This window comes from Lepidochelys kempii, chromosome 26 (assembly GCF_965140265.1).
Source record: "Lepidochelys kempii isolate rLepKem1 chromosome 26, rLepKem1.hap2, whole genome shotgun sequence".
Taxonomy (NCBI): Eukaryota; Metazoa; Chordata; order Testudines; family Cheloniidae; genus Lepidochelys; species Lepidochelys kempii.
The window spans coordinates 16,207,674-16,494,431 of record NC_133281.1 but is presented as its reverse complement, the minus strand read 5'-3'; the positions used below and the strand labels follow the sequence as shown (position 1 = coordinate 16,494,431).

The following is a 286,758-nucleotide window of genomic DNA, read 5'->3' as shown; positions in this document are numbered from 1 at the left end:
GGGCTAAAACATTGTCGCGGGTGGTTCTGGGTACATATCGTCAGGCCCCCGTTCCCTCCCTCCCTCCCTCTGTGAAAGCAAGGGCAGACAATCGTTTTGCGCCTTTTTTCTTGAGTTACCTGTGCAGACACCATACCACGGCAAGCATGGAGCCCGCTCAGCTAACCGTCACCATATGTCTCCTGGGTGCTGGCAGACGTGGTACTGCATTGCTACACAGCAGCAAATTGCCTTTTGGCAGCAGACAGTGCAGTATGACTGGTAGCTGTCATCGATGTAGTCCTGGGTGCTCTTTTAATCTGGCGCCTGGGGAAACATGGGAGTGACTCAGCCAGGTCATTTCCCTTGTTTTGTCTTGTGGCGATTCAGACCTACCAGCAGTGCGCTCTCTTTTAACCTCCAGCCAGCAGAAGATAATGGCTAGTCATCATACTGCACCATCTTCTGCCGAGCACCCAGGAAATGATGACGGCTAGCAGTCGTACTGCACAGTCTGCTGCCAGCAAGATGCATAAAGATAGATGAAGTGGCTCAAAACAAGAAATAGACCAGATTTGTTTTGTATTCATTTTCTCCTCCTTCCCTCTGTGAAATCAACGGCCTGCTAAACCCAGTTTTGAGTTCTATCCTTGAGGGGGCCACTCAGTTTCTCGCAAAGCCACCCCCTTTGTTGATTTTAATTCCCTGTAAACCAACCCTGTAAGCCATGTCGTCAGTCGCCCCTCCCTCCGTCAGGGCAACGGCAGAAATCATTCCTTGCCTTTTTTCTGTGCAGATGCCATACCACAGCAAGCATGGAGATCACTTTGGCAATTAGGAGCACATTAAACACCACGCGCATTATCCAGCAGTATATGCAGCACCAGAATCTGGCAAAGCTACCGGGCGAGTAGGCGACGTCAGCGCGGTGACATGAGTGATGAGGGCATGGACACAGACTTCTCTCAAAGCATGGGCCCTGGCAATGTGGGCATCATGGTGCTAATGGGGCAGGTTCATGCGGTGGAACGCTGATTCTGGGCTCGGGAAACAAGCACAGACTGGTGGGACCATATAGTGTTGCAGGTCTGGGACGATTCCCTGCGGTTGCAAAACTTTCGCATGCGTAAGGGCACTTTCATGGAACTTTGTGACTTGCTTTCCCCTGCCCTGAGGCGCAAGAATACCAAGATGAGAGCAGCCCTCACAGTTGAGAAGCGAGTGGCAATAGCCCTATGGAAGCTTGCAACACCAGACAGCTGCTGGTCAGTCGGGAATCAATTTAGAGTGGGCAAATCTACTGTGGGGGCTGCTGTGATGCAAGTAGCCAACACAATCAAAGATCTGCTGATATCAAGGGTAGTGACCCTGGGAAACGTGCAGGTCATAGTGGATGGCTTTGCTGCAATGGGATTCCCTAACTGTAGTGGGGCCATAGACGGAACCCATATCCCTATCTTGGCACCAGAGCACCAAGCGGGCGAGTACATTAACCGCAAGGGGTACTTTTCAATAGTGCTGCAAGCACTGGTGGATCACAACGGACGTTTCACCAACATCAACGTGGGATGGCCAGGAAAGGTACATGACACTCGCATCTTCAGGAACTCTGGTCTGTTTCAGAAGCTGCAAGAAGGGACTTTATTCCCAGACCTGACAATAATCGTTGGGGATGTTGAAATGCCTATATGTATCCTTGAGGACCCAGCCTACCCCTTAATGCCATGGCTCATGAAGCCGTACACAGGCAGCCTGGACAGTAGCCAGGAGCTGTTCAACTATAGGCTGAGCAAGTGCAGAAGGGTGGTAGAATGTGCATTTGGACATTTAAAAGCACGCGGGCGCAGTTTACTGACTGAGTTAGACCTCAGCAAAATCAATATTTCCACTGTTATTACTGCTTGCTTTGCACTCCACAATATCTGTGACAGTAAAGTGGAGACATTTGTGGCGGGGTGGAAGGTTGAGGCAAATCGGCTGGCTGCTGGTTTCGCATAGCCAGACACCAGGGCAGTTAGAAGAGCACAGAAGGGCGCTGTGCGCAGCAGAGAAGCTCTGAAAACCTGTTTCATGACTGGCTAGACTACAGTGTGAAAGCTCTGTTTGTTTCTCCTTGATGAAACCCACTGCCCCTTGGTTCACTCTGCTTCCCTGTAAGCTAACCACCCTCCCCTCTTCCCTTCGATCACCACTTACAGAGGCAATAAAGTCAGTGTTGCTTCACATTGATGTATTCTTTATTCATTCATCACACAAATAGGGGGATAACTACCAAGGTAGCCCAGGAGGGGTGGTGGAGACGGGAAGGACAAGGCCATACAGCACTTTAAAAGTTTAAAACTTATTGAATACCTGTCTTCACGAACAAGGTCAGCTCCCAGACTACTGCACTGGGCAGCACAGCATGGGGAGGAGGTGACAAGCCCTCAGTGGAGAAAGAAGTGGTTCGGGACTATTTAGAAAAGCTGGATGTGCACAAGTCAATGGGCCCAGGGTTGTGAGTTCAGAACCTGAGGGGGCCATTTAGAGATCTGGGGCAAAAATTGGGGGACTGGTCCTGCATTGAGCAGGGGGTTGGACTAGATGACCTCCTGAGTTCCTTTCCAACCCTGATATTCTAGTTGATCTCTATAGCATATATTTTAGAAAGACATTAAGTGATAGAGAATTCACACCCCAGGTTAGTTACCCTATTAAAAGTCTGCACTTCATTTCTAGTTTGAAACTATTTTACCTTCAGTCTTTAGGCAACGGATCTTGTTCGGTCTTTGTCGGTTAATGAAAGAGCACTCTGGTAGCAGCACTCTTCCCCATCTAAGTACCTACAGACTGATCAAGTTGCCTCAACCTTTTCTTGAATCAAATCGTTTGAGCTCCTCTAGTCTCTCACTGGCAGGTTTTCCAGAGTTTGAATCATTCTTTAAGCTCTTTGCAATCCATCATCCATCCTTTTAAAGCTGACCAGAACTGGTCACAGTATTCCATTAGGACACTGCAGTGTCCTATTCAATATTCTCTGGATTATGCACCCACAGACATTTCTTACATGCAAGTGGTTATCCACCACAACCTAAATCTTTTCTGAATCTCAGCTTTCCAACCCAGTTCCCCATCCTGTAAGTGTGACCTAAACCCCTGGTATTGAGATGTACAGCTTTACATTTAGCTGTATTAAAACATGCTGCTCAAGTGTGTATAGCTTACCAGGCAATCTCTAACGCTGACCTGTCATTATTTAGCACTCCACCAAGTTTTAGGTCACCACAATTTTTACCAGGATTTTCTCCCTCCCCCACAATCATTGATAAAGACATGGAACAGTATAGGAACCCCTTTCAATGAAGCCCCCCACTCAAATTTACAGTTTGAGGCCTGAATAAGTATTCTGTGCAGCTCAAAAGCTTGTCTCTCTCACCAAGAGAAGTCAGCCCAATAAAAAACATTGGCACTTCGTCCCAAATATCCTTGGCCCGACACGGCTACACCACCACTGCAATTTTGACATGAGTTAATGTACTACATTAGTAATGAATACTATAGAAAATCAAAGTGGCAAACTGACAGAATATGGTGTAACACTCAGGTCAACCAAATGGCAATAGGAGTTTGGCTATCTGGCTGTTTGGGCCTCCAAAAGGAGGCCAGTACTACAGATTGATTTAAGAATCAAAGGGAAAATGCCTTTGATGGCAAGGGCTGTTATAAAAGCTGGAAAGTTCTTCAAACTGCTTCTTTCTTGCTAGGCTACCAGCCTAGTTTGAGTTTAGGCAGCTGATCTTTATCAGTTATTTATACTAGGCATGTAGAGGTGGTGTGGTACTAGGTGTCAGATGACTAGTGCTGGTAGTCCCACTGTTACCATTTCACCCTTCTCCAAATAGCTATTTAGAGGTTGACTAATGGGGGAGGGAGGAGAGAGGAGGTAAGCCAATGCCAATTCAGGCTGTTCTGGGGAAGGACATAAGCCAGTGCAAGGTGTTTGCATTCATCCCTGCAGCCTCTCAGAGGCAAGACAGAAGGGAATGATGCATCTACATGTACTGTCTCCCCTACACTTTCCTTCATAAAGAAAAAGTAGACACAGACATGAGTATCTTGGACTCCATCCAGCTTTTCTGCCATACATCCACAACACCCCACTGTTGCCCAGGGCTGCTACTCTGCTGTTCCCTTTCACTAGCTCATTCCTTCTACTAGGAGTGCAGCATCCTTCACAGGCAGCTAGGAGAGCACTCATCTCCAACTGATTAGGCTCTTACACACTGAAGAGCCTGAATGCCAACAGAAACAGCTGCTAACAAGAAGCTGCCTCTAGTGCCGTCCCAGGCTCTCCAGACAGATGTGCCATACAGCAACAAGAACCACTGTCAGCAAGTGTTAGCTGCAAAAGCCTGGCACAAGTTCTGTGCCAAAAGAAAGTGGAAGCTGGGAAGACCAGCTTTCTGTTGCAGACATATTACTTGTACCTTTTCAAATCAGCTACAATACCAAGAGATTGTTATCTACTTCTCTTTGCAATAGGAGACATGCACTGAAAAGGGAAGAGAATTTCTCCTCCTTCCTCTACACCTATTTTTTACTATGGAAAAATCTTTACCACTTGACTCCCAATCCTCAATTTCCATTTTATAATATGGAGATACCACAAGGCTGACACAAGTAGAACCACTGACTACTTGCATTTTGTTAACTTAAAGTAATGTGATCCTATTGTGTACCTATGAATGTATCCATAAAGATCTTTATTGGCCTAAATAAGGCCAAGTAGTTTAGGAAGACTACCCAAGAGCTAAACAGCAATGTTGTTATGCAAGATCTTTATGCAAAGTTGCCATAGTTGGCAACAGCTATTCATTTCAAATTAGTTACTTAGGCACCGTAAAGTGTTACTCTAGAAAGCAAGGTTACTTTTAGTGTTAATGCCACAGACACCTTCAATACTGATATACAGCTACTGATGAATGACTAGCAGCATGGCATTACAACATACAACATACCAAGAACACCATGCTGTGTATCAAGGGATCGCAACATTGGATATGTAACATTGCAGTTCCACTGCTGGCATTAAATTTCAGCATTTACTTGGGTAATATTTGTTTTATGGAACATTATGCCATTGTCGCTTGGCATTATTGAGGAGTTTGATGATCACAAGACTAACTGAACACATTGATGGAGACTATGCAACAGATCATTTTCATTAGATTTCTTTAGCCATTCCAGGGAAGAGCCTCTCCAATTTTGTTTCATTTAGTGTTTCATACTCTGCTCTGAATGTAAATGCATTGGTGGATTAGTACTGACAGGAGGCTTCCAGGGAGCCTCAATCAGGGGTGGACAAACCACAGCTGGCTAACCCCATGCAGCTCTTTCAGTGTTAAAATGCAGCTCACCAAGCCCACCCCACCTGCACAGTCTCTACCAGACTGCAGGGGGGAGCTTGGAGCTTCTGCATAGTGGTGGGACTAGAGGTTAGTCTAAGACAATTGGTACCTGCCGAGAGTGGTGAGTACAATTTAAAGGTTCAGACTCTCCCAACTCCCTGCTCAGCTTGAGTCACACAACCCCAGGCATGCCCCTCCTACCCTCAGCAACCCCTCCCTCCCTGCAGCTCCCAGGTGTTTGCTACTGCCTCTCCCATAGCTGCAGCTCCAGAGATGTGGCCTGACCATACCATGTGACTGAAAAGAGCCAGCAAACCCTAGCAAAAAATAAGGGAGGCACATGCTGCCCCCAACACCCTGGCAGGCATGCCCCAGCTCTTCAATTTCTGAAGATTGCCATATGTGGATCAAGTTTGGCCACCCCTGGCCTGGATGCTGCAAAGAGCAGTAGTGGTAAATTCAGCATGTTGCAGTGGTTGTAGATTAACTACTCAGTGGTTATGTCTACACTACCACAGTAAATCGACCTACACTACGCAACTCCAGCTAGCTGGAGTTGATGTACCTTAGGTCAAGTTACTGTGGGGTCTACATGGGAGAAAAATCTCCTTGGGGTAGAGTACAGTGGTTGATTGGTGAGCGATCTACAGCTGATTTGGCAGGTCTTTACTAGACCTGCTAAGTCAACTGCTAGTGGATCAAGTTCAGAGCATTGATCCTGGCTGTGGTGTAAACCTGCCTAGTGTCTCATTGTGCTGTGTTTCCAAAAGACAGAATAGCGCTTTTGCTAATAGGCATCTAAGCACACAGGACCTTACCCTGCACCAAATGAACTCAATGGGAGCTTTACTTTCATCAGTGGTTGTTTCTAGCCACATTTTACCCTTAAAAACCCTGCTTAAGGCCACTACAGAATGAATGGCTAAGAGTATTACAGTGGATGCTTGCCAAGTGAACTCCCATGCTGCTGGGACAGGTCATCTACACTAAGCTAGAGAGGCTTCCAAAACAGTCTTAATCTAGGGGTTTCCCTAAAGGAATCCCTGTAGGACAGTTTTAGAAACCTAGCTACTGATACCACGTAACAGTTGTAGTAGCCAATCTACTCTTCTTCTTCAGAGAAGAGGATTCCTTGCCACTCTTAGGAAAATACATGATTGCTACACAAGTGCCCTAAGAAGATTTCCTTTTAAAAAGAAAACTCATGTGGTTCAGCTGGTTTTATTTCATAAACTTAACTCTGCAGTCCAGCTAGACTTGAAGGTAGGGGAAATGAAACCCAATAGAAATGCAGCAGTAAGTCAGGAACACAAGGATTACAGGAGGGCTAAATCACACCATGGTATGTTAGCCCAGCTACAGAAGGAATGGTTGGTTTAGACAGAAAGGAATTTTATGACAGCTGCCCACAGTTAGAAATGGTGACCTTCTTCTTTGTTTTGCCCTCTCTTGATCCAAGGCCAGACATTGCCTCCACCACCTTCATCCCATCTTTGACACGGCCAAAGACAACATGCTTCCCATCCAACCTACGATAAAAACACACGTTTTATGGGATCATGTTGCTGAGAAGCAGTCTTACTTGTTTGTGGCCTACTGTATTAAACCACTAATTTCAGGAAGCTTGTATAATCAGCTACCTTGTTAGTACTCAGTTTTTACTATAGCAGTTACCAGCCTCCCATCATGCTCAATGGAAAAGTGAGCCACCAGACAGGAAATATTCCCCTTGTAGCTGACAAATTGAGGGTATCTGGGGGATCACACACTTGTTCCTGGGTACTGTTAGAGCAACCGTAGTTTAGTGCTCAATGAAGCCTCACTACATAGCGGCCTTGAGACGAGAATTGTTTGAGGTTTCATTAGGTTCACTGATAATGATCACAGGAACAGTTTAGGGACAGTATGTTCTATAGACAGGCCACACTACATTAGAATTATTAGCCAATGCATTAGAAGGGCTATGGGAAAGGTAACACCTTTTAGGGTTATATTGAGTAAATTCAGAGATGAGTGAAGAGTACAGATTCCAACAGTACTTACCATTCAGTCTTAGCAGTGCAGATGAAGAACTGAGATCCATTTGTATTGGGGCCAGCATTTGCCATAGACAAGATGCCAGGACCTGAGTGGGTCAGGATGAAGTTCTCATCAGCAAACTTCTCACCATAAATGGATTTGCCACCTGTTCCATTATGGCATGTAAAGTCACCACCCTGCAAAAAAAAGCACTGCAAGTGAAACACAGCGATGCCCACCCTTCTAATCAGTTAGGCAGATTTCTAATCTATAGAAGACTGCTGCTAAAGCTACCAGATAAAAATCAAAGCCACCCCTTTATTCAATCAGGCACAAAACCTTCTGGCCTGTTTACTGTAAGTCTTGGGCCCCTAAGCAAGGCAGTTCTATAAAATTGCAGAAACACTTCTGTTTCAAAGAAAAAAGTGTAGGAGCTACAAAAAGCTACTGAATGAGGCCATAACCAAGTAGTAAGAAAGTCAGTGATGCATACCTGGCACATGAATCCAGGAATGATTCTGTGAAAGCAGGACCCCTTGTAACCAAATCCTTTCTCCCCAGTGGTCAGGGCACGGAAGTTCTCTGCCAATTTAAGACAGTCATTACCAGATGGTATTTATAGGAACACCCATTGTCAAACATCTGGGTAAAAATTTCAAACTTATTGTCAATAAAAAGTAAACTGAAGACTGCATTGCAGTCATCATGAACTTGAGTGGTTTTTACAAACCTGCAGTCTTTGGAACCTTGTCTGCAAACAGCTGTAGAAGAGAAGAGAATCAGTTAAGTAATTTTGCTTAAAGACTGTTGGTTGCCAACTACTAAAACAGGAGAAATAAATCAGCATACTGTATCAGGAGTTCAGTTACTACATCAACTATTTCTGGGAGAATCTTGCAGTATCTGTAGTTTGTTGACTACAAGTTGTACTATGGTTAGATTCCATCACTTGAATCCCATGACAGAAGTCTACATGGCATTGACATTTTCTTTAAATGCAATCCAGGATTCTGTAAGCTATGCTTTACTTCTCTCAGTTCTATTTAGCAGCATGCTAACTGCTTACACAATGAAATCCAACAGAGATCATGTTCCATGGCTTTTGCCACCAGCTCCTCCTTATGTGAGCAGAATCTTGCAGCTGGAACAAGGATTAGATTCCATTATTAAATTCATTCACAAGATTCAGCATCACCTTTTATGAAGCTGACAGTTTTATGAGACAGCATATACTTGGTCCAACTGCAAGATTAGAAGGGTTATTAAGCCAGGCTCATTTCCTGGTACAGTACTGTGCTGGAGAAGCAGCAGTGGGTTTCCACTATTTTTTGTCAGACTGGAATGTGTCAGCAGGACTCAGACAAAATGGAGTCCCTGGGCAAAGACTGCACTGTCCTGTTGACTACCGTTTATTCACTTATACACCTGTTCATAGGGGAGGCCTTTATGTTCCAAAAGGAAAGTTATTTGGGTGGTTAATGAGACCAATTAGAAAGTCTTGCTCAACCTTATTCTCAGCCACACTCAACCACTGGGACAAGCATACTAAGGAGTCAAGAATCGGATTTATGTAACCATGTCTTTTGGTTACTATTAATTTCAAGTTTGGCAATCAAACTCCAATGATTAATGGAGTACAATTGTCAGAGCACTTACTTACAAGTCTGAACTCTGGTTTGCTTAAAATCTGCAGAGCGCTTTGTTGCCCTGATGAAAGGTACTGCTACAGAAAATTGGTGGTCTTCACAGTAGTCCACAAAAACCATTACCTCCCCCCCACACACAGTTAGACATTTGCTCTCTGCTCAATACCACATAAGTCATTCCTTACATGTTAAAAAAGGTCTGCATCAATAAAGCTTATTATCCTTTTCATACCTCACCTCTAGAAAAGTCACAGTATGTGACGTTTCTTACCCAAAATGAGGAGCAGTTATACAAGCACGTAGTTTAGCTAGTATGGAGACCTTGGGTGCAAAGTACTGTAACCGCCATTCCATGATTTCTGATTTAACTATTAACAATAAAGTGAATGGATACTGCATGTAAGAGCTTGGGGATTAGAGTAGGTCTTCACCTTCAAAAGTACCGAAGGCAAAATAAGGGACTGGAGAATCCCACTCCAGCATTAAGCACATCTCTTTGGCCGCTAAAAGGGGCTTTAGAGATACGATATGCAAGACCTGGAGAGGGGCTTTTTGTCTGGAGAGCAGCATGCCGCTATGGCGATGGGGCTTCAATTACAGCGTGGGGATAATTAGCGACCATGAGCCCTTTATCAGGGGCACGGTCGGCGGATGAGCAGCTTCGAGTCCCAGCAACCGGGCATATTCTGAAACCGCCTGGAAAACCGCAGCCCTTTCTTTTTACGGCACAAGAAAGCATTTAAGTCTGAAGATTAACCGTTTCGATAGCAAACCAGAAAACGGGCAGGCTGACCAGCGCAGCGATGCGGATTCCGGAGAAAGGCGAGCACCGCCCCCACCGCAACGGCCTCACTGCAGAGGGGCCAGCAGCGGAGGAGGGGCCGCCGCCGCCACGATCCCGCCCGATCCGGCGCGGGGTGGGGCCGGCACAGCATGCCGCCTGCAAGGCGGCCTCCCTGCGGAGGAGGGGAGCGCTCCCGGCTTCCCCCCACTGCCCGGGGACAGCGGGTTACGCACCGGGCGGCCTCAGCCACGTGGAGCCCACCGCGGCCACGAGGCGCGCGCGCGCTCCCTCCCGCTCGAGCGCCCGCGCGCGCCGCCGGCCGGCTCCCTTCACCGCGCGCGAGCCCCTCCCGCCCAAAATGGCCTCGTGCTCTTGCCAGGAAATGGCGCCGCCGGGCCACTCGCGGGACCTCCCCACCCCAGATACCTCGAAGGTGACGCGCCCCAGCGGCTCATCGTTGGCGGCGATATCGAAGAACACGATGGGGTTGACGGCCATAGCGCGTCGAGTGAGAGGGGGGCTCGGGCGGCGGCAGTAGCTCCTCCTCAACAGCGAGTGCGGCGCAGCGGAAAGAGAACCCTCGCCACCCCGAGTTTATATAGTCGCCACTCCGCCCGCCCGCCCGCCGGCTGCTGCCAATCGCCGCCCGTGGCGCCAGCGAGTGAGGGCTCTCTCAGCCAATCGCTGTCATGAGGCGGGGCCGCGACAGCCCGCGCGCTCTGGTAAGGCGGTGCCCGCTGAGAAGCAGGAGGGAGATGGTGGGCATGCGCACTGCGGCGCTGCACAGGGTGGGGCTGCGAGGAGATGGGGGTTGGGGGATGGGAGGGAAGATGGAATTGGGGTGGAATGGGATTTTTTTGGGAGGTAGAATGCGAATGTGGGGGGACTGGGGTTTGGGGGAAGGGGCTGGGGTGAGTGTGGGGGACTGGGGTTTGGGGGAAGGGGCTGGGGTGAAAATAGGAGGGCGGATTTGGAAAAGGGGCTGGGGTGGGAATGGGGGGCCGGGATTTGGGTGGTGAGGTTAGGGATATGGGACTAGGGGTTAGGCTGTGGGGTTGGAAATGAGGGATTGGACTGGGATTGGGAGGACAAGGGGTGGGCTGGGATTGGGGACAGGAATGGTGGGGGGGGGGGAAGCTGGGACTGTGCGGATACAAATTGTATGTAACCTCCTGAGTGGCATGGTCTCTACATCTAATAAGGTATTCATGAGACTTCCTGACATTCACGTAGCACCTCCCCACCCAGGAACTGTAACCCCCCTCAAGGCCATTACCACCCTTGTACAGATGGGACCTTGTACAGATACCACCAGTGATGAGATGCCAAAACCTTAACAACCACTTCACCTTCTCACCCCACGAGGGGGTCGTGGCCCACCCCCACCCACCGGGGACTCCTGCCCCATCCAACCCCCAGTGTTCCTTGATGCCCCCCCCGACCCCTGCTCCATCCACCCCCCTTCCCTGTCCCCTGACTGCCCCCAGTATTGGGCAGGAGGGTCTTGTGGGCCACCATAGTGGGTGCCCACCCCACTCCTAAGAGCCAGAGGGACGTGCCGGGGGGGCGAGGTGGGGAGTCCCGGCAGTGCTTACCTGGGGCAGCTCCCAGGAAGCATCTGGCAGGTCCCTCTGGCTCCTAGGGGCGGGGGAGCGATGGGACTAGACAGACATTTGGAAGGAAGGGGCACAGAGGTGGGAAGAAGACCAGGGGAATGGCCCTATTGATTTATTTATTCATATTTTGGGTGTGGTGAAAGATTTTGCTCTGTTTCTGTGAGGCATTTTTGGCCTCAGCCGCGTGTGCAAATCATGCTGGAGCAGCTGTTTGAAATGTGCATAGCCCACACATGCAAGTGTTTGTGCAAAATGGTTAGTTGCGTGAACAAATCCTGAGCTGTTCCCCTAATTCAGCAGATGGGCCTTTAGTTATCTTTACGAGTACCTGGTAGGATCATGACACCAGACCCATCATACAAGTGTGCCCTGACCAACTGAGAACGGATGAGATTTTTATTTGATATGTTTGTTTTTCATTAACACTCACTTAACTCCAACACCTGAGCGACAGTTTGGAGACAGGTTCTTTGCTAAAACAGAATATTACCCCCATTTTACAGATGGGGAAACTGAGGCACAGGGAGAGCAGGGACTTGCCCAAGGTCACTGAGCAGTCCAGTGACACAACTGGGAATTGGATCCAGATTGAGTCCCAGTCCAGAGTCCTATCCACTGGGCTATACTGCCTAGCATTACTACATTGTGGATCCTTCCATGAGTCAATAACTTCCTTTGGACCCTGACCTAAAGGACCCACTATGGGTAGCCTGCCTTTAGCAATCTGGAAAATTCTGTTTGTTGCTTTCCTCCGAAATACCATTATCTCAGGGCATTCCCGCCAGGGGTCTATTCCTCCACTGCGTGACAGGCCTGACATACCTAAGGCAAAAAAACCAAGCAATAAAATAAATAATAATAATAAAGCCTTTCAGGCCTTCTTTATAGAACCTGAGGAAGTGAAAAGGGCTTTTTTTTCTGTGAAGATGGTAATGCCAACCATAAAACAATTAGGAGATAGTGTCTGACATTCAGAGCACCCCTCAGCTAGTTTTGTGAACATTGAGCACCTCTACACATCTGGCCCACGGTCCATGCTCTGGCTCACTCAGTAGCACAGGCTTCCTATGAACCATGCAAGTGTCCATGGGACTGCCCTTCCTTCCTTCATCACATTCAAGTACTTCACCCCCCAGGTCATTTTTAACCCGCAGAGTTGTCCAGGCCAAGTGTCTCTATGTGTCCCTCACCAAGCAGGCAGCTCTTCATGGAGGCCTTGCATGGAAATGTCTCCTGGCACTGGCACTACCAGTGGGCAGGGAGCAGCGATCAAGGCGGAAAACCCCCAGTGAGAGTGAAATAGGAATTTACTGAGGAAAAGAAAATCTAAAGGGGAGAGAGAGTGTGGAGCAAAGGCCATGGGAGCCAAGTCAAGAGACTGTGGGTGCTGTTGTTCAGCTGTGACCCCTTCGCCTCCCCCAAGTTTGGTGAAAAAGAAACATGTAGAACCTGCTTGCCCAGTCCTGTCTGTGCCCTAAGCTGCTCTCCCGGCTGAGGTCCCATCGCAGCCACCCTGAGATGTGCTGGGCTCCCATTGCTTGGAGTAAAGCACTAGCCTGGCAGCTGTCAGTAGGCCACCGTGGACTGGAGCACAGGGAGCCCTTGGCTGAATGCCGAAAGTGGCACTTTCTGTCTCCAGTCCCCCCACTTCCATAATGGCGTTGCAAGTTCCAGTGGTGGGGCCTGTGCCAATAGGGTGGTGCCCTGCCTTCCGGGGTCACTGGCTGCAGCAAGTGCATTTGTTGCAGTTTGGTGGCTGGCTGCTGGGTTGGCTCTCCGTGAACCTGAGCTCCTGAGGTCCAGCTTTGCCTGCTAGGAGTTAGTGCTGGCTCGCTACTGGGCCCACAGGGAGCAGAAGGGACCCGTGACTAGAACTTTTCTCCTAGAGTTCAGATGGTGGAGGCCTGGAGTTTTTTGGAGCAGAGTGACAATGGTTCTAGCCCAAGTCCCTCTGCCTGGGGGTGGCCTCTATAATAAATGTGCGTGGCCAGCAGTTTAGCCCTAATGAGCAACGCTGCAATAATATACCATTGGCGGCCGGCTTGCCCAAGGGTCCAGCGCCCACCAAGAACCACAGAGAATCCTACCGCCACTTAGAGACCAACTGGGTTCTGGACCTCTTGGGAATTCTGGCCCGGAATGCGCTGAGCCCTTGTGAGTGCCCCACAGTAACACACCAAGGAAGGAAGTCGGTGGTGGTGTAGGGGTGACTGAAGACAGACGTGGGTCCAGTCTGTCTCCACAGTGGGCGGAAGAATGATCTGGCCTGGAAACTGAGTTCGACTTCCAACTTGCAAGGGACAACCCATGAATAACAACAGCAGGTGAAAACGAGGCAAAGATTTCAAACACAGGTGTCTAATGACAGCACCCTTGACCCATGGGCTGAGGACCTTCAGCACCACTCTAACCCCATGTACAGCACTTCTATGGACTCCATTTCCAGAGCATCTGAGAGCCTCCATTGCACAGAGGGGAAACTGAGGCACGAGGCGTGACATAATTTACCTGAGCAGTCTACACCTGGAATTGAATCCTGTCTGCCAAGGCCCAGGCTAGTGTGTTATACAGCTGGAGGTGCATAAAGCATAGGCCTGGTCTGAGGCCACAAGCCAGTCCAACAGCACTACGACTGGGTTTGCAAAGGAAGGGGACAGTAGCAGCCCGACCTCCTCATGTTTCTGTTGCCAAGTGAGCCCAGAGAAGAAATCAGCAGCTCCTTAAATGCTGGTGGCCAGATTCTGCCCATATGAGCCCACGGCAACCCCACTTAAATTGCATGACTATAACTGAGGGCAACTGGGAGTCTGGTGGCCAAAGTCATTGTTGAGCAGACCCTCCTGATACACCTAAGCAGCTGGGACTAGCTGGGCCAAATACAGAGGTGACGAGCCCAGTAATCTACACCTCCTTCCCACAAGGTGCTAGAGTCATGCTCCCTTAGTTTTACACTCTTTCCGCCTTACCCACGTCATCTGAATTTGGTCCCCTGGGGGTCTCATTCTGGTCTTGTACCTGTAGAATTCAGCAGTAACTCCACTGAAGTCGGGTAAAATCCATGTAAGGTTGGAATCAGGCCCTTTGTGTCTAAGGCAGTCTTAAACTGATATAACTAACACACTGAGGGGCTGAAAGTGAACTCAGCTTGAAGTATCAGGCTGAGAACCCATGGGATAAGGCATGAAGTATGCGGATGGGGGCTTGGAGGTAGGAATAAAGGAGATTTCTGAATGGAGTGGGTCATGGAGTGGGCCATGGCCTCTTGAATACGTCCCTGTGACCCAGGATGTTGGAACACCACTGGCGTGTTTAGATGCACTGAAATCTCTGTCTCTCCAGCTCTGGGGTGGGGTGAACCAATAGGCACAGTTGTATCTTCCAGAACAAACCTGGGGTTTTTCCTTAAGCTCTTGAGGTTTGGGTTTTTTTTTTCACCTCTGGAATCTGAGTCAGACCTTGCATTTGGGGAAGGAGCAGGGGGAAGAGAAACCTGCCCACTCACTGTTGTGTCTAATTTAAGCAGCAAGCTGGTTGGGGAAAAGGACCTGCGGTTGCTGATTTATCTTTGAAGCTCCATGCTTGACAGTTTAATCACAGTGTATTATTAGCAATAATTAATCATCCCCATCCAGAGAGGAGTGCAGGGGATGATTTTCCTGCAAACACCTGTATTAATAAGGACACAGGGAGCGGGCACTCAGCAGACATGCTGTGGAAAGGGAACCCTCCTGCCCCAATACAACACAGAGATGCCCAGAGGTTTCTGGACGTTCCCCTAAGGATTTCTGCATCTTGATGAAAAATTAACACTGAGATGTCACATTCCCTCCCAGAATGCTTTACTCCTCTGAGCAGCTTCACAGAGTGACTCAGTGATGGCCTGATTTTGGGAGCTGCCGGCCCCCTCCGCTCTCACTGGTTGCAATAAATGTGTGCTCAGACCTGGAGCTCTGGGCTCTGAAGCCTAGGCAGGGGGTGGGCTTCAGAGCCAGAGCTCCAGTCAGAGCTGCAACGTCCAAGCGCTGTCTATGCTGCTATTTTTAGAGCACTGTTCTGAGCCCCACTAGCCCAAGTCTGTCAACCCCAGCTGGGAGGCTCGCTCATACCCCCAGGGCATTGGACAGCTGCAATACACCCCACTGGAGTGGAAAGACGGTGCAAACTGCTAGGCAACTTCACTCAGGAGGAATCATACGAGGGTGTCTTTTGGGAAAAACACACCTTCTTTCCAAGAAATGGGCTGCTTTGTGCTAGACCTGACCATGGGTTACAGACCTGCAGGATATAAAGCTACTGCATATGATTCAGAACTGTTAGGAGATGAATTTGGAGACAATTTGGTGTCTAGATCCACCCGATTACAGCTCAGATTCACACTTTAGCTCTCTTGCACAGGCCTGCAGTGTCACGGCTGGTGGGCTCAGAAGGCAGTTCATTTGCGGGTGAGCTGACAGCACAGAGCAAACCTATTGCTAGAGCTGGCAGAGAGCAGTGCATTTTGTTTGGGCGAGGGAAACTGAGCTCCCCCAAGCACGCCTGTTAGCAAGCCGCGAAAGGACAGGAATGCTTCTCGTTCCAAAGGCTTGCCAAGGTCTGGAGATGGGAGGGGGAAGCAGTGGGAGTCATGCCCTCAATAAAACAACCTCCAAAGATCCTCTCAACCCCCTTGGTATTAATTGACCTAAATCATTTAATGCCTTCTCCAAGCTTTGCCCACACAAGAGCCTGTGGCCTCCGTCTCCTTTACACATATTAATTTAATTACATGGTAACTGCCACCTAATTGGCATCCTTGGTGGCTATAAGACCCAGCCTGCAATGTGCCATCGCTGGGCCAGGTGGCATGTCTGCATGCCTTGGGGCGTGCGGTGGCTGTGAGCTGTGTGGCAGGGGTCCGTGCATGCACTTTGGCTGCTGCCCTACGATCCTGCTGTTACTGCTTCCCTCCTACCGAAACCGGAGCTATATGAAGACAGAACGAACTGCTGGGGCCTAAGGTTACATTACCTGCAGTCAGATTGGATGCCATAGCATTGACTCATTGGGAGAATCTGGGGGGTGAGCACTCAGAGAGCTGTACATGGGCAGGGAGCATCTCTGGATCACTGTAGCTAATGAGTAGCAGCAGTGGGCGTGGAATGCGCTAAAGGCCTTTCCCATCCTCGCTGAGGCTGAGGCTGCTGGACAGCAGCGTCCTGGATGCGGCATCACCAGAAAACTGGAGGCAGGATCACAGCGGGAACCACCTCCTCATGGCTCATGGGGTCCATCCTGCCCCAAGAGACAGGCACGGCTCCGTGGGTGCCATTTAATCTGTGCCCCCTCTCCTCATCCCATCCCAGTTGGACACCTAGTGACATCCCGCCCACTTGGGAGACAGCAGAAGGAGTGGGTCAGAGATCCCAGGGAGGTCAGCCTGTAGCAGCTGGTACCTACACTGGCTCTCCCCTGGTGCAGGGCAGCCCACAACACATGGCCTCAATATCAGAGGGGGAGCCTAGGGAGGGCCCATAGACTCCAGCAGTTTGCATAGGGGGCACTAGGAGCAGAGTCTGGCCCCATCTCTAGGTGGGACGTACACAGTGCTGGGGAAGGTGGGTTATGGGTGGGGGAGCTTAAGGAAGGAGCTCGGCTGTGTGTTTCCAGGTGAGTGCGTGTCTGGTGTTTGCATTTAATCTGATCTAGAAGCCAGGCTTTGGCCCGAGCTGCCCTTTATGCCACTGCATGAGGCTGTTGCACCAGCCCCTCTCAGGAGGCAGATTGAATCATAGAATCATAGAAAATTAGGGTTGGAAGAGACCTCAGGAGGTCATCTAGTCCAACCCCTGCTCAAAGCAGGACCAACTCCAACTAAATCATCTCAGCCAGGGCTTTTACAACCGGGCCTTAAAAACCTCTAAGGATGGAGATTCCACCACCTCCCTAAGGTATTCCAGTGCTTCATCACCCTCCTAGTGAAACAGTTTTTTCTAATATCCAACCTAAACCTCCCCCACTGCAACTTGAGACCATTGCTCCTTGTTCTGTCCTCTCCACCACTGAGAACAGCCTCGCTCCATCCTCTTTGGAACCCTCCTTCAGGTAGTTGAAGGCTGCTATCAAATCTCACTCTTCTCTTCTGCAGACTAAATAAGCCCAGTTTACCTAAGGCAGGCGCCACAGTGAGAAGCCAGCTGATCTGATCCCATGGACTGGGGAGACCATCCATGCCTCATTACAATCAGACCGTTGGGGCAGCCCAGTCAGAGGCTGGTGTTAGAGCCTGTGGCTGGAAGCTGGGGCTCCTGGCTTCTCTTCCATAACTCTGGAAAATCTGTCCCAGTTCAGCCCTGGGATAACGAGGGACAACCTAGGAGCATTAGCACCACCCCACCTCACCTGGTCAGAGAAGGGCTACGAATGGCATAAGTGCATGAGGAAAAGCTGGATCTGAGCTGTTCAGCTGTGTCAGAGGCCCTGTACTGCTAACACCTAATGGGAGATTCTCCTTGTGCTTTTGGAGCAGAAGGGAGCAGGCTGGCTTCTGCTGCTACCACGACCTTCTCAGTGGCTGGTGCAAGGCTCAATGAGAAACACACAGGCCTAGATGGTCATACTGGATTTGTCACCACCACCTTATAATATTAATCCTTTGCCCTCCCCTAGTCCCTTCCGCATCAGGATCTCAAAACTCTTTACAAACACCACTGCATTTGTTATCCCTGCCTCAAAGAGCTCACATTTTAAGCAGCCTGGCTACACCTCCGGGACAAAAGGAAGCAGTGTAGCCCCATTTTACAGGCTGGGAAACTGAGTCACAGGGAGGGTCTTTTCAGGAAGCCTGAAGCAGAGCTGGGATCAGGGCCGTGGTGTCTTTGCTGAGCCTATTTCAGTGCCCTCGAGGGATATTCCCTTAGCCCCAGGGCCAATGACCACTGGGAAGGCAGAAAGCCATCTTGGAGAACAAGGCGCCGGGACAAGGGGGCATGAGTGGGGTGGAGGCATGAGTGGGGTGGAGCTTTGGGAAACGATACAGTCCACAGCAAGCAGGGGAATCACCAGTAAATTCCCATCGCTGTGGTCTCCGGCGGGCTCGGTGCCATGGGACAGAGTTCATGGAGAGCTAGCCCTGCTCTCACATACTGGCCAGGAGCAGAGTTATGCCCCCTCTGTTTATTTAGATTTAAAATGCTACAGGCTCTGGGCGCCCTGACAAAGGTAGGTTTCAGAGTAGCAGCCGTGTTAGTCTGTATTCGCAAAAAGAAAAGGAGTACCAGTGGCACCTTAGAGACTAACCAATTTATTTGAGCATAAGCTTTCGTGAGCTACAAACGTAGTTATACAATCAGTACAGTTCAACTAACTCCGATCTCAGCAGATTTCAAATCATCGATGTCACAGGACCCTGACCCCCTTCACCACCTCAGCAGTGTGCCCCCGCCCTCCCGAAAGACCCTTGCCAGCAGGCATCTTTTGGAGTGAAAGTTGCCAAATTCGAGCTATTTTGGAGTGTGGGGGGAGCAAGTTCCAGGCTCCAAGAGAGTCTTTCTAATGAGGGGCGGTCCAACTCTCTGACCACCACTGCAGCAAGATCCTCCCTGGAAAGAGCACTTCCTCCCACTCTGGTGACACAAAGAAGCTGTGGAAAGGGAGGGAGGGAGAAGCAGATTTTTAAAGATATTGTTTTAAGTGTTGTCATTCACCATGAGCTCTATCAGTGCCCCTCAATCCTGACCCACAGCTACTCCTGCTATTACAAGCACAGGCTTCCTCTCACAGATGCTCCCTGTTCCAGACCCACAGCCCCTCCCCTGGGTATTTCCATTCTATGTTCCACCCTCCTCCTGACAACCACACCCCAGTTCCACGTCTGGGCACCCTCTGAATCCATAGTTCTGGCAACAGGCCTCCCCATGGCTTATGAACTGCAGGCCCACTGTACATGGTAGGTGGAGCATAATGGGTGTGTGGAGGGACTGTGGCTGTTTTGGGGATATGCCCGAGGTGGCCCCTCTCAGGCCAGTGGTGGGCTGGGACTGGTCACTGGTGGAAGTGGGTTACCTCAGGCTGGGTGTCCTTCCGAGGGCTATTCCTGGCTCTGCCATAGAGACAGGATCACAGCAAGGCCCTGAAAGCAAATAGTCTGATTATTCATTAGCCTGAAGGAAGGACTCAGTTTTCTGCCCTACCAGGAACTATAAGCTAAGCAGGACTGGGGAAGGCTGTTAGTGAGTGACAAGGGGCAGGAGCACTTCTCTTGGTGTTCAGGAGAGAGTGTGGATGGCAGGGGGCACTGAGATATTGGTGGGGCATTCAGCTGAGAGGATTCTGATGTAATGAATCCAAAAGAAAAGGAGGACTTGTGGCACCTTAGAGACTAACCAATTTATTAGAGCATAAGCTTTCGTGAGCTACAGCTCACTTCATCAGATGCATGAATGCATCAGCTCACGAAAGCTTATGCTCTAATAAATTGGTTAGTCTCTAAGGTGCCACAAGTGCTCCTTTTCTTTTTGCGAATACAGACTAACACGGCTGTTACTCTGAATCCAAAAGGGATTTTCTAATGAGGATGCTGGGGTTCCTCTGGCTTTCCAGCTCTCAGCGGGACTACAGCCTTGCTACATCACACTGTCCACTGCCACCCTGTCTCCTGTAACATGAAATGTCTCCACACTAGTAAAACTAACCCAGATCTTTGCTCAGAGAGTGATTTAAAGAAGTGCTGCAACTGCATCTAACATCTAGACATTTGCACACAGACTGACTCTCTGGTAGTGCCTCCCCCAAACTCTTCCCTCCTGCAACCTTCACTCCTCACTCTAGGTTCCACGCAGGTTACTCCAATCCACACAGAGGATTTACGCCGGTTTAATTTTAAATCAGTTTAAAAAACAATGCAATTAAATCAGTGCAAACCCCTGCGTGGGCACTCTTTCTCTGCTTCAACTTGGTTTGTATTAGCTTCATTTGCCCCTGTAAGAGATCTGCTGATCCATGCAAGGTTTAAACAGATACTAGAGCCTCCACCCTCAAAGCTCTGCTAGTTGAGCTAAACTGGCTTCAGATCACCCCTTTCATTAAATTGGCACAGGTTTGTGAGTGGATCCAGCCTGAGCCACATGACATCACCCACCTGACTTCCACTCCTCCCTGTGGCACCTTAGAGACTAACAAATTTATTTGAGCATAAGCTTTTGTGGGCTACAGCCCACTTCATCGGATGCATAGAATGGAACATATAGTAAGAAGATAAATATATATGCATACAGAGAAGGAGGAAGTTGCCATACAAACTGTAAGAGGCCAATTAAGATGAGCTATTATCAGTAGGAGAAAAAAATTTTTTGTAGTGATGACCCAATCAAGATGGCTCATTTAGACAATTGACAAGAAGGTGTGAGGATACTTAACATGGGGAAATAGATTCAATATATGTAATGACCCAGCCACTCCCAGTCTCTATTCAAACCCAAGTTAATGGTATCTAGTTTGCCTATTAATTCAAGCTCGGCAGTTTCTCGTTGGAGTCTGTTTTTGAAGCTTTTCTGTTGCAAAATTGCCACCTGTAAGACTGTTACTGAGTGACCAGAGAGGTTGAAATGTTCTCCTACCGGTTTTTGAATGTTATGATTCCTGATGTCAGATTTGTGTCCATTTATTCTTTTGCGTAAAGACTGTCCGGTTTGGCCAATGTACATGGCAGAGGGGCATGGCTGGCACATGATGGCATATATCACATTGGTAGATGTGCAGGTGAATGAGCCCCTGATGGCGTGGCTAATGAGATTAGGTCCTATGATGGTGTCACTTGAATAAATATGTGGACAGAGTTGGCATCAGGCTTTGTTGCAAGGATAGGTTCCTGGTTTAGTGTTTTTGTTGTGTGGTGTGGGGTTGCTGGAGAGGATTTGCTTCGGGTTGGGGGGCTGTCTGTAAGTGAGGACTGGTCTGTCTCCCAAGGTCTGTGAGAGTGAGGGATCATTTTTCAGGATAGGTTGTAGATCTTTGATGATGCGCTGGAGAGGTTTTAGTTGGGGGCTGAAGGTGAGAGCTAGTGGCATTCTCTTATTTTCTTTGTTGGGCCTGTCCTATAGTAGGTGTCTTCTGGGTACTCTTCTGGCTCTGTCAATCTGTTTTTTCACTTCAGCAGGTGGGTACTGTAGTTTTAAGAATGCTTGATAGAGATCTTGTAGATGTTTGTCTCTGTCTGAGGGGTTGGAGCAAATGCAATTGTATCTTAGAGCTTGGCTGTAGACAATGGATCGTGAGGTGTGTCCTGGTTTGGAAGCTGGAGGCATGTAGGTAAGTCTAATGGTCAGTAGGTTTCTGATATAGGGTGGTGTTTATGTGACCATCGCTTATTAGCACAGTAGTGTCCAGGAAATGGACCGCTTGTGTGGATTGGTCTAGGCTGTGGTTGATGGTGGGATGGAAATTGTTGAAATCACGGTGGAATTCCTCAAGGGCTTCTTTTCCATGGGTCCAGATGATGAAGCTGTCATCAATGTAGTGCGAGTAGGGGCATTAGGGGACGAGAGCTAAGGAAGCGTTGTTCTAAGTCAGCCATAAAAATGTTGGCACAGTGTGGGGCCATGTGGGTACCCATAGCAGTGCCACTGACTTAAAGGTATACATTGTCCCCAAAGGTGAAATAGTTGTGTATGTTCCATTCTATGCATCCGATGAAGTGAGCTGTAGCCCACGAAAGCTCATGCTCAAATAACTTTTGTTCGTCTCTAAGGTGCCACAATTACTCCTGTTCTTTTTGCAGATACATACTAACATGGCTGCTACTCTGAAACTCCTCCCTGGGTAAATGCTACACGGGGTGGAAACCTAGATCTGAGTGAGATAACCCAGGCTGGAGGGAGAGTCGGGTTTCAGGGCAGCCCTGTCCAGTGTCATGACCCTCATGTGACACTCACACACTTGGTAGGTGTGTCACACAGGTGTGTCATAACAGAGCATTTCCCTTCCCCAGCACCCGGAAGCCCTGGGGAAAGTGCACTGAGCTCCAAAGCTTCTAACCAGTCCAACTTCAGCCCCGCTCAGTTCCCCTCTCCTAGAAGTTTTCTGGAGGGGGGACTATGTGAGATAAGTTTGATGGGTCTCTCCTCCACATTTTGCACTAATGGGGCAGGCTCAGTGGAGAGGCTGAGAACCACAAGGAACATGGGGTGAAATGCCCCTGTGGCCCCTGCCCAAATCAGGGCTGGGGCCAGCTGGCAAGGCCATGCCTGGGGAAGCTGACCCTGCGCGGGCCCTGTGCATATGCCGAAGGCTTTGCACACTAGGGCTGCACAAGTGCTAAATCCACAGTTGACTGTTACCTGCAAATTTTCCTATGAAACACTTGACATCAGTGTAACACAGAGAACAGCTTAGAGTCTGGTGTTGGCCCGGAGGGCAGCACGCGCTGCCCCTGTGACTTATGCTTTTGGTTTGCTCAGTGTAGCTGGTACATTTCTTCCCCCACTCCACAGCCTAGACCGGACCAGGAATGGGTTGAAAAAATCTCTACTCCATCTGCTCCCCTCTTGCAGGTGTGTGAGGGAACAACCAGGTGAGTGAGGTGGACTGTTCTATTCTCCCTGCGGCAGAGGGAAGGGGCGGGGAAGCATAATGGGATTTTCCAAACCACCTGGACCCATTCCAAGGGCTGCAGCCTAGTAACTGTAGGGATCAATGCGGAGGGGGAAGCTGCCAGCAATGAGCCACGCCCTGGCAATCACTAAGCAGGGTTCCGGGGGTGGGGGGGAGAATAGACTAGAATGGGTTAAATCCCAGAGTCCCTGTGTGATGGTGGGCAAATCACTTAGCAGCCCTGTGCCTCAGTTTCCACATCAATACAAGGGGGTACAGGTCCTGCCATGGAGGGGTGTGTGAGGATAAATACATTGAAGACCGAAAGGCTGAGCTACTGCAGCACTGGACACCCAATAGACACCCGCAGGTGTTGGCAGTGAGGATTTTGCCTTGGCCGCCTGTACCGAGTGTGGCGCAGACTGCAGGGGTTTTGCCTCAGTTTCCCACAAAGATAGTCATCAAAGCAGGAGAGCGTACTTGGATTTGTCATGCCAAAGCACAAGCAGTAACTTGAAAAACAAATTGGGAAAGTATGTCTAGAGCCAGGCTTCCTCTCCCCAGCAGGTTGGGTAAGCGGCTCATCACCCTGCCCTGGGGAGAAAGGGCTCTGCAAAGTGCACAGATCTCTGCAAGCTTGAGCAGAAAGGAAGAAACAGGGCAAGGCTTGAAGATGCTGCTTTGCGGGAGATGGCGGAGCACCCTGCAAAAGGCACCTGCCCAGGGTTTGTGAAGGGATGGGCTGGTTCCCCAGCTCCTGCAGGAGAAAGTGCAGAGGATCTGTGGTGGGTTGTTAGAGGCATGGCTAGTGGGTAGGAGGACTCTGCAGCATGGCAGGGAAGATGCAGAGAGCTATGGATTCCAACTGTGAAGTGGTCAGAGTGCACTCAACTAGCCCTTCTAGCACATTGCACCTCAATGAAGCTTCACGTGCCCCCTCTGCATAGACACAGAGGCTTGTCCAGGGCCAGGGGTGGGAGTGCTGGAGGCCAGGCCTGTGCTCGGACCACTACACTCTACTGCCAGATATTTTGTCCCCTTACAATGTTATTTATATGGCTGGGGGAGGGGAACCCTGGGGGGCCTGGCAGAGAAGGGGGTGGGGAATACCTGGTAAGGAGGGGGACCTTTGGAGGTGGATCCCCAACAGGGGGGTCCAGCAGGGAGGGGGAGCCCTGGGAAGGGGAGTCTCCTATGGGTGTCTGGTTGTGGGGGAGACCTGGGAGGGCCTCCCCCTTGAGGCAGCCTCTCCCCGGACTAGGGGCGGGGCTGAGCTCGGCTCGGCCCAGTCTCGCTAACGCGCCGCAGCTGCCGGATAAAGCCCCAGCGGCGACCAATCGTCCCCGCAGCCTGTGGCCGGAGGAGGCGCCCCGCCCGCCGGGGGGGTCTGGGGAGGGAGGGGCGGGGAAAGCCCGGCGGAGGGAGGGGCGGGGGCGGGTTACTGGGTGGAAGGGGCAGGGAAGCCCGGCGGGGGGGTCTGGGGAGGGAGGGGCGGGGGCGGGTTACTGGGTGGAAGGGGCAGGGAAGCCCGGCGGGGGGGTCTGGGGAGGGAGGGGCGGGGGCGGGTTACTGGGTGGAAGGGGCAGGGAAGCCCGGCGGGGGGGTCTGGGGAGGGAGGGGCGGGGGCGGGTTACTGGGTGGAAGGGGCAGGGAAGCCCGGCGGGGGGGTCTGGGGAGGGAGGGGCGGGGGCGGGTTACTGGGTGGAAGGGGCAGGGAAGCCCGGCGGGGGGGTCTGGAGGGGCGGGGGCGGGTTACTGGGTGGAAGGGGCAGGGAAGCCCGGCGGGGGGGTCTGGGGAGGGAGGGGCGGGGGCGGGTTACTGGGTGGAAGGGGCAGGGAAGCCCGCCGGGGAGGGGCTGGGTAGAAGCGGGCACGAGGGAAGCACAGGGAGGGGGAGAGTCTAGCCGGGGGGTGGGGCTCCCTGCCAGTGGGGTGCGTGCCCGCCCCCAGGGAGCTGCTCCTGGGTGTAACAGCCTGAGCCCCGCCCCGCCCTGTAGCACCCCCATCGCGCTGGGGGCAGGGGGGTCTGTACGGGAGCTACCGAGGGCCTTCGCGGCTGCTCTCTGCAGGATACACCCCAAGCGCCTTCGCCAGCCGCTCCCTGGCGATGGCTGGACCTGCACGCGCATTTTACGCTGGGTGGCAGCAGCCCGGCCCGCAGGGGGGCGGGACCCCTGAAATCCTGCAGGGCGAGGGGCTGGCTGGAGGCCTCACTCAGGAGAGGGGAACACTTGCTGCTCCTACTAGCTGGCAGAACTGGCAGGATCTGGCACCCTGTGGCCCATGTGACAGCGCCCCCCAACGCTGACCCACAGCCCCCCGCTATCCCAGTCCTTCCCCCCACCAGCTCTGTACCCCCCAACGCTGACCCACAGCCCCCCGCTATCCCAGTCCTTCCCCCCACCAGCTCTGTACCCCCCAACGCTGACCCACAGCCCCCCGCTATCCCAGTCCTTCTCCCCACCAGCTCTGTGCCCCTCAACGCTGACCCACAGCCCCCCGCTATCCCAGTCCTTCCCCGCACCAGCTCTGTGCCCCCCAACGCTGACCCACAGCCCCCCGCTATCCCAGTCCTTCCCCCCACCAGCTCTGTACCCCCCAACGCTGACCCACAGCCCCCCGCTATCCCAGTCCTTCCCCCCACCAGCTCTGTGCCCCCCAACGCTGACCCACAGCCCCCCGCTATCCCAGTCCTCCCCACCAGCTCTGTGCCCCTCAACGCTGACCCACAGCCCCCCGCTATCCCAGTCCTTCCCCGCACCAGCTCTGTGCCCCCAACGCTGACCCACAGCCCCCCGCTATCCCAGTCCTTCCCCGCACCAGCTCTGTGCCCCCAACGCTGACCCACAGCCCCCCGCTATCCCAGTCCTTCCCCCCACCAGCTCTGTACCCCCCAACGCTGACCCACAGCCCCCCGCTATCCCAGTCCTTCCCCGCACCAGCTCTGTACCCCCCAACGCTGACCCACAGCCCCCCGCTATACCAGTCCTTCCCCCCACCAGCTCTGTGCCCCCAACGCTGACCCACAGCCCCCCGCTATCCCAGTCCTTCCCCCCACCAGCTCTGTGCCCCCAACGCTGACCCACAGCCCCCCGCTATCCCAGTCCTTCCCCGCACCAGCTCTGTGCCCCCCAACGCTGACCCACAGCCCCCCGCTATCCCAGTCCTTCCCCGCACCAGCTCTGTGCCCCCCAACGCTGACCCACAGCCCCCCGCTATCCCAGTCCTTCCCCCCACCAGCTCTGTACCCCGCAACGCTGACCCACAGCCCCCCGCTATACCAGTCCTTCCCCGCACCAGCTCTGTGCCCCCAACGCTGACCCACAGCCCCCCGCTATCCCAGTCCTTCCCCCCACCAGCTCTGTGCCCCCCAACGCTGACCCACAGCCCCCCGCTATCCCAGTCCTTCTCCCCACCAGCTCTGTGCCCCCAACGCTGACCCACAGCCCCCCGCTATCCCAGTCCTTCCCCCCACCAGCTCTGTGCCCCCAACGCTGACCCACAACCCCCCCCGCTATCCCAGTCCTTCCCCGCACCAGCTCTGTGCCCCCCAACGCTGACCCACAGCCCCCCGCTATCCCAGTCCTTCCCCCCACCAGCTCTGTACCCCCCAACGCTGACCCACAGCCCCCCGCTATCCCAGTCCTTCCCCGCACCAGCTCTGTGCCCCCCAACGCTGACCCACAGCCCCCCGCTATCCCAGTCCTTCTCCCCACCAGCTCTGTGCCCCCCAACGCTGACCCACAGCCCCCCGCTATCCCAGTCCTTCCCCCCACCAGCTCTGTGCCCCCAACGCTGACCCACAACCCCCCCCGCTATACCAGTCCTTCCCCCCACCAGCTCTGTGCCCCCAACGCTGACCCACAGCCCCCCGCTATCCCAGTCCTTCCCCCCACCAGCTCTGTGCCCCTCAACGCTGACCCACAGCCCCCCGCTATCCCAGTCCTTCTCCCCACCAGCTCTGCCCCCCAACGCTGACCCACAGCCCCCCGCTATCCCAGTCCTTCCCCCCACCAGCTCTGTGCCCCCAACGCTGACCCACAGCCCCCCGCTATACCAGTCCTTCTCCCCACCAGCTCTGCCCCCCAACGCTGACCCACAGCCCCCCGCTATCCCAGTCCTTCCCCCCACCAGCTCTGTGCCCCCAACGCTGACCCACAGCCCCCCGCTATCCCAGTCCTTCCCCCCACCAGCTCTGTGCCCCTCGTGCCTGACCCCCATCCACCCACCAGCTCTGTGCCCTTCATGCTTAGTGCACGGTCCCCTGCTATCCCAGTCCTGCCCCTCACTCCTGACCCATAGTCCCCTCCTATACCAGTTCTACCCACCAGCTCTGTGCCCCTCATGCCTGACTCAGCCCCCCCATACCAGTTCTACCCCCCACCATCTCTGTGCCCCTCACCCCTGACCCACAGCCCCCTGGTAAACCTGTCCTGCCGCCCACCAGCTCTGTGTCCCTCACTCCTGATCCACAGGCCCCTGCTCCTAAGTCTAAGTGGAAGTCAAATCCTAGTGAGGTAAATGGAAAGGAGCATAAACACTGCCAAATTAAATGTAAAAATGTAATCAGAAAAGCAAAAAAGGAGTTTGAAGAACAGCTAGCCCAAAACTCAAAAGGTAATAACAAAATGTTTTTTAAGTACATCAGAAGCAGGAAGCCTGCTAACCAACCAATGGTGGCCCTGGACGATCGAGATACAAAAGGAGCACTTAAAGATGATAAAGTCATTGAGGAGAAACTAAATGAATTCTTTGCTTCAGTCTTCACGTCTGAGGATCTTAGGGAGATTCCCAAACCTGAGCCATCTTTTGAAGGTGACAAATCTGAGGAAGTGTCACAGATTGAAGTGTCACTAGAGGAGGTTTTGGCACTAACAGTAACAAGTCACCGGGACCAGATGGTATCACCCAAGAGTTCTGAAAGAACTCAGATGTGAAATTGCAGAACTATTAACTATGGTTTGTAACCTGTCCTTTAAATCAGCTACTGTACCCAGTGACTGGAAGATAGCTAATGTAACACCAATATTTAAGAAGGGCTCTAGAGGTGATCCCGGCAATTACAGACCGGTAAGTCTAATGTCAGTACTGGGCAAATTAGTTGAAACAATAGTAAAGAATAAAATTGTCAGACACATAGAAGAACATAAATTGTTGCGCAAAAGTCAACATGGTTTCTGTAAAGGGAAATCATGTCTTACTAATCTATTAGAGTTCTTTGAAGGGATCGACAAACGTGGACAAGGGGGATCCAGTGGACAGAGTGTACTTAGATTTCCAGAAAGCCTTTGACAAGTTCCCTCACCAAAGGCTCTTATGTAAATTAAGTTGTCATGGGAGAAGAGGGAAGATCCTTTCATGGATTGAGAACTGGTTAAAAGACCGGGAACAAAGGGTAGAAATAAATGGTAAATTTTCAGAATGGAGAGGGGTAACTAGTGGTGTTCCCCAAGGGTCAGTCCTAGGACCAATCCTATTCAACTTCTTTATAAATGATCTGGAGAAAGAGGTAAACAATGAGGTGGCAAAGTTTGCAGATGATACTAAACTGCTCAAGATAGTTAAGACCAAAGCAGACTGTGAAGAACTTCAAAAAGATCTCACAAACTAAGTGACTGGGTAACAAACTGGCAAATGCAATTTAATGTGGATAAATGTAAAGTAATGCACATTGGAAAAAATAACCCCAACCATACATACAATACGATGGGGGCTAATGTAGCTACAAGTAATGAGGAGAAAGATCTTGGAGTCATTGTGAATAGTTCTCTGAAGATGTCCATGCAGTGTGCAGTGGCAGTCAAAAAAGCAAACAGGATGTTAGGAATCATTAAAAAAGGGATAGAGAATAAGACTGAGAATATCTTATTGCCCTTATATAAATCCATGGTACGCCCACATCTTGAATACTGCCGACAGATGTGGCCTCCTCATCTCAAAAAAGATATACTGGCATTAGAAAAGGTTCAGAGAAGGGCAACTAAAAGATTAGGGGTTTGGAACAGGTCCCATATGAGGAGAGATTAAAGAGGCTAGAACTTTTCAGCTTGGAAAAGAGGAGACTAAGGCGGGATATGATAGAGGTCTATAAAATCATGAGTGGTGTGGAGAAAGTGAATAAGGAAAAGTTATTTACTTGTTCCCATAATATAAGAACTAGGGGCCACCAAATGAAATTAATGGGCAGCAGGTTTAAAACAAATAAAAGGAAGTTCTTCACTCAGCGCACAGTCAACCTGTGGAACTCCTTGCCTGAGGAGGTTGTGAAGGTTAGGACTATAACAGGGTTTAAAAGAGAACTGGATAAATTCATGGAGGTTAAGTCCATTAACAGCTATTAGCAAGGATGGGTAAGGAATGGTGTCCCTAGCCTCTGTTTGTCAGAGGGTGGAGATGGATGGCAGGAGAGAGATCAGTTGATCATTACCTGTTAGGTTCACTCCCTCTGGGGCACCTGGCATTGGCCACTGTCGGTAGACAGGATACTGGGCTGGATGGACCTTTGGTCTGACCCAGTATGGCCATTCTTATGTTCTCTTTGATGAATTTAGTGAGCCGCAGAGCGGGAACGGATGTTTATCTGAAGAACAAGCATCTCCAGTTACAACAGTAAATCCTTACCCTTCTTCTTGAGGGTTTAAATCAGTCTCTAGCTGGGGTTAAGAGAACACTCCAGTGTGGGGTGTATTATCCGTCATTTGCTAGTGCATAGGTTCTCCCACCTTCCTCTCAAGCAGCTGCTGGGAGTGGGAGCTGGGATACTGGGCTAGCTGGCCCAGCCTGGCAATCCCTCTGCTTGTATGTCTCCCCAGCTGCCCCAGCATGTCAGACTGGGAGTGTGCTCCTTCCCTGCTCCCTCTTCTCTTTGTAAAAGCTGGAACCATGTTTGCTTTGCTTCAGCCCTTGGACCCCTCCCAGCACTGTTCGTCAGCAGGACAATTTGCTAATCCCTTTAATCCCCCCAGCGTTGTGTTGCACTGGCCCAGGGTAAACTGTGGGGATATCGACCACGCTGGAGCAGAGGCTCCTCCGAAATGCCTGAGCTCAAAGGGATTGCTTTTCTCGCTGAGGATGGTGTCTCTCAAGAGCGCTATTTGCAGCCATTTCAGTCCCGGTACCCTCCCCCCCGCCTTTCTTGCTGGTAGATTTAGGATTCCGAGCTCTTATTCCCAGTAAACCCTTTGGCAGCATTAACTCTTGAGGCCCCACGGGTGCCCTCACCTCTGACCTGCAGGCTATCTTCTTTTGCCCACCTTGGATCTCGAGCTCCTGGGGCAGCTGCATTGGCTGCCTCTTGCTCCACATGTCCTGCTTTCTTTGATGAGGGTGGTTGTGTTGCTCCCAAACTGCTGCCTTTCAGCTTTCCCTAGCCTTCTACCCCACTGTCGGATTTTCATACGCCCTCTTGCACTTACTGGGTTCCTTCATTCCAACCCACTGTCTTACCGTCCTGGTACGGCTGCTGGCAGAGACCACATCCCTTGCTCTGCTGAAATCAGGGGCTTCGTGCTTTCTTTTCCTTCTGTCAGATCCTCTTCTGGAAAGACGCAGAGTGGGATAGCTCCCCCATTAACTGGTCTCTTTGCTCTTTGGATTCTAAGTAACTTTTGGTGTCGCTTAGATGAGACTTATTTGGTATCCAGCAAATACCAGGGCAGTTAAAACCCCCCACAAACAGTTCTGGGTTGGTTTGAGGGTGGAAGATTTAGAGGTCTTATGAGCAGAAGGGACCATTATGATAATTTAAACTAGTTCCTGCAAGATACAGACCCAAGAACCTCACCCAAGGATTCCTGCATCCAGTCCATGCCTCTGAATTTGAGCATATCTTTTAGAAAGACACACCTTGTTAAGACTACAAGCGATGGGGAATCCACCACATCCCTAGGAAACTGGTCCAGTGGTTAATTACTCCCCACTGTTAAAAACTGGCATCTTAATTATAGTCTAAAAGCTTCAGCTTCCAGCCCCTGGCTCTCTTTCTGCCTTGGAGAGCTCTCTGCGCTCCAAAATCTCCCCAGGTAGGTCCCAGCCTGTCAGTACCAAGTCACCTTCCCCTGATTTTCCATTCCCACTCCCCCCCCAGTTGGGGAGCTGACCTGTCACTTCGTTACCTTTCATTTCTTCTAGCCCAGGGGGAGTCACTAGGCGGCCCACAGGCCAAAGCTAGACTGCCAGATGCTTCTGAACAGACCCCAAAATCTTTTTATTTACTTATCGTTATTATTTTTGTATTATTTTCTCTGGAGTCTGGACCTTGGCATGCCTGACTAACCTAATTGCCTTCTATGACAAGATAACTGGCTCTGTGGATGAGGGGAAAGCAGTGGGCATGTTATTCCTTGACTTTAGCAAAGCTTTTGATATGGACTCCCACAGTATTCTTGCCAGGAAGTTAAAGAAGTATGGGCTGGATGAATGGACTATAAGGTGGATAGAAAGCTGGCTAGATCATCGGGCTCAACAGGTAGTGATCAATGGCTCCATGTCTAGTTGGCAGCCAGTATCAAGTGGAGTGTCCCAAGGGTCAGTCCTAGGGCCGGTTTTGTTCAATATCTTCATTAATGATCTGGAGGATGGCGTGGATTGCACCCTCAGCAAATTTGCAAATGACACTAAACTGGGAGGAGAGGTAGATACGCTGGAGGGTAGGGATAGGATACGGAGGGACCTAGACAAATTAGAGGATTGGGCCAAAAGAAATCTGATGAGGTTCAACAAGGACAAGTGCAGAGGCCTGCGCTTAGGACGGAAGAATCCCATGCATCGCTACAGACTAGGGACTGATTGGCTAGGCAGCAGTTCTGCAGAAAAGGACCTAGGGGTTACGGTGGACAAGAAGCTGGATATGAATCAACAGTGTGCCCTTGTTGCCAAGAAGGCTAATGGCATTTTGGGCTGTATAAGTAGGAGTATTGCCAGCAGATCAAGGGACGTGATCATTCCCCTCTATTCGGCATTGGTGAGGCCTCATCTGGAGTACTGTGTCCAGTTTTGGGCCCCACACTACAAGAAGGATGTGGAAAAATTGGAAAGAGTCCAGCAGAAGGCAACAAAAATGATTAGGGAGCTGGAGCACATGATTTATGAGGAGAGGCTGAGGGAACTGGGATTGTTTAGTCTGCGGAAGAGAAGAATGAGGGGGGATTTGATAGCTGCTTTCAACTACCTAAAAGGGAGTTCCAAAGAGGATGGATCTAGACTGTTCTCAGTGGTAGCAGATGACAGAACAAGGAGTACTGGTCTCAAGTTGCCGTGGGGGAGGTTTAGGTTGGATATTAAGAAAAACTTTTTCACTGGAATAGGTTACCTAGGGAGGTGGTGGAATCTCCTTTCTTAGAGGTTTTTAAGGTCAGGCTTGACAAAGCCCTGGCTGGGATGATTTGGTCCTGCTCTGAGCAGGGGGTTGGACTAGATGACCTCCTGAGGTCCCTTCCAACCCTGATATTCTATGATTCTAATACCTGGACCAAGAAATTAGGATATTGGCAAAAAATATTCAAGGAATTTCCCCGGTAAACCCTTCAGGGTCAGGTTGTCCTTCATTGGCATTGCAGATACCACTGCTGTGTAACACCCCAGCCACCATCTCCTCCTCATCCAGTTCTCCTGGCTGGACTGGCCCCACTGCACTGACTTCCCATCCCACCAGATTTTGGTTTGACCAATCAATCAGGATCACTGCAACTTGGGATGCCGTTCCACTTAGCATCTCCCGTGGCTGCTTCAGCAGTAAATTAGCTCACATTTCTGGCATCTGCTAGCAGGGCTATGTGTAAACTGGACTCTGCATCTTCTTAGCAGGATGAGAGGAGAGATTTGGAACCTGCCCCCCTCTACACCTATTTCTTTCTCTCTCTGGTGTTCCATGTTAAAGCCACTTCCTGATCAGAGATGTCTGGAGCCCTCTCATCCGTTGACCTGCTCCCACCCTGATCTCGTAACACACGCTCACCATTTCAGACCAACAGCACCTAGGTGATTCAGTGAGCCCCACCAAAAAGAAATGCTTTAATATATAGCGATAATGAAACAGGATACACAAAACTAAACAGTCATCAGCACTCAGACACAGGACTCCATCCTAAGAAATCCGGCCAGGGATAATGGTTTGGTTTTCCCCAGTCAGGCCGCCTCTGGGACCCCCTCTCCGCTACACTGAATTCAGCCTTGGTTGGAGAGAGGTGCTGACTGGGGGTGGAGAGGTGGAGTGGCAGGTTCCAAAACCACAGCGTTTTGGACTGACTTCGCTTTGATTTCCAGGGCTGGCTGGGCGTGTTCCCATCCTCAGCAGCCAGACCCTGCTTGGGTGGGACAGACATTTCAAACATGAGGGAAGGGGTCCCGCTCTGGCTGAAGCAGCAGGTCTCTGGTGGCAGGGGTGGTCCCACATGGAATGGTCTATATTACAAACTAGGGCGCATATGCACATTTATACAGAGGACTCTTGCCCCGGGGCTGGGGGACCCCAGAACTAGACACCAGAGCGACACACGTGCCTTTAAATATATTGGGTTTCTTTCCTTTAGTGTTTTTGAACTATGTACATCGTTGTGCTTGTAGATGACCCATCACCAGATGGAGTCAGTCTGTCAGGGTGTGTTTGGGGAACTGGTTGGTCTTTCCAATGGAGCCAGTTCCTTTGCTGCTTCTGCTGCAGTCCCGGGGGAAGGAATGGAAGAGGCTTTTCAGACTCCCCCTTTCTTCCACTGCAATTCATCATTGGCCCAACCCCACAGAGCAGGGAGCGGAGGTGGATCTCCAGGCATGCTCCTGTGAAGTACTGACACATCCAGGATGCTGGCTCCCAGAGATGGTAGGGAGCCAGAGCACATGAGCACTGGGGGGGCCTGAAGCCAACTGGGTGCTGTGCCCATCTAGGAGCTGGGATGGGTGGAGACAGCTTCTGGAGGTCTTCAAGGGCAATGCTGTGTCTGCTTCGCCAGGCCCTGGGACTGAGCCTCATACTGGGCTCCATGGTTCGCTGCCTTTCTTCAGCATGTGTCCCCAGTGGCCTTAGGTTGTGCGGCAATGTACACACAGGTGCCAGTCTTCATCCTGAACCTCCATGTGCCCAGGCAGAGCTGAGCATCCTAGAGCCAGCAGAGGAAGCCCCATTCCAAGAATTTGCTCCGCCTTGTTCTTCTCCAGCTGTGGTTTGTAGGACACCTCCAGGGCTGATCAGTGGGGCCAGCACACCCGGCATGTTGGTGACCTGGCACATTAGCATAGCCCGAGTGCGTCTATGTCACGGAGGCTCCAGGAACCGTCTGAGAGGGACATCTCCACTGCGTGGGAAGGATTTCCAGAGCCAGCTGCTCCAGGGTCCCTTTTGTGGGGCAGGTTCTGAGAGTTCAGACAAAGGAGTCCTTGCCCGGTGCAGAGGAGAGGCGCGTGTCTAGAAAGCTGTGGGATGGGTGAGTGTGGAGGTGCCTCAGGGTGGAGGCAAGGATGGGGGTGTGGAGGGCCTCTGGGCCTGGTGGCTGCATTTCACCGGGTACGGCTTCAGTTGTTCTCAAACAGGGAGAGCAGGTCGTCATTGCTGTTGTTGGGGAGATCTGGTGGGCCCAGGTAGGAGAGCAGCTCGTCAGGGTTCGTCAGCTCGGGAAGAAGCTGAGGGTAACAAACGGAATGAAATTACTAGGGCACCCTGTGCCCAGGGAGTGCCATGTAGGTGGCCTACGGCCAGCAACAACCTGCCCAGCCCCCTGGAGAAAAGCCGGAGCTGAGGGCGCTGCTCTGGACAAGGGGAGAAAGTAAATGGCACAGCCACAAAAGAACCCACGAACCCTGACTTCAGCCCCTGCCCCAACCCCCCAGGGCACGGCCTTCTCCCTGCTGCGAGCAGCACCCAGGAGCCCTGACTCCAGCTCTGGCTCTAGAACAGATCACTGATTGCAGGTGACCTATCCTCTCCATAAAGCCAAGCTCCGGGCTATCCCCTCTCCACTCTTGCATTCCCACATGGAGAGACCAGCTTCTGATCAGGCACAGCACTAGGCTCCACAATTTGGGAGCTGCCCCCCAGCCCCAGCCATGATCTCCTCCCCAGGCTATGAAACACTACCCATCTCGGTCCCATCTCACCCAGCCAGGCATGTCAGACAACAGCTGGTGCGAGGGCCTGAGGATGCCCAGAGAGCTGAGGTGAGCCAGTGTTGCCCAGTTTGCTCCAGGCGTGGCCGTTCAATGTGTTTTTTTGTCCTGGTTTTGAAAACCCAGCAGGAGTAACTGCTAGCTGAACACCCATGGAGCAGAGGGGGATAAGCTGCAGCCTCCAAGTCCCTGCCCCACACAGGCCATGTGGAAGGGTTACTTTTTTATCTGTCAGCCCCCAAAATAGCCAGCAGCTGCAAACTCTCCTGCAGGGAGATCTGTAGCCAGAGGGTGGGGGCATCATATTCCCCCAGTGCTGGGACCTTCCCCACTAACACCACGATCCCCATGTCCAGTCACAGCCCCCTGGGAAGACAATGTCAGCTCCCAGCAAAGAGGGAGAAGGGGCAACTCGATCCTCAGCTAGACCCAGCAGCTGATGTGCTTGGCAGTTCCTCCCCGGCAAGGGGCAAGGGAGACTCCCAAGCCCCGGGGGCTCCTAGTTCAGAGTGAGGATGTTTCACACCCACCGTGCACCAGTATGAACAGCGGCACGTGGTGCTGCAGGGCTGGGGAGAACCAAGTCCCTGCTGGGGCACGGATCTCTGGAGTGATGACGCGTCTGGGGCAGGCAGAAGCCAAGAGCCAAGCCCCACAGTGTTGCTGAGAGTGCGCAAATGAGACACCTTCTGTGGCGGGGGAAGGCAACAGGAAGTTCCAGCCGAGGCAGATGGTTCCGGGTTCAGCTGGCTGGGCAAAGTGGGATTAGCCCTGGCTGGAGGCCTGAGACAGCACAGCGCCCATGGGGTGGGAGCCTCACCAATGCCTGGGGGTCTCTGAGCAGACATAGGAGGGGGATGCACAAAGGAAACAGCATGAGGACAGCACTGGCTAAAGGCATGCCTCCTCTTCCCCCACGCCTCTAATGCAGGGCAACAGCTGAGCGGAGCTCAAACCCCTGACCTACTGCCCAGAAGAGTCCGACAGGGAATGTCCCAGAAGAACGGGATGGGGGGATGGAATGAGGATCAAGCCTCATTCCCAACCCAAGACCATCTGCACTCCAGGCAAGAGAGTGGTGGGGATTACGCCTACTCAGCCTGAGGCCATAAGCCCTGCAGCCAGGAAGCCTCCGGGGAAGCTGGTGGGAGCCAGACCACGTGGGGAACGAACCATACCCTCCGCAGGGGCTGTGTGGTGAAGGCCCGTGACTGCACTCCCGGAGGGCGCGACTCGGAGTCTCACACCTCCAGCTCGCCCTGCTGCAAGGTGGGGGCTGATCCATCGAGCTAGGGCAGTCCAAGGGAGTCGGCCATGAAGCTGGCTGCATCCTCGCCTCACGTACTGCTGGCACTGAAACTGACTTGCCTTAGGTGGTGCGAGGGAACTTTGAAGAGCACCTGTCCCTGCAGCCCTCCTGCCCTGGGGCAAAGGCCCTGAGCATGTGGGGATTTCCCCTCTGACAGCAGGGGGTACCGAGCTGGGCTTCTTGGCATACAAGTTTCTCAGACCCCATCCGCAGAGTGCGTGGGAGCTGGGAGCCAGTGGGCTCAGCCAGCAACGGGCCCAGGCACTGTTGGCTAATCACAGATCTGAGCCTCAGTTCGGAAGGTCCCTGCAACTAGTGCAGACCGATCCCTCAGGGCTTCCCCTGCCCTGCTTAGAGAAAAAGACTCAGTGTGTGGGGGTGTGTGTGTGTGGGGGGGGAATGCAGCCCCCCAAACAACCCCCTGGAGCTGGACAGGGCACGGTCAGGAAGGGTCAGTTTACTTACATCGAGGGAAGGCTCCGGCCCTTCCCCAGCTCCCGGCATGACTGGCTGCCCCACCATCCCAGGCCCAGGGTTAAAGGCAAGATCCCCTGCATGCGCCGGACCCCCGGATCCCGCCTGCCCAATGGGCTGCCGGGACTGCGGGGGGGGAGGGTTCCGGTGATGGAGCTGCTGTCCCGACTGGCTGCTGAGGTTGGGGTTATGAAGCCCCTGCTGTACAGGGTTGTGGGATGGGTCTATCCTGCCAGATGGAGGCATCTGAGAGAGAGGAAGAAAATCCAGTGATGAGAAACCATTCTCTGAGCTGTGGAGTGGCCAGGCCTGAAGCAGGACCCCAGGGTCACACCCAGGGCCATACAAACACCCAGCATACACACATGCCCCCTTAACACTCCCACAAACATGCCACTGACACGCACCCTGCCCCACACTCCCCTCACAACCACCCGTTGCCCTTTTGGAGCCTGGTATTTTACAGCTGATGTGAGCAGACAGAATGGTGCCCCTGCATTCCCACCTTCCTGAAGAGCCTGCCACACTGCCCCCTGTGGGGTACGGGCCTCGGTGACGCGAGGTGCAGTGCTGCATGCTCCCCACCGGGAGGTGCTCTCTCACTCACGAACTTCTGGGGATTGGGCCTTGGTTCTGGCTCTCCTGCACCAGATGGCAAATAACCATGCCTGGTTCAGAAATAACCTGCCACTGATCAAAGGACAGAATGCTATTGGCCAAGGCAACATGCCGCCAAGCAGCCCCGGGCATACCCAGCGAACCAGCCGTGAGTTGTCACAAACACTAGTGAGGAAGCACAGCATCCTGCCAGCTGCACTGCTCAAGGGCCTTGGAGGACCAGCTGCCACAGACAGAAGTGGGGTCACCTAAGCCACAGGGAGAGCACCCCTCTCCCACACACACAACCCTTACCCCCTCCAGGGAAGCCCATCTGACCTGTCCGGTGATGGAGGGAGCTGGTGGCTTTTCGGGGGTCAGGAGGCTGCTGGGAATGTCCGACTGGTAGGAGATGGGGGGAGGCCCCGGCGTGAATTCGTTTAACGTCGGGGTGCCGGGGTTTGTGGGAGGGAACGAGTCCGGGAAACTGCCAGGGCCAGAGAAGCTGGAACCTGCAAAAGAAACCCCGGTGAGAGCAGAACCAGGTGTGTCAGAGCGGGGCAGGGTACGCTGGGAGGACACCCATGGGCAGTTCCTTGAGAATCCTGTCACATGTGTGAGTGGGCACACTCAGCTCCAGGCACCTCCCTGCACTTCATCAGCAGCAGGGTCCTCTGGGCCACCCTGCCCTGCCCGCTTCCCCAAGGAAGCCAGTGGAGACCCTTCTTTGTCCCCTCCCTCTGGTCAGAGGCCCCCGTTCCTGATGCCTAGTCCACTCCTTCATCAAAGGCCCCATTCCCTGCCCCCCCACCTGACGGCCCTATTCCCTGTCCCTTTGCCCGCTCCCACCTGAGACCCCCTTCTCTTCCCCCCGGCTCAGAGGCCCAGCCCCCCTCCCGCCCCGGTCACGCACTCTGGCTGCTGTAGTCACTGGCACTGCCGCTGGTGGGCGGGGGCTGCAGGGGCGTGAACGGTGAGGAGCCGGGGCCCAGGGCGGCGATCATCTCCATGACATTGGGCATCACCATGTGAGTGGGGCTCATGGTCCGGCAGCGCTTCAGCACAGGGCCGTCCTGCTCCTCCTTGACGTGGATGTCGGGCTTGATGGGCACTGGCTTCCAGCTGCACGTGGGGTCGATGGTGATCTCCTCATAGTCGGAGCTGGGTGGGCAGAGAGGGGCAGGTCAGGGTGGGCAGAGCTCTCACATCTGTTGGCACCGCCAGGGCCCCTAACATCAGTCAGCCTGGGGCAACCGGGCTATTGCCGCAGCAGTCCTGGGCTTGGCAGCTTTTCAAGAGGGGTGCGTGAGGGAGGAGCATGGGGGGGTGCATCCTGGCAAAGCCTTCCAGGGACCCGTCGCCTGTGCTGGGAGCTGCACTAGCCCCTGATCTGGAGCCGCCCTCTCTCTTCCTGGGGGCGGGCTGGACCTGTTCCCTGAAGTCCCTGGGTTTAGCTGGGCAGAGGAGTCAGCAGAGCAGGGCTGGCATGGCAAGGGCTGTGGGGAGATGGGGTGTTGGAGCAGGGCTGGCAGGAGGCCCTGTACAAGGGGTGGCTGCAGGCAGGGCCCAGCCCTACCAGCCTCTAGTGCAGGGCTGTCCTGTTAGTCGTGGGGAGGGGCTGGCTCAAGAGCTGCAGAGACTGCAGCCCCCTGTCAAGGTGCAACCTTCCCCCCAGTCCTGCCTCAGGCTGTGCTGGAGGGACCCCTCTGGGGGTGGAAGGGGAGGGGTGTCCAGCCCTCTCTGCTGAGGCTGCTAAGATGGGACTTTTAGCTGGACACACCCAGCCGCGGCCGGGACCCTGCACTGGGCCCTGGGGACAGGCACAGCCCGGCACTCAGCTCAGTCTTGTTCTGGGATCCCCTGGGGAAAATAGATTGTTGCCCCCTCCCACTAAGCAGGGGTCTCTAGAGAGCACTGCAAGGTGCTCTGTCCCCCAGGGCACAGCTCTCCCATCCCCTGAGCTCCCACCCATAGCTGTCCATTCCCCAGGAGCCCCCACTGACCCCACCCAAGTCATGTGCTGCCCTGACGTCCCCCCAACTGCACACGGGGATTCTGCCTTCAGCACCTCCGCCATCTGCCCTCTCCTGGGGGTGGGGTGGGAAGGGAGCAGAGGGCAGGTCAGGGCTCTCCAGGGCAAATCCCCTAATCAGCCTGGCTTTTTGGGAGCAGGTTATGCCCCCAGAGAGACACTAACTTCACCAACTCTCTCTCTCTCTCTGGCACACATCTGCCCTCTGACGGCAAAAAGGAAACACAACAGTGCAGCACAGTGCGGGAACTCAAGCAGGGCACTTACTTCTGAATGTAGATCAGGATCCCCAGCATGTACTGATCCACCTCTAGTCCTTCCAGGAGGGCCGTTTTACTGAGGACAAGACAAGGGACGGGTCTGAGAAGGGGACCCAGTCACACCGTTCAGCTCCTCGTAGGAGCTGGGGACTCAAATCCAAAACAGCATCCGCGGCCAGAGGAACCCAGTGCTGCTCCCCTCCCCACACAAACCCTCTGGACCCTGAGAGTGGGTCATAAAGCACAGCACAAAGGTGGGTCGGTATCTTTATCCCCGTTATACAAAGGGGGAAACTGAAGCACAGAGAGGGCAAGTCCCAGGTCACCCAGCAGCAGAGCTGCATGTAAAACCCAGGTCTCCAGCTTCTCAGCCCCCTGCTGAGCACTAGACTCTGCTATGGCGCCGTGACAGCAGTTCAGCTGGTGTGTGAGGGGGTGGAGAGTGGGTGGGGGGGTCAGTCTGGGCTGCCCACTCCACAGAGCACGATCACTCACTTGCAAACAGGACACCGCCACGTTCCCCTCTCGCAGTTCAGTTGCAGGTAGGACTCCAAGTCAAAGCACTGAGCAGGGAGAGAAAGTGAGACAAGCAGTCACCCTTGGGGTGGAGGGGAGAAGGCAGCAAAGTGATGCCTCCTGGTGGCAGGGAGAGAGACAGCCCAGGCACTGGGCCAGCAGCCTGGCCTTACAATGTCCCCAGTGAGGAGTCTCCCACCCCTTCCCTGGGAAGACCCTTCTGCCACCTGAGAGGTCTCACTGCCATTCTGTCCCTTTGCCACTGGTCAGAGCCCTTTATTTCTGGTCCTCCCTGCATGTGCCTGAGCCCAGACACCTGGCAGGGAGCTCAGCCAGTGTGGGGGGAGTCTCACCTGTATGTGCCTGCAGTCATGGCCCCGGGCAGGGAGCTGGATTCTCCGGAAGGTGATGGGACACTTCAGCGACACCTTGATAGCTGTCTGCTCCACGCCGTCCTCCCCATTGGGACCCGGAGTCCCTGGGATTGTCCCACTGCTGAAGTTTCGCTTTACTAGGTATTGAGAGTGAAAGGCCATTGAGAATAGCACCATCACTTCCTGGGGAGCTGGGCTCAGGCAGAGGGAAGCTCCAGGCCTGGGGAGCCAGCCTGCCAGGAAGCTGCACAGCCCCTTACTCCAACCCCTTAGGGAGACCTGCTTCACATGGCAGGGCTGGGAGGGGAGACCAGAAGGAGGCTTGTTAGAGTGGGGAGGCTTGTGCAGCTAACAGGCAGCGCTGGGACCAGGCCTCGCCACCCTTATGGGTCAGCTGGTGGCAACTCGCACTGGGGGGGGAGTGCTGGTCACCACTAGGGTGCCCCCTGGTGCTCAAAGGCATGCATGTCACCCCTGGCACAGTGAATTGGGATGTCAAGGGTTAGATGCCCAGATGTGTATGAACTGCACTAGCCCATTGCGATGAGCCCCTGAGCCAGCAGGAGGGGAGAGCCCTTAGGAACAGACCAGCTGGGCTTGGATGGGGGAGCACTGACTGGTGCCCTAATTACTAACCCCTTGCCCTCCTCTTTGCCTTTCACCTGAGGCTCTCCAAGCTCCTTAGTCACTAATTGACTGTGTGGAAGCTCAGTATCATTATCTCCATTTAACAGGTGGGGAAACTGAGGCACAGATGAGGGCAGGGGCATACCCAAGGTGAGAACCCAGGAGTCTTGACTCCCAGTCCCTTTCTCTAAATATAAGCCCACAAGGCATGGCCAGAAAGACAGAGCCCAGGGCTACTTGGAGTTCCTCCTTCCAGCTCCCACCCATAGCAGCTCCACCAGGAGCACTGCCCACAGGGCTGAGGCCTCCAAACTCATGGCACATTGAAGGAGCCACCTTGCAGCCCAGCGGGGGCACTCACTTTTGGTGATGCAGTGCTCGGCTGGCAGCAGGCGCTTCTTTATTAACCCTTGCAGCACTGACCGAACGGAGGGCCGGTGCACCAGCTGCAGGACAAAGAGGTGAGACTGCAAAGAGGGGAGAGAGATTAGCTGGGCGGCGTGTGCACAAATCAGACCAGTGTTGCCATGCCTCTCCCCCAGAGCCCCCAGGCTTCCATATCCACATCCATCTATTGCACCAGTAGATCCCCAGGGCTCTGCACAAGAATCCCAGCCAACGGGCTCTGCTGAACTGTCTCGTTGAGCCTTCTAGTGTGTCTGGAGTCCCTGGCCCTTTTAAATGGCCACCTGCACTCCTAATGACATGGCTACAAACTGTATCCAGTATACATGGTCAGGGCCACCTTGCATCTCATCCCCAAAGGCTGAGCAGAGCTTTCCCAGCTACCCAGAAGCTGAACGCAAAGCCCCTTCCAGGGGGACATTATGGGTGGCAGTGGTAGGGCCATCTAGAATTAAGGTTGCTCGACACTTCCCATTCTAAGACCCCGTTTTTAGCTGTTTATAACTTTGCCAAATGTTAACTGCTCAGGCTGAACTTTTCCACACTGAGAGTCTGCTTCAGGCTGCATTTTCTGGGCAAGTTTCCGTGAAAAGGGCTCAACTGTTTCCAAGACCAAGACTAGAGAATAACACCTTGTTTTGCCCACGGTCAAAAAACTTTTCCAAGCATTTTGCTGAGAAGCTCTAGCACCCCCACACTTTGGGGCAGGGGTTAGAACGTGACAAGGGGTTGCCCTCTGGTGTAAGCAAAGTGCACAGGCAACCTACATTGAGGAATTTCCTAGCTTTTGAGTACTTGACTTTGCAACCTTAACATTCTTTTCTCACGGGGTGTGGGGTTTTTTGGCATTGGGGTTTTTTTGTTTTGTGTTTTTTACTGTAATATGCCATTGGAACATCTGACCAAGGGCTGGGATGAATTCTCTGTCACTGGCAAGGTTTCAATCACGATTGGATGTTCTGCTAAAAGATCTGCTCTAGTTCAAACAGGAATTAATTCAGGGCAGTCCTCTGGCTTGTGTTATGTAATAGGTCAGCCTAAACGATCCGAGTAGTCCCTTTTGGTTCAATAAGCTGTGAACTTAGGTTCTCTCTCATAATCTGCTCCAGGGAGCACAGAAACCCAATTCTGGTTCTTCCCCTCCCTCCCAAAGTCCAGGCTGTGACTTCAGGAATATCTGCTCCAGAGGTCAATCCACCTACCCCATGATGCACTGTATCGTGCTTTCACCTCTCCAACGGATGGGGCTGCCATGCTGCTGGTCTAGCTAACTTGGTTAGTAAGGGTTTGATTTTCTGTTGGGGGGTGTGCATGGTGGGAGTCAGGAACCATCCCAACAATTAATAAGCTTTTGTCTTTCTCTGGTGCCTTTAAATGGTGGATCTCAACATGCTTTAACTAAGCAAGCCTGGAAGGTAAGTTTAGTGTGCACATTGCTTAGGCCACACTCCTTCCCAAAGCTAGGAACAGAACTAAGGAGTGAGTTCCCACCCCCTCTCTACCCCTTACTCCACCCTCCCTGCTAAAACCCGGGCTCCAGCTTAGGGATCTCACTGCTCTGCTCTAACCAGTAGACCACACTGTCTCCAATAGGCGAGGGGTGGGTGCCTCTCTGGGATGCTGCTGGATGGAGCATGCAGATGCTGTGATATACAGGTGCCTTTGGGAGGCCATGCCCACATCTCCTGGCCTGGCAGAGATCGTGTGTGGTGTCTGGTCTCTGACTGGCCGGGGACAGGAAATGGGTTTTTATTCCCACGAAAAATCTTGGATTTTCGTCAAAAAACGGAAGACTAAAATATTTCCATTTGGTAGTGCTGCTGTGGTGCCTCATAGGAGTTGTAGTGCAGGTACCTCATGCTCTCATTCTCTATGGGCTGGACTACATCTCCCATGATGCACCAGTTTCTCCCCCTGATGAAGGCAGGTGATGGTCTCATGGGAGTCCCTGGATGTGGTGCATCATGGGAAAGTGAGTGTGGCTGGGGAGCCTGGCCCTTAGAGTAGAATGTGGATAAGAGGAAAATGAACTACAACTCCCATGAGTTGTGTGGCAGCAGCATTGCTGAATGGAAATATTCAGCATTTGTTTCTCTGATAAAAAATCAAAAGTAGAACCAGGCAATAGACCAGAGCAGATCTTTTAGCTAAACATCCAACCTTAATTTAAAAAATGTCAGTGATGGAGAATCCACCATGAGCGTTGGGAAATTGTTCCATTGATTAATTACTCTCACTGGTAAAAAGTTACACCTTATTTCCAGACTGAATTAGTCTAGCTTCAACTTCCAGCCGCTGGATCACGTTAGACCTTCCTCTGCTGGACGGAGGAGCCCAGTATTAAATATTTGTTCCCCACGTAGGTACTGACAGACTGGGATGAAGTCACCCGTTAGCCTTTTTTTGTTGTTGAGCTAAACTGATTGAGCTCCGTGAGTCTTTCACTCTCAGGCAGGTTTTCTAATCCTTGAATCATTCTCGTGGTTCTTCTCTGCCCCTCTAATTTATCAACACCCCTCCTGCATTGTGGGCACCAGAACTGGACACAGGATTCCAGCAGTGGTCGCACCAGTGCCAAATGAGCAGGACTGTGCCCACGGTGTGATGTAACTTTACAGCGAGCATGTGTGCACACATATACATACACACACGCTTGTGTGCGTCTGGCAGTGTCTGTGAGTTTGTCAGTTTGTGCATGTACTGGGATCTGGGCAGGCAGGGGAGTGCAGGTCACTTACACAACAGCAGGCGGTGACGGTTATCTGGATGGTGTTCCTCCCAGGCTGGCACACCTGCTTCAGGTAGAGGGGCTTGTGGGAAGTCTTGTTGTCACCCCGCTCGATGGTCAGGGGCGTAGCATTTACGCTGACCTGGACTGAGGCCGGCCAGTTAGTGTTCATCTGTCGGTCCTCATGGTGGTAGCATTTGAACTGGAGCTCCAGGTCAGGCCTTGGGCAGGAGGAAAGCTGGCTGAGTGACCCTGGAGAGTTCTTTGGACAGCCGAGGGGGGTGTAGAGGGAGATAGGCTAGGAGCCCGTGGAACAGGGATTCAGGGTAGTTCCAGGGCCAGGGGCAGGGCATCGGCCAGGTTCTCTCCATTGGTAGAGAGAAGGCAGACGGGGCTGTGACTCAGCGGCGGGGATCCCAGCTATGAAGGGGCCAGAGGGCAGTGCCTTGGGGTGGAGGGACCAGAGGGTGACGGCTGGACTGGAGGGTGGGCAAAGGGGCAGACCCAGCTGTGGGGAGGCTTGGAATCTCTGCCCCTCTGGGGAGGCCAAAGCTGCTCCACAGCCAGGAGGGCCGGGTGTGAGAGTGGCCAGGCCAGTGCAACGAGGACCCCAGCAGAACTGGGGGGACTGCCAGCGCTAGCGGTGAGGGGAGCTGTGAGTGGAGCCCCGCGGGGGAGGCCTCACCTCAGCATCAGTGTCTTGTAGACAGAATCGCGGAGCTGGAAAACGTGGTTGCTGACAGCCAGGTTGTGCTGGAGGCGGAAGGGCTCCAGGACCACCCCGTCCCGCACGGGGAAGGTCAGGCGCAGCTCCTCGCACGGGTTGCCTGTGGTGGGGGAAGGAGGGCTCAGGCTGGGGATGGGCCAGCGGTGCAGGGCCATAGGCACCGGCAGGCACTGCACCTGCAGCACCACGGGCACCAGCCGCAGAGGGCGCCAGGCCATGGGGCTGGCCTGGACCCCCCTGCCCCTTCTTCCTCTCCCAAACATGGTTGGGGGCAGTGTCCTGTCCTCCCGTCTTTGGGTGGCATCCCAGACACCCCTCCCCCGACCCGATTCCACCTCCCCAACTGCCATGGAACCCCCAGCCCCCCAAATTCCATCCCGGCTCAGAGAGACAGACCCCTGTGCTGTTCCCCCTTGCCCTGTGGACGGGGGGCTGCTGTGCCCACATTTCGCGAGGCCGCATGGAGCTGCTGGGTTTCCTCCTGCCCTGAATTCATCCCCCCACGCTTCCTGTAGCCCGGGTGGACCAGCCCATGGATGATGGGCCCGGGTGGACCAGCTGGTGGGGAAGGCACTCCTCTGCTTCAGACTCCCGGGCCGGATCCCAAAGACCTGCAGGTGAGACTCACCTGAAGGTGACGGGTGCAGGGAGCTGACGCTGGGCTTGATGTCCGTCAGGAAGGGCGACTTGACATCCTGCCCCGGGGACATGTATGGTGGGATGGTGCTTCCGGGCGTCATGGGGGGCGTGGGGTTCCCGGGCAGCGGGGAGCTGGGGTAGCCAGGCACAGACCGGCCAGGCTGCAGGGAGACATACACATCGTGGCTGTCCCCAGCCTTTGGGGGAACCCGACCTTTAGCACAGGGGGTGCATCCCCTTCGGGACTAAGAGGGAAACAGGAGATATGGGGCAAGCGGGAGGGGAGTAGGGGCCTGCTCCTCTGGGCAAAGATGCCAAGGAAAGGGGGAGGCTGGGAGACCCCTGGAGCGCAGGGAGAGCTACCAGTGCCTCTGGAAGTTACTTGGCATGCCCATGAGCAGCCCACTAGATGTGCCAGGGGGCTCGGGGTTGGAAAAAACATGCCCCCTGGGACAGCAAATCCTCCTCACTCGGGGCAGTATTGGGTGGTAGCACCTGGGGGGCAGAGCGCGCGTAGTTCCAGGGGGACAGGACTGGTGTGCTACTGGCGGGCAGAGCGGGTGTACCAGGAGAAGCAGAGCGGACACAGTACTGGGAGGGCAATGCTGGGGGACAGAGGGGATGCAGGACTGGGAGGTACCAAATTAGGGTGGTAGTACCCAGAGGGCAAAGCGGGCATAGTACTGGGAAGCAGTACTGGGGTTGGGGGTGCAGAGCAGGGGCAGTACCAGGGGAGGCAGAGCGAACAGAGTATTGGGCGCAAAGCAGGCCTGGCTGCCCCTCAGTTCCCAGAGCAGGGAGATGCCAGGGCTGGCCCTCGGTGCAGTGACTCACCCCGTTCATGGAGGCCTGGCTGTAGCTGGTGAAGCTGGCATTCTGCCCATTGAACTGGTCAGTCGGCTGGAAAGAAGATGACCCCAAGGCACAGCGTCAGAGGAGCATCCCAGTCCTCAGACTTCAGCCCACCCCAGACCCGCTAGACTGTCCATCATGGACTGGCCCCCTCACCCCATCCCGGGGGGGGCCTCGTCTCAGGGTGTAGGCAGCAAGATGGGTCGGGGTACAGGCAGGATGCAGGGGAGGATGGTCTTCGGGCTAAAGCTTGAGCCTGGGAACCAGGACTCCTGGGTTCTTTTCCCAGTTCTGCCTTGCTGGGTGACCTCAGAAAAGCCCATTGGGCCCTCTCTACAATGGGGTTCAGCTGCGGGAGACAGAGGGTTAACTCCTCAGGAGCTCCTGGAAGAGGGGGCACTGGAGCAATTGGGGGGAGGGGGGGAGTGTTAATAAAGGTTAAAGGTGTGTGGAGGAGGGTCCAAAGCAACTCCCCCCAAGCAAAGACAATGTGCTTCCCCCAGTGGAGGCTGCCTGTACCCCACCTCGTACAATGCTCCCCAACACCATCCCCCTATACAGTCTCTGCAGCGTCACCCTGACAGTTAGGTACCTTGTAGTATGGTCCGGCGGAGACAGAGGCGGAGAGGTACTGGCCCATTCCTTGCTGCATGGGCATCCTGTGGCCAGGGTATGAGGGGGACGGTGCAGATGGCTGGGGCACGCTAGGAGCATACTGGGCAGCTTGGGTGGGGTACTGGGCCCCCTGGATGTACTGCTGCCCGGGGTAACCCTGAGAGGGAGAGACAAGATGGCATCACAGCCCTGAAACTAGGAAGAGCGGAACCCCCCATGCAGCCACCTCTGGGGTGGAGGCCAGCACAGAGTTGATGCATCACTTGCTGTCCAGCAATGCTGAGCAAGACTCCAGAAAAGCCACGCCCAGTTATCTCCGTTCGCCTGGCTGAGTGCCCCAGGTCAGGCTTGAAGCGGAGAGCTAGGAGCCTTGCTGAAAACACTGCCTCCCCCAGCAGCATTGTGTGCCTCCTCCCTGGGTGCCAGAGTTTGTGGGGCCCACAGTAGCTCCCCCTCCTTTAGCCCTGGGCAACTCTCAGCTTATCACTTTTGGCAGGCTCAGGGTTAAAGCTGGGCAACAGGTCTCTCCTGAGGGGACAGATGAGGTTCCAGAGCTGCAGGGCTCCCAGCCTCCCCAGGCAGGAGCCAGGCCCAGGACCCCCTCCTTGGGCAGCGGCAAGCTGGGTCCCAGCATGTGGGGTTGCTCTGGGCTGTTTAATTGCAATGGGACCCAAATCCCCTGCCCGCTGATCATGCCGGCCTCATCCCTGCTTCTTACTCACGTCACTGGAATACGCCCTCTTGACCCCCTGCCGGGGGATCTGCTGGCTCTGTGGGGGCCCAGGGTACCCATGCTGGGGCAGCCTCTGTCCTCCATACAAGGGGGTCATGCCAGGGGCCCTGGCGGGGTTCATGCTCATGGGAGACATTCCTGAAGGGCCCATCACGCCCCCCATGCTGGCAGGGTTCATCCCAGCTGGCACAGCGGGTCCGCGGGGGCCCGAGTGAGGCAGGAACTGGCTGTTAAATGGTTGCCCGGCCCCCATCTGGAGAAATAAGTAGAGAGATCAGAGCCACTTGGAAAGGAAACAAAGCACACAGGGTACTGCACCAATTCCTGGTTCACACCCCAGCACTCAGCACTGCTGAGGTGTCCAGCACCAAACCCCATCACTGATGCCCCCACACCCAGCACCCATCACTGAAACACCTCATGCACCCATCACAGACCGCACCACACCCAACCCCATGCACCCATCAATGAACCCCCCACCCCAACCCCATCACTGACACCCCACATACACACATCACTGACCCCCTATGTATACCCATCACTGACTCCCTCCACACTCAGCACCTACCACTGAACTCCCATACCCCCAACCCATAACTGAACCCCCCACACCGCCAATGCCATCACTGGCCCCACCACGCACCCACCACTGACCCCCCCCCACACACCCCATCACTGACCCCCGACGCATCTCATCACAGAACACCCCCACCCCAACCCCATCACTGATGCCCCCGACATATAACCCCACCACTGACCCCCTACATCCACCTAGAACCCATTACTGATCCCCCCACCCAACAACCATCACCGACCCCCCCATGCACCCATCACTGAACCCCCCATGCACACCCATCACTGACCCCCCACATCACTTGTAACTGACCCCCCCACGCACCCATCACTGACCCCCCCACTCCAACCCCATCTCTAACCCCCCATGCACCCATCACTGACCCTCTCCACAGCCTGCACCCATCACTGAACCCCCCCATCACTTGTAACTGACCCCCCCACGCACCCATCACTGACCCCCCCCACTCCAACCCCATCTCTAACCCCCCATGCACCCATCACTGACCCTCTCCACAGCCTGCACCCATCACTGAACCCCCCCATCACTTGTAACTGACCCCCCCACGCACCCATCACTGACCCCCCCCACTCCAACCCCATCTCTAACCCCCCATGCACCCATCACTGACCCCTCCACACCCAACCCCATCACTGAATCAATCACCCCCACCCAACACCCATCACTGAACCCCCACACACAACCCCATCACTGACTCACCATGTACACGCGTCATTGACCCCCCACACACTCAACCGCACACTGACCTCCCACATACACCCATCACTGACCCTCTCCACAGCCCGCACCCACCACTGAACCCCCCCATGCACCCATCATTGAACCCCCCCCATGCACTAGTCATTGACCCTCCAAACAACCCGATCACTGAACCCCCACATAGACTCAGCATCCATCACTGACTCCCCACCCCACGAACATCACCTACCCCACCCCACACATACCTACCACTGCCAGAACACCTATCTCCCCTCCCGCGCATCTATTCGTGCTGGGGCTCCTGCCAACCCCAACACCCTGGAGCACCCAGCACAACCTAGCCGGGCCTCCAGAACGCCAACCCTATCCCGTCGATGCTGAGGCACCTGTGCACCATCCCCAACCCGTACCCACCACCAGGGCTGCCGGGCCCCAGAGTTACGCCGACACCCCATCTAATACTGCAGCCCAGTGCCTCCGGCCTGCCAGCAGCTGCCTGGCTGAGGGAGCACACTCTTACCGCTCCGTACTGGCTCAGCTCCTGACTCTGCTTCTCCTGCAAGGCGGCCACCGTGGCTGTGGCCGTGGCTGTGGCCGTGGCAGCTGCTGCGGCCACAGCGGCTGCAGCAGCCGCCTGGGTGAAGTCGGCCGGGGGCCGGCCCGTGTGTGAAGGGAGGCCCATGCCGCCGGGGCCATTGGGGCTGCCTGCGTAACTAGAGAAAGGGGAGGAAGTCACAGAGCCATTCCTGCAAAGGGCTGTAGGACTCCCCCCTTGAAGGCCATAATGGCGCCCCACCATCTCCCTGAAGGAGCCTCCACCCCATCCCAAGGCTGGGCTCCCCAGTGCCATCAACAATGATGGGAGCATGGGGACGGCTCCTTATCTGGCCAGCACAGCAGTGTGTGTGGGCATGGGGTGTTTGAGGGCTTATTAGAGAGAACAGCTCAATTCTCCCATCACACCCAGGGCTGCCCATGACCCTGAGAAGCCATCACGCCCAGGAGAGCGCTCCCACCACACAGAGACTGGGCATGAGGCCAGCCGAGCCACGCCAAGGCCCCCTCCTTACCTGGTGGTGAAGCCCGGCCCCCCAGGGTATGTGCTACGGCCGTACATCCCCTGCTGCACGTAGCCCTTGCTGGCAGCCCCCTCCGGGAAAGGCTGCTGTCCCATAAACTGAGGCGAGTTCATTCCAGAGCCACTGCCAGCCATGCCGGGCATCATGGGGTTTCCAGAGGTGTTTCCCCCAGGGCCCATGGAGTTTCCAAAAACCTGCACAGGACAGATCCCGAGAGAGGTGGTGTAAGGGGGTGAGAGAGGCAGCATGAGATGCCAGACCACCCACCCCCGGGAACCCCTCATCACACCCCCTTTGCCAAGGGGCTGCAGCCCAAGCACCAGCATGACTGGAAGTGGGGGAAGGAAAGAGGGGGCTGGAGGGGCGAGGGGGCCTGGTGGAGGAACACATGTAGGCACAGAGTTGGCAAAGGGCAGTGTTTGTGGGGAGCTGATGGAGTGGGGGTGGTGTGTGGGGGGAGATGAGTTGACAGAGGCAGAACATGGGGGGCTGGGGCTGAAGGGAGCTGGGATGGGACATATGTGGGAGGCTGTCATAGCAGGGACAATGGTGGGGAAAAGGGATTGGCAGAGGGGCAGGAGGGGGGTACAGGTCCCAGGACAGATCTCAGGGACGCTTTCCCCTTTGCAATGTTTTAGGGGCTCCCAAAAGCACCCCAGCTCTGGGCAGCGCCCTAGACCTTGCCCTTGCCACTGCCACACCCAGGGGCCTCCAGCTGTGTCCCCGTGACTCAGGGAGGTTGCCCCAGGTACCTGGCTCTGGGACGTGTTGTTGCTGACGCCCCAAACGGTGGTTACCACGGAGAGAGATCCTGCAGGCTGATTGGTGCTCTGTTGCCAAGGAACTGACTCGTATGCAAATGAACCATCACTAGAAAGGAAAACAAGGCCATTAAAAAGCCCTTTGGGGGGTTGGTGGGGATGGTGGAGCAACTGGACAGACACACATGGCCAGGGCTGGAGGCATCTATGGCTGGGGAGGGGCTCTGGCAGATCTGAGGGAGGGTGGGAGAGGAGTTATTTAAGGTACGCACCAATGTGGACACAAGAAGCAATGGATATAAACTGGCCAGAAACAAGTTTAGGCTTGAAATTAGGTGAAGGTTTCTGTGAAGTTCTGGAACAGCCTTCAAAGGGGAGCAGTAAGGGCAAAAAAATGAACTAGCTTCAAGACTGAGCTTGATAAATTTATGCAGGGGGTGGTGTGATGGGACTGCCTACAATAGCATGGAGCTGATCTGTGACTGCTAGCAGCAAATATCCCCAACGGCTGGTGATGGGACACTAGATGGGGAGGGCTCGGAGTTACTACAGAGAATTCTTTCCCAAGTGTCTGGCTGGTGGGTCTTTCCCACATGCTCAGGGTCGAACCGATCGCCAGAGTTGGGATCAGGAAGGAATTTTCCACTGGGTCAGATTGGCAGAGACCTTGGAGGGGTTTTGCCTTCCTCTGCAGCGTGGGGCCCGGGTCACTTGCAGGTTTAAACTAGTGTAAATAGTGGAGTCTCTGTAACTTGGGGCCTTTAAATCACGATTTGGGGACTTCAGTCACTCAGCCAGAGGTGAGGGGTCTGTTACAGGAGGGGATGGGCGAGGTTCTGTGGCCTACAACGTGCAGGAGGGCAGACTAGATGATAATGATGGTCTAAGAGTCTACCTATGAGCGTTGGAAAGAGCTGGGGTGGTATCTGTGGCCAAGCAGGAGGTGCTAAGTTGGGGGGATCCATGATGGGGGAGGAGGCGCTGGGTCTATGTTGGGGAGCAGGGACAGGGCAGGAGGCAACGCAAGGTAGTTATCAGCGAGGTTTGTGTAGAGATGATACAAGACACATCACCCCGTCCTCTGGTGCCACATTGTTTGTAACACTAGAGCTGTGCGTGGAGAGCTCTATTGCTCCCCCCCATCCCGGCCAGCAGGAGAGGTGAGGGAGGACCCTAGTTCCCCATACATCTCCCTGAAAAGCCCACCCCAAAATCCTAAGGTGTGCCAGGGACAGACAGACGGACTGACGGGCAGATGAAAAGAAACACTCACCCATGCGGCGTGGGTGGGAGGGATGGTTTCATTGGGTTCATGGAGTTCATTGGCTGCAGGCAGGCGAGCAGGGCACGTGCTGGGTCTTCAGGAACAGTGAAGGAGCTGGGTGGCTGTGGCTGGGCTGGGAAGGGATAGACAGAGTGCCAAGGCATTAACACTACAAGGAGGCAGCAGCCACACAGAGTGTTAGCTCTCCAGGCAGGCTCTCCTGCCACGGGGCACTGCAGGGGGAGCTCCAGCTACTCCAGCCCCGGCATCTCCCAGCAGGGGGCGCTATGGGAAGCGGGGCAGCAGCACCAGCTGTGGGGAGCGTGGCAGAAGTGCTGTGGGGTGAGACCTTTTCCAGCAGGGGGCACCGTAGGGAATGGGGCAGCAGTTCCAGCTGCGGCTGCACTGGGAATGGTTTTCCCTGTGAAAATTATTCCCGTTCCACATCAGAACACAAGGGAGACCTTTCAACAGAGAGCGAGAGACCATCCCCTTCCCTTCCCCAGCAGGCCAGGATTAGAGCATTGGTGGTGGTTATGGGGGTGGGGGGGACTCACATTCAAATCCCACCTCCAAACTCAGCAGGGGAAGGAAGGGAATAGCAATGCCTGAACCACCCAGCAACAGATGTCATCGCTCTAACCACTAACCATTTGGGTGCTTGGCTCTCCTGGGGGCTCTCTCTGTCTCCTTCCTCCCCCCACGCTCCAAGAAAGGCCATCCTAAACCTGAGGATCCTCCCGTGCCAGCCCCCCAATCCCCAGGGCAAGTGTCGGTGACACTGATCCATTCCCACCAACACAAAAACATTTAATTGAAAAACGGCCGCCCAGCTGGCATCCCTGCACAGGCTGAGGGGTGCCTAGAGCAGGCAGTGGGTTCAGAAAGCAGCAGTTGCTTGGAACCAAGGGCACGACTTAGCAAACCATATCTCCCTCCGCACCCCCCTGCACAGACAACCCTCCACATAAAAACACTCCCCATCCCACACATGTACCCTGCCCACAAATAAATGCCCTCTGCGCATGTGGCCTACTCAGATGCAATCCCGCAGACACCCCCATGGACACAGAAAATATACCCACTGCCACACAATCTGCCCGCTGCCACAACCACTGTCCCTCCACGACTGCTCACACAGCCCCCAACCCCTCCACGCCCCACACTCCCTGACACACAGTGATGCCCCTCTGCCCAGAAGCTGAGGTGCCAGGGCTTTGCCTGTCTTGGCCTGAATAACCCTTGTCCCAAGGTACTAATGCTCTGCCACCTCCTTGGGGGTCCATGGGGTGGCCCCACGCTGCCCCTAGGAGACCCACAGGTCAGTGCTGGACACTGGGCCATGGTAGCAGAGGCTGTGATTCAGACAAGGCTGCAGAGAGAGCAGGGCACATCTAGGCACAGAGCCGATGCACTCGCCCACCTTCTCTGCCCCCTGAGGCCCCCTCCCACTGGCCATGTCTCTCCACCCCACTGCACCCCTTCTCCACATCAATGAAGGCTCCCACGCAGCCCATTGGCATCTCATGAGCATGATCAGGCAAGGACAGTGTCTTTATCCCTGGGTGGCAGAGGGGCGTGGGGAGGGAGCCGTCACCCAGGGAGGCCGGAGCTCAGCTGGGAATGGCACCCTGGAGTCCTGAGTCCCAGGCTGCACCCGCCCTCCTCCCAGCCCATCCCTGGCACCCCACGGCCTCCCCCGCTTCCCAAGGCCAGGCGGGGGCGGATCCTGGCGCCTCACACGGTGTTTGTGTCCAGCCCTTTGATCGGGTCAGATAAGGTGAATCCTTCAACTCACTTCAATCCCCTTAGGCCAACCCTCTGGTCTCACCCACCCCCTCGCACTGGGCCCCCGGGACTCCTCTCTTGCCCCCCAATGAAGCGCCCCCCGCTCTCTTGAGGGGAAGTGGTCACATTGGCTCAGCAGCGCCAACTACGTCAGCTTCACAGCACGGCCAGCAGGAACTTGGCGTCCTGCCCAGATCTGGCAAAACAAGGTCCTGGCATGCGCGGGCTGAAGGGCTGGCCTAGTTCCACTGGGTTAACTCTCCCCAGCCCACGGTTTGTGGCTGATGGCATGAGGCAACCAGAGCAAACCACAGCACCTGCCACCTGGCTTGGGGGCCACTATGCCCCGGGCACGGCAGGGAGGGGGAAAGGGTCTCTTCAGGAAATGCCCTCTCCCAGCGGGGGGGGCGCTGTGGGGAGCAGGGCAGTAGCACTGACTGTGGGGGGAGCTCCCGGCTACCTCAGCCCCGGCCTCTCCCACCAGGGGGCGCTGTGGGGAGCAGGTCAGGGCACTGGCTGTGGGGGGAGCTCCCAGCTACTCAAGCCCCAGCCTCTCCCAGCAGGGGGCGCTGTGGGGAGTGGGGCAGGAGTACTGGCAGAGGGGCGCCCTGACCCATCCCATGCCCAGCATCCCTGAAGGCGACAACGTGCCATCCCATGCACAGTGAGGAAGGAAAGCATCTCTGGCTTGAACAGCCCCGACCAGCTCCTGGATCCTGTTTGCAAACATGCGGCGGAGCCAAGGCATCCTAGTGGGAAGCCGGCAGTGCAGGAATCTGGCCCGGCCCTCTGGAGCAGAGGGGTACGAAGGCGGGCCAAAGGCTGCCCTCCCCCTTTGTGCCTGATGCTGGGGGCGGGAAGGGAAGCAGGCCTGGGGCTGGGACAATAACTGAACCCCCCCCCCGCTTCCGCCTGGCAGCCTCCACCTCTCAGCCATGAAGCACCAGAGCAGGGGAAACAGTAAACCCTGGCTCCCTGCCACCCCCCGCTCCCCTTGTGTGCTGGAGACAGGACTGTGGCTGGAGCACCCCACGCCCCAGTCAGGGGGCTCCCAATCCTGCTGTCTGCCTGCTGCCCCCCGCACCCGCTAGGGACAGGGGCATCCATTCCCCGTTTGGCTGGGCCCGTCTGGAGCGAGGGGGAAGGGGGCTGATGGCTGGGCCCTGAATGGAGGGCTGCTTGGCTGATGCTCCCCATGGGGGAGGGGAGCGCATGAGCTCAGCAGCAGGAACAGGGGCAGGATGCAAAGGGAAGGGAGCCTGGTGCATGGCGGGGAGGAGCTGCACATCCCCCCATGAGCTGCAGGGCTTGGGGGAGGCCTGAGAGGGGAGGTGGGGGAGGGGTGTTCACCGGAGCTCTGCTTGCGACAGGAAAACATACAGCAAGGATTGTTACATCTCCAGCACTGAGCCCCCCTGCCCCATCCCTCCGCCTTCCCAGCCAACCCGCTTCCCCTGACCAGCTGGTCCTTAACTAATGACCCAGCTCCTGTGAACGGTGCTGAACCCCATCCCTAGCTGACAAGATGTCCCCAATCTCCAACTCCGAGCACCCACCAGGCTCCCAGACACCCTCCTGAGCTCGGCCTACACCCACCAGGCACCTTAACAAAGACTTCACTTTTACTAAGTTCAACCCACCGTCCCCCTGCTGCAACATGCTGGCCGCCCAGCTAAAACCCCAGCTCTTTGGCTCAGGGACTACTTGTTCTAGTTTTGTCCAGCACCTGGCACTCTGGGGTCCTCGTCTGTGACTGGGGCACTCCTAGGCACTACTGCAGTGCAATTAATAGACTAAGACAGAAAATACTCAAGTTTAAGGTCCCACTAGCAGCATCAGCTCAGCACCTATGTTATGCTGCACATTTGATCCCCAAGAGAAGAACAGAGAATTCCGGTGTGTGCCCTGGTGCTGAGGTGGCAGTGCTGTGGGACTCTTCGGTTCTGAACGCAAGAGCAGCCAGACGGGGCCAGACCAAGGTCCCTCCAGCCCAGTGTCCTGTCTGCCAACAGGGGCCAATGCCAGGTGCTTCAGAGGGAATGAACAGAACAGGCAATCATCAATTCTGCAGGTATTTTTGTGCTCTGATCTCTGCGAATTTAGTGCTGCACTTACAAAATTCTGTGGATTGAATTTCCTAGGTTTTTAAAGAGGAAAAAAATCCATTGCTTTCAGACGTCCCTTCAACCAACAATAATGTTAATACCCCTACCCTGCACTCTTCATCGCTTTGCAAAGGATGGGAGAAACTGAGGCACACTTTCCCTTCACACAGATACTTCCCTCCCTGGGTGCAGTCCCAGGAGAGGAATCCAAACTTAGGGAAGTGGCTTCACCAAGCATCTTGCAGGCTACTGGGAGAACTGGCCATAGAACCCATTCTCCTGAGTCCCTATCCAGTGCTCTATCCACTAGGCCACACAGCCTCTCCACGGCAATCTTTGCTAGCTGTGCACGGATCCTGCAAACAGACCCAGACAAGCAGGGTCAGAGCCTCACCGGGGCTTCATTCGCACAGATCTGCTTGCAGGATCTCAGCCCTTGAGATTTAACTGCACAAGCTCAGCATGTGATTTTCAACCAGTTGTACCTCAGTCACTAAACCAAAAAGATTTGGTCTCCCACCCAAGCCAAGGCCACAGTCCCCAGGAAGGTGTTCATCCAGGTAAGCCTGGAGTCAAACCTCAGCTGGCTTTGCCCTGAATACTGCTGGATATTTTCTCCACTCTCCAATGACTCAAAGGGCTTTTGCTCAAATTTTCCAAAATAAAAAAAAACAAACAAATAATTTCCTTCAGGCAGAACCCCCCCAAGCCTGGAAAATTCCTGCCCCGGACAGCACATGTTTTGGAAAACTGTGAACATCTGAAAAGCAGCAGCGGGAAGAAGCGTCGCCGCTGAAATGCCACCGAGAAACAGCAATGCTTCTTGGCGGCATTGCGGCGGCAGGGTGTCCTGCAGGCACACAAAAATGCCCCGGGGGGTGCCATGGCGCCCGCGGGCATCACGTTGGGGACCCCTGGGTTAAGGGATCTCTGCAGAATGGCAAGCCCACCCAGGCCAGACCCCTGCCTCCGGCGTGACCCCCTACAGCTGGGCTCTGCACCCTCTTCCCCCAGGCTGGCAGGCCAGGGCTGGCTGTCTAGCATGAGGGCGCAGCAAGACCCAACCCTAGGTCTGGCTGCAGTGGCTGGCCTCAGCCAGGGGGCTCTCCCTGCAACTCCCTCCCTGGGGTCTGTCCTGTGATGGAGACAAGCTGGAGCAGCAGCGACACCCGCCCGCCCCCTCTCAGCCACAGCCCCTCCGGAACAGCACGTCCTTCTCCACGTAGAGGTTGCAGAGGGGAGGATACAAACAAGGGATTTCACTGCAGGAAAACTCCTGCCACCTCCATCCCATGGTAGTCTTGAGGAGGATGGGTGGCCAGAGCCCCAGGCAGCCATCTGGGTGGGGCAAACCCCAACAACATCTCTACCCAACTCTAGTGCTTCCTAAGGAGCTCCAAGCAAACATTAACTAATAGAGCCCCTGACACCCGGGTCAGGCTCATTATCCCTGTTAAAGGTGGGGGAAACTGAGGCATGGAGCGGTGAAGGGACTTCGCTGAGGTTACTGGCACAGAACCCAGGAATCCTGGCCCTCAGCCCCCCTGCTCTAACTGTTGGCTCTCCCTCCCTCCCGCCAGTCCCTTGTTAACACACTAACACCACACAACAGGATTTTGCCCTTGAGGGAGAAGGGCTAGGCAGCATTGCAGCTGGTATCCAGTCTCACCTGATCACTCAGGCTGAGAAGCAGTTTTCAGACACCCCGCCCACCCCCCATTTTCACTGGCTCCTCACACAAGATCACCTGAAGTTGCATTTTTTTTTTTAAGTGATCAAAATTCTCAACAGTTTTTCAGCAAAACTGAAAAACCAAAACAAATCCACTTCCCTGCACCAGGGCACGTTCTATCCAGACTGCTGTGGAGGGGGGTGTCTACAGACCCCCAAACTCTGCTCTCTCCCCCCTCTCTATCTGCTGGGCTTCACGAGACCAGTCCCTTGGCAAAAAGCCCGAGTTACGATTCCCTAAGGTACTAATATTTAGGCGCCTGTCTTTGGGGATCTGGGCCTTGGAGACTCGGTGAATACAGATGCTTTTCACGCAGGTTGTAAGTACACTTGCTGTGTTGACACCCACTTTGCTGACTTCAAGCCTTTCAAACTAATTCAAGACGAACATGGGAAAGGGGCTACACACCTTTGATTTGTGTAGCTCACAAAGAATGTTTTTAGAAACAACTGTGCAGGTGGCATTTTAATCCAGTTAAGATCCAGGGGCATTGTTTGCCACCGTGTATTTTTGCCATGAGGAAAGTGCTCTGTTGGAAGGGCTGCAGGGAAAAGGGAACATACTTGCACAGGAATTAAAAGGTTTTTGGCAGGAAATTATTAGAGAGATTCATCTTATAACAAAATGCTAGCTTCCCAGAGACCCCTTGACCTGCTTACTTAATGTTCCCACAAAGGATCTACCTTTTAAACAGAACGACAAATTAATTTCTTTTATATTATTAGCAGCAAGACTTTGTATTGGAAAAATGTGACTTCTCTTCCTATGGAATTGTAGTATAGTAAAATATGGACTGGCCTTGTCATGGAAAAGCTTTCACACACAAGAGAAGCACTGAAAAGAGGATAGTTATTTAGAACATTGGTCATCTTTTTGGGGCGAATCAAAGGAGGAGGGCTCCCCAGCCAGCGAGCCAGGTTCTTTAGCCAGGGTCTTTGACTATTAATCTCATCCTGAATAAGTAAAAAGTAATGTATGGTGTAGTATAGCAATGTTTTATTGTAACTTTTCTTTAATAAAAAGTTTAGAAGACAAACAAAAGAACTAATTCCAATAGTTTCCTTCAGATTTGGCTTGTTTGGCAGATCTCAGCAAGATCTAAAAATGAAGCCAAGTTTGAAAAAAACAGAGGCGTGGTTTTAAAAGTTAAGAATGTTTAGGGATCACTGCTGACATGAGATTTTCCTTTCCCCCCACTTATTTATCTTTAAACAACTAGGAAATTAAATGCAAAACTATATTCCACTGTTACACGCATTCAAGTCAAGAACAACAAAAGTTCATGCTGACCACAAATCCTTAACTCTGCCTCCTTGGGTCATTTGCATTATGATACTGTCATGCCCACATTCTCTTGGATACAAGTGTAGCTGCAGAAATTAAAGACAGTGTTATTCTGGGTTATGAGACCCTGCAGCTGAAGGTTGTGTCAAAATGCAAGCACCTAAGGGTGCAGAGTTGACGGAGAACACAGACGGGGAACTTGGTTAAACTGTTCATTCTGATTTGGGCATGTCCTGACCATTGATCGATTTGTTGTGGAATGTGTAAGCTACATGATTAGCCTCATTAATGGATGAATGAGGGTGGCCGTATTAGCACGGATCCAGCAGCCCCTCTCCAAACCGGACACAGACTTCCCAGTCTTCCTGGGAACACCAGAGATTCACTAACCCACAGAGCATTTCTATGCCCCTGTGCTGCCCCCTGCCCTGGCACGGCCTCTGCAGCAGGGCAGAGATAAGGACCATGCAACTGTGTGTTAGAGACCCTCTCTCTGAGCCGTCGGAGAGGCACTTGATGACCTCCCAGGGGTGCAAAGACCCCTGCCAGGCACCTCACCCCATCCTGCACAAAGACCATCCTATCCCTCGGGGTGAAGGCCAGCTTACCACTCCCACTCTTCTCCCATTGCCTCCCCTGAGCACTATAAACTCATGGCACTCGTGAAAATGGCTGGTGGATGAAGAAGTCCCAAAGGAAGATCGGGGGATCCTTTGGGCAGGACAGTGGGGTAGAGGTAGGCCGTGTGTCCAGAGGGATCCCCCTCATCTGCAGCTTGGCAGAGTGAGCGGGTTGGGCACCAGCAGAGCAGATGCCAGCCCCAGCTGCCCCATGCTGAGTGGCATTCAGCCATATTGCAGAGGTGGGTGTGTGTGAGAGAGAGAGAGAGATCACCAGTGCCTCTGTGATGGCTCAGATACAAAAGCCCCCTCCAATGCCCCTCTCTGACCCCCATAACACAGTCCCTTCTCTCTGCCCTACTCACCCTCCAGGGACCAGCCAGCCACCTGAGTGCTCCAGCCCTGCACCCCTTGGCAAAACTCAAGGCGGGGGTGGGAAGCGCTCTAATTAGATTTCTCCATAACCTCACTGTGCGGGGAGCAGCGCAAAGGGGTGACACGGCCCCACCATGGGGAAATGCAGAGATGGGGCTCCCTCGCCACAGCCAGCCCAGGGTTCATCACCCGCCACCCGTCCCAGAGCAGGGCGGGTGGCTCTGCGAGAGCAGCGGGGCACAGAGCCGGGGCGGGGCTATGCAGAGAGAGGGACAGCGGGAGAGCTGGCTGTGTGGCTGAGCTGCAGGGCCACCAAGACAAAGCCCGGAGGGCGGGGGGGCTGCTCCCAGCTCAGGGTGTTGTGGAGGAGAAGGCTCTCGCAGGGCCAGTGCAAAGACAAGGCAGGAGCTGAGTGGAGAAGCAAGTGACTCAGGGCCTGATCCTGCCCCTTTTGGAGTCATGACAGGCAGGCAAGGACTCCATTCCCACTTGTAAATGACCTTGCAAGGCAATGGAAGGTCTGCTCTGGACTCCCCAACAAGCTGACAGGTATGGAGACCTAGGAGGGCAGGCATGAGATGGATCCTGCCACAAATGGGGAGACAGGGGCTGCTGGGGCCCCCCGCTGCAGACAGCAGCGGCAGCCTCCGGGAGTGGACCCTGCCAAGGACGGGTGGAGGATGCTGCATTTAAAGGGGCGGGGGAGGAGAAACAGTACCTAGGGTCAAGGAACATGAGCGGAATGACCACGCTCTGCCCCACCCAGCAGCTCCCCAGGTCACCCTGCTGCCCCAGCACACACCCAGCTGCCAGGCTCCAGGACAAGGCCACGAGGTTCTGCACCAAGGGGCCACCCTCTTGATCCAGCCTGTCCCACTGTCAGTGCCCTGGAAGGAGCCACCAGCTGCGTGTTTATTCTGCGGGAGGTAAAACAGGGAGGGGAGTTGCTCTTGGAGTTGACAAATGGATTCTCTGCCTGCTGCCTCAGAGCTGCTGATGCCCCTCAGCACTGACTCATAGCCCCTTGCAACCCTAGCCCTGGGTTTCCCTTGTCACAGCTCTGCCAGTGCCCCTCAATCTCAACCTGCAGTCCCTGCTAGCCCAGCTGTGGGCGTCTCTTCTGCAGAAACTCCAAACAGAACCAGTCTGTGTGATATAAACACCGGAATCGCACTCCTTGGCCAGGGCCCAGAGCAGTCTTGGGCACACCAGAGCACGGGGCAGGAGGGAGTAGGACAGAACAAAGGATCTTGGTACAAATGGGCAGCCAAGGGGCAACATGACACAAATAAGCATCCAGCCTGGAGCTGCTCCATCTCCAGCTGGGATAGCGGAGGCAAGAAATCCCCTGGTGGGCCATTCTGGAATAAGCTGTCCACAGGGGACATCCCTTCCTGACCCTGATCAGCAGCTGGCTCATACCCCCTAGCAGGAGGATGTGTACCAGTGCCAGGGGAGTGTATGGTACCCCTCTGGGTCACAAGGAGCAGACAGAAAAGGGTTACGGGGCTGGGAGGTCATCCATCCCCTGCCCGGTCACATTATCCAGATACATGGTCAAGTCTCCTGTCAATCATTACAGAGCTATCTGGTGGCAGTGAGTCCCAAAGGCTAATTATGTCCTGGGTTGATCTAAGGCCAAGCAAAGCTCTTTGGAGCAGGTCGAACAAGTTACACAGCACTAGGGCTGGCATGTGCTTAGAGTGCCTCCCAAGCGGTAGCACAGGTGACTCCATGTGGGGCAACCTCCTCTCTGAGTCAGGGGCGGCTCTGCCATCAGGAGGAGTGGTAACACTGAGGGTCCTGCCCCCTGTGCGTATGGGTAGGCCTCACTGGCGCTTTTTGCAAGAGGGTGGGCACTAAACCTGCTGTCTGGCCCAAACCTCCTTGCTGGGGGGGTTTCCTGCCTGGCGTCATGTGGCTGTGCATGGCACCACCCTAGAGGTGGCCGCAATGTGCCAGAGTGGAAGCTGCAGAGAGCTGGGGGAAACTTACTCACCAGGGGTCCATTTGCTGGGGAGCAGGTCAGGTAATGGGGGTCAGCACCAAGCTTGCCCAGAGAGCCCTGCAAGGTGGCTTGAGCACTGGAGGGGTGATCAGAGCCACTCTGGCTAGCACTGCTAAGCCTGGGAGGGGCTTGGACACAGTAGCAGGGGTGAGGGAGGGTGCAGGGTGTGCCTCATGGTGGTGGTGGTGGGGTAGTCTGCTTGGCTCCCCCAGCTCCTCTCTCTCTGCCTGGGCATCAGAGAGCGTTTGCCAGGCAGGGCTCCCCTGCCCAGCTGGGCCTTTGGACTGGGTCAGTGGGGGGGCTGAGTGCAGGGTGGGGTCAGGCTGCACCCCTGGTGCTGCAGGGGCATGGCAGCCCCAGCCCCACACCAGGCCCAGGCGTATCAGGCTACAATGTAGAAGGGGTGCTGCGACCATCTGTCTCTAGGTCCTGGGGCTCCCAGCCTGCTTGCAGCCAAGCCCATGCGTCCCTGCTCAGCTTGGGGGGAGGTGGGAAGGGGCAGCTGGCAGCTCCAGCAGGGGCAGTGACTAACCCTTCCATGGGACCCTGAGTCACTGGCGCGGCCCCATGACCTGTGACCGGCTCCACGGGGGGAGGCCGTAGCGCAGTGCCCAAAGCCTGGGGCCTTGGCATGGAGCCCTGGGGTGCTCTCTGCCTCCCTGTCCACATGCCAAGGTGGCATTCTGCCCCCCTCACCCTGCTATTGCTATTCCTGCCCCATCTGGACCTGCAATGTGCAAAGCGGTGGCAAGGGGTAGAAGCCCTGCCATGGCTCCCTGACACACAGGGACACCAGAGCTTGCTGGTAGAGCTGGGGACACTAACTACCAGACTCTGGCTGCCCTGATGGGAGCAGGAGGGAGCCCAGGCATTGGGCATGCCGAGCCCCATCCAGGTGCTGATGCGCCTTGCCACCGCCCATGGGGCCTCAGTACCCTGTTTCAGACCCAGGGCCACCCATCAGCAGCTGGCCCCTCCTGCACTCTGGGGCACGGCCCAGTGTCTCCCCCTCCCATTGTTCCCACAGCCTGGCCCACGCCAGGGCAGAGCTCTCCAGGTACGGCCACGGCGATTGCCTTGGCTCTACTCCCGCTGGGCTGCTGGCACCTGGAGCAGGGCCATGGCACATCCTGCCGCTTTGACCCTGGCCTGGGCACCGTGTTCCCATGGGGTTGGGAGGAGGGAAGGGCAGGGGAAAATGTGCAGTCCTCCAGGAGCTGCTCCCAGTTCAAACCAATGTCCAGCAGTGGACAAGTTTAAACCAGCTTCTCCCCAGCATGGGTAGCAGCTGGTGCTCTCTTAAACTCCAACTCCATGCCAATGCTTGGCAAGAAAGAGATGTCCTCAGTGCTGGCCCAGGGAGGAGTCTGGAGAGCAAAGAGTCACGGGGAGAATGCCCCCCTGCCCAGCAACATCTGGGGAGGGGCCTGGGTAGAGGGGACAGTTCTGTATGTACATGCTCACCCCAGGTGCTCATTAGGGAAAATGAGGCACAGGGCGAGGTCCTTGCACCTGAGTCCCCTGCTAGGGCAGGGATGCCAGTTTGTCATGAGCCCCGAGCATTAGCCTTTCACAAAATAGCAGAGATAATCCAATCCAATCCCCTCGCCCTCCCGCATCCCCATCCCAGGGATGAAGGCCTAAGTGGGATGGCTGTGGGCCCCTGTGCCAGGGGGTACCCCAGTGGCTGGGGGAGATGTGGCTTCTTCCCCAGCCCTCACCTGGAGGAAGGGACCACTCTCCCCTCTTCTCCATGGCACAATTCTCCGATTTCTTCATGTTGCTCCTCCTGGGGAGCTGGGCTTGAGGGGCGGGCTGCCCTAAGCCTGCCAGGGCCCCTGTGGGAAGGTGGTTTCTTAACTGTCCTGGAGGGCTGGGCAGCTCTCTGGACCCTGTGGGTGCAGTGTGGAATGCCAGGAGGGGAAACAACACAACCACAGTGCTGGGCCCCTGTAGCTGGCTGGAGGGGAGGAAGGTGAGCTGTGCTGCAGGCCCCTCCAGGTGGGCCTGCCCCTCACCCCCTGGTGCTGACCAGCTGCCTGTGCACGGCTCCCCTGCAGTGCACATCTGAACTCTGTGCTTCTTGCAGAACGTATTCCTGGAACAAGGAAACAGCCTGTTCCTTCCCAGGGATTATAGCCCAGGAGGCACCGCAGGAGAGGGAAGGGGGGGGCTGACCTGTGAATCAGCGGCAGAGCACCGAGGCCTCCTCCCTGCGCCCAGGGGCACAGGCGAGCTTTGCTGCCTTAACCCCTTCCTTCTGCAACAGGCCTGAGGCCCTCTCTGCTCCTGGGGGAGGCCAGCCTTGAGAACTGGCAAAGCTGCTGGAGGCGAAAGCACACAGAACCACCCCAGTGCAGTCCTCTATGGATCTGTCAGCAACTCCACCCGGGGGTGGGGATGCATGGGGAAAGTGGGGTAGGTGTCCTGGCACCCCCAGAGGCACTGGAACCTTGCCCACAGACGAGGCCACTGAAGCACCAGGATAGAGACTGCAGGTCCTGATGTGCACCGAGCCACTAGGCTCGAGGGAAGCAGCACTGGCCTGGAGCTAGGGGCCTCACGCTGAGGGCGTCCGGCTCAGCCGCTCCACGCTAGCAGCTGTGGAGGAAACTCCCTCTGTCATGTCGCTCCTGCATGGGCTCTAATCCTGCAGCCGCCCTCCCCACCCTGTTGAAGCAGGGATCCCCAGGATCTGCAAACACAGGCCTCTGTGCATGTGAGGCTGTGGCCAAGCTCATGGGGTTTAGTGATTTCTGGCTAGGACTACTAGCTTATTTCCAGCTGCTGGGAGAGTCCAGGAGTTCCTCCCACAGCCAGTGCTTCTGCCCCAGTCCCCACAGCACCCCCTGCTGGGAGAGGCTGGGGTTGGAGTAGCTGGGAGCTCCCTCCCACAGCCAGCGCTCTGCCCCTGCTGAAAGAGGCCAGGGCTGGAGTAGCCAGGAACTCCCTGCACTCCCACGCTCTTTCCAGCGGATCCCCTCTGTAGCTGGTAGGGGGGGGGAAGGGGGAAACAACACCTCTCTGGAGAGGTTCCAGGGTCTGGGATGCTGCATGCTCCATGGCATTGGGGGGGGGGGTAAGAGGTGCCTTCCCCTCCCCCACCAGGGGCAGATTCTAGGGCTCGGAGCATGAGCCTAATGGGCACAGCCCCTCAGGGTGGGAGAGATCAGCACTGGGGGCCCAGGCACCTGGAAATGCAGTTGCCAGTTGCGGAGGCAGTGGGGGAGGGGAAGGAGGGGGTCACAACCGGATGTGCCTTGGCGGCTGCAGTTCCTGTGCAGGCCCCGGAGGTCTCCACACCCCCGCGCAGGGCAGAACGCTGCAGTCTCCACACACAGCTGCTTGGGGGAGGGATGGGGTGTTGGCCAGCAAACTGTGCCGGGCACAGTCCCATGGCCCCTTCTGCTAGGGAATCCCCCCAGCCACGCCAGGAGAGCTCACTCTGGAGCATGGCGTCCCACTGGCAAGGGAGAGGTGCCTGCAGCCCACAGGCGGGTCAGACCACCCGCACAGCTAGTCAATGGCTGATCTCCACGGGGCCAGTGCCTGGCCAAAGGAGGGGGGGATGAGGATGGTAAGTGGAGGCACAAGGGGGGGGATTAGTAAGAATGGGGGTGACATTAAGGCTGAGTAGTGGAACTGCTGGCTCCAGCAGGCTGCAGCGTTGTCTCCTGGGATGCTGGAGCATGGGGATTTTGAACTGCGAGCACTGGGGCAAGATCTGAGCCTTGCGTGTTGGGGAGCCCCCCCATGTTAGGGATGCAGCATCCCCATCTGGTGCCTGGGGGATGGGACTTGCCACCTCTCCGCTCCCTGCCCTTGGTCTTCTCCAGCAACTCTCTCTGCTGGGCAGCCTAGTGCCAAGGGACGGATCCATGCAAGTCACTCTGTGCACTGAGCTTTCAGCCAAGAAGCAGCCATGACGCCTTTGTGTGCAGCCAGCCAGGGCAGGTAACCTGATCCTGGGAAGCGGAGAGGCGCCCCAGCCCTGCCCAGCAGAGAGCCCAGCTGGCAGCCTGCCAGGAACCCAAGGGCTGCGGCTCTTTGGCATGAAGCACAGATGGCAGCTGCCCTTGTGTTTAACATGGAGGTGCAGGCTCTGGCAACAACAGTGCCCAATGGCACTGCCCTCCCTGAGCCCCACTGCTTGGGAGGAGAGGGGCAGCATGCTGGGGCAGGGGGCAGACACCTGTGCAAGCAGGACCCATGCTGTGGGGGGGGGGGGAATAGCACCAACAGCAAAGCAGGGGGTCTGGATTCCTGCCCCATAACAGCAGTGATGGGCACAGGTCCAGCCTCGAGAGACATGGCAGCGGTGCCTGGGCTCCCTTGGTTTAATCACAGGTAGAGTGTGGCTCTGCTGAGCATAGCGACCCCACAAGTGCCATGTGCCCAGCCATTCCAGCACCATGCCATCACCTTACCACCTGCCAACTCCCCCAGGGCCTGGCACCAAAGCCCCTTGGCTAGGGTCCCATGCACAGGGCACTTCACGAGGGGCAGAGTGGGTGCAATGCACTGTGGCTATTGTCTGCCTCCCTGCAGAACACAGCTCGGGTGGCCCTGAGAGGCCGGGCATTAATCCAACTCCTGGGCCAAACGCTGGGCCTGACTAGCAGAGAACAGCCCCTCCCCAGTCCTCTGAGAAAGATCCTGCAGGCTAAGTCCTAACTTTGGCGATACCTGCAAAGCCCCCCCACACCTTGCAATGCCAGCTTTGATCCTGGACCTCGTTAACCACATCTACTGATGGGGCGGGAGCCCAGCTAGTCTCCAGCTGGCTCTCCCAGGGCACAGGCTGTGCAAGGGCTCACAGGAGCCAGAGGTGACTAAAGGTAGCAGATCCAACTCCGATATGCTGCAGGGGCACCAAGCAGGGAACTGCTATGGGGAAGCAGCTCCAGGGCTGAGGACTCGGCAGAACCCGGGTTGGCACTGGATGGGCCCAGAGTGCAGGGGGGGGCCCTCCCCTCCAGGGTCGGCCGAGGTAGCACATCCCCTCCAACACTCCGTGGGAGCAGGGGGCACACGCAGGCCGAATGGGGATGGCTAGAGAGTCGTGTGGCTGGATTGAGTGCTGGTCACAGGAGCTGGCTGGGAGCCCTGGATGCTGGGCAGATACAGGCAGAGCAGCCTGCTTCCACTGCCATGTCCCCCCTCCCCTGGAGGAACCAGGCAGTCTCTGGGGCTGGGGGGTCCTGGAACCCTGCGGAAGCTGCCAGTAAATGGCAGCTGACAGGGCAGTACCATGTGCACTGAGAACGCAAGGGGTTAAGTGACCCCCGCTGCTGTCCCCAGCTCCCTAGGTCTTTCTCTGGCCCAGGATGTCAGAGCTTTGGAACACATTGATCTGGTTGGCACCTGCAACCTGTTGTCACGCTGCAGCGGGATTCTCACAAATGCAGGGCTCCTATCACCCCAGTGGGGCCCGATCCCATAGGTGAACTCTGAGCAGGCTGGAGACCTGCTAGTCCCCACAGCAGGAGGGCTGGACATCTGGACAGAGCATCCTGGTGCTGCACAGAGGTCGAGCGTGGGGTAGGCATAAGAGAGGCACTGAGCCGGAGGAGGGACAGACACAGGCTGGGCTGTCAGGGCACGGCCCAGCTAGGACAGCTGGCCTGGCTGATGTGCGTGACCCCAACAGATGATTCAGGGATCCCAAGTGGAGGGAGGCATCAACCTCCAGCCTCTCAGGTGCTTAGGTCCCACGCCTGGGGCAGGTCTTTGCTCATTATCCACCTGGGTGGGACCTGGACTGAAATGGGTTGGGAAAGGCCCCCACACCAATCCCCTGGGTTCTGACAGGGCTGGAGTTCAGAATAAAACTGGCCATTTTCATCCTAGAAACGATCACACATGGCTTGCACACGCTGTCCCTGACACACACATGCTGTCTCACGCTCTCCCAGTGACACAAACACCCCAGTGTTTCTCCCCCTTATCCTGTAAATAACAAAGCTGATCTATTTGAACCAGAGTTGGAGGGGGGTGGCAGCAGCGGGAGCCTGAGCATCTCTGGGAGCCCTGGTGCTGGTGGGCTGGGACATGGCGGAGTCACACACACCCCAGCTCCCGAGGAGCCTGTGCTGCCCCCGCAGCGGGTGATGACACACACCAAGGGGATCATGCTAATCAGTACCGAGAATGCCAGGAATGAGCATACCAGCCACCCACCCACCACTCCCTGCTTGGCCAGATCCCCAACCCACCCCCCTGCAGGGCACTCACACCCCCCTAGGCAGTGGAGGGGGAAATCACAGGGACTTTCCACACTGACCCCCCCTCCCGGAGTCCTGACAGGGACTTTCCACATTGACCCCCCCACTCTCCAGGACCATGGGACTCTCCCCACCCCCCCCACAGATGTGTACACCCAACGCTGGACAGGCTCCATCCTCATGGGACAAGACACCCTGCTGGGGGTCCCTGCGAGGGCTGGAGGAGAGTGGGAAACACAGAACACAAGCCTAGGGGCTCAGGCTGGGTTGGGGCCCTGGTGCCAGCTGGCCAAGGGGCTGAGAACAAGGCTGGGGAAGGTGGGGTCTGCTCTCTCTGTGCTCCCTGCTCCTCTGGCACTTGCCCCGGTTGTGCCTCCTTGGCAGCACCCGGAAGCTCTCTACGGCTCTGCTAACAGTTGGATGCAGGAGCAGGATGGGGCAGGGGAGGGGCAACAGGCTGAGCCGGGAAAGGAGCAAGGCCAGAGGGCAGCCTCCTACCGCAACGTAGCGAGAGGAGCTGCACCTAGATGCCTCTGTTTCTTGCCCCTCAGGTACTAGCCTTACCGGAGATCCTCCTCCCATAACTCACCGCGGGGTTCCTGGTCATCCTTACACACAGGGGCAGGGCATGGAGCCCTGGTGATGTCGGGGCCCCACAGAGAGCTGGTAAGAAGAGTCTCTCCCTCCCCCAGGCCCACCCCAGGGGCCCGGGGTAATTCCAGGCTGATGCCTGGGTTTGTGCTGTGGGCCAGATGCAGACACTTTCAGTTCCCTCTGGCCTCCGCTCCTGGTGGGAGGTGCTGAGCCCCAGGGCAACTGTGACACCCAGAGTAGCTGAGCCAGAGCTTGGCTGCCCCTCCCACAGAGTGGGGCATCAGATCTGCTCTGACCCAGATTCCCAGGGGTCTGAGGCACTGCAATCAATCAGGGAACGAAATGCAGGGCCAGCTCCGCGTGTGGCCCCTGGCCGTTCTCCCCGCCAGAGCCTCCTCCTCTGCAGGGCCCACCTGCCATTTCCAATCAACCCTCAGCACAAACGACACCCCTTCACCCCCCCGCCCTTCAGGGTCTTTGAGTGACAGGGCAAGATCTGAGGTGCCAGTCACATCGCAGCCAGTTCCCCTTGAGCTGTGTTGTGGTGGTGGTGGGGGTGGGCAGAAAGAGATATGTGCACTTGCTGCCCCAGCCCCCTTCCAGAGGGACCCTCCCCAGATGGTGGCCTGGAAAGCAATGGGGTCAAAGTTCAGGGTCAGAGATTCCCCGCTGGGTGTTTAAGGCACTATCTTAGGTGACACAGCCCCACCCTCCTCCCTGGGGATGCCTTCCACCCCAAGGGATGGAGGCCAGGGTCGCCCTGGATGCAGCTCAGAATTTACTCAAAATTCCCTTCCCAGGTCCACCCCCCTTGTAGGAACAAACTGGGAAGGGGCAGACGCCGATTCCCCCACCCCACCCACAGGAGCAGCAAGGAGAGATAGACTCTGGGGGGACTGGACCTGCCAGGCAGAGCCCCCCATGCAATGGGAGCAGTTAGCCTGACCCTACCCCCATAGGGAGGGAGCATCTCCCACTCAAAGAGACTGTCTCTGCCATTAGAGGCTCCTTTGTCATGGAAAAGAATCTGTGTGTTGGCCCCAGCACCTTTCACCTCCACTACCCCCCTGGTAGTGCCCCAGTGGGCCCGGGTCTTGTAACACACACACACACACACACACACTCTACTCCTCCTCGGCACATGCACGTGACACCCCCCCCCCACACACACACACACCAGGACACATGCTCTACTCCTATTGCTCCCAGTGCTGGAAGGGACCTTTCAGGGCCAGGCAAGGCCATAGCCATGAGAGGTTCCGGCCGAGCAGTCCCTGGGAGGTTTCTTTCCCCAGCTACCCGAGGCCCTGTGACTCTGCTGGCACTAGTTAAGCCACCCTCCTGCAGGCTGGCTTGGCCATGCTGGAAACTTTTCTGGGATCACAGCCTCTCTGACTGGGGGACTCCGGCCACCCACTCCCTAAGGGATCTCTCCCCACTGGGGCATGAGGCACTGAGCGGCCTGGCACCAAGCTCCAGGCTCGGGAGCTGATCTCCAGTCGTTCGGACACTGGCTGGGGCAGCAGCTATATATCCAGAGCCACAACAGCACATAAATCCCCATTTATCTTCCTGGCCTGGAGCGGGCGTGTAGAAACGGCAGTTTGGTTATGAGTTCTAGAGAGGCTGCTGGTTTTGGGAGCCTGATGTGAGAATCCGGGGAGCAAATTTTCTGCAGTGCTGGGACCTCGCAGCTCCCAGTCAGGGAAAACGTCCCGTGGATGGATACCTGAGGGCCAACCGGCCCAGCAAAATGGACTGTGCTGGGACGCTGACTTCGGATGCTGAGAGACTGGGATCCAGTCCCCCCTTAACCTTCTGCATTGAGCTAAATAGATGGAGCTCCTGGAGTCTCTCACTAGAAGGCAGGTTTTCTAATCTTTGAATCATTCTTGTGGCCCTTCTCCACCTCCTTCTCCAATTTATCAACATCTTCCTTGAATTGTAGGCACCAGACCTAGACAAAGGATTCCAGCAGTGGTTGCACCAGTGCCAGCTACAGAGGGAAAAGAACTGCTTGGCTCTGATTCCATATTCTGCTGCATCTGTGTCCCAGGATCGCATTAGCCCTTTTGGCCACAGCGACGCACTGGGAGCTCGGGTTCAGCTGACTATGGAGGTACAGCACCTGGCACAAAGGGCAAAGACTAGCTAAGCCATTACACCATTACAGGAAGATTGGAGCAAGGGCTTCCCCATGCCCATAGTACCTAATGCCAGGCACCCACAGCACTCTGAGCCCAGGAGGGCAGAAAGCAGTGCTAAAGCCCTGAACACACGGACTGTTCTGGAGCCAGTGGTCTACCTCAGGAGCCTTCCCCATGAGACAGCTTTCACCCAAGGATCTCCAAGCCCTTTACAGACAATAAAGTATAGCCACCCCAACCACCCCTGTGTTAGCGGTGCAGATGCTGAAAAACAGAGAGGTGATGTGGCTAGTCCAAGAAGATAGTGGACTGCACAATCCAAGCCTTCAAATCCCCCCCAGTGTAACCACTGCAAAACACTCTCCTAGAGCTGGGAATGGAATCCAGGCATCTGGGCTCCCATGCTCACACTCAGACACCAGAGGATTCAGGGAGGCTTCCATTCCAAACCTGCCTTCTCAGTTGCTTTAACTTTTCAGTTCAAACTCAGTTGTTGGCCTTTTTTGGGTCTCCAACCAGGAAAATCCAACGATGCCCCCAGGGGACCCGGGGGGAGAAGGGGAAGAGGGTCATTCAGATATTTTTCACTCCCTTTGCTAATGGAAGGGATACGCTCCCCAGAGCCCACACATTCCCTCTGCTTTATGATTCCCAAGAGCTTGACACTTTCACCAACACAGCTCAGTAGCCTGGCTCTGTAGCTCGCTTTCTTTGGCTTTGCAGCCAGCCACTTGCGCACCGCCTTATGGCACAGGAATGCTCTGGCAAAGGTCTACAAAACAAGCCACAGTAGAGCAGGTACACCACCACCCTGGGCTGACAGATCATAGGAGTCTCTGCAACAGTGACTGGAAGCATGAAGGCAGTGGCTTGATTGCCCTGGAGTTTAACTGCTAAGCAGCTCTGTGCCTGGCTAGCATTCAGAGGGGAGACCACTGGGGCATGAGACTGCTCTAAGATATTGTTCAGCAAAGGTTGGGGACCCCATGGGTTCCTGGCCTCCCCCAAGAGGAAGCAGATTGCCCTTTGGTCCATGGATGCCCTGTCCTGTGCTTGCTTTCTCGGGGCCCCCATGGGTCAAGATCAGACTCATCACGTGGCTGCCGGCATCTCTGCCTGAGGAGCACATCCATACAGTCCCGGCCCTCGAGCAGGGCCAGGTGCTGATCCCACTGATCGCAGGTGAGGGGCCGTCACACAGATGCTGACTGCTTGTTTTCTTGGAGCTATTGGCAGCCGGTTCCATTGCTTGACACAGCCGGGCCAATTCACTAGGGAGCAAGATTAATGACAGATGGGCTCCACCGCCCACTTACCTATGGCTGGCCTGGGTGAATCACATCACTTCACATTCCTTTACTCCCCTCACCACCCCTCAGGCTCAATCCAGCCTCTGCTGTCCCCCAACCTCCTGCCAACCAGGCAGCCAGGGATGCAGCACACCCTGACCTTCCAAGACACTCACCCGGGGCCCGCCCACCATTATATAAGTGGGTGGGTGGATGAGCTTCGGCTTAACCTAGTTACCTAGTGAACTATTGCCAACACGCAAGCTGTGAACCTGCCAGGACAGCGGGCACCGCACCCAGTGGGGGAGGCGGATAGGGAGTCAGCTGCTGTTCTAGCAACAGTGAAGGGCAGAGCAGGGGACCTGGGAGAGTTTCATCCGGTTATTACAGCTGAGGGCTCTGTCCCCTGGGATGGCTGCTGGCGGTTCAGGCTAGGGGGCCTGGAGTCAGACTTTCTCCCCAGAGCTAACCCAGCCTTCTGGCCCTCCTCTCACAGCTCTGCCCCCCTGCAGCCCACATGATATGACCGGCATATCTGGCCTCCTGCTGGGCAGGAGCCCAGGACTCCAGCGACATTGTGAAGGGGCAGTCGTGAAGGAGCCATGCATCCAGGGAGTTTCTGGCAGTGCCGAAGCAGACAGCAGAGCGGCCTGCACTGCCAAGCTCAGGATGGAGTTCAAGATCCCCAGATGTGGAGCTGAAAGTCTAGGTGGAGATGTCACTGGGAAGAGGTCTCCCTCTTTCCCAAATCCCTCCTGCTGGTGGAAATCTGCTGCCCAGGACAGGAGGGAAGCCACAGGAGTCTCTCAAAAGTGGGGAAGGGGAGGATATTCTCTGTGAGTCTTGGCCATAACAATCACCACACGTGGGTACCATTCAAAAAGAGGCCTGGTGTTGGAAGGTGCCAACCCCATAGCCACCTCTGGCTTCGCCATGGATTCCAGTGCCTCATTTTTGACCCTTCCCATGTGTGGGCGGGGTGGTGAGGGGCCAACACGCTGCGATTACCCTCGAGAGCTAGTCTACTGGGACACTACCTATGCAGAGTCCCCAGAACTTGAGCCCATTCATAGCAGTGGGACACGAACTTGCCTTGACCACAGCTCTGGACCATCTCATCTGTGGAACCAATGCTAGCAGCTCTTAAGAAACCAGGGAACAAAGTCATACCACAGCAGCAGGCTCCACATCCCAGAGCGCAAACCAACCAACCCTTTCCAGGAGGTCAAGCTACAGTGCCCAAGGGGTGGTGCCAAAGTGACAAAAGATGGGCATGCCAGGCCAGGGCTGAAGCTAGCGGACTCTACAGAAGACACTTAAGCAGAGGCCAGGCCTGCAGGAGGGTGGGGGTGGGTGGGATTTAGGAGCCCGGAGGTCAGGAGATATTCTCTGTGTGCACTGTGTTACGCTGTCGGTAAGGCTAGGGCTGGTCCCAACAAGCTGGGCTGGTGGATCTGCAGCACCGCTGGCAGCCAAAGCACCGGACTAGCCATGTTGCCTGACTAAGCTGCAGTCCTTGGTGTCCCAATGGTGGGAAGAGCATGACGCTACTCAGCCAAGCGTTACCCCGTGGTCAGGTGCCCACAGAGATGCAAACAGACTGCCCAGGGGGGCCAGATACCATACTTCAGCCCCCCAAACACTCATCACGGTAAATATCCTTAGCCACACTGCCCCACAATGAGTTCCCCCTCCAACCTCCTGCCACTTGTCCCAACCTGGTCTGGATCTCCGCTGAAAAAACCCAATGCATCGGTATAAAGCCGTCCCAACACTGGGGTAAAATGGACCAGCTTAGATACCAAACCAAAAACGACACGTGCAGCAGTTGCCCTGCCCCCTGTCTGCAGCCTCTCAGTCCACCCAGCTGTGACAAACTGGGGGTTCTGCTCACACCCCTTCTGAATCATGGCTAATTTTATTCAATTGGATCATGAAATCCCTGGTAGGAAAAAAGCCTCTGGATATGTGGATCGCCCATCAGTGAGCAGGGCTGTGCCCCCACAGTGACCAGTCAGCACCCACTGATCCTCTGTCCAAAGAGAAACATCCCCAGAAGCCAAGAGCTGCTGCTGCTGGGTGGACGGCTTGTCCCCAAGGCCCCAGCAAAGCAAGCAGCCTCTTCGGAGGGTCACATCCATGCCGTGAACCATGGGTCTGTGTCACACCAGAGGAGGAAAAGGCAACACTACAACACCAGATGCGCCCTGCAAAGGCAGGCAGCCCCCACCCACACCACCTGGAGAGACTGTGTGCTCCCAGCCCAGCATCCTCCAAGCTGGGAAATGCGGTGGGTGGGTCAGGCCTAATCAGGAGAAGCCAGCTGGACCTGCGATAGCCAGTCTGCAGGAGGAGAGATTCCTCCCCTTGCCAAGGCATGCCAGACAACAGCAAGAAGGCAGAAAACCTCTGCTGGCACAGGGGATAGGCCATTGATTGGGCGCTGCTAGGCAGAAACCAGAAGCAGTCTGCAGCTCATTCACCTAACCCAATACGCCACAGATACACTGTCCAGGGCCTGAAAACCGGCTGGAACAGCCCGAGTGTCAATCTAGGACAAGCTCAAGGATTCCGCCCCCCTCCGCCGGCCCACGGCCTCTCCCTTCCCACCCATCTGCACTCAGATGGGCCGGAGTCCTGCCAGGCCTGGAGCCGACGGGGGGAAGCCCCCAGACCGCAGGCACTGGCTGGAAACCCCCAAGCCCACTCCCACGCAGAGGAGGAAGCCTCGCGTATGAATTCCCGGCAACTCTGGGCTCTCTGGCAGCTCTCGCCACCCCGGGAGCCCCCCCAAGACCGCGGCCTCCGCCAGCGCCTGGATCAGCTGCAGACCTGGCCCCGCTCTGTGCGGGGCTCTGCAGGCAGCCAGCCCCCTGACCCACCCTGGGCACAGCAAAGACGGCCCGTTCTTCCGGCTCCCCAGGCATCCCCCGAAGGGGTCCTGCCCAGTGCCCACCTCGCCGTGCCCAGCTATGCCCGGAGGAGCGTGCCCCGCAGCACCCCCCAGAGCCTGCCCCACACTGCGCCGGCAGCAGCAGCTGGGCGGCCAGCGGGAGCCCCGGACGGCGACCCCGCTCCCACCCCGCAGCTGGCACCGACCCACCTCGCCCATGGCATCAGCTCTGTTGCTATGGAAACTCACTTTCCCTGGGCATCCATCAGCCCGAACCCGAATTCAACCGCAACCAGTAGCATTTAGAAAAAATGGCAGCTCCCCAGGCGGAGGGGGGAGGAGGAGCCGGGGGACCCCCCCGGCCCCGCCCTGGGGCAGCCTGCTCCAGCGGCCCCCCCGGTCAGCAAGCCCCCCCCAGGCCTCCTTCCCCGCGGACAAGCGGGCCGCTTGCAAAGGATTTTCCTTCTAGGCAACAAAGGAGAGGGCGCAAAATATCCTCCCCTTCCCGACGCGCTGGCCTCGGGGGGCGCCTTCCCCAGCCCCCAGCCGGCACCCCTTTGCCCCAGCCCGGGGACAGCCCCGCTTCCCAGCCCCGCTCCGCCCCGGGCCCTGCGCGGCCCCCGCTCCGGCCCAGCCACTTACCTTCCAAGGAGACAAAAATGGCCCTTCGCCTTCCTCGCCCTCTTCCTCCCTGCGCGGCGCGGCCGGGGCGGGAGCGGCTCACTGAGCCTGCTGCTGGCCCGGCTCCATGGCGGGGGTCGGCGGCTGCAGCTAACAAAGCCCTGGCTCCGCGGCCCCTCCGTGCTCTGCCTCCGCTCCTGCTGCCGCCGCTGCCTGGGCCACCGCGGGGCGAGTGAGCCGCTGCGCGCAGCTCCCCGCCTCCATCCTGCCGCCCTCCCCGCTCCGATTGCACAATAGCAGCCCGGCAGCCTCATCAATATTCATAGCCTGCTGGAGGCTGAGCCTCCCTCCCCCACCCAGGCGAGAGCAATGGAGCTCCTATCTGGAGGCAGGGGATGGGGGGGAGTTGGCTGCAGCCCCCCACCCCCACTCAGGGTGGGAAAGGCAAACAAAGGGCTTTGCTGGCTGCTGGAGGCCGGGCTGGCTGCACAGGGGCGCTGGGATTTCAGCCCACACAGAGAAAGGGCAACCGTGCGCCCCCACCGGGGTTGCCACCTCTGTGGGCATCCCTCACTTTTGAGGACAGTGTTCTGGGGGCTCCGCACACCTCGCTGTGGGCTCGGGATCATCCCACATGACCCGGTTGCATGCCTACCTCCCAGCCGCCCATCCCTGGCATTGTGACCTGCCGGAGAGGAGGGCCTCAGCTACAGCTCCCCATGGGAGTTTGGAGCCTAAATAGCCTGGGGGATCCAGGCCTTGGCCCTTTTGCTCATACCTAGGCTTCGTTCCTTATGGCAGCCAAGACACTGCTGCCACCCACCGCTGACGTGTGTGCACCCGACTCTGCTCCCCAACACAGCACCTTATGCAATTCAGGCAAAACAGCCCAGCGGCCCTGCATCCAGGCACTCCATCCCTAACAATCTCCCACGCTCACCAGCTGGGACACAATCCCCAGATGAAAAGCACAGCTATGTATTATTGTTATGAACATAAAACCCCCATCCCCCCACACACACCCCTGGTACACCCTGCATTGAATGAGCCAAGCTGAGCTGCCATGCTCTGTACTGTAGAGATTCAGGTGCAGTATATTGTAGAAACGTCTCTGAATGTAAACTCCCCCAAGGCCCTGGTAGCCCCATGGACCAGCAATGACATAGAACACCCACAGGCATAAGGCGCTCTCTGAGTAATAGCCTGTGGCAGGAGCATGTCAGATGACGGGGGCAAGAGGAGGTTTGGCCAGGGCAGTCCTTTGACCTGATGTTTTCCTGCTGCTGCAGCCACCATGGTGCTATGATGGTGGAACATGCACAGGGCTTGAATCAGGCCCTGAACAGGAGAGGCAGCACTGCAGGGAAGAACCCATCCCTCCCCTGGGCATCACTGCTCCCTAGAGGCCATTAGGGACAGGAGCTTTCCAAGGAGCCAGGAAACTCTGGTCAGTTTTTATAAAACCCAGCCACATTCCTCTTTGGGCCTACACAGCAGCTTCAGTTCCCCTCTGCTGAGGTGCCTCAGAGCTCATGCGCAGGGGGGAGCCCATTGCAGGGCCCCAGAGGAACAGCTGTCACCCACTCTGACAGGCGAAAGTGGAACATTTTACCTCTTTTTTTCAAACAGTTCCTGTTCCTTCCTGTCACTTAACTAGTCTGGTTTTCCCCAGGACATGATCTGGGTGTCTCCTGGGAGCGGATTTGTTGTTTGCTTGAGTTTGTTTCAATGGCATATTTCATCACCATTTTATCTTCCAGCAGTGCAGCCAAAGAGTCAGGGAATGTGTCATCCGTCCGTCTGTCCACCCCCCCCCTCCCGCTCCACTGGCTTGGAATACAGTTTGGTGTAGGATTTTGGTGCCCTCCATGTGCCGAAGCATGAGCCCTTCCCTGTGCAGAGGCGTCTGTATTGTAAGCTGTAACACAAAACAAATAGGTGCGAGGGTGCCAGAGTGCCAGCCACAAGCCACCGGGGCTCTCAGAGTAGGCCCCGGCTGATCAGCAGTGGAATAGTGCACAGCACTTCCATGTGGTTTCCCATTAGAGTTCAGAATGAACACTCAAGGCACACAACTCTGTTTCAGCACCATGGATTGTGTTAGTCATCCATGGATGTTGCAGAATAAATGCAGGCATGTGGCTTGGTGGGATGATGATGTTAAAGGCCTCTCCAGTCTCACCTTTATACTTCCTCCACCTGGCTTTTCCTCTTCAGCTCTTCTCTTTTTCACCCCCTTCCTTGACTCCTTGGTATTAGCACCCCTGGAGACAGCAGCCATGCCTATTCCCAGCGGAGGGTGCTGCTGCCTGTTGGTTCAGGAGCATAACACAGGCCAGAGAATTTTAACTCTTCATGCAGCCCAATACCTTGTGTTTGGCTACAGCATCCTCCAGAAAGGCAGCCAGTCTTGATCTGAGGACATCAACAGAGGTAGAAGCCACCACTTCCCTGAGGAGTCTGTTGCAGTGGTTACTCACCAGCGCTAGTACAAATCTGTGCCTTATTTCTCATTTTAATTTGTCTGGTGTCAGCCTCTGCCTTTCTCTCTATTAGCACCTGGTGTTTTCTCCCTGGGAAGGGTGTTATGTGTTTGTATAGCACTGGGCACAAAGTGTCCAGGACAAGGGCTCTTAGGTGCTATGAGAATACAAAGATTGAATAATAATAATAATACTCACACTGCAATCACATCACCTCTTGAGCTTCTTTTTGACAAGCTGAACAGACCCAGCCCTTGAATAATGTTGTGGCACTTCTCTGCACCCTCTCCAAGTTTCCAACAGACCGAGGATCTATCCAAGTTCTGGCCCAGAGTCCCCAGTCATGGGAAGGACAGCTGATCACACTACAGTATTATTCTCACCTCCCTTTCTCCCCCAAGTCCATCTCTTCCAAACAACAACCTGTTAAATGGATGCAGCACACTGCTTCACACTGGCTGGCTGCAGACTCAGGAATGCAGCCTAGTCTCACACAGAAGCTTTTCTCCTTCCCAGCTAAAAAGGGCTTTGCTTGAATGAAAGCTGAAATCTGGCAGGACATACTGGATATTTCACTCCTGCTCCTCCACAGGAGACCTTCATTCAGAGGAGGGCAGGGGCTCTGAGGCAGTTATTCCCACTGGCCCTGGATACAGAAGAACATGTTAATTTTTACCCACTGTCCAAAGCTGAGATAATAGGCATCATGTCAGGGCTCTGCTCACTGCCCGACCCCCCACTGCTGTGGTATGAAGCCAGGAGCTAGTGACGTGGGGATGTCCCCTCCCTGATCTGCCGCTGAAAAACAGACTGAACAACCACTGAAGCCGCTGCATGCTGTGGCTGGACTTCTGGGGAATGTGTATGTGGTGAAGACTTGCCCAGGGTGGCTCAGATCCTTGTACCCCACTCCTGAGTCAGCAGCAAGGGCGGGGGACACTTCTGAATGACGGATAACGCAAGTTGGAGAGGGCCCCAGTTGCTTTTCAACACTGTAAATTCAGGTCTGGTCCTGGAAGGCCCTGTAGATGGCTGGAGATCTGGCAGGGTTACAATGCCAACCAAACTCTGACTGCTTCAGACTCCTCAGAGTTCTCTCAAATGCCTGCCAAACCCTTGGGGGAAAAGTTCTCTGCAATCCAGCACCCTCTTCCCTCCAGAGAAAGGCTGAGAGAGCTCTACGGAGTCCTCCTGCAAGCTCATCTCAGGCCTTTGTTCACTATCGGACAGCAGCCAAGGACTTGAAGAATCGTTATTTCCTTCGCAGGTCACCTTTCTGGAACATCCCCCTCCAAGCTCACTCTCCCTCCAGGTGGCTGTTGAGCAGAGCTGGGATTTGCGGTTGCTGTGACCTCCCTAGAGATCCCTCAGAGAAACGATGTTTCCAAATCTTTCAGCAAATGTTACATGATTTGACTCTCTCTCAATCCCTGCCTGGAGCACGAAGCCAAGTCACAACTGGGCCAACGCAGCAATTTGCAAACGGAGAATAAAGCCAATTGCACATGGGGAAAATGACCAGGAAAAAAATCTTTGTTAACTTCTATGTGTCACCTACCTTAGGGGGAGACACTTGAAGAATGCTGTGCTTCGCTGAGAAAACGCAGAGCCTGTTAACAGATCAAAGATACAGTCTAGTTAGCTGATTTCCCGGTTACTGGTGTGATGAATTGGTTCATGATTGTAGAATTGTGCCGTCATGCTGCAAAGGGTTAATGATTGCTATGAAGTGGGTATTTGATACATGGAAAATCACAGACCTGGTGTGCTAAGCACCTTTCTTTCAGACTAAGTGGAAGGAGTAATTAAATGGCCCTTTATATAGCGATAGCTGGAAGCAATAGAAGACACCACCCAAAGCACTAGGCCAGGGGTGGCCAACCTGAGCCGGAGAAGAAGCCAGAATTTACCAATGTACATTGCTAAAGAGCCACAGTGATACGTCAGCAGCCCCCCATCGGCTCCCCCCCCAGCGCCTCCTGTGTACCGCAATCAGCTGTTTGGCATGCGCAGGAGGCTCTGTGTGGGAGGGGGAGGAGCGAAGGCATGGCAGGCTCGGGGGAAGGGGTGGAGTGGGGGCAGGGCCTGGGGCAGAGCAGGGGGTTGAGCCGTGAGCGCCCCCCGGCACATTGGAAAGTTGGCGTCTGTAGCTCCAGCCCCATGTCCAGAGTCAGCGCCTATGCAAGAAGCCGCACATTAACCTCTGAAGCATGCGGCTCCGGAGCCACAGGTTGGCCACCCCTGCACTAGGCCGTATGGTCTGAGAGGTTTCCTTGGAATTGGTTGCAAATGTGGGTGCCAGGCATAGGTGCTGACTTCTAATGGCGCCAGTGGGTGCTTCATAGAATCATAGAATATCAGGGTTGGAAGGGACCCCAGAAGGTCATCTAGTCCAACCCCCTGCTCAAAGCAGGACCAATTCCCAGTTAAATCATCCCAGCCAGGGCTTTGTCAAGCCTGACCTTAAAAACCTCTAAGGAAGGAGATTCTACCACCTCCCTAGGTAACGCATTCCAGTGTTTCACCACCCTCCTAGTGAAGAAGTTTTTCCTAATATCCAACCTAGACCTCCCCCACTGCAACTTGAGACCATTACTCCTCGTTCTGTCCTCTTCTACCACTGAGAATAGTCTAGAACCATCCTCTCTGGAACCACCTCTCAGGTAGTTGAAAGCAGCTATCAAATCCCCCCTCATTCTTCTCTTCTGCAGACTAAACAATCCCAGTTCCCTCAGCCTCTCCTCATAAGTCATGTGTTCCAGACCCCTAATCATTTTTGTTGCCCTTCGCTGGACTCTCTCCAATTTATCCACATCCTTCTTGTAGTGTGGGGCCCAAAACTGGACACAGTACTCCAGATGAGGCCTCACCAATGTCCAATAGAGGGGAACGATCACGTCCTTGATCTGCTCGCTATGCCCCTACGTATACATCCCAAAATGCCATTGGCCTTCTTGGCAACAAGGGCACACTGCTGACTCATATATCCAGCTTCTCGTCCACTGTCACCCCTAGGTCCTTTTCCGCAGAACTGCTGCCGAGCCATTTGGTCCCTAGTCTGTAGCTGTGCATTGGGTTCTTCCGTCCTAAGTGCAGGACCCTGCACTTATCCTTATTGAACCTCATCAGATTTCTTTTGGCCCAATCCTCCAATTTGTCTAGGGCCCTCTGTATCCTATCTCTGCCCTCCAGCGTATCAACCTCTCCTCCCAGTTTAGCTTGACCCCTCTCTGCTCCCAGTCCTGCCCTGGCTCCACCCCTGTCCTGCCCCCTCCCGCCCCCCTTTCCAACCGCTTCCCCAGAGTCCCTGCCCCAACTCCGCACCCTCCCTGCCCCTATTCGACTCCTTCCCCAAATCCCCGCCCTGGCCCTGCCTCTTCCCTGCCTCCTCCCCTGAGCGTGCCACATTCCCGCTCCTCCCCCGTCCCTCCCAGAGCTTGCTACAGCTGTTTGGCAGCGGCAAGTGCTGGGAGGTAGGCAGAGGAGCGTGCTCAGGGGAGGAGGCAGGGAAGAGGTGAGGTGAGGTGGGGTGGGGCAGGGAGCTTGGCTGCCCGTGAGCACCCACTAATTTTTCCCTGTAGGCACCCACAGAGTTGGTGCCTATGGTGCCAAGGGATTATTTGGCAAACGGTGTGTATGCTGGAGCAGAAGAAGCTGGTATTGAGAGATGCAGTCATGAGCCTGGCCCTGAGAGGAAGCAGGGAGCCCTCTGGAGAGGTGGACTGCGGGATTTCTGAGCAAGGAAACTGCCTGCTGCTTTTTGTTCCTACTGTGTGCAGGGAAAGAGGACACAGTGTATATTCCCCATAAATAAACAAGATGGCACCAAAGAAATACCTACCTCGTATCATCAATTTTCTCTCCTCACAGAAACAAGCCAGTGAGGCCCTGGATTTCTGCGAGCAGCAAGAATCCCTGAGGTTCATCCCCAGACTTCGTAGCGTCTGTGCTTTTTGCTGAAGTGGAGCCTTCTGTTTGAATGTCTAGTCCAACGTTTCAAGTCCACACCCAGACAGCCTGTCTCCCCCAGCTACTGGGCTGGCTGGCCTGGAGCTCAGACATGATGCTAGAGTCCAGCTAGCTCTTACAATGACCAAAAGGAGCCCCTGGGCAAGCTGGAGAGCACAGTGCCCCATCACCATCCCTCCGGGTTAAGGGCAGCGCTGAGCAGCCAGGCCAGCGCAAGGCAGAGAAGGAGCTCCTAGGGATGGGCGGGGGAGGGGCAGAGAGAGGGGCAAGGGGCAAATCAGAGTCAGGACAGCAGCTGCAGAAGGAGAAGAGCTCTTGTCTGGGACCCTTCACATTCTCCCAGCACCTTCTCCGTGGGCAGAGGAGACATGTTCACAGCTGGGAACCAGTGCTGCTGGAACAGCCTGGGCCTTGCTGACTTTCCCTAAGCCCGGCCCCGCACTCTGAGCCCGTCACCCCTGCACCGGTTTTTGCCTCTCCAATCTGGCAGCTAATTTGGCCTGAGGGCTACCCTAAATTGTGACCCTATTTCTCTGGCGCTTTGCAGGGGTGCAAGAATCTCTGGGGACAGGTCCACTTCAGCCACACCCCCCTTCGTCCTCTGGCCCACCCCATGCCCAGGGCTTCTGCAGCCTGCTGAGCACAGGGGGTTCCCGAGATAGGGACACAGAGGGGCCCTCACCCCTTCCCTATGGCTCCTGTACAGGAGCCTCACTGGCAGATCAATAGGGCTTGGGATGTCAGGCAGGAAGCCTTGGACTGGGGAATGCACACTTCCACCTGTCAGCAGCCAGGCATTGCTCCCCTCCTTTCCGATGGGCACCCAGCTGGGTGAGACCAAGGGTCCATCTAGGCCAGGATCCTGTCTTCCGACCAGCGTCAGTGCCAGTGACAGGTGCCCCAGAGGGAATGCACAGAACAGGGAATCATCCAGTGAGCCATCCCCTGTCGCTCATAAGGACAGGCAGGGCAGAAAACGGGGGGGAGTTGCACTGTATGTAAGGGAGCAGTATGACTGCTCAGAGCTCCGGTACGAAACTGCAGAAAAACCTGAGTGTCTCTGGATTAAGTTTAGAAGTGTGAGCAACAAGGGTGATGTCGTGGTGGGAGTCTGATATAGACCACCGGACCAGGGGGATGAGGCGGACGAGGCTTTCTTCCGGCAACTAACGGAAGTTACTAGATTGCAGGCCGTGGTTCTCATGGGAGACTTAAATCACCCTGATATCTGCTGGGAGAGCAATACAGTGGTGCACAGACAATCCAGGAAGTTTTTGGAAAGTGTAGAGGACAATTTCCTGGTGCAAGTGCTGGAGGAACCAACTAGGGGCAGAGCTCTTCTTGACCTGCTGCTTGCAAACCAGGAAGAATTAGTAGGGGAAGCAAAAGTGGATGGGAACCTGGGAGGCAGTGACCATGAGATGGTGGAGTTCAGGATCCTGACACAAGGAAGAAAGGAGAGCAGCAGAATACGGACCCTGGACTTCAAGAAAACAGACTTTGACTCCCTCAGGGAACTGATGGGCAGGATCCCCTGGGAGAATAACATGAGGGAGAAAGGAGTTTTAAAGAATCCTTATTGAGGTTGCAGGAACAAACCATCCCAATGTGTAGAAAGAATAGTAAATATGGCAGGTGACCAGTGTGGCTTAACAGTGAAATCCTTGCTGATCTTAAACACAAAAAAGAAGCTTACAAGAAGTGGAAGCTTGGACAAATGACTAGGGAGGACTATAAAAATATTGCTCAGACATGCAGGAGTGAAATCAGGAAGGCCAAATCACAATTGGAGTTGCAACTAGCAAGGGATGTTAAGAGTAACAAGAAGGGTTTCCTACAGGTATGTTAGCAACAAGAAGGTCAGGGAAAGTGTGGGCCCCTTACTGAATGGGGGAGGCAACCTAGTGACAGAGGATGTGGAAAAAGCTAATGTACTCAATGCTTTTTTTGCCTCTGTCTTCACGAACAAGGTCAGCTCCCAGACTGCTGCACTGGGCAGCACAGCAAGGGGAGGAGGTGACCAGCCCTCTGTGGAGAAAGAAGTGGTTCAGGACTATTTAGAAAAGCCACCCCACTCCAGCAGAACAGGGGTTAAAAGCAGCCTGGGAGAGGGCTGCGGCTGGGATAAAAGGAGTGAGAGCAGATGAGGGAGTAGCTGATAACAGGTGTGGTCAGCTCAGTCAGGGCCTAGCTGGCTCTGATAAGAGGGCTGGGGGGCTAGGAGCTGAAGGAATCTCCTTCCCACCTTGGAGGGAGAAGGACCCAGCTAGAACAGGGTACCTGAAGCAGAGCAGAGCAGAGCAGTGCTGGGGAGCTCCAGCCTGACAACTCCCCAGACTGAGGCCTTGATAAAGGCCTAAACAAGTACTGGGGCTGGGAGCAGGACTGGCTCTAGGCACCAGCAAAGCAAGCATGTGCTTGAGGTGGCATTCTAGCCATCTTTTTTTTTTATTTTATTTTTTTGCTTGGGGAGTTGCACTCTTGGGGTGGCAAAAAACTTAGAGCCGGCCCTGGCTGGGAGGTGCAGCCTGGGGATAGGCAGAAGCAGCTGGTCCAACCCCCTTGACAAGTGTAAGGGGACTGTTGCCCCTTACCAACATTCAGTGGGGTGTTTTAGTTGCTAGCTCCCAGTACTAAAAAGGGGGAAGGGTCAATGGGGAATCAGGACCCTGAGACTGACAGCCCCCAGGAACAATGGGGAGAGGCCAATGCTCCAGGTCAGCCTGAATGATAGGGTGGGCAGGCTAATCAGGGAGTCAGGAGGCCAGGGAGGTCCCATCCTCTGTGTGAGCTGGATTTGGGTCAGACAGAGTGGGGCTGAGCTAAGGAGAAAGCAGGGGCCAAAACTAAGCTGGGGAGCAGAGCTGGGCCAGATGCAGAGGGACCAGAAAAGCAGCCCAGAGAGAGCGGACCCTGTCCTGGGAGCAGAGCTGCAGCCCCAAAGCCAGAGGCGCAGCCCAGAGAGAGCAGACTTGCCCTGGGAGCAGAGCTGCAGCGACCAGAGCCAGAGGGGCCAGAAAAGCAGCCCAGGAAGCAGGTCAGTGCCGGGAGCAGAGTCACAGAAGCAGCCTGTAGAGCAGACCTGTCCTGGGAGCAGAGCTGCAGCAACCAGAGCCAGAGGGGCCAGAGCAGCAGCCCAGGGAGCTGGAGGCAGAGCAGCCGCGGTGCAGAGACCGAGTGGTGGGGCTGCGGCTGGAGCCATCCGGAGCTGGGTGCAGGGAGCAGCTGGGGAGAGCGAGGGGGACCCTGGGCAGCAGGCCCAGCACAGGGAGACGCCTCAGCCAAGGGGCTCTGCAGGCCAGACTTGGATCGTAACCCCAACAGGGCGGGGGCGACACTGGGCAGAAGGGTCCTACCACTTAGAGCCTGAAAGCATGTGGCCACCACCAGAGCAAGTGTCCAACCCACAGCATCCCTGCAGCACAGCCAGGGCCAGAGGAGGGGCCTGGGACCGACAAGGAGCAGACTGTGAACTGCCCAGACGTTACAGAGCCACTGTTTGTGATGTTCCCTGCCACAGAGCTGGGGTGATGTGTTTCCTTTCACCTTTCCCATTTCCCCTTTATTCTTTTTACAATTAATTGTTGATTAAATACGTTGTATGTAACGGTCAGTGGGTCGGAGAAGTGCCCAGTGCAGAGAGAGTTCTCTGGAGTGGGGTCACCCTAGCCCCTGTCCTAGGTGACCACAGCAGGGTTGGGGGTCGAGCCCCCCAGGACTCCTGGGCCCAGCCTTGTTGGGGTTACGAGGACTCCTCCAGAAAGGAGAGTGGAAGGGGAACCCTCAAGGACAGGGAGGCCACTGGGTAAAGGAAGTGGGAGCGAGGACTCGGATCCTTTCGCTAGCCCACTTCACTGGGGTAGTGCAGAAGCCAGGAAAGTTCCCCACAAGAGCGGGACTGTTCCCCTGCTTACACAAGGATGAGTGGCTTTTACAGACTGCAGTTTGCCCCAGTGAGAGGGCTAGATGATGACTGGCAGTAGCTACTGAGGGGTTGGGGGTTCCCCAGGGAGGGGAGACCCAGAGTGTGGGGGTACTGCTGGGGCAGAATCCTGAGGTGAAGGGAGGGACACAGGGGCCTGGGGCAGGCGAGCCACTGGCCAGCAGAGGGTGCTCTAAGGCTGAAAAAAGCTAATTCCCAGATGACCAGCAGGAGGTGTCGAACTAGTGACTCTGTGGTCTGTTATAAGGCCTGGTCCCAGAACACACCCCTGGGGGACACCGCTATTTACCTCTCTCCATTCTGAAAATGGACCATTTATACCTACCCTTTGTTTCCTATCTTTTAACCAGTTACTAATCCATGAGAGCACTTTCCCTCTTATCCTGTGGCAGCTTACTTTGCATAAGAGCCTTTGGTAAGGGACCTTGTCAAAGGTTTTCTGAAAATGTAAGTACACTATATCCACTTGGTCCACATGCTTGTTGACCACCTCAAAGCATTCTAGTAGATTTGTGAGGCATGACTTCCCTTTAGTAAAACCATGTTGACTCTTCCTCAACAAATTATGTTCGATATGTCTGACAATATTGTTCTTTATTATACTTTCAGCCAGTTTGCCCAGTACTGAAATCAGGTTTACAGGCCTGTAATTGCCAGGATCCCCTCTGGAGTCCTTTTTAAAAAATTGGCGTCACATTAGCTAGCCTCCAGTTAATCTGGTACAGAAGCTGATTTAAATGATAAATTAGAGATTATGGCAGGGGGATTGGATAGCTCAGTGGTTTGAGCACTGGCCTGCTCAACCCAGGGTTGTGAGTTCAATTTTTTAGGGGGCCATTTAGGGATCTGGGGGAAAAATTGAGGATTGGTCCTGCTTTGAGGGCCTGCTTTGGTCCTGCTCCTGAGGTCCCTTCCAATCTGGATATTCTATGATAAGGTTAGTAGTTCTGCAATTTCACATTTGAGTTCCTTCAGAGCTCTTGAGTGAATGCTGTTTAATTTGTCAATTTTGTTCCAAAACGTCCTCTAATGATACCTCAATCTGGGACAGTTCCTCGGATCTGTCACCTAAAAGGAATAGCTCAGGTTTGGGGAAACTCCCTCACATCCTCAGCTGTGAGGACTGATGCAAAGAATTCATTTAGTTTCTCTGCAATGGCCTTATTGTCCTTGAGTACTCCTTTAGCATCTTGATCGTCCAGTGGCCCCACTGGTTGTTTAGAAGGCTTCCTGCATCTGATGCACTTAAAAAAATTTTTTGCTATTACTTTTTGGCTAACTGTTTCTCAAATTCTTTTTTGGCCTTCCTAATTAAATTTTTACACTTCATTTGCCAGTGTGTATGCTCCTTTCTATTTTCCTCATGAGGATTTAATTTCCAATCTTTAAAAAAGGGAAGAAGGAGAATCCTGGGAACTACAGGCCAGTCAGCCTCACCTCAGTCCCTGGAAAAATCATGGAGCAGGTCCTCAAAGAATCAATCCTGAAGCACTTGCATGAGAGGAAAGTGATCAGGAACAGCCAGCATGGATTCACCAAGGGATGGTCATGCCTGACTAATCTAATCGCCTTTTATGATGAGATTACTGGTTCTGTGGATGAAGGGAAAACAGTGGATGTATTGTTTCTTGACTTTAGCAAAGCTTTTGACACGGTCTCCCACAGTATTCTTGTCAGCAAGTTAAGGAAGTATGGGCTGGATGAATGCACTATAAGGTGGGTAGAAAGCTGGCTAGATTGTCGGGCTCAATGGGTAGTGATCAATGGCTCCATGTCTAGTTGGCAGCCGGTATCAAGTGGAGTGCCCCAAGGGTCGGTCCTGGGGCCGGTTTTGTTCAATATCTTCATAAATGATGTGGAGGATGGTGTGGATTGTACTCTCAGCAAATTTGCGGATGATACTAAACTGGGAGGAGTGGTAGATACACTGGAGGGGAGGGATAGGATACAGAAGGACCTAGACAAATTGGAGGATTGGGCCAAAAGAAATCTGATGAGGTTCAATAAGGATAAGTGCAGGGTCCTGCACTTAGGACGGAAGAACCCAATGCACAGCTACAGACTAGGGACCGAATGGCTAGGCAGCAGTTCTGCGGAAAAGGACCTAGGGGTGACAGTGGACGAGAAGCTGGATATGAGTCAGCAGTGTGCCCTTGTTGCCAAGAAGGCCAATGGCATTTTGGGATGTATAAGTAGGGGCATAGCGAGCAGATCGAGGGACGTGATCGTTCCCCTCTATTCGACATTGGTGAGGCCTCATCTGGAGTACTGTGTCCAGTTTTGGGCCCCACACTTCAAGAAGGATGTGGATAAATTGGAGAGAGTCCAGCGAAGGGCAACAAAAATGATTAGGGGACTGGAACACATGAGTTATGAGGAGAGGCTGAGGGAGCTGGGATTGTTTAGCCTGCAGAAGAGAAGAATGAGGGGGGATTTGATAGCTGCTTTCAACTACCTGAAAGGGGGTTCCAAAGAGGATGGCTCTAGACTGTTCTCAATGGTAGCAGATGACAGAACGAGGAGTAATGGTCTCAAGTTGCAGTGGGGGAGGTTTAGATTGGATATTAGGAAAAACTTTTTCACTAAGAGGGTGGTGAAACACTGGAATGCGTTACCTAGGGAGGTGGTAGAATCTCCTTCCTTAGAGGTTTTTAAGGTCAGGCTTGACAAAGTCCTGGCTGGGATGATTTAACTGGGAACTGGTCCTGCTTCGAGCAGGGGGTTGGACTAGATGACCTTCTGGGGTCCCTTCCAACCCTGATATTCTATGATTCTATGATTCCACTTTTTAGAGGATGCCTTTTTGCCTCTGACTACTGCTTTACTTTGTTTAGCCACGGTGACTCTCTTTTGGTTCTCTTACTATGATTTTTAATTTGGGATATACATTAAGTTGAGCCTCTATTGTGGTGTCTTTAAAAAGTTTCCACGCAGCTTGCAGAGATTTCATTTTTGGCACGGTACCCTTTAATTTCTGTTTGACTAACCTCTTCATTTTTTTTTAAAAAAAAAGGAGTACTTGTGGCACCTTAGAGACTAACCAATTTATTTGAGCATCAGCTTTCGTGAGCTACAACTCAATGAAGTGAGCTGTAGCTCACGAAAGCTTATGCTCAAATAAATTGATTAGTCTGTATTCGCAAAAAGAAAAGGAGTACTTGTGGCACCTTAGAGACTAACATGGCTGTTACTCTGAAACTCTTCATTTTTGTGTAGTTCCCCTTTCTGAAATTAAATGCTACCGGGTTGGGCCACTGTGGTGTTTTTCCTGCCACAGGGATAATAAATTTAATTATATTATGGTCACTATTACTAAGCAGTCCAGCTATATTTCACCTCTTGGACCAGATCCTGTGCTCCACTTCAGACTAAATCAAGAATTGCCCCTCCTCTGTTGGGTTCCAGGGCCAGCTGCTTCAAGAAGCAGCCATTTAAAGTGTCAAGAAACTTTATCTCTGCATCCTGTCCTGAGGTGACATGGACCCAGTCAATATGAGGATAATTGAAATCCCTTATTTATTATTGAGGTTTTTTTAAATTTTAATAGCGTCTCTAATTTCCCTGAGCATTTCACAGTTCCTATCACCATCCTGGTCAGGTGGTGGGTGATATATCCCTACCGCTATGCTCTAACAAGAAGACTGTGGCATTTCTATCCAGACATTCTATGGTACAGTTTGATTCATTTACTATTTTTACTTCTCTTGATTCTGTGGTTTCTTTCACATATAATGCCACTCCCCCACCAGCACGACCTGTTCTGTCCTTCTGATATATTTTGTACCCTGGTATTACTGTATCCCATCGATTATCCTCATTCCACCAAGTTTCTGTGATACCTATCTCAATAGCCTCATTTAATATGAGGTATTCTAATTCACCCATTTTATTATTTAGACTTCTAGCATTGGTATATCAGCACTTTAAAAACTTGTCTCCTTTTAGCTGTCTGCCATTACACAATGTAATTGAATGGGACTCTTTTATTATTATTATTTGATTGTTTCTGATCAGACCCTGCCTGTATTTTTATCATTTTCCATCCTCTTGTCCTCACTAGGAGATCCTCCCCTAAGGGATGTCCGACCCACGTGCTCCTCCGCGCCTGTCAGCTTTCCCCCAGCCCTTAGTTTAAAATCTGCTCTGCAACCTTTTTAATAAGAAAAGGAGGACTTGTAGCACCTTAGACTAACCAGCTTATTTGAACATAAGCTTTTGTGAGCTAGAGCTTCTTCCCTGGGACTTTATCCTCTTCAGCAGCACAGAAGCTGGCTGTCAGACCAGGTGTGGGACCGTTCTACTGTGTCCCGGAAAGTCTCATCTATGTATCTCTCTGTCTTCCTCCGCTCGTCCAGGTCAGCCACTCTGGTCTCCAAAGCCTGTACACGGTCTCTGAGGGCCAGGAGCTCCTTGCACTGAAAGCACACCTATGCCACCTGCCTATAGGGCAGGTAATCATACGTGCTGCTATAAACTGGGTAGCTCCCATGCTGCTGTTGGACTTCTGCCTGCAGCTGGTTCCTTTGATTTGTTTATATCAAGGAGAGTGTTTCTGGTTTTTAAGTTTAAAGAATGTTGAGTTCTAACCCTGCTCACACTCCTCCTGTAAACTCCCTCGCAAAGCTCCCCTGTTTGGCACTAGCCTCCTGCAGCCAGCAGGGCCATGGGAAACCTGTAGTTTCTCCTTGAGGCCGCCAGGGCTGTCATACCCTCCCCACCCCCCCATTTCAGGCAGCTCCCTCTGCTGGTGCCAGGCCAGTGTAGATCCTGGGACTGCCCCAGATGCTTCATGGCCCCTCTCAGACTGCCCCCATACAACCCTCGCCAGCCCCAACCCCCCATCATTGGGGGGCAGGAACAGGCTCCTGCCTCCCCCACCTGCTGCCCAGCCTGATAGGCAGGCAGCAAAGGAGGCTCTGCACGATGAGGACAGTGGGCGTCTTGGCTGGGGCGGGAGAGCAGTTCCACATGAGCCAATAAACCTTCAGCCCAGGGCCAGTCCATCCCACCCCACAGCAAGGACTGGGAAGTGTCACCCTGCTGCACTTTAAAGACTAACAGATTTATTTGAGCATAAGCTTTCATAGGTTTAAAAAAAACCCACTTCAGATGCATGGAGTGAAAATTACATATACAGGCATAGATATACTGGCATATGAAGAGAGGGGAGTTACAAGTGGAGAACCAGTGTTGACAAGGCCAATTCAGTCAGGGTGGATGTGGTCCACTCCCAATAATTGAGGAGGTGGTGTCAATACCAAGAGGGAAAATTGCTCTTGTAGTGAGCCAGCCACTCCCAGTCCCTATTCAAGTCCAAGTTTGCAAATGAATTGTAGCTCTGCAGTTTCTCTTTGAAGTCTGTCTTTGAAGTTTTTTTTTGTTGAAGGATGGCTGTTTTTTAAATCTGTTGCTGCATATTCAGGGAGATTGAAGTGTTCTACTGGCTGATGTCTGATTTGTGTCTGTTCACTCTTTTACATAGAGGGTGTCCGGTTTGACCAATGTACGTGGCAGAGGGGCATGGCTGGCACATGATGGCAGATATCACATTAGTAGATGTGCAGGTGGATGAGCCCCTGATAGTGTGGCTAATGTGGTTGGGTCCTCTGATGGTGTCGCTAGAGTAGATATGGGCACAGAGTAGGCAACAGGGTTTTTTACAGGGATTAGTTCCTGGGTTAATGTTTCTGTGGTGTGTAGTTGCTGGTGAGTATTTGTTTCAGGTTGGGGGGGCTGTCTGTAAGTGAGGACTGGCCTGTCTCCCAAGATCTGTGAGAGTGAAGGATCGTTGATGATGCGATGGAGAGGTTTTAGCTGGGGACTGTACGTTTTCAAGTGGTGGTCTGTTGTTTTCCTTGTTGGACCTATCCTAGTAGGTGACTTTGGAGTACCTGTCTTGTTCTGTCAATCTGCTTCCTCACTTCCCCAGGTGGGTATTGTAGTTTTAAGAATGCTTGATAAAGATCTTGTAGGTGTTTGTCTCTGTCTGAGGGATTGGAGCAAATGCGGTTGTATCTGAGGGCTTGGCTGTAGAAAATGGATCCTGTGATGTGGTCTGGATGAAAACTGGAGGCATGTAGGTAAGTATAGCGGTCAGTGGGTTTCTGGCATAGGGTGGTGGTTGTGATCATCACTTATTTGCCCTGTAGTGTCCAGGAAGTGGATCTCTTGTGTGGACTGGGCCAGGCTGAGGTTGATGGTGGATGGAAATTGTTGAAATCCAGGTGGAATTCTTCGAGGGCCTCCTTCCTGTGGGTCCATATGTCCTCAATGTAGCACAAGTAGAACAACGCTTCCTCAGCTCTCGTTCCCTAGCACCCCTCCTCTAAGTCAGCCATAAAAATGTGGGCACACTGTGGCGCCATGCGGGTACCCATAGCAGTGCCACTGACTTGAAGGTATAAGTTGTCCCCAAATCTGAAATGGTTGTGGGTGAGGACAAAGTCACAAAGCTCATCCACCAGGTGTGATGTGGCCTCATCAGGGATACTGTTCCTGACAGCTTGTAGTCCATCCTTGGATGGAATATTGGTGTAAGGAGCTTCTATCTACATCCATGGTGGCCAGGATGGTGTTTTCAGGAAGATCACCAATGCATTGTAGTTAACCTTGTCAACACTGGCTCTCCACTTGTAAGGTAACTCCCTTCTCTTCATGTGCCAGTATATTTATGCCTGTATCTGTAATTTTCACTCCAAGCATCTGAAGTAGTGGGCTTTTTTTTAACCCACAAAAGCTTATGCCCATATAAATGTTAGTCTTTAATGTGCCACCGGACTTCTCATTGTTTCTGTGGCTACAGACTAACACAGCTACCCCTCTGACAGCTACCCCTCTGACAGCTACCCCTCTGACAGCTACCCCTCTGACAGCTACCCCTCTGACAGCTGCCTTACCGGTGTGTGCACCCCATACAGAGTGGGGAGCCCTCAGCCAGCTGGTCTCCTGCCCACTCATCCAGGGGACAGACAGGCTCCCCCACACTGCAAGATGCCCCCAGTTCCTGTCAGTCTGTGCCAGCCAGGTATCTCCAGGTCACTCCTGTTCCCCTTCTGCCTGGACCTTCTCTGGGGGGCTGCTGCATTTATGCCAGTCCCCCCTTCCTGCCCTGCCCACCCAGTTATGGGTAGGAGAAACCTGGGTGCCTTAAGCCCACCAAGAACATAGAGACCACTGTCCCTGTGGCCCAGATGGTTGGTCAATATATGAGGCCTGGCTGGGATGGTCTCATTAGGACAAGACTTTGGTGTTAATGAACTGTGGGTGCCCCCTGGGAAAGTGTCACAACTTACATCCTGCTGCCATTTACACTCCTTTACACTCACCACCTTTTCAGGCCCTCATACCATGCTCTGGGCCCGCGTTGTGCCAGGGCGCAAGGGCACAGTTAGGGGAGGAGCTGTGGGCACAGCCTACTGTGCTCTGGCTATTTGCTACTGCCTGGGAGCAGCCTGAAGATCTGAGTCACTTGCACCTGGGCCCTGCTCAGCGCAGAAGCAGGAACTGAGATGTAGGATCTTATCGTGCAGCTAATGTCCTTGCTGAGGGGCCATGGCTTAGCTCTGCCCATGTGACAGCCCCGGAGCTGCCTAACTGAGTCTGATTGAACCTGGGTGTGTTTTCAGGGAACCCTTAACTAGGCCTTTGGTTCATTGTCTAAGCTCCCTGGGTCTACCAGGCTGTGTGTAAGAGAGGCAGGGCTGCCTGGCAAGCTGGGGCCTCAGGACACCTGGGTTCTGTTCCCTGCTCTACCAAAGCTGCCCCTGGGTGCATCATTGAGTTGCTACATGCCTGTGTTTCCCATCTGTACAGTGTGCTGCCTGCCCTCCCCCAGAGGATCAAGGCATGACAGGTGGGAAGGTGCTCAGGCTACGTGGTGGTTGGGGGAGGGGCAAACTACATGCCAGAGAGAGCAAGTTAACACTTGGCCAAGGACATCTCAGGGGCACTTTGCAACACCCCAACACTACTCTTGCCCCCCACGGCCCATTTGCCTTGGCTGTGGCATCACCCTGGGGTTCTGACCCCAATGGCATTGCCAGTGCATGCCCTGTCTGCCTCTTCTGTGCACCCCCTGATTATTCAAGCACACCCCCGGGGCAAGGAAGAGGGGGTCATCTGGAAGTGACTGCTGACACCAGCAGGGGCGAGCTCTGGGGCCCTGCTTCAAGGACCCTGGGAAGCAGCAGAACAGAGGGGAATTCAGCACTGACCTCACTGGGCTCCAGCTGCTCTAACTCACTAAACCCAGCTCCCCAGATGGGGAATGAGCCACTGCCCTGCCTCTGCCACAGGCAAGCTCTTGGCTTACTGCTAGGACACCTTCCAGTCCATGCGCCCAGCCCACCTAGAGATGTCTTCCCTGAATGCAGTGTGGCTCAGATGCGGCTTTGCCCATCAGTGGAGCATATCTGGCAGGTCCCTGGGAGCCAGGCAGGCTGGCACTCACCTGGCTTGACCTTTCCCGGTGTTCGTCAGACAGAGAACATTACACACAGCCCTGCCTGCCATGGCTTCAGTGGCCTTCCCTGTCAGCGCCCGTACGCCTCGGCCTGTGTATCACGCAGGGAGGAGTCTGTGGTATGAGCCTTCCCTTCCCTCAGCTCCCAGGGGGTTCTGCACCGTGTAGCACACAAGGATCTCAGTGGACTTATCAGCCCTGACTTAACCACAGAAAGCAGCGGGTGAGGGTGATTGGTCCCCTGGTGCATGGGGGAAACTAAGGCACACCGCGGGCAAAGGGCTTGCCCAAGGCCAAACAGACATAGTGAGTGTCAGAGCTAAGAATGGAATCCAGGAGTCCTGACTCCCAGTCCCTGCTGTTACCACTAGACTAGACCCGACTCCCCTCCAATAGCCCAGGACAGAACTCAAGAGTCCTGACTCCCAGCTCCTCCCTTCCACCTGCTCTACTCACATTCTTTCCTGTAAAATTCTTCCTTGCAGCACGGCTTGGCTCTCTGTGAGGCTCTGTACCTTGAGGAAACACCTTACACCCCCATGTTCATCTTTATAAAATGATTGTGTGGTATCCAATGCAAAGTTTGTCCTGTTGAGTGTCTTTGGAAGGCTCATGATGCACTGAGCATTGTTGTTGTAGTAATTGTTACAGCAATGTTAAACTAAATACATGAAATTATAACCTATAAGGCTGAAAAAATGTGTCTTCATGGTTTAAAATAAGCCCAGGCAAAAACTCTCCAAGAGCTGAGAGACAGTTCACACCTCATCAGGGCATGTATGGGACAAACCCAGCCCAGGCTCACAGGAACAAAGGACGCTGGCCTAGGCAGCAACAAAAGGATTTGTTGGACTCTCAAGTGAGTCGCACCCCACCCTTCCTTTGGTCCCTTTGTAACTGCAATGAGGTAATGCTCACCTGACTCAGGGGGGCAAAGCCAAGAGGGAAAAAAGAACATGATAAAAGGGAGAGATGTTTGCCATGCTTCCTCTCTCTTCTACCTACATCTACAGATGACACCACTCCCACAACCACCAAGCGACTGAAGCGCTGATCAAAGGGGACAGCCTGGCCGAAGGGCAACCAGCCACCTTTTGGTGAGATGCATCTAAGTTTGTAAGGACACTGAAAGTGTTAAGATCATCTTAGAATGCATTTTGCTTTTCATAGAATCATAGAATATCAGGGTTGGAAGGGACCTCAGGAGCTCATCTAGTCCAACCCCCTGCTCAAAGCAGGACCAATCCCAGCCAGGGCTTTGTCAAGCCTGACCTTAAAAACTTCTAAGGAAGGAGATTCCACCACCTCCCTAGGTAATGCATTCCAGTGTTTCACCACCCTCCTAGTGAAAAAGTTTTTCCTAATATCCAACCTAAACCTTCCCCACTGCAACTTGAGACCATTACTCCTTGTCCTGTCCTCTTCTACCACTGAGAATAGTCTAGAACCATCCTCTCTGGAACCACCTCTCAGGTAGTTGAAAGCAGCTATCAAATGCCCTCTCATTCTTCTCTTCTGCAGACTAAACAATCCCGTTCCCTCAGCCTCTCCTCATAAGTTCTAGACCCCTAATCATTTTTGTTGCCCTTTGCTGGACTCTCTCCAATATATCCACATCCTTCTTGTAGTGTGGGGCCCAAAACTGGACACAATACTCCATATGAGGCCTCACCAATGTCAAATAGAGGGGAACGATCACGTCCCTCGATCTGCTCGCTATGCCCCTACTTATACATCCCAAAATGCCATTGGCCTCCTTGGCAACAAGGGCACACTGCTGACTCATATCCAGCTTCTCGTCCACTGTCACCCCTAGGTCCTTTTCTGCAGAACTGCTGCCTAGCTATTCGGTCCCTAGTCTGTAGCGGTGCATTGGGTTCTTCCGTCCTAAGTGCAGGACCCTGCACTTATCCTTATTGAACCTCATCAGATTTCTTTTGGCCCAATCCTCCAATTTGTCTAGGTCCCTCTGTATCCTATCCCTGCCCTCCAGCGTATCTACCACTCCTCCTAGTTTAGTATCATCCGCAAATTTGCTGAGAGTGCAATCCACACCATCCTCCAGATCATTTATGAAGATATTGAACAAAACCAGCCCCAGAACAGACCCCTGGGGCACTCCACTTGATGCCGGCTGCCAACTAGACATGGAGCCATTCATCACGACCCGTTGAGCCCGACAATCTAGCCAACTTTCTACCCACCTTATAGTGCATTCATCCAGCCCATACTTCTTTAACTTGCTGACAAGAATACTGTGGGAGACCGTGTCAAAAGCTTTGCTAAAGTCAAGAAACAATACATCCACTGCTTTCCCTTCATCCACAGAATCAGTAATCTCATCATAGAAGGCGATTAGATTAGTCAGGCATGACTTTCCCTTGGTGAATCCATGCTGACTGTTCCTGATCACTTTCCTCTCCTCTAAGTGCTTCAGAATTGATTCTTTGAGGACCTGCTCCATGATTTTTCTGGGGACTGAGGTGAGGCTGACTGGCCTGTAGTTCCCAGGATCCTCCTTCTTCCCTTTTTTAAAGATTGGCACTACATTAGCCTTTTTCCAGTCATCCGGGACTTCCCCGTTCGCCACGAGTTTTCAAAGATAATGGCCTATGGCTCTGCAATCACAGCCGCCAGCTCCTTTAGCACTCTCGGATGCAATGCATCCGGCCCCATGGACTTGTGCTCGTCCAGCTTTTCTAAATAGTCCCTAACCACCTCTTTCTCCACAGAGGGCTGGCCATCTACTCCCCATGCTGTGCTGCCCAGCGCAGCAGTCTGGGAGCTGACCTTGTTCGTGAAGACAGAGGCAAAAAAAGTATTGAGTACATTAGCTTTTTCCACATCCTCTGTCACTAGGTTGCCTCCCTCATTCAGTAAGGGGCCCACACTTTCCTTGGCTTTCTTCTTGTTGCCAGCATACCTGAAGAAACCCTTCTTGTTACTCTTAACATCCCTCGCTAGCTGCAACTCCAGGTGCGATTTGGCCCTCCTGATTTCATTCCTACATGCCTGAGCAATATTTTTATACTCTTCCCTGGTCATATGTCCAACCTTCCACTTCTCGTCAGCTTCTTTTTTATGTTTAAGATCCGCTAGGATTTTACCGTTAAGCCAAGCTGGTCGCCTGCCATATTTACTATTCTTTCGACACATCGGGATGGTTTGTCCCTGTAACCTCAACAGGGATTCCTTGAAAAAGGGATTCCTTTCCCCTTCATGTTAGTCCCCCAGGGGATCCTACCTATCCGTTCCCTGAGGGAGTCGAAGTCTGCTTTCCTGAAGTCCAGGGTCCGTATCCTGCTGCTTTCCTTTCTTCCCTGTGTTAGGATCCTGAACTCAACCAACTCATGGTCACTGCCTCCCAGATTCCCATCCACTTTTGCTTCCCCCACTAATTCTTCCTGGTTTGTGAGCAGCAGGTCAAGAAAAGCTCCCCCCCTAGTTGGCTCGTCTAGCACTTGCACCAGGAAATTGTCCCCTACGTTTTCCAAAAACTTCCTGGATTGTCTATGCACTGCTGTATTGCTCTCCCAGCAGATATCAGGAAAATTAAAGTCACCCATGAGAACCAGGGCGTACAATCTAGTAGCTTCTGCGAGTTGCCGGAAGAAAGCCTCATCCACCTCATCCCCCTGGTCCGGTGGTCTATAGCAGACTCCCACCACTACATCACTCTTGTTGCTCACACTTCTAAACTTAATAAACTTCTTAAACTTAACTTTTATTTCATTTGACCAAATCTGACTTATGCTTTGAGTTATAATCACTTAAAATGTATCTTTGTAGTTAATAAATCTGTTTGTTTGTTCTACCTGAAGCAGTGCATTTGGTTTGAAGCGTGTCAGAGACTCCCCTTGGGATAACACGCCTAATACATATAAATTTCTTTGTTAAATTGACAAACTCATATAAGCTTGCAGCATCCAGTGGGCATAACTGGACACTGCAAGACGGAGGGTCCTAGAGTTTTGTCTGGGACCGGAGATATTGGCTAGTGTCATTTGGTTGCAAAATCCAAGGAGCAGCTTACATGCCAGAGGCTGTGCAAGAACAGCCTAGGAATGGGGGTTCTCACAGCAGAGCAGGGTACGACTGGCTCCCAGAGTCAAGGATTGGGGGACCTAGCAGATCACCGGTCCAGATAATACCAGAGGGGAACGTTACAGTGGCGCTGCGAGCAGGGTGTATGTGCAGCTTGTTACTCCAAGTGAAGTTCACACTTAAAATCACAAATATCAGTGCTTAAAGTGAGTCTTAAGTGCAGTGGCTAAGAACAGTCTGGAGGAGGTCACAGTTTTATTATTTTCTGTTTGCTTATTTTGGGAAAGGGGAAATGAGTGAAAACAATGAAGCAATTGCAAAGTTGGAGCTTTTTAGGCTACAGTCTGCAGAAAAGGAGAGGGAGCACCAGAGATTATTGCAACTCAAAAAACTGGAGATAAAAGAAAAAGTAAGAGAAGAAAGAGAGCAAAAACACCAACTGGACCTGCTAGAGAAGCAGAACCAGAACCCATCGACCCCAATGACTCCCATCACTCCAAAAATCCACAGGTGGGAATGCTTATGTCCTACACACAGTGAGGACGATAATATTGCGGAATATCTGACTACCTTCGAAGGCTGTGTGTAATACATGAAATCCCTGATAAGAGCATTTGTACCCTGATTGCGAAATTAACTGGTAAAGCTCGAAATGTATTCAGCGGAATGCCTATTGAAGATGCTTTAGACTATTGTACATTGAAAACTTCGCAAAACAGTATCTTTAAGATTACCCCTGAAACATAGAGTTAAATTTAGGAATCTTAAGGGGGATATTGGGATGAGTAATGAGTAATAATGTAAACAATATGAAAGATTTGTTGGGAAAAGGGGTGAAGGGTAAAGAGGTGGCAAGTTTTGAGGGAATGTTGGATCTTGTTGCTCAAGAGCATTTCCTAGGCGTGTGGGAGGCGGATGTGACCCAGTGTCTATGGGACAAAGATGGAAAGTTTGGGGAGCAGCTGGCTTTTTTTGCTGATGCCTTCAAACAGAATCAGGTGTCTATTGAGGGCAGGCCACAGAAAGAGGGTTTAAAACTGGTGGGAAGGGAGGATCCCATTTTGCCCCTGGGAAGAGAGAAGGGGACTGGGAGCCTAAACATTCCCTTACCCCAAAACAGTCCTCCACTGGTAACTCCTATCCCAAACCTCCTGTAAAAGCAGACGAGCCCAGAAGGTGCTATCTGTGTCATTCCACTGATCCCCTGAGGAATAAACGCCCTGTGCTGGGCGGAAGCAGGCAACCAATAGCTCCTGTTAGTTCTGCTGCCCTCAACACTGAAACCGATCATGTTGGTTTTGTGAGGTTAGCCTCCGCAGAACCAGACATGGAGTATGTAACGGCTGCCCAAATCGATGGCAGGGAACGCTTGGGGCAGAGGGATGCAGGGGCCCAGATCTCTCCGGTTAAGCAGGGTGTGGTCCCAAAGGCCAGTATGTTGCCTGGCCAAATGGCAGAGATTGTGGGGGAGGGTGAAAGCAGATTCCTTGTGCCACTAGCTAAAATCCATGTGGTCTGGGAAGGTTTGGAAAGTGTTCTGACTGTGGGGGTAATAGAACACCTCCTAGTCGACCTGCTCCTGGGGAATGATTTTTTCCGTGTAGCTCAGGTTAAAGTATTTGCCTGCAGCAGGAGCTCGTGTTATGCTGGGACCCTCGAGGGAAAGGGGAAGGTCTCGGGAACTGCTGAGAGAATGGGAGGGAGTCTCCTTGATTCTTCAGCAGCAGGGGGAAGCCACATGGTTCCAGGCGGGAGGGTGGTTGAGACCAATCTCTGCACTGCAGCTGGAGGCAACAGCACCTCGGGAAGGGATGGGGGCGTGATGCCTGCCAGGGAGAGAACTGTCCAGGTTGTTAGCGGCCAGCAAATTTCAGCTGAACCAGAGACAGACCCAGCTCTAGGGAGCAGAGAGAAATGGGTCTCAGAGAGCCTGGAGAACGGGCAGGGAATCTCAGAAACCACTGAGGTGGGTGAGGATTCCTGTGACTCTGTAACACAGGGAAGCAGGGTGCTTCCAAGCATGGGAGGGGCTGAGACAAGCTCCTTTCCAGCAGAAGGCGACATGCCCTCAGGCGCAGGGGCAGGAGAGGGGTGGTCAGTGATTAAGGAAACTTTAACTGTCCCAGTTGTTAGCTGGCAGAGTTTTGCAGATGAACAAAAGATAGAACCCTTCCTAGGGAGCACGAAAAATTGTGTTTTGGGATGGGGCCCAGAGGAGGAAACTGGGGAAGGAATAGTGGGAGTACAGGAATGTTTCCACCCTAGACACTTGGGACAGGATGCCCAGGACACTAGCAGGATGGCTGGGTCAGGTTTTGAGAGGGATTTGTGTAACTGACCTCCTGGAGGGGAGCAGTCACACAGCTGACTTCCCAGGGACAGAGAAAGGGGTGGCGGAGGGCACCCCAATCCAGGTTCCAGTTTTTCAGGATGCTATTCCTGATAACTGTTTGGAAAGTAACTGTGTCTCTTTACATCAAGATGCAGCTCCAACGCCTGTGACAGCAGAGGAGTTGAGACCAGGAAATTGCCAGACAGTTCTGCAAGGCACCTCCCCATGGCTCTGTACCCAGCAGAGCGTGGCCGATGCATTAAAGCTTGGTGAAGATTAGACCATGAATGCACTATCTTTCACTTCCAGCCAAGCACATAAGCCACTCAGGTGACTCCAGCCTCCCCTGTGGAAAGAATTAACCCTTTTGTTGCTGGGATAAACTGGAACACAAGAACTGCCATACTGGGTCAGACCAATGGTCCATTTAGCCCAGTATCCTGTCTCTGACAGTGGCCAGTGCCAGGTGCTTCAGAGGGAGTGTCCCAAACAGGGAAGCTGAAGAGAGACACCCCTGTCTTCTCCTCCCAGCTTTTGGGAGTCAGAGATTAGTGACACCCAGAGCATATGGTTGCATCCCTGACCATGTTGGCTAATAACTATTGACAGACCTATCCTCCTTGAACTTACCTAGCTCTGTTTTGGCCTTCACAACATCCCCTGGCAGTGAGTTCCACAGGTTAATTGTGTGCTATGTGGAACACTACACAAAGCCCCTTATCTAGCAGATACTGTGTCCAGTCTGGGAGTGTAAGGCTGGGTGTGTAGTTACCAGTATGAGCAAGACTTTGCTCATGTCTGGGTTAAACATCTGAGTGTGCCTAGTGCGAGCAGACTGTTTGCAGATGCTGGGTGAACTTGGACCAAGCTGAGGGTTGACCCAGCTGATGAAGGGCTGGGGCTTCCCCCGCCTTCCTGCCTGCCTCCAGAAAGCCCATGAAGGGCTTGGCTATACTTGAAATGCTTCAGCGGCAAAGGTGTGGTGCTTCAGTGTAGACACCAGGTATGCCGAGGGGGGAGGGGTTCTCCCATCATTGTAATCTACCTCTGAGAGGCGATAGCTAAACCAGTGGAAGAATTCTTCCCTCAACCTAGCATTGCCTGCGCGGGGCTTAGGTCGGCTTAAGTACTGCCCTTGGGGGGTGGGTATTTTTCACACCCCCTGAGCAATGTCGCTGGGTCAACCTCACTTTTTAGTGTAGACCAGGTCTAAGCATTACAGGTGCCAGGGTTGCTTCCCAGCGCTCTCAGAAAGGGCCATGGCGTCTTTGATGACCTCACATTTAGGGCCTCAGACCGGCTTCTATTCTGAAAGATCACAGCTCTAAAGGCAATGGGCTGGGGCACTGGGGTCAGCATCACCTTTGAAGGGGAGCCCCCCTGCTGAGCCCCCCATCCTGCTCCCTGCAGCGCAGTATCCCCTAGCGCTGCACTGTGACGCTGGGGGGCAGCACTGATGCAGAAAGGAAGTGCCCTGCAGCACAGTGTCGTCCGCCCCCCCCCCCGCCCCCAGGCATGGGGCTTAACAATGCCTCTGAGAGGAAAAGGCCATCTGCAACCCTGGCAGCCCTCTGTTTTCCCTGAAGGTCCCCCCAGGCCCAGCTCACCTGTCCTGCCCTAGCCTGCAACACCGTCAGAATCACAGCCAAAGGTGCAGACCAGTCAAGACGATCAGCTGAGCACTTGGTTCAGCCAGCGGTCGGATGCCATCCATCCAACCTTTCTGCTCCCAGAGCAGGGACATCCCCAGAACCCCACCCAGCACCTCCAGCTGTGGGGGTCAGGGTTGGGTCCCTCTAGACCTTGCTCTCTCCTGGAGCCCGCAGAGGGCATAGATCCCTGAAAACAACTGACTGGCTGAAAAAGGACAGGAGGGCTGGAGGGGAGGAAATGGGTAGCCAGACGATAACAAGTGAACACCTAATTCTCAAAATGCTCTACAAAGAGGAGCAGTGTCATTACCCCCATTTTATAGATGGGGAAACTGAGGCACAGAGCGGGGATGGTCACCTAGCAGGCCAGCGGCAGAGCTGGGAAGAGAACGCAGGTCTCCTGAGTGCTAGCCCCCAGGAGTGAGTCCTGTGCTCTATTCAGTGGGCAATGCTGCCCAGAGAGCTGCTAGTTTTCCCAGCTGCAACCTCCCACAGATGCGGCAGCCCCAGAAGGATTTGCTGTAAACATCGCCAGCCCCTCTAGCGCTGCAGAAGGTCACGCCAAGGCCTGGTCCCCCAGCTCCAGCAGGCAGGAAGATCCCATACATTGGCAGCCCAAGGGCAGCCAGAAGTTCCTCTTCGTTTTCCTGACCCTGAGAAGATAACAAGCAACTTTTCCCATGAGCCTCTTCAGTGCTACCCGCAGTGTCATGCGCAGGACCCCCACCCCCGACATTGGTCCAAGCCCAAACCGTCCCGGGCCAGCAGGCAGCCTCTGCTGGAGCATCTGGGCCGTGAAGCGAAGACCTGGAGCTGGGCAGGGTGACACACCCAGTGTGACCGAGTCTGGACAAATATTTGAGGCTCTCAAAGCATTTGACAAGCATTCATGAATGCCCCTAGCAGGTGGGTGAGAATCAGGATCTCCAGTTCACAGAGGGAAAAAACTGAGGCAAAGAGATGGGGGGACGTGACTTGTGTAAGGTAACACAGGGGGTCACTGGAAGAATCCCAGAAGTCTCAACTCCTAGTTTCCCCCAGCTCTAGCCACTAGACTGCATTGCTCTCAGAGGTGGGACTAGACTGACTTCCAAGCCCCCGCCTCCCCAGCTCCCCTGTGCTGTAAATATCCCACACCACAATGGAGTGGTTTCTCCCTCCTTTGCAGTAAGAAAGGGGAGACTCTACAGATCACGCAGGGGTGGTGTCACGTCTCTGTGGCCAGGAGAAAAGGAATGGCCCATGCAGCAACAGGGGCTGAAACTCACATGCAGCTTGATGTGTCAGATCAAGATTTGTGGGGCTAGGGGCGAGGAAGCTGGGCCTGGGGACAGGCCACTGGCATGGGCTTGCGGAGCCCTAGGTTCAATTCCTGCACGCCCTGAAGGCAGTCACTTGTTCTTTCTGTGCCTCAGTTTCCCATCTGAACAACGAAAAGGCTTCAGGCCACTTGGGATTGCAAGGGGCTTGGACATCAGGGTGATGCGGGCGGAGAAGTACTGAGACAGAAATGTAACCAGTTAACAACTCTGCCACTCCCTGCCAAGCCCGTGTGAAGATTGGCTTTGCCGCTCAGTTACTCTTGAGTTGCAATCAGTGGTCCCTTCTGTGACTGCTCAGGCCAGGCTTCCAGGAGGTCCCATGGAGGGACACTGAGCAGGGCTGGCTGGGAGTTAGAGAGGCCCCCCCCAAGGTCTAGCTGTAAAGAATTTCCTTTCGATTCCCTTTGAGGTGAGGGCTGCTGCAGCCTCAAAGTGTTTCAGGTTCATAGCAAACAGGGGGCCCTGCAGAAAAGCCTGAAACCTTGCCGTGTAGACCAAACCAGGGGCCCAGAGTCGCCTAGATGCCAGGGGAAGACAGCAAGCCACATGGACAGCCTGAGTCCTGTGGGGGCCCAGAGCCCACAGTCAGCTGCAGTGCCATGTGCCTGTCCTGCTGCTCTGGCTCAGGCAATCTGCGAGGAAGAGCTGCATAAGCTGGGCTGGAAAAGGGAAATTTGTCTGCTGCCCTTCATAATGCTGGGACTGCAGTAGCGAAATGATGGACAGATAGATGTGTACGGAGATAGATACATAAAGGGGCATGTGAGGAGATGGCAGGATTGGATAGCTGGGTGTGTATGTGAATAGCGAGGAGGGTGTGGACGGGGTAGATGGCTAGATAGATTAGATAGGGTGTGTGTGCAGGGAGATAGTGAGAAGGGTGTGTATTGAATTAGATAGAGGAGGTGTATGGGGACAGAGTATAGCTAGATGAGTGTGCCTGGGGACAGAGGGACAGAGGACCAGCCCACAGAGGGGTGCATATGGAGCTAGATAATGCTATGAGGTCTGAGTGGAGCTGCACAGAAAACGCCATTTGCACAGGACAATAGTTATTATCGGGTTAGCTGTGGGTTCGTGAACACCATGGGGAAGGTGTAGCTCAGTGGTTTGAGCATTGGTCTGCTAAACCCAGGGTTGTGAGTTCAATCCTTGAGGGAGCCATTTAGGGATCTAGGCCCAAAATTGGGGCTTGGTCCTGCTTTGAGCAGGGGGGTTGGACTAGATGAACTCCTGAGGTCCCTTCCAACCCTGATATTCTATGATACTATAATCTACTGGTGCCCTGGCTCATAACATGTCCCCAGTCCTCTCCATTGCAGAGGTGCCTCCTGGAATGAGGGCAGGTGCCAATGCAGCGCACAGCTGAATGGTGCTGGGGAGCCGCTGCCCAGCAGGTCTTGTGCTGGGTGTGTAGCACAGATTGTACTGGGGGGCCTTGGGAGTAGGAGCCCAGGGAGGGAGACACTTGAGCTCCACTGACCAGCCTGGCAGCTGCAGCCAAGGGCTAAGGTGCAGGCTCCCTTCGCGGAGGAAGTGCTGCTGAAGAGTTGCAGGGACCTAGTAAAAGTACTGACCTAGGGCTGCCACCAGTGAAGGCGCATGTTATAATTAAAGTACATGTCTAGAAAACAGTGCTGCCGTCTACTGGAGAGAATCCAAACTCTTGGGTGTTTACCATATGCACTATAGTACCAACAACTAGTGGGGAGTCTCCTTTAGTTCCGGGAGCAGGAAGAACTGGGTTCTGGCCTGGCTGCTACAGCAACGTTCCTCCTGGCCACGCAGCAGTCTCGTGGGCCTGGACTCACGGCACGATGGCTCAGGTCATTTCCATAGCACGGGCCCTGGCTATCACACAGTGACCCACACGCTGAGAGAACCTGCTCTGCACGGCTGCCTTTCTGGGTGAGTCACAGCCAGGCTGAGAGGGCCAGTGGCACCTGCATGTGCGAGGGAGGATGCGGGCGACTGCGTGATCAGCAGGGAGATTGACCCAGTGCTTTCTGTGCTGCTTCCTGGAAGTCCCTGGAGCATCACCGAAGAGTGGCATCCGTGCCTTCTATAGGGGTCTATTCCCTTAGGTACCAGGGTTGGAGGGACCCTAGGGGCAGGTGGGGAGGGGAACAGAGGCAGACCTGGGAGCTCCGGTACTACCCATTGGGTTGGGAGGTTTCCTGGGCCGGCAGAGTAGGGTCAGGCAAAAAACTTGGCTGATAACTCTAGGGCCTGTTCCCCTAAGCAGAGAGACTCAGCTGTAAACAGGGCCCGCCCAGAGCAGCAGCCATGGCCGGGGGGCACTTGTCCATCGCGCAGTCAGCCCTGACACAGCTGGCTCTGGCAGCGTAGAAGGCTCCAGGGTGCTGGCATCCTGGCCTCTGCTGGCCACCAGGATTATTTGCTGCACGCGGCTGCAATCCCAGATTGTGCCACCTTAATTTTTTCTCTCTTTGTCACCTTAAGTCCCTCCCTCCTTCCCCCACCAGAGCTGATGAGTGCGGCCTGATAGTGAAGAATGGGCATTTCACCCTCTCCTTGGAGGAGGCATGTGCTAGGCGGCACAGATCCAATCTCTGCAGAGCAAAAAGGGGAAACACTCTGGGTTGGGCCTGGGGGGCTTTTATTGGCTGCATCCCAGGGGGGGTCTAACAGATCAGGGCACTGGGGGGAGCAGGGCACCCTGGCACCGACACCCCTCCTCGCACAGTGCAGCCTGCAGGAGTCTCTGCCGTGCGGGCACCCAGCCAGCCAGCCAAGGGCTCAGCACAGCTCGAAGAGCTGAGTCCAAAGTGTGCAATGGCTTAAAGGCACAGCAGTGCTATGCTGCCAGCTGGCTGGCTGGCCTCAATCCTGTAGGCGCTGGGCCAGGGAGCTTGGCTCCTTGGGCTGTCTGGGCTGGGCAGTGGCAAGCTTAGGTGCCAAGATGGCACAAAGAAAGAGGAGAGAGGGGCATTTTAATTGGATGAAGCCATGGCCACATGCTGTCTGTGGCCTTGGTGCTCCAGGGCCAGGGGGTTATAAATCAGACAGGTCCACCACAGCTGTGTCACTCCTGTCCTCTGGCACATCCAGGGGGCATCACACAGGGGCACCGGGGGAAGGGGGGATTGCAGACGTGTGCTCTGCGTACACGCATGGGCATCCCTGCCACCGATGCCAGACAGTGAGCTGCCCTGTCGTTGCCTGCAGAGTGCTGGTTCCCCAGGAGAGGTTCCTTGTGCAGCACATCAGGTTGCGGCTATGCCCAATGGGGTGCCAGGGCCTGGAACTGATCTGCCCTTCCTGACCCCCGACACAGGGAGATGGGCATCTCTGTTACGATCAGCTCCCTCCAGCAGTCTGCCATGCGGGAATCATCATTGTGCTCAATCCTTAAGGGAATCTGTCTTGCAACCCGCTCCACTGGAAGGGGGAATAAGCCAGATACCCGCCCCCTCTGTGCTCTGTGGGCATCTCCCGGATGGTTAGTTTGTGCATGCACTGGGCAGATCAGGAGGGTGCGCTCCCATAACATGGGGGTCGGGCACATGCCTGTGCGAGCTGTATGCAGTGGCAGGGCACATGGTGGACGGGGGTGGCACCATGATCCAGCACATGCAAGCGATCTCCAGGTGGGCTAGGGGGATGTGATGGGATCCCCGGGGTACAACCTGGAGCCTTGGGACTGCTGTGCCACCTTAATTCTCCAGCCTGGGATGTCTCCCAAAGCCATGCCAGTGACAAGCCGTGAACCCCTCCAGGCGGCGTGAGCACTCAACCAGCAGCAGGCGGAGCCCAGCGAAATTGCAGGAAGCCTCTCTCCAAGCCACACAGAGAGAGGCACCAGGCGATCACCCAGCCCCCAGCCTTGGACCCCAGAACTGCATCATCTTACACTGCTCAAGACTCTCTTGGACAGTGCAAGCTCGTTAATTAGTTCACCGCTTCATCAAAAAGTAGTAGACATGCAACAGCCCCTGCTAACCTGAGCTGAGATTCCTCAAGCCCTTCAACCAAACCCGACTGTGTTCGGTAAAATATAAAATATATTCTTGTCAGCAAGTTAAGGAAGTATGGGCTGGATGAATGCACTATAAGGTGGGTAGAAAGCTGGCTAGATTGTTGGGCTCAACGGGTAGTGATCAATGGCTCCATGTCTAGTTGGCAGCCGGTATCAAGTGGAGTGCCCCAGGGGTCAGTCCTGGGGTCAGTTTTGTTCAGTATCTTCATAAATGATCTGGAGGATGGTGTGGATTGCACTCAGCAAATTTGCTGATGATACTAGACTGGGAGGAATGGTAGATACACTGGAGGGGAGGGATAGGATACAGAAGGACCTAGACAAATTGGAGGATTGGGCCAAAAGAAATCTGATGAGGTTCAATAAGGATAAGTGCAGGGTCCTGCACTTAGGACGGAAGAACCCAATGCACCGCTACAGACTAGGGACCGAATGGCTAGGCAGCAGTTCTGCGGAAAAGGACCTAGGGGTGACAGTGGACGAGAAGCTGGATATGAGTCAGCAGTGTGCCCTTGTTGCCAAGAAGGCCAATGGCATTTTGGGATGTATAAGTAGGGGCATTGCCAGCAGATCGAGGGACGTGATCGTTCCCCTCTATTGGACATTGGTGAGGCCTCATCTGGAGTACTGTGTCCAGTTTTGGGCCCCACACTACAAGAAGGATGTGGATAAATTGGAGAGAATCCAGTGAAGGGCAACAAAAATGATTAGGGGACTGGAACACATGAGTTATGAGGAGAGGCTGAGGGAGCTGGGATTGTTTATTCTGCAGAAGAGAAGAATGAGGGGGGATTTGATAGCTGCTTTCAACTACCTGAAAGGGGGTTCCAAAGAGGATGGCTCTAGACTGTTCTCAATGGTAGCAGATGACAGAACGAGGAGTAATGGTCTCAAGTTGCAGTGGGGGAGGTTTAGATTGGATATTAGGAAAAACTTTTTCACTAAGAGGGTGGTGAAACACTGGAATGCGTTACCTAGGGAGGTGGTAGAATCTCCTTCCTTAGAGGTTTTTAAGGTCAGGCTTGACAAAGCGCTGGCTGGGATGATTTAACTGGGAATTGGTCCTGCTTCGAGCAGGGGGTTGGACTAGATGACCTTCTGGGGTCCCTTCCATCCCTGATATTCTATGATTCTATAAAACAGGTTAACTACAGAAAGATCGATTGCAAGTGATTATAAGTAGCAGGCAGAGAGATCAGAGTTGGTTACATAAAAAATAAAAATAAATTTGTAGTCTAAATTCTACAGACTATGCTGGATTTGAATCAAGCAGTCTTGGACCCTAGTAGAGGTTACAAGCAGCTCACAGTTCTCAATACATAGGCTGGATTCCCTTTCAGCCTGGGCCCAATCTTTCTGGTTCAAAGTCTTTGTCCTCCAGATGATCGTCTAGGCCGGGGTGGCCAACTTGAGCCTGAGGAGGAGCCAGAATTTACCAATGAACATTGCCAAAGAGCCACAGTAATACATCAGCAGCCCCCCATCAGGTCCACCCCTCACCAGCAGCCTTGCCGATCAGCATCTCCCGCGCCCTCCCCACACCTCCCAACCAGCTGTTTCATGGCGTGCAGGAGGCTCTGGAGGAGTAGGAGGGTGGAGCGAGGGCACAGCAGGCTCAGGGGAAGGCGTGGGAAGGGGTGAAATGGGGGCAGGGCCTGTGGCAGAGCCAGGGGTTGAGCAATGAGCACCCCCAGCACATTGGGAAGTTGGCGCCTGTAGCTTCAGCCCTGGAGTCGATGCCTAGACAAGGAGCCACATATTAACTTCCGAAGAGCGGCATGTGGGTCCGGAGCCACAGGTTGGCCACCCCTGGTCTAGGTGTTGAGATGGGGAAGGGGTCGGTAAGAGGCCAAATGATGATGTCACTACCCCTCTTTTATACTTTCCTCCAGCTGCTAGAAATATCCTCAAAAAGAAAAGGAGGACTTGTGGCACCTTAGAGACTAACAAATTTATTTGAGCATAAGCTTTTGTGAGCTACAGCTCACTTCATCGGATGCATACTGTGGAAAAATCCTGGCTGTGAGGTGGGGTCAGGCAGCCCCCACTGTGTACCTGTTCTCTCGGAGGAGGAGCCCCTGGGAGAGTGGATTCTTAGTGAAGGGCCATTAGCGCCTGTCTGACTACTGATGGCTGCTCCTTTGTTGCCACCGAAAGGCTGGTTGTGGGCATCTCCCAATCTCACAACATATTTCAGGAACACATGTATAGGGCCCTTCTTTTTCAGTTTTTATTTTATTTAATTTTTCCCGGGAATTTATCAGTGTTTATTACCGCAACAACAAAACAGGTGAAAATCCGTGCAAAAAGCTATTAATAATTTTTCTGGGTAAATATCCGGGTTTATTCTGGTGGACGGAAGTCAGGAAAAAAGTATTCAGTATGCTTTGAATTCTGTTCATCAGTGTGGTTTGCTGCTGAACAAAAACAGAACTCAAAACACAGTGCCACCTCTGAGTTTAAGAAAACAATATAATCTCTAATCCCCAAATAAAACCTTTCATTTGAATAAACAGTTGAATGTTGTAGATTTAGAACTATTAGCCTATAAATATTTACATTTAATAATTGGGCCACATCATTTGCAGTGCATACACTCAACTTCATCCTTTTCTCCTGGTGTTGTTTTTTTGAAACTTTTGAATACTTCCTTGTTCTGAAACGTGTTCTGAGAGAGATTTTCGTTTTCTTCTCATGTTAGTGTGTCAGATCTTTAAACCATTATTTGCTAGCAGCTTGAAATGTGTACGTGGTGGACATGAGATTCATAGAATCATAGAATCATAGAATATCAAGGTTGGAAGGGACCCCAGAAGGTCATCTAGTCCAACCTCCTGCTCAAAGCAGGACCAATTCCCAGTTAAATCATCCCAGCCAGAGCTTTGTCAAGCCTGACCTTAAAAACCTCAAAGGAAGGAGATTCTACCACCTCCCTAGGTAACGCATTCCAGTGTTTCACCACCCTCTTAGTGAAAAAGTTTTTCCTAATATCCAATCTAAACCTCCCCCACTGCAACTTGAGACCATTACTCCTCGTTCTGTCATCTGCTACCGTTGAGAACAGTCTAGAGCCATCCTCTTTGGAACCCCCTTTCAGGTAGTTGAAAGCAGCTATCAAATCCCCCCTCATTCTTCTCTTCTGCAGGCTAAACAATCCCAGCTCCCTCAGCCTCTCCTCATAACTCATGTGTTCCAGTCCCCTAATCATTTTTGTTGCCCTTCGCTGGACTCTCTCCAATTTATCCACATCCTTCTTGAAGTGCGGGGCCCAAAACTGGACACAGTACTCCAGATGAGGCCTCACCAATGTCCAATAGAGGGGAACGATCACGTCCCTCGATCTGCTCGCTATGCCCCTACTTATACATCCCAAAATGCCATTGGCTTTCTTGGCAACAAGGGCACACTGCTGACTCATATCCAGCTTCTCGTCCACTGTCACCCCTAGGTCCTTTTCCGCAGAACTGCTGCCTAGCCATTCGGTCCCTAGTCTGTAGCTGTGCATTGGGTTCTTCCGTCCTAAGTGCAGGACCCTGCACTTATCCTTATTGAACCTCATCAGATTTCTTCTGGCCCAATCCTCCAATTTGTCTAGGTCCTTCTGTATCCTATCCCTCCCCTCCAGCGTATCTACCACTCCTCCCAGTTTAGTATCATCCGCAAATTTGCTGAGAGTGCAATCCACACCATCCTCCAGATCATTTATGAAGATATTGAACAAAACCGGCCCCAGGACCGACCCTTGGGGCACTCCACTTGATACCGGCTGCCAACTAGACATGGAGCCATTGATCACTACCCGTTGAGCCCGACAATCTAGCCAGCTTTCTACCCACCTTATAGTGCATTCATCCAGCCCATACTTCCTTAACTTGCTGACAAGAATACTTCATCAGTACGTTCAGATGCACACGCACTGCAGAGTTGTTTGTTTATTGGGCGTATCTTCTAGACTGATACAGAGCCTTACTTCAACAGGCAGCTTTGCATCTATACACAGACTAATGGATTATCATCATACATAGATCCTATGCAATGTACTGTATTTTCCTAATAAAACAAGTTATGGTTTATATATTTGAATGATACAAAACTAAGGTGAAAATCAGAAAAAACTGAACAATGCTTTTTGTAAAATCCAGGAACATGTTTGTAAAAATCGGTTTAAACTGAAAACAAAGGGGCTTATACAATAGCAATACTCCATGACTTCCCATACTGGGAGAGCACACACAATTCAACAGGGTATTAATATTCAACAGAACAACGTTTTTTAAATGGTACCTCAGTAGGCCTGCATTGTACAAAACACATCATCATCACATCACAGTGGTGAATGTGGGAACTACAGGGTGCTATTTTGACATATATAGTGTCACTCCTCCCCCGGCCCCCCTTTAGTTTACTGCAGGACTGTTGGTCACTGACTAATGCGGAGGCAGTGTGCCAAAGTTCCTCTTTAGGTTTTGACCACATAAGTCCCAAGTGTTGCTGAACATTGTTGTGTTACCCACATATGCTCTTGCAAAGCTCTGTGTACCTTCTCACACTTTGTGGATCAGTCTGATCTCAAAAGTTAGCCAGTGTGCCTTCCCTGGGTTGCTAGATAGCATCTCTTTGTATCAGGGCAGCATTGTTAACCTTTCTGCTTTTCCAGCTGGCATTAACTCAGTGCAGATATTAATGTTTTCCAGAGTGTAGGTATCTTGGCATTCAGCCATCAAAGCAATGAAGTATGCCTCAGTTTCCCCTTCCATTCAGCAGGCCAGATTTATTATGGTTTCCAAGGCTGTGACAAGCTTCAAGTCTGTTTGCAGGTAGCAGCTGAGAAGCAGCATTACCATAGGGCTTCATAACACAGGGTGTGTTCTTATTTACCACTCCCAGCATGGCTAAGGAAATCATGCAGATTGCACCTTTTTCCTAGGGTTTACCATCAGTACCAAATTTTCTGTTATCAGGTTTAATATTAGCATCAAATGTTTTATCCTGAGGTTTGACAGTAGAACCAAACCCTTTATCACAGTTGGGCATTCTCAAGTGTCTTTGCCATAGCATGCCCCATGTTTAGACCGTCTGGTTTTTTCCATACCCATTGTGTCTTTTAACTCCTTCCTGAACCTTTGCCTGTAATCAGTTCCTGTTTTTTCATTCAGTACGGGTTCTCAGTTCAGCCATTTCTTTGGGGCTTTGGTACTCCAGGGCCTGGTGAACTGAGGATGTAAGGGGATTCTGCATATTGGCTGGCCCCCTGTGGAGCTGTGTCCCAACCCCAGGACTGGACATATGCAAAAAATCCATCTCCCCCCTTGGGGTTACCCTGTGATCCCCACTCCCAGCACGGGGACCTTTCCTGCCCCCTTTTCCTAGAGGGTTGTGATCTGTGCTCTCTGGGCTAAGAGTGTCTGCTCTTTGGTCAGATGCACCTTTTCCCAGCAGCTTACTCAGCTGTTTTCTGTGTCTTACCTGCCTGGGGGAAACCCCCCTCCCCTCTGCCAGCTGGGTCCTTTGCATGTTCACAGACAACCTCTGCCTGGCAACTTCCTGGACTCCACTTCTTGGCTGTTACAGGTGTGGGAGCTGCATCTTGACTTAAAGAAAGACAGCTACTTACCACAAGCATGTCTGGACCAGTGTCCTGGAAAACGGACCTGGATTGGGGTACCCTCCATCACCCCTTTCTCTGTCCCCGAGAGGTCAGCTGTGTGACTGCTCCACTCTGGAAGGTCAGTTGCATAGTTCCCTCTCAAAACTTGAGTCACAGGCTGCGTGCCTAGGTGCACAGATTCCGAATCAGCCACTCTCTCCTGGGCAATCCTCTCCCAAAGTGAGGACCAGTGAGGAGACATTCATGTGCTCCCTCTATTCTTACCCCATTTTCCTTCTCTGGGACCCCTCTAGGACCTTCTCTGTGCTGTGTAAAGCAGGATGTATCCCTGGTTCAGTTGCAAGGGGCTCACAGCTGGAACAAGTCTCTCAGTGATAGGCACTCTATCCCACTCCCCGAGGAGGAGCTGCCTTCAGCAGCAGTGTAGGAGCCGGTCTCAGATCTCTCAACACACATACCTGAAAGCAAGCTGCTTCTTTCTGCTGCAGAGGAATCACAGAGACTTTCTCCCTTTCCTTCAGCTGTTCCTGGGGCTTTACCCTTTCCCTCTGAGGTCCCAGCAGGATGCTCCTTCTTACTGCAGGCAAACACCTTACCAGTGTGAGCTACATGGAAAAAAGCATTTCCAGTAAGCATGTCAATGGGGATATCTTCCACCACTCCCACTTGTAATACACTCTCTAAACCCTCAGTTTCTATGTGCATTTTGGCCAGAGGCACAAGAATCCTGACACCTCTTACTAAGAAAAGCTCTGCCATCTGCCCTGGCAATTTGTCACCTTCTTAAATTACACTCTGCTTAACCACAGAAATCTCTGCACCTGTATCTTCCCATCCTAAGTATTCCCTGCCATTCATTTTGACAACCTTTATGTGCTCCAATCCCGCACAACCAGAATGATGTGTCAGGTGCCTCAGAGGCTTCTGTGCTGAGGACAGCAGTATTAACAGGGGCTACGGGCTGCCTGCTTCCTCCCAGCACAGGGCACTTATTCCTCAGGGGATCAGTGGAATTACACCAATAGGTGCTCGTCTGTTTTTACAGGGGGGTTGGGACCGGGATGAGAGGAATGGTTCTGGGGAGGTGAGCCATTCTCCTTATTCCCAGGGGTAAAATGGGACCCTCCCTTCCCACCAGGTTTAAACCCTCCTGTCTGCAATTTACTCTCAATAGATGCCTGGCTCTGCTCAAAGGCACTGACTAGAGACATCAGGTCATCCACAGCTTTTGCCTTTTCATCTCATAGACACCGTTTCACATTAAATGCTCCTGAGCAACGAGGTCAAACATTTGTTCAAAACTTTCAACACCTTTTCCCCTCATTCACTTTCTCTTTCAATCTTTCATCCTGTTTACATATTCTCCATTACTCATACCAGCATTTCTCTTAAGATTTCTGAATTTCACCCTATAAGTTTCAGGGGTAGTCTGCAATTGTTTCAAAACAATTTCTTTGAAATTACAGTAGCCTAAAGCATCTTGAATTGGCATCTCATTGACTGTATTTAGAGCTTTACCAGTTAACTTTGCAACCAAAGTGGGGATCCTCTTGTTATCAGAAATTTCATGAACTGCACTCAGCCTCTCCAAAGTAGTAAAATATTCCATGATATCATCTGTCTCTTTGTATGCAGGGCACAATTGGTCCCATTTGTGGAATTTTGGAGCAATGGGAATAGTGGGGTGGGTTCTGGTTCTGCTTTTCTAGCAAGTCCAACTGGTGTCTCTGCTCTTCTTCCTTTTTCTCAGCTTCTTTGGCTTGTAGCTCTAGAGCCTACTGATTTGCTGCTACCTCTACCTGCTTCAGTTCCAAGGCCCTCCAATGTGCTAATGCTGTAGCTTGTTTCTGGGCCCTTATTTCCAGTTCTTTCAGTTCCATGGCCCTTTTATGTGCAGCTTCCTCTTTGGCCTTTTCTGCCTCTTTTAGCTCCAAGATTCGTTAGTGCTCTTTCTCCTTTTCTGCTACATGCAGTTTCTACAGCGCTAACCTTGCAACTGCATCACCCTCGCTCCTTGTCCTTTTTATGCCTTTCTGTTTCTATTTCACTTTCCCAAAGTAAGCAAACAGAAAATAACAAAAGTGTGATGTTCCCCTGGTGTTATCTGGATCAGTGATCTGCTAGATCACTCCAGTCCTTGACTCTGGGGGCCAGCCTTACCCTGCTCTGCTGTGAGAACCCCCACTCCTGGGCTGTTCACAGACAGCCTCTAGCATGTAAGCTGCTCCCAGTTCTGTGAGTGAGCACTTTTGGCCAGCCACTGTTTGGCTTGTGCAACCAAATGACACTAGCCAATATCTCTGGTCCCAGACACGATCTTAGGAACCTCCATCTTGCAGTGTCCAGTTGTGCCCACTGGATGCTGCAAGCTTATATGAGTTCATCAACTTAACAAAGAAATTGATATGTACCAGGCTTGTTATCCCAAGGGGAGTCTCTGACATGCTTCAAACCAAACACACCGCTTCAGGTAGAATAAACAAACAAATTTATTAACTACAAAAGGTAGATTTTAAGTGTTTATAAATAAAAGCACAAGAAGTCAGATATGGTCAAATGAAATAAAAGCAAAACACATTCTAAGCTGATCTTAACACTTTCAATGCTCTTACAAACTTAGGGCATGGCTACACTTGCAGATGTAGAGCGCTTTGAGTTAAACCAGCCTTCGTAGAGTGCAGTAGGGAAAGCGCTGCTGTCTGTCCACACTGACAGCTTCAAGCTCACTGGCATGGCCACATTTGCAGCACTTGCAGCGGCACTGGGAGCATGCTTTTCAAATGGGGTGGGATGGGGTGGGGTGGAGTGTGACAGGGAGTGTGTTGTGTGTATGTGTGGGGAGTGAGAGTGAGTTTTTGGGGAACTTGTAAGTTCAGACAGCAGCAGACCCCCCTCACCCCTCCGGCCTCTCTTTCTCACACACAGCATTCCACACTTATGATTGCTTTGTCTCGGAGGAGATAAGCAGTCGGCTGTCAGAAACAGAGCTTTCAAAGGGCATTTCCGCATTCCTACAGCCTATTCCAAACAATGACAAGAATGGCCACTTGACTTAAGGGGATTATGGGATGTTTCCATAGGCTGATCAGAGCACAGTAAAGCAACACCTTGTCCACAGTGGTGCCACGGCGCTCCAGTGAGGGCACAGCAAATGTTATTCTACTCGCTGAGGTGGAGTAACAGTACCGCTGTAGCTGCAGAGTCAGAGTGCTCTGTGTGCCTTGCCAGTGTGGATGAGTAGTGAGCTAGTGCGCCCGTGGCTCCTTTATTGCACTGTAACTTGCAAGTGTAGCCAAGCCCAGAGACGCTTCTCACCGCAGGCTGGCTGGTTGCTCTTCAGCCAGGCTCTCCCCTTTGATCAGTGCTTCAGTCGCTTGGTGGTGGTGGTGTCTGTAGATGTAGATGGAAGAGAGAGGAAGAGCATGGCAGACATCTCTCCCTTTTACCATGTTCTTTCTTCCCCCTTGGCTTTGCCCCCCCCCCCCGCCTTCAGAGTTGGGTGAGCATTACCTCATCGTAGTCCCAAACTGACCAAGAGAAAGGGAATAACTCACTCAAGAGTCCAACAGACCCTTTGTTACTGCCTAGGCCAGTGTCCTTTGTTTCTGTGAGCCTGGGCTGGGTTTGTCCCATACTTGCCCTGATGAGGTGTGAGCTGCTTCTGGAGAGTTTTGCCTGGGCCTCTGCTCCTGGAGATTCATAGAATCATAGAATATCAGGGTTGGAAGGGACCTCTGGAGGTCATGTAGTCCAACCCCCTGCTCAAAGCAGGTCCAATCCCAACTAAATCATCCCAGCCAGGGCTTTGTCAAGCCTGACCTTAAAAACTTCTAAGGAAGGGGATTCCACCACCTCCCTAGGTAACACATTCCAGTATTTCACCACCCTCCTAGTGAAAAAGTTTTTCCTAATATCCAACCTAAATCTCCCCCACTGCAACTTGAGACCATTACTCCTTGTCCTGTCATCTGCTATCACTGAGAATAGTCTAGATCCATCCTCTTTGGATCCACCTTTCAGGTTGTTAAAAGCAGCTATCAAATCCCCCCTGATTCTTCTCTTCTGTAGACTAAACAATCCCAGTTCCCTCAGCCTCTCCTCACAAGTCATGTGTTCCAGACCCCTAATCATTTTTGTTGCCCTTCGCTGGACTCTCTCCAATTTCTCCACATCCTTGTTGTAGTGTGAGGCCCAAAACTGGACACAGTACTCCAGATGAGGCCTCACCAATGTCGAATAGAGGGGAACGATCACGTCCCTCGATCTGCTGGCAATGCCCCTACACCCCAAAATGCCATTGGCCTTCTTGGCAACAAGGGCACACTGTTGACTCATATCCAGCTTCTCGTCCACTAGGTCCTTCTCTGCAGAACTGCTGCCAAGCCATTCGGTCCCTAGTCTGTAGCGGTGCATTGGATTCTTCCATCCTAAGTGCAGGACTCTGCACTTGTCCTTGTTGAACCTCATCAGATTCCTTTTGGCCCAATCCTCCAATTTGTCTAGGTCCCTCTGTATTCTATCCCTACCCTCCAGCGTATCTACCACTCCTCCCAGTTTAGGGTCATCTGCAAACTTGCTGAGGGTGCAATCCACACCATCCTCCGGATCATTAATGAAGATATTGAACAAAACCAGCCCCAGGACCAATCCTTGATACCGGCTGCCAACTAGACATGGAGCCATTGATCACTACCTGTTGAGCCCGACAATCTAGCAAACTTTCTATCTACCTTGTAGTGCATCCATCCAGCCCATACTTCTTTAACTTGCTGACAAGAATACTGTGGGAGACCGTGTCAAAAGCTTTGCTAAAGTCGAGGAATAACACGTCCACTGCTTTCCCTTCATCCACAGAACCAGTTATCTCATCATAGAAGGCAATTAGATTAGTCAGGCATGACTTTCCCTTGGTGAATCCATGCTGACTGTTCCTGATCACTTTCCTCTCCTCTAAGTGCTTCAGAATTGATTCCTTGAGGACCTGCTTCATGATTTTTCCGGGGACTGAGGTGAGGCTGACTGGCCTGTAGTTCCCAGGATCCTCCTTCTTCCCTTTTTTAAAGATTGGCATTATATTAGCCTTTTTCCAGTCTTCCGGGACTTCCCCTGATTGCCATGAGTTTTCAAAGATAATGGCCAATGTCTCTGCAATCACATCCGCCAGCTCCTTTAGCGCTCTCGGATGCAACACATCCGGCCCCATGGACTTGTGCTCGTGCAGCTTTTCTAAATAGTCCCAAACCACTTCTTCCTTCACAGAGGGCTGGCCACCTCCTCCCCAGGCTGTGCTGCCCAGTGCAGTAGTCTGGGAGCTGACCTTGTTTGTGAAGACGGAGGCAAAAAAAGCATTGAGTACATTAGCTTTTTCCACATCCTCTGTCACTAGGTTGCCTCCCTCATTCAGTAAGGGGCCCACACTTTCCTTGGCTTTCTTCTTGTTGCCAACATACCTGAAGAAACCCTTCTTGTTACTCTTAACATCCCTCGCTAGCTGCAACTCCAGGTGTGATTTAGCCTTCCTGATTTCATTCCTACATGCCCGAGCAATATTTATATACTCATCCCTGGTCATTTGTCCAATCTTCCACTTCTTGTAAGCCTCTTTTTTGTGTTTAAGATCAGCAAGGATTTCACTGTTAAGCCAAGCTGGTCGCCTGCCATATTTACTATTCTTTCTACACATCGGGATGGTTTGTCCCTGTAACCACAATAAGGATTCTTTAAAATACAGCCAGCTCTCCTGGACTCCTTTCCCCCTCATGTTATTCTCCCAGGGGATCCTGCCCATCAGTTCCCTGAGGGAGTCAAAGTCTGCTTTTCTGAAGTCCAGGGTCTGTATTCTGCTGCTTTCCTTTCTTCCTTGTGTCAGGATCCTGAACTCGACCATCTCATGGTCACTGCCTCCCAGAGAGTTTTTGCCTGGGCTTGTTTTAGCCATGAGGACACATTTTCAGCTTCGTAACTATATACATGAAAATACAACCTATAACATTACTATAACAACAATGCTCAGTGCATCATGAGCCTTCTGAAGATGCCTGACATGACAAACTTTGCATTGGATACCACACAATCGTAGTACAAGGATGAACATGGGGATGCAGGGTGCTCCCCCACAAGGTACAGAGTGTCAGAAAAAGCGTAACCTTTCCTTGACTGTTTCGAGCCTCTACACTTAAAGTTTCACTTAGAATCTCTCTCAGAGCTACAAGCTGTGTATTTCATCCTGCTCACTGCACCACTGTGATGGGATCCTTGGGGTACAACCTGGAACTGTGGGATTGCTGGGCCCCCTTACCTCTCCACCCTGGGATGTCTGTCACAAAGCTATGCCAGTGACAAACAGCAAACCCCTCCAGGCAGTGTGATCACTCAGCCATCAGCATGTGGAGATCCACACCCAGCTAAATTACATGAAGGCTCTCCAAGCCAGTCATGAATTATACAGAGAGAGGCACCGGCCAATCACCCAGCCCTGCACCCCAGAAATATACCATCTTACACTGCTCAAGAGTCCCTTGGACAGTGCAAGCTCATCAATTAGTTCACAACTCCTACAAAGGATAGCGATCCTAGAGGCTGAGAGGAAGGGACTGGTGTCCAATATGAGCTCTCCAGCAGAACCCCCAAATCATTCAAATAAGCAATTGGGGGTGCAGAGCAGCTCTGGATCCAGGGGTATGCCAACCCCTGGCCCCTGCCCTCCAGTGGTCCCTGCTGACCTATGTCAGAAGCACAAGGCTGAGAGGGAGATTTTCACTCGATGATAGTAGGAAGTCTCCAGTAAGGCCAAGACAGAGGAGCTGGAATCCCCTCCCCCAGGGGGGCAGGTGCAAGGCAGAGGGACTGTGGTGAAGAGGGAGGATTGGAGGGGAGTTTGACTCTCCCAATCAAGGCACCTGGCTGCTCGCACCTCCCCTGCTCCTGGCCCACACACATGGGGAGATAAATGCAGGTGCTTTGGCCAGGTGTGTGCAGGGTCGTAGCGCTGCACTAGGTGAGTGCCGGATGTCCCCACACTGTTGGAGGGAGAGTCCGGCACAGTGCACCCAGCTGTAAAAGCTGGTGCCAGACACCTCCTCTTGGCAAGCAGCAGCTGTCGAGCTCCTAGCATGACACAGACCAGCCACCATTGACGTGACCGTTGACGTAAGGTATTGCTCAAGTGTCCACCTTTGCATCAACCCAGAAAAATCAATGGGAACCCAGCAAAGGCAGATTATAACCGCTGTGTGTGTTTGTGAGATAGGACAGAGAGCGAGAGAGTGTGTGTGTCTGTGTATGTAAGCCAGAAGCCTGATGCAGTACAGCCCGGAGTGGTAGGACCCTCTGTACCCATCTCCTGAGGCTGTACCTCAATGAGTCAGGACTTGATGAAACGCTGGGCCTATCTGCTGGCTGGCAAGTGCTGCAGCCCTGCCTATGGGGGCGAGAGGCTCCTTGCTGAGCACGGGATGAGACTACTCGTGCTCCGAGGCCTAGCTCGCGTTCTGTCATATCTGTTGCACTGTAACCAGCTGTGAACATCACTCACACTTGCTTTTGTTTGAGTCTCTGTTTTTCCTCATAATACATTTCCTTTTGCTTCACTCTCCTTGGCCTGCAGGGCTGCGTGTGGCCCGGGAGTGGTGGGTGATGGGAAGGCTGCTATGCTGCAGGACGCTATACCTTTGGGAATGGCGGTGCTGGGGTTTTTGTGGGGATCCCATGATCAGTGGCTGGACACTGCAGGGGGCACATTGAAGGAACTCTGGGGCTAGGGTGCAACCAGCAGGGCAAAGGCAGGGCTGGCATGGCCTGGAGGAGAGCGTGTGAGTGGCGGGGAGCTCACTCCCAGCTGGCACAAGCAGCAGAGCCCCTCATGCTGGGGGGAGGCTGCCCTGAGAAGCATCGGAGGGGGTCAGCTGCATCATTCCCAGCTGATTTGGGGCCCTGATCTGTGAGATGCTGAGGCTGCCTGAGCTCCTGTTCTCTCCTGGTTGCGGGTCTGCTCCCCCTCGACCCATCTGGGGCTTCCCACACCTGCACCTCCCTCACTAGGAGTCTAGCGGCCCCTTTCCCAGCTTGCTGCATAGGGCCAATGCTGACCCCCCAGGGCTGGGTGGCAACCCCTCGGCCCCCCAGCATGGTGCCAAGCTGCTCAGCAGCCCTTGGTGGCATGAACTGGGTGGGGGCTGCTCAGGCTGGTGCCCTGGGCCTTTCACCACCATGGAGCCTGGCTCAGAGGGAGTGTGGGCAGGACACCGTGGGCCGCTCCCGGCAGCCTATGGGCCATGCTGCTGGCACCTCTGGCTCCTCTCTCAGCCCCGCAAGCCTGGCTGAAAGAGAGGGAACGGGAAGCAGGACAGAGGGGGGCTGTATTGCTCCCTCCCGCCACGTCTCTTGCTGCCAGGCAGGGTGAATGGCTGTTGCCGTGGCAACAGCAGCTATGCTCCCACTATGCTTCGCTCGCCCTGCAGCAGCGGTTAGCCAGGCAGCCCTGGTTAGCCAGGCAGCCCGAAGGGCGGCTGCTGAGCCTCTGCCTCCTGCCCCACCTCAGCGTAGCCATCAGCTGGGGAGGAGGCAGGAATGCTGTGAAGGACAGCCAGAGGAGAGATGGGCAGCAAGCTGGGGGCACAGGGCGGCTGGGCCCCCCTGCCCTCGGGGCCCATGTTCTTTGAGGGGCTGGGATTAAAACTTCCCCCCGTTCAGTCTCTCACACACCGACACATCATTTTCTTAGTCCACCCCACCCCAGTCTTAATTGGCCCCCCGCCCCGTAGGACAGGCACCATCTCCTGCCTCAGGCAGGAGGCGGTCCTGTGCCATGGCCCTGTGGGAGGAAGGAAGTAGGCGGCGAGCAGGAGGCCAGGAAATGACTCATCCAGGGAGCAGCTCCTTTCCCCTTCCTGAGGGGCTGGAGCAAGGGTCCAGTTTGGCCAGTTGCTGCCCGGGCCCTGCCATTATGTTCCCCGCAGGCTCCAGCACTCACACCCGGCGCTCGAGAGAAGCCAGACTAGTGCAGGAAGCAGCGGGGCCAGGCTGTGCAAGGCTGGGTGTGAGATTATCCCCCCCTGCCTTTTGGCTCCAAGGTCACGGGTCAAAGCCAGCCCAGGCTCAAAGCTGCTGCAATCCCACAGGGGCTCCGTGGCTCCCACAGGATGGGACTCAGTGCACAGACAGACCAAGGAGCGAGGAAGAGGTCAGGGACCTTGGACCAGCCCGGCCACGCGGGCAGGGAGGCATAGGGCTCCCAGAGCATTGTCGGTCCAGGGCTGAATCCTGCTTGGCCTCATGCCGCTGAGACACACTAGAAGGAACCAAAAGTAACAGTTCATGTCTTGGTTAGTGACACCGCTGCCCAGGGTAACTACAGAACTGTCCCCAGCAGAGTGTGACATCTGTCCCTCCCGAGCTGCCCCTGCACCTGAAGCCAGCTCAAGGCTTTTGGTCTTATCCTCCCAAGCCAGGTCCTGCCTCCAGCAGAACTGGCTGCTCCACCCACCACCCTCCCGCAGAATTCTTCCAGGGCAATGCAGCTTCAGGGCAGCCCCAGGGGCGGGGGGTGAGGGGGGAGAGCTGTGTCCGTGGAGGGCTACTGTCTGGGGGACCAGCTACCCGAGGAGCCAGAAGGTGCCTAACCCTCCCACTGAAGCTTCCAAGGGAATGACCTCTTCCGATGACTCTGGTTCATGTAAATGGCTGGACATGCCTCTGAGATCCTACAGGGTGCGAGAAATCCTAGAGGAGGGAAAGAAACTCCCCACCTAGGGGCAGAAGTGCGCAGCACTGCTTGGATTTTGATAGGCTTTCTCTCAGGGCTGCAATATCAGTCCTTCTGTTACTGTCTGCCTGGCTTTTTGGCTGCTTCTGCCTCTTCTCTCAGAGGCACATGCTCCCACCAAACACTGCCAAGCAAAACTTCCTTCACCCACATAGCTCTGAGTCCTCAGCAGACCCATGTGTGCCTTTGTTTTGGGCCACATTTGGGGTGAAGACTGCTATTATCTCATAATGGAGTCGCACTGTCTTGTACACCTATCATAACTGAAGGATGGCAGCTAGACCCCCCCCAGCTTTTATCCTCACGACACCTCTGTGTGGCAGGGCAGAGCTATTGTTCCCATTGTACAGATGGAAAACTGAGGCACAGATACTCAGTGGTATGAACTCACTGGGAGTGGGGCGTCCAATACCTTTGAGGATCTGGGCCTAACTGACCTACCTGAAGTCACACAGTGCAGATTAGGAACCTGAACGCTAGCTCCCTAACCATTGGGCAATCCTTCCTCTCAACTAAGTGCCATGATCTTATGTTCTCCCCCAAGTTTTATGACCTCTATGTCTCCTTTGGTTATTTCTCCATCCTCACTGGTATTCGCAGCCCTGCCCCATCTAGCCAATGCAATTAATGAACGTTCTCTCCACTCTCTTCCAGCTCATTAAAGAAGAGAAGAAATAAAACCAGGTAGGATGCAGGTTCCCGCAGCACCTAACTAAACACCTCCACTCTAACTCAGCACTGTATGGGTCGATCTTTTCGTCATGGGCCCCCAGCTGAATTTTCAATCCCCATTTAACAGAATCCATGCGTAAGAATGCAGGCAACACAATGGTGTCAGTCCATTGTGAAATTCTTCCCAGTCAGGAGTTGTTTGACTGTTCTATTATTTTTAAGCACTTCCATGGCCTATTTCTCATCACTCCTCCGGAAGCTTCTATTATTTCACAAGGGTCAGAAGTTAATTAATAAACAACATTAATAATTAGCACTAAGTCATCGCCAGGATCCTTTTTCTTAGTGGTACCACGTTTGCTTTTATCCCAAGCTCCCGCTACCTTCCTTTTCTAAAATAATCCTCAGGCTGTTGTTTTGCTCTGGCAATTGCCCAGAGATTCATTGATTTATATGTTCCGAGTGTGCCTGCCTCTATTTTATAAGTTCTTCCTGTCCGTCTACTTTCATTTGATGCCATCGGATTTAAGAGTTCAGGGTCTCATTATTAAGTTCACCTCTGGACCTTGGTTATTAAAGGATTTGCTTTCTCTCTATGCCGATGGAATTTCAAAATTCCCTGTTGCTCTAGTTAGCCTTTTGGGTGCCATCTTTATTTTGCCCTGCCTGGCACCATGGTGGCATTTACACCCGTGCCCAAGTCAGACTCCGCCCCACCGTGCAACAGTCTAGTTGCTGCTCAGTGCTGGGAGAAGCAGGCCCGGTATGTTTTCCTTACAAACCTTAGCCAAGAGAATATGTGGACTTAGTAGCCTCTGCACTTCAGGCTGGTTCTTTTGTCAGCTCCAAGCAGCCCCTCCCTGATTCTTCTCTGTGTACTTCTCTCTCTCCAGAATTATTGCGCCATACCATGTGTTCCCCCACTGGCAGATGTTAATATTCCTTCCTGCTACACCTCTCTCACTATCTTCCTTGTCCGGCTGCTGTCAGGGATCTCAGGTAAGCCCAATTCAGATGCTTTGTGAGCTCCCAAAAGCTACTTTGGATTAAGAGTCAAGGATTGAAATATAAAGGGGAAGAGCAGTGGGGGGTCATCTCCCAGGCTGGGAAGGGAGGGGTAGCCAAGCACTGGCACCAGTGCCATGAGCGTGCCCAGCCTCTGCAGAACTAAGCAAAATGCCATGAAAATTGATGCTCCTACCCCGACACAAAAAACCCACAAACCCACATTGCTAGCCCAGCCCTGGGCTTCCCTCCCTGCCCCAGCTCTTCTGGTCCTGACCTGCAGCCCTCCGCGATCCCAGCCCCGGGCTCCCTCTGCACACACAGCTCTGCTGGAGCCCCTGGATCCCAACCCACTGTGCTCTGCTATCCTAGCCCTGGGCTCTCCCACCCCAGGTCTGCCAGTGCCCCTTAAGCCTGACCCGCAGCCCCCTGCTAACCCAGCCCTGCATTTGTCTCCCCACAGTTCTGCCAATCCCGCTGCATCCCAGTGTGCAGCCATTCTTGCCCTAGGCCTTGGCTGAACAGAAACGGACAATTACACCAACCCCCTGGCGTTTGTGGGAAGTTCAGAAACGTCCCTGTGGGGATGACAGCCAGAAAACAGACATATTTTCTCTGAGCAAGGCCACTGCTCAGACCCCTGCACCATGCAGACCCTCAGCTCCCCAGGCACTGCCCACAGCCCTGCCTCTCGCCAGCCAGGTGTCCACTTCTCCTGTCTTTGGGTGTAAGATGGTTCCTGGGCTTTGCCACCCTGGGCCCCTGGCTGCTTTGCCAATGCTCTGCCACCATGTAGTAGCCTTGAGGACGGAATAATTGACACTGGAGCGGTGCAGGTAGCTGCTGGGTCCCTCCTTGTCCCTCTCATCTAATACACTGCCTTTGTCAAAGGTGTCTGTCCCTGCTGCTGGGGACTGGGTGGCCAAACTCCATTCCTAGCCTGGAAACCTGGCTCCAGCCAGTTTGAGAGCAGAGGGGGCTGCCTAGCTGGCGAGGGCTGGGGGTGACCCCTAGTTCTGATGAGGCAAACATGGCCCTAAACCAGGGGGTGCCCAGGTATCCCCCGTCAGGGGTCTGGTCACATTTCCCTGGGGGAGGCTGAGGGGGCACATGAAGCTAATGGGAACCCTGCCATCTCTGCCGACACCAGGGCATGAGCCAGGGGCCGTTCCAGTCGAAGCAAGAGGCTGGGGCTGCAACACACTCAGAGCCGCTGTGAATGGGGCCCCAAGGGGACCCCTCACACACACTGGTTCTGGTACCCTTAGGGAAGTGCCGCCAGGCAGGAGCACAGGCCTGCTGGGGGCCAGGAGACCCCCCACTGCACAGCAGGGAGACAAGAGGCTGACACAAAATGGGGGGTAAGGGGAACAGTCAGCAGTTTGCAGGCTCAGGCCTCCCTGAGGCACACACCTAGGACAAAATCCTAGTGTGTTCAGCCAGCCGGGCCCCGAGGTGAGCTAAGGTGCTGGCTGGGAGCAGCACCCAGCAGCGGGCAGAGCCCTCTGTGCCCAGGGGCAAAGGCTGTATGTGCATTGCTTCCCCCCCCTTGGGGATGTACAGGGGTGGAGGGTTGGGTTCACACAGGGATACCATCCACTCACAGCCCTGACAGGCGCCAAACTCATCACTGCTTGGGTGGGAGCCCAAGGGAGAGGAGGGGGTTGCTGACCCCAGCGCAGTAGTAGGGGCCCTGTGCTGCAGGGGGCGCTCTCCCCATAGCCCCTGCTGACCCCAATGCAGTGGTGGGGTGCTGTGCCTCTAAGCCCTAGGACTGACCACAGCAGCAGGCTGCGGCACTGGGGGATGCTGTGCTGGAATTGCAGAGGGGCAGCCCTGCTCCTGGTCAGGCGCTGGGAAAGGGAAAGGCCCGAGATTTCTGGGCCCAGGGGAAGGAGCCACACGCTGAACCCCCACCCCCCAAATTACCACCAAAGGCAGAGCAGGGCTTGCTGCCTGACATACCCCACTCCCAGGCCACCCCCAATACTGACATGGGGCAAGGCTGTGGTACACCAGGGACACCTAGTGGATGCAGTTTGCATGACTGGTGCCCCCGGGTGTAACCCAGGCCCAGCGGGGGCAATAGGGGGCTTTGCTAGAACTAGCCCTGGGGCTGCATCGCTGCTGCCCGACCCCTAGAGACAGGCCTCCCCAGGGAAAAGAGGCCAGAGGGCTATCACTGCCCCAAGCACAGGGCAATTCCTGGGCCTGAGGAGCACACGGCTGCTCTAACGGGCGCTAGGCTCGGCCCAAAGGACCCTCACGCTTGGACCCCCATCCTGGGCCAAGGGGGGTATTAGCCAAGGTAGGACCCTGGCCCTCTCCCAGGGAGGCTAGATCGTGGAAGCTGGGAGCAAGGAGTGCAGGATCTGAGCTGCCCCCAGGAAGAAGGCGGCAGAGGCAGGACCTGGGCAAGCAGGGGCCACACCCCCTCTGGCTGAGTGGTGAGCCCAGGGGCACTGTACAGGCCTGGAGCCAGAGGATGAACCAGAAGTGCACAGGCCTGGCCCATGGGTACTGTCAGGGCCATTTGATGGGGCCCAGATGGGTGAAGGGCCCAGCAGCAGGCACCATGAGGAATGAGAGGAGGAGCCTCAGCTTTTATTGGGGAAACCAGAGACAAGCTCAGCGCTTAGCTCTTTTTTCTTTAAAACCAAAATAAGTCAGTCTGAGAGCATGTGGGGGGAGGGAGGTGGCAAAGCAATGCCCAGGGGCAACATGGCTTTGCATCGCTGTACGCAGCCTGGCTCTGGCCCAGCGAGATCAGAGCAGCCTTCACCCTTAAGAGGCGTTGCATGTTTCAGTGCCATACGAGCAATAAGCCAGGACGGGGCCTGCAGCCTAGGCCCTGGGCACCTGGCGCAGAAGGCAAAGCAGTTGGGCTCCTGTGGAAATGAGGGAAAAGCTGCTGCGATCCATGAAGGCAAGGGGGATGTTCTCCAACACAGGGACAAGTGAGCAGCATACACAGAGCAGTCTGAAGAGCTCAGGGGAGAGACCTGACTGACAAGGGGCAGCAATGGGTGCTGGATGGCCCAGGAAGGGATGGTTCCCCAGGGCTGGGCTTCAGGAGTCGTCTCAAGAGCACTATCCCGCTACCTAGGCTGGGCTCAGAGCTGAGTGAAAGCCTCGCAGGGTGTAAGCCCCACCCAAGCAGCACAGCTGGCCGTGCTGGGAGAGTGAATGGGCTCCCTAGAGAGGGGCTGGGCGAGGGCAGGTGCTGGGAGCTAGGGAAGGTACCAGGCTAGGAGCTCTGCTCACATGGAGGACAGAGGGGTGCTGGTGGCTCACCTAGAGCAGCTGGGAGCAGGGTGCATCTTGGGGAAATGACTCAAAGCCTCTTGGGCTGAGCAGCAGAGGAAGGGCCCTTGGTTCAGGGTGTTCCCCACCCCCAGCAGGTTTGATGTTGGCTGTTCAAGGAGAAGCAGAGTGCTGCACTCAGCCGCAGTGGGGCTGGGCCATAGGCTTGCACTGCCCCAGCCACGGCTGAGGCTGTCAGGCTCAGGGGCTGCCTGTACTGGGGATGAGGGGCTCCAGCAGAGAAGGCAGGGCGGCCTGGAGGGCAGCAGGCCCAAGACTACAGCCCAGGGCCAGCTGCTGGGTGCGGGCATGTGGCTGGGACTTCCCCTGGGGGGTGCGGAGAGAAGAGCTGGGGGGCAGAAAGACTTGAAGGACTTGCCTGTGCTGTAAGCAGAGCTCTGGAGAGATCCATGCTAGCCCAACACTGGCTCTGCAGCCTTCCAGCACCCACAGTCCCCTTGCTGCAGTGTTTAGAAACAGACCCAGGCTCCATGCAACCCTGGAGATTAATGGTTGGTGGTAGGAAAGCTGTTTAAAGTCAAGTGGCCCCTTCCTCCTGGGGAGAGACAGGCCATAGTAGAGAGTGCTCTGAGGAATCTGCCATTCCTTCTCAGCAGCGCTGTCCCAGGTTCCCCCCTTCACTGGAGCACAGTAGAGTCACGCCAACATCCCTGTCCCTGCACTAGAGACGGCCCTGCCGGGCTCAGCCAAGCAGCAAGCGCCCGTGATTCAGCCAAGGCCCAGTTACCCAGCGCACGGGGCTCTGAAAACCCAACACCGGGTTCCTTTGACAGCAGTTGCGGGGTGGACATGCACTGGGGGCATGAGGGATGTGCCCTGCCCTGGGGTTTGTTAGCAAGGTGGCAGGGATCTGGGGTTACACAGCTGGGAGTGGACTCAGTGGCAGATTAACAGACAGGCCCACAAGACCATGTCCAAGGGTCCCCACCCAAACCATGCCGCTCATCCCCCCGCCCCCTCCCCAGGCCCTTTTTGGCAAAACTGGACATTTGTCAGGATGTCTGGCTCAGGGCTTAAAAAGGGGACTGTCCCAGCCAAAATGGGACACATACTCACTCTAGGCTGTGGTACGGCAGCTCTTAAGGAGCTGAGCTCCGGCCCTTCCAGCTTCCGGCCCATGTCCCTGCCCCCTAGGGCATACTGCCCAGGGCAGGTGGAGGGTCCAGGGCTCCCCACAGTGGCCAGGGCTCCCTGGGCAGCTCTAACCACGGCTCAGCTCTGGCTTTGGGATCCAAATGGTTTTTTGTGCCTAGAGCCTCACTAAATCTTAATCTGACTGAGCGGGCTGCAGTCCCAGGGGCCTGAGGCTATGACCCAAGCACAGCCGGCCAGGAGCGATTGAGGGAGTTAGCCACAGAGGCTCTGATCTTTGGGGAGGAACCGCCACAGGCAGAAGGAAAAAGGAACGTTCTCCTCTTTATGGAGAGCCTAACTGCATCCCCTGCTGTGAGCAGCTTACCTCTGCCGGGGAGAGGCGTGCCTGCAATGTACCTCCTTCTGGCTCTGCCAACCCCACCTGCTCCCCTGAGCCTGATACAGGGCAGCGCAGCCCATCCCCTCTCTGTGGGGCTGCTAAGGACAGAAGTTAGCAAAGGCTGATCGCAGGGCCTCCTCAGCTGGCTGGCACTGGGGGCTTCTGGGGCAGTGTTGGGGTAGAGTTGGCCAGTTTATGGGAGCACAGAGACTGCATCCCCTCAGGGACAGAGCAAGGGGGGGAACGGGGGGGGACACGGGAGTTAAAACCCAAGCATCCTGCAGAGGGATTTTAGTGAAAGGCAACAATCCAGAGCGATGAACAAGGACTCCAGGCACGGGTGTTTAGTTTACAAGGTCTGTAGTTAAGGACGGACACAGGAGGTGAGCAAGAGACAGACAGAGCGTGCTGCAGCAGCCACGTGGGGTCTAGGAGAAGCCCTTGTAGGCATCCAGGTTGAAGGCGATGTCCAGGAAGCGATGGAGCTCAGTCAGGTGGGTCTTCTTGTTGCCAGTGGCTGGTGCAGCAGCTGGGTCGCGGCCGGCGTACCTATGGCAAGGGAGGGAGAAGAAGCAGCTCAGATGAGGGCCAGTGCAGGGACGGGGCATTATGCTGGACTCAGGTCTGGGACAGCTACATACAGGCCTGGTCTAGCAACAGGAAAGCTGGATGGAAGAGAGAGAGGGCCAAGATCTAGTCACCTCGCCTAGAAAGAAATGCTGTATCATGTGCAGACCCCCACTGCCCAAAGCCCAGTGCCCACCAACCAGGGACTAGCCCCGGCTGCCTGCAGCACCCCACCCCTGGTTGTTGGCCACAGCACAGACCCTGTATCAAGCCCTTGTCCCTCACTCAGTTACCATCTTGCGGAGAGTGCCATGAGAGCAACATGCCCACTGAGACCAAGCGGATCTTTCCTCCTTATTAGGTTATACATGAGCCTATGAGTCTTACTGTTTTGCATGAATGCTGTGTGTGCCTCAGTTTCCCTGTATATTGCACCAATGCCTAGGTGGTGGGAATAAGGGTGTGTGACTTTTGCTGAGACCCTCGGGGGCAGGTGAGGAAGCTCCAGCTGCCTGCACATAAAGTGATGGCTGATGCCCTTTGTAACCTGAGACCCAGGAGCGGGAGGAGACCGGAGGACAAAGACCAAGAAGAGGGGCAACAGGTGTGTCAGGGGTCAAGTCACTGGAAGCTGGGCAGTCTCCTGTTTGGGACTTGGACCGGGGGAGTCCAGTGCGTCCGACCTGGGGTCCCCGCAAGATGGATTTGGCTGAAACTCACTGGAAGTGTGCGACTCTTACTGAATGGGGGAGGCAACATAGTGATAGATGATGTGGAAAAAGCTGAAGTACTCAATGCGTTTTTTTGCCTTGGTCTTGACAGACCAGGGTAGCTCCCAGACTGTTGCACTGGGCAACACAGCATGGGGAGTAGGTGAGCAGCCCTCAGTGGTGGAAGAACAGGTTATGGACTATTTAGAAAAGCTGGACATGCAGAAGTCCATGGGTCCAGATCTAATGCATCCAAGGGTGCAGAGGGAGTTGGCTGATGTGATTGCAGAGCCACTGGTCATTATCTTTGAAAATTTGTGGTGACTGGGGGAGGTCCCAGATGATTGGAAAAAATGCAACTCTAGTGCCCATCTTTAAAAAAAGGGAAAAGAGAGAACCTGGGGTACTACAGACTGGTCAGCCTCACTTCAGTCCCTGGCAAAATCATGGAGCAGGTCCTCAAGGAATCCAATTTGAAGCACTTGGAGGGGAGGAAGGAACAGTCAACATGGATTCACCAAGGACACGTCATGCCTGACCAACCTGATCGCCTTCTGTGATGAGATAACTGGGTCTGTGGATATGGGAAAACGGTGGATGTGATACATCTTGACTTTAGCAAAGCTTTTGATATGATCTCCCACAGTATTCTTGCCAACAAGTTAAAGAAGTACGGGTTGGATGAATGGACTATAAGGTGGATAGACAGCTGGCTAGATTGTCGGGCTCAACAGGTTGTGATCAACGGCTCGATGTCTAGTTGGCAGCCGGTATCAAGCGGCGTGCCCCAGGGGTTAGTCCTGGGGCCGGTTTTGTTCAACATCTTTATTAATGATCTGGATGATGGGATTAATTGCATCCTCAGCAAGTTTGCAGATGACACTAAACTGGGGGGAAAAGGTAGATACGATGGAGGGTAGGGATAGTGACCTAGACAAATTGGAGGATTGGGCCAAAAGAAATCTGATGAGGTTCAACAAGGACAAGTGCAGAGTTCTGCACTTAGGACGGAAGAATCCCATGCACTGCTACAGGCTGGGGACCAACTGGCTAAGCCGCAGTTCTGCAGAAAAGGACCTAGGGATTACAGTGGTCAAGAAGCTGGATATGAGTCAGCAGTGTGCCCTTGTTGCCAAGAAGGCCAATGGCATATTGGGCTGTATTAGTGGGAGCATTACCAGCAGATTGAGGGAACTGATTGTTCCCCTCTATTCGGCAATGGTGAGGCCACACCTGGAGTAGTGTGTCCAGTTTTGGTCCCCCCACTACAGAAGGGATGTGGACAAATTGGAGAGAATCCAGCGAAGGGCAACAAAAATGATTAGGAGGCTGGGGCACATGACTTACGAGGAGAGGCTGAGGGAATTGGGGTTATTTAGTCTGCCGAAGAGAGGAGTGAGGGGGGGATTTGATAGCAACCTTCAATTACCTGAAAGGGGGTTCCAAAGAGGATGGAGCTAGGCTGTTCTCAGTGGTAGCAGATGACAAAACAAGAAGCGATGGTCTCAAGTTGCAGTGGGAGAGGTCTAAGTTGGATTTTAGGGAACACTATTTCACTAGGAGGGTGGTGAAGCACTGGAATGGGTTCCCTGGGGAGGTGGTAGAAACTCCATCCTTAGAGGTTTTTAAGGCCCGGCTTGACAAAGCCTTGGCTGGGATGATTTAGTTGGTGTTGGTCCTGCTTTGAGCAGGGGGTTGCACAAGATGACCTCTTGAGGTCTCTTCCAACCCTAATATTCTATGATTCCTGTGCTAACAAGCTCTGTTCTATGCTGCGTTCCTATCAACTAATAAACTTGTGTTACATACTGGCGGAGAGTCACAGCTGGCTGTGGAGCAGGGGTGCAGGGCCCTCTGGCTTCCCCAGGGGTCCTGTCTAGGTGGTCCCACCAAGGGGAAGAATACGGTGTGTGAACAGGGATGCTGAAAGCTCCGAGGTCAGTCCCAGGAAGGCCATAGCCAAGGAGGCTTTTTGCTCTGGACAGCCTGAAGGGAGTTGCGCCACCCCAGAGTCCTGCCTGGCTTCATAAAAAGCAGTTCCAGAGCATCGGGCCTGTGACTCTGTCACACCCACCCAAAAGACTCCACTCCCCAGCGCCACTGTGAGATCTCCATCCCTACTTCCACGCGACATTGAAATCCACTAGGGAGCCAGTGGCCTGAGATATACCACCTGTAGCACCATGCCACACTGCCCACCCGTGGGGAGGTCCTGAGAACAGGACAAGGTGCGGCAGCCTCCCACGGCACTTGCCCGTCACGGTGCAGAGGGATGGCCCTTACCACACGGGTTTGGCACGGTCGATAGTCGTGCGGAGCCGGGGTTTCACGTAGTCGTAGTAGCCCTGGTTCTTGTGCTCCTCCTGGCACCAGGCCAGCTCGGCGTTGGGGTACTTCAGCGCTTCCCTCTGGAGGAGGTCGAAGGGGAACGGGGACAGCTGCAGGGGAATGGGGAGGGCTCAGTTCCACTGGGGCACGCAAGCAGCGGAGGCAGGGTGCAGGCAGCTGCAGCCACTGTTGGGCTGTGCAGTGGGCCATGCAGCCTCCGTGCTCACAGTTCAGCCTGTGCTGTCTCAGCAGCATCTCCCAATCCCTCACGGACACACTTCGAAGCTCTGGGGTCGGCTGGGCTGAGCCTGAACAACCCTTCCAGGCCCAGGAGCTTGTACGGTGGGGAGCACGCTGGGCTGGCCAGCACCACTCCCACCAGCAACAGGCTCTCCCCTGCAAATCTGTACAGATACCTCAGCTCTGCCCTTGCTGCCCACCCAGGGGTGCTGCGCAGCGTCTCCTGGGCTCAGACTGAAGAGACAGGATCGAGCTGGCCCCTCTGTCCGTCCCTTCTCAGGTGTGGTGGTGATGTATTTCTGCCTGCTCTCTGCCCTGAGGCTGGGCCGGGCCATTAAGCAGTGGGAGTGGGGCAAGGGACAGAGCGCTCTATGTCTAATCCAAGACGTGTCTGCTGTGGCTCAAACGCCTCATGGCTCCTGGGGATGTGGAGTAAGCCCAGTGATGAGCTGAAGCAGGGTAGCAGCGGGACTGGCCATTGGCCCCTGGCCTACGTGGAGCCCCCTGTGGTACAGACACGCTCACCTGCTCCACCCTGGTGATGGCCACGTCTGGCTCCATGTCCCGGGCCTTGCGCTCCCGGGTGAGCTCATAGTACACTTTGCCAGTGCAGAAGAGCACCCTCTGGACGCTGCCGGGGTTCTGGGCTGCAGGGCCGCTCTCGGGGATTACGCGCAGGAAGTTCGTGCCTGTAGTGGAGCACAGACAGCAGTCGGGGACACGCCTCGACATCCCAGGGGCCACACGTGGTGGGAGGGGGAATGTTAATGGGGCCAGCTGCGGGCCTGGACCCTGCGGGACTGGCTACGCCTGCAGAAGGACCAGGCTAGCTCAGAGATGGTTAAGGCCTAGAGACCCCACTGAGATTGGGACTCCATTGAGCTGGGGGCTGTGCAGGGAGAGAGACGGGGGAAACAAGCAGTCTGAAGCACACACCGTCCTGGTGCAGTTCTGGACTGTCACACATGTGGACAGGAGCCAGAATTCAGAGACCTGGGAGCAGGGCAGGGTGCTGTAAAGAGGAGAGAGAAACTGCCCTCTTGTGGTATGAACCCTGTTCTGTGTCTCTCCGGTTCACTCGCACCCTTGGACATTGGAAACACCCTTCATACCTGGCAACATATCATCAAAGCTGGAGCGGGCTTCAGGGTGGCGCAGCAGTGACTTTGGAGTGAAGATGATCAGCTGGAAGATCAAGGCAAGGCAATCAGAATGGGCTGGAAATAGCCTTTCTGGCACACAAGCTGCACATTGGAGACTGGATCATCACTACAAGAGCCAGAGCACAGACCCTCCCTCCACACCCCAGTCTCCGGTCAGCTGGTTCCCGCCCAGCCTCTGCCCAGCCCCCTAATTCAAGTGCCATTGATGAACTGTATGTTTAATCCAGGCAGGAATCACAGAAATGTCCTAATTCTCCCATGCCAGCCAGAGAGAAAGACTGAAGCCAAAGGCTGCTCTGGGGCAGGGCAACGTGAAGCAGTGTGCAGAACTCTGGCCCTGCCAGCAGGTCTGGTTGCGTGTTGCTTCCTTTGCACAGCACTCAGGGCTACTTGCTCCTTCTAGCCCTTTCGTTATGGAATAACGTGAAGGTGGCTCAAATGCCACTGCCGAGATAGAAGGACAGGCGTTTCCAGTCTGGGCAGAGCTCAAATGAACCTTGGCAGACATGGTTATTTAATAAGTGCCAGTCACAGAGCCCCAGTGTGCTTGGTAATGTACAGCTCACCTGTACATTACCAATGTACAGGCACAGACTGCCCAGCCTTTAACAGGACTTCCCCATTTATACCTGGCTTTGTACGGCTGTTCCTAATACCGGTGTCTCTTATTAGGCAATAGACCTTTACCAGAGCTTGTTAGTATCTATCCATTAACCAGGTAAAGGACAGAGCACAGAACTGGTCAGACAACTGGGTTTCCCTCCTTCCAAAAGGGGAGTTTTTGGCAAAATATTTCAATCCTGAAATGCCACCGTAGTGCCCTATGGGAGTTGTAGTTCTCTATAGTCAGGGCTCCCTGTTGGACTACATCTCCCATGATGCATCACAATCACCGCTCTTGGGAGAGGAGGCTATGCTCTATGGCAGTCATGTGACTGTAGTGCATCATGGGAAGTGCAGTCTGGCTGGTTTTAGAGTAGCAGCCATGTTAGTCTGTATCAGCAAAAAGAACAGGAGGACTTGTGGTACCTTAGAGACTAACAAATTTATTTGAGCATGAGCTTTCGTGGGCTAAAACCCACTTCACTGAATGCATGCAGTGGAAAATACAGTAGGAAGATACACACACACACACACCATGAAACAATGGGTGTTATCATAACATTAAAAAAACAGTCGGAGAACACTTCAATCTCCCTGGTCACTCAATTACAGACCTAAAAGTTGCAATATTACAACAAAAAAACTTCAAAAACAGACTCCAACGAGAGACTACTGAATTGGAATTAATTTGTAAACTGGACACCATTAACTTAGACTTGAATAAAGACTGGGAGTGGATGGGTCATTACACAAAGTAAAACTATTTCCCCATGTTTATTTTTCCCCCCTACTGTTCCACACACGTTCTTGTCAACTGCTGGAAATGGCCCATCTTGATCATCACTACAAAAGGTTTTTTTTCTCTCCTGCTGGTAATAGCTCACCTTACCTGATCACTCTCGTTACAGTGTGTAAGGTAACACCCATTGTTTCATGTTCTCTGCGTATATATCTCTTCCTATATTTTCCACGGCATGCATCCGATGACGTGGGTTTTAGACCATGAAAGCTTGTGCCCAAATAAATGGGTTCGTCTCTCAGGTGCCAGGAGCCCCCCTGCAGTCTGGCTGGGGGAACCCAGCTCACAGAAGAGAACATGAAGCACCTGAAGAACAAGGCACCTTGGCAGCATTCCAGAATTGAAGTATTTTTGTTTTTGGGTGCTCAGTTTTTTTGTTTTATTTTTGGACAAAAAATTTTATTTTTTTGCATGGAAAGCAAACACATTTTGCAAAAATTTTGGTCAAAATCTCAATTTTCTGCTGAAAAACAGTTTTGGTGGAAAATTTGACTAGCCCTACTGGAGCACTCTAGAAATTAGCTTTAAATCCAGGTCCTAAGCCCTCCCAGCACCAGCACCCATGCCCCCCCCCCCCCCCCCCAAGCATTGGCTTTAACCTAGCACTTGAGCTACAAGACAATGGTGCGTGGCCGGGTCCATACCAGGGCAGTGTCTAGAGCTCACTGACCGGTTTCCGGAACGGGAGGTGTATCTGCCTCCGCAGGACGTGGAAGAAGTTTGCTGGAGTGGAGCAGTTCACAACGATCCAGTTACAGTCGTACAGCTGGCGTACGTCAAAGTCATCGAGTTTCTACAGCATATGAAAAGTAGAAACGGTTTAGACAAAATCGCGAACGTCCCACATTAACAACCTGCATTTATGCCTGCCAGCGGCTCCAATATGAACAGAGACATGCCATGTGAGTCAACTGCAGTACCCCAACATGGGGGCCAAGAGTCTCTCTTGCTCATCACTAGCCCAGGACCAGTGGTTAGCTGAATGCAGCGGCCCTAACCTGCAAGCTCAACCTTAGAGTATTTCAAGCCCAGGCAAATTGGGACAACTTGGCTCTTAAAAGTCAAGTTTAGTTAAGTGTACCTAAAAAGTATGCTTATGAAAGCTTATGCTCAAATAAATTGGTTAGTCTCTAAGGTGCCACAAGTCCTCCTTTTCTTTTTGCGAATACAGACTAACACGGCTGCTACTCTGAAACCTTAGTTAAGTGTGTCACTTTAGTTTTTCCATTTCAACTGAGGTAGGATTTTAGCAGCAGGTATCTCAAAGCCACTGGAGTCCCGATCTATACTCTCCATTGATTTTTCTGCCTAGCAGGGCTTTTAGGACACTGCTCAAGAATAAACACAGCAAATCCTGGGCCAGTGTAACTTTCTACTTTCCCTTTTACATGATCCCCTTAGGTGGTTTTCAGCCTATCCCGGCTTCTTAGTGCCTCCGTGTCCCTAACCCAAAAAGGGACAGCCCCTCTAAGTGCATGGGCCAGCTGTGGAGACAGCACAGGCTGAGAGCAGGGGAGCTGCAGGTTTGTACAGGGCTTTTGGAGCCACTCCGAAGTACTCCAATAAACCCCCCCAGCTATGGCACTGGGAAATCGCTCCCTAATATAAATGAGCAAATGGGCCTGAGAGCAATGGGTGTGACTCTGATGACAGCTTTTGGAGAAAGCCAAGGAGGAAAGAGGAGAAGCATGGAGTTCCATGCGCTGGCCTTGCTTGGGTTACAGCCAGCCTTTACTGCCCCCACGTTAGTGCACTAACTAGAGCTCTGCTCATTCTGTGCTAACACAGCAAGGGACATTTCTGAGTCCCCCTTGATAACCCAACCTAAGTCTTCCTGACTCTGGGGACAGGGGAAGCCCAGGAGTCATTAAATGTGAGTCACCAGCACAACACTGCTTCCTATATCCTGCTCCCCCGGCCTGCTGCCCAGAATCCAGGTGCTCTGTAAAATTGTTCCATGTGTTACCATCCTATCCACAAAATCCCCCAAAGCTGTTTCTGGAAGCCTTTGCTGTGTAGTGGTCAGAGTCAGGGACAGAGCAAGGGCTCCAAGATGCAGGAGGGGAGAGATGGGAAAGGCCCCAAAGGGAAAGTGTGTGAATTCAGCACAGCCAGACACTTACGGGGAAGACATCTGGATCGTCGTTGCACATCTGCAGGAATCGCTCTGGCCTGGCTGACGAGTGCTCGGGACCCTGTGGGCAAAACCAACAAGAGGTGAAGCGAACCACACATGCAAGTTTCCATCTTTAAGAGAGCTCTCCACGCCTCGTAGAGAGGCTGGCTGATGCTAGTCACTGTTTGAGGAGGACCTTGGTATGTACTGCCCAACAGGATTTCACTCTGGTTTAAAAGTGCAGAAGTTTTGATTTTTACTAAGAAGTAGGTCGAACAGCTGCAGCCGTCCCTTAGTACTGAACTCTAGACTCCACTCCCACAGCCCCAACAAGCCCCTAGGCTGAGCCCTGTTGCTCCCAATCCTCTTCCATTCAGCCAGATACTCTCACCTGCAGAGCGGCTGGCACTGCTCCCAGCCACATGGAGTCCAGGCCCCTCTGCAAGCTGTTAACACACAGCTGTACGGAATGCAGTGACATGGGCTGGTGCAGGCCAGGTAATACAGCTAAAGAGGTGGGCAATCTCCAGATTGCAGGACTACCCCAATGCTCCCAGGTGACTGGTCGCACAGAGACCTGGTCTATGCAGTGTCTGGCCTGAGGAAGCGTCCTGGGGCGCGATGAGAACTGTGGCATTGAGCTGTCAGTACTGCCCAGAAAGATAGGAAGTGAGTGCATCCTTACCATGCCCTCCATGCCATGGGGCAGCAGCAGCACGATGCCATTCTGTCTCACCCACTTGGCCTGGCCGGGGCAGATGAACTGGTCAATGATGCATTGAGCAGTGTTGTGGAAGTCACCGAACTGGGCCTCCCACAGCACTAAGGCATTGGGACTGGCCATAGCAAAGCCCAGCTCGAAACCTGCAGAGAAGAGAGAAGAAGAGTGAAGAGGCCATATCCACCAGCACCTGGCACAGACAGCCCAGCACTAACTAGCCCTGTGGCTGTCATGAGCCAGGCGAAGAACCCCCATCGACACTGACCTAGGACTCCATACTCCGACAGGGAGCTGTTGCAGACAGTGTAAGGAGCTTGGTTTGGCCAGAGGTGGTTCATGGGGATGCAGGTCCTCTTGTCTACATTCTGGTCATGCAGGACATGGTGACGATGGCTGTGGGAGGAGACAACGTCCAGCAGTAATGTTACTTAAGTGTTATCCTACCCAATGGGTCAGAGTAAGCGCCTGCACGCAAGTGGCTGCCTGGTTCACGCTGCTCTGCTGAGAGGCTTGGCTTGCAACTGTCGAATGCAATGAAGCCAGGTTACGATCATATCTAGAAGCTGCCCATACTAACACCATTAGTGCTGTGAAAGGGACCCCTCCACCCACAATTTGGGCTCCTCCCTTGCCTTTCAGCAGAGCTCCAGCCTGGCAGGCAATTTAAGACTGGCCTCTTCTATTCCCCACTCAGCAGCCCCTTGAGGAGGGCTGGGATCATCTTTTACTGGGGGAAACCCCCGGCTTTACCTGAATGTCCCCCTCTCGACATCCTGGCCACTCAGTCGGATGTGGATTCCCTCTTTGAGGAGGGAGCCAAATGCCATGTACTCTGCTAATGCCCAGTCTACTGTCCTGTTCTTAACCAATTCCCAGCGGGTTTTCAGAATCCGGCTCAAACCTGCAGAGATAAAAAACAGTTTGCAGCCCGCTGGAGAGGAACTGCAGCAACATACTATGCAAGCAGCCTGAGGTTGGGGCAACACAGCTCACACTATCAACCCATCCATCGGCAATCTGGATTCCCTGACATGCAGACGCTCTGGACAGAACGGGACAAAAGGGAGGTGGACTGTTCCAGCTTAGCACAGGGTAAAGGCAGGGTAAAGAGCAGAGGAGACCAGCTCTGAAAAACAACTGGAGTTCCTGGTCATTCTCTGTTTTCTTTTACAAACATGGTTTTCACTGAGCCAACTTCACCAGCATTAGAAGCACTCACTGCCAGACATCACCCGCCGGGAGAGGAGACCTGAACTCTAATCTCAGAGGAGTCCAAGTGGTAGTGGAGAGAACAATTTCTGAGGGCTGGGTCAAAAGCATGGGCATTGCCAGGCCCACGGCCAGAAGGTACTACAAACAAACTGGGTAGGCTGGTGCAGCAGAGGAAAGATTAGCCACTCCGAGGGCGACAGGTATGGTTAATGTGTTTATAATGAGGATGAGGGGTCTAGATTCATGTCACCTGACTGTGGAACTCACAAGAAGCTCTAAAGGACAAGAACTTAGCAAGATTCAAGGAGCCAGTCTGGCAATCTATTCGGCATTGCTGAGGCCTCATCTGGAGTAGTGTGTCCAGTTTTGGGCCCCACACTACAAGAAGGATGTGGAAAAATTGGAAAACGTCCAGCGGAGGGCAACAAAAATGATTAGGTAGCTGGAGCACATGACTTATGAGGAGAGGCTGAGGGAACTGGGATTATTTAGTCTGCAGAAGAGAAGAATGAGGGGGGATTTGATAGTTGCTTTCAACTACCTGAAAGAGGGTTGCAGAGAGGATGAATCTAGACTGTTCTCAGTGGTACCAGATGACAGAACAAGGAGTACTGGTCTCAAGTTGCAGTGGGGGAGGTTTAGGTTGGATATTAGGAAAAACTTTTTCACTAGGAGGGTTGTGAAGTGCTGGAATGGGTTACCTAGGGAGGTGGTGGAATCTCCTTCCTTTGAGGTTTTAAGGTCAGGCTTGACAAAGCCCTGGCTGGGATGATTTAGTTGGGGATTGGTCCTGCTTTGAGCAGGGGGTTGGACTAGATGACCTCCTAAGGTCCCTTCCAACCCTGATATTCTATGAATCTCTGTAAATACCAGCTGGGGCCTTTGGGCATTGCCATAAGGAGGCTTTTTTTCTTTTTTTTGAGAGGAAGGATGGTCCAGTGGTTAGGGCACTAACCTAGGACATGGGACATCTGGGTTCGAGTCCCTGCTCTGCCTCAGGCTGCCCATGTGACCTGAGCTAGTCCCTTAGCCTCTCTGGGCCTCAGTTTCCCCTCTGCACAATGGCGATACCAGCCCTGCTTGCCCCACAGAGGTATGAGGATAAACACAGTGAAGATGGGAAACATCTCAGATACTAGTAATGGGGGCCAGATAAGCACCCTCAGAAGTCTCATTAGCACTCAGGTGGTCACCCACATCCCAATCATCATACTTTGGGTCTGAACCACCATATTGAAGTCCCTGTTTACTCAGAGTGGAAGATCAGAAGGGACATTAGATCATCTAGTCCTGTACAGCACACAGGCCAAGGAATTTCATCCAGTTACCCCTTTGCTGGCCCAACAACTTGTGTATGACTAAAGCATCTCCAGAAAAGCAGCCAGTCCATCTGAAGGCACCAAGAGAGGGAGAACCCACCATTTCCCTTAGTAGTTTGTTCCAATAGTTAACCATTCTAGCAGACCTTCTCTCTCCCACTCCCCAGGCTGGCCTACGGCTTCAGTCTACAGCACCAGAGACCACGACTCCCTGTAGATGGTGGTGGAACAACTCTCACTCACATATCACAGGGGTAGCCGTGTTAGTCTGTATCCACAAAAAAATGAGGAGTCCAGTGGCACCTTAAAGATTAACAGATTTGGGCATAAGCTTTTGTGGGTAAAAAACCCACAGTATTAACCATCTCCTCTACTCCGTAAAGCATCCAGCTCTACACAGAATAACCACCGCCAAGACTGGGGTGCCAGGGGCATCTACTCCAGCACGTCTGTACCTCCATGAATTGTGAAATCCTCAACAGGCACTGAGCTGGCCACCTTGCCTATATGGGCCAAGTCTTCTTCATTCAGACCAGTAGAGGGACAGGTCATGCTCCGGGGCTGGCCCTCAAGAGTGAAGAAACCTGGGGAAGGAGGAGAGATCATCCGTGACCTGGTGAACGCCAGGCTGTCTCTGTAGTTAGAGTATTTGATGACTATGTTACAGAACCTTCTGTACTCTCTGATGTGGAAGGGAATTTGGGATGCAGAGCAAACCCTGAGCTGTTCCACCTCTGTCAGTGCAGACAGACAGAGCCCATACAGTGATACAGTCCCCTATGCTTTCCCAAGAGATGCATTTTGTTCACCAGGCTCGACTGGTATATTTCCCACTCTCTTCATTACATGTCCTTGGAGACATACAGCTCCTATCTGTGCCAGAAGTCAAAGGTCTAATCCATTGGAGGCAGAAGTAGTTCCTGAACTGTGGCCATTTGTCAGGGAAGCCACTAGTTACTTACCAGGCCAGGGGGAATCCAGCCAGTGCTTGATGTGCAGGATTTTTTCATCCTTGGATCTGGCATGGGCCTCTTCACAGATCCTATCATACTTGGAAATTTCCTCCTGAGAGCAATAGGGCAGAATATCATTACTGAGAAGTAGCCAAGTAAGAGTGCTGGGGTTAAAGGCCATGCCTCTCCTTGCTGCTCCCTCTCCATTTCAGCACAAAGTCTACGTGGATCCCAGAGGGGGCATTTTCACATCCACCTCCTCTTCAGACACTTTAAACCCTATCCCCCACTCATCAGTTAGGACCTGGACCACAAATGTGCCTCGCATCACATTCATGGCTGCTGCACGCTGCTGTGCTTGTGCCTGACCATACGACATTAGGGACGAGAGGTCACCACTGCCAGGGCACTGCCTACTGCTGGCTGTGTGCCAGTTAAGAGCTTATGTCCTTCACTGATGCCAAAGCTACATGAAATACAAAATCCAGTTCCAGTGAGGCATCCCATATATCCCTGACATTAGGAAATGCCGCAGCCAGTCAATGGGTCTGAATGCTCAAGAGGCAGAATAAAGCACTTTTCAGTTAGGTCCCATTGACACAATGCAAGCAACTATGTGAGGAGCACAGGTACAATACTGTCTGATCTTCTAGTGCAGGCAAGGCTTATAGTGCACGAGTCACCTGTGTTCCTGAACTATGTCTACAACCCTACTAAAATCCAAGGGTGAAACCCTGGCCCCATTAAAATCCAAGGGAGTTTTGCCATGGATGTCAATGGGGCCAGGGTTTCACCCCAAGACTGCAGCATGGCTCAAAAACACAGATAATTACTGCTGTGCCCCAAATACACTGAAGGTGGAACGATGCTGGTACAATTACTGTATTGTAAGTGGGTAACCAAAATGGTAGCATATAAAGCGTAGATTGGACCACAGGCCTTATTCACACTGGGTCTATAACTGTACCAGCTACAACTGGGTTTAAATGGAGTCCGTGTGTTTCCACGACCAGTGCAGAGAGGGATTTTCTGCCCAAGAGCAGGTTCTAATCAACAGCATGGATGGTCTTGTGCTGCTCTCAGAAACAGCATTAGCTTCTTTAGTCAGGGAAACCTTGCTAGGAATGCTAGCAACAAGTATTGAGGACCCTTGGATGCCTAACTCTGAGCTCCTTCCTTACAAACACATCAGCAGATCTTTAGGCACCCCTTCAGTACTCCCCAACCCAGACCCCTCAGGGCAAGGCAATGCTACACTACACTACACTGCCAAGTCAGCAGGGAGGGGTGCAGTCATGTTATGCAACTATGCTTGGTACACTGGTAACCTTCACATATTTCTTGCATTATATTACATTTGCATTTCCCCCCATTCAGCATTCTTATTTGCCAGCTAGATTTAAGGGGTTGTGACTGATCACGGACTGCATCTTTCTTCTAAAGCACTGGGGGACAATACCTCGTACTCCGGCTGATTTACCACCCCCTCTGAAATTAACATCTCGGCGTATTTTTGCAGCACAGGTTTCTGCTTCCGGATCTGCTTGTACATCAACGGCTGGGTGAACATGGGTTCGTCCATCTCGTTATGACCATTCCGCCTGTAACACACCTAGTGCACGAGGAAAGAAAGCCATAAAAATAGCCAGTCTTCAATCCCTATTTCAGAAGCCAAAAAAGCAGTCGCATTTACATTGATCTGTATGTGGGATGTACCCATGATGAAGGAAATCATGTACAGCCTGAAGGCAGAGGGCCTGATTTTGATCTCATTTAGACTAGTGTAAATCAGGAATAGGTTCCACAGAAGTCAATGGAGTGACACTGGTGTAAAACTAGAGTAACTAATGACTTAATGGAATGGTTTCACCCCAGTTTAAAAGAAAAACTACAGCTATTTGAGCTGTTACAGGAAAATTAGCATCTACTTTTCTTCAAGCACAACACAGCTACATTTTCAGTGCCTTGTTTTCGCTTAAATATTTCTTTAGATGCTTCTCCACCACAACTACCAGAACCAGAGAACAAAGGGTTAAGGTGCAAAGAAGCACAAGAGGGTCATTATTTATTACACCTCTACCCCGATAGAACGCAGTCTATGGGAGCCAAAAAATCTTAACGCGTTATATGTGAAACTGCGTTATATCGAACTTGCTTTGGCTCCCCTGCTCTTTGTCCCCTGACCACCCCCTCCAGAGACCCCCATCCCTAATCACCCCCAGGACTCCACTCCCTAGCCAAACCCCCTGCTCCTTGTCTGCCCCGCCCCCTATCCACACCCCCGCCCCCTGACAGGCACTCACCGGCAGTGGTGGGAAGCGGAGCAACGTGGCCCCAGCCCACTCCACTCCGCCAGCTCCCAGCTGTGGCGTTCCGCTTCCCACCGCTAGTGAGTGCGGGGGCCGGGGCGAGGGAAGCGGAGCGGGCTGCTCCCAGCCCCCCACTAATCACCCAGGCCACTCTGGGCCTGCGGGACCCCCAAAAATGCCCCCCACAGCTCCTGCCCCCCAGACCATTGTGGGGGGTGTGGAGGCCTGCTTTACTGTGTTGTATGCGAACCCGTGTTATATCGGGTCATGTTATATCAGGGTAGAGATGTATTTGGATTACAGTAGCACCTCTGAGCCCCAGTCATGGCCCACGAACCCATTGTGCTAGGTGCTGTACAAACAGTCCAAGACGCCTCCAATGGTCCATCTGAAGAGCATTTTGTCATTTCCCCAGAAGTTCACTAAACAAAGCCAGGATTTTAGCAAAGCCCCAACTGGTTCTCAATCATTTACCAAGTCAACCACCACATCCTTGTGGAAAGTGCTTCTCCATTCTGCTGCTACATTGCACACATACACCACTGCCTCTGGGTCATCCGCATTGACATGGAAAATAGGTGCATTCACCACCCGGGCAACGTCGGTTGGGTACGGAGAGGAACGGGCCATACGAGGGTCTGTAGTGAATCCGATCTGGAAAGAGAGCAATTTGGGGCCATCATGGAAAACAGAAGAAGGCAGATACAGAAAGGTCTAGAAAACAGTTTTGCTTGGCAATCAGAAAGTGCCCATCACTCAATATCTCAAAATGCTTCACACAGAGTGGGGGAAAGGAGAGTTCCCTCCACTTTGCAGAAGGAAAACAGACAGATTTTAAGCGAGTTGTTGGCAGAGCTGGGAGTAAATTTGCAAGCTTCCAACTACCTACTCATCCCCGCTCTAACCACAAGGCCACACTGCCTCCATGTCAGGTTAGACCAAGGAGCTGTCATGATTGATGATGAGATTTTTTACAACAGTTTACCCCACCTGCTGGATAATAGAGCTCCAACCAGAGGTAAGTATTACAGAACAAGGATAACACCTTTCCTAGGAGGAGGTTAAGATACTGGAGAAAGCTTCCAAGGCCACTAAAGGGAGGAGAGGGAGAAGAGGCAGGGCAGGGATTTGGGGAAGGGTTTGGAATAGGGACGGGGAGGGGGCGGAGTTGGGGTGTGGACTTTGGGGAAGGGGTGGAGTGGGGGCAGGGCCAGAGTGCGGGCTTTAACAGAAGTAATTCTAAAACTAAGTGTGTGTTTTGTCCTTTGAGTGAGGTGCATTACTGCGTGTATGTATTTTATTAAAACTGCTCGGAAATGACTTAGTTGAAAAAAAGAACACTCATGGAAGAAAAGAGTTTTCCAAGACAAATGGGAGAATTTATATTTATATTTTTTTCACAGAGGAAAAAGATCAAATTCGATGCCTTTTTTGTCAGCAAACGATTGCTGTTCCCAAGGAGTAAAACGTGCATCGGCACTTCGACCCGATGCACTGTGAAAAATATGATGCATTCACTGGAAAAAGTTCGGCAACTTAAAGCAGCATTTGTCAAGCAAAGACATTTCTTTTTGGAGATTAACAAGTCTAGTGAAGATTCAGTAAGAGCAAGTTTTGTGATAAGCGAAATGATAGCTAAATCATTGCGACTCTTTACAGAAGGCCTATTCGTAAAAGAATGTCTCATGAAGGCCAGCGAAATTTTATGTCATAGAATCACAGAATATCAGGGTTGGAAGGGACCCCAGAAGGTCATCTAGTCCAACCCCCTGCTCAAAGCAGGACCAATTCCCAGTTAAATCATCCCAGCCAGGGCTTTGTCAAGCCTGACCTTAAAAACCTCTAAGGAAGGAGATTCTACCACCTCCCTAGGTAACGCATTCCAGTGTTTCACCACCCTCTTAGTGAAAAAGTTTTTCCTAATATCCAATCTAAACCTCCCCCACTGCAACTTGAGACCATTACTCCTCGTTCTGTCATCTGCTACCATTGAGAACAGTCTAGAGCCATCCTCTTTGGAACCCCCTTTCAGGTAGTTGAAAGCAGCTATCAAATCCCCCCTCATTCTTCTCTTCTGCAGGCTAAACAATCCCAGCTCCCTCAGCCTCTCCTCATAACTCGTGTGTTCCAGTCCCCTAATAATTTTTGTTGCCCTTCACTGGACTCTCTCCAATTTATCCACATCCTTCTTGAAGTGTGGGGCCCAAAACTGGACACAGTACTCCAGATGAGGCCTCACCAATGTCGAATAGAGGGGAACGATCACGTCCCTCGATCTGCTCGCTATGACCCTACTTATACATCCCAAAATGCCATTGGCCTTCTTGGCAACAAGGGCACACTGCTGACTCATATCCAGCTTCTCGTCCACTGTCACCCCTAGGTCCTTTTCCGCAGAACTGCTGTCTAGCCATTCGGTCCCTAGTCTGTAGCTGTACATTGGGTTCTTCCGTACTAAGTGCAGGACCCTGCACTTATCCTTATTGAACCTCATCAGATTTCTTTTGGCCCAATCCTCCAATTTGTCTAGGTCTTTCTGTATCCTATCCCTCCCCTCCAGCGTATCTACCACTCCTCCCAGTTTAGCATCATCCGCAAATTTGCTGAGAGTGCAATCCACACCATCCTCCAGATCATTTATGAAGATATTGAACAAAACCGGCCCCAGGACCGACCCTTGGGGTACTCCACTTGATACCGGCTGCCAACTAGATATGGAGCCATATGGATATGTCCTGATAGGAAGAAAGTTTTTGAAGGCATAAGCTGTCTGCCAATGCGGCTTCCTGCAGGATAACGGATTTAGCAGATAATGTGCAAAAACAATTGATTCAAATGGCAAAAGACTTTAAAGCATTTTCAATTGCTCTTGATGAGAGTACAGATGTATCAGATACCGCACAGAGTGCAGTGTTCATTAGGGGTGTGGACTGCAATTTGAATATAACTGAAGAATTGCTAGACTTAATGCCACTGAAGGGTCCCACAACGGGACGAGACATAGTTCAAGGACTGGAAGAGTGCATTGAAAAAGCTGCGCTGCCATGGAACAAACTCGTATCTTGGGCTACGGACGGTGCGCCATCAGCGTGCTCTGAAAACGTTGGTGTGGTTGGATGATTGAAGACCAACCTGAACAGCCTCAATATACCAGGAATTAGCGTCACCAATACACATTGTATTTTGCACCAAGAAGCCCTGTGTAATAAAAGTCTACAAATGAAGGAAGTTATGGACGTAGTTGTTAATACTGTTAATTTTATACATGCACGAGGGCTGAATCACAGACAGTTCACTTCTTTTCTAGCAAGTATGGACAGCAAATATGGGGAACTTCTGTATCACACTCAAGTTAGATGGCTGAGTCATGGAAATGTTTTGAAGTGTTTTTTTCCACTTAGAGGAGATTGATTCGTTCATGAAAAACAAGGAGGCTCCACAGCTTGCTGATTCCACTTTTATCTGCAACCTTGCTTTTCTAACAGATGTAACTGATCACCTGAATGCACTGAACTTGAAGCTTCAGGGTAGAAAACAGGTGATATAACACACATGTATGACAGTGTTAAGTCAGTCAAAGTCAAGCTTACTTTGTGGGGGAAACAGCTGACTGCTGGCAATTTGGTCCATTTCTCGACTCTGAATTCCTAAGGAAAAGTTGAACCAAAATCCTTGAAAGAATATGCAGATATCATTTCTAACTTACACAAGCAGTTTGATGTGCGGTTTAAAGATTTCAAGGCACTTGAACCACATTTTAAACTTTTTTCCACACCATTTGCTGTGGAAATTGACAATATTGCAGAGGAAATGCAGATGGAGTGAGTGGAGCTTCAGTGTGATACCATTTTGAAGCAGAATCCTACAGATGTTGGAATTTCAGAATTCTACAGGTTTCTTTCACAAGAAAAATTTCATGTTATTCTCTGCTTCTGCAAGGATAATGGCAATGTTTGGAAGTACATATATATGTGAACAGTTTTTCTCTTCCATGAAGATTAACAAATCTGTGTTAAAGCTGAGGGAACTGGGATTGTTTAGTCTGCAGAAGAGAAGAAGGTGCACAGACAATCCAAGAAGTTTTTGGAAAGGGTAGGGGACAATTTCCTGGTGCAAGTACTGGAGGAACCAACTAGGGGCAGAGCTCTTCTTGACCTGCTGCTCACAAACCAGGAAGAATTAGTACGGGAAGCTAAAGTGGATGGGAACCTGGGAGGCAGTGATCATGAGATGGTTGAGTTCAGGATCCTGACACAGGGAAGAAAGGAGAGCAGCAGAATACGGACCCTGGACTTCAGAAAAGCAGACTTAGACTCCCTCAGGGAACTGATGGGCAGGATCCCCTGGAAGAATAACATGAGGGGGAAAGGAGTCCAGGAGAGCTGGCTGTATTTTAAAGAATCTTTATTGAGATTACAGGGACAAACCATCCCGATGTGTAGAAAGAATAGTAAATATGGCAGGCGACCAGCTTGGCTTAACAGTGAAATCCTTGCTGATCTTGAACACAAAAAAGAAGCTTACAAGAAGTGGAAGATAGAATCATAGAATATCAGAGTTGGAAGGGACCTCTGGAGGTCATCTAGTCCAACCCCCTGCCCAGAGCAGGACCAATCCCAACTAAATCATCCCAGCCAGGGCTTTGTCAAGCCTGACCTTGAAAACTTCTAAGGAAGGGGATTCCACCCCCCCCCCCCCCAGGTAACACATTCCAGTGTTTCACCACCCTCCTAGTGAAAAAGTTTTTCCTAATATCCAACCTAAATCTCCCCCACTGCAACTTGAGACCATTACTCCTTGTCCTGTCATCTGCTATCACTGGGAATAGTCTAGATCCATCCTCTTTGGATCCACCTTTCAGGTAGTTAAAAGCAGCTATCAAATCCCTCATTCTTCTCTTCCGTAGACTAAACAATCCCAGTTCCCTCAGCCTCTCCTCACAAGTCATGTGTTCCAGACCCCTAATCATTTTTGTTGCCCTTCGCTGGACTCTCTCCAATTTCTCCACATCCTTGTTGTAGTGTGGGGCCCAAAACTGGACACAGTACTCCAGATGAGGCCTCACCAATGTCGAATAGAGGGGAACAATCACATCCCTCGATCTGCTGGCAATGCCCCTACTTATACACCCCAAAATGCCACTGGCCTTCTTGGCAACAAGGGCACACTGTTGACTCATATCCAGCTTCTCGTCCACTGTCACCCCTAGGTCCTTCTCTGCAGAACTGCTGCTGAGCCATTCGGTCCCTAGTCTGTCGCAGTGCAGGGGGTTCTTCCGTCCTAAGTGCAGGACTCTGCACTTGCCATTGTTGAACCTCATCAGATTTCTTTTGGCCCAATCCTCCAATTTGTCTAGGTCCCTCTGTATCCTATCCCTACCCTCCAGCGTATCTACCTCTCCTCCCAGTTTAGTGTCATCTGCAAACTTGCTGAGGGTGTAATCCACACCATCCTCCAGATCATTTATGAAGATATAGAACAAAACCGGCCCGAGGACCGACCCTTGAGTTTCAGGGTCACACCTGGAGTTTCAGTAACCTAGGGGTTACAGTGGACAAAAAGCTGGATATGAGTCAACAGTATGCCCTTGTTGCCAAGAAGGCCAATGGCATTTTGGGAAGTATAAGTAGGGGCATAGTGAGCAGATCAAGGGACGTGATCGTTCCCCTCTATTCGACATTGGTGAGGCCTCATCTGGAGTACTGTGTCCAGTTTTGGGCCCCACACTACAAGAAGGATGTGGAAAAATTGGAAAATGTCCAGCAGAGGGCAACAAAAATGATTAGGGGACTGGAACACATGACTTATGAGGAGAGGCTGAGGGAACTGGGATTGTTTAGTCTGCGGAAGAGAAGAATGAGGGGGGTTTTTATAGCTGCTTTCAACTACCTGAAAGGGGGTTCCAAAGAGGATGGATCTAGACTGTTCTCAATGGTAGCAGATGACAGAACGAGGAGTAATGGTCTGAAGTTGCAGTGGGGGAGGTTTAGCTTAGATATTAGGAAAAACTTTTTCACTAGGAGAGTGGTGAAGCACTGGAATGGGTTACCTAGGGAGGTGGTGGAATCTCCTTCCTTAGAGGTTTTCAAGGTCAGGCTTGACAAAGCCCTGGCTGGGATGATTTAGTTGGGGACTGGTCCTGCTTTGAGCAGGGGGTTGGATTAGATGACCTCCTGAGGTCCCTTCCGACCCTGATATTCTATGATTCTAAAGTCACGGCTCACTGATGAACATTTGAAAGCAACACTGAGATTGGTTTCGTCTCAGCATATCAAACCTTATATTGATGCTCTGGTTGATGGAAAACGCTGCCAACTAAGCCCTGGTCTACACTATGAGTTTAGGTCGAATTTAGCAGCATTAGGTCGATTTAACCCTACCCGTCCACATGACCAAGCCTGTTTTGTTGACTTAAAGGGCTCTTAAAATTGATTTCTGTACTCCTCCGCGGTGAGGGGTTTAGCGCTAAAATCAACCTCACTGGGTCAAATTTGGGGTAATGTGGATGTAATTCGACGGTACTGGCCTCCGGGAGCTATCCCAGAGTGCTCCATTGTGACTGCTCTGGACTGCACTCTCAACTCAGATACACTGGCCAGGTAGACAGGAAAGGCCCCGGGAACTTTTGAATTTAATTTCCTGTTTGGCCAGCATGGTGAGCTGATCAGCACAGGTGACCATGGAGTCCCAGAATCGCAAAAGAGCTCCAGCATGGACCAAATGGGAGGTACTGGATCTGATCGCTGTATGGGGAGAAGAATCCGTGCAGGCAGAACTGTGTTCCAAAAGACGAAATGCCAATATATTTGCCAAAATCTCCAAGGGCATGATGGACAGAGGCTACAACAGAAATACACAGCAGTGCTGTGTGAAAGTTAAGGAGCTGAGGCAAGCCTACCAAAAAACAAAGGATGCAAACGGTCGCTCCGGGTCAGAGCCCCAGACATGCAGCTTCCATGATGAGCTGCATGCAATTCTGGGGGGGGGGGGGGGGGCTACCGCTACCCCACCACTGTCCGTGGACACCTGCGAGGGGGGAATCTCAAGCAACAGGGATGAGGATTTTGTGGATGAGGAAGATGATGATGAGGAGGAGGTTGAGGATAGCACACAGCAGGCAAGCGGAGAATCCCTTCTCCCCAGCAGCCAGGAACTGTTCATCACCCTGGAGCCAATACCCTCCCAACACTGGCTCCCGGACCATGAAGCCGGAGAAGGCACCTCTGGTGAGTGTACCTTTGCAAATATAAAACAGGGGTTTAAAAGCAAGCGTGTTTAATGATTAATTTGCTCCGAAGACTTGGGATGCATTTGCGACCAGTATAGCTACTGGAAAAGTCTGTTAACGTCTCTGGGGATGGAGTGGAAATCCTCCAGGGACATCTCCAAGAAGCTCTCCTGGAGGTACTCTAGAAGCCTTTGCAGAAGGTTTCTGGGGAGGGCAGCCTTATTCCGTCCTCCATAGTAGGACACTTTACCACGCCAAGCCACGAGCAAGTAGTCTGGAATCATTGCAGAACAAGCATTGCAGCGAATGGGCCCGGGCTTTGGTGGCATTCAAGCAACATCTGTTCTTTATCTCTCTGTGTTAGCCTCAGGAGAGTGATATCTTTCATGGTCACCTGGTTGAAATACAGGAAATTTGTTTAAGGGGACATTCAGAAGTGCCCGTTCCTGCTGGGCTGTTTGCCTTTGGCGGAAAATAAATCATCCCCGCTGTTAGCCACGCGGTGGGGGGAGGCCCGTTCATGCTGAGCTGTTTGCGTTTGGCTGACAGGGATCTTCCATGATACTAGCCACGCAGTGTGTGTGTGCGCGCGCATGGGGTGGTGGTGAAGAGATCATCCCAGAGAATTGGGGTCGGGGGGTTTGGATTGTGCTGCACATTCACCCTAAAACTGCAGCCCCTCCTTTGCTTGGTATGGGAAAGCAGGGCACTGCTGTTTGAAACTGTTCCCACACGTTATGAAGGTTGAAGAAGCTGAAACCCTTTGCCTTACCAAGGCTGCTTGCAAGCCGAATTCTTTTGCCCAGCCGAGCGTGTGTGATCATAGAATCATAGAATATCAGGGTTGGAAGGGACCCCAGAAGGTCATCTAGTCCAACCCCCTGCTCAAAGCAGGACCAATTCCCAGTTAAATCATCCCAGCCAGGGCTTTGTCAAGCCTGACCTTAAAAACCTCTAAGGAAGGAGATTCTACCACCTCCCTAGGTAACGCATTCCAGTGTTTCACCACCCTCTTAGTGAAAAAGTTTTTCCTAATATCCAATCTAAACCTCCCCCACTGCAACTTGAGACCATTACTCCTCGTTCTGTCATCTGCTACCATTGAGAACAGTCTAGAGCCATCCTCTTTGGAACCCCCTTTCAGGTAGTTGAAAGCAGCTATCAAATCCCCCCTCATTCTTCTCTTCTGCAGGCTAAACAATCCCAGCTCCCTCAGCCTCTCCTCATAACTCATGTGTTCCAGTCCCCTAATCATTTTTGTTGCCCTTCGCTGGACTCTCTCCAATTTATCCACATCCTTCTTGAAGTGTGGGGCCCAAAACTGGACACAGTACTCCAGATGAGGCCTCACCAATGTCGAATAGAGGGGAACGATCACGTCCCTCGATCTGCTCGCTATGACCCTACTTATACATCCCAAAATGCCATTGGCCTTCTTGGCAACAAGGGCACACTGCTGACTCATATCCAGCTTCTCGTCCACTGTCACCCCTAGGTCCTTTTCTGCAGAACTGCTGCCTAGCCATTCGGTCCCTAGTCTGTAGCTGTGCATTGGGTTCTTCTGTCCTAAGTGCAGGACCCTGCACTTATCCTTATTGAACCTCATCAGATTCCTTTTGGCCCAATCTTCCAATTGGTCTAGGTCCTTCTGTATCCTATCCCTCCCCTCCAGCGTATCTACCACTCCTCCCAGTTTAGTATCATCCGCAAATTTGCTGAGAGTGCAATCCACACCATCCTCCAGATCATTTATGAAGATATTGAATAAAACCGGCCCCAGGACCGACCCTTGGGGCACTCCACTTGATACCGGCTGCCAACTAGACATGGAGCCATTGATCACTACCCGTTGAGCCCGACAATTTAGCCAGCTTTCTACCCACCTTATAGTGCATTCATCCAGCCCATACTTCCTTAACTTGCTGACAAGAATACTATGGGAGACCGTGTCAAAAGCTTTGCTAAAGTCAAGAAACAATACATCCACTGCTTTCCCTTCATCCACAGAACCAGTAATCTCATCATAAAAAGCGATTAGATTAGTCAGGCATGACCTTCCCTTGGTGAATCCATGCTGGCTGTTCCTGATCACTTTCCTCTCATGCAAGTGCTTCAGGATTGATTCTTTGAGGACCTGCTCCATGTCTCACACTAAGCATTTAGTTGGGGATTTAGTTGGGGATTGGTCCTACTTTGAGCAGGGGGTTGGACTAGATGACCTCCTGAGGTCCCTTCCAACCCTGATATTCTATGATTCAAACCGGCAGGCACTCAATATAAGAGGCAAAATGCGACCTTTTACCAAAAGCACATGTGCTATGTAACGTGAATCACTTGATTTAGTGTGAAATAGTCTTCCCTTTGTTCTCTAAAATGTATCTTTTTAAATACTACTCTCCCTTTTTTTCCTCCTGCACTGCAAATGTTTCTATGCTTCCCCTATCATCTCCGTCCCAGAGGCTAGTGCAGATTAGAAGGTGAAAAAAAACCGCATTCGTGATGACATATTCTCAGAGCTCATGCAGTCCTCCCGCACTGAAAGAGCTCAGCAGAATGCGTGGAGGCAAACAATGGAGAGTCCAGGATAGCATTAAATGAACATGATGAGAGGAGGGAGGAGCACACTGAGAGGAGGCAGGATGCAATGCTGAGGCTAATGGGGGAGCAAACTGACATGTTCAGGCGTCTGGTAGAGCTGCAGGAAAGGCAGCAGGAGCACAGGCTGCCGCTGCAGCCCCTGTATAACCTCCTGCCCTCCTCCCCAAGTTCCATATCCTCCTCACACTCCACCCCAGAAGATTGCCCAAGCAACAGAAGGCTGGCATTCAGTAAGTTTTGAACTGTAGTGTGGCCCTGTCCTTCCCTCTTCCCCTCATCCACCACCCCACCCGGTGCTTCCCTCCTCACCCACCGATCCTGGGCTACCTTGCGAGTTTTCCCCCTATTTGTATGATAAATTAATAAAGAATGCATGATTTTGAAACAATGATTTTATTGCTTCTGAAAGCAGTGATCGAAGAAGGGAGGTCAGTTGGCTTACAGGGAAGTAGAGTCAACCAAGGGGGCGGGTTTTCATCAAGGAGAAAAACAGAACTGTCACACGGTAGCCTGGCCAGTCATGAAACTGGTTTTCAAAGCTTCTCTGATACGCAGAGCGCCCTCCTGTGCTCTTCTAACAGCCCTGGTGTCTGGCTGTGCGTAATCGGCCGCCAGGCGATTTGCCTCAACCTCCCACCCCACCATAAAATATTTGTCTCCCCCTTAGTCTCACAGATATTGTGGAGCACACAGCAAGCAGCAACAACAATGGAAATACTGGTTTCGCTAAGGTCTAACCTAGTCAGTAAACTGTGCCAGCAAGCTTTTAAACATCCAAATGCACATTCTACCACCATTCTGCACTTGCTCAGCCTATAGTTGAACAGCTCCTGACTACTGTCCAGGGTGCCTGTGTATGGCTTCATGAGCCACGGCATTAAGGGGTAGGCTGGGTCCCCAAAAATAACTATAAGATTTCAATATCCTCAATGGTAATTTCTGGTCTGGGAAGTAAGTTCCTTCCTGCAGCTGTTCAAACAGACCAGAGTTCCTGAAGATATGATTGTCATTCACCTTTCCCGGACATCCCACGTTGATGTACTCAATGCTTTTTTTGCCTCTGTCTTCATGAACAAGGTCAGCTCCCAGACTACTTCACTGGGAAGCACAGCACGGGGAGGAGGTGACCAGCCCTCTGTGGAGAAAGAAGTGGTTCGGGACTATTTAGAAAAGCTACAAGAGCACAAGCCCATGGGGCCGGATGCGTTGCATCCGAGAGTGCTAAAGGAATTGGTGGATGCGATTGCAGAGCCATTGGCCATGATCTTTGAAAACTCATGGCGATCGGGGAGGTCCCGGACGACAGGAAAAAGGCTAATGTAGTGCCCATCTTTAAAAAAGGGAAGAAGGATAATCTGGGGAACTACAGGCCAGTCAGCCTCAATCCCTGGAAAAATCATGGAGCAGGTCCTCAAGGAATCAATTCTGAAGCACTTAGAAGAAAGTGATCAGGAACAGTCAGTATGGATTCACCAAAAAGTCATGCCTGACTAACCTAATTGTCTTGTATAACGAGATAACTGGCTCTGTGGATGAGGGGAAAGCAGTGGATGTGTTATTCCTTGACTTTAGCAAAGCTTTTGGTATGGCCCACAGTATTCTTGCCAGCAAGTTAAAGAAGTATGGGCTGGATGAATAGACTATAAGGTGGATAGAAAGCTAGCTAGATTGTTGGGCTCAATGGGTAGTGATCAATGGCTCCATGTCTACTTGGCAGCTGGTATCAAGCGGAACGCCCCAAGGATCGGTCCTGGGGCCGGTTTTGTTCAGTATCTTCATTAATGATCTGGAGGATGGTGTGGATTGCACCCTCAGCAAGTTTGCAGAGGACACTAAACTGGGAGGAGTGGTAGATACGCTGGAGGGTAGGGAAGGATACAGAGGGACCTAGACAAATTAGAGGATTAGGCCAAAAGAAATCTGTTGAGGTTCAACAAAGACAAGTGCAGAGTCCTGCACTTAGTACGGAAGAATCCCATGCACCGCTACAGACTAGGGACTGATAGGCTAGGCAGAAGTTCTGCAGAAAAGGACATAAGGGTTACAGTGGACGAGAAGCTGGATATGAGTCAACAGCGTTCCCTTGTTGCCAAGAAGGCTAACGGCATTTTTGGCTGTATAAGTAGGGGCATTTCCAGCAGATCGGGGGACGTGATCGCTCCCCTCTATTGGACATTGGTGAGGCCTTATCTGGAGTACTGTGTCCAGTTTTGGGCCCCACACTACAAGAAGGATGTGGATAAATTGGAGAGAGTCCAGCGAAGGGCAAAAAAATGATTAGGGGTCTAGAACACATGACTTATGAGGAGAGGCTGAGGGAGCTGGGATTGTTTAGCCTGCAGAAGAGAAGAATGAGGGGGGATTTGATAGCTGCTTTCAACTACCTGAAAGGGGGTTCCAAAGAGGATGGCTCTAGGCTGTTCTCAATGGTAGCAGATGACAGAACAAGGAGTACTGGTCTCAGGTTGCAGTGGGGGAGGTTTAGGTTGGATATAAGGAAAAACTTTTTCACTAGGAGGGTGGTGAAGCACTGGAATGGGTTACCTAGGAAGGTGGTAGAATCTCCTTCCTTTGAGGTTTTTAAGGTCAGGCTTGACAAAGCTCTGGCTGGATGATTTAGTTGGGGATTGGTCCTGCTTTGAGCAGGGGGTTGGATTAGATGACCTCCTGAGGTCCCTTCCAACCCTGATATTCTATGATTCTATGATGTCAGTGAAACGTCCCTTGTGATCCACCAGTGCTTGCAGCACCATTGAAAAGTACCCCTTGCGGTTTACGTACTGGCTGCCAAGGTGGTCCGGGCCCAAGATAGGGATACGAGTTCCGTCTATCGCCCCACAACAGTTAGGGAATCCCATTGCAGCAAAGCCATCCACTATGACCTGCACATTTCCCAGAGTCACTACCCTGGATAGAGGCAGTTCAGTGATTGCATTGGCTACTCGGATCACAGTAGCCCCCCACAGTAGATTTACCCACTCCAAATTGATTCCCAACTGACTGGTAGCTGTCTGGCGTTGCAAGTTTCCAGAGGGCTATCGCCACTCGCTTCTCAACTGTGAGGGCTGTTCTCATCTTGGTATTCTTGTGCTTCAGGGCAGAGGAAAGCAAGTCACAAAGTTCCATGAAAGCGCCCTTATGCATGGAAAAATTTCGCAGCCACTGGGAATTGTCCCAGACCGGCAACACTATGTGGTCCCACCAGTCTGTGCTTGTTTCCCGGGCCCAGAATCGGCATTCCATGGCATGAACCTGCCCCATTACCACCACAATGTCCAAATTGCCAGGGCCTGTGCTTTGAGAGAAGTCTGTGTCCATGTCCTCATCACTATCGTGATCGCGCGGTCGTCGCCTCCTCGCCTGCTTTTGCAGGTTCTGCACATAGTGCAGGATAATGCGCGAAGTGTTTACAATCCTCACAACAGTAGTGGTGAGCTGAGCGGGCTCCATGCTTGCCTTGGTATGGTGTCTGCAGGAGAAAAGAGTTGCAGCGGAAGCGGTGGATGACGACGGTTGCCACGAGAATAGATATTTATACAGAACGAAGAGAGGACCTGCGAGATGGATTCATGGCACCAAGAGAGCAAAGTTGCAGCGGAAGTGGTGGATGACAAGGGTTAGCAGTCCTACTGCACCGTCTGCTGACAGCAGTATGATGTCTGCACGGAAAATAGGTGCGGAACGATTGTCTGCCGTTGCTTTCACGGAGGAAGGGGCGACTGACATGTACCCAAAACCACCCGCGACAATGTTTTTGTCCCAACAGGCATTGGGAGCTCAACCCAGAATTTCAATGGGCAGCGGAGACTGCGGAAACTGTGGGATAGCTACCTACAGTGCAACGCTCCGAAAGTCGATGCTAGCCACAGTACTGTGGACGCACTCCGCTGACTTAATGCGCTTAGTGGGGTCACATACAATCGACTGTATAAAATTGCTTCCTAAAAATCGACTTCTATAAATTCAACCTAATTTCGTAGTGTAGACATACTCTAAGTGGTCAAAAATGAAATGACTGTCAAAATTAGCACTGACTTTTTGCATTACAGTTTTTAAAAAGTTAATAAATTGACTTTTAATAGCATACTATATTACTCTTCATTTTTTAAAAATTTTTGACTATACTTTTGTATCGTTGTATGAAAAGGTTTCAGTGATGCGGCCCTCAGGCCAATGTACTAGTTCTCATGTGGCCCTCGTGGTGATTTGAGTTTGAGATCCCTGGTCTAGCTAGAGAAGCTATCCAGGTCAGTTTTAAGTTAGCTCTGTTGTGATTTTGTTATGCTCTGTTCAGCAGAGGGAGGGCAGTCACCAGGGTAGAGCATTAATGGAGTCCACATAAAGGGTGGTGCTTGTGAGAGGTAAGACAGGGGTAAAGACTCTTTCAGAGAGACCATATTAAAGCTCAAACAGTCCCCCTCATTCTCCCACTGGACTCTGCTCAGAACCAGCCCGCCCAGCATCAGGGAACGGGATATCAATCAAGTCAGTGTCACCTGAGCTCAAAACAGAACAGGGGATAAAAGACACAATAATTTAGGGCATGTCTACACTATAAACTTAAGTTGACCTATGGTAGGTCGACTTACAGCCACCACTGTGGTGGTTCATGTCCACACTGCCCTCCTCCTGTCGGTGATGCGTGTCATCACCAGGAGCGCTTCCAATGACTTAAGTGTGAGGGAGCTGAGAGAGTGGGCTGTCAGCTCTGCATGCAGCTCCCTGCTCAGGAACCCCTGGGTAGTGGGACGCAACTGGACTGGGAGCCAGGACCAGGGGGAGCAGCTGGGCTGGGAGAGGGGAGCCTGGGTAGCTGCCAGGCTGGGAGTGGGGAGCAGGGACCCAGGGGGCAGTCGGGCTTTAGCTGGAGCCCCCCCTAAATCCCGGGGTCGACAGCCCGGCTTTCTTGTCAATTTCAGGATGCCAGCATGGAGCCATGAAGTTGACAAGAATGACAGCCAGCAACCCATGTAAGTAACCTGCAGTGACACTGCTTCTCGCTAACTATGCCAACATAAGCCCTATGCCTCTTGTGGAGATGGAGTTACATCGGCACTTACATCAGTGGGAGCAAGGCTGTAGTGTGTACACTGACATAATTAGGCTGAAGTAACCTGCCTTATGTCAACCTAAGTTTGTAGTGTAGACCAGGCCCTAGACACTAGGGACTTCACCGTTATAGCCCAGAGCAAGTTATCATCAGTTCTTCTTGTTCCTTAGCCTTGTCTCATAGGAGCTCTCCTGCTTATAGATCTGCCTATATACATCCCCAGAAGCCCCAATTCCGGCACTGAACCATAACTGGAATTTCACAGGTACAACACAGCACCATTTTAGTGGGAGAAGACCCTGATGCAGGGCTCCATCCCTAGCATAAAACACATCCTTGACACATGCTTACCATTGCTAGCACACCAGTATGATACGTCAGAGACGGACAAACCACTCTCCCTTCCCATGGCATTTAAAGTGCATGTTCTCAAAGATTCTGGTATCAGTGGACCCAGTCTTGCAGCCATGGGGCCCAGTTTTTACCTGGTTGTTCACAACCACATGAACTGTCCCATGCGTAGTGTAGGATGGCAAGTCGCTCAAATGGAACGTCTCATACACTATACCCTGCCCGGCAAAAGCTGCATCTCCGTGCAAGAGAATGGACATCACCTGTGGGGACAAGAGGATCAAACTGAAGGCTGGTGGCTTGTTGGCTTCTTTTCAGCATTAAAGGTGCCCAGAAGTGCACACAGAGGGGGCCCAGCATTGTTGGGGAAGGAGGGGCTATTGGCTAGGATGGGGCAGCAGCTACAAGCAGGCTCTGACTGGGCATGGAAAACTGTTCTTCATCTCCCCACTGTACATACATCTCCACATCTCTCTGGTGGCAGCTTCTTTGCCCCATCCTTTTCATTGTCTGTCCGTAACCTTCATAGCAAGGAAGATCTGATACTTTAGCCCCCAGGTGACTGCACTAGGAAGTGAGGTTTCAGTTTGATGTTTCAACAAAGCTCCTCCATGTGAGGCTGGATCTGAACAGACTATGGCTAGTGTCTCTGGTGCAATGACTCAGGAAGATACTGGGTGGATTCACAGCCCTCCCCTCCTGAAATTCTAGAAGACTAGGTTAAAATTAGGGCTGTTAAGCGATTAAAAAAATTAATTGCGCTGTTAAACAATAATAGAATACCATTTATTTAAATATTTTGGATGTTTTCTACATTTTCAAATATGTTTTCAATTACAACACAGAATACAAAGCGTACAGTGCTCACTTTATATTTAATTTTGATTACAAATATTTGTACTGTAAAAAACCAAAAGAAATAGTATTTTTCAATTCACCTAATACAAGTACTATAGTGCAATCTCTTTATCATGAAAGTTGAACTTACAAATGTAGAATTATGTACAAAAACCCCTGCATTCAAAAATAAAACAATGTAAAATTGTAGAGCCTGCACATTCACTCAGTCCTACTTGATTGAGCCAATCCCTCAGACAAACAAGTTTGGTTACATTTGCAGGAGATAATGCGCCAGGTTCTTGTTTACAATGTCACCTGAAAGTGAGAACATGGCACTGTTGTAGCCGGCGCCACAAGATATTTACGTGCCAGATGCGCTAAAGATTCATATGTCCCTTCATGCTTCAACCACCATTCCAGAGGATATGCGTCCATGCTGATGATGGGTTCTGCTCAGTAACGATCCAAAGCAGTGCGTATGCATATTAATTTTCATCATCTGAGTCAGATGCCACCAGCAGAAGGCTGATTTTCTTTTTTGGTGGTTTGGGTTCTGGAGTTTTTGCATTGGAGTGTTGCTCTTTTAAGTCTTCTCAAAGCATGCCACAGACCTCATCCCTCTCAGATTTTAGAAGGCACTTCAGATTCTTAAACCTTGGGTTGAGTGCTGTAGCTATTTTTATAAATCTCACATTGGTACCTTCTTTGCCTTTTGTCAAATCTGCTGTGAAAGTAAGTGTTCTTAAAATGAACATGTGCTGGGTCATCATCTGAGACTGCTATGACATGAAACATGGCAGAATACAGGTAAATCAGAACAGGAGACATACAATTCTCCCCCCAAGGAGTTCAGCCACAAAATTAATTAATGCACTATTTTTTTTAACAAGCATCATCAGCATGGAAGCATGTCCTCTGGAATGGTGGCTGAGGAATGAAGGAGCATACGAACGTTTAACATATCTGACACGTAAATACCTTGCAACACCGGCTATAAAAGTGCCATGCGAATGCCTGTTCTCATCTTCAGGTGACACTGTAAACAAGAAGCGGGCAGCATTATCTCCTGCAAATTTTAACCCAACTTGTTTGTCTGAGCGAGTGGACTGGTAGGCTCCTAAGTTTTACATTGTTTTGTTTTTGAATGCAGTTATTTTTTGGTACATAATTCTACATTTGTAAGTTCAACTTTCATGATAAAGAGATTGCACTACAGTACTTGTATTAGGTGAATTGAAAAATACTATTTCTTTTGTTTTTTACAGTACAAATATTTGTAATCAAAAATAAACAAAGTGAACACTGTATACTTTGTATTCTGTGTTGTAATTGAAATCAATATATTTGAAAACATAGAAAACATCCAAAAATATTTAATAAATTTCAATTGGTATTCTATTGTTTAACAGTGCGATTAATTGTGATTAATTTTTTTAATCATGATTTTTTTGAGTTAATTGCGTGAGTTAACCGCGATTAATTTACAGCCCTAGTTAAAACGTGATTCTTGGAATTAAAGGCAATCAGTGGATTATGCCGATTAACTTATCAACTGAGTATTACACTGGAACCAGTTCCAGTGGTGGATGAAGTTTACTGAGCACCAACCAGTGCCCATCTCACTTCTCCAGCTTTTGGAAAAAGGGAATATCCTAAATGAAAATTAAGTGGTTTCTTTTGATTTTACTGATAACAGACTTCCCTCCCAAGTGTGGGCTGAAAAAATTCATGCGCATAGAGAAAGGATGTGCATTTCACAAGCCACTTCAAACGTTAGTGAGGACACTTCAGGTGCAGCCATTAAAATGGGAATTCCACCAGTATCTGTGTGAGGCTTCTGCCTAATCACACTAGACGTGGATTGCTGTCTACAGATGTTGCCGTACCAGAGGACAGTGTTTGTCTTGGTATATTCTCCGTCCTCCCACAAAGGACCAGGGTTATTTTTGATCTCATTGGAGCTACCCGTATACCTCTCCCACGGTATTGGATACGTTTGTTATAAGCCAGACACTGAAGCTGCTTACAACAGCCCATTTTTTGTGGCTTGTTCTTTCATATTAGGGTACATGTTGAAGGACACAGCTGTTCTCTCTCAAGGAATGGATCCTCTGGTCCCCACTACCTATTCCAAGCCAACGACATATCTCAGGATCACAGTGATCCTCAATTTACATTCAGTTCCTTCAGTTTGGTCAGATTTATCTGGGGAGGGAGAGTTTGTTTATAGTAGTTTTCTATAAGAGAAAGTGACCCCCTGCTGCACAACATGCCTCCAGACATTCAACTCCTGGCTATGCTGAAGTCAGTGGCAAAACTCCCACCAACTGCTATGGAGCCAGGACGTGACCCATACAGTCTCACACCTGGTTACTTGTCCCAGCGATCTCCTACTGCAAGAGGGACCTCCCTCCCCATCCCCTGATGCCTTAGTCCGCATCATTGCGGCCTGACTCTCACATTACTCCCTCTTGAGGTTTCTTAATGTTATTTCTTTGCTGGTGGGGTTTGCAGTTCCAGGGTGGGTCTGGTTGTTAACCACTCTTTCAGAATGGATCTAACCCTGATCTCACTGACGACACTCATGGGTCCATTCACTGGGGCTTTCCATTACCCCACTTTACAATATGCCTTAAGACATTGTCCAGACCCTAAAAGAGTGTCCCTATACAAGGGCATCTGAACTAAATGAGGCACTTGATCGAATTCACCGAAACAAACAGATTCTCCATCCTCTTCCTCCACTACTTTTTTTTAAAAGAAAAGGAGTACTTGTGGCACCTTAGAGACTAACAAATAAATAAATTTGTTAGTCTCTAAGGTGCCACAAGTACTCCTTTTCTTTTTGCGAATACAGACTAACATGGCTGCTACTCTGAAACCTGTACATTTTGTTAGTAGACCAAAGTGAAGAAGAGTCTGCGATGATTCCACAAAAGCCCCATCTCTTATTACTCATGGGCCAGTCACTCACCTGGTGTCTTTTTACAGGGGAACCTGGCTGGTAAATTGCCAGGATCATTCTATTTTTCTTTTTGAGGATCCGCACCACAGATATTTTTCTCCAACCCTTTCTGCTGTTCTGTTTCTCTCCAGTCTCTGCTGTTCTCAGTGACTTCCAGAGTAACTGCCAGTGGTTCTGAGTCTGAGTGAATCCCCTTTGCATCACCTAGACATGGCCATGCCTAGATCTGTAACCCACCACCACAGCCACCAAATACTGGCTTATCCCTTTCCAGCAAGTTATACAAAGCTTAATTGTGGCATGCTCTCAACCTTCTGCCATCTCAACAACGTCAATACCCCTCCCATTCCCAGCCCCGGCCCCTCCAAGAATACCGCCCCGGCCTCCAGCTGCTGCTGAGTAGCAGCACAGCACGAGGACCAAGCTGATTTTTTTTTTTTTTAAATGGCCACCGATTTGGGGTGCCTTGGTTCTCAGATGCCCCAGTTGCAATACCCTGAGCCCCATTTTCAGAGGTGCTGAACACCCATCCCTTCCCCTGACTTGAACTGGAGATTCGTGCGTCCACCGTTTCTAACAATCTGGCCTCCCACTCCAAGCCACCCAAATCAGAGAATACGTTTTGGCTGAGCTGCTACTTCCGCTGCTCGCTATGGCTTGGTTAAGTTGGAGCAGGACAGAAGCAGCACGGTTCTGACGGTTGATGGAGCAATAAAACAGGAGAGGGTGCTTTACATGGGACCAGAACTCTTCCTGTGGCAGACAGCATTCCAGATCTCTGGGGAAATTCAGACTGAAACAAACCACATGGATTTCCTTGGCTAATCTGGCTCCCTCATGGAGCAGTTTGCCTCCCTTCGGTCAACTACAAGTCAAGTCTGAATAAACTTATAACAGACACTGGATCAGAGGTATTCGGTGCCCTTTACCTTCTTTCCTTTAGTGTCCCCACAATAAAACTGCTCTGCCTTCGTCTTGCCCATAACCACTGGATCTGCAGCCTCCAAGTGAGATGGGTTTGCCACCAAGGAGAGGGTGATGTTCCTCTCAGTGACGCGGTTAATCCTCCGGTGGTACATTCCCAAGTGGTACTTCACGTCTCCCGAGCCCTGGAGAGAAAGAGCAGGGCCAAGAAAGGAGCGTGGGTGGCAGAGCTTGGGGAGATTGAGAGCAGGAGTCCCTGATGCCTCCCGTCATTCACAGACTCACAGCATGCGTACGCGGCATCTGCTAGTGCTGCGTGGAGTATATAAGGGCCATGAATTTGGAGCTCTTCAGCTAGAGCTGCAATTACCAGAAACATGGAGCCCACAGAGCATGTGCATTTGCTGATATCGGAGAGTAAGAGCAGCACAGAGATGGCCCAAATATTGGCCACAAAGGTGAAAATCGTTTATATGGTTTAAGCACCCAATCCTGCTCCCACTGACGCCAGGGCAGGGTTCTTGCTTGGGTTCCTACTAGCTTTAAGCATCCAAGTTCAACAACATGGGTCCTGGTCACCAGCTGTATTCTGTGCACCTCTGACAAGCGTTTGGCCTCATGTATACCCTGGAGATGGGAGAACAGCCAGGAGGTAGAAGCACTGAGGAAAGGAAAGGAGGCAAGGACTGGTTGGGAGGCAGGTGCATGGGGTCTGGAGAGGGCAAGGGAGGTGGATGGGGCAGGGGAGAGGAGAGGAGAGAAGGAAGCAGGGTCTGGAAGAGGGAGATCAAGAAGAAGTGGGAATAAAGTTGGGGATGGGTCCTGCTTTGAGCAGGGGGTTGGACTAGATGACCTCCTGAGGTCCCTTCCAACCCTGACAGACTATGAAACTCACTAGGTGGGAGAAATATTGGGACCGGTGAAGTAAAATTGTGTAAGTGTAAGAAGGGGCACAAATATACACAAGCTTCCCCTTCCCCCCAAAAAGACAGTTACCTTTCCGTAACTGGTGTTCTTCGAGATGTGTTGCTCATGTCCATTCCACAATAGGTGTGTGTGCTTGCCATGTGCACTGGTGCCGTAAGTTTTTCCATTAGCAGTAGTCATAAGGGATCATCCCTAGTGAGTGTGGTGCCGCCATGGTGCAGTACAAGGGGCTCTGCGTGCTCCCCCCACCCTCAGTTCCTTCTTGCCAGACAACTCTGACAGAGGGGAAGGAGGGCGGGATGTGGAATGGACATGAGCGACACATCTCGAAGAACAACAGTTACGGAACTGTCTTTTCTTTGAGTGATTGCTCACGTGCATTCCACAATAGGCGATTCCAAGCTATATCTGTTGGAGGTGGGTAGCAGTTCACAGACACTCAGGACGAAGCAATGCCCTGCCAAACCCAGTGTCCTCTCTGGTTTGGGAGATGATTGCATAATGCGAGGTGAAATTGTGAACCAATGATCATGTGGCCATCCTACAGATGTCCTGAATAGGGTCGTGGGCCAGTAAGGCAGCCAACGAGGCTCACACCCTAGTCGAGTGTGCCCTCACAATCGGTGGCGGGGGAACTCCCGCCAGGTCATAACAAGTACAGATACACGAGCAGCCGAATGGAGATCGGCTGGCCTCTTATGTGTTCGGCCGAGGCAATGAACTGTTGTGAGCACTTCCTGAACGGTTTCGTACATGCCAGGTATAAGGCCAGAGCCTGTCCCACATCCAGCATGTGGAGGCAGCACACCTCGCTGGACACATGGGGTTTGGGACAGAGCACCGGCAGGAAAATGTCTTGGCCCATATGGTAGGCAGAGACCACCTTAGGGAGGAATGAAGGATGTGGTCGGAGCTGGACCTTATCCTTATGGAACACCGTGTATGGGGGTTCGGAGGTCAGTGCCTGGAGCTCCAAGACCCTCCCAGTGGACCTGATCGCCACCAGGAAGGCTACCTTCTAAGAGAGGTGTAACCAGGAGCATGTAGCTAGCGGTTCAAATGGAGGTCCAGTTAACCTGGCCAGCACCAAGTTCGGGTCCCACTGTGGGACTGGGGGCCTAACATACGGGAAGAGGTGATCCAAACCCTTAAAGCAGGGGTGGCCAACTTGAGCCTGAGAAGGAACCAGAATTTACCAATGTATGTTGCCAAAGAGCCACAGTAACATGTCAGCAGCCCCCCATCAGCTCCCCCTCCTTCACCACACCTCCTGATCAGCTGTTTCGTGGCGTGCAGGAGGCTCCACGAGGGAGGGGGGAGGAGCGAGGGCATGGCAGGCTCAAGGGAGGGCGCGGGAAGCGGTGGAGTGGGGGTAGAGCACATTGGGAAGTTGGTGCCTGTAGCTCCAGCCCCAGAGTCGGTGCCTATGCAGGAAGCCGCATATCAACTTCTGAAGAGCCGCATGTGGCTCTGGAGCCACAGGTTGGCCATCCCTGCCTTAAGGAATTGGCCAGTAATGGCATGAGAGAATATCGTGTGAACCTGTACTGGCGGGTGGAAGGCCGATATGGCTGCCAAGTGCACCTTGAAGAACAAGAGCGCTAGGCCCAGGGCTCTAAGATGAAGGAGGTAGTCTAGTATAAGCTGGATCAGAGCAGCCACAGGCAAGAAGCCCCGATCAGCAGCCCACCGGGAAAACCGAGACCATTTTGCCAGGTAGGCCTGATGAATGGAGGGCCGCCTGCTCTCCAGGAGGATGCGCTGAACCCCTTCCGAGCAAGTCCTCTCCCCCCAACCTAACCACTGAGCAGCCATGCCGTGAGGTGGAGTGCTGCTAGTTTGGGGTGGAGGAGATGACCTTGGTCCTGGAAGAGCAGGTCCCAGGAGAGCAGGTCCGAGAGCTGGTGCCAACGGCTACGGCGGGGCGACTGCCAGGTTTGTGAGAGTCCCGTACCAATGTTGCCTGTGCCATGCCGGGGCGAACAGGAGGACCTGGGCCCTGTCTGTTTTTATCTTTTCCAAGACCTTGCCGATCACTGGAAATGGGGGAAAGGCATAGAACAGCTGGCCTGACTAGGACAGAAGGAAGGCGTCGGAGATTGCGCCCATGCCCAACCCTCCCCTGAAGCAGAAGCGGGGACACTGGTGGTTCTGCCAGGTTGCGAACAGGTTCACTTGGGGAGTGCCCCATGTTTGGAAAATCCTGTGCACCACCTCTGGGTGAAGTGACCATTTGTGCTGAGAGGAGAAGTCCTGGCTCAGCCGATCCGCCCGAGAGTTCCGGATGCCCAGTAAGTGGTGGGCTTCCAGGTAAACATAAAAAAGGAGTACTTGTGGCACCTTAGAGACTAACCAATTTATTTGAGCATGAGCATCCGATGAAGTGAGCTGTAGCTCACGAAAGCTCATGCTCAAATAAATTGGTTAGTCTCTAAGGTGCCACAAGTACTCCTTTTCTTTTTGCGAATACAGACTAAACACGGCTGTTACGCTGAAACAGGTAAACATAGTGGGCTATGCAGAAGTCCCACAGCCTGAGGGCTTCCTGGCAGAGGGCTGAGGAACGGGCCCTGCCTTGCCTGTTGATGTAGAACATCGAGGCCGTATTGTCCGTGAGAACCTTGACCACTCTGCCCTCCAGGTGCGAGCGGAAGGCCACACACGTCGGACAAACTGCCCTGAGCTCTTTGACATTTGTGTGCAGGGCAAGGTCCTGCGTGGAACACAGATCTTGGGTCTAGAGGTTTCCCACATGGGCGCCCCACCCCAGGTCCGACGCATCGGACACTAATTCCAGTCGGGAATCAGCCCATGAACGGGACCTCTTGGAGCATGTTCCCCGGGGAGGACCACCAGCCTAGGGAGGCTATCACTGGTTTGGGCACAGTGAGGACTTTGTCCATCCTGTCTCTGGACTGGGAGAATACCGAGGCCAACTAGAGCTGGAGGGGCCACATCCTGAGTCTGGGGTGATGAACCATATGCGTACACACTGACATATGACCCAGGAGTTGGAGGCATGCTCTGGCTGTCGTCACGGGGAACCTTGTGATTGCACTGATGAGCTCCCTTAGGGTTTCAAATCTGTCTTGTGGGAGGGAGGCTCTGGCTGACGTGTCCAGAATTGCCCCAATGAACTCTATGCACTGCACCGGAACCAACGTGAACTTGGTGTCGTTTACCAACAGCCCCAGTGTGGTGCATGTGGACAGGAGGAGTGCTACGTGATCCTGTACCTGTGACCTGGAGCTGCCCCTGACCAGTCAGTCGTCGAGGTAGGGGAAGATCTGGACACCCCCGACGTCTGAGGTAGGCCACTACCACAGACATACACTTTGTGAAGACCCTGATCCGATAGGCCAAACGGGAGGACAGTGAACTGATAGTGTTCCTGCCCAACTTGGAAGCGGAGGAAATACCTGTGTCCCTCGAATATATGAATGTGGAAGTATGCGTCCTGTAGATCGAGGGCGGTGATGATGGAGGCCAGAGAGACCATCTGAAACTTGAGCTTTACCATGTACTAGTTCAGGCCTCACAGGTTCAGGATGGGCCTGAGGCCCCCTTTGGCCTTCGGGATAAGGAAATAACAGGAGTAGAACCCCTTGCGTCTGAACTCCGCTGGCACCACCTCCACCGCTCCTAAGCCAAGGAGCTGCCTCACCACCTGTTCAAGTAGACTCTTGTGAGAGGGGTCCCTGAAGAGGGATGGGGAGGGAAGGTGCATGGGGTAGAAATAAACTGGAGGGTATAGCCCCGGGAGACGGTGTTGAGGACCCATCGGTCTGAGGTCAGCTGAGACCACTCAGAGAAAAAAGCACACAACTGGTTGGAGAAGGGAAGTTTTATTCCGGGTGGATCCCTGGTATGAACTGGTAAGTCACCCCCGGGTGTCCTGTCAAAACTGGCGCTTCCCCACTTGTTTGCCCTTAGAGGGCCCAGGCCGGGATTGCCTTTGTGGGTGCTCTTTATAGTCCCTTGATTTTTTATAAGGGGGCTCATATCTGGAGTGGGTGGCCTGACTGGGAGCCTGCTTCGGTTTGAACTTGGTCCTGGCCGGGGCCGGGACATAGAGGCTGAGGGTCTTTAATGTTGTTCTGGAGTCCTTCAGACCGTGTAACTTCAAGTCTGTTTGTTCCGCAAAAAGGGCCTTGCCATCGAATGGAAGGTCCTATAAGGAGTTCTGTGCCTCGCTGGACAACCCAGACAGCAGGAGCCACGATGCTCTTCTCATGGAAACTGCGGCGGCCATAGACCGTGCAGCCATATCTGCGGCGTCCGAGGCTGCCTGAAGGACTGCCCTGGAGGCAGCCGTGCCCTCCTCGACCAGGGCCTTGAACTCCTTACCACGCTCCTGGAGGGAGTCTGCAAATTTGGGCATAAAGCTCCACAAATTGAAATAGTATCTACCCAGCAGGGCTTGGTGGTCCGCCACCCTCAGTTGGAAGCTCAAGGATGAATAAACCTTTCTACCGAATAGATCTAGTCTCCTTGAGTCCTTATTTTTAGGAGTAATAGCAGGTTGACCTTGCTGCTCCCCATGGTTGACTGACTCAAGTTGGGGGCAGGTGGGTGTATAGGTATTCATGCCCCTTGGCAGGCACAAAATACTTTTGTTCTGCCCTCTTAGAGATGGGGGGCAAGGAAGCCGGGGTTCGCCACAAGGTGTTCAAGATCTTTGCCACTCCTTCATGAAGTGGGAGAGCCACCCTGGCCGGAGCCGAAGCCAAGAGGATGTTGAACAGGGAGTCCGAGGGATTCCTCCACCTCCTCGGTTTGTAGGCTGAAGCTTGATGCTTTTCAACAGCTCTTGGTGGGCTTTTGTGTCCTCCTGTGGGATGGGAGCAGGAGGGGCTGTGATCACCTCATCTGGAGAGGAGGCGGCTGTGGATGCCGTACTCTGTGTCCCCACCGGTACCGCAGGTCCCACCACTTGGTCCCCTTCTGAGCACAGGAACGAGGATGAGCAACTGAGAGAGGGAGGCCGACGGTCTTTCCAAGGCTCCGGCCACCAAGTGAGCCACCACTGGGGGCTGCGTTGGGGCCCACTGGTATCATGGTGCCAGCCAGGGAGCCCGGTGCCAGTGCATCTGCTGTGGCACCAGTGAAGCAGACTGTCCAGCCTGACTAGCCTGACCCATCGACTGACGACTCCGAAGGGAGGCCGGGCTGGCGCACGATCGACCACTGTCCCGGGACTGGGATGAGTGGCGGCATCGGGAGTGATGCCAAACGCGAGGCAGTGATGCTGGCGTGGAGAAGCGGGAGTACCATCTGTAGCAGCTGCTCCGCGAACGGCTCTGATGGGTGGATCTGCAACGGCAGGGTGCAGGCGATTGGCCCCTGGGGCTGCGGGAGCAGTGCTGCGGCAGGGACCTCGAGCGAGATGAAGAGCGGGAACAGCATCGACATGTGTATCGCAAGGGGCTATGGTAGCTTCTTGGAGGTAACGACCTCTGGTGCCATCTGTCCCGGTCTTGCCAGGGTACGCTCTCTTTGTGAAGTCTACGTTCCCCCTCAAGGTGGAATGGTGCCTGGAACCCCTGCCGGTTGGTACCCAGCCAGACAACCTAGTGGAGGTCGACTGGGATCAGCGCAGACTGCGAACAGGGCAATCACTGAGCAGGGAACGGAGTCGGGAACCTTCCCTCGACTGTGAGTGGTACTGTCCAGGCGGTGACTGTGGGGGTCCGAGAGGTGGCTTGCCTCTGGACTGGGGAGCCAACGACAGCGGTGCTACTGGTACCGGTGGAGACAAAGTCTCGAGCCGCCTGCAGGTCCTCTGGCATGGAGGGCACCTGAACGTGGCCACTGGCATCCGGGGAAGTCGGCTTGGAGCAGGCTGGGCTACTCCGCTCAACTTGAGTCGGAGACCACAAGGCTGGTGGGGACTGAGAGCTGCCCAATGTGGGTCTAGTCTCTCCCCCAGTCCTGCTCCGGTGCCTTGGCAGATAAAACCTCTTCTTTGCCTTTTTAGAGTGTCCCATGGACAGGGAGCAGTGCCGACTGGTGGAGGGCACCGTTGGGTTGCCATGCACTGATGCCGCGGTGCTCGGTGCTGACTCGGAGCAGTGCAGCGGTGTCGGGGTCAGGGCAGACTCCATCAAAATGGTTTGGAGCCAAATGTCCTGCTCCTTCTTGGTCCGAGGTTTGAAAGATCTGCAGATCTTGGTGCGGATGGGTTTCCCCCAGACTGTAAATAGTTCGCGTGCGGATCACTCATGGGCATAGGCCGTTTGCAAGTGTCACACGACTTAAAGCCCGGGGCATGCGGCATGCCCCGACCCGGGCACACTTAACGAACTAACTAAAGCTACTTTTTGGTTTTGTTTTTAAACTACAGGCACTAACTATGAACTAACGGAGTCCAAGAAAGAAAGCTACAGCAGAGCTGGAGCAGAGCAGTTCTGAAGCACCTACACTGGCAGCAAGAAGAAACTGATGGTGGGGGAGTGTGCAGCGCCCCTTATACTGCGCCATGGTGGCACCACGCCAGGAGTCGCTAGGGGCACTCCCCTACGGGGTACTGCTAAGGGAAAATCTTCCCGCATTGGTGCATGTGTCAAGCACACACAACTATTGTGGAATGCACATCAGCAATCACTTGAAGAACAAGGAATTATTATAGCTGCTAGTGGCATGGCATGTGGCCAAAAATCAGAACATGCTATAGAGGGGAAGTGCTCCATAAGACTATCTCTCTACCAACATGTGGGCCACACTATGGAACAAAGGGGGAAGCCTGACCTAGAAGCTCATGATAGGATAGGGACATATCAGCCCATATTGTGCCAAGGAACAGTCACGTCTCTCTAATCCGCTAGCATATCTGACAGCAAGGCAGAGGCTACAGGAAAACCAAGATTCATAATTTGCTGGACTCTCAAGACTACTTTGAAGAGGCTACCAAGTCTCACAAGAAGCTATTAAGGTAGACAGAACAGTCATGGGGTAGAAGTACTATCTTGGCTTGGAAACTGGATCAACTGAGACAACACATTTAAAACAACATCTACCCTGCAGAATTCACTGCCACAAGGTATTGAGGCCACGAACTGAGCAGGACCAATAAATAACTAGTTATCCGTCTGGATAATGAGAACACCCAGCGATAATTCACAGGATAAGGAAAACAGAAGGGTTATGAACCTTCCTGGTTCAGGGCAAGCAAGTCAATAACTGACGAGGGTCAGGAACAGGCAGAGGTTTCCCACATGGACAGGTTATTCCAGAATTGCCCACTAAGGGGATTCTTGCACCTCCCTCTGATACAGCTGGTGCTGGCCACTGTCAGAGATGGGATACCAGGCTAGATGGGACCCTCGGTGACAGGGATTGCCAAGTGTAGTCTGCTGTCTGGAGAAAGAGCCCTGCTGCATATTGTACCTATACTCTCACGTGGCTGCTTGCTTAGACTCTACTCAAACCTCACTCACCTCATCAGCAGCCTCCAGCTTGGAATCGAACTGACAGAAGATCTGCTCCAACTCCTTCCTGATCACGTTGGCGAGAACATTCAGACGCCCTCTGTGAAATGAATGCCACAGTCAGCTACAGGTGGACAGCTCACCTTGCACTCTATGCTGCCTGTCTGGAGAGAGTGCTTCTCACCCCATGCTTCAAGCCAAGGCAAAGGACCCATTCCTCTTCCTATGTTACACCAAGAACAAGCAGTTTTACTCTTCCCCACGCCCTGACAAACTGGTACTGGTACCCTGCGCTCCTTCTGAAGAGGAAAGCAAGGTGGGTCACCTGGCAGCACCCTGTCTCATGAGGGGTTCTTTTCACAATACTGTGATTTACTCATGCTGGACTCAGGAAGAAACAGCCACATGAGATTCCCCTATGCTGGAAGCCACCTCAGAAAGACTGTTCTTTACACTTCCCAATTAATTTGGATCCAGACACCAGTTAAATCCGTGGTGCAAGGCCAGACCTTCTTCAAACGCAGGTCCAAATTGCCTAGTATTGTGCACCTGTGCAATGGGGCCTCAATATCCACAGGCAATCCCAGTCTCCTCTGCAGGAGATACAACACATATCCTAGATTAAGGACTCACTGGGGAAGCTATTATTCTGCAGATCCCCGCATGCAGTTATGCAGATAATAAACAAGGGCTTGCTGGGCATTTTGTTTAGAAAGCACAGTGTGTTCCCTGTAAATTAAGATACATTTCCTGCAGCCTTGTATAATGGGTGATGTTAGCTATGAATGGGTGATGCTAATGCCCAAGATGCATTTGAATCTCAGTTTGTTTATATCATTTTCAATCAAATTAAACTTAATCTTTGGAAAAACAGTCAGCTTATGCCAGGAGCAAGAGTTCTAGGGGAAGCCAGCTTCCCTTTAAACCTCAGCCCCGCCAACTGCCACCCGCCCGCATCTTTCTGACTTGCCAGCTGCTCCTGCCGCCAAAATATGGGGTGGGGAGATAAGGATCCTATTACCTGTGTGGCATCCCCATGATAACATAATCGACTCCATTCTCACTTGACTTGTCAATGATAGTCTTTAAGGCTGGAATAAGCACCTCGCAACCTTCCAAGCCAAAACGCTTCTCCGAAGACCATTTCCGATGGAGGAACTCCTCAAACCTGAAAGACAGAGTCAGACAGAAGTCAATGGTCAGGCTACAGCCTATTGCGTGGGCCAGAGAACCCACAGAGACATTAGTGGGGGAGTCACAGATGAATGATATAGGCTGACAGGTTTCAGAGTAACAGCCGTGTTAGTCTGTATTCGCAAAAAGAAAAGGAGTAATTGTGGCACCTTAGAGGCGAACTAAGTCTAACTTAGTCTCTAAGGTGCCACAAGTACTCATAGACTGACAGGTCACTTGTGCAAGTGATTCTTCTATGCACCATTGGCTGCATTATGCCTTTATAACTATTACTACTAGGATAGAACCCACTATATACAAAGTGCTAGCCACACCCAGTACAGTCCCTGCCCAACATTGGTCCTAATCTAAGAATGAAAGGAACATATGAAGGGCAAGAGAGAAGGATAAAATATACAATCGAAATATAGCCTTAAGTAAATGCAAGAATTCCCATGAGCAGCTGTGACGGTGCTGCCTGTGGTCACTCAATTAGGGTGAACTGCAAACAGAATGGGGCAAACAAACCACAAACTCTGGTGGATATTTCAATACTTAGATTTACCCAGCTAGCACAAAACAGCTTCTATAGCACCTCCCTGGGTACTCAGACGTTCAAATAATGCAGTTCCCTTAAAGTACCCAGCCTCAGGTCTCCATCCAGACACACATGTCAAACATAGGATGATAAATTCTGAAAATCTTATTTCATCATATAAAAGAAAAGGTTCTCCGGATCTCAAAGGACCAAGCCCCAGACTCAGGTCAAATAATAACTTAGATCTTACCCAAAATACACGCTTATAGTCAATTCTTGTTAACTAAACTAAAATGTATTTAAAAAGAAAAGAGAGAGTGTTGGTTAAAAGATCAATATACATACAATTCAATTCTTGAGGTTCAGATACAGAGCGGAGATGAGTTTGTAGTGGCCAAAAGTCCTTTTAGAAATAGTCCATAAGTTATAGTCCAATGGCCACATTCAGGGCGACTCCAGTCAGTGACTGGGGATCTCAATCCTTGTGGCTTAAGGTTTCCCCCTCTTGAAACCCAAAGCAGATTTGAGATGAAGAAGGATCGTGTCCTAAGGTTTTTATACATTTCCATCTTCCAAACATCATGGCAATTAGCACAGGATAATTTATCCATTAAACAGTTCAGATACAGGTTATCATAACCTTCAAACAGGCATAGACAATAATTCTATTTCACTCAAGTGTCTTCCTAAATGTTAATATTCCTCTTTTGATCTTTGAATCAAAGCTATAGCAATAGACAAGACATGTTTGCTTATATCACAAGACCTGAGCAAACATCTACCCTTCTATCTCTAACAATGCAGGCTTGCATTTCAAAGCTCTATTCATTTACATATCTTCCTAACCAATCTTTAAAGTTCGGCCAAGGGTCAGGTCAGTCTGTGAGTTAATTGTGGGAGGTTTAGATTGGATATTAGGAAAAACTTTTTCACGAGGAGGGTGGTGAAACACTGGAATGCGTTACCTAGGGAGGTGGTAGAATCTCCTTCCTTAGAGGTTTTTAAGGTCAGGCTTGACAAAGCCCTGGCTGGGATGATTTAACTGGGAATTGGTCCTGCTTTGAGCAGGGGGTTGGACTAGATGACCTTCTGGGGTCCCTTCCAACCCTGATATTCTATGATTCTAATTAACTCTTTCTGGCCCCGTCACCTTTCAATGAGATATTATATTACACTCATACAGTCACAGCAGCCAACAGCCAGCTGGCTGACAGGCAGAGGTAGGCTGGAGTGGTGGAAACCAAAAGGGGGTCAAGATTTCAAAATGGAAGGTTATAATCAAGAGCATCAAAAGCTGCAGAGGGGTGGCAGAAGAGGGCCCTGAGAAGCGGCTGCAAAGCGGGAACTTGGGAAGAGTGGATGCAGTGAATGGAATGGAGGCAAAGTCCAAGTGGGGGGGTTCCAGGAGTTAGAAGAAAGGCGCAGGGGGTAGTGATAGTGAATGGAGATGGGGGGGAAAGGGGGAGGAGGCAAAGGTAGGGAGCAATCAAAAACCTCTGTCCGTGACAGGAGAGAAGAAGGAAAGTGGGGGCTGGTGGAAGACTCAATCTTGCTGATCTCCTTGAAGGAGCCGAGAAGACCTTGAGCGGGGAGGGAAAAAGATGCAAGATGGGAGGCATTTCAGAAGGGAGGCAAAGGCTGAGTTTCTGTGAGCTGGAACTAGTGGGCAGTGATGAATAGCACTGTATGGCAAAGAGGAGGGTAGGATTGAAGGAAGAGTAACACACCCATAATGCAAAAAGAAAAGGAGTACTTGTGGCACCTTAGAGACTAACCAATTTATTTGAGCATGAGCTTTCGTGAGCTACAGCTCACTTCATCAAAGCTCCCCCTGGAAACATTTAGGAGCAGAGGAATCAGGGGACAGCAGAGCGAGGTTCCACAACAAAAACCAACAGAGGAAACATCTGAGAACAGCAAGGCCATCAAAGGCGTTGACGGTCTGGAGACCACAGAAAGCTTCGGGGTGTGGGGCAGGAGGTGATGTTGAAAGAGACGATATGGTGACCTGAGAGAAGGAACTTGGTGATGGGAGATTGGTGAGAGCAGTGCTCAGACAAGGTCGAGAGAGGAGCCATTGTGAGGAGTGTGGGAATTAATCCACGGTTAAGGTCAACAAGGAGGCAGTGGAAAAGAGATGGAAGGCCGAGGGGTCAAACAGGATGTCAGTGAGATAACAGAGGTCTCAGCGAATGAGGTTGCTAGAGATCAGACTCAATACAGAAAAAAAAACAAAAAACCAACAACGGTTACTCACCTTTTGTAACTGTTGTTCTTCGAGATGCGGTGCTCATATCTATTCCAGTTAGGTGTGTGCGCGCGCCGCGTACACGGCTGTCGGAAACTTTCCCCTAGGAGCTACCCGTCGGGCCGGCTGTGGAGCCCCCTGGAGTGGCACTGGGTATGGAGCTCTATATACAACCCTGCCGGCCCGACCCCCCCTTCAGTTCCTTCTTGCAGGATACTCCAACAGAGGGTAGGTGGGGGGAATGGAATAGATATAAGCAACACGTCTCGAAGAACAACAGTTACAAAAGGTGAGTAACCGTTTTTTCTTCGAGTGCTTGCTCATATCAATTCCAGTTAGGTGACTTCCAAGCCTTACCGAGGAGGTGGGGTCAGAGTCAAGGTATTGCCGATCAAAGTACCGCTCTGCTGAAGGCCACATCATTCCTAGATTGGTGGACGATGGCATAGTGCAACGTGAAAGTATGCACAGAAGACCATGTCACAGCCCTGCAAATTTCCTGGAGAGGTATTTGGGCTAGAAAGGCTGCCGACAAGGCCTGAGCCCTCGTGGAGTGATGGCAGGCGGAGGAACCTTCGCCAAGTCATAACAGGCGCAGATACAAGCTGTGATCCAGGAGGAGATCCACTGGGAAGAGACTGGCAATCCCTTCATCCGCTCTGCTATAGCAATGAACAACTGGGTTGTGTTTCGGAACAGCTTTGCTCGCTCAATATAAAAAGTGAGCATTCTCCTAACATCCAGTGAGTGCAGATGTAGTTCTTGAGGACTGTTGTGCGACTTTGGATAAAAGACTGGCTGGAAGATGTCCTGGCTAATATGGAAGTGGGACACCACCTTGGGAAGGAAAGCTGGGTGAGGTCTAAGTTGTACCTTATCTTTATGAAAGATCATGTACGGGGGCTCAGAGGTGAGGACCTGCAGCCCAGACACACGTCGTACCGAGGTGATAGCCACCAGAAAAGCTACTTTCCAAGAGAGGTAGAGGAGTGAGCAAGAAGCTAAAGGCTCAAAGGGAGGGACCATGAAGCGGGAGAAGACTACGTTAAGATCCCAGGCCAGGATGGGGGGCTTCATCGGGGGGGGGGGGGGAATGTATCTTCTCCAGGCCTTTCAGAAAAGGCCTCATGATGGGGTGAGCGAACATCGAACGCCCAGAATTGCCTGGGTGAAAGGCTGAAATGGTTGCGAGGTGGACCTTGAGGGAACCAAACGCCAGACGCTGGTCCTTTAGGTACAGAAGATAGTCCAGGATACAAAGAATGGGAGCCTGGAGTGGGAACACCTGCCTTTGGGCACACCAGCTGGACAACCTCTTCCATTTCGCCCTGTATGTGGCACTAGTAGACAGCTTGCGGCTTTCCAGAACTACCTGCCTCATCGGATCCGAACAGGCGACCTCTGCCTGATTCAGCCACGGATTCTCCAGGCTGTGAGGTGGAGAGACTGAAGGTCTGGGTGAAGGAGGCGACTGCGGTCCTGTATAATAAGGTCGGGAATGAGAGGTATCCGTATCGGTGACTGGACCGACAAGTCCATGAGGGTGGGTTACCAGCACTGGCAAGGCTAGGCTAGGGCCACCAAAATGGACGTCCGCCTTGTCCCTGCGGATTTTGAGAAACACTTTGTGGATGAACGGGAATGGCAGGAAGGCATATAGCAGCTGCCTGGACCATGGAATCATGAACGCATCTATGACTGAGCCTGGGCTACGGCTCCTGAAGGAGCAAAAGGTTGGGGAATTCCTGTTGGCTCGTGTGGTGAACAGGTTGATTTGGGGAAACCCCCAACTGTGGAATACGGAGTGGATGATGTCTGGGCGAATCGACCACTCGTGTGAGGAAATGTCTGCTCAGGCCGTCTGCTAGCATGTTCTGAACACCCTGCAGGTATGAAGCCTGCAGAAGGATGGAGTAGGCTAGGCAAAATTCATACAGTAGGAGGGTTTCCTGACACAGAAGAGACAAGCAAGCTTTGCCTTGCTTCTTAATATAAAACATAGCTGCGGGGTTTCCCGTCAATACCGCAACGCAGTGGCCCTGCAAGCGAATCAGAAAAGCTGGTCAGGTGAGGCGGATTGCCCCGAGTTCTTTGACGTTGATATTCAGATCCACTTCCTCTACTTGCCATAGGCCCCAAGTTGTCAGGCTTCCCAGATGCGCTCCACAGCTCAACGCAGACGTGTCCGTGACTAAGGTCAAGGTGGGTTGGGGTGGGTGAAAAGGAACCCTGGCGACTATCGCGCGGGGATTCAGCCACCACCGTAGGGAATCGAGGGTGTGCCAAGGGATGGTCAGCACTGTGTCCAGACTGTCGTGGCTCAGGCAATACACAGACGCGAGTCACGCTTGCAAGGGTCTGAGTTGCAGCCGGGCGTGTTGAACCACATATGTGCAGGATGCCATATGGCCTAACAGCCTGAGACACTGCCTCGCCATTGTGGTAGGAAAGCTGCAAAGGTTGCCGATTATCTGCGAGAGGGCCAAGTGACACGTCCCTGGCAGGTACGTTCTTGAGTCGCATCCAGAACGGCTCCAATGAACTCTATCCTTTGAGTTGAGGTAAGCACTGATTTGCTGACATTGAGTATGATACCTAATTGGTCGAATGTGTCTCCGACTAACTGCACCTGTGATTCCACCTGCTGACAGGAGCGGCCCCGGAGGAGCCACTCGTCCAGATAAGGGTAGACATGCACGTGGTGGCGGCGGAGAAACGCTTAACATAGGAACATAAGAATGGCCATACTGGATCAGACCAAAGGTCCATCCAGCCCAGTATCCTGTCTGCCGACAGTGGCCAATGCCAAGTGCCCCAGAGGGAGTGAACTTAACAGGTAATGATCAAGTGATCTATCTCCTGCTATCCAACTCCACCCTCTGACAAACGGAGGCTAGGGACACCATTCCTTACCCATCCTGACTAGTAGCCATTAATGGATTTAACCTCCATGAATTTATCCAGTTTCTCTTTTAAACCCTGTTATAGTCCTAGCCTTCTCAACCTCCTCAGGCAAGGAATTCCACAGATTGACTGTGCGCTGAGTGAAGAAGAACTTCCTTTTATTTGTTTTAAACCTGCTGTCCATTAATTTCATTTGGTGGCCCCTAGTTCTTATATTATGGGAACAAGTAAATAATTTTTCCTTATTCACTTTCTCTACACCACTCATGATTTTATAGACCTCTATCATGTCTCCTCTTTTCCAAGCTGAAAAGTCCTAGCCTCTTCAATCTCTCCTCATATGGGACCTGTTCCAAACCCCTAAACATTTTAGTTACCCTTCTCTGAACCTTTTCTAATGCCAGTATATCTTTTTTGAAATGAGGAGACATCATCTGTAGGCAGTATTCAAGATGTGGGCGTATCATGGATTTATATAAGGGCAATAAGATATTCTCTGTCTTATTCTCTATCCCTTTTTTAATGATTCCTAACATCCCGTTTGCTTTTTTGACTGCCGCTGCACACTGCATGGACATCTTCAGAGAACTATTCACGATGACTCAAAGATCTCTTTCTTGATTAGTTGTAGCTATATTAGCCCCCATCATATTATATGTATAAATTGGAGTTATTTTTTCCAACGTGCATTATTTTACATTTATCCACATGAAATTTCATTTGCCATTTTGTAGCCCAATCACTTAGTTTTGTGAGATCTTTTTGAAGTTCTTCACAATCTGCTTTGGCCTTAACTATCTTGAGCAGTTTAGTATCGTCTGCAAACTTTGCCACTTCACTGTTTACCCCTTTCTCCAGATCATTTATGAATAAGTTGAATAGGATTGGTCCTAGGACTGACCCTTGGGGAACACCAGTAGTTACCCCTCTCCATTCTGAAAATTTATCATTTATTCCTATCCTTTGTTCCCTGTCTTTTAACCAATTCTCAGTCCATAAAAGGATTTTATCCCATGACAAAAAATGGTTACTCACCTTTGTAACTGTTGTTCTTTGAGATGTGTTGCTCATATCCATTCCAATTAGGTGTGTGCACGCTGCGTGCACGGCTGTCAGAGAATTTTTACCCTAGCAACACCCAGTGGGTTGGCTCTGGAGCCCCCTGGAGTGGCGCCTTCATGGCTCTCGGTACATACCCTAGCTGACCCAGCGCCCTGCCCCCTCAGTTCCTTCTTGCCGGCTACTGCAACAGAGGTGGAAGGGGGCGGGTTTGGAATGGACGTGAGCAACACGTCTCCAAGAACAACAGTTACAATGGTGAATAACCCTTTTTTCTTCTTCGAGTGTTTGCTCATATCTATTCCAATTAGGTGACTCCCAAGCCCTACCTAGGCAGTGGGGTCGGAGTGAAGCAACGTGGATTGTAGGACTGCTGTACCAAACGCCACATCGCCTCTGGCGTGCCAGACGATGGCATAGTGCGAAGCAAAAGTGTGTACCAAGGACCAAGTTGCGGCTCTGCAGATCTCCTGGATTGGCACCTGGGCCAGAAAAGCCACCACCGAGGCCTGGGCCCTTGTGGAGTGAGCAGTGATAGGCGGGGTCAGAACACCGGCCACATCATAGCAAGCACGGATGCAGAACGTGATCCATGAAGAGATCTGCTGAGAGGAGACCAGGAGGCTTTTAATCCGGTCTGCCACCACAACGAAGAGCTGGGTTGTCTTCCTGAACGGCTTTGTACACTCAGTGTAGAAGGCAAGGGCCCTACAGACATCGAGGGAGTGCAGCTGCTGTTCCTGGTGACTGGCGTGCGGTTTTGGATAAAAAAAATGGAAGAAAAATGTCCTGGCTGATATGAAAGGCCGATACCACCGTGGGAAGAAAGGCCGGGTGAGGCCAAAGCTGCAGTTTATCTTTATGGAAGATCGTGTAGGGTGGTTCTGAGGTAAGGGCTCTGAGCTCGGAGACACGCCTCACCAACGTGACAGTGACAGGGAAAGCCGTTTTCCAGGAGAGGTATAAAAGAGCAGGTGGCCAGCGGCTCGAAAGCTGGAGGCATGTAGGTAGGAACAGCGGTCAGTAGGTTTCTGGTATAGGGTGGTGTTTACGTGACCATCGTTTATTAGCACTGTAGTGTCCAGGAAGTGGATCTCTTGTGTGGACTGGACCAGGCTGAGGTTGATGGTGGGATGGAAATTGTTGAAATCATGGTGGAATTCCTCAAGGGCTTCTGCTGACTTAGAACAACGCTTCCTCAGCTTTTGTCCCCTAATGCCCCTACTCTACTTGCGCTATATTGATGACATCTTCATCATCTGGACCCATGGAAAAGAAGAACCTTGAGGAAGGCTCCAGGACGGTGACCACCAAGTCCAGGCTGTCTCGATCTGGGCGATAGACTGATGCCAGCCAGGCTTGTAATGGACGTAGTCGAAGTCTGGCGTGCGTGGTCACGTATGTGCAGGAAGCCATGTGGCCGAAAAGACTCAAGCAACTTCTTGCCGACAAGGTTGGGAAGCTCTGAAGGCTCCAGACGAGGACCACTATAGCCTGGAAACGAGCATCCAGCAGGAGGGCTCATGCCTGCATGGAGTCCAGAACTGCCCTGATGAATTCTATTCTCTAGGTCGCTTCTAATGTTGACTTTGCCACGTTGAGAAGGAGCCCTAACTGACTAAACGTATTCATGACCAAGCGGAAGTGGGACCGCACCTGTTCTCTGGTGCGGCCCCAGATAAGCTAGTCGTTGAGGTGAGCGTCTACCTGTACCCGCTGTCAACAAAGGAAGGCCGCCATGACTGCCATACATTTGGTGAACATTTGGGGGGCCGCGGAGACACCGAAGGGAAGGGCCGTGAACTGATAGTGTTCGTGGTTGACCACAAAGCGGGGGAAATGTCTGTGCGCCAGATGAATTGCTATGTGGAAATGCACGTCCTTCATGTTGAGGGCGGCGTAACAGTCTCCAGGATCCAGGGAAGGTATAATAGCGCCCAAGGAGACCATGTGGGACTTCAACTTTACCATGAACTTGTTGAGTCCGCTCAGGTCCAGAATGGGCCAAAGCCCACCCTTTGCCTCGGGGATTAGGAAATATCGGGCCTGTAGTTCCCAGGATCCTCCTTCTTCCCTTTTTTAAAGATTGGCACTACATTAGCCTTTTTCCAGTCATCCGGGACTTCCCCCGTTCACCACGAGTTTTCAAAGATAATGGCCAATGGCTCTGCAATCACAGCCGCCAGTTCCTTTAGCACTCTTGGATGCAACTGTGCACGTCCAGCTTTTCTAAATAGTCCCTAAACACCTCTTTCTCCACAGAGGGCTGGCCATCTATTCCCCATGTTGTGATGCCCAGTGCAGCAGTCTGGGAGCTGACCTTGTTCGTGAAGACGGAGGCAAAAAAAGCATTGAGTACATTAGCTTTTTCCACATTCTCCGTCACTAGGTTGCCTCCCTCATTCATTAAGGGGCCCACACTTTCCTTGGCTTTCTTCTTGTTGGCAACATACCTGAAGAAACCCTTCTTGTTACTCTTAACATCTCTCGCTAGCTGCAGCTCCAGGTGCGATTTGGCCCTCCTAATTTCATTCCTACATGCCCGAGCAATATTTTTATACTCCTCCCTGGTCATATGTCCAACCTTCCACTTCTTGTAAGCTTCTTTTTTATGCTTAAGATCCGCTAGGATTTCACCGTTAAGCCAAGCTGGTCGTCTGCCATATTTACTATTCTTTCGACACATCGGGATGGTTTGTCCCTGTAACCTCAACAGGGATTCCTTGAAATACAGCCAGCTCTCCTGGACTCCTTTCCCCTTCATGTTAGTCCCCCAGGGGATCCTACCCATCCGTTCCCTGAGGGAGTCCAAATCTGCTTTCCTGAAGTCCAGGGTCCGTATTCTGCTGCTTACCTTTCTTCCCTGTGTCAGGATCCTGAACTCAACCAACTCATGGTCACTGCCTCCCAGATTCCCATCCACTTTTGCTTCCTCTACTAATTCTTCCCAGTTTGTGAGCAGCAGGTCAAGAAAAGCTCCCCCCCTAGTTGGCTCCTCTAGCACTTGCACCAGGAAATTGTCCCCTATGCTTTCCAAAAACTTCCTGGATTGTCTATGCACCGCTGTATTGCTCTCCCAGCAGATATCAGGAAAATTAAAGTCACCCATGAGAACCAGGGCATGCGATCTAGTAGCTTCCACAAGCTGCCAGAAGAAAGCCTCATCCACCTCATCCCCCTGGTCCGGTGGTCTATAGCAGACTCCCACCACTACATCACTCCTGTTGCTCACACTTCTAAACTTAATCCAGAGACACTCAGGTTTTTCTGCAGTATCGTAGCGGAGCTCTGAGCAGTCATACTGCTCCCTTACATACAGTGCTACTCCCCCACCTTTTCTGCCCTGCCTGTCCTTCCTGAACAGTTTATAACCATCCATGATAGTACTCCAGTCATGTGAGCTATCCCACCAAGTCTCTGTTATTCCAATCACGTCATAATTCCTTGACATAATTTATTCCAACTGTGGTGCCACTCCTACTGCTGCCGCCGGGGTGCTGTGCACCGAGGCGCTTGGTGCCAGATCTTGGTGCGCCGCAGGGGGTTGAGGGCTAAGAGCGGCCTCCACTAGGAGCTGTTTTAAATGAAAGTCCCACTTCTTCTTAATCCGGGGACGAAACCCTTTGCAGATCCTGTACTTCTCTGCTTGATGAGACCCCCCCAGACACTTCAGGCAAGAGTCATGGGGGTTGCCCGTTGGCATGGGCTTAGAGCAGGAACCCCAGGGCCTGAATCCCGGAGCCTTGGGCATGAGCCCGAGAGAAGAACCGGGGAGGAGGGGAAACCACCGCCCCCTAACCGCACTAACAATAAGTAAACCAACTATAACTATTAACTATACACTAGGGAGAGTGGAGAGCAACGAAGCAGGACTCCACAGTTCCAATGACCATCATGGGTGGTAAGAAGGAACTAAGGGGGCGCTGGGTCGGCTGGGGTATCTATTGAGCGCCATGAAGGTGCCACTCCAGGCGGCTCCACAGCTGACCCACCGGGTGTTACTAGGGTAAAAATTCTCCGACGGCCATGCATGCAGTGCACACACACACCTAATTGGAATAGATATGAGCAAGCACTCGAAGAAGAACTTAAATTTATGTAAGAGCCTTTGGTGAGGGACCTTGTCAAAGGCTTTCTGGAAATCTACGTACACTACATCCACTGGATCCCCCTTGTCCACACGGTTGTTGACCCCCCTCAAAGAACTCTAATAGATTAGTAAGACAATTTCCCTTTACAGAAACCATGTTGACTTTTGCGCAACAATTTGTGTTCTTCTGTGTCTGACTATTTTATTCTTAACTATTGTTTCAACTAATGTGCCTGGTACTGACATTAGACTTACCGATCTGTAATTGCCGGGATCACCTCTAGAGCTCTTTTTAAATACTGGTGTTACATTAGCTATCTTCCAGTCACTGGGTACAGAAGCTGATTTAAAAGGACAGGTTACAAACCACAGTTAATTGTTCCGCAATTTCATATTTGAGTTCTTTCAGAACTCTTGGGTGAATGCCATCTGGTCCCGGTGACTTGTTACTGTTAAGTTTATCAATTAATTCCAAAACCTCCTCTAGTGACACTTCAATCTGTGACAATTCCTCAGATTTGTCACCTACAAAGGACGGCTCAGGTTTGGGAATCTCCCTAACATCCTCAGACGTGAAGACTGAAGCAAAGAATTCATTTAGTTTCTCTGCGATGACTTAATAGTCTTTAAGTGCTCCTTTTGTATCTTGATCGTCCAGGGGCCCCACTGGTTGTTTAGCAGGCTTCCTGCTTCTGATGTACTTAAAAAGCATTTTATTACCTTTTGAGTTTTTGGCTAGCTGTTCTTCAAACTCCTTTTTGGCTTTTCTTATTACATTTTTACACTTAATTTGGCAGTGTTTATGCTCCTTTCCATTTACCTCACTAGGAGCTGACTTCCACTTTTTAAAAAGATGCCTTTTTATCTCTCACTGCTTCTTTTACATGGTTGTTAAGCCATGGTGGCTCTTTTTTAGTTCTTTTACTGTGTTTTTTAATTTGGGGGTATACATTTAACTTGGGCCTCTATTATGGTGTCTTTGAAAAGTGTCCATGCAGCTTGTTGGGATTTCATTCTAGTCACTCTACCTTTTAATTTCTGTTTAACTAACCTCCTCATTTTTGCATAGTTCCCCTTTCTGAAACCAAATGCCACAGTGTTGGGCTGTTGAGGTGTTCTTCCCACCACAGGAACATTACTTTATGGTCACTATTTCCAAGTGGTCCTGTTATAGTTACCTCTTGGACCAGATCCTGCACTCCACTCAGGACTAAATTGAGGACTGCCCTCTCCCCTTGTGGGTTCCTGTACCAGCTGCTCCAAGAAGCAGTCATTTAAAGTATTGAGAAATTTGTCTCTGCATTTCATCCTAAGGTGACATGTACCCAGTCAATACGGGGATAATTGAAATTCCCCACTATTATTGAGTTCTTTACAACTGCCATGCACTTGGTGAAGACGCGAGGCGCTGTGCAAAGCCCGAACAGGAGGGCTGTGAACTGGTAATGCACCTTGTTCACCATGAAGTGGAGGAACCATCTGTGAGCCGGGGTGATAGATAGATGGAAATAAACATCCTTCATGTTGAGGGCGAAGTACCAGTCTCCCGGGTCTAGGGAAGGGATGATTGTGCTTAGGGAGAACATGCGGAACTTCAAGCTGACTATGAACTTGTTGAGTTCCCGCAGTCCAGAATGGGCTGGAGACTTCCCTTCACTTTTGGGACGAGGAATTATTGGGAGTAGAAACCCTTGCCTTTGAGTTTCTGAGGGACCTTCTCCACCGCTCCTAGGGCGAGGAGAGCCTGGACCTCCTGGACAAGAAGTTGCTCGTGAGAGGGGTCCCTGAAGAGGGACGGGCAAGGGGGATGGAAGGGTGGGAAAGAGCAGAATTGGATAGAATATCCCACTTCTACAGTGCGGAGCACCCAACCGGTCTGACGTAATAAGGGACCATGCAAGGTAGAAGCGGGATAGATGGTTCAGGAAAGGAGGGGAGGCAACCGGGTTGTGGACTGGTATTCTGTCCTCGTGCACATGTTCAAAAGGGGCACTCAGGGTCCAAAGGGGGTTTGGATTGCCCTTGGCCCTGCCCAGATGGAGGACGCAACGGTATGCGTCAATTGTATCTACTTCTCTTACGAGAGAAGTCCTGTCTGGGCCTAGGGGAAAAAGACCACTGCTGGGTGGCCTGCAGTTTAAAGGGCTTCCTTTGGGTCACCGGAGTGTGCATGCCGAGGGAGGAGGGATAGCTCAGTGGTTTGAGCATTGGCCTGCTAAACTGAGGGTTGTGAGCTTAATCCTTGAGGAGGCCATTTAAGGATCTGGGGCAAAAATTGGGGATTGGTCCTGCTTTGAGCAGGGGGTTGGACTAGATGACGTCCTGAGGTCCCTTCCAACCCTGATATTCTATGATTCTCTGACTTTATTGTGCTCTGGTAGTCCTTTAGGCTATGCAGTCTGGAATTTGTTTGCTCAGCAAATAGGCCCTGGCCATCAAAGGGAAGGTCCTATAGGGTCTGCTGGACCTCCAGGGGAAGACCAGAGGACTGGAGCCAAGCATTGCTCCTCATTGCAAGCCCGGACACCAGAGTACTTGCCGCAGAGTCCGCGGCATCGAGGGAGCCTTGGAGGGAAGTCCGGGCGACAGCTTTACCCTCTTCAGCAACGGCCCCCAACTCCGCTTGTGACTCAGAGGGGAGGAGCTCCTTAAATTTCAGGATTGAGGACCATGAGTTATAGTTGTATCTACTCAGGGATGCGAGTTGGTTTGTAATCCTGAGAGAGAGACCCCCCGTGGAATAAATTTTCCTTCCAAACAAATCAAGCCATTTAGCTTCCCTTGCGGGGGCCTGCTGACCTTGCCTCTCTTTTTCATTCACCGCTTCCACCACGAGAGAGCATGGGGGAGGATGGGTGAAGAGATACTCATATTCCTTAGTGGGAACAAAGTATTTATGTTCAGCCCCCTTGGCCGTAGTGGGGATGGAGGCAGATGTTTGCCAAATGGTTTTGGCATTGGATTGAATAGTTTTTATAATGGATAAGGCTACCCTAGAGAGGCCCTCTGGTGCCAGGATGTCCACCATTGGGTCCTCCTGTTCGACCACTTCCTCCACCTGAAGATTCATATTCAGGGCTATCCGTCAGAGGAGTTTCTGCAGGGCCCTGTGATCCGTGGGTGGCGGCCCAAAGGTGGAGGTGCCTGCCACCACCTTATCAGGGGACGATGAGGAGGAAGCCAGCAGTAGGACCGGTTCCGTGGTAGCCTCTTGATCTTTAGGGACCAGGTCCTCACAGGCACTGGATGTAGCCTCTACTGGCAAAGGTGGTGCTGGGTCTGGGTTTTGTGGAGGGTCCTGGGGTGGGCGGCTGAGAGTTGCCTCAGGGAGGCGAGATCCCGAACGGGGAGGCGGTGGAATACCAAGAGGGGTGCCCTGGATCTGATGGGGTCCAGAATGGCCACTGAGGCTGCCATTGGGGCGCTGAAGCATCCGGCCTTAGGCTGCGCAGCCCTGATCTGGGCGCCTCAGATGCCCCCGATGCCTTGCCTCAGTGGAGGAAGGGCGACCTTGAGCGGGACAGCCAAGGGGCAGCGGTGCGGGACTGCACCGGAGAAACATCCTCCTACGATGGGCAGGATGCGTGCTGTGAAGTGGAGCGGGGCTGCGATGTCAATCGGTGCCACGATGCAGGATGGTGCCGCTGTGGGGAATGATGGCAGGGTGTGGAATGGTGCAGCGAAGTAGAGCATGCCATCACATATAGCTGCGCTGAGGTGGGGAACGATGCCGTGATGAAGAACGGTGCAGCGATCAAGGACGGTGCCGAAGTGGGGAGAGGTGCCGTGACATGGCTCTCGAGTGGGAGTCGTGCCGCGTCGGGGAGCGACACCTGGAAGGTGAACAGCATGCAGGCTGAGGCCAGTGCGGAGCACAGTGCTGCAAGCTCACAGAACGGGATCTGGACCTCAAGCAGGACCACGACTTATCTGCTGATGACCACCTCGAATGGGAGTGGCTCCGAGGATCAAGGCTGCCAGACCAGTGCCACTAGTCAGAGGAGTGCCGGGACTCAGAGTGGCGGGGAGATCCAGGTCAGGGGGCAGACAGACACAACATGGCAGGCTTGCCTCTAGATGGTGCCATGCTCCAAGGGAGTGGAGGCTTAGTCCTTATAGTGGGAGACTTAGGTGCCATCATCTCGATGAGCCCCCTAGCGGCTCTGAAGGTGTTTGGGGTGGAAGGCATCATAACTTCCCCCACATGCAACCGCGGTGAGTACAGGAGAGTAGGACTTCCTGGAGAGACAGGGGTCTGTGATGGCTGCGCATGGCCCGAGGGTCTGTCGGCCATAGGCCCGTCCCTGGCACCATCCCCTTCTGGGGGTGCAGTAGCCGTAGCAACCCGCTGGGGAGATTTCCCTTTGGCCTGTTTCTTGCAGGCAGCTGGGGATTGAGAGCAGTGCTGGGGAGAGGGCTTCTGGGGCCTGGGGGACTGGCAGCTCCTGGGTTGGTGTGCCGAGTCCTTTCTCAGCACCGCAGAATGAGAAGCACTCCGCACCAAGGCGCTCGGGGCCGGGTCCTGCTGCGGACGGAGGGCTAACTCCATGAGGAGTTGCTTTAGGCGTATGTTCCTCTCCTTCCTGGTGCGAGGCCTGAAAGTCTTGCAGATCTTGCACTTGTCCAACTGATGGGCTTCTCCCCAGACATTGGAGGCAGGAGTCGTGGGGGTCACCCGTGGGTATAGGCTTAGTGCAGGAACTACAGGATTTGAAGCCCTGAGACAGCATGCCCGGAGGCCCTCCGGGACACGTGTTGGAGGGGGAGCCGCCACAACCCGCTAAGTAGCGTGACTACAATTAACTAACTAAGAACTATTAACTAACAAGGGGTAACTATATACAGAGATTAGCAGAAGAGCTAGGGATTAGTGGGACACTTGCAAGCAAGAGACCACTGTTCCTTCTTACCGCAAGTGACGGTTGTTGGAACTGAAGGGGGGTCGGGCCAGCAGGGTCGTATATAGAGTGCCATACTTGCGCCACTTCAGGGGGTCCACAGCTGGCCCGATGGGTAGTTGCAAGGGAAAAGTTTCCGGCAGCCGTGCACTCGGCATGTGCACACACCTAACAGTAATTGATATGAGCAAGCACTCGAAGAAGAACTGCATTTCTGCGGACATTAAGATAAAGTCCCAGCTACCCTCTCCTACTCCAAGGCATTCACCATGCTTATATGTGTAACACACAGAAAAGACGTGTTAACATTTGGATTACACCTGCTAATATGATATTTAAATAACTGTCCAGAGGCAAATCTATGTGATTTCTGTGTGAGCGTGAGAGAGAGAGAGAGAGAGAGAGAGAGAGAGAGATCGATCCTATAAATAGTTTAAAGCCACAATTTTTGGGTGATCACAAGTGGAGTCACTTGACTGACAGGCCTCACAAAGGACCTCCAGAGGCAGGATGGCCCGTGGTTAGGGCTCTAGGCTGGGACTCAGGAACCCTGAATTCAAGTCCCTACTCTGCTACAGACTTGGGTAAGTCCTGTAGCCTGTCTGTGCCTTAACTGCCCCATCTGTATAACAGGGTATTGTGAGATAAATACATTAAAAAGGGTGAGAGTTTCAGTTACATAGGTGACGGGACCGGACAAGTACCACAGGCAAATCAGTGGCACTAAGAACTCCGTGAGACATCACTGAACCACCCCATCCAGACGGCACCAGGAGGACACCAAAGATAGGCAGAATACCTTGTTGAGCGCACCAGCCTTGCCAGTAGGGTGCGTTTCTCATCAGTGGTGAACTGCATGATACCTGGAGTCTCAAATTTCTGCCGTATCCACTGACATTGCTCCAGGTCATTGATAAACATGAACTCCACGCCAACGTGCTGGCAGTAAGCCATCTATTTAACACAGGAAAGAGGAACATAAGGTAAAGCAGGAGATTTAAGGCACTTTTGCCCTGCAGGGTATAAAATGTAATAAATGCCTGTCACCGCATGTGGCATGGGCTTCTCGTTCAGAATTCAAGGAGCCCTGCAAATGGCACAGAAGGCCCAAGCAGTACTAGAATGGCCTTCTGAATCCCCCTAACACCAGGGCATGCTGGCACATCAGAAAGCGAAGAGACCTGCCAGTGTTTTGTGAAATCCAGCCTTGATACAGACTGCTGACTCCTCTCCCAAGCTATTCCCCAGCATTGCACTAAGATGCTGAGGTTGTATCAGCCATAGAGTGGCTCCAGGGAGCTGGTTAATCCATACTTACAGAATAGAGGAATTCTGCAGAAGGTACAGGCATAGCCCCAATGGGGTTGTGTGGGCGATGCATTGTCAATAGCACAGTGCATATTAGGGAGTTACCTGGAACAAGAACTTGCCTGACAACCAGAGAAGAGCATGCTGAGGCACAAGATATATGGAGCCAGATTGTCACGATTGCTCAGGACCCAATGCATTCAGCTTTCTTGGAAATCTGGTCCTTAATGTTAGCACATAGAACCTATCACTCAGGATTTGATGTTGATGGTATGAAGAGACGATGGCTTGGCCTATTTTTTTTTAAGCTGTGCTGATGGTTTCAGACAAGATCAGAGGTGGGCAAACTACGGCCCATGGGACTGTCCTGCCCGGCCCTTGAGCTCCCGGCTGGGGAGGCTCACCCCCGGCCCCTCCCCTGTTGTCCCCCCTCTCCCGTAGCCACACCACAGCGCGAGAAGCGCAGCTTGCGCCCGCTCACCTCCCAGGCTTTCCAACAAGCCTGTCCTGCCGCTCTGAGCAGCATGGTAGGGGGGCAGGGGGAGGAGGTCCCGGGGGGCAGTCAGGGGACAGGGGGCGGTCAGGAGACAGGGAGGGTTGGATAGGGGGTGGGGTCAGTCAGGGGACAAGGGTGTGGATAGGGGTCGGGGCAGTCAGGGGACAAGGAGCGGGGGGCTTAGATAGGGGGTGGGGTCCTGAGGGGTGGTTAGGGGACAAGGAGAAGGGGGGTTGCATGGGTGGGAGGTTCTGAGGGGGGCAGTCAGGGGGTGGGAAGTGGGAGGGGGCCAGGCTGTTTGCGGAGGCGCAGCCTTCCCTACCCGGCCCTCCATACCGTTTCGCAACCCCGATGTGGCCCTCGGGCCAAAAAGTTTGCCCACCCCTGGACTAGATGCATCTTACTGAGAAAATGTACTGTATTTGAGATTGTGAGCCACAGATTACACACCGCTTTCTGAACACTGACTGGTTCTGAGAGCAACAGCTCCAGAACACGGCCCTCGGGACAGAACGGTTACCATGCACAGCTCCTCCTTTCATAATCAAGGTAACGTAGCATGTGCAATATTTATCATCTGGGGTTTGCACAACCCCTTGAAGTATATAAGGTGTTACAGTGTGGCTGCCACCATCAAGGCATAGAAGGTGATCACGGTCCTTCTATGGACCGGGGTGAAGCATGAAACCCAGTGGCTCCCAGGGGGAAGGGAGCTTCATAGCGTGAATGAACAAAGCTGGGCTGGGAAGTTGGATCGTCGCGCCTGTTGTGACTAGGTGCACAAAGAAGTGACGGTACCCGAGTAACTGGCTCCTTGCCCTACTTCCTTCATTGGAAGCAGGATCTGCAGCACCTGCTCCCTCCCTACTCCTGCAAGAGGGGCAGGCCAAGGGTACATGCTCCAACCACTGACAGAAGAAGGCATCTGCTTGTGCCAGGGCTTCTCTTCCCCCCCATCTCAACTCCTTAGTGAATCTGTTCGAGGGACGGTGCCCAGCTCTCCCTCCTTGTGCCTGCCCACCCCATAACAGCAGGCTGACTTTGGCAATCACTTCACTCCTCCATCCGCAGACATCCAGTGGGTTTAGCACCCACCATCCTAACAAGCATCTGGCTCTCATTCTCCCTATAGTGGCTCCTTGGATGAGGCAGAAGGGTGCACAAGTTACTTATGACAGCACCCCACTGCCATGTAGCACCAGTTCCCGAAATCCAACTCCTGGCATGAGAGCACAACTATGGGTTGGAAAGATTTGCTGCAATCCCAGACTGAGGCACGGAGCCTTCCAGATACATAACATGGCTGCTGGAAGAGAGGAGTACTACAAATGTCCATCATGGGACAGTAAGCTTTCTCCCTGCCAAGCCCTGAGTTACAGGTCCCAGGCGCTTCCTCCATCCACTGTTATCTTGGAGAGCAGAGCTGGGAGTGACATTCTCCTGCTTTCAGTAATGTTTTGGGGATGTCTGCAGTGGGTCAGGCTCTCAGTGTTACTAACTCTCATAATATTTATGAGCCGTATGAGATCTAGGTTTTTTCTTGAATTCCCAGCTCCTGGAGTCTTGTGATGATGGGAGAATCTCACCTTTCATAAGTGAAAAACAAGTTTCTATTCCCTCATGATCGCAGTGTGTGACTAGAAAATGTGATCCTAAAGGCTCAAAATCCAAAAGGCAAATGATAAATTTGGGAGTATTTTTATTAAGATCTCATGATTCTTGGGGAGGGATCCCACTTATGAAATCTGAACACTTGGGGTTGGCAATACTGGTCTCTGGATTGGTAGTAAGAACTGTGTGATCTCGGGCATATCGCAATCTCTCATGGCCTCTTTCTCCAGCTGTAAAATGGGAACAACAGAGCTTCCTATTGCTTTGAAGACCTCAGAGATCCATGGATGAAGAGTGCCATGTTAAGTGCTGAATATGAGTAATAAAGGAAAGGAGAACAAAGAATCCTAATCTCTGGTGAGGCAGGGGGAAGTGGCATTCAGAGTTTTATTATTAAGTCTCCCAATAAAGATCCTGAATTCGGAACCAAATGGAACAGCGTAGTTTTCTGAAAGCTGTGCAATTCCCCTGCACTTGTCTTACCTCCAGGCGGCGGATGATCTCGCGGAGTGGAAGAGCCGACTCATTGCCTCCAATGAAAGTGGTCGTGGGCAAGTGGAAGACCTTGTCGAGATCCGATTCATCCAGTCCATAAAACCCTGCAGGATTTTCATGGGTAGGACAAGCCAAAGCAGGAGAGAGAGGGGGGGGGGGCATGTTTTGGACACGGATAGTCACACAGGAACCAGGGTTGTGGGGAGGATGACAAAAAAGCAGCACAAAAACAAAAAATAAGCATGAAGGAGGTTTGTGTAAATAAATAACCAAGCAGTAATTAGACACGCGAGCACAGAACAAAAAGGTTATTACAAAAGGCACGCAGGCAACACCAGGATACAAACAAAACAAAGCAATATATATGCATATAAATTGGTAATTAAATTGAGCGTTGAATTGAGAAGGATTGGAGTCCCACATACACAAAATACATTTCAGGAATATAATATAGGTGAGAGAAGAAAAAACAAAGAGGATTGGCCAGAGTCATTGAGCAAACAGATTTCACCACGTTTGGAATTAAACAAAGTTGAAGCAGAAAACAAAAAGGTTAAATGGACCGACCCAAAACAATAAAAAATAAGGAAGGAAAGCAAGATAAAGAAAGCTGCATCAGTTTCAGGATTCTGCAGTGGACTCTTCTGAATAGCTCATGCAGGGGAGAGAAGTGTTTTACAATAAATGGGACCCACGTGCTTTGAGCAAAGCCCTCTTTGCAGGCAGGCAGGCGGATTTTGCTACTCTTCCCAAGAGATGGCCCAGTTAGCCTGTTCAGGCCTATGGGTTTAAACTTGGCCACCCTTGGAGCTCTGTTTTCCCCTGTGGTGGGCAGGTTCTTACCAAAATGTGGTGGGTGTGGTGTATCTGAGGGGGCGATGCTGAAGCCTTCAGCATAGTAAATGGGAAGTTTCAGCTTAAAATAAATTAATGGTCTGTAAGGAAATCTACACGGGACTCAAATACAAGGCTCAAAGCAAAGAACTGGGAAGGGAGAGGTGAGGGGCTCAGAACAGGGCAGCAATGCCTATGCAACATCCTATTACCAGAGGCAATCCCTTAATGATTAACCTGTACGCCAGTGATAACCAGAGATGTTACCGATATGGCCCTATATGTGCCATTCCTCCTCTACCAACAGGCTAATTGTGCCACACAGTTTCTTCCCCACCAACCTCCCCCAGACATTACCAAAGCTATACGCTGGCCCACATGATTAAAATTTAAACACCATTACAATGGTCTCTCTGAGCAGAAGATCATCTCCTTTTAGAAGCAGGCAGATAGGTGGGACTGTTTGGCTAGTACACACACCCTTATTTACATGCAACTCAACCCTGCTCCTTGTACCTGGTTTCAAAGCAGAGAGAGATCTGCTAAGAAATTCTATTTTCATTCCATATTTTTGGACTAGCAATAACTCCTCTGGGCAGAGACAGAGTCCCTGACCTGCCTGCGGTAACTGGAGTCCACTGATAGGAGCCATCCTGTGTCCATGCAGTGGTTTGTCTCCATTCTCAGCTGCCAAGTCAAATCTAGACAAGGTCACTCTATGTTAATGGCCTTTTAGGGCTCCCTCTATCAGAGCACCTTTCAGTGCCCACTTTTGAAAGTGGAAGGACCTCTGTGTACATGGATTTAAAAGTGAGCACTGATGGAGCAATTTAATCATGGATGATGTATTGGCATGAATGTATTTGAAGGTTGTTTAACATCATTTGAGGGAACTAGTAAAACAGGCAGATAATTAGCATAGCTAATTACAGACATGTGCCCATTAGCTTTTATACTGTCACGCCCTTTTTTAAAGGGCATAAATGGGCCACAGAACTAAGCTGGAACTCTGGACAGGAAGTTTCAAGTTGTGAAGGGGGTATTTTTAAATCCACAAAAATAGCCTTCCTGTTGATGTTCAATAGTTACTATCCTGCCCTATAGCACCTCAGTGGAACTCAAAATGAGTGAAACATGAAACCTCAACCTCTGTGAGGTAGGTCAAAATGCTTGAGACAGAGAAACTGAGGCACTGAAAAGGACTTTCCTTTCATAACCTAGCAAGTCAGTGGCAGAGCTGGGAACAGGACCCTGGAATCCTGACCCCCCCCAGTCCCCTCTTTAACCATTAGGCCACACTTACCTATTAACTAGAAGTGTGGTGAACTAGTAAAAGCAAACAAACAGGATTTGTTCTCTTTTGCTGCTGAAAAATCTGCTTAGCTTTGATATAGGGTTTAACCCAGCCCAGGGCTCAGGCCGTCCCACTTGCATCTGTGCAGTCACTGCAGCTCCTCTGCACTTGTATGGGGATGAGTAGCCATGTGTCATAACAGTGACAACTCTGGAAACCTGCCACACACAGGTTGGCAGGATGACACCAAAGGGATGGGTAAGATCACGGAGTAAGATTGTTACTGGGTGGTTAAATACACATTTACAGAGTGACTAGTGCCTTCCACAGGAAGGGTTAGGGGCCACATGGCAGTATACACTTTCCATGAAGTGGCCGAAGCCTGAATGACACAGAAAAGTCATTGCAGCTCATATCAACACTCCTGTCTTTGAATGTGTGTGACCTCCTCTGGGTCTACAGTCTAGGCCCTCTAAAGTTTCAACTCAGTATTACGCAGTCCCTACGTTCCCCACACTGTACGTGCTGTGCTACATGAGGCCACAATATGGGTGCTGTTCAGAATTTTCTGCCTTGCGGGGAGGGTGCAACTTTAGTAACACAAATTTAAGACTGCAGTTAAAGCCTCAATTAGATGACTATACATCCTATGGGCTAGAGTGGAGTCTCCATGGGGCAGGGACCTGTCCATGGCAACTTCCTGGTCTGTCGTCTTGGCTTTTCTAATGCTCAAATCACAGCGGTGCTGAGTTACTTCAGTGGGCGTATCCCTGCGCTATTGCACCACAGGTGAGTCACCCTGGGCGTGGGCAAGTGATGAGCAAAGTGGCAGTCACTCTCTGTGGGGGTGAAGGAGCAGCTGGAGGAGTTCCAGAGTCCTGCTGCTGGCATGTGCGCTGCATTCAGTGTTTCTCCAAGATGCTCTTGCCCTGTCCAGGCCAAGCCAGCTAGATCTGGGGCCTCCAGCTGAACTGCAGTGGCAGGTGGTTTGTGCTGCCTCCTCTCCACAATAGGATTTTATACCTCTGGGGCAGAGGAGGGCAAACTACAGCCAGATCTGGCCCATCCAGGCTTTCGATCAGGCCCATGGGATTACCGCTCCTGGAAGCGGCCAGCACAACGTCCCTGTGGCCCCCCGGCCCCTCACCCCCCCAAGGGGGAAGGAGAGGGGCAGAGAGCTCCATGTGCTACCCTCACTTGCAGGCACCACCCCCCGCAGCTCCCATTGGCTGCGGTTCCCCATTCCTGGCCAATGGGAGCTCTGGGGGTGGTACCCGCAGGTGAGGGCAGCGTGCAGCAAAGCCACCTGCCACCCCCGCCCACTCCCAGGAGCCACTGCCAGACATACTGGCCACTTCCGGGAGTGGCGCAGAGCCAGGGCAGGCAGGGAGACTGCCTTAGTCCTGCTGCACATCACTGCCACCCCAGAGCCACTCGAGGTAAGCGGTGCCAGGCTGGAGCCCGCACCCAACCCCCTGCCCTGACTCCCCTAACCCCCTGCCTTGAGCCCCCGCTACACCCCTCCTGCACCCAACCCCCTGCCCCAAGCCCCCTGCCGCACTCCAACCCCTTGCCCTGAGCCCCTTCCTGCACACCGCACCCCCCTCCCACACCCCAACTCCCTGCCCCAGCCCTACATTCATGGCCCTGCATACAATTTCCCCACCCAGATGTGGCCCTTGGGCCAAAGAGTTTGCCCACCCTTGCTCTGGGGTATAATTGAGCCCACTGCCTTCAAAGGGAGTAAAGGGCAGAATCTGGCTCCATAAGCATAAAAAGAGTTGGTCTCTTTACCTCCTCTATCACTTATTGCTTGCCCAGCAATTGCTCAACTCAGCCTTTGCTTTTGGCTGTGCTGAGCAATTAAACTCAATTTAAGTGAAGCTTATTTATATATTTGTTGTTTATATATAAATTACACACACCGGGGAGAAGCCAAAACAGCCTCTGTGTGAGATGCAGCAAGGTCACTGGATAGGAGATGGGACTACATTGCACAGAGTGCCTTACTCCTTCTCCATGACTAGCAGGCAGCCACCTAAACAGTCCTAGGCTGGGGGTTTTCTGATGCCAAAGAAAATGCTGAGAGCCTCAGGGACGCTGAGTCAGTGACTAGATTAAGGGCAGTTCCCCCAACAGGAGTAAGGATGTGTAATGGGAAATCTACATGAGGAAATTGATCAGAATAGCTCCCACAGTGGACACTTATTCCGCAATACCTATAGTGCTTTAAATTCACACCTTACCTTATTCGGGAACAGTTTCCCCATGTAGTCAAGCCCTAAAAGGCAGTGAGGATTAAGATGGACATAGGATTTCAGTTCTACTCCAGCAGCAGTGCTAAAAAAGCACAGGCAGCAGGGAAGTGATACACTGCCCTGAACGGATAACTCAGCCATGGCCATGCTGCCTTTCGGCAGAAATTTGGCCTCAAGAAGGAAGCGGGTGCTTAATGCCAATGAGTTTTCTGAAAAGCCACCTGCCATTTCGAAACTGTTTGGTACTAGGCTGGGGCCCTCCAAGCCTGCCTGCCACACTGGCAAGGGAGGCTCCCCATAGGTTGGGAGAGAGGCCTTTAGCTGTGGGCAGGCTTGCCCCCGCCCACATCCCAGAACCCAACAGGACACTAGGAAGAGAGGAGGATGAACTACAGACCCAGGAGATAGAGGAGCATTCCTTTAGGTTTCCCCAACAGCTGCTAGGTGCGTGCAGGCTGGTTGCCTCCTCCTGCTCTTTGCAAGGTGGTGGCTCACCCACTCCTTCATCCTCCTCTCTAGAAGGGATATGCTAAGCTTGAGGGCACCTGGGAACAATGGGACTGCAGTTACAGATTCAGGTTTCTGAGCTTCCCTTGACTTTTTGCTTTGAATTTTAATTTTATGGTGGCTACGTGAACACTAGGATCAACGTTCAGTGTTGTTTTCAGACCTTTGTTTCTCTGCTCACTTGCTACACTCCAGCTTTTTGATTAATGTTGGTATTTATAGAAACCCAGAGATCTATTCATACAACTGGGTGTGAGAGGGTGTGGATTAGGGGCAGAGTTCGCACACAGGCAATTTAGATCTAGGTCAGACGCAAGTCAGGAGGGTGAGATTCAACGATCTAGTGACAGCAGGAAAAAGGAATATAATCAGTCTGTAAGAGGGCACATCTGATTGTGGGCTGCTTCCAGTCCACACAGCTGGGACAAATTCCCTTGCTACCCACCCCCATACTTCTCCATGTCACCGCATGTAACCTGTAGAACAGGACTATGAAGAAGCACACAGACGTGGTCCAATGGCAGTACAGTGTGGTCGGGCTCTCCCTAACTTTTCTATTTATTCGCCATACAGGGGTCATTTTATTCTAACACAGAGATCACCTCTTTAAAACACTGGCCCAAAATTCCACAGCTTGGATGCCTGGAAGTTAGGCCGTTTCTTTAGGTGCTTGATTTTTCAAATGTGCTGAGCATATGGAAGTCAATGGCAACACAGATGCTCAGCACCTCTGACAGACTAACTGTTTAGAGGCTGAAACAGAGAAGGGCCTGACTTTAGGTGCCCAACAGGGCAAATTGGCCTCCATGCACAATAACGATTCAGATGAAAGCAAAGTGGACCTAGTAATATGAATGTCATCTGGTCAAAGAAAGGTAGGTGCATTGAAAGCTACCCAACTATTATGCCAGTTCAAAACAGGTTGTAGGCTCTAGAAGACATCAGGATGCCAGAGAATGACTGAGCACAACGAAATGGGATTTCTGGCAAGTCGGGCAAGCAAGTGGACAATATGGAAAGCACCTGAAAAACTCAGGATTAAAATAAATCTATGCGTGTTGGCAGCATCACTAACCAAGCATTTAGCTCAGGCACTGTTATTCAGAGAGAGACATTAAAAAATGATACAAAACATTTGACACTGTTGATGAAACATGGGAGGGTTTTGTAACTTTACCCGCTCTGCACATGCCCAGAATAACCTATTCAAAGAGAGTCCTGAACTCCAGAAGGGTTAAAGGCTCATTATTTGCATACCTCCTACTGTTAGCAATCTCAGCCGCTCCTTGAACACTGCAAGATCTGGGAGGGGAGGGAAAGGTGGGATGCAGAAGGGAGAAGACAGAGAGATGCAGTCAAAGTTAGTAAAACCAGAACTGTGAAGAGAAGTCATGGAAAGCACAAGTTAAAAAAAAATTATTCAAATATGGTCAAAACCACCATAGGAGAGAAGGTTTAGTATGGGGGATGACTATGCATTATACTGGGGAAGAGATCCATGATGAAATCCTTCAGAAAGCCAGCCGCAAAGAGGGTGCAGGTGAGAGTGAGGGATGTCACTGACACCGGGGAGCAATTGAGCTGCATGGTTTGAGATCTCCTCTTATTGTTCCCCTAAACGAAACATGCACATGAGAAGATTACAGCACACTGGCATGTAACAGCAGCCAGGAGTCTGACAAAGTTCTGGAAACCAACTATCTGTCAAAAGCCGTTGTAGCAGCATAAAGCCTTACGGGGAGGTATCATACACAGAGTTCCAGACGCTGAACAAGGGACCCTGTCCTTTCTTCACAGCTAGTTTATCAAGCTGGGAATTGTTCTGCAAATGCCAGTGTTTTGAATGCCTCAACTCCTCTGATCAATTGCTGCTGGTGGGAGATATGATTTTCAAGGTCACCCCTAAAGAGCAACGATGGATTTGCTGACAGCATTCAGCTACAAGGAAACTGGATGTAGAGCTGCAGTGCAGCTGCCTCTGCAACATCAGTGCAAGGCACAGAGAGGAGAACAGGTTCTCTGCACACTGACAGACGCAGGGATGCACACCTGTCCTTATGGGGATGTCGTTCTGATCACAGTCTTTGCACTGACTCAAGTCTGCCCGGTGTCTAAATGTTATTAATGGCTTGCTCATTTAATGGAGAGCCACGCATGCAAAATGCTTTGTCATTTCTGACACTGGCTGTGAGCATGCTGGATGGAGTCGGACATGCTGGGGACACAGGCAGTCAACACGCTGGACTCCTGCGCAGGATGGGCTACAGCTGGTTAGTAGTGCCAAAGCTCCATTTGTGGGTTAGAAAGATGGGGGGCTCAACCATTTTCATAGCATGGACCACATCTGAGACCCTCTCCTCCCTTTGGCTGCTCCACAACGGCCCTAGGCAATTGTTTACATGGAGAACAGTGAAGTATGCAGTGTGTTTTCAGCTGTCTTAATGACATTTTAGCAGCCAGAAAGGAGGAGAGCCAGCAACAGATGAGCAGCCAGCTCTTAGCAGATTACACTCTGGGCACCTCTGCAGCAGAGAATGTGGAGCATAAACCCCCAGTGTGAACTGTGAAGGCCAAGTTCACAGCAGTCTTGGTGAGAAAGGAAGCAGTGCACTTCCATATTCAAGATCTAGGCAGGACTGGATCTGACCAATGTGCTACTGAAACTCACTGGCTTGTGAATGAGATTTTCATGTTTGGGAGCCTCTGGTTACAAATAATCTTGTACGCTGCCCAGTGATCACATAAGCAACACAGAAGATCAGTCTGGGTTTGGGAAATCACCTGCTTGTTGAGCTTCTTGGGGCTAGATTTTGAACAGGAAAGCACCACTTGCTGTACCTTGATTTCAATATGTTCCCTCCGCTCCCCCAGCATCTAGCATAGGGTGGAATCTGCTGCGAAGACTCAAGGCACACCTTGGGTTTTAACAGCTAACATGGCTCTCTTTGTATCACTGTCCATCAGATCCATTACTGGCAGCAGGGAGTTAGGCTGGAATTTTCAAAGGAAAATAAGGAAGTTCAGCACTCACACCCCACTAACATTCCAGAGAAACTGGGTGCTTAAGTCTTTCTGGAGATCCCAACCTCAACCTTCTTCTCACACAAGCTTCAATACTCTTACACATTTCTCGGCATGAAAGGGGTCACATTGTTTAAGTCAAAAGGAGTTTCCGAAGGAGCAGAGATAATAGCAAATTGCTAAATAAAAGCCATTTGAAAAGCAAGAGATCAAGTTTCGGAAACTGGCTCTGTGCTACTCCCCTCTTAAGTACAGCATACACCCAACAGTATCTTGTACCTAAACTATTAGCTACAGAACTTGTACTAAAGCTGATCTCCATGTATTTCACTCCATGGACGTTGAAAGCAGGTTGTGTCACTAGGACAAATAAAATCATTGAGCAACTAACCATTCTGCTTGTTAACTGCAGCCCAAGTGTCAGGAAACCATTTTAATACAAAACTGAGCATGATTTGCTTAGAAATTAGCTTCATATGTGATAAACAGGCTACTGCAGATCCCAGGCCAGTAGCCAGAATATCTGTATTTGTCTTGCTGCTGACTCTAAGTATGCAAAGATCAAGTTGTAAGAGAAGGCCTAGGTGTTCCTCCTCCCTCTAATGGTCCCTGAGCTACTAGCCAGTGAACAGCACTGGTAGAGAGGTCTGCTAACTGCCCCCCAGTGGCAAGAGTAACAGTACATGATCGCCTGACACTAGTATAGCATTTCCCCACAGTCAAAGCACTTTACCAAAAGTATATACGTCCCAGCAGTCCTGAATGCTAGGCAAGTATATACCTCTAGACTAGGAAATAGAGGCATAGGTGTCTTTGCCTAAGGCCATGGGGGTACCAGTGCTGAAATTGGGATTTAGATGAATAAGGCATACATAGGGAAAGGCATTCATAGAATCATAGAATATCAGGGTTGGAAGGGATCTCAGGAGGTCATCTAGTCTAACCCCCTGTTCAAAGTAGGACCAATCGCCAATTTTTGCCCCAGATTCCTAAATGGCCCCCTCAAGGATTGAAATGACAACCCTGGGTTTAGCAGGCCAATGCTCAAACCACTGAGCTATTCCTCCACCCATCCCAAAAATGAGTGCAGAATCATAGCATATCAAGATTGGAAGGGACTGCAGGAGATCATCTAGTCCAACCCCCTGCTCAAAGCAGGACCAATCCCCAATTTTTGCCTAAATGGCCCCCTCAAGGATTGAACTCACAACCCTGGATTTAGCAGGCCAATGCTCAAACCACTGAGCTATCCCTCCCCACAAGAGGCATTAAACCAAGAGACACACAGACCCCTATTCTCCTCTCCCCGACCCACTTCAGTGATTCACACCGCTGTAAACGAGCTCAGAATGAGGCGCTCAGATTCTCACTCCTAGAAGAGAGGAGGAGCAGCGAGGGATACCTCAGTAAAAACAGAGGTGGCCAGTACGCAGCCAACAGTTACATAGCCAGACATGGCCCACGGTGCTCTGGTGTTGCCCTCAATTTTATTCTAGAGATTAAAGGTCCAGCTGTGTAATGAGACTGGACTGCTCCAATCAAAGTGGTATAATGCACTCTGGGTCCTGTAATCCCCACAGTTCTACATCTCTACACTCCTGGGGCTCGTGGCAAGATGCCAGCCTGGCTCTTGACTACGCAGCTGTGGATGTCCTGGAACAACAGAGCAAGGCAACCTCTTTACTTGTCGCTAGATTATATCATGCGCCAACATCCATCCAATCAGAGTCTCAGTTTTCAAAACAATAACTTTGTGAATTATTCTGTTTTTAGTACCTCTCCTCTGTTTATAGCAGAGAAGTCTGAAGAAGGGGAAATTACTGCTTTCTGACTGTGCTCTTTGGCATCTGGAAAACATCTGGTTTTGTCCTGTTTCTTATGAAGTCCAACCACTACAACTTTGTTTACTTGCTAGGGCAGTGGCAGCCCCAAGGGGTGGGGCTAATTTAGGGAACAGAGAGTAAGCCAAGCTGCATAGCTGGCAGATCAGTTGTATGTTTTTGTCAGTCACCACTTTTTTTTTTTTAAGCTTTAAAAACATTGACTGCACAACAGCTTTTTAGCTTGCCTTTTCACAATCTGATCCAATAGGCCAGAGCTATGTGTTAATTTGCACCTCTTGCAAACCCACTGGTTTCAGACTGAACTCAGCAGCCACATATGGCTTTTAGGATGGCAAAGATCTGAACTAGATTGGCTATGGTGCCATATCAGAACATAATTCTCATCAATCTAGACCCACTTTCTGGCTCTGGAGATTGTTAAAATTTAAAAAAAGGAAATCCCAGCAACACTTGCCTACCAATGATGTGGGATTTTGCAGCTGGGTTTGACTCAGTCTTGCTGTGAAAGGCAGTACTGCTATTTGCAGTACTGCATATAAGTCATATCTGTCTCCTCTTGAACTCTAATCTCTCTAATGGGATTCCAGCTGCTCCAGAGAAGGTCAGGTCAGCACTTGCAGTACAAATAGATGTCCTGGGTGTGTCCTCGACTGTACCTCCCTATGGCATTGTCACCGATATTTTCCTATGGGCACTCTCATTGACAAGCTAGTATTGCAGAGTTTTGTTTTCCTATTAACACATCTGCTGCAGAAGGCCCTCCACTGGGAATCAGGCCTGCTTCTCTGAAGTCTGCAATGATTTACCTATTTTGGTAAAACAAATCACACCCCTAGCCAAAGATTAAATCAGTCCAAGAACCTTGCATAGCCCAGCTCTTTGAGACGTTCATTCCGGGGTGAGCTTTCAGATAATCAGAATTAAACAAAATTCATGGTGTAGATGGGATGGTCTAATCCTGCCTCAGTGCTGGGGATGGACTAGATGACTTCTTGAGGTCCCTTCTGGCTCTACATTTCTATGATTCATCTCAATAAATGAGATGGAACTGCCCCACCAAAGCTGTTGCAATGTTCATTCCGACTCTTCTCTTGCTCCTATTTGTAACTTCACACTGATGCTGGTGTGATAAGTACCATGTATTCAGCATTATGACTTCCTGGCAGGGTCAGACAATCCACACTGCCCTTCCAAAGGAAAAGGCACTACAGAGAAACGCTATGCCAGAGTCTCCCCGACGCCATCAGCACCAGAGGATGGAGGGAGCAGCAGGTAACCAGTTACAGCTCCCAGACCCTCCAGCACCACCGCCACCTGGAACTGCCAATAAGCAGCTCGAAGTTGCACCACTGGTGTAGGGTCCTAAATGGAACCCACAGTCTGCCCCAGTGAGGGCACCAACGTGGTGAGCTCCGGCATGCTCCTTCCCTCCTCACTGCACTGGTGGTGGGCCAGGTGCCAGGTGCAGACAGGGCTCAGATCAAGCACATCTGAGCCAGCAGGGAGCCCCCCTACACCAGAGGAAATTTCTGCAGGTCAGCTGCAGCCCATTCCCAGCTGCCTTGCACTGCCTGAACAGCCACAAGGGGCTTTGATTTCAATACAGTATTTGGCCCACACACCAAGTAATGCACAGTATATTTCCCCAACCACCCCACAGCCTTCTGCTTAGAGCTAGTGTCAAAGTCTCTCTGTAGAAAGGAATCCTAGACATCTGCTTTGTAGATTTAGTTTCCTCCCCTGCGGCGCTAAGTCCTTCACAAGTCTCCCTGGGCTGCTCTTCACCACTTAATCTCTTCTAAAGAGAGCTGAACTCAAATTCTTGCCAGGTTAAGCACCTGGGGCCAGATGCTCATTTAGGTCTGGCCTACTCACAGATTTTGTACTGGTATAAACTAGGTTGGGCTGGGATGCATTTTTTTTAAACTGATCTAGTTATACAAGTAAAATCCCTAGCATGGTTGTATATTTGTGCGTATTGTGTTTTAACTACTTAACTATATTGGCATAGTTAAAGCAGTACATCTTGTGTGTTTAGATAAGGCCTTTGGCTCCTAAATGAAGCAACCAGCTTTTCAAACACACTCCAGTTTAGCTGCTGGGGGCAAAGCGGTCTTCTGAAAGTCTGTTCCCTCAGCATAACTAGACTATACTTGCTACTAAGACTATTTCTTCCTTTGGAGTCTTAGCCGATGCACATCTGCTCACAGCTAAGCCAGCTAATTTCATTTAGAACTTCCTGACAGATTAGATTCCTCCACAATGAGTTTTAACTGCAGCAGGGAAAGCTGAGACACTCAAAAGACAAAAGTTCTACAACATTCTTACTGGCTTCCTATCTTGTTCTTTAACAATGTTAGGATTTTACTTGACACAGACTTTGACAGAATGCAGGAACTCTTCAGCAGACATCTGTGCTAGTGTTTACTTTTCTCTTATGTTTGTTGACCCACCAGATGTTCCTACAGCCTTTCCACTGTCCACTGCTCCTGCTTTTAGATCTTGCAATGTCCATTTGGGGAAGACATCCAGTTTTAAATTCTTTTTATTTAATGAAGCAAACACTTCGATCCTGGTGAGGACTGTGCCAGAGCAGAACAACCTGTGTTTAACCGGATGCTCAGATGTACTGCTGAAATTGTTTCCTCAACAGGATGGGGAAAATGCTGTAAATAGTAACCCTGCTAATCTTGAAAATCCTATGTAGCTTTTTACACTGATCTTAGTAAAGATTGGGGGAAAAGATGTTAAGATCAAGATTTCAAAAGTAACTGGTGATTTTGAGCGGTATGTTTAGAAAACATGTTAATACATTCCCAAGTCTAGTCAGGGTCTAGAATCAGCGGATAGCCTACACACCACTTAAAGTCTCAGGATAGGTCTTAAACTGGTGCATACAGGTACGTTTTGCGCTGGCCCTCAATTTGTCCCTTAAAGGATTTCAGCCTGCTCGGCTCCAGCTCTATTCTAGCTCATACATCAATACAATGTTACTAAACAAGTTAAAATGTGTTTTCTGTCAGTGCCGCAAAGCCGACGAGCTGAGAATAAGAGCAGAATCCCAACAAAAAACAAACAGTTTTGCATCTAAAAATGAATATTGAATCTGTGAAGCACAGACCTACTATACCTTTAAACAAGGCATTTTCCAGATTAGAACAGTACTCCGCTCAGCGTTAAATTTAATTTAGTTCTCAAGAAGTTTCTTCCTTTTAGTGCTGTGATATGGGGCCCGATTCTCGCCTACACTAATGCCCCTTTAGGCCACTTTGGCAGCATAAAAGTGGCCTCAGAGGGCAGAAAGAGCCTCATGAGAATACTGAGCACAGAGGCCCCCACAGCTGGTGTTCAGACTGGTGTCAGGGTCTACACTGCCCCTTCTCTCAGCCATCCCCCAGCTGTAGGGGGTGCATTGGAGTCATGGCCATAACGCACTCACTATGACTTTTCTTTGTTTTCCAGGAGTTACAGGAAGTAGAGCTTAAAATTAAAGAAGCACGAGGCTGCTTTAATTTACATGAGGGGCTGTGCAGGGTGCCACACAATCTCAAAATCCAGGGAACACAAGATGTGGCTCAAAACCACCTTTACCCCTTCTGCTTCCACAAACATGGGCAAAGAACTAGAATGAGAGCCATCAAATGATTTTAAATGCTCATCAGGTGTTTCCAGTGATGCAGTTAGCAGACATCAGATTAAACGTTCCTTTTCTTTCCTTGATCTGGACTCTTGGGAACTGACAGGCTAAGCCATCAACGTGAAGGATTCCAGCCACAGAACTAGCTTCACCCAGAGTTCACTGGTCTTTGTGGCAGAGACCCAGACAACTCTATTTAGATACGCATTTTCTGGACATTGTGCTGAGATTGCGGAAGGTTTCCCCTTATTTGGTGAATCTGGGTGTCTGAAAGCAAGTTCCTCATTATTGCTCCCTGACAGAATCAGCACCAGCTAAGACTTTGTTTTAAAGTTGCACTGCACCACAAGGGAAGGAATGGTGAACGATAAATCTTAATACAAAATCGGACCCAACTGTCAAGAGCTCTAGGAACAATGAATGATCGTAGACAGGATTACCTGCCCTTCATAGCCACAATGCAACTACTGCTTCAATAACCCTATATGCTTCAGCCAAGCTAAACAAGTTGATTTTTGTAATTATTTCCCCTCGCACACTTCGGAATAGATTCCAGCAGGATGTTCCTTTTCCTGTACTGGTAGCTGGACAAGACATCATCAAATACATTTACATGCACAATATATTCTGATCAGGTGTTTCACCCATGTCAGGGTTAGTGGTCATTACACTTGCTCTAGTCTACGTTAGAAGCATGCCGCTTGGGAGAGCTTACAGAATCAGGTTTATAAACCCTTGGAAAGTACCAGCAAGTTGACAGAGATCAGCCACCATAATCTAGACTAGAAGAACAGCAGCATACTACAGAGATCAAAATTAGAAACTGTTGCGAGGTACTGGAATTTCAGCACCTTTGGGATAGAATTTCAAGTACTGAACAATACACAGTCATCTGTGCAACATACATGCATCTTCCAACCAAAAGCACTGTATTTTCAACCTCTCTACTTAATATGGGAAGGCATTCCAAAGCTTCCTTGTCATGATCACTAGCAGATAATTATTGGTCAAAATTGAAACTGTGCATTCAACTTGTTTTAAAGTCCCACAGCAAGCCAAGGAACTAAGGAATGCAACAACATTGTCACAGAATTAGCACCATGATATATGACTGTGGGTATTTCAAGAGAGAATTCTTTTTGACTGCACTATTCTTGCGTGGAGAATACCAACAAAGCGCCTGTCTTCTCCAACCTGCTGAGGGCTACCATCATGGCCCCTAGAAGCAGCAGCAGCCTGCTGATGAGAAAACAGCAATGCTCTTTGAGGATTCCAGTAGCAAGGGATGCTAAGGAAAGGAAGCATGAACACCCATCTCCATGAAACCTGTCTCCTCCTATCACTTTATATTTCCACAGAAATGCAATTGTTTGCAGCATTGGACTAGTCAGTCCCCTTACAACTGCAATGTGAAATTAACAAATGTTGATAGGAGACGAGAGAGAACATGGCTCCTAGATCTACCACATGGCACAATACACGTCCACTAGGATAACTAGAAGGAGTAGACGAACTGGTGCGTTGCAGCTAGTCTGGTGAAGCTAATGTTTCACCAGATACAAATTTAGAGAGTGTGATCATTACTAAGGAAACTTAAGACCCCTCTTCCTGGTGACAGATTTCAGAGTAACAGCCGTGTTAGTCTGTATTCGCAAAAGGAAAAGGAGTACTTGTGGCACCTTAGAGACTAACCAATTTATTCGAGCATGAGCTTTCGTGAGCTACAGCTCACTTCATCGGATGCATACCGTGGAAACTGCAGCAGACTTTATATACACACAGAGATCATGAAACAATACCTCCTCCCACCCCACTGTCCTGCTGGTAATAGCTTATCTAAAGTGATCATCAAGTTGGGCCATTTCCAGCACAAATCCAGGTTCTCTCACCCTCCACCCCCCCCACACACAAACTCACTCTCCTGCTGGTAATAGCCCATCCAAAGTGACAACTCTCTACACAATGTGCATGATAATCAAGATGGCCATTTCCAGCACAAATCCAGGTTCTCTCACCCCCCTCCAAAAACCACACACACAAACTCACTATCCTGCTGGTAATAGCTCATCCAAAGTGACCACTCTCCCTACAATGTGCATGATCATCAAGGTGGGCCATTTCCAGCACAAATCCAGGTTTTCTCACCCCCCACCCCCATACACACAAACCTGGATTTGTGCTGGAAATGGCCCAACTTGATGATCACTTTAGATAAGCTATTACCAGCAGGACAGTGGGGTGGGAGGAGGTATTGTTTCATGATCTCTGTGTGTATATAAAGTCTGCTGCAGTTTCCACGGTATGCATCCGATGAAGTGAGCTGTAGCTCACGAAAGCTCATGCTCAAATAAATTGGTTAGTCTCTAAGGTGCCACAAGTACTCCTTTTCTTCCTGGTGAAGCGTTCTATCTACAACAAAGCTGTGAAAGTGAGAGAGGAGCTCAAGCAATGCGGCACTAACTGTTCTCAAAGCCCTCACCCAGTTTGTCTGAGGATGTGATAATATCAGCTGGAACGCACGAGTCCAGATCTGCATCCAAGATTCCCAGTGGGTCGAGCTGTGCTACATGATGCCCTCGAATCTATGAAATGGGCCAGGAATGGAAAGGAAAGTGGATACCAAAAAGGGAGAGGGTAAAAGAAAAAGAAAAAAAAGGAGGGAAGGGATAAAAAAAGTTAAATTACATTCAAATTAATTTGCAGAGTAATTCTCACCGACGTTTGGAGAAACAGTTACTGGTGCATCATCAAAATTTACACAACTAATGCCGAGAGGATCAAGCTTTGCAATGTGGTGACCCCTGACCTGGAAGCAACAACATAGATCAGTTATTAAACAAGCTCATTAAAAGAGACACACACATTTTCACATTCCACCCTTCCTGCAAAGCCACTGTACAAAAGGGATCCATTGCATGAATGTATAAAAAAGTTGCCCATAAACATCACAACTTGTGTTTAAGAACAACATGGAGTATACACTATATACAAAGTTTATCAATATGGCCCCAGAACTTCCTGCCACCGCCCCTCCCCCCGAGTTAGCCATTATTAACTCCATTTTACAGATCAAAGTAAACTGTGGAGGGGATATTAAGGAATGCAACAGCACTGTCACAAAATTAGCACCATGACATATGACTGGGGGTATTTCAAGAAAGAGATTTCTTTTTGACTGCACTATTCTTGCATGGCGAATACCAACAAAGCTCCTATCTTCTCCAATTTGCTGAGGGCTACCATCATGGCCCCTAGAAGCAGCAGCAGCCTGTTGACGAGAAAGCAGCAATGCTCTTTGAGGATTCCAGTAGCAAGGGACGTTAAGGAAAGGAAGCATGAACACCCATCTCCATGAGGTGTTCATGGTGTTCAAGGTGGATAGAAAGCTGGCTAGTTCATTGGGCTCAATGGGTAGTGATCAATGGCTCCCTGTCTAGTTGGCAGCTGGTATCAAGTGGAGTGGCCCAAAGGTCGGTTCTGGGGCTGGTTTTGTTCAATATCTTCATTAATGATCTGGAGGATGGCGTAGATTGCACCCTCAGCAAGTCTGCAGATGACACTAAACTGGGAGGAATGGTAGGTATGCTGGAGGGTAGGGATAGAATACAGAGGGACCTAAACAAATTAAACGATTGGGCCAAAAGAAATCTGATGAGGTTCAACAAGAACAAGTGCAGAGTCCCAGGAAGGAAGGAAGAATCCCATGCACTGCTACAGACTAGAGACCGAGTGGCGAGGCAGCAGATCTGCAGAAAAGGACCTAAAAGGGGTTACGGTGGATGAGAAGCTGGATATGAGTCAACAGTGGGCCCTTGTTGCCAAAGAGGCTAACGGCATTTTGGGCTGTGTAAGTAGGAGCACTGCCAGCAGATCAAGGGATGTGATCATTCCCCTCTATTCGGCATTGGTAAGGCCTCATCTGCAGTACCATGTCCAGTTTTGGGTCCCACACTACAAGAAGGATGTGGAAAAATTGGAAAACATCCAGCAGAGGGCAACAAAAATGATTAGGGGGCTGGAGCACATGACTTATGAGGAGAGGCTGAGGGAACTGGGATTGTTTAGTCTGCAGAAGAGAAGAATGAAGGGGGTTTGATAGCTGCTTTCAACTACCTGAAAGGGAGTTCCAAAGCGGATGAATCTAGACTGTTCTCAGTGGTAGCAGATGACAGAACAAGGAGTACAGGTCTCAAGTTGCAGTGGGGGAGTTTTAGGTTGGGAAAAACTTTTTCACTAGGAGGGTGGTGAAGCACTGGAATGGGTTACCTAGGGAAGTGGTGGAATCTCCTTCCATAGAGGCTTTTAAGATCAGGCTTGCCAAAGCCCTGGCTGGGATGATTTAGTTGGGGATGGGTCCTGCTTTTGAGCAGGGGGTTGGACTAGATGACCTCCTGAGGTCCCTTCCAACCCTAATATTCTATGATTACTTAGGCTGTAAGCGCTTTGGGGAAGGGATTATGTCTTCACGTTCTGCAAAGGGACTTTTGAGCTCTGTCAGATAATTTCTGAAAGCATTTCCTAAACAGGTCAAGGGATTGACAAGCATGACCTGAACACATGCCTAAGTGAAACATTATTAATAGCCTCTTGGTCCCAATCAGATTCTAAGGTTCCCGTCCAACCCACAGTAGCTAGGACACAAGAAAGTAGACCTATTGCATGCTCTGTGGTTTGGTAAGTTGTTCGTATTTTGTTTCTGCTTGGACCAATAGGATGTCCTGGTTTTATATTTAAAACATTTACAGTGTGAAGTTTCTCAGCTCAACAGCAGATAGCAGCCCAGAAGGCTCACATGGTTATGAATGCAGCAGAAACCTTCTCCACAGTGAAGAAATTTATAATACTGGGGGTCAAATTCAATACAGGCAAAGCAAAGATTTTCTTCTTTGCTGAAAGAAAAGGAGTACTTGTGGCACCTTAGAGACTAACCAATTTATTTGAGCATAAGCTTTCATGAGCTACAGCTCACTTCATCAGATGCATACTGTGGAAAATACAGAAGATGTTTTTATACACACAAACCATGAAAAAATGGGTGTTTAAAACTACAAAGGTTTTCTCTCCCCCCACCCCACTCTCCTGCTGGTAATAGCTTATCCAAAGTGATCATTCTCCTTACAATGTGTATGATAATCAAGGTGGGCCATTTCCAGCACAAATCCAGGGTTTAACAAGAACATCTGAGGAACGGAGTGGGGGGGAGGGGGGGAACAAGGGGAAAATACCTTGCATAATAACTTAGCCACTCCCAGTCTCTATTCAAGCCTAACTTAATTGCATCCAATTTGCAAATGAATTCCAATTCAGCAGTCTCTCGCTGGAGTCTGGTTTTGAAGTTTTTCTGTTGTAAAATCGCAACTTTCATGTCTGTAATCGCGTGACCAGAGAGATTGAAGTGTTCTCCGACTGGTTTATGAATGTTATAATTCTTGACATCTGATTTGTGTCCATTTATTCTTTTATGTAGAGACTGTCCAGTTTGACCAATGTACATGGCAGAGGGGCATTGCTGGCACATGATGGCATATATCACATTGGTGGATGTGCAGGTGAACGAGCCTCTGATAGCGTGTTATTAGGCGCTGTGATGGTGTCCCCTGAATAGATATGTGCGCACAGTTGGCAACGGGCTTTGTTGCAAGGATAGGTTCCTGGGTTAGTGGTTCTATTGTGTGGTATGTGGTTGCTGGTGAGTATTCGCTTCAGGTTGGGGGGCTGTCTGTAGGCAAGGACTGGCCTGTCTCCCAAGATTTGAGAGAGAGTGTTGGGTCATCCTTCAGGATAGGTTGTAGATCCTTGATAATGCGTTGGAGGGGTTTTAGTTGGGGGCTGAAGGTGACGGCTAGTGGCGTTCTGTTATTTTCTTTGTTAGGCCTGTCCTGCAGTAGGTGACTTCTGGGAACTCTTCTGGCTCTATCAATCTGTTTCTTCACTTCCGCAGGTGGGTATTGTAGTTGTAAGAATGCTTGACAGAGATCTTGTAGGTGTTTGTGTCTGTCTGAGGGGTTGGAGCAAATGCGGTTGTATCTCAGAGCTTGGCTGTAGACAATAGATCATGTGGTGTGGTCAGGGTGAAAGCTGGAGGCATGTAGGTAGGAATAGCGGTCAGTAGGTTTCCAGTATAGGGTGGTGTTTATGTGACCATCATATATTAGCACTGTAGTGTCCAAGAAGTGGATCTCTTGTGTGGACTGGACCAGGCTGAGGTTGATGGTGGGATGGAAATTGTTGAAATCATGGTGGAATTCCTCAAGGGCTTCTTTTCCATGGGTCCAGATGATGAAGATGTCATCAATATAGCGCAAGTAGAGTAGGGGCGTTAGGGGACGAGAGCTGAGGAAGCGTTGTTCTAAGTCAGCCATAAAAATGTTGGCATACTGTGGGGCCATGCAGGTACCCATAGCAGTGCCGCTGATTTGAAGGTATACATTGTCCCCAAATGTAAAATAGTTATGGGTAAGGACAAAGTCACAAAGTTCAGCCACCAGGTTAGCTGTAACATTATCGGGGATAGTGTTCCTGACGGCTTGTAGTCCATCTTTGTGTGGAATGTTGGAGTAGAGGGCTTCTACATCCATAGTGGCCAGGATGGTGTTATCAGGAAGATCACCGATGGATTGTAGTTTCCTCAGGAAGTCAGTGGTGTCTCGAAGGTAGCTGGGAGTGCTGGTAGCCTAGGGCCTGAGGAGGGAGTCTACATAGCCAGACAATCCTGCTGTCAGGGTGCCAATGCCTGAGATGATGGGGCGCCCAGGATTTCCAGGTTTATGGATCTTGGGTAGTAGATAGACTATCCCAGGTCGGGGTTCCAGGGGTATGTCTGTGCAGATTTGATCTTGTGCTTTTTCAGGGAGTTTCTTGAGCAAATGCTGTAGTTTCTATTGGTAACTCTCAGTGGGATCAGAGGGTAATGGCTTGTAGAAAGTGGTGTTGGAGAGCTGCCAAGCAGCCTCTTGTCATCATGAATACGTCGGAATATGAACAACAAAACCTCCTTTGTCAGCCTTTTTGATTATGATGTCAGAGTTGTTTCTGAGGCTGTGGATGGCGTTGTGTTCTGCACGGCTGAGGTTGTGGGGCAAGTGATGCTGCTTTCACACAATTTCAGCCCATGCACGTCGGCGGAAGCACTCTATGTAGAAGTCCAGTCTGCTGTCTCGACCTTCAGGAGGAGTCCACCTAGAATCCTTCTTTTTGTAGTGTTAGTAGGGAGGTCTCTGTGGATTAGTTAAGAGTAGACCTACCACCACCTTGGATCTGTATAGGAGAGGCACTTGTTATCATACAAGTTTCCAGAATTTAAGAACTCAGCCATGACTAACCTGTAAGCACCATAGCACGTTAAGAGCCAACTCCCAAATCAATAATGGCAGCTAGCGATCAGACCAATGTCAAGTTGGCTGGCAGGCTTAAATGCGAATGACTAGTTAGTGCAGAGATATAGTCCTGTTGCATTGCAACAATAATTCCAAAGAGAAGGAGTTGCGGGCTGGATTGGGAGCAGAAAAGCAGCTGGTAGCACTCCAAGACTGAAGTTGGGCAGATACATCAGTTCCATTTCACAGGTGATTGACTGAACCAAGGAACAAGACTTAAACTACTCAACAAGTTTCAGCACAGAAATAGCAAAGTGCTTCCAACACAGAGGATGGTCCTAAGGTGAGTCTCAAAATGGTTTAGTCTTTTTCATTCTAGCGGAGCCCCCACCTTACCACTGACACCAAGTTCCAGACTAAGCAGGATGTTACCCATCAAAGGCCAATATTACAAGTCAGATTCAGAGATTATCTTTCTAAAGAGCTTTAGGCTGTTAAGGAATAAGTATAGGCACTCAGATACCACAGCAAGGAGCACAGTATAGACACCCAGACAGAGAAAATTCTAAAGGCTGTGCAGACATTGGTTTGATAAAGGATGTTTCTCAGTCTCTCTCTGGTCTATTACAGACTTTGGGTTGTTTTCTACTTATGTGAATTGTTGCTAGGTATTCTTCAGAAACAGCTTCAGGAGTTCAGCTTCTGATATCAGAAAAGGTTGGGAAGATAACACTCAAACTCAGGAAAGTGTTACTGAGGGCTCTGATCTGGATATTGCTCACACATGCAGAGAGACTTGGCTTCCTAACCCCACAATGAGAGATGCTATGCCAGATCAGAACTTAGTCGTTTTAATAAGTCTCATGCCAAACAGTTTCCTGCTAATGAGTTATGAATTCTTCCCTCAGAAACCACTGGGGTCATTCCCACCAACTGCTTGCTCAGCTGATGAAACTTTGAGTTAATAGCTTCTATTTTCAATATCTATAGTTTTATGCTCCAGCTAGGAGACAGATATACCCATCTGCAGCTTCTGGACAACTATCTGTTTGGGCCTTAAAACACTGCTGTTCTTTATTCCACTGGTGTCAGCTGATTTTGAAACAGACCTGCTGTTTCAGTTAGGGGGCCTAGAGACAAAGTTTGATTTCTGAAAGCTTACTACAAGTTGAAGGCAGTATCTTGCCTGATCTTGGTGACCAGGCCTCTGGATTTTGCAGACATTTTGACTCCCTTCCTGATCAGCTCCCACTCTGAGTTGTAAGTTAGGATATCATATTTGCAGCTCCCACTCGAGTGTGGACCCAGTTATACAGATAAAGCTATACCGCTGTATGGTATTGTTAATTTCCTTTCCTGAATATAACTGGGATGTAGCTATATTGGCATAGTTAGTGGCACAACTTGGATGTATAGACAAGGCCTTAGTACTGTAAAGGATCCCAGTGAGGTTTAGGAAGTGATTTCTGTGGTTTAATCCGTTGAGGAGCCATAATTTAGTGTTTGAAATTAGGGGAACTCACTGAGAAAGCGCTGAGCACCTACATCATGTGACATCTCCAGAGCTACTGCTGATGAATCCCCACACAGTCTTGGATTAGAATAAGAAAAAAGTTCCCCTGCACCCGTCTGGGACCCACTCCACACCCTTTGAACAGGCCTGTGATAATCGATGAAGATTGTCCTGTAACTGAAAGATGGAGAGACCCATTAGATCAACCAGTTCAGCTTCTCAAATCATGCATGTCAAGTGGTCTGGGGTTCCAATACTAGAAATCCTGTTCTTCGGAAACGGTGAACAGAGGAGGGTCAGATTGGCTGGTTATGGCTGTCAAACAGCTCAGAACTCAGAGCACCAGGAGATGGATTTGATAGTTGTCTGGTTTCTAACCCAAGTCCCAAATCCCTGAATGAGTGTGGGAACTGGGAGAAGTTAGTTTCCTTTTATCTTCTACATTTAACACAAAGCAGCTCTGCAGTGCAGACATGCTGAACCGTGTAGGCAGCCATGAGAGCAGCAAGGTATAGAAGTCCGCCTGAGTTGGTGGCATATGACTATTTCCTTCATTACAATCATACAAAGGCAGGAAAACAAGTCTCTACCAGCCATTACAAAAATTAATCAGACACATAACTACTGGTATGATTAGAAAGTAAACCACCATTGCTGCCATTACGAAACTCAGCAGAGTAGGGTCACTGTTCCCCTATGATTAATCTGGAGATATTCGCGTTCAATCCAGTTTTTAAGATGGTAATTGCCTGGTACTTTTAAAGAGGCCATATGTCACAAACATCTGCTTTATCTGCCAGGCTCTGTAGCCCTTTCTTTATGGGCTTCTCTACATGGGAGAGATATCCTGGCACTACTTTACTAGAATAGTTATACCAGTATAACTCACTGTGTGGACACTCTTATTCTGCCATTTCAAAGGCAGGGAGAAAAAAAGGAGGAAATGGGAATTTGATATTTACCAGTAACCGGATTTAAAAAACAAAACCCACAATAACCTCAGGCTGGACTATGTATACACAACTAAAATCCAAGTATCTTTCTCTTTGGTTTGCCTGCTTATTCTACAAACCAAGAATGGGCAGACATTGGGTTTAGCTGCTAACATAAATTAGCATTGGGACTGAGGGAAGTAGAGTGAAGTGGATGATTCTGCCACACAATCAGGGACGAGATCCAAGACCATCTACAGCAGATTTCAACTTTACCTTGAGCGATGGCCCGACTTTTGGCCTAGAACCAGTGCCTATGCATTACCAAGCAGGGTATGAGCTAAGTACTGCAAACTTGACCACTTGTTGCATGAGCATGCAAAGCCTAGAGTCCTGCAGAGAAGAGACTCAGCTCTGCAGCAGGAGGAACAGAGGTGCCACAATGTCTCTCAACAGCGATCCTGCTGGAACAGCTGTATTAACTGAGCTCATTTCAGCTCTCCCAGTGGCGACACAGTTCAGGTAACAAGGTTTGCATTCAGGGGCTGGGAAAACAAACCTAGCCTTTATGAAAGCATAGGCTTGACCCAGTTTCCTAGGCAACAGTTCCAAATGCGATCAGGCCCCTACAATGCCTGGAGTGATCCCAATTTCTCATGGGAGCTCTTCCTTAGCGGCAGTGCCAGACAGCAGCTGGGAGATGGTGAGACAAGAGTTAAGAATAAAGAGTCCTGAATGGTAATTAGCAGTTTTGCAAACCTGCTATGGGGCTGCTAATAAAGGGGATGGTACAATGTGTGTGGAGTTGAAGGGATGATCAGATGAGATTACTTTCTTTTTGAAGCGTATAAATTGCGAGAGACTTGTGCACAATAAAGATCACAGGCCTGACAAAGTGGAGAGCAATTAAAAAAATATATGAACCACCCTCAGCAGCAGCATGGGAAACCACTACAAACCAAAAACAAAGTAAATTGAAGAGCATCTTGAGAAAAACCAGCCTCTGCAAGGAAATCAGAAGCAGTACAGATTCCATAGTTTATAGATGTTCTCTCCAAGACAGGATGCCTGCTCCCCTTGACAGGTTGATTTTTGGCATCAAGCTTTGTATTGATCCGAATGTTTCAGCCAGCATATTTAAACATATTTAAGTAGTCAGCGACAGCATGGCCTCTTCCTAACTGCAGATGAGAAATGTATCCTGCATTTTTATTTTAGGGTATCAGGGATTAATCCTGGAAGTATGTTGGGAACACTGGAGACAGAGTTGTTGTACAGCAGCACGTTTTAAGCTAGGAATGAAGTGGGAGATGCATTATTGTTAAGAAGTTAATTCTAGAAACTAATCATCAACCAAACAGGTAGGGGTGGGCAAAGGTATGTCTCTTGTTTTGCAGTTGCCGGGATGGGGTGAATAACTAGCTTAGCTGCGATAATCAATTTGTTTGGGTAAAAACAATGGTTTTGGCTCTCCTATTATCTAGGAAGCGTCAGCTAATGCGTCCTCGCCAACAGATCAGTGGCTTGCAGTTAAAATTAGGTAGATTTTACACACAGAACAGCAAGAAAACATTCTTAAGATATACTTACCATGTAAATGCAACATAAAACAGCCAGAACATGGAAGCCTTTTCCAGCACCCAAGAGTAACAGGTTTAGCTCCACCAGGAGTTCAGAAAAGTGGCACAGCACGCAGTTTGCTGACCCAGTCACCAAAATTCTGCATGTGATTTCAGGCAACAACTTGAATAGTAACAGGGCTGATTCTCCATTACGCTGCACTTTGTCTAGGAGGCATTGACACCAGTGCAAGGCAAGTGGCAATGGCTATACAAGCTGCAGGCAGTCAAGAATCAGGCCCCATGTCTTTAAAAAGGAGCAAATCCTGAACTGAAGACTGGTATCCATTCACTACCACCACACAAAAAAGTGTTCTTACCTGATATGCCCTGATAAGAGATTGCACTGCAAGATGGTCGTCCACTAGTTTATCTACATTTGGCTGTGCTTGAACCAGGGACTGTGCTTGCGTCAGTGCAGACAGGCTGGTGCTCAGTGGAGGGGGGCTTTGGTAAGCAGTACCTGGAGCAGCTCCAGCATTGGCATTGCGAAAGAATATGTCCCATGACTAAGGAGACAAAAGGAAAAAGAGTGATAAATCCATTGCACAAAAATTCAAAAGCATTAAACTCTACCCCAGACCTTGTCTACACTAGCATTAGGACTGATCTACACTCAAAAGTTAGGTCAACCCAGCTACACCACTCAGGGGTGTGAAAAATCCACACACCTCTTAACGATTACTTAAGCCAACCTAACCTCTGGTGTAGACAGGACTAGGTTTCTGGAAAAATTGTTCTATCAACTTAGCTACTCCCTCTTGCGGGGGGGGGGGGGGGGGGGGAAGGTGTCAGGGGAGAGGGCAGGGGTTCCTTAACTACACCAACAGGAGAACCCCCTCCTGTCGGCATGGGTAGTGTCTACACTGAAGAACTATAGCAGTGCAGCTGCGCCACTGTAGCATTTCAAGTGTAGACAGGCTCCCAGTAGCCTAAGATCTCCCACTTATTCACAGTTGCCGTTTCACACAGCTAAACACACTGACAGCAGCTGGAGAGTCAGATTTGATGGCCAGAAGGCACCACTGTGGTAGCGTAGTCTGATCCCCTGCATAAAACAAGCCATATGACTGCCCTGAATTAAATCCATCTGCAAGTCCAATTGCTGCGCATGAACTAGAGAATATCTTTTAGAAAGACATCCAATCTTGATTTACAAATTTTCTGTTAACGCAGAATCCACTACAAGTGTTGGTAAGTTGTTCCAACAATCAATTACCCTTATTGTTAAAAATTTGTGCCTTATTTCCAGTTAGAATTTGTCTAGCTTCAACTTTCAGCCATTGGATCCTGTTATACTTTTTCCCTGCCACACTGAAGAGCCCTCGTGACATTATACTCCATATTCTTTATGAAAATATGCTTGTGATAGGAGTATGACATAACCAAGATGTACTTTAAGCAAGAAGGGCCTTGTAAGGTATCGCTGGACAGGTTATGATTTACTGAATATGATTATCCTATTTGTATGCATGTATCATGTCTGTATCTGAAATTAGGATTACTGACTACGTATCTATATTTCAACTGTGTTACTTTGGGTGACACCCCCTGCTAACACTTCAAGTACAACAATGAAAAAGCCTGTGATGGCCCATCAGCAAGAGACAATGGACTGTAAAAGACCTTAGTCTTCCTGCGAACATGTGGGTCAGCCTGTGAAGAATGGCTACAGGACCCTACAGAGGCATGTGACCACGTCACCTGATACTGAAACCCATCTCGAATTCTGTACTTTTCCACCAGAAGCTGGGGGTGGGAGGGGAGAGAAGAAGAATGTCACACTAGGAAATAAAGGACGTGGGGAGTGAGGTAATCCAAGTTGTGAGTTCTCCCCTGCTACCCCACCCAAGATGACTGCAAGAAACAACAAAGACTAACTGGGGGTGAAAGAACCGAACCCAGTCTGGAAGGGCGTCTGGTCTGTGAAGATGACGACTAGAATCACATAAGGGTGAGAACTTACATGTAACCATTATAGTTAATAAATTTATTTCTGGTTTACAATATAACCCAATTTATGTGATTTTTAACGCGGGGGGGGGCAGGGGAAGTTGTGCATATCCTTCTCCACATTGAGAGGAGAGGCAAATTTCATATAATTTTGGGTTTGTACTCCAAGTGGGGGTGGACATCTGGGTGCTGTGGCAAACCCCTTAAGCTTAGCCTTCTCAGAGTGGACCTCTGTCTCTCTGTGCAGCGTGGCGTGGCCCTGCCTGTGTGCTTGGCTGGAAGATGTTGGGGAGCCTAGCCCAGCACGACAAGGTAAAAGGGGGCCCAGGCTGGTGGAATAGTCAGCTCAGCACACCAGGTGACTTCCGAGGGCGTCCAACCCATCACACCTCTGTTATCAAATTTCTGTTCCCCACGTAAGTACTTCCAGACCGCTTAAGTCACCTCTTAACCTTAGAATCATAGAATATCAGGGTTGGAAGAGACCTCAGGAGGTCATCTAGTCCAACCCCCTGCTCAAAGCAGGACCAATCCCCAATTTTTGCCCCAGATCCCTAAACGGCCCCTTCAAGGATTGAACTCACAACCCTGGGTTTAGCAGGCCAATACTCAAAACACTGAGCTATCCCTCCCTTCTCTTTGTTAAATTAAGGAGATTGAGTTCTTTGACCCTTTCAGTCTAAAGCGGGATTTCCAATCCTTTAATCATTCTCATGGCTCTTCTTCAAACCCTCTCCAATTGATCAACATCCTTCTTGAATCTCGACAGCAGAACTGGACACCAGCGGCAGTCACACCAGAGCCAGACACAGAGATAACAGAACCTCTTTACTCTAGAGACTAGTCTACACTAGTGCTACCTTCTTGGCAGCCAACAGTGATGAATTTTAAGGGGTTGGGGGAAGAAGACACACAGCTGCCTCATGACCATGCACCACCCTACAGGCCAAGCACACAATTTAAGATTTTAAATATTAACAATGTAGACTTGCTAACACTGAGCAATTAATGAATTAATAGATTTTTCCAACACAGCTCCACATGAATGGCACACATTGCATGACTGGGACAAATCCCCCCTCCACAACATATTTAAGATAATGTTGTGTACAATTCACAGAAAGTAGAGAGGGCAAGAGATGGCATTGACAGGGTCCCTGCCCCAAGAGTACTTAAGATCTGTGACAAACTGAGAGACCATACAACACACCAGACAGAATTAGCATGAGAAAAGAGAAGGGTTACAGTAATAAGGTTATATGGTTACTACCCTCTGGTATAAACTTATAAACTATATGCACATATATATATTTTCAATGGGACAATTCACTTGTGAGTAACATGGAAGTAGCAGATGTATAGGAGGAATGAATGGTAGAGCCAAAGCACTCAGGATAATATTTCCATGCACATGGAGCAGCATGGAAAGAGGCGGAGATTGGAATGAAATTTACTACATTTAACCCATTCTTTACGGATTTAAGGTTCAAAACCTGGTGGGAGGGAGGAATTTTAAGTCCCCCCCACACTTCAGCTTCCCTGCCCCCCTAAAGGCTGTGGATGTGGGAGTGTGGTGGAGTGACCGTACTAACCATAAAGTTAGTGAGGTAAAAAATCTTTTATTGGAGCAACTTCTGTTCGTGAAAGAGACAAGCATTTGACAGGTTTCAGAGTAACAGCCGTGTTAGTCTGTATTTGCAAAAAGAAAAGGAGGACTTGTGGCACCTTAGAGACTAACCAATTTATTAGAGCATAAGCTTTCGTGAGCTACAGCTCACTTCCTCAGATGCATATCGTGGAAACTGCAGCAGGCTTTATATATACACAGAGAATATGAAACAATACCTCCTCCCACCCCACTGTCCATTTGAGTTACACATTGTGCATTTGAGTTACACAAAGCTCTTCTGCAAAAGAGCTCTGTAGCTCAAAAGCTTGTCTCTTTCACCAACAGAAGTTGCTCCAATAAAAGATTTTACTTCTCCCACTTTGTCTCTCTAGTATCCTGGAATTGACACAGCTACACCACCACTGCAGACAGCTCTGAGCACACACATTAGCTCATTGATCCTCAATCCTGCTCCAGTGAAGAAGGCAGATAAGCACTGCCCCCATTTTACAAATGAGGAAACGGAGTCCTGAGGGTAACAGTCTGATTTTTTGGGGCGCAGACCACCTCAAGAAAGCAGATCCTCAGACCACCTGACCAAGGCCACAAACAGTATTTCAGAGGCAGGAATGGGAGAACAACTCTGGAGTTCACAGCTCCCAGCCCTATGCAGATGCCCTGCAAGCAGCAGTCATTCAAACTGCCTCACACAAGCTGCTCTGCGAAGGTATCTCGATCTTGACATGGTGGGGTACCTCTAAGCCCTGGTCTACACTATGAGTTTAGGTAGGATTTAGCAGCATTAGATCAGTTTAACCCTGCACCCGTCCACACTACGAAGCCATTTTTTCCTACTTTAAGGGCTCTTAAAATCGGTTTCTGTACTCCTCCCCGACGAGTGGATTAGTGCTGAAATTGACCTTGCTGGGGCCAATTTGGGATAGTGTGGACACAATTCAACGGTATTGGACTCTGGGAGCTAACCCAGAGTGCTCCATTGTGACTGCTCTGGACAGCACTCTCAACTCAGATGCACTGGCCAGGTAGACAAGGAAAAGTCCCGCCAACTTTTGAATTTCATTTCCTGTTTGGCGAGCGTGGTGAGCTGATCAGCACAGGTGACCATGCAGAGCTCTTCAGCACAGGTGACCATGCAGTCCCAGAATCGCAAAAGAGCTCCAGCATGGACCGAACAGGAGGTACTGGATCTGATCGCTGTATGGGGAGATGAATCCGTGCTATCAGAACTCCATTCGAAAAGACAAAATGCAAAAATATTTGAAAAAATCTCCAAGGGCATGAAGGACAGAGGCTATAATAGGGACCCACAGCAGTGCCGTGTGAAACTTAAGGAGCTCAGGCAATCTACCAAGAACCAGAGAGACAAACAGCCACTCCGGGTCAGAGCCCCAGACATGCCGCTTCTATGATGAGTTGCATGCCATTCTAGGGAGTGCCCCTACAACTACCCCAGCCCTGTGCGTGGACTCCATCAATGGACTCTCATGCAAAAGGGATGTGGATTTTGGGGAAAAGGAAGATGAGGAGGAGGAGCTTGAAGCACAGCAAGCAAGCGAGCGGAGAAACTGTTTTCTCCCCAACAGCCAGGAACTGTTTCTCACCCTGGATCAAGTACCACCCCACCCCACCCAGGCTACCTTGGCAGTTATCCCCCATTTGTGTGATGAATTAATAAAAAATGCATGAATTTGAAACAATGACTTTATTGCCTCTGCAAGCTGTAATCAAAGTGGGGAGGGGAGGGCGGTTGGCTTACAGGGAAGCAGAGGGAACCAAGGGGGTCGGTTTTCATCAAGGAGAAACGAACACAATTGTCACACCATAGCCTGGCAAGTCATAAAACTGGCTTTCAAAGCTTCTCTGATGCGCAGCACGCCCTCCTGTGCTCTTCTAACAGCCCTGGTGTCTGGCTGTGCGTAATCAGCGACCAGGTGATTTGCCTCAACCTCCCACCCCGCCATAAACGTCTCCCCCTTACTCTCACAGATATTGTGGAGCACACAGCAAGCAGTAATAACGATGGGAATATGGGTTTCGCTGAGGTCTAGCTGAGTCAGTAAACTGCACCAGCGCACTTTTAAATGTCCAAATGCACATTCTACCACCATTCTGCATTTGCTCAGCCTATAGCTGACACTAAACTGAGAGGAGTGGTAGATACGCTGGTGGGTAGGGATAGAATACAGAGGGACCTAGACAAATTGGAGGATTGGGCCAAAAGAAATCTGATGAGGTTCAACAAGGACAAGTGCAGAGTCCTGCACTTAGGATGGAAGAATCCAATGCTCCGCTACAGACTAGGGACCGAATAGCTCGGCAGCAGTTCTGCAGAAAAGGACCTAGGGGTTATAGTGGACAAGAAGCTGGATATATGAGTCAACAGTGTGCCCTTGTTGCCAAGAAGGCCAATGGCATTTTGGGATCTATAAGTAGGGGCATTGCCAGCAGATGGAGGGACGTGATCGTTCCCCTCTATTCAACATTGGTGAGGCCTCATCTGGAGTAATGTGTCCAGTTTTGGGCCCCACACTATAAGAAGGATGTGGAAAAATTGGAAAGAGTCCAGCAGAGGGCAACAAAAATGATTAGGGGACTGGAACACATTACTTATGAGGAGAGGCTGAGGGAACTGGGGATGTTTAGTCTACGGAAGAGAAGAATGACGGGGGATTTAATAGCTGCTTTCAACTATCTGAAAGGGGGTTCCAAAGAGGATGGATCTAGACTGTTCTCAGTGGTAGTAGATGACAGAACAAGGAGTAATGGTCTCAAGTTGCAGTGGGGGAGATTTAGGTTGGATATTAGGAAAAACTTTTTCACTAGGAGGGTGGTGAAACACTGGAATGCGTTGCCTAGGGAGGTGGTGGAATCTCCTTCCTTAGAAGTTTTTAAGGTCAGGCTTGACAAAGCCCTGGCTGGGATGATTTAATTGGGGATCGGTCCTGCTTTGAGCAGGGGGTTGGACTAGATGACCTCCTGAGGTCCCTTCCAACCCTGATATTCTATGATTCTATGATAGTTGAACAGCTCCTGACTACTGTCCAGGGTGCCTGTGTATGGCTTCATGAGCCATCACATTAAGGCGTAGGCTGGGTCCCCAAGGATAACTATAGGCATTTCAACATCCCCAACAGTTATTTTCTGTTCTGGAAAGTAAGTCCCTTGCTGCAGCCGTTCCCAAAGACCAGAAAAGTGCGAGTGTCATGTACCTTTCCCGGCCTTCCCACGTTGATGTTGGTGAAACATCCCTTGTGCTCCACCAGCGCTTGCAGCACCATTGAAAAAGTACCCCTTTCGTTTTATGTATTGGCTGCCTTGGTGGTCCGGTCCCAAGATAGGGATATGCGTTCTGTCCATCGCCCCACCACAGTTAGGGAATCCCATTACAGCAAAGCCATCCACTATGACCTGCACATTTCCCAGAGTCACTACCCTTGTTAGCAGCAGCTCAGGGATCGCGTTGGCTACTTGCGTCACACCAGCTCCCACAGTAGATTTGCCCACTCCAAATTGATTCCCGACTGACCGGTAGCTGTCTGGCATTGCATGCTTCCAGAGGGCTATCACCACTTGCTTGTGAACTGTGAAGGCTGCTCTCATCTTGGTATTCTTGCGCTTCAGGGCAGTGGAAAGCAAGTCACAAAGTTCCATGGAAGTGCCCTTACGCATGCGAAAGTTTTGCAGTCATTGGGAATCATCCCAGACCTGCAATACTATGCGGTCCCACCAGTCTGTGCTTGTTTCCTAGGCTCAGAATCGGCTTCCACAGCATGAGCCTGCCCCACTGCCACCAGGATGGCCAAATTGCCAGGGCCTGTACTTTGAGAGAAGTCTGTGTCCATTTCCTCACCACACTCCTCACCACGCTGCTGTCACATGCTCGCCTGCTTTTGCAGGTTCTGGTTCTGGATATACTGCTGGATAATGCGCATGGTGTTTAGAACGGTCACAACTGCTTCGGTGATCCGAGTGGGCTCCATGTTTGCGTCTGCAGGAGAGCAGAGTGGCAGCGGAAGCGGTGGGTGGATGACGATGCTGACAGCAATATGGCGCCTGCACGGAAAAAGGCACGAAACGATTGTTGGCCATTGCTTTCATGGAGGGAGGGAGGGGGGGAGCAAGGGGTAGGCTGGCAGCAGACAGTGCAGTACGACTGCTAGCTGTCATCGTCTCCTGGGTGCTCGTGGTGCTGCTGGCTGGGAGAGCAGCCTGAGGCAGAATGGCCCCCTCAAGGATTGAACTCACAACCCTGGGTTTAGCAGGCCAATGCTATCCCTCTGCCACTATTCCAGGCAGGACTGAATCTTCATTAGACAAAACTTAAAGAAGGGAATGACCTGACTGTATAAAACCGCTAATAACTTGACTTTTATAAATTCGACCTAATTTCGTAGTGTCGACATACCCTAAGAGTGAAGGGATAGGTGGGCCTGCATGACACATCTAATCCTAGTTCTCTCTTTGCAGGTTGCTAATGATGCACTCAGATACTGCAGGGAAGTAGGCCACACAGGTACCTAGATATAAGGCCAAATGCAATTTGGGACAGTTGCATGGTAGGAAGGGCAACTTGTTTTACAACAGCCAACAAAGAGCCATCCATTCATGAGGGCTTTGGTCACTAGTGTGCTTTGAACCAGTCACCTAGAAGCCAGAGGAGGTCCCATTTTCTAGTGTCGCTCTTTGCCCCACTCAGACTGTTAAGTTTCTGTTCAAATGGTTTTGTTACTTTTAAAGGCAGCCAGCATTCATGCATTAATTTAAATACTCGCCCTCACACCCTATGCTAGAAAGAAAACCAAACTAATGGCTGAGGGTGACTGTATCAAAGTTATTGCAAGCATATCTGTATTTTACAGAGGAGTGACCAAAAGCTGGTCTTAATGGATGGCCCTTTGTTCGTTTACACGACAAACTCAAATTTCTACCTTCCAACTGTCCCAAGTTGTATATGGCTTATTCAGAACGAACACAGCCCACTTTTCTGCAGTGTAGACAGGCTTCTCCCAGCATTTTGAGCCTCATATTGATTAGCCATGACACACTGTTAACAAACCATGTGCAGCAACTGGTGGCCTGTCCATGTTAACTGGTGTTAGCAACACTGGGAGCGCTAAACTGAACAGACTACATGTGCATAATGGTCTCTTCTGGCCTTGAAGTCTATGAACCAGTATTAACAACGGCGGGAAGTTTATAAACGGTCTACCTGCAGACTTAGTGGTGAATGGGATCAGCTATCTGAGGAAGAAACTCCTCTAAGATAAAAGGGAAGAACTAAGAAATAGTTCCGTAATGTTAGCTCTTGCTATTCTTAGAAAATACAGTCTCATGGCTACAGTGTGGGGGTCATGAGTTCTGGGCCCCTTTGCTGACACTACACTGACATGCTGTGTTACCACGGGCTAGTCACTTCCCTTCTCTGTGATTTACTCTCTTCACCTCTGAAACATATATAGTATCTACCCGCAGATGGGGTCTTTGTGAGAAGTTTTTGAAGAGCTTTGAAATTAATCCTCAAATGAAAGGAGAGAGAGAGAGAGAGAGGAGGGCAACGCTAAAGGTCAGGTTCCAAAAGGAGATGTGAATGCTACCACGCAGACCTTGCTACAACATGCAGTAACTTTTATAGGACTACATCGTATCCACAGCAGCACTTAAAGCACTGAACATAATTTTGGCTAATACTAGGATGGCTTTCAGATCCATTTCAGTGCCTTTTCTGTTCAAGTGTCAGAAAAAACTGAGTTTACAGGTGTCAGGAAATAGCAAGTACTACTGAAAGCCAGAACACACATACATCCAAGCTCTGCAGAAAGCAAAATAGTCTTTTCTCTGCTAGCAGGTGTTTTCCAGGGACTGGTGTTCTGCCAGCACTGCAAGAGCTCTGCTCTGATCACATGGTAATGGGAAGCTATTTCCAGACGTTCTGATTTACAGACTACCATTCACATGGCTCCACAAGGTGACACATTTAGAAAGAGGTCATAATGCAGGAAAATAAGCCGTGGTTTTTAAAAATTCACTTATTGGTCCTGGCGCCAAAGAGCTCTCTGTATTTTAATCATGTTAATCAGGCATCAGACTAACCATGACATAAAAAAGGGACCCACGGTCAAAAGAAGGTAGGGCTATGAGACAGAGGAAGATTCTTAAATCAAGGCTTTTCTGAGGGACCCTTTGTGCCACAGTGCCCATTCTGACACTTCCAGTAACTAATGTGGAACAATACCAAATTAGCCACACACTAGTCTGGGTCTGAAATGCTGACTGGAATGCGTTAGGTAGGGAGGTGGTGGAATCTCCTTCCTTAGAAGTTTAAGGTCAGGCTTGACAAAGCCCTGGCTGGGATGCTTTAGTTGGGGATTGATCTTGCTTTGAGCAGGGGGTTGGACTAGATGACCTCCTGAGGTCCCTTCCAACCCTGATATTCTATGATTCTATGACTGAGCAGAAACATATACCCTACCCATTTCTTTTCTTTGGATTTAAAAGTCATGGTGCTATAAAAATCTGATGAACTCTAGCAGTCTAATACCCATGTCTGTTCTCCATACCTGTCCTGATAAGCCTCACTCTGGCCTGACAGCTACTTGTCAAAGCAGTGCTAGGTACAGGGATTCTGAAACAAAGCAACACATTTAGTCAATACTTGTCTTCATCACAGCAGTGCTGTGGAAAGCTGCAGGATTCTTTTAGGTTTCAGAGTAACAGCCGTGTTAGTCTGTATTCGCAAAAAGAAAAGGAGGACTTGTGGCACCTTAGAGACTAACCAATTTATTTGAGCATGAGCTTTCGTGAGCTACAGCTCACTTCATCGGATGCATACCGTGGAAACTGCAGCAGACTTTATATACACACAGAGAATATGAAACAATACCTCCTCCCACCCCACTGTTCTGCTGGTAATAGCTTATCTAAAGTGATCATCAGGTTGGGCCATTTCCAGCACAAATCCAGGTTTTCTCACCCTCCACCCCCCCACACAAATTCACTCTCCTGCTGGTGATAGCCCATCCAAAGTGACAACTCTTTACACAATGTGCATGATAATCAAGTTGGGCCATTTCCTGCACAAATCCAGGTTCTCTCACCCCCTCACCCCCCTTCTCAAAAACCACACACACAAACTCACTATACTGCTGGATATTGTGATAAACATCACAATGGCTCAGACATTATAATGATGGAATCTGAAGAGATAATTAATGCTGCTTTTGATGGGAGGGAGTTTGTCTCTGCTTTGCTTTCCTACAGATTCGAAAAGCCTGAATTTCGAGACCAAAGAAAGGTCTGGGAAGGGAACTGAGAAATGGGGAGACTGCACCAGAGAGATTTTCTCCTCAGCTGACAGTATCCTGTGCAGCTGCCAGATTTCTCAAGACAGATTTAAATGTGGGACTCAGAGCAGGATGAAGACTCGGGAGGCTTTGGCTTTTGTCAGGTTTAAGGCGGAGTTCCCAATTGCTGGGTCTCAGACATGGGATGTCAAATTGATCTTCCCATTCAGGGGCTCAGAGATTAGGAGAACCACCACATAGGCAGATATGAGCAACTTAAACACCCTCCACCACCCCAATCTGGCACTCTAACATTATTAGCTCTTAGATATTGCTTTTTCATCATAGATCTTAAAGCACCTCAGGGAAGGTCAGCAACATTATCCCTATTTTACAGGGGGGGAACTGATGGACAGAGTTCACGACTTGCCCAAGGTCACCCAGCAGGGAACAGAACCCCAAGTCTCAGTCCATTGCTTCATCCACTACACAAAACAAGGGTTACAACACACAAAAGCAGTAGTTTCTTCCTCAAACAAAATGCAGAAAGTAATTTTTGCTCTCCATGTATCATATGCAGGACCAAGAGCCCAGCAGTGCTCCACCTGTTCTTTTCCTCGCCTAACTAAGCAACAGCTGTTCAGTGACAGACCACCACAAATTACTGTGTTCAAACAAATGCTAGCAGTATGAGAAATAAAATGAAACAAGTAGGGGAGGTCAACAAATAGCTCAGTGGTTTGAGCATTGGCCTGCTAAACCCAGGGTTGTGAGTTCAATCCTTGAGGAGGCCACTTAGGGATCTGGGGCAAAAATTGGGGATTGAATCACAGAATCCTAGAATATCAGGGTTGGAAGGGACCTCAGGAGGTCATCTAGTCCAACCCCCTGCTCAAAGCAGGGCCAATCCCCAATTTTTGCCCCAGATCCCTAAATAGCCCTCTCAAGGAGGGAACTCACAACCCTGGGTTTAGCAGGCCAATGCTCAAAACACTGAGCTGTCCCTCCCTCCCGAAGGTCCTGCTTTGAGCAGGGGGTCGGACTAGATGACCTCCTGAGGTCCCTTCCAACCCTGATATTCTAGGATTCTATGAAAAGCCCTCAGAGATCACACTGAATCTCGGTTCTTCCGCATGAGGAATCTTTTTGTTCAACTATAAGGATCTCTCTCCATCTCATACAGGTCTTTCAGCACCAAAACAGTCTTTTAGAAAGGGTATTAAATCCTGCAACAAGGAGTTATATTCACCATCAAAACTTATAAGGCACAAATATCTCTTTGATGGGCTACAGCTGAATACAACCAGAAGTACTAACAATGTACCCATTTCAGCAATAGTGCCATCCTGTTTCTTCCAAACCAACAGCCCATCTCATCCAGTTTCTAGCACCTGATGATTCAAAAGTAGGGGAAACCAATGCAACTCAACTAAACACACAGTGTTACATTCTTTTGGGGTCGGGGAGGAGAGAAGAGCTAGGCTATCCTGTGTGGGGTCAGTATGCATCCTGAAACATGCTGGCTGATTCTCTTCCAACACACTCTTCACTTGACAAGTTCACCAATGGTCACTTATAACTACGGCTAAGATTTCTGTCAAGGATATTTTTTAGTAAAAGTCAGGGACAATAAAGAAAAATTCACAGAAGCCTGTGACCTGTCCCTGACTTTTACTAAAAAAATTCATGACAAAATGGGGAGCTGTTAAGCAGCAGTGAGGGCCAGCTCAGATCTCCAGGGCCCCCCACCACCTGTGGGGGCTGAGGTCCAGGGTCCCCCACAGCAGCTTGTAGCTTCGGGGCTCCACTGGGGGCAGCCAGGGTACCCCACAGCTCCCAGTCGCTGTGGGTGGCGGTGGGACCCTGCAGCTCCCAACCACCGCTGGCTGAAGTCACAGAGGTCTTTGGAAGTCACGGATTCTGTGATTTCTGTGATCTCTGTGACAAAAATCGTAGCTTTACTTATAGCTAAGCCCCTTCATTCTCAGTTTAAACGGGTTTTTATTGAAAAATTCCCAGGTTTTACAAAATTATTCATTTTTTTCTGATTTTCACCCTACTTTTGTATCATTCAAATATATAAAAAATAACTTGCTTTATTATGAAAATACTTTAGTCTGTGGGTATATGCAAAGCTGTCTGTTGAAGTAAGGCTATTTGTTAGTCTAGAAGATACACAAACAGGCACGCAGGCAAATTCTGAAGTGCGTGTGCATCTAAACGTACTGATGAATCTCATGCCCACCACATACACATTTCCAGCGGTTAGCAGATAACGATTTAAAGATCTGACACACTAAAATAGGAAGAAAATGAAAATCTGTATCACAATGTTTCAGAACAAGGAAATAGTCAAAAGTTTTAAAACACAAAAACAGGAGAAAAGGATGAAGTTGAGTGTATGTACATACTTGTAGACACAGAACTATTAGTCCATAACAGTCAACTGTTTATTCAAATGAAAAGTTTTATTTGGTGATTAGAGATATACTGTCTTCTTAAACTCAGAGGTGACACCGTGTTTTGAGTTCTGTTTTAGTTCTGCAGCAAACCACACTGACGAACGGAATTCAAAGCAATCTACTGAATACTTTTTTCCCCGTCTTTCCATCTACCCAAATAAACCCGGATATTTACCCAGAAAAATTACTAGCTTTTTGCACGGATTTTCACCTGCTTTTGTTGTTACGGTAATAAACACTGATGAATTTCTGGGAAAAATTAAATAGAAACTGAAAACAAAGAGCCCTACCTATAGCCTAGTCCACATGACACCACCACAGTTACGGTCATCACTAGCCCCTGGTGCCTGAGCCTTCAAGTTACTCATTAGGCTGAAAGTAAAGTAAATTAAACAAAATTTCATTCAGCCATTTTCAAACTGTGGTACACACTCACGCTCAGATATGTTTTTCCAGGTACTTTATCACACTGGATAACTCCCAAACATTTCAAACTTACCACAGGCTTTGCCCTCACTGAGGGCTGCTAATTTAATGTATTTGAAGTTGGGGTTATAAACGAAGTTATAGAAGTTGATGATTGTTGTGTTGCTTCTAACTTTGGCACAGCCAATAAAACCAGGAGATTTGAGAACATGGAGCCTTACCGCCACTGTAACGATTAATGGAGTCTGGGGGCTACATTTGGTCTGCCCTTTGGAAACCCTTTATACTGCACAGATGTTTTTGAAAATGACTAAATATCCTCCTCCCAAATGCTATCTTGGCTTATCATAGGACGATGTACTTTGACTTTTACTTCAGCAAATGCTGAAGGTCAATTGCAGCATGCAATTACTCTAATCAGGTTTCCCTCCCTCTGACCTTCCTTTGTACTCATGACCGTGTTCCAAGCATTGCTCAAATGAATGAAGATAAATGCAATTCTAAACCTTGCTACTACAAGAGACTGGTGGGAAGAACTGGTTTGCATGAATGCTCTAGCTTTTTGAGCAGCACCCACCTTGACAAACAGAAGATCTGTGCACCTGAGGAAGATGGTACACAAGACAATTATTGCCAAAACTCCTTGTTCTTTCCCTCCTGCTCTTATTTGTTATGGCTAACTCAGCCCAGAGCAATTCTGATACACACTTGCTTTACTGGAATTACAGACAAAGCTCCTAGGAGATACTGTACTCCCTCCAAATACCTCTTCCTTTGCCCACTCCCAGGTTTGAGAGCTTGTTTATTCATAACGACACCAGAACCCTTAATATTGAGCATTAAGGGTAAGTTAGATGTAGCTACCACAAGTCAAGAGAACATTATACATCTAAACATCTGGAAGTCTGGACATTTTTATTTTACCTGAATTAGTTATTTCAGTTTTTGCTTTTCATGCTTTAGAAGCATGGCAGAGTTAGTTACTCTCAAAAATGTCACAGACCTCCCCAAAAGCCTTCCTAATAACCAGCACCCTCCAGAGAGTGTGGAGCCCTTTGAGAACACCTTATTAAGAATATAAAAACATAGCTCCTCTCCCTTTCACTTCTTTCCTTCCAGCTGAAGCCCCACCTTCTGGCAGTGCTCCCCCTACACAGCCCTGCTCCTCCATACCTCTTCCGCACATCCTTGATCATCCCCTCCCCACACCACTGACTCCATACAGCCGAATGCATCCCCTTCGCCTGGGTTTCCCCTTACAAAAACCCTACTCCACCTACGCAGCTGCTCGCCCCGTCTTGGCTCTCGAGAGAGCTGCTGCATAGTGTGCCAGTGGAAACACGACAGGGTGGTGGTAGTGAGCAGGAGTGTTCGGGGGAAGCGGTGTGGTGGCAGGTGGCGGAGAAGAGATTTTGGGTATGGACAGGGGCTCAGTTTCTCTGCATCATGCAGAAAGGACTCTCCTGACACTGCTGCCAGTGGAGCCCTTAAGGCGCCAATGCTGAGACGCTCCACTAGCACTGCTGTTGCTGGACGTGTCAGAGTCAAGGATGCAGCATCGGGGGACTAAGATGCCTGCACCCAGGCACTGCCGAGTCTGTGCTCAGAGGACAAGAACAGCAGTGTCAGGAAGCCCTTTATATGATAATATCTTGGCAAAGCATTATAGAAAGTTTCAGTTGTCCTTCACAGGGTTATGGTGTCAAGCTTGGAAACTAACTTCAACTATTGGTATGAGAGAGGGATGTTAGTTCTGCTTGGAAAGCAAGTCACAACACAACATTAACTAGGGAGTCATTACAGACACTTCCACAGTGCGCACACAGAATGTCGTCTTTCCCTTTCAGTAACTACTGGATCAGATTTTGGCTGGTTTTAGTGAGAGAGGCTTAGGGTATGTCTACACTTACATTTTAGTGTTCTAACTTGCTGGCTCAGGGGGGTGAAAAAAAATCACCCCCTTGAGCGCAGCAAGTCTGAACACTTTAAAGCGCTAGTGTAGACAGGCTCCGAGCGCTGGGAGCCATGTTGTACCTTCCCCCACTGGGCCACCAAGCCACAAGTACCATTTTATAGCCTTGGGAGAGTCAACAGCTAAATACAATTAAATTTACAAGACAGATATAAACATGAATATTCTCATAACGAAAATAATGTGCCATTTTGTGGTTGTGGATCATTTGAACTAAACTCACGTCACAAATACAAATTTATAAGCGGGTCCCTTACTAGCCCAGTTGCTCAGCAACATCTCACCAAGCAGCATCCAGACAACTCCACACACTCTCCTAATGAGTGACAGCTCTGATTGGAAAGAGCTCACACTCCACTGTGGGTTTCGGTGCCCATGGAATGTGGCAGACTGGCAACACACAGGCGCTATACAGAGGCTCACTAAAGGACAGGACAAAGTCAGTGCCAGTCACTGGGGCACAATCAGTACTAGGCCAGGTATCATTCCCCAGGCCCAGATACCACAAAACAGGCAAAGTATTAAAATCTAGATTGGTGATTAGGAACCACTGAACCACACAGAGTTGGATCCATCTCAAACAGCCCATGTGTAACATGTAAGGGGAAGTGCATCTTTCTCTGCTACAGTCAGTGAAGGCCACTGTTACTGACCTCTGTTTTCTTTCAAATGGTCTCCTCAACAATCTGATTCCCAGCTGTCCATGGCTGACCGCTCTCATACCTGATCTACAGAGAAACACAGACCTTGTATCATCACAGCTGTCGGGAATTAAGTGTTTGCTAGTCAGTCACATCTTGTTCAAGAGAAGCCAGACGACCAACGGGTAGGATATGAAAGTTACTCTGATCGGAGCAAAACATGCACTGGTAGACTTATGAACCAATGACCACCTAGAGACCTCGATGGCCATCGACTGTCTTGGTCTGATCGTTTAGGAGATCAAGGGTTAAAAGGTCCAGCACATTGAAAAGCTGGGATCCTTAGCTTTCATCTTCACAACTTCATTTGATTGTAAAGGGCAGTGTCAGCCAAACAAGTCTGTTTGAGTCATGCCAGAAAGACTTTTGAGATGAGACCTTGTACACTGACAGATCTTGTGAATTCTGCAAAACATATTGCAACAAAGCCTGTCTTCAGTATGACCATGAAGGGAATCATTTATCACCTCAGTTTACCCAAACGTGTGTACTGTACTTTGCACTATAAACAACTAGACACGTTTCAAGCATGGATGCTAGCCCAGAAACTTTACATAATTTACTACTGGCAATCTCAGCTCCCTTTTGCCTTGACACCCAAGTTCCTATTCCCATCAGATAAACCAGGCACACAAATCCAGAGATTTACACATCACTCTCCCATAGCTGGAACACTCAGCTGGGGTCTATACTGAACTTATGCCTAGTCTTCCAGCTTCAGCTAAAAATCTTTGCGGTCATTTATAACTGCTTGACAGCATTGCTGAACAAAAGGATGGATGCACATGGACCCAGATAGGACTTGCAAATACCTATACTTCAGACTTGCTGCCCAAGAGAAGATTACTGAAGGAAACAGTCTAGCCTCTAGAGACAGTTTAGCTAATTGTTCCTGCTTTTTTTGTGAGGGAGCAAAGGGTGGCATGTAATTTTCTGTTTCTCTTGGTCCCAGAATTAACTGTTATAATGCTGGAAAATGGTTTGAAGAAAGATGGTTTGAAGAAGAATGGTTTGAAGAAAGATGAAAACTTTGAAAACTCGTGGCGAACCTGGGAAGTCACAGATGACTGGAAAAAGGCTAATGTAGCGCCAATCTTTAAAAAAGGGAAGAAGGAGGATCCTGGGAACTACAGGCCAGTCAGCCTCACCTCAGTCCCTGGAAAAATCATGGAGCAGGTCCTCAAAGAATCAATCCTGAAGCACTTGCATGAGGAAAGTGATCAGGAACAGCCAGCATGGATTCACCAAGGGAAGGTCATGCCTGACTAATCTAATCGCCTTTTATGATGAGATTACTGGTTCTGTGGATGAAGGGAAAGCAGTGGATGTATTGTTTCTTGACTTTAGCAAAGCTTTTGACACGGTCTCCCACAGTATTCTTGTCAGCAAGTTAAGGAAGTATGGGCTGAATGAATGCACTATAAGGTGGGTAGAAAGCTGGCTAGATTGTCGGGCTCAACGGGTAGTGATCAATGGCTCCACGTCTAGTTGGCAGCCGGTATCAAGTGGAGTGCCCCAAGGGTTGGTCCTGGGGCCGGTTTTGTTCAATATCTTCATAAATGATCTGGAGGATGGTGTGGATTGCACTCTCAGCAAATTTGCGGATGATACTAAACTGGGAGGAGTGGTAGATACGCTGGAGGGCAGGGATAGGATACAGAAGGACCTAGACAAATTGGAGGATTGGGCCAAAAGAAATCTGATGAGGTTCAATAAGGATAAGTGCAGGGTCCTGCACTTAGGACGGAAGAACCCAATGCACAGCTACAGACTAGGGACCGAATGGCTAGGCAGCAGTTCTGCGGAAATGGACCTAGGGGTGACAGTGGATGAGAAGCTGGATATGAGTCAGCAGTGTGCCCTTGTTGCCAAGAAGGCCAATGGCATTTTGGGATGTATAAGTAGGGGCATAGCGAGCAGATCGAGGGACGTGATCGTTCCCCTCTATTCGACATTGGTGAGGCCTCATCTGGAGTACTGTGTCCAGTTTTGGGCCCCACACTTCAAGAAGGATGTGGAGAAATTGGAGAGAGTCCAGCGAAGGGCAACAAAAATGATTAGGGGTCTAGAACACATGAGTTATGAGGAGAGGCTGAGGGAGCTGGGATTGTTTAGCCTGCAGAAGAGAAGAATGAGGGGGGATTTGATAGCTGCTTTCAACTACCTGAAAGGGGGTTCCAAAGAGGATGGCTCTAGACTGTTCTCAATGGTAGCAGATGACAGAACGAGGAGTAATGGTCTCAAGTTGCAGTGGGGGAGGTTTAGATCGGATATTAGGAAAAACTTTTTCACTAAGAGGGTGGTGAAACACTGGAATGCGTTACCTAGGGAGGTGGTAGAATCTCCTTCCTTAGAGGTTTTTAAGGTCAGGCTTGACAAAGCCCGGGCTGGGATGATTTAACTGGGAATTGGTCCTGCTTCGAGCAGGGGGTTGGACTAGATGACCTTCTGGGGTCCCTTCCAACCCTGATATTCTATGATTCTATGAGTCACTAGATTGTGACTGGATCACATACTTGTGTTTTCAAATCATCCTCAGAGAACAAAGAACTGAGGCTTTAACATTGAAGCAAGTTGTGTTTAAGAAGCTGGATCATGTGAGGACTTTTAGTGGCCTGGCTTTAGAGACAGTCAAACAGCACACAGGTTTCAGAGTAACAGCCGTGTTAGTCTGTATTCGCAAAAAGAAAAGGAGGACTTGTAGCACCTTAGAGACTAACCAATTTATTAGAGCATAAGCTTTCGTGAGCTACAGCTCACTTCATCATGCTCTAATAAATTGGTTAGTCTCTAAGGTGCCACAAGTACTCCTTTTCTTTTTGCAAACAGCACACAGCATTCATTTCTAGCTCCTCTAGCCCTCCTCCCAAGGTCCCAGAGGGAGGGCTGTACTCCTGGGTCCCTTTCCTCTCTAGAGGAAAGGCAGAGATGCTGTCTGGGAGCCAGTACTGCTGCGAACAGTTCCCAGGAAGAGGGAGCAATTTCCTGTCTGGGGAGGAGAAAGGCCATCAAGCAGGAATTCATGCTATTTCAAAGTAAAAACTGTTTTTCTGGAAGGAATCCCTCCCCCCACCCCACATTTCCTCCCTCGCCCAAAGAATGCAGAAATTCCTGCACTACTGTTATAGTAGCTATTTCCATAGCTCTCACCCTGAGGGTATCACAGCAGCCTAATTGCTTTTTCCAACCTTCATGCATGTGGGTAAGGCAATCCCAGTGCTCACACACACAGTGCGGCTAACATATCTGAGTAAAAAGGTCACTCGCTGGTCTATATTCATCCCTAGTGGAACTGCAGTGAAGTCTGTGGTGTACGCTGGGGGCATAAATATGACCCATTATGTTCAGCAGGCAAACAAGAGGCCAGACATATCAGGCCGTGCTGAGCAGCTGCCAGATATGTACAATACAAGGTTTACAAAATAGCCAGAGAGGTTGGGCACATCTTTTAAAAGACAGAGAACACAGAGAAGCATTATTCAACCTTCTCCCCTCTTTGCTAAGATTTAAACTGCGACTTTAAAAGCTTCATGAGGGAATAAGCTATACTGGGATAACCATCTTTATACTTGTATAGCTGTCTACACTAGGTCTTGTATGGTATAGCTATATCCGGAGGAAAAAGAAAGTCACACCCCAAACATAGTTGAGGGTGAAACTTGAAAGTTTCGACCAGGCCTTAGGGATCCCAAAGGTATATGCTGTCTGTCATTTGCTGAGCACACTCACTGCATGGGACAGGAGGAGCAAACATGATACAGCATCTTGCTCTTAATACTAAGCCAAAATTCAAGGCTAGCTTCATGTTCTAAAAATCATACATATTATAACACCAGATTTTTTTATTTATTTTTTATTTAAAGTTTTCCTTCAAGAACATCTCCCCCACACCAATCCCTGCTGAGTCCTAACAGATTATACAGAGCACTCACATAGAACTCTCTAGTCCTCGCCTCAAAGTCAGGAAGCCAGCTGGCCTTCTCGGCCCAATGGCTCCAAACTAAGCAGTCAGAGACTTACTTCTTTGCATGCCATTGTACATTAACTTGAAAAGAATCACCTGGCTTTTGTTTTCCTTTCATCTTTCTGCAGACTCAGAGATCCTATTGCAAGGAAATATTTATTAAATGCCCTATGGTTTTGCAAGATTCAGTTACAATTCAGTTACTTGCTGTGCCATAGTCAATAGTTCCAAGTGGCGTTAGGGATACACTGCGTGATAACAGGCCAGGCAACTTCAGTTATACGCAAGGATGCGTCCACAGATATGGTCATCTCACAGCAGTGCAGTTCTCTCACATGGAGCTTGCCCTACTCGTGAACAGTACTGGATTGATGGAAACGTAGGATCAAGCTGATATTTCATTTCAATGTAACAGTGTGAAAAGTTAAACTTATTAATCAAGGCTCAGAACAGATGTATCCCAGCTATAACTAACAATAATATATACAGGAAGAGTTGTAGTTTTCCCCGGCTAGCACTAGCCAATCCCTCCACCTCCTGGCCAGAAAGTATTAGTGTAACCTTGCAAACAGTTCAAGCAAGGCACCACCAGGCCTCCTACATCACACTACACATTAGGGGACCAATCCTGCAACCTTTACAGCAGTAAAGATTACAGAACTAGGCCCTAGATGCAGAACCAAGTGTTTGTTACTAACAGTGTCAAGATTGAAGCTACAGCCAGCTAAAAAGACTGAAGACCTTCTAAGTACCCTAGCTCTCTACATACCGATGCACAGGAGTAAGGTGCATAAAAACACCTCCTCCCTGCCCTATGCAGTTTGCTCACATGGCTTGGCTGTGGGTAGAGAGCAGGTGGGGAGCACTGATTTGCTCACTGCAACACACCAGCCAGCTCAACTAAGTCAGCTCGAAAGGGGGATGGGAGTAAACAGAACTAGGTATAGGATGGCACAGCTTACCTCTCCCTTGAGCAAGGATTTCAAGTTACAATACAATTCTTGGTCCAGTCTATGTACCATCCCCCACTGGGAGCTCATGGTAACTCCACAAACTAGCCCTACATTAGGTGTAACAGGGAAATATGACAAGGGATACGGGACATGAATAAGAGCAGAGAGGGGAGATAAGGATTACACAGAGTGGTCTCAAGGTTAGATTTGCACTTAAATTGTGCTAGTTTGACCTTTTTTAGGCTTAAGAAGTTAAATAGTACAGTGCAAGGCCCTTGGCTGTTGCAGATTCTATTCAATGCGTTAGATATAGATACACACATTTTTTGCCCGGTCACTGAAAGCAAGTTTAAGTGAAATAAGTCTGCTCTGGGAGCATCAGGGAGGCACTGGAGCGTTACCAGATCACTGCACTTGAGATGCACCTTTTGCTCACACACATGCAACAGGATTTATACAAGACTTTTTACAGTGGCATTTGTGACCATGTCACAGATTTGCTTTAGTTTACATGTGAAGCTATTCAGGGTCAACCCAGCTCAGGACTTTGATGGGAGATCACTAAGGAAACCCACAATGTTGCAGAAGATCGTGCCTCTGGGGAATAAGCAAGTATTAAACCAATACTCCAGAGCTATGTTAGCAGGCTCCGCACAGCTGGATAAATCATCTTTTCAAAGAAACATAGAAGGAGAGGAGATTCAGATCACTCACTGGCACAAAAGCCTTCACTATACTAGAAAATTGTACTGCTTTAACTAACCAGTATATAACCTGCACAGCATAGATGCACTTTGACTGGTATCAGGATGCTTATACTGGTATAGTTATCATCATATAGGAAGGGGAATAAGCTATATGAGTATTACCAGCAGGAGAGTGAATTTGTGTGTGGGGGGGGTGGAGGGTGAGAAAACCTGGATTTGTGCTGGAAATGGTCCAACTTGATGATCACTTTAGATAAGCTATTACCAGCAGGACAGTGGGGTGGGAGGAGGTATTGTTTCATGATCTCTGTGTGTATATAAAGTCTGCTGCAGTTTCCACGGTATGCATCCGATGAAGTGAGCTGTAGCTCACGAAAGCTCATGCTCAAATAAATGGTTAGTCTCTAAGGTGCTACAAGTACTCCTTTTCTTTTTGTGAATGCAGACTAACACGGCTGTTACTCTGAAACCTATGAGTATAACTGGTTCCACATTTGGGGATGAACTGCTTTAACTATATTGGGGCGATAGTGTGCATGTGCATATGAGAGATGCACAATCCTGACACCCCAGTGCAAAAGCCATTTAGAAAAGGCCTCAGAAGATCCCAATACTTACCCTGGCTTAAACCTTCCCCACAAAGTTTAGCTTCAAGTTTGTGGGTTAAATGAATTATAAGATGACTCAGGGGTTAGAGTTTGAGCGATTGTATGTATGGGGGAATAAAAAAAACCCAATCAGCATTAACTTTATTCAACAAAATGACAAGAGTACATTTTGTGGACCCGTTTTCACAAGTTATAACTCCTGGGGGAAATTCTGTGAAAGTTTGTTCTTTGTACGAAAACTGAGATAGTGTGATTAGCATTGGACCATCATGTTACATGCTGTGTGTACAAGAGATGTAGGACTAAGAAAAGGTCTGTTATAAACTAGTACAATATATTAGAGCCAGCTGAGTTCACATATCCAGCTGGTAAGGAGGTGTAAGTGCTCAGATAGTACAACCACCACAGGAAAGACTAAATAAAGTATTCCAAAGATAAACCCATAATCCCTCAGTCACTTTGGAAGCCTTCAAACTGAATGGCACTATACAAGTACACAAACAGCAACAATCATAATGGGAAAATAAAGCGCTACAGTCAGAGACCACCAGAGCCCATTTAGTGTTTCAAAAACATCAACTGACAGAGCAAGTTTATATTTGTTGCCAAGACCATGCAAACGTATGCACAAAGGCTGGGATTACCCTGGACCTTTGGCAATGCTCACCGCACAGCATGTGCTTAACCACTGTCAAGTTTTTTGTAGGCACCATGGCTGAGAAGAGCTATAAAGGAGGACAATGAGCTGGCTCCGCCAATGTTTGTGGGGAGCTCCTCCCAGGCATGGGGAAAAAGCACAAAGGAGCTGGTCTGAAAGAATAGCAAGTGGACAATGAAGGCTACCATGATTGGCAGAGCACAGGCAGCTGTCAACACCTCACTAGCACGTGAGATGATAGGTAGGATAGGGATAGACTGCAAAGGGCCTTGGAAGTGAAGATAAGTAGCTTATGTTTGATGGGATGGAGAAAGGGGAACCAGTGGAGGGCTGACGTGGTCAAAGAGACAGGCCAGAAAGTGATTTTTACAGCAGGTTTTCCAAAGCAGCATTGTGAATGGATATGAGCAGGGCAGGAAGGGATTTCTCAAGGCCAGAGAAAAGGACACAAGAGAATGACACTAACTTGGAAATGATGGGTAAAAACTGTGCCCAATGTCTGCTGATTTTAGTGAAGAAAGCTATCCAAGTGCAGAGTGCAATAAAGACTCAGACATTAGTTCCACTATCACAGCCACTTGAGAAGCAGAAAGATAATATGGAGAGCAGGAGGTACATTCATGGTACATGATGGTACATTCACTAGTCTGAAACCTCTGTTTCTGGTCTGGTGCCACTTACTTGACATGGCAGCCTCTACTTCAATAGTGATCTAGCTTACCTGTTTTCATCAGAAGATCTCAGAGTGTTTTCACTATCCCTATTTTACAGGTGGAGGAACTGAGGCAGAGGGGACATAACTTGTCCAAGGTTATATAGGCAGCTGGGGCAGAGCAAGGAGTTGAATCCAGTCCTGTGCCCTGCTCTATCCATTAGGTTGCTTAAAGCAACATACAACAAAAGTACGATGAAAAGAGAGCAGGCTTGTTTTCAGTAAGGTAAAACACCCACTCTGAGCAATGCTAATTCCGGAGAGGCTTTATGGGCTTCACTGCTGTCCATTGTTCCTGTGGGGACAGGTTTGGAGCTCCCTCAACCATAGTTACCCCCTCCCCACCAATATTCTATGACATCAAGTTGTGACCCTACTGAAAGATTTCGCCATGGACAGGGTATACTAACACTAATGCACTAAAGTGCACACAGGGATCAGTGCCCTGTTTGCTCCTGGAGAAGCTAGTAGAAAAATTTGTACTTGTGTAGAACAATAAATGCACTACACTAATTACTGCAATAACTGGGTGTGTCAGCACACAGTGAAAACCAGATAAGGAAGCTAACTCCTTGTTGCCAGAGTCAAAAGGAAGCTTGCTGTCAGACTTGTGAGAACAAGATCAGAGGAAGAGAGCAGAAAAACAAGATGTTTGGAAGGGGCATGTAAGAAAGCTACTGAAAAATCCATCCTGTCAAGTGTTTACTTAAGCTAATGCTGCCAGGAAAGGTACAGAAACAGAAAGCGATATTATGGTCACACAAAGGGCAGGCAAGAGTTTGATGGTTAACAGACCCATAAGAGACAAAATTTCATATCCTGTTCTTTTTGGTCCAATTAAGATACTGCTGACAGTATACATTACCCCACCAAGCCAGCAGCACTTGGGACTGGACTAAGGGTACTCTGTGCATGTTAGTATATTTTTATTTTAAGAGGCTATTTAGGGATGTTGGTGGAGGAGGGATTTCTAAGCCACTGATAAATGGCAGCTTAGATTTATGGCCATCTGGCCCTCAACTAAATAACCACCAGCATGATATTGATGATGCTGCATTATGATTGTTAGTGCCAGAACTGGAAGTCATTGTCCTGAAGACAAATGCAAGGAAAGCCATGATATTCTCATTTAACACCGCAGCTTCAAGAAACGGCAGATATCTTGGATAGAAGAAATACTAACACATGGACCCTGTATCCTCAGTTACAAGGCTTCCAACTGAAATGGATTTTTCACGAGCCAAAATGATCCAAAAACAGGAAAGAACAAATGAAAGTCTATGCCGAAAGTCTGCAAGACTAGGAAAAAAATTTTAGTGCCCAGAAAAGTTTTAAAAGCAGGAAATATAAAAACTGTGATCCCCCAATCCCTAGAGCAAGAACCCATTTTAAATATCATACATGCAAAGTTTGGGGTTTTTTAAAAAAGCAATTTAACATACATTTGCTTTTTTAAACACCAAGTTTGCTTCCCTGTGAGAAGCAGACACGTTTCCGTTTTATGCAATATCTGTTCATGCCTGGAGGCACTTGCCACAAACAGTGGCACACTATTAGCACACCATGCGGACAGAGTTGGATCATTCATAACTAAGAATTAAACCTCCAATTCTCAGTTGCAACTCAGCAGAGTTTGAGAGGCAGTTTAGCTTGGGTATCCAAGGTTTAATCCTTAACCTAGGGACACTGTTAAATTAGAAGAACTAAATTAGAACCTATCCACTGTTCTAAACACCACATGCATGTTGAGTCTTTACTCCGCACTGTACCTGCATGGTCTTGCTTATTCGTCTGCTTTCTAAAATTACGCTTATAACACTTGAACACCTACGTTAATATTCAAAGTGCCTTACAAACATTAATCCTCACATCTCTGAAGAAGTCACATTTAACACAGAGGGAAAAGTGATTTGTCCAACACCACACTGCAAATCAGTTGCAGTGCTGGGATTAGAACAGAGGTCGGCAACCTATGGCCCGCGTGCCAAACACGGCACATGAGCCAATTTTTAATGGCACGCTGCTGTCTGCTGGACCCGGGCAGACAGTAGTGTGCCACTAAAAATCCTGCCCAGCCCACTCTTTTCCACCCCCTGCCCACCGTTCTCTCCTTGCAGGGCAGGCAAGCTTCCCCCTCCCTCCGCCTCTTCCCCCAGCGTGCTGGGTTCCTGTCCCTCCTCCCCTCTCTCCCTGCTGCGGATGAGCTGACAGCCCTTGCCAGGGGTGGGAGAGGTAAAAGCGGGAGCCGCAGCACGCTCTCTGCTCCGGGACCTTGGGGAAGGGGGTGGAATCAGGGCACATCCCCTCCAGCCCCCTGCTGTGAGATGCTCAGGGTAGGGGGCTGGGAACACACCCACGACTCCAGCCCACACCCCCAGTCGTCTGCCCTGTCCCCTGCACCCCCCCACATACCCCAGCCCTCTGCCCTGACCCCTGCACCCCCCTCACACACCCCCTGCCCTGACCCCTGCACCCCCCTCACACACCCCCAGCCCTCTGCCCTCACCCCTGCACCCCCCCCAGTCCCGTGCCCTGCCCCCCCCACCCCAGCCCTGACTCCGGCACCCCCCACACATACCCAGCCCCCCAACCCCCTGCCCTGACTCCTGCACCCTCCTCACACACCCTCAGCCCCCTGCCCTGACTCCTGCACCCCCACACACATACCCAGCCCCCCCATGCCCTGACTCTTGCACCCCCCACATCCCCACTCCCACCCTGAGCACCAATCGGGAGCTCCTGCACCCCCCCCCCCACACATTCCCACCTGCACCCCTTGCACCAAATGGGAGCTGACCAGGTAAGCGCTCCACACCCAAACCTCCTGCCCCAACCCTGAGCCCCCTCCCTCATTCTAGCTCCTGGCCAGACCCTGCACCCCAACCCCCAGCCTGCTCCTTCACCCCCAGCCCTGTTCTCAGCACACTCCCACCCTCATCTCAGTGCAGAGAGGGTAAGAGAATGGCTAGAACCAGGGAGAAGGTAGGTACTTACTCAGTGTGGACAGGGCCGGGATTCTGGGCCAGCAGCCGGGACCCTGGCTGGCAGAAGCTGGCAGGAGCCGGCAGATGGAACCCCAGACCGGCAGTGGGCTGAGCGGCTCAGCCCGCTGCCAGTCTGGGGTTCTGGCTGCCTGTCCCTTGCCAGCCAGGGTCCCGGCCACAGGCCCCGCTCAGCCCGCTGCCGGTCTAGGTGAACGGAACCCCAGGCCAGCAACGGGCTGAGCGGGCCGGTGGCATAAGATCAGCATTTTAATTTAATTTTAAATGAAGCTTCTTAAACATTTTGAAAATTTTGTTTACATACGACAATAGTTTAGTTATATATTATATAGAGAGAGACACCTCCTAAAAAACGTTAAAATGTATGACTGGCACGCAAAACCTTGAATTAAAGTGAATAAATGAAGACTCGGCACACCACTTCTAAAAGGCTGCCGACCCCGGGATTAGAACCTAGGACTGCAGACTCCCAACTCTTGTACTCATCCCTCCACGCCATTAGAAGGCAATTACTATAAAAACAGTGGCCTGGCTGGCTAGCAAAGATTTTAAATCACACGGTTAACCAAGCTGTGCAGCTATGTAACCAGTTTGCCCATCCAAATAACATCTTGATCAATTTCTCTGATTTGAGGACCACGGTTTTATGTTACCAAAAGGCTCCAGAAACCAACTATGGATTTTAGAAGTGTCAATATGGAGATTACATTAAAGAGTTAGCAGTTGACATCTACAAGCAAGTTCGCTCTCAGGTATGGCTGCTTGCCAGTTACCAGCAGCCTAGCCATGGAAACAGGGGCCAGAGGGAACTACATAAATATGAAGTTGTTTAGAAAAGCAGGATATGAAGGTTATTTCAGCTGACCTGACCTCTGTTTCCATGGCTAACAGCAGGCACAATTCAGCTGCTGACTTCCAGTTTTCTACCACTTATGGCTCAACTGTTGTATCTGTAGAAAAGAGGCACCAGGTTTTTAATTACCACCCATAAGCCCTAACCTTGCACACAAGGTTGCTCCTGGAGCAAGATCACAAGACAGCAAGAACTTGTGTATATTTTAGCTGCTGGTGGCTTACACAGTTCTAGGAGGGCGGCTTTAAAAATCAGCTGATTATTTTAGAAGTCTTCTCCTGCAGTATGTGAAACATCAAACAAAGGACAACAGCGTTAGAAGTTCAGAGAGTATTAAGTATTCTTACACTTTACAAATACTTCTTGGAAAATGTTTCTGGAATGTATCTAGTGCCAGTTACCTGCATTTCTCAGGGTTAAGGGTTTTTGCTTATGTTAACAAGAACTATACACCTTGGATAGCGTTCTGGCTTACACAGAAGCCTAGTCACAAGAAATTGTGATGATATTCCATGGCATGTAGTGTGCAGGAGGTGAGACCAGAGGACCTAACGGTCTCATCTGACCTTAAGCTGTATCGATGTGTCTATATAAAGAAAAAACGTAACTCTTATTTTAGGGTCACAGCCAGCACACAGCCTGCTTTAGTGTGTATATATATTTAAAAAAAAAAAAAAGGGGGCGGGGGAGGGCAGATGAGATTTTTGAAAAGCCCAACATGCCCTGAAGTTACTCACAGGACACTTGCAACAGATTGCTCTCAGTTTATTACCAGGTCAGTGTTTTGCCTTGAACATCCCTTGAAGGATGTGTTAAGTAGGGTCTGTGGACTGGCAAATCCACCACGTTTTAAAGAAGTCTGTTGTGGGGCTCTTTAAGGGGTGTAGTCATATGTATCAAAAGGATGAGTGTTAGGACGCCTACTCACTTTACTATAAATTAGATTATAAGACTAAGATGCATGTGTAGCAGTTTAGAAGTTCTATATGCCACCTTTTAAAATAATTTATTCCACATAACAGAAGAACTGCATGAAAAATACACAACTTTCTTCTTAAATTACTGCTGTGCCAAATGGCACATAATCCAAAATTATGTAGTTTTGTTCTTTCAGAGTTAAGTGCTCTCTGTGTCAATAATTAAACACAGAAGGCCTTGACTGGGAGCAGTTGTGTATTTAGGTGCCCCACCCCCACAATCCTAGGAAAAACACCCATTGTTTAACAAACAAAAAAAAACAACCCTTGTTTATTTAAGAGGGAGGCCAAAATTTGGCTTTCCTCCCATCCGAAAGCCTTTTGGCCAAATACCATCCCAGAGATAGATAGAGCTATGTATTCTGGCTGTATGAGACCACTACCGAAATTTCACAGGTATTTAATATTGACATGCATAACTGTTGAGGGCAGATTTGCTATCAAAAGCGCAACATTTATGAAAAGGGGAATAAATGAGTGAGTTTTGGTTTGTGGGATGTTTGTTCTGGTGTTCATTATAGTTCACTGAACATGAACTGAAATCCTGTTCTGTTGCTTTGTATCTCAAGGGACATGTAGATCTCTCAGTGCAATCTTTATAAATTCCCATGACACTAGCAGATCTGAATTACTCAGAAGAGAAATCTTGCTACATATGCCAGATTAAGAGGGACATGCAGTAGGCTTTCAGAACTTCAGTTCTCCACACACACTTCTAGGTCTCAGTTAACTGCCTCTCCAGAGCTTGGCCAGAGATGAGAAGGCAAAGCAGACTTTCCTTACACATGAGGCAGAAGATTACCTCCTAGCCCCACCAATCATTCCTTCCTAGTGGCAGTGTTTTTAATTTCACATTTTATAAAACTAAGACTACACAGTGTACAGCAACAGCTGCCTTACTTCAATGTCTATTATTAGCTTCTCACAATTACTCCACAGACTTCCCAGTGATACTTCCCTTGATAATGGCTCCTAGCAATTACCATCCAACTGACAGCATTCTGCAGTCCAAATTCAGGCCTGCTGAAGAGGGATTTAAGTGCCACTTATGCCAAATAGAGTTGCACACATTTATATATGGTTGAATATGGCCTTCTAATAGGGCTACAAGTTTCAGTGTATAATAATTTAACACAGGGAGCATGTTAAATTTGATTGTATTCTGATGGCCATTAGCCCAAAGCTACGTGTACGTTAGTGACAGATTTTGAGGTGGCATGCTCCCCGATATAAACTCTGCGTAGACTAATGTCCACTACAGTTCTGCACCTTTCAACCTTATAACAGTTAGCTTCTTAAGTTAGTTGCTTGAGGGAAAGTTAAGAAATGGCTGGTAGAAAGATCACTGCTCACCACAATGGGGGATTTGAACCAGTCCCATCACCAGGTTGTAGTGGCAGGCTGAATTTTTTAGCCACATTTCTGCCATCCAAATGGTGTTATAAGAACAACTCTAAAGCAGAGTCAGTGTACTTACACATAAAACAAATACAGCAGCATCGAGCACAATTACATATTAATAGTGGAATGGACAAAGATCAGAATTTGAACTCAATTCCCTCCTCCCTGCTCTCCCTACATTTCATCAAAGGAAAAGCAGCAGCTCAGCAAAAGGGGGGATTCCCAAGAAAGGCAACTCCTCCTCTTCATATCCATGTTTGATTCCCGAAGTGGAATATCCAATATTGACGGAATGCTCTGGGCTTGTCAGATTCAATCCAGAACAAAGACAAATCATATTGTTTTGCTACTGTTCAGCTAAATGCTGTTGATTCTTTTCGCAAAAGCAGACGTAGAACTGATGATTCATGATTCACAGGCTCTTCGTGCCACATTCCTTCTGGACATTTGCACTTACCTGAACATGCCATTTGGCTCTCACACACATGCACACACAGAGGCGATGAAGCAACAATATCCTGGGGCAGGTGCTCCTCCTTACCTTATGTACACTTTTGGGATTTTCCAGCCAAGCATAGTACATTTCCTCCACATAGTTCGAACTAGTCCCACTCAAAAATGGCTCAGCAGCAACAGGTGCACTGTAGCACCTGATTTGTTGAAACGTCCGTGGTGCTGCTGGCTTGTGTTGAGAAATTGTCTTAACAGTCTGTGAGGCCGTCAACGGCCTCAATTTAGCAGCACAAGTCCTTAAGTGAAACATTTTTGTCCTGTAGCCGCTCACAAGCTCCTGTTGGTATAGGAATAAGAAGTATTTTAGACATTACAGAAGAACAATGCACAGTATACAAAGAGAAATCAACCTAATAACCACCTAGCTGTTTAGTATTTTTCATCCATAGATCTCAAAGCCCTTCTCAAAGATCAGTCTCAATCTCCATTTTACAGATGGGGAAATGGAGGCACAGAGAGGTCACCCAGCAGACCAGTAGCAGAGCCACTAACATGTCCTAGTGCAATGCTCCATCCATGAGGCCACACTGCATCCCCTACATAATCTGATTTCTAATTAGGCTACTTGAAACCAATAGTTTAATACAGGTATTGGCATTGGATAACTACTAATTTAAGATATGGACTAGTATCCTTTTGGGTTATCACCCCAGCAAGTCGCAGGCAGTCATTAGGGGAAGGGAATTTAAAGTAGAAAATGGAATAGCTTTTTTTTTTTTTTGGGGGGGGGGGGTAGTTATCACTTATGGCTTTGAGCCAAACATGTAAATTTGTCAATCAAACCTAACATCAACTTTTTTCTCCCCTATTTTGTTTTCAATTTATATCAGGTGCAACTGAATTTAATATCTTAACTTGTAAGTTCCACAGTTATCAAGTACAACTACATTGTGAATAGATGTTCTATTTTTTTCTAATGACAGCTGACAAAAGGAGAAAGATCTCATCATTTATACTTGTCGGGGCACAGGAATGGAGGAGGGAAATCTTGGCTGTAAATTTGATCAGAGAAAGCTGGTCACTAGGTTCCTGACAAAGACCACCAGAAGCAAGGTTAGAGAAGAGATAAGGATGATTATAAACAAAGGGGATGGTGGGGAACTGGGATTTATTGACAGGAGCAGGCACCCCACCAGAGAATGTAATTATAACTAATGGGAAGCAGTGGCTGCAAAGTGGTTATTTCATGCGATTAAGACTGCCACTCAGACAGCAACACTTCTGATGAACTTTATTCCCATTCCCACCTCTCTGCAGTTCTCTTCACCTTTTTGCCCTTACTAGTGTTCACTTCTGAAATAGGGAAAAAACAGTCCTTCCTTGCAGCACAGTGCATGCACGGCATTTCACAGCATGTGCTCCACTGGTCCCTACTTGCACTAGGAAGAGGTCCTTAAAGCTTCAGGGCAAAAATTATCAGCTATCATCAGGCAAAATTAAAGGAGTTACATGTGAGAAGTATAAAAGGACAAAGTCTTAATGGATTTGCTGACCAACTAAGAATGCTGAGAGATAGCTAGAAACCCATATTTCCACTTTTTGAGAGTGGAGGACTGGAATTCAGAGGTTCTCTCTTCACTGAAAAAAATAAAAGGTTCCATTTTAACATCTCAAAGCAAAATCTTAGTGGAGACAAGACAAAAATATTTCTTGCCTTTGTGTAGCTACATGGAGGTAAACTCCAGGTGGAGAGGAGAGATCATAGGGTTGACCACAAGTAGCAACCTTGATGTAAAAACTACCTGTGCCTTTTCTCCATTACGATTTTACATCAAGACAGCGATCTCAACATTTAAAAAAAAAAAATGCAGTTTTTTTTTTTGCAGTGAAGACTTAGCCTTAGTTAGCCAGACTCCTCAAGTTATTTTATGCCTAAAGCATATTGGATGATTGAGTTGGGGATTGGTCCTGCTTTGAGTAAGGGGTTGGACTAGATAACCTCCTGAGGTCCCTTCCAATCCTGATATTCTATGATTCTATGACATTAATTCAGCTGAGAAGGTACTATAATTATCAAGTCGACTTCAAAAAAAGCTTCAGATAATTTCTGGTCCTTCTGCCAAATTCCTTTTACAGTTGCCTTTTCCCATTTAAAAAAAAAGGAAAATTTTTTCAATGGGAGTGGATGGAACACATTTGAAAATCTGGCCCTTACACCTTTGCTCACCTCACCAGCTATTCCTGTTAACATTTCAAATCAAGTGCTTGAGATAAACACTCACTCCCCTTTAAAAAAGAATGACTGTGAAAAAGTTATGACGGCATCTAGTTGCACAGATAAAACAACTGAATGTGTTAGCAGAGCTATGATTAGGCCACAGAATACCAAGCAGTTTTTTTTTTTTTTTTAAAACCCATCTTAAGAAGAAGAAAGGCAGTGACCACTCAGACTATGTCTACACTACCATGGTAAGTCAACCTATGCTATGCAACTCTAGCTACGTGAATAACGTAGCTGGAGTCGACATACCTTAGGTCGAGTTACCATGGGGTATACACTCCAGGGGGTCAACGAGAGAAAATCTCCCATCAACTTACCTTACTCTTCTTGTCCGGGGTAGAGTACAGAGATTGACTGGAGAGCGATCTGCAGTTGACCTGGCAGGTCTTTACTAGACCCGCTAAATCGACCGCCAGCGTAACGATCTCAGAGCACTGATCCCTACGGTAGTGTAGAACTGCCTTTAGTGACCTTCCTAAGACAGTGACACACGAGCTGGGAATTACTTCCTGGAAATTACTTCCACAGCATACTGGCTTGCAAGTTTGAGAAAATGTTTGGAGGAAGATGGGGAGGAGATTGTGGTTAAGCCTTTGGTTTACAAAACATTCACAAAAAAAAACCCCCTAAGTTTGTTCACTGAGTGCCCATTAAATGGACATCAAAACAGATCTATCCCTAGCTGAGCATTGGCAACGTTTGTCTGGCAGCTGGATTTTAGTGCTCAATGTCACACTTTGTCAGTTCCAATCTAATGTGAAGACTATGTACTCAAACAGTGCACAACTCTCCATCACAGCCAAAGCCACAAGAAAACAACTTCAGTTACATGAACCCAGCTTAGAAACATTTTCCATTATCCTCTTTCCTATTTAGCAGGCACTGGCTGAGAGTTTAAACTGGTTAACAGGAACAGCACTTTTTCTTCTAAATACAATTTTGCTGCATTGCTCATTCAGCAATCATTGTGCTTTTGGCCCAAATTCAGTCGAGTGCTAGTTGAAAAGTATAGTACCTTTCTTGCTATGCACCCATCACAGCACTATTAAAAAGGGAGCTCATGAAGACAAAGAACACAGGTCATGGAACTGAATGCCTCAGGAAACTTGTGACAGGATACAGAGCGGTCGGTCACATTAGCAAATGACACCTGTGAAATGAGTTAGGGCCTCAGTTCTGCTCCTAGGAGGCAGGTGTTCACATCAAAGGCTCCTAGCAACAGGTTCCTTTGTTAGAGGTCTCAGAACAGGGACTAAGAACTGAAAGGCCACAACCCTATGCTGTATCTTCACTAGGAAAAAAGGTATGCTCTTAATTTGAGTTAGTTAAGGGGTGGTGAAGATAAGGTAGGCTGCAGTTTCTCACATGACTTAGCACCTAAGCTCCCTCCCAGTCTATGGCTATGTCTTCTCTGACAGAAAGGAGTGGCATCTTACAGCAAAATAACTCACTCTAACCCGCTTACCCACACTTTTTTTAGCAGTGAAAACATAGCCTTTAAGTTGACCTGCTAACTTGTTTGAAAAACTACAAACTGCCTTGTCTTCACTAGGATTTTACCTCATGGAAGTTACCTCATGCTGAGAGGCTTATGGACCAACTTTTCTTATAGAGTAGCCTCTAATTTAGGTGCCCAACAAGTGGCTACACTTGTGAGTTACAGCGCATTAAAGGAGCCCAGGGCACACTAGTTCACTACCTGTCCACACTGCGGCGCCAGCGTGGACGCCCTGGTCTGTTAGTGCACTCTGATCGGCCTCCAGACGTGTCCCACAATGCCTGAGCTAGCCACTCTGGTCATCACTTTGAACTCTACTGCCCTGCCCTCAGGTGACCAACCGTCAGAAACGCCCTTTAAATTCTCTGGGAATTTTGAAAATCTCCTTCCTGTTTGCTCAGCCAGGCGTGGAGTGCTCTTGGTGAATCTTTCCAGGTGACCATGCCTCCACGCGCCAGGCGATCCCCCAGTATGGAGCAATGGTGAGGTGCTGGACCTCATCAGTGTTTGAGGGGAGGAAGCTGTCCAGTCCCAGCTGAGCTCCAGCCGTAGGAATTACAATACCTTCGGGCAGATATCAAGGGACATGATGGAAAGGGGCCATGAGCGGGACACACTGCAGTGCAGGATTAAAGTGAAGGAGCTGTGGAATGCCTACAGCAAAGCCCGCGAGGAAAACAGCTGCTCCAGTGCTGCCTCTGCGACTTGCCATTTCTACAAAGAGCTGGACGTGATACTTGGGGCCGACCCCACCTCCACTCCAAGTACCACTATGGACACTTCAGAGCCCAGTTCAACAAGGCGGGAGGAGGAGGAGCAGAAAAGTGGGAGCGAGGGTGCTGAGGTGGAGGAAGACACCCCGGAATCCCTAGATGAACGCAGTCAGGAGCCAGGAAGAAGGTAGCCAGTCGTGGCAGCCAGTGCTGGGGGAAGGACAAACACCAGAGGAGGTTCCCGGTAAGCGGCTTTTAATTTGGGAAGTAAGTTATTTGGTGCGGGCTCTTGGGGCGAGGAGGGTTAGGGCTGAATGCACGCCTAGATGCGGAATAGGGCATTGACGTGCCCTCTCACATCACGGTAACTGGCCTCAGTGATCTCTTCAAAGGTCTCATCCAGAACTTGGGCAATGCGCTTGCGCAGATTTCTCGGGAGAGCCACCGTGTTCCTTGTCCCAGTAAGGCTAACTTATCCAAGCCACTGTGCCGTGAGGGGCAGGGGGGACCATTGTTGCACACAGGCAAGCTGCATATGGGACAGGGCGGAATCCGCATAGTGGCAGAAGACCCTCCCTTGCTTCCCAGGTCACCCTCAGCAGCGAGATATCTTCCAAGATGAACTCCTGTGGAAAATGTGGGGACAGTGTTCAGTATAGAGCCCCCTGCCACTGTTGGCTGTCCCCAAGGCACAGAAACCCAGAGGACAGTACAGCCATGAAACAATCAGTCATGCTTGACCCTGTGCTTACTCACCATTTTGGGGCTCCTGTGGATTATGTGCACTCGCTTTGGGACAGGCAAATTATGCTACTGTTTAGCCTGTGCTTGCCCTTAAGTACGGGGAATCATTGCTCTATCTGGTGTGAACAAAGCTGCCTCTGTTAAGTGTTGCATTTTGCCTTTACAGATGCAACCTTGAGATCTCAGGGGTCCGTGTTATCACTGGCTGAAAGACTCCAAAGCATCAGAAAGATGCCACGTAGAAGCAAGGAAGACATGTTGCATGAAATAATGCAGCATTCAAGTAATGAAAATCAAAAAGTGCAGGAGTGGCGGGACAGTGAAAGAAGGATCAGCCAGCAGAATGAGGGGCGCCGGCACAAAAGTGCGGTGCTCCGGCGGCAAAGCACAGATCGGCTGATAAGCATAACGGAGCGCCAAGCGGACTCGATCCAGAAACTTGTAGCCATGCATGTGGAACGCTACCAAGCCCGCCCCCCCTGCAGCCCTTGTCGCAAAACTCTTTTCCTTGTGCCCCCATATCACCTCTGTGGCAAATGATGGGTCTTGATGGGTCTTGCGCTCTCTCTTCTGGGGGGGGAGATGATGTTCAGGGCACCGTTTCTTGCCCCTGAACTGGGGTATTAACTGCCCCACTAGTGTCCTAGAGGAGGGAGTGGAGAGAGAGGGACCCAGGCGCACCCTCTACTCTGGGTCCCAGTGCAGGGGCCCTAGGGATAGCAGTAAACCACTAGAACTAGCGGTTCCTTCCCCTGGGCTACTTCCCTCTCCTGCCCTTCAGCTTGTGGGGCTTCCTGCCCTCCCTCTGCACAAACCAGCTGTCCCTTTACCTAGGGTCTTGGTCTTCTTAGCTCACTGCAGCACTTCTCCAAACTCTCCTCTGCTTCAACTCCTCCAAACTGCTCTCTGCTCCAACACCAATCCTGCTTCAATTCCTCCTCTTGTCTGATTGAAGCAGGATGGTTTTATCATGTGACTGGCTTCAGGTGCTTTAGTTAATTTATAGCAAACTTTCTTCCCTCTACAGGGAATAAGGCTCCCTTCTAACACTCTCCTACTGCCCTCTGGCCATGCTGTATCACACCTCCAACCCACTTTCCCCAACATCTGGGTTCTTCCTGCCATCAGCTGCCTCCAACACCTGTAGCTTCACCACCCAGCCCTAAAAACTATGACCCTTACCCTCTGCACTCAACCCCCATCACCATGCAGTACAGCCATCCTGAAGTGCAGCACTCATTGCACAGCACACCAGACAGGAAGGCTGAGTATGATAACAGGACATAAGCAAATCTGTGATTGTACCGTTCCCCACCCCACCCCCTTGCCCTGTTTCCCAAGCAGTTGTGTTTCTTTTCAATAAATGGATTTTTTGGCTTTGAAAACATTATTTATTATTGCATAAAGTAAGATACCTTAGCTCAGGAAAGAAACAGGTACTGCAAGTCAGCGTAGCAAACACAGATTCCTACTAACATTGGAACCACTGCACTTCATTCCTGTGCAGGGCACCAGATATTACTGGTGGCTTTCAGCCTCAAATTGGTCCCTCAAGACATCCCTAATCCTTGCAGCCCCACGCTGGGCCCCTCTAATAGCCCTGCTCTCTGGCTGTTCAAATTCAGCCTCCAGGTGTTGAACCTCCGAGTTCCATGCCCGAGTGAATCTTTCACCCTTCCCTTCACAAATGTTATGGAGGGTACAGCATGCGGATATAACCACAGGGACGCTGTCATTGGCCAGGTCCAGCTTCCCATACAGAGCGTGCCAACGGCCCTTTAAACGGCCAAAAGCACACTCCACAGCCATTCTGCACCGACTCAGCCTGTTGTTGAACCGCTCCTTGCTGCTGTCAAGGCTCCCTGTGTAGGGTTTCATGAGCCACGGCATTAAAGGGTAAGTGGGGTCTCCAAGGATCACAATAGGCATTTTGACTTCCCCTACAGTGATCTTCTGGTCTGGAAAGAAAGTCCTGGCTTGCAGCTTCCTGAACAGGCCTGTGTTCCAAAAGATGCATGCGTCATGCACTTTTCCAGGCCAGCCTGCGTTAATGTCAATGAAACGCCCACAGTGATCCACAAGCTCCTGGAGAACCATAGAGAAATACCCCTTCCGATTTATGTACTCGGAGGCTAGCTGGGCTGGTGCCAAAATTGGAATGTGTGTGCCATCTATCGCCCTTCCACAGTTAGGGAAACCCATTTGTGCAAAGCCATCCACAATGTCATGCACATTATTGGGAGCCACGGTTCTTCTGAGCAGGATGCGATTAATGGCCCTGCAAACTTGCATCAACATGATTCCAACGGTCGACTTCCCCACTCCAAACTGCTTAGCGACCGATTGGTAGCTATCTGGAGTTGCCAGCTTCCAGATTGCAATAGCCACCCGCTTCTCCATCGTCAAGGCAGCTCTCAATCTCGTGTCCTTGTGCTGCAGGGTGGGAGCAAGCTCCTCACACAGTCCCATGAAAGTGGCTTTTCTCATCCGAAAGTTCTGCAGCAACTGCTCGTCATCCCAGACTTGCATGACAATGCGATCCTACCACTCAGTGCTTGTTTCCTGAGCCCAAATGTGGTGTTCCACGGTGGTGAGCATGCCCATGAATGCCACACGCAAACTTGCGTCATATGCGTTACTTGAGTCGATATCATCGTCTGAGCCCTCACTGTCACTTTGGATCATAATAACTCGACTGCCAAACGTGACGTGCTGGCAAGACTATGTGGCTCTAGGAAGAAGGATAAAGGAGTTGGAGGCGCAAGTGGTGTTCTCGTCCATCCTCCCCGTGGAAGGAAAAGGCCTAGGTAGGGAGCGTCGAATCGTGGAAGTCAACGAATGGCTACGCAGGTGGTGTCGGAGAGAAGGCTTTGGTTTCTTTGACCATGGGATGGTGTTCCATGAAGGAGGAGTGCTGGGCAGAGACGGGCTCCATCTTACGAAGAGAGGGAAGAGCATCTTTGCCAGCAGGCTGGCTAACCTAGTGAGGAGGGCTTTAAACTAGGTTCACCGGGGGAAGGAGACCAAAGCCCTGAGGTAAGTGGGAAAGCGGGATACCGGGAGGAAGCACAGGCAGGAATGTCTGTGAGGGGAGGGCTCCTGCCTCATACTGGCAATGAGGGGCGATCAACAGGTTATCTCAAGTGCTTATATACAAATGCACAAAGCCTTGGAAACAAGCAGGGAGAACTGGAGGTCCTGGTGATGTCAAGGAACTATGACGTGATCGGAATAACAGAGACTTGGTGGGATAACTCACATGACTGGAGTACTGTCATGGATGGTTATAAACTGTTCAGGAAGGACAGGCAGGGCAGAAAAGGTGGGGGAGTAGCACTGTATGTAAGGGAGCAGTATGACTGCTCAGAGCTCCGGTACGAAACTGCAGAAAAACCTGAGTGTCTCTGGATTAAGTTTAGAAGTGTGTGCAACAAGAGTGATGTAGTGGTGGGAGTCTGCTATAGACCACCGGACCAGGGGGATGAGGTGGATGAGGCTTTCTTCCGGCAGCTCACGGAAGCTACTAGATCGCATGCCCTGATTCTCATGGGTGACTTTAATTTTCCTGATATCTGCTGGGAGAGCAATACAGCGGTGCATAGACAATCCAGGAAGTTTTTGGAAAGCGTAGGGGACAATTTCCTGGCGCAAGTGCTAGAGGAGCCAACTAGGGGGGGCGCTTTTCTTGACCTGCTGCTCACAAACTGGGTAGAATTAGTGGGGGAAGCAAAAGTGGATGGGAATCTGGGAGGCAGTGACCATGAGTTGGTTGAGTTCAGGATCCTGACGCAGGGAAGAAAGGTAAGCAGCAGGATAAGGACCCTGGACTTCAGGAAAGCAGACTTCGACTCCCTCAGGGAACGGATGGCCAGGATCCCCTGGGGGACTAACTTGAAGGGGAAAGGAGTCCAGGAGAGCTGGCTGTATTTCAAGGAATCCCTGTTGAGGTTACAGGAACAAACCATCCCGATGAGTCGAAAGAATAGTAAATATGGCAGGCGACCAGCTTGGCTTAATGGTGAAATCCTAGCGGATCTTAAACATAAAAAAGAAGCTTACAAGAAGTGGAAGGTTGGACATATGACCAGGGAAGAGTATAAAAATATTGCTCGGGCATGTAGGAATGTTATCAGGAGGGCCAAATCGCACCTGGAGCTGCAGCTAGCCAGAGATGTCAAGAGTAACAAGAAGGGTTTCTTCAGGTATGTTGGCAACAAGAAGAAAGCCAAGGAATGTGTGGGCCCCTTACTGAATGAGGGAGGCAACCTAGTGACAGAGGATGTGGAAAAAGCTAATGTACTCAATGCTTTTTTTGCCTCTGTTTTCACTAACAAGGTCAGCTCTCAGACTGCTGCGCTGGGCATCACAAAATGTGGAAGAGATGGCCAGCCCTCTGTGGAGAAAGAGGTGGTTAGGGACTATTTAGAAAAGCTGGACGTGCACAAGTCCATGGGGCCGGACGAGTTGCATCCGAGAGTGCTGAAGGAATTGGCGGCTGTGATTGCAGAGCCACTGGCCATTATCTTTGAAAACTCGTGGCGAACCGGGGAAGTCCCAGATGACTGGAAAAAGGCTAATGTAGTGCCAATCTTTAAAAAAGGGAAGAAGGAAGATCCTGGGAACTACAGGCCAGTCAGCCTCACCTCAGTCCCCGGAAAAATCATGGAGCAGGTCCTCAAAGAATCAATCCTGAAGCACTTGCATGAGAGGAAAGTGATCAGGAACAGCCAGCATGGATTCACCAAGGGAAGGTCATGCCTGACTAATCTAATCGCCTTTTATGATGAGATTACTGGTTCTGTGGATGAAGGGAAAGCAGTGGATGTATTGTTTCTTGACTTTAGCAAAGCTTTGACACAGTCTCCCATAGTATTCTTGTCACCAAGTTAAGGAAGTATGGGCTGGATGAATGCACTATAAGGTGGGTAGAAAGCTGGCTAGATTGTCGGGCTCAACGGGTAGTGATCAATGGCTCCATGTCTAGTTGGCAGCCGGTATCAAGTGGAGTGCCCCAAGGGTCGGTCCTGGGGCCGGTTTTATTCAATATCTTCATAAATGATCTGGAGGATGGTGTGGATTGTACTCTCAGCAAATTTGCGGATGATACTAAACTGGGAGGAGTGGTAGATATGCTGGAGGGGAGGGATAGGATACAGAAGGACCTAAACCAATTGGAAGATTGGGCCAAAAGGAATCTGATGAGGTTCAATAAGGATAAGTGCAGGGTCCTGCACTTAGGACGGAAGAACCCAATGCACAGCTACAGACTAGGGACCGAATGGCTAGGCAGCAGTTCTGCAGAAAAGGACCTAGGGGTGACAGTGGACGAGAAGCTGGATATGAGTCAGCAGTGTGCCCTTGTTGCCAAGAAGGCCAATGGCATTTTGGGATGTATAAGTAGGGGCATAGCGAGCAGATCAAGGGACGTGATCGTTCCCCTCTATTCGACATTGGTGAGGCCTCATCTGGAGTACTGTGTCCAGTTTTGGGCCCCACACTTCAAGAAGGATGTGGATAAATTGGAGAGAGTCCAGCGAAGGGCAACAAAAATGATTAGGGGACTGGAACACATGAGTTATGAGGAGAGGCTGAGGGAGCTGGGATTGTTTAGCCTGCAGAAGAGAAGAATGAGGGGGGATTTGATAGCTGCTTTCAACTACCTGAAAGGGGGTTCCAAAGAGGATGGCTCTAGACTGTTCTCAATGGTAGCAGATGACAGAACGAGGAGTAATGGTCTCAAGTTGCAGTGGGGGAGGTTTAGATTGGATATTAGGAAAAACTTTTTCACTAAGAGGGTGGTGAAACACTGGAATGCGTTACCTAGGGAGGTGGTAGAATCTCCTTCCTTAGAGGTTTTTAAGGTCAGGCTTGACAAAGCCCTGGCTGGGATTATTTAACTGGGAATTGGTCCTGCTTTGAGCAGGGGGTTGGACTAGATGACCTTCTGGGGTCCCTTCCAACCCTGATATTCTATTATTCTATGATTCTATGACTCATCAGCATACTCCTCAGCAGTTTGGGCTCCATTCCCGCAGACCGAAAGGTAAGACAGAGCACGCAGTACAAAAAACGTTGAAAGATGGCACCAAATGTGGACGGAAGCACAGGGATTGCTGGGATGCGAACCGATGCATGACGGGGTGTTAGGACAGGACCCAGAATGCCCTGCAACCCCCGCCCCCTTCCCACAAGCCACAGCGCCAGAATGGGAAGAGGTGTTCTGTGGGGTAGCTGCCCATAATGCACCGCTCCCAATGCCGCTTCAAGTGCAGCAAATGTGGCCACACCAGTGCACTTGTTCCTGTCAGTGTGGACAGACTGCAGCGCTTTCCCTACTGCACTCTCTGAAGATGGGTTTAACTCAAAGCGCTCTACATCTGCAAGTGTAGCCATGTCCTAAGACATTTTGGATCTGACCTGCAAAGATGCTGAGCACTTACAGTGCTCAATGACTGCTGTGAGAGCTCAACATCTCTGAAAGTCAGGTCCAAGCATTCCAATTAGAACCTGTCTAATGTGACAAGCTTGTCTTGTGTGAGACACCTTTGTACAATTGCATAACAAAAACTTTGGCTAAAATCATAGTGTCACGATTGATTAAAGAAACTGGCCTGTAATTACTACATAGTCCAAGTTCTTTCCCAGGTTTACGAATAACTGAAATAACAGCTTCTGCTAGAGTAGGTGAGAGTGCTCATTCTTGGCCGCACTGAACATATTCAATAATCTAGGTGTTAAAGTTTCAGAGAACTTTTTGTAAAATTCAATTGGGAATCCATCTGCTCCAGGCGTCTTTCCAACCTTCATTTCTTTCATAGCCTGAGTAATTTCTGCAATTTCTAGAGAAGCATCAGAAAGTTCTTTCTGAGAGTCAAAACTGTGACAGAGACAATCCACTAAAAAAAGTCAACTAGGGTATCTTTACTGATTCCCCTTTTGGCCATAGTTTTGAATAAAATTGTTTATTAATATCTGACTGTTGTATATAATTTATTGCTACTATCACAAATAGCAGCGATCTTATTTCTATTAGCCTTTTGCTTATTCGTATGCCAACAGCTCACCAACTCTCTTGCCAGATTCCCAATGGTTTTGCTTCAAACACAATAAAACAAAAAAGGCAGCCTTTTGGGACACAAGTTTATTGATTTCATATCTGCAATTGATGGGGGTTCTGCGTCTCTCAGTGAAGGAGGTAGAAACAAGCAATAGCTATTCTTAATAACTCCAAGTGTAGACACTCTTATTTTGGAACAAAACTGCCTTGCTCCTGTTTAGCTTAACCCACTTTAAAATAGGGACAGGGCACCCTTGTTCCAAAATAACAATGCCTACACATGGAGTTATTCAGCAACAACTCTGTGTATACAAGTCCTTATTAGGCTCCTAAGAATTGAGGCATCCATTGGCTTAGAAGAGATCTGTCCAGCTCCAAATAGTGTGCTTGAGCTTGTCTATATACAGAAGCGTCACAGGTTTAACTTGAATCAGCTTAGTTACAACATTACAACTTCTGTCTGTGGGGACTCATATTGGTTTAAAATGAAATACTTCAGTTTAGCTTGTGTCTGTAAGTTTACTGATACAAGATAAACTGATAAGAGTTTAGACACAAAGCTGCACCAGTTTAACTAAAACAGTATTAAAACATACAACGTATCACATATACAACTTTCTGTGTGGGCAAGGCTGCAGCGTTAAAGCTGGATTTGAACTCACAATTTCCCTAATTCCCTGTTTTTAGTTGTTTTCACTGAAAGATCAATGAATGAGAATATTCATAATAAACCTAGTGTTCAAACTATGCAAGAATATACTATTAAACAATGTAGATTAAGCTACTAATTTGGCCCCAAAGCAGCCAGAAGAGTCAATGAAACCTGCCATTGAAAATAGATACTTCGGAATTGTTTTTAGTTAAATCAGAACCAAGCCAAACAAACAGAGGATTTAAATAGAATTAATGTTTGATTAGAGGAAAATCAGGCTGCTAAGTAAGTGCAATGAACCCAATGTATCTAAGAATCAGAGTAACAGGAAAGAAAAAATCTTGAAGTGTCTGAGTTTTGCTAACATTTGTTAAATATTTTGAGACTGCTAAGTGCAGTTATTAGTTTTAAAAACACAGGTTCCTTACTAGGTGACCAAATGATAGTTGTATTTTTTTTATATTGGTAAAAACTATTAATTTGCACTTTTTTGTTGAAAGGGGCCGAGGCTGTCTGAGTATGTTTACCATTAACTACTGCTGTAGAGAGTCATTTTATTGTTAAAGATGGTCTGTACTTATTCAAGGTCACCTCGAACGGTTCGGTCAGGAGCTACGACAACTAAGTATAGTGCTACCAGGAAATGGAGTGAGTTTTTCCTCCACTCAGCTAGGGCTGAAAATTCATTTGGAGTTAAAAAAAAAAAAATGCACTAAGAAAGTCAATCCAGTCATGTTCCCAATAACTAAAACCCTGACACACATATTCAGTGCAACCCCACTAAACAAACTGATCCAGACGTGATGGGACAGTAGTTTCTAAACAACTACAGAACACATGCTATCAGTTTGTTTAACCTTAAGCTATTCAGTAGTGCCTACTGAAAAAAAGACAGACTCCTGACAATTAGCTCTTACAACCAGGACTAATAACAAAGTAAATGACAAGGTAAAAATGACCCCCAAAAAATCTTGACCACTTCTCTTAAAAATATTGAAGAGTTTTCCGCAGGACATTCTGTCTAAATGAGGTTCCTGATCACATTTATCCTATAGGAATCTATGCAGGTCATAGCTTTCTGCCCTCAAGATACAATCGCTGAGCTGTTTAGTATTATAATAAAGTGAATGGTGCACATTCATCCGATGTATAACTCCCCTGAAGTCAACAGGGTTTAAACCAAGAATGATCTATCTGTATGAAAACAAAACTTTTCAACTTTATTAAAAGGCAAAGCAAGCATATTCTATTCTGTGTATAAAAATGGCACTTGCATTCCTCCCCACTGTCAGCATATGTCCACCTCTTTGTGCAAGCCATTTCTGATATCCAAAGACAAACTATGTCTTCGCTACAAGTTAACACAGGCGCTTACGTGGGTTTTAGTCCAAGGCCTCCTACTACCCACACACAAAAACCTTTGACCCAGATTTGGAGGTTTTTTGGGCCTGCACTACCTTATCTGGTTGAGGGTACAGGTCAGAACCCTGGTTCTGCTTTAATTCAGACTGTAACCTGCTCATTTGGTAGTATGGATCTAGCTGTAACTCAAGTTATTTAACTTAAGTGCTGACAGTCCTCCAAAACCATCCCACAATTCCCTCAGGGGTGTATTTTCCTATCTTTCTACCCACTCCCTTCTTCTGCACCAGCACTCAGTGCTTATATACACTAGTTTGGCATTTAAACCCATTCCACACAGCCCACAAACACCTGAATAGTGATAGGTTTCAGAGTAACAGATAGTGGGGTGGGAATAGGTATTGTTTCATATTCTCTGTGTATATATAAAGCCTGCTGCAGTTTCCACGATATGCATCTGAGGAAGTGAGCTGTAGCTCACGAAAGCTTATGCTCTAATAAATTGGTTAGTCTCTAAGGTGCCACAAGTCCTCCTTTTCTTTTTCTGAATAGTGATGTCATCCTCATCCCAGCATGCCACTACCTGGCCAGAGGTTCACATCACAGAGCGCTGCAGCTTAGTGCAGTACTAAGAACCATGGGATACACCCCCACAAATCCTACCACTTAACCCAGGTTACTGAAACATCAGAGTAGATGCAGCTCACCAGTCTGACTTGAGTGTGGTTTCTCAGGGTGGATGCTCACATGCAACCTTGGCCAATCTAGGTTCCCAGATCTCTGTTAACTGCAGTGAGAACATACCTTCTGTGTATAATGAGTGTCTTACATTCAACTCCCTATCAGATTTTTAAATCAAAATCATGACATCAAGCAGTGAAGAGCAGTAATTCAAGCAGTAAGAATACTTTTCATACCAACCCTACACTTCCCTGACTTGAGCCAATTAAACCTGCTGAATTTCACTATTAGAATTCTCTTTTTCAAATAGGCCAAGTGGGCATGAAGGGACATTTAACAGCATTCACTGAAGACTAGGACTATGGCCAAGTCTGTACTACAGACACATATATTGGTACAACTACATTGCTTAGGGGTGTAAAAAAAACCACACCACTGAGCAACACAGGTTTCAGCCCCAGTGTACACAGCGCTATGTCAACAGAAGAGCTTCTCCCACCAACACAGCTACCTCTCGCAAAGGTGGATTAATTGCAAAGGTGGATTAATTACGCTGCTTCTCCCGCCAGTGCAGCAGCATCTTCATGTGCAGTGCGACAGCAGAGCAGCTGCACAGGAAGACAAGCACTGACTCACACAATAGTTAATGCCCAGAAGGGTCAGGCCTGGACCAGCAGCTTCCTTTTTGCCCTAACAGTTTCCAATTCTTGCTAGGAGGTGCCAGGCAGAGAAGCAGGGCACATTCCCCAGAGGCTGGAATTTGTTTACATGAAAGAGTTTAAGTCATGCAAAAGAGGAAATGGAGGTCACAGCCTTGGTAACTGTGTTAGATAACTTCTAGCAAGGCAAAATCCACCAACCATAGGTCAACATGAAGGTGAGTAGGGTACCCACAAGCACGCTCCTTGGGAAAGGCTGGAGGGAGCAGGCTGGCACCCACCCCCAAGGAGCGAGAAGCAAAAGGACTCGGGGCTTCTCACCACGATACTGACCTCTGGCTAGGAGCTACCCGATGCCATGGAAGCTGTTCCTGCCACCACCTGACCGCGAAGGGAAAGGGCCGCTCCCACCTCCAGGCACCAAGACCCCGCGGGAGGGGAGAGATACGGGCTCGCCACTACTAGGCCGCAGCATTACGGCGGCGGGGGGGAACCGCTTCCCCATGAGCCGGTCCCGTGCCTGCCCCCGAGGTACCCAACCACAGCGCCACGCGGGGAAAGGGCAGCGTGGCTCAGTGCCGAGCCCCGATGGGACCGGGCAGAGCTGGCCGGGCGCTCGGGCTCCAGCCCCGGCCCGGCCCCTGACTCGCTCTGTGCCTCAGTTTCCCCGCCTGCGCGAGCGGGGTGACGGTGCCGGCTCCCTCTCCAGGGAGCAGGGCCCAGACCCCGCAGGGGCGAGGGGACCCCCGCCCCAGCTCCCTCCACGTGGGGCTGCGCGCTCCTGGCCTCCACGGGGCTGGGGTCTCGGCCACTCGCGACTGCGGCCCCGCCCCCCGCCATCCAATCAGCGAGCGGCCCCGCCTCAGCTCCCGCCGACGGCCCGACCTAGCCACAGCGGGGATGGCAGCGCGCCGCCTCCTTATTGGCCATTGCTGCCGTCACTCCCCGTGACCCCACCCTCCCCTCGCCTGAGGCGCCCGAGCGGCGGCGCCAAGGGCACTCCGGGGGCGGCGGCGGGGGGCACGAGGCGGCGCCCTCTCCCCGCAGACGGGCTCCCCGCGCCCGCTCGGCGCCCTCCCCCCCAAGCCACTCGGTACCTGCTGGCGCGTCCGGCCCGCCCGCCCGCCGTTGTGCTCTGACAGCGGCCGCCGCTCTGCGCGCCAACTACCGCCACCCCGCCCCCTGCGTCACCGCGCCGCCGCGCCCACGCCCAGGTCACGTGTCGGGGAGTCGCCCTTGACCCGTCCGGCGGCGACGCGCTGGGTTCCCCGCCGATGCGTGAGGGCCCGCCTCGCCACCACGTGACCAAAGCGAGGCGGGGGGGCCAAGGGGTGTGTGCAGAACATGGCGGGCGGTGGGTGGTGATGGGGTGGGTGCAGGGCCCTGGAATCATAGACTATCAGGGTTGGAAGGGACCCCAGAAGGTCATCTAGTCCAACCCCCTGCTCGAAGCAGGACCAATTCCCAGTTAAATCATCCCAGCCAGGGCTTTGTCAAGCCTGACCTTAAAAACCTCTAAGGAAGGAGATTCTACCACCTCCCTAGGTAACGCATTCCAGTGTTTCACCACCCTCCTAGTGAAAAAGTTTTTCCTAATATCCAACCTAAACCTCCCCCACTGCAACTTGAGACCATTACTCCTCGTTCTGTCATCTGCTACCATTGAGAACAGTCTAGAGCCATCCTCTTTGGAACCCCCTTTCAGGTAGTTGAAAGCAGCTATAAAATCCCCTCTCATTCTTCTCTTCTGCAGGCTAAACAATCCCAGCTCCCTCAGCCTCTCCTCATAAGTCATGTGTTCCAGACTCCTAATCATTTTTGTTGCTCTTCGCTGGACTCTCCAATTTTTCCACATTCTTCTTGTAGTGTGGGGCCCAAAACTGGACGCAGTACTCTGGATGAGGCCTCACCAATGTCGAATAGAGGGGAACGATCACGTCCCTTGATCTGCTCGCTATGCCCCTACGTATACATCCCAAAATGCCATTGGCCTTCTTGGCAACAAGGGCACACTGCTGACTCATATATCCAGCTTCTCGTCCACTGTCACCCCTAGGTCCTTTTCCGCAGAACTGCTGCCTAGCCATTCGGTCCCTAGTCTGTAGCTGTGCATTGGGTTCTTCCATCCTAAGTGCAGGACCCTGCACTTATCCTTATTGAACCTCATCAGATTTCTTTTGGCCCAATCCTCCAATTTGTCTAGGTCTCTCTGTATCCTATCCCTGCCCTCCAGCGTATCTACCACTCCTCCCAGTTTAGTATCATCCGCAAATTTGCTGAGAGTGCAATCCACACCATCCTCCAGATCATTTATGAAGATATTGAACAAAACCGGCCCAGGACCAACCCCTGGGGCACTCCACTTGACACCAGCTGCCAACTAGACATGGAGCCATTGATCACTACCCGTTGAGCCCGACAATCTAGCCAACTTTCTACCCACCTTATAGTGCATTCATCCAGCCCATACTTCTTTAACTTGCTGACAAGAATACTGTGGGAGACCGTGTCAAAAGCTTTGCTAAAGTCAAGAAACAATACATCCACTGCTTTCCCTTCATCCACAGAACCAGTAATCTCATCATAGAAGGCGATTAGATTAGTCAGGCATGACCTTCCCTTGGTGAATCCATGCTGACTGTTCCTGATCACTTTCCTCTCATGTAAGTGCTTCAGGATTGATTCTTTGAGGACCTGCTCCATGATTTTTCCGGGGACTGAGGTGAGGCTGACTGGCCTGTAGTTCCCAGGATCCTCCTTCTTCCCTTTTTTAAAGATTGGCACTACATTAGCCTTTTTCCAGTCATCCGGGACTTCCCCGTTCGCCACGAGTTTTCAAAGATAATGGCCAATGGCTCTGCAATCACAGCCGCCAGTTCCTTTAGCACTCTCGGATGCAACCCGTCCGGCCCCATGGACTTGTGCACGTCCAGCTTTTCTAAATAGTCCCTAACCACCTCTTTCTCCACAGAGGGTTGGCCATCTATTCCCCATGTTGGAGGTGGTTGGTGATGGGGGGCAGGTGCAGGATTAGGTGGGGCTGGGTGGTGATGGGGTGGGTACAGGGCCCTGGAGGTGGTTGGTAATGGGGGGCAGATGCAGGATTAGGTGGGGCTGGGTGCTGATGGGGTGGGTGCAGGGCGCTGGAGGTGGTTGGTGATGGGGGGCAGATGCAGGATTAGGTGGGGCTGGGTGGTGATGGGGTGGGTGCAGGGCACTGGAGGTGGTTGGTGATGGGGGGGCATAGGTGGGAGAGGGTGCTAGGCACTGGTGGGGATGGGGTGGAGGCATCAGTCAAGCCTGAGTGATGGTTCTGGGCACAGAGGATTGGGACAGTTTAGCCCTTGCCCATTCACCCACTTCAGGAAAGCTCTTTAGCTGGCCGTGCCAGCTCCATGCACTGCTTCCTGTATGTCTGAACCAGGTTCTGCGGGGTACCCTCACAGCCTAGCCAGGGAGATCCAAAACACCTACCAACCCTCAGTGCTGCCCTGAACACATGTGGGGATCACCTTGGAGTTTGCTTACATCCACTGCTGTGTCATCTAATTCTTCGCAGAGCCGGGCTTTACAATGTGTGATAAAAGCACCAGCAGTTGCCAGCACCTTGTCAGCATGAGCTGGGGACTGGGAACCAGAGCGCCTGAGTTTTGTTCCTGGCTGTGAGGAGCATGTGGCTTAGTGATTAGAGCACTGAACCAGGGATCATAGCTCCTGGGCTCTATGTCTGGCTCTGCTACTGACTGGCTGCATGGTTCAGGCTGTAAAATGGAGAGGGTAATAATTACCCATGCCACCAGGGTGCCCAGGCTTCATTACTGTTTGGCATGTGCTTGGCTTTAATTGTTTCAGTGTAGAACTAGGGGCTAATTAACAAGTTTATGAGCTGAGAAGGAGGCGTCAAGCCAGGCCCTATTTAAAATTGTGCCAGGGACGCTGTCTGCAGACTAGTACAGAACCATAAGCTCTCTTCAGGGGAAGATTGAGCTCACTTTAGTTTAACCTGCACTGACCCGTGAAGATAAACTGGGGTTAGAGCAGCTCCTGGGCCTGCAAACAGTTCTATTTTGAAGGCAGGCCAGAGACAAGGGAAGGGCCTGTCGCTTATGCAACTCCTTGTGTGCAGGGCATTATGGGGAAAAGGTCTCCTTGCTTCCAACACAATGAACCTTTTCTGCACGGGCTGTCCTGCCCGTGCCTTCACCACCCAGTGCTGTGGGGCGCTGGCCACTGGAGTAGCTACCCCAATGTGCTAGAGCAAGTCACATATGCACCAGTCCAGCATGTCTATGCTAAGGCATTGCCCCAGTGCCGCAATATCAGCCCCTAAAATCACAAGAAGGCCTCCAGGAGGTGCTGGGTCCTTGCTGGCTCCAGACCAGCTATTGCTGTTGGTCTTTCTGTTCAGAGAGTCTGTTGAGTAGATGGACTAATCCGTCCTTCTGATAGTAAACCCTCTGACAAGTGTCTTCTCTGGCCAGGAGAAATCAGGGGGCAGGAGTGCTCAAAGCGAGCCCGAATGAGCTCCCCTTCACATTAGTTGTCACTTCATGTATGTAACTAGGTGCAGAAATTACCACCTCCCGAGGTAGAGTAAGTCCCAGGGGAGTGGAACTGATGGGCAGAGCACACCTTGCAGCTGCAGTTTGCCATCTAGCTGTCACCTGGCAAAGAGCAGGGCTAAGAGCTGGCTGGGATGCATGTAGACCCCTAAGCCATTGTGAGACCATAAAGCTCAGCAGTGTCCGAAGACAGATAATGCCACTGAAGAATGTGATTCCCCAAGGGGCTTGCTGCTGCCTCCTCCTATGCATGTCAACCAGATTGCTGTTGATCAACTGAAAGGGTGAGGAGAGGAGAAACAAGGAAGAGGACCCAGTCATCCAGCTGCCAAACCCACCCCTGAGACAAACCTTGCCCTCACGCACACACCCTCCTGCGCACTCCACATTCAAGTCAGTTTCAATGACTCTGTGGCCATGGAAAGGTACCAGGGAAGTGCTCTCCAAAGTATCTGCCTGGGGCAGGCAGGATTGCACTAATGGGGGAGATAGATACAAGGGGCCTGGTTTGCAGGATATCTTAAACGACTGCCTGAAACTCCAGGTGTTCAATGTGCCGTTCCTAGGAGAGAGAGAGACATTTACTACCACTGCTGGCTTTTTATTAACCAATTGATTCCAGATGTACCTGCCACCCAGTGTACTTGGAATGATTGTGCTAGTGTAAATCCTGTATAAACCAGATCAAAGTCTCACATCAGAAATTCATGGACCAGTTGCTCCCCTAGTGGAGCTGAATGTATCCTGCACCTAGGATGCCTGCAGTCATTCCAATTGCAGATACCTGGTCTTGGCTGGGGCACTATCTGTCTTAAGGTTTTATCTGGCTGTCCATTACTGTAGTATCTGGGTGCCTTCCATGTAAATACAGGCAGGAATGTCTGTACTGAATCTTGTTGCCAAAGCTAAAGGTGTCGCAATCCAGATGGTTGGCCCCTTTCCACAACCGCCTCTTGCACAACAGAACCTGTGCCTGACTCTGCTCCAGTCTGCCAATTGGCTTATCCTGCCCCATGTTATCTAGACTGGGGGTGGAGGGGAGGAATTATATGCACACCTCCGGCAAAATGAGACACTGTGTTAACACGCATGCATGCCCACACACCCTGTAAAATGAAGTCTTGAGTCTGCATTAATTCACTGAGAAACAACGTTCATCAATGTCTGACAGCCCCCTCCAGTCTTCGTGGGGCAGCGCTGCTCCTAGGCCCGTTCCTCAAATATGGCATCCCTATGTCATGCTGCCAACCAGGCTGGGGCATCTGATGCCGGTTTGGGACATGGTGTGGGTGGTGGAGCCAGGTCAGAGGTGTAGGTGATGGAACTAGGGGTGGTGCCTCACCCCCTGACTTGAAGTGGTTTCCATCATATCCAGGGTTTACAGTTTGGTTCAATGGCTTTCAGCACCCTCACTGCACAAGTTGTTCCAACCCGCCTGGTCAGAGGATTGTCTTACACTGAACGAAAGGGTTAGAACATGGATGTCTAGCCACACTAGACAAATAAACCCATGGGCCCTAAGGAGGGTTGTGGATTGGTCCTATTGGGGCTGTGTGTGTGGATGGGCCCATGGAAGGCAGGGGAGCTGTGGATAGGCCCCGGGGGGTGGGGGTGGGGTTGGGGTTGGGGTTGTATATGAGCCCTACAGTGGATAATGGGTTCTGTGGATGGGCCATACAGGGTATGTGTTAATGGCCTCACAGAAAGAAAGGGGCTATGGATGGGGCCTATGGGTAACAGGGGTGTGTGGAAGGGTTCCAGACAGGTCTCATTACAGGAGACCAGCTTCTGCCTAGTTACTGCCCTGAAGGAAAGGAGAAGCAACAAGGGACAGGGAGGGGTGAGTGGATGTGAGGATGATAGATGTCACATAAGACAAAGGAACCTGTGGAACTGACTGCCACAAGAACTCTGTGAGGCTAAGGAATCAGAGGTTGTTATGGAGAATGGGAACAATCACAGTTATAATAACTATTACTCTTTCTTTAGGGCACAAGCCAGCCTTGAATTCATGAGTGGCCTTTCCTAAGGGGCAGGTCACACTGTCAGGGCAGGGGGCTCCTTGCGCCAACCTCTGATGTGGCTGGGACCAAGCCCTGTCAGAGATGGCATACTGGGTGACACAGGCCCCTGGTCTGATCTATTCTGCCAGCCCCCAGGGTTGCTATGAGGGTTGAGAAGGACCAAGGAGATGAATGATGGAATAGGAAAAGGAGTGATGCCAGGGAAGGGAGAGGCAGCTCAGGGGGTCACTGCCTGTCTGCCAGAAGTTTGTTAAATTCAGATTGAAAGCCTTAAAAGACAGGTGTGTTCCTCCTAGAACTATTCCTCCTAGAATAAAGAAGGGAGTTGTGCTGCTCTAGGACACGGCAAGGCATGGTATGAGATATGATACACTATGATACAATCCCGTCTCTGCATGATTTATACTTCTTGAGCTTGTGGCATTCAAGCAGCAGGGAAAGCACATTTAGTCAGAGCCCTTTGCTCAGCTGCAGGATTCCTGCCCATGGAGGGTGAGTTCATGCACAGATCTGAGCTGCTGAGCTTTCCTCTTCCCCTGTCTTGGTCCTGCTACAGGTAGGGCTTGAGTGGGTGTTAGAAATACCGGGGACTGTATCACAACTCTCCTCACAGCCTTCTCAGTGGCACCACATTCAAAACGGCTGTTGATGGAGCAGAGACCAGTATGCCTGCCAGGCAGTTGCTGTACCAGGCTGGCCAGCAGGCACCACTGAGCCGGGCCAAGCTGCTGGAAAAGGAGTTGTCACAACCAAGCCCCTGTGCTGTGGCAGGAGGGGTTGTGGATGGGGCAGACCTGCACCCCTGCAATGGTCCATAGGGGCTATTGTAACAGGGACACAAGTGAGGACTGCCCTATCCTGCACTGGGGGCCAGGCCCTGAATATCCCTGCCCACAGGGGCCTGCTTTCAGAAAAATTCAGAGGACCGGGATGTGGCAGCATACAGAGCATTACATGCAATTCTATTGTATCCTGCAAAGCCTGGGGAAGGGGTGGCGTGGGAGACATAATGGAAAAAGTGTGTGTGTGTGTGTGTGTGGAGGAATCAAGCTGTGGGAGGGGCCAACTGCCCACTTGCCCCATAGCAGATGATTCCTTTGTCTGCACTGGGGTGGAGCTGGCCCAGTGCAATTCATGCCGCACATAGCTCGGGCTTCAAGGTCAGCATGTGCCGAATCAGGATCTCGTTGCTTAAGTCCCTGCAGAAAGGGTTGATCCATAGAGCTCTACAAATCTGCAGATATCCGCGGGCTGTGTTTGTGGATCGCTGGTTGGATGCAGATACAAATTTTATATCTGCGCAGGGCTCATGGATCCATAAAGGCATCCACTAGGGGGAGCTAGAAGCTAGCTAGGGGGAGCTAGAAGCTAGCTAGGGGGAGCTAGAAGCTAACATTCCTCATCCCAGCCTCGCTGTACCTGGTTGCAGCTCCTTCGATCTGTCCATAGGTGCTGGAGCTTGGGGTGCTGGGGGTGCAGCTTCACTTCTTGGCTTGAAATGGTATCCATCATATCCAGGGTTTACAGTTTGGTTCAATGGCTCTCAGCACCCCCGCTATACACATTGTTCCAGCATCCCTGCATCCACCCTGCAGATGGGGAAAGTGAGGCACAGAAAGAGGCAGTAGCTTCACACCATGGCAGAGCAGGGAGCAGAATCCAGGCCCTGGCTCTAACCACTAGACTCTGCTGTCTTCAGCTTCTAAGTGGTAGCTAAGCTGTAACACAGGCTCCCTCTCCCCCCAGCTCTGGGCTGTGTGAGCTTCCAGGGGCAATAAAGCCATTCCCCCATTTCCCCCCTAAAGGCTGCATGTCACTCGGCAGGCATGTGTATGAGTGTGCTGAAGGTGGGATGCAGCGCTCAGCACTAGGCCTGGGCTCCCCTCTGCTGGGGAGAGGCAGGGAGGGGGAAAGGGATGAGTAGGGGGCTGGTGTCAGTGGCTCCATGGCCTGCTTTCCCTCTCCTCCACCAGAGAGGCTGGGCTGAGGGGTGGCATCTCTCCAGGACACCATCCCCCCTCCCACTGGAAACAAGGCAGTGTAACCAGGGCAGCTAGTTAACCAGGGAGCAGCTGGCCTAGGGAGGTGGTGGATTCTCCATTGCTTGGAGTGTCTACATCAAGACTGGATGTCTCTATCTATAAGATCCCTTCTAGCTCAACCACCTGATACGTCTGGATGCAGGAATCGCTGGCTAAGGTTCTCTGGGTTTTCTGGGTTCTCTGTGTGTTGCATGATGTCAACTCAATGGTCACAATGGGCCCTTCTGGCTTTGAAGCCTACAGCTCAATCCCTACTTTGAGCCTACAGCTCAATGCTGATCTGACAGCAATTTGGCATCTCACTTTATACCTGCCCTGTCAGTGCCACCTGAAGTTCTTTCTTCCTCTGCACACCAGCATCCCAGAGAGGAGGGGCAGCAGCAGGCAGGGTGCCAGCAGGAGCTTGGCTACTAAAGGAGCTGGGGGAAGAGGGAGGACTGGGCCCAACCCTACACCAATGCCCCAAGAGTCACTAGATTTCCTTGTGGGGCTGGCGGTATTTGGGTTGTAAGAGCAATACAGGCCAGCTGCTCTGGCCCAGTGGGAAGTCCCAGCAGGTTCCTCCTGGTGCAAGGGGTGCTGGGACCCTTTCAACTCCATTGCAACAGTTGATGTCTTGGGAAGACTTTCCAGAGGAATCAAACAGCAGGGGTCTTCCCAGTAACAACCCTCCACCCCCATAAGAATGGCTATATTGGGTCAGACCAATGGTCTGGCTAACCCAGTATCCTGTTTTCTGACAGGTGCTTCAGAGGGAATGAACAGCACAGGGCAATTATTGTGTGAGACATCTCCTGTCGTCCACTCCCAGCTTCTGAGGTTTATGGACACCCAGAGCATGGGACTGCGTCCCTGCCCATCTTGACTAATAGCCATTGATGGACCCATCCTCCTGCACCCTGTGTCCTAAAATGTCTGGGTTTTCAGCACAGAGGCAGGGGGAGGCCAAGAAATTGCCCTGGCAGGGAGCCCCCAAATTAGTGACTCCGCTGGTCACCCAAGAAGCCAGGAGATTTCTCCGGGAGCCAGCTGCAAAGCATTTAGAGGTTAATCTCCTGAAGTTTCCCTGGCAGCCGGTGCTGATCTCAGGATGCAGGGTGACCAGCCAATCACTCCCAGCTCTAGTCCACCCTAGTGCAGCACCTGCTACCAGTGACCCTGGATTGGATTTTTTCCCCATTGTCCTGTGTCCATTTCCTGCCAGGCGGGGGCACACTCTGCCTCTGACTGCAGGGACCTGGCAGGGCTCACGCACAGAGCTGGCTGGGTGAACAGGTATGATCATTTCCTCAGTGTGGAGTTGGGGGACAGGATGTTAGAGTCCAGGTGAAGGTGGCTGTAGGATCACAGTGTTCTCAGCACAGAGCATTTCCATGGCAAATCCACATGTGCTGCATGGGACCATCCTGGCCCAGATGGTGGGAAGCCCAGGAATGCACCCCCAGGAGACTCCTCTGAATGCTCCATCTCCAGGGGCCCAGGTGTAATCCCCCATGGCAGGCACACCCAAACCCCGCAGCACAGCCTTGTGTCCCCAGCAGCTCCCCTAAAACCCTGTCACTGCAGGTCTAGGACCGTCCCCCGGGCTGTAGATAGAAAACAATGCACACGTAACACCAAGCCCCTTGCTGGATCGTCCACAGTCAAGATGGAAGCGTGGGTCTCTGGAGCTAAATCCGGGAGCCTTGCTGCCTGAATGAGAAACCCCAGCTGTGTTGGGCAAGGCTGTAGCAGGCTCAGCCACCTGTGTATGTGGCCTGGCTACCACTAGAGGAGGCCAGAGCACCACCTAGGGGGGTTACACCCATCCCTCCATCCCAGCCTTCCTGGCATGCAGATCCTGGGCCAGGCAGGGGGTCCACTGTGGCCCCAGGGATAAACCGAGGCGGGGGACTCTTCCTTGAATGGACACAAAGCCATGGACGAAGGGTCTGGCTCCGGGAAAGAATGAATCCTGACATCTCACCATTAGCCTCAGTGGAGCTGCTCCTCCGCACTTGGCTGGCAGGACCTGGGCTCAAGTCCAGTCTAGCTCCCATGCAGTGCTGCAGCTGTATATGTGCATATCATGGATGGCCCCCGCCCTGCACCCTCTAGTTAGCGGCTGATGATGGGTGTGTGATGCACTCCACACCTCACCCTCTTCTCCTCTGCCCTGCCTCCCGGCCTTTCCATTTAGATGCTCCCAGTGATGAGCTGCCAAAATCTTAACAACCGGCTCCCTTCTCACCCCACGAGGGGTTGTGGCCTACCCCCGCGCCCCGGGGACTCCTAACTCATCCAACCCCCCCCACGTTCCTTGACGCCCCCCCCCCAGGACCCCTGCCCCATCCACCACCTTCCCCTGTCCCCTGACTGCCCCCAGAACTAGGCAGGAGGGTCTCGTGGGTCACCGTAGTGGGTGCCCACCCCGCCCCTAAGAGTCAGAGGGACCTGCCGGGGGGCGAGGTGGGGAGTCCCGGCAGTGCTTACCTGGGGCAGCTCCCAGGAAGCATCCAGCAGGTCCCTCTGGCTCCTAGGGGTGGGGGAGCATAGCTGGGGGGAGCAGGGGGAGTGGCCGCTCCCCCCACTGATCACATCAAAAGTGGCACCTTAGGCGCCGACTCCGTGGGTGCGCCAGGGCTGGAGCACCCACGGTGAAAATTTGATGGGTGCAGAGCCCCCACCAGCAGCTCCTCATGCCTGGCCCCAGCTCACCTCCGCTCCGCCTCCTCCCCGAATGTGCCGCCCCGCTCTGCTTCTCTGCACCCCCCACTGCCCCCGCTTCCCATAAATCAGCTGTTCACACGGGAAGCCTGGGAGGGCTGAGAAGCAGGTGGCAGCTTCCTGCTCAGGCCCAGGGAGATGGAGGTGAGCTGGGGGGGGAGTGGTTCCCCTGCCCCCCCGTCCCCCCCCCCGGGGTTACCTGCTGCGGCGCGGGCAGCCCTCCTTGTGCCCCCCCCACCCCAGCTCACCTTCGTCTCCCTGGGCCTGAGCGTGAAGCCGCCGCCTGCTTCTCAGCCTGCCCCGGCTTCCCGCGCGAACAGCTGATTCACGGGAAGCCGGGGCCGGGGGGCGGAGAAGCAGAGCGGGGCAGCGCGTTCAGGGGCGGAGGTGGAGTGGAGGTGAGCTGGGGCCGGGCACGGGGCGGGGCGGGGAGCTGCCGGTGGGTGCTCTGCACCCATCAAATTTTCCCCATGGGTGCTCCAGCCCCAGAGCACACACGGAGTCGGCGCCTAAGGCGCCACGTTTGGCCCGTTAAATTTAGAACCCTTTTAGAACCGGTTTTCTAAATTTAACAACCGGTTCTAGCAAACTGGTGGGAACTGTCTCCAGCTCACCACTGGCTGCTCCCCTTCTGCATAAACCCACCCAACAAAAACAAAGGCCCTAAAGTGCTATTTGCTGCCATTGCGCTTGTGTGTCATTGCCCTTCTCCCACCCCCTATTGCCCTTCTCCCACCCCCTATTGCTCTTGTCTATTGAGACTGAAAGCTCTTTGGGGCAGGGACCATCTGGGAACAAAGAATGTGAGCCACACTCACAGGCTGGGGGACTCTATCCTGGGAAGCAGGGACTCTGAAAAAGATTTGCAGGTCATGGTGGATAATCAGCAGAACACAAGTTCCCAGTGTGATGCTGTGGCCAAAAGGGCTAATGTGATCTGGGATGCATAAATAGAGGAATTTCAAGTAGAAGCAGAGTGGTTATTTCACCTCTGTTTTTGGCACTGGTGCGACTGCTGCTAGGATCTGGTGCCCAGTTCTAATGCCCACAATTCAGGAGGGGTGTTGATAAATTGGAGAGGGGGCAGAGAAGAGCCACGAGAATGATTAAAAGCGGCAAAGAGTCCTGTGGCACCTTATAGACTAACAGACGTATTGGAGCATAAGCTTTCGTGGGTGAATACCCACTTCATCAGATGCATGAAGTGGAAATTTCCAGAGGCAGGTATAAATATGCAAGCAAGAATCAGACTAGGGATAACGAGGTTAGTTCAATCAGGGGGGATGGGGCCCTCTTCTAGCAGTTGAGGTGTGAACACCAAGGGAGGAGAAATTGCTTTTGTCGTTGGGGAGCCAGTCACAGTCTGTTTAATCCTGAGCTGATGGTGTCAAATTTGCAAATGAACTGAAGCTCAGCAGTTTCTCTTTGAAGTCTGGGCCTCAAGTTTTTTGGCTGCAGGATGGCTACCTTGAAATCTGCTATTGTGTGTCCAGGGAGGTTGAAGTGTTCTCCTACAGGTTTTTGTATATTGCCATTCCTAATATCTGATTTGTGTCCATTTATCCTTTTACATAGGGACTGTCCAGTTTGGCCAATGTACATAGCAGAGGGGCATTGCTGGCACATAATGGTGTATATTAAAGATATGGTTATATATAGATGATTATATATATATTATGATTTATATATGATTAAAGAATTAGAAAACCTGCCTTAGCCCTGGTCTACACTATGAGTTTAGGTCAGATTTAGCAGCATTAGATCAGTTTAGTCCTGCACTCGTCCATACTATGAAGCCATTTTTTCCTACTTTAAGGGCTCTTAAAATCGGTTTCTGTACTCCTCCCCGACGAGTGGATTAGCGCTGAAATCAACCTTGCTGGGTCCAATTTGGGGTAGTGTGGACGCAATTCAACGGTATTGGACTCCGGGAGCTATCCCAGAGTGCTCCATTGTGACTGCTCTGGACAGCACTCTCAACTCAGATGCACTGGCCAGGTAGACAGGAAAAGCCCTGCCAACTTTTGAATTTCATTTCCTGTTTGGCGAGCGGATCAGCACAGGTGACCATGCAGAGCTCTTCAGCACAGGTGACCATGCAGTCCCAGAATCGCAAAAGAGCTCCAGCATGGACCGAACAGGAGGTACTGGATCTGATCGCTGTATGGGGAGACGAATCCGTGCTATCAGAACTCCATTCAAAAAGACGAAATGCCAAAATATTTGAAAAAGTCTCCAAGGGCATGAAGGACAGAGGCTATACTTGGGACCCGCAGCAGTGCAGAGTGAAACTTAAGGAGCTCAGGCAAGCCTACCAAAGAACCAGAGAGGCAAACGGCCACTCCAGGTCAGAGCCCCAGACATGCCGCTTCTATGATGAGCTGCATACCATTCTAGGGGGTACCCCTACAACTACCCCAGCCCTGTGCGTGGACTCTGTCAATGGACTCTCATGCAACAGGGATGCGAATTTTGGGGAAGAGGAAGATGAGGAGGAGGAGGAGGTTGAAGCACAGCAAGCAAGCGAGCGGAGAAACTGTTTTCCCCCAACAGCCAGGAACTGTTTCTCACCCTGGATCTAGTACCCTCCCAACCCACCGAAGTCAGGCTCCCAGACCTAGAAGGCGGAGAAGGGACCTCTGGTGAGTGTACCTTTGTAAATATAATACAGGGTTTAAAAGCAAGCGTGTTTAATGATTAATTTGCTCTGAAGACTCGGGATGCATTCGCGGCCAGTACAGCTACTGGAAAAGTCTGTTAACGTGGGGATGGAGCGGAAATCCTCCAGGGACATCTCCATGAAGCTCTCCTGGATGTACTCCCAAAGACTTTGCAAAAGGTTTCTGGGGAGGGCCGCCTTATTCCTTCCTCCATGGTAGGACACTTTACCATGGCAGGCCAGCAGCACATAGTCTGGAATCATTGCATGACAAAGCATGGCAGTGTATGGTCCCGGTGTTTGCTGGTATTCAAGCAACATCCATTGTTTTTCTCTCTGTGTTATCCTCAGGAGAGTGATATCATTCATGGTCACCTGGTTGAAATAGGGGAATTTTATTAAGGGGAGATTCAGAAGTGGCTGTTCCTGCTGGGCTGTTTGCCTGTGGCTGAACAGAAATCATCCCTGCTGTTAGCCATGCGGTGGGGGGAGGGGTGAAGCGATCATCACAGAGAATTGTGTGTGTGTGTGTGGGGGGGTGTTAGTTGGGTTTGTGCTGCACATTAACCCGAAAACCGCAGCCCCTCCTTTTAAATGGCCAACCCATTTTAAAGGGCCAACCCAACGGGTGCTTGGTATGTGAAATGAGGGTGCTGTTTGAAACCATTCCCACATGTTAGGAAGGTTAAAGATGCCAAAAGACTGTGGCTTACCATGTCTGCCTGCAAGCCGAATTCTGTTGCCCGCCAGCCCTGCATGTGTGATCTCTCACACCATACCGGCAGGCCCTCGCTATAAGAGGCAAAATGCAACCTTGTAAAGAAAGCACACGTGCTATGTAATGTTAACAGCTTGGTTCACGGTGAAAGAGTCTACCCATTGTTCTCTAAAATGTCTCATTTTAAAGACTAATCTCCCTTTTTTCCCTCCCACAGCTTCAAATGTTTCATCGCTCCACATATCATTTCCGTCCCAGAGGCTATCAAAGATTAGAAGCCGAAAAAAACACACTCGCGATGAAATGTTCTCTGAGCTCACACAGGCCTCCCACGCTGAAAGAGCCCAGCACAATGCATGGAGGGAGACAATGTCAGAGTCCAGGAAAGCACAAAATGAACGCGAGGAGAGGAGGGACGAGCGAGAGGAGAGGTGGAGTCAGACAGCTGCAGCGGCACAGGAGCTAGCAAACAGAGCTGTAAACAGGGGAGTTTGAAAGGGGAGTTTGTCTTGTGGTGCTTGTGTGGGGTTTGGTTTTGCTGTGGGTGGTGGTGTTTTGGTGTGGTTTGTGTTTCCCAGACTAACAGGATTTAGGTGGGAAGGCTATGACAGATTCAGAGGTGGCAGTGGGAGTGACCCATGTAGCAGAAGACACAATGAAGATGACTGGATGTGGAAGCTGTGGTATGTACATGATCCTGGAGGGGGCACCTGGTAAGAGTTTTGTCTGCATGAAATGCCGTCTGATAGAGCTGATGGAGGAAAAGATCAGAGGTTTGGAGATGCAGGTGGAAAGTCTGGTAGAGTTTAGGAAGGGGTTTGAGCAGATTATGGAGCAAAGACATGAGGTATCTGAAGGGAAAAGCTCAGACTTCCAGATGGAAGCAGGACTAGGGAATTCTGAGGGGAGACTGGGTGAGGAAAGTGGTCAGTGGAAGCATGTGACTAAAAGAACTAGGCAGAGGAAAAGACGGGCTAGTGAAGGAGAAATAGAGCTTCAGAATAGGTTTGCAGAGTTGGGAAATGAAGAAGGGGCTCAGCAGGTAGTCACTGAAGGTGACAGGGCAAGGAAGAAGAGAAGAGCGGTTAGTCCTATAGGAAAAGGGGAAGAGTTAATGGAGATTACACCAAATATGAGCCCCAGGAGGATACAGGATGGGTTAAAAAGGATTACAAGGGAGAATGGGAATGGAAAGAATTTGCAGCCAGAGGGAACAGGGGATAGAGTGGAGAATAGCACCGTCACTAGGAAAAGGCAGGTCTATGTGATTGGGGACTCTTTACTGAGAAGAATAGATAGGCCTGTAACCAGAGCTGATCCAGAAAATAGGAGGGTGTGCTGTCTTCCAGGTGCTAAGATACGGGATGTAGACCTGAGGTTGAAAAGGATTCTAAAGGGAGCAGGAAAGAATCCCCTAATTATCCTTCATGTGGGAACAAATGATACGGCTAGATTCTCGCTGGAAAGTATTAAGGGAGACTATGCTAGGCTGGGGAGGACGCTTAAGGAAATTGAGGCTCAGGTGATCTTTAGTGGGATTCTGCCTGTTCCTAGAGAAGGGCAAGAAAGGTGTGACAAGATTATGACTATCAATAGATGGCTTAGGCAGTGGTGCTATAAGGAGGGCTTTGGGATGTATGGCCATTGGGAGGCATTCATGGATAGAGGACAGTTCTCTCGGGATGGACTTCATCTGAGTAGGGAAGGAAATAGACTTCTAGGACGGAGGCTGGCACAACTGATTAAGAGAGCTTTAAACTAGGAATTTGGGGGAGATGGTTGGGAGATGTCCAGGTAATCGCCACGCCAGAATTTAGCATAGAGTGGAAAGAAAATGAAGTAAGAGTGGATACAGCTGTAGGTAGGAGGAAGGGCAGTGTAGATACAAGTCTAATAGGTTATACTGGTAGTAAAATAACCGTGCCTAATAGGGTACAGAATGTGAGTGAGGCCAAACAGCAAAAATTAAGATGTTTGTACACTAATGCGAGGAGCCTAGGTAACAAAATGGAGGAATTAGAGTTACTGGTGCAGGAAGTGAAACCAGCTATTCTAGGTATAACAGAGACCTGGTGGAATAGTCGTCATGACTGGGCTACAGGTATTGAAGGGTCTGTGCTGTTTAGGAAAGACCGAAATAAAGGTAAAGGTGGTGGAGTAGCACTGTATATCAATGATGAGATAGAATGTAAAGAAATAAGAAGCGATGAAATGGATATGACTGAGTCTGTCTGGGCAACAATTAAATTGGGGAAGAAAACTATTAGAGCCTCCCCTGGGATAGTGCTTGGGGTGTGCTATAGACCGCCGGGATCTAATTTGGATATGGATAGAGCCCTTTTTAATGTTTTTAATAAAGTAAATACTAATGGAAACTGTGTGATCATGGGAGACTTTAACTTCCCAGATATAGACTGGAGGACGAGTGCTAGTAATAATAAAAGGGCTCAGATTTTCCTAGATGCGATAGCTGATGGATTCCTTCAGCAAGTAGTTGCTGAACCGACTAGAGGGGATGCCATTTTAGATTTGGTCTTGGTGAGTAATGAGGACCTCATAGAGGAAATGGTTGTAGGGGATAATCTTGGCTCAAGTGATCATGAGCTAATTCAGTTCAAATTGAATGGAAGGATTAACAAAAATAAATCTGCAACTAGGGTTTTTGATTTCAAAAGGGCTGACTTTCAAAAATTAAGGAAATTAGTTAGGGAAGTGGATTGGACTGAAGAATTTATGGGTTTAAAGGTAGAGGAGGCCTGGGATTATTTTAAATTAAAGCTGCAGAAGCTATCGGAAGCCTGCATCCCAAGAAAGGGGAAAAAATTCATAGGCAGGAGTTGTAGACCAAGCTGGATGAGCAAGCATCTTAGAGAGGTAATTAAGAAAAAGCAGAAAGCATATAGGGAGTGGAAGAAGGGAGGGATCAGTAAGGAAAGCTACCTTATTGAGGTCAGAATATGTAGGGATAAAGTGAGACAGGCTAAAAGTCAAGTAGAGTTGGACCTTGCAAAGGGAATTAAAACCAATAGTAAAAGGTTCTATAGTCATATAAATAGGAAGAAAACAAAGAAAGAAGTGGGACCGCTAAAAACTGAGGATGGAGTGGAGGTCAAGGATAATCTAGGCATGGCCCAATATCTAAACAAATACTTTGCCTCAGTCTTTAATAAGACTAAAGAGGATCTTAGGGATAATGGTAGCATGATAAATGGGAATGAGGATATGGAGGTAGACATCACCATATCTGAGGTAGAAGCGAAACTCAAACAGCTTAATGGGACTAAATCGGGGGGCCCAGATAATCTTCATCCAGGAATATTAAAAGAATTGGCACAAGAAATTGCAAGCCCATTAGCAAGAATTTTTAATGAATCTGTAAACTCAGGGGCTGTACCGTATGATTGGAGAATTGCTAACATAGTTCCTATTTTTAAGAAAGGGAAAAAAAGTGATCCAAGTAATTATAGGCCTGTTAGTTTGACATCTGTAGCATGCAAGGTCTTGGAAAAAATTTTGAAGGAGAAGGTAGTTAAGGACATTGAAGTCAATGGTAAATGGGACAAAATACAACATGGTTTTACAAAAGGTAGATCGTGCCAAACCAACCTGATTTCCTTCTTTGAGAGAGTAACAGATTTTTTAGATAAAGGAAACGCAGTGGATCTAATTTACTTAGATTTTAGTAAGGCGTTTGATACTGTGCCACATGGGGAATTATTAGTTAAATTGGATAAGATGGGCATCAATAGGAAAATTGAAAGGTGGATAGGGAATTGGTTAAAGGGGAGACTACAATGGGTCCTACTGAAAGGTGAACTGTCAAGTTGGAGGGAGGTTACCAGTGGAGTTCCTCAAGGATCAGTTTTGGGACCAATCTTATTTAATCTTTTTATTACTGACCTGGGCACAAAAAGTGGGAGTGTGCTAATAAAGTTTGCAGATGATACAAAGCTGGGAGGTATTGCTAATTTAGAGAAGGACAGGGATACCCTACAGGAGGATCTGGATGACCTTGTAAACTGGAATAATAGGAATAGGATGAAATTTAATAGTGAGAAGTGTAAGGTCATGCATTTAGGGATTAATAACAAGAATTTTAGTTATAAGCTAGGGACGCATCAATTAGAAGTAACGGAGGAGGAAAAGGACCTTGGAGTATTGGTTGATCATAGGATGACTATGAGCTGCCAATGTGATATGGCTGTGAAAAAAGCTAATGTCGTCTTGGGATGCATCAGGAGAGGTATTTCCAGTAGGGATAAGGAGGTTTTAGTACCGTTATATAAGGCACTGGTGAGACCTCACCTGGAATACTGTGTGCAGTTCTGGTCTCCCATGTTTAAGAAGGATGAATTCAAACTGGAACAGGTACAGAGAAGAGCTACTAGGATGATCCGAGGAATAGAAAACTTGTCTTATGAAAGGAGACTCAGGGAGCTTGGCTTGTTTAGCCTAACTAAAAGAAGGTTGAGGGGAGATATGATTGCTCTCTATAAATATATCAGAGGGATAAATATCAGAGAGGGAGAGGAATTATTTAAACTCAGTACCAATGTGGACACAAGAACAAATGGATATAAACTGGCCACTAGGAAATTTAGATTAGAAATTAGACGAAGGTTTCTAACCATCAGAGGAGTGAAGTTTTGGAATAGCCTTCCGAGGGAAGTAGTGGGGGCAAAAGATCTATCTTGCTTTAAGATTAAACTCGATAAGTTTATGGAGGAGATGGTATGATGGGATAACATGGTTTTGGTAATTAAATATTCATGGTAAATAGGCCCAATGGCCTGTGATAGGTTTTTAGATGGGGTAACATCCAAGTTACCGGGAAAGAATTTTCTATAGTATCTGGCTGATGAATCTTGCCCATATGCTCAGGGTTTAGCTGATCGCCATATTTGGGGTCGGGAAGGAATTTTCCTCCAGGACAGATTGGAAGAGGCCCTGGAGGTTTTTCGCCTTCCTCTGTAGCATGGGGCACGGGTCACTTGCTGGAGGATTCTCTGCTCCTTGAGGTCTTCAAACTACAATTTGAGGACTTCAATAGCACAGATATAGGTGTGAGGTCTTTTTTAGGAGTGGTGGGTGAAATTCTGTGGCCTGCATTGTGCAGGAGGTCAGACTAGATGATCATAATGGTCCCTTCTGGCCTAAATATCTATGAATCTATGAAAGCACAAAATGAACGCGAGGAGAGGAGGGACGAGCGAGAGGAGAGGTGGAGTCAGTGTGATGAGAGGAGGCAGGATGCAATGCTGAGGCTACTGGAGGATCAAACTGATATGCAAGATAGGGATATGCGTTCGGGAATCCCATTGCAGCAAAGCCATCCACTATGACCTGCACATTTCCCAGAGTCCCTACCCTTGATAGCAGCAGCTCAGTAATCGCATTGGCTACTTGCATCACAGCAGCCCCCACAGTAGATTTGCCCACTCCAAATTGATTCCCGACTGAGCGGAAGCTGTCTGGCGTTGCAAGCTTCCAGAAGGCTATTGCCACTCGCTTGTGAACTTTGAAGGCTGCTCTCATCTTGATATTCTTGTGCTTCAGGGCAGGGAAAAGCAAGTCACAAAGTTCCATGAAAGTGCCCTTATGCATGCGAAAGTTTCGCAGCCACAGGGAATCATCCGCAACACTATGCGGTCCCACCAGTCTGTGCTTGTTTCCCTGGCCCAGAATCAGCGTTCCATGGCATGAGCCTGCCCCATTGCCACAAGGATGGCCAAATTGCCGGGGCCCATCAGACTTCTTTAAGAGAAGTCTGTGTCCATGTCCTCATCACTCTCCTCACCGCGCTGCCGTCGTCTACTCGCCTGCTTTTGCAGGTTCTGGTTCTGCATATACTGCATGATAATGCATGTGGTGTTTAGAGTGGTCACAACTGCCACAGTGATCTGAGCAGGCTCCGTGCTTGCTGTGAGCAGGAGAGCAGAGTAGCAGCGGAAGCGGCGGGTGGATGACGATGCTGACAGCAATATGGCGCCTGCACGGAAAAAGGCATGAAATGATTGTTGGTAGTTGCTTTCACGGTGGGAGGTGCAAGGGGTAGGCTGGCAGCAGATGGTGCTGCTGGGTGGGAGAGCAGCCTGAGGCAGAATGGCCCCCTCAAGGATTGAACTCACAGCCCTGGGTTTAGCAGGCCAATGCTCAAAGCACTGAGCTATCCCTCTGCCAATATTCCAGGCAGGACTGAATCTCCATTAGACAAAACTTAAAGAAGAGCATGACCTGAATCACTCCCATTTATGTGCAGGTACCCCTGACAGATCTCACCGAGATCTGCCAGGAGCACCCATGTCTGCCCAGGCACCCCTGCCGACCTGACCAAGGCCGGCCAAGAGCACCCAGGAGACGACAAGGATGGCTACTGGTCGTACTGCACTATCTGCTGCCACAAGGCAATGAGCTGCTGCTGTGTAGCAATGCAGTCCCACGTCTGCCAGCACCCAAGAGACGTACGGTGACGGTGAGCTGAGCGGGCTCCATGCTTGCCATGGTATGGTGTCTGCACGGGTAACCCAGGAAAAAAGGAGTGAAATGATTGTCTGTTGTTGCTTTCACAGTGGGAGGGAGGGAATGGGGGCCTGACATGTACCCAGAACCATCAACGACAATGTTTTTTGCCCC

At 50.7% G+C, this 286,758-nt stretch overlaps 3 protein-coding genes across 13 annotated transcripts; all 3 read right to left on the bottom strand.

Moving 5' to 3' along the window:
- Nucleotides 1-6,571: 6,571 nt before the first annotated feature.
- PPIA (peptidylprolyl isomerase A) lies at nucleotides 6,572-10,394 on the bottom strand. The gene is made up of 5 exons (XM_073324782.1): nucleotides 10,242-10,394; nucleotides 8,116-8,146; nucleotides 7,879-7,967; nucleotides 7,410-7,582; nucleotides 6,572-6,895 (listed from the first exon to the last, which is right to left on the bottom strand). Exons 1-5 carry the CDS (start codon nucleotides 10,311-10,313, stop codon nucleotides 6,760-6,762), a joined length of 501 nt encoding a protein of 166 aa, XP_073180883.1. The 5' UTR covers nucleotides 10,314-10,394; the 3' UTR covers nucleotides 6,572-6,759.
- Nucleotides 10,395-32,971: 22,577 nt separating this feature from the next.
- On the bottom strand, nucleotides 32,972-76,381 carry ZMIZ2 (zinc finger MIZ-type containing 2). 4 transcript variants are annotated; one of them, XM_073325468.1, is made up of 20 exons: nucleotides 76,080-76,381; nucleotides 52,388-52,511; nucleotides 51,106-51,223; nucleotides 50,345-50,547; nucleotides 49,795-49,987; nucleotides 47,970-48,233; nucleotides 47,225-47,404; nucleotides 46,615-46,680; nucleotides 45,770-45,977; nucleotides 45,100-45,241; nucleotides 44,425-44,635; nucleotides 41,643-41,748; nucleotides 40,634-40,791; nucleotides 40,260-40,327; nucleotides 39,772-39,840; nucleotides 38,386-38,633; nucleotides 37,812-37,984; nucleotides 36,867-37,121; nucleotides 35,623-35,928; nucleotides 32,972-34,609 (listed from the first exon to the last, which is right to left on the bottom strand). In XM_073325468.1, the coding sequence occupies exons 2-20, from the start codon at nucleotides 52,435-52,437 to the stop codon at nucleotides 34,502-34,504; spliced, it is 3,126 nt and encodes a 1,041-aa protein (XP_073181569.1). In that variant the 5' UTR covers nucleotides 52,438-52,511; nucleotides 76,080-76,381; the 3' UTR covers nucleotides 32,972-34,501. The 4 variants fall into 4 exon arrangements, with proteins under 4 accessions (XP_073181569.1, XP_073181570.1, XP_073181571.1 ...); XM_073325469.1 differs by having other exon boundaries at nucleotides 45,770-45,941; XM_073325470.1 differs by lacking the exon at nucleotides 35,623-35,928.
- Nucleotides 76,382-130,453: 54,072 nt separating this feature from the next.
- Nucleotides 130,454-266,619, bottom strand: OGDH (oxoglutarate dehydrogenase). 8 transcript variants are annotated; one of them, XM_073325334.1, is made up of 24 exons: nucleotides 266,512-266,619; nucleotides 249,856-250,104; nucleotides 219,376-219,564; nucleotides 210,391-210,481; nucleotides 200,431-200,475; nucleotides 194,269-194,384; nucleotides 191,170-191,324; nucleotides 174,482-174,628; nucleotides 173,470-173,560; nucleotides 165,112-165,291; nucleotides 160,512-160,640; nucleotides 145,625-145,804; nucleotides 144,301-144,453; nucleotides 142,851-142,953; nucleotides 142,344-142,472; nucleotides 140,108-140,258; nucleotides 139,623-139,750; nucleotides 139,322-139,500; nucleotides 138,644-138,715; nucleotides 137,191-137,313; nucleotides 135,068-135,140; nucleotides 134,481-134,644; nucleotides 133,671-133,825; nucleotides 130,454-130,659 (listed from the first exon to the last, which is right to left on the bottom strand). In XM_073325334.1, the coding sequence occupies exons 2-24, from the start codon at nucleotides 250,075-250,077 to the stop codon at nucleotides 130,539-130,541; spliced, it is 3,096 nt and encodes a 1,031-aa protein (XP_073181435.1). In that variant the 5' UTR covers nucleotides 250,078-250,104; nucleotides 266,512-266,619; the 3' UTR covers nucleotides 130,454-130,538. The 8 variants fall into 8 exon arrangements, with proteins under 8 accessions (XP_073181435.1, XP_073181433.1, XP_073181434.1 ...); XM_073325332.1 differs by lacking the exon at nucleotides 210,391-210,481 and adding an exon at nucleotides 210,155-210,257; XM_073325333.1 differs by lacking the exons at nucleotides 210,391-210,481; nucleotides 266,512-266,619 and adding exons at nucleotides 210,155-210,257; nucleotides 265,748-266,246.
- Nucleotides 266,620-286,758: the final 20,139 nt, after the last annotated feature.

Coding starts and splice junctions, on each gene's coding strand:
- PPIA (XM_073324782.1), bottom strand. CDS start 10,313: ATGGCCGTCAACCCCATCGTGTTCTTCGATATCGCCGCCAACGATGAG. Junction 7,583..7,878: donor TTCCTGGATTCATGTGCCAG/GTATGCATCACT, acceptor TTTTTTTTGCAG/GGTGGTGACTTTACATGCCA. Junction 6,896..7,409: donor TGCACTGCTAAGACTGAATG/GTAAGTACTGTT, acceptor TTTTTATCGTAG/GTTGGATGGGAAGCATGTTG.
- ZMIZ2 (XM_073325468.1), bottom strand. CDS start 52,437: ATGAACTCCATGAACCCAATGAAACCATCCCTCCCACCCACGCCGCAT. Junction 45,242..45,769: donor CCTGCACCCGTCACCTTCAG/GTGAGTCTCACC, acceptor CCCCCACCACAG/GCAACCCGTGCGAGGAGCTG. Junction 38,634..39,771: donor ATCCTGATCTACATTCAGAA/GTAAGTGCCCTG, acceptor CTGCCCACCCAG/CTCCGACTATGAGGAGATCA.
- OGDH (XM_073325332.1), bottom strand. CDS start 250,077: ATGTTTCACTTAAGGACTTGTGCTGCTAAATTGAGGCCGTTGACGGCC. Junction 174,629..191,169: donor AGGCTGGTGCGCTCAACAAG/GTATTCTGCCTA, acceptor TCTGTCTTTCAG/GTTTGAGGAGTTCCTCCATC. Junction 173,561..174,481: donor ATCATGGGGATGCCACACAG/GTAATAGGATCC, acceptor TTCATTTCACAG/AGGGCGTCTGAATGTTCTCG.